The sequence below is a fragment of the Spermophilus citellus genome (assembly GCF_964194105.1).
Source record: "Spermophilus citellus genome assembly, chromosome: X".
Lineage (NCBI taxonomy): Eukaryota > Metazoa > Chordata > Mammalia > Rodentia > Sciuridae > Spermophilus > Spermophilus citellus.
This window is the reverse complement of record NC_138190.1, coordinates 41,833,580-42,121,937: the sequence shown is the minus strand read 5'-3', so window position 1 is coordinate 42,121,937 and position 288,358 is coordinate 41,833,580. Positions and strand designations below refer to the sequence as shown.

The following is a 288,358-nucleotide window of genomic DNA, read 5'->3' as shown; positions in this document are numbered from 1 at the left end:
CTGCTGGGCGGTTAGAGGTGGGAACCAGAGAGGGGAGCCGTCTCCGACCTGGCAATAGAAATAAGGTAACTGAGTCTGTGTGTTTTATTTTGATCTCTTCTAACTAACTTTTATGCCAAGAACCTCATTAATGAAACCATTTTGCTGGCTGCATGGTGGAATTGACTGTGGGACAACTGGTTTTTGACAAAGGTATACACTTAGACACATAAGAACCAACAAAGGATACCATGATCAAGGTCCCTTCACCAATTACCTGACTACCAGGGCACATGTGCATAAGAGGAAATTTGGCTGCAAGAAAGAAGTACAAAGCCAGATGAACTTTGTAGCATAGGTGAGATTCCTGCATACCATCAGTGATGAATGAGATGACAGGCATAGTTATAAAATAAGGCTTGGTTGTCACAGAAAAGTGAATCCGGTGACTTCTATATATGGAAAAGGAAAGGGCAACACTTCTGATAGTGGAGCTTCCAAGAAGGACAGAAACTTCCTTCCTCTCTGCTTGATTCAGATGAATCACCCAAATGCACTAAGTAATAGCTATCTGAATATATGTGTGTGCAGCAACTAAATGTTCATAAATAGTATTTGAAGGAGTTTACAGATTGTGTCAAAGTTTAAAATGACATGTTGTCAATCAAATTCACAGGATCTCTTGCAATTAGGAAACGTTTTGTCATATTTACCAGACAATGATTTAGAAAAACAATTTCAAAGATACTTTACAGTATTCACAATCTACTTATGCATTTATTATTGCTTACTATTGGTCAAAGGGCATGGAAGAAAAGATTACCCTCTGACTCATATCCTAAATCTCCAATCCTGGTGACCTCTGCAGTTTGCCAACATGCTTCTATGACTTAGCTCATCTTTTTCCTTCTGCCAGTCTTGCATCCTGCACATTTGGGTAGAAGGTGCTCATAGGACTGCTAAACCTCTCCTTGGGCTAAGGGGTTCAAGGAAGTTAGTGGACCTATGAGGCATTGCAATGTAAAGAAACAAGAAAGGCAATGGAATAAGAGAGACACAGGTTTAATTTCTGGAATATATTGCCAGATGGTATTGACATTGGACAAATTGTAAATACCCTCAAGCCCTGATTTCATCAGGTGGGGATTTTTTCCCCTGAAGAAGTAATTAAAGAAGTGGGTAGGGAATGATCCCTGAGAATGTTTTCCATAACATGAATGATAAAGTTAATGTGGAATACATATATATGAAAAGATATGCACTAAAATGCCAAATATAATATAGTTATATAGCTTCTTTTTTTTTCTTTTTTAATTTTTTTTATTTGTTCTTTTAAGATATACATGAGAGTAGAGTGCATTTTGACATACATACCTTAATGAATGCCGGAATTCCAGAGTTATTTCTTAATTCTCTTTCTAATTTTGTGGATTTATTTTTCTGAGCCAGAATTCATTGAATGACAATGTTCAACTTTATTATTTATCAAAAATACAAATTTGAGGGGCTGGGATTGTGGCTCAGCGGTGGAGCACTCCCCTAGCGTGGGCAGGACCCGGGTTCCATCCTCAGCAACACATAAAAATAAAAGCATTGTGTTGTGTCCATCTACACCTAAAAAATAAATATTTAAAAAAATACAAATTTGAATGCTACTGCAATATTTTCTCTCATCAAATAGTCAAAAAATAATTAATGTTATCTTCACTAATTGCAAGGGTAGAAGAAAATGGAGCTTCTTGTACATACACTGGAGTTGTATCCAAAATGGTTTCTCATATTGTACAGTCATCTAGCAATACACATTAAAACCTTTTAACTGCCCACATGTTTTCATCTAGCGATCCAATTTCCAGAAATAATTCCTAAGACAACACTAGAAAATTGTCCTACAGTGCAAGTATAAGCAATTTATTCTAGTATTACCTATAGTGGCAAAAAAGTGAATAATCAATGTACAAGCACAAACACGTGTGTTTAAAACAAACAGGCTCATCTATAGCTCTGTTGTAGCGTTTAATGTTAGTTAACACCATTCTATCTATATATTTGTTAATTTATATAATTCCTCAATTGATGCAAAAATCAGATTGTCTAATTTTATTGTGATTCATATGAGTAAATGAATGGCGGAACACACAGACACTTCAAGTTCACTCTTGGACTTGTATTCATACTGCTGTCCACCTGAATGAATATACATTTAGGATGACTCTCTATGGGAAGCAGTGTGTGAACTGAGTGACATTTGAGCCATTAGGCAGGGAAGCCTGGTCTTGGGAACTCCCAGAAGGAATCCACTGGTTGGAAAATGCCCAATTTGCGTTGGTGCCGGGTTCTAGGTCACCATTCACATTCAAGTACAGTCTTGGAGATGGGAGTGACTCGCTAAGAGCCAAACAGTCTGTGTACATCTACCTATATCCTGTTTTTCATGAAGAAGCAAGCACGGAGACAAGACTCCTCCCCCACTGAAATCTTATACTTACCGTTTTCCTTTGATCTGCACATAAATAAATAAAGCAAGCACAGGCTCCGTCTTTGTTAGAAGTAGTACCCCTCTGGTCAGCCTAACCAATCACTGACCCCTTCCTTTAAAATATATTTCTGGTCTTTTGTGTTTATTTCGTGGTTCTGCTTTCATAGCTTTACTTCAGCAGTCAGCCATCTCTCCCACAGGTACCCATTCCTTCGCCCATGCAGGATGTGAACAAGAACTCCCTGAAGGAAGAGTGCACGAAAAGGATGCTTCGTGCATTACTAATTGAGAGAGATTGTTGGAGTTTCTTATAAACCTATTTCTTCCTCCTTCTAAAGAGATGAGGATGAGTGCACAAACTATTGGGGATCAAGACAGGCACCTCTCATACATCTCAGCTGCAAAGACTACTTTGCCATCATGGAAGGACTCATGACCAATCCATTCTACCACTACCAAACCAGAAAGCGGTGTGTGGCTCCTCTGGGAAACTGTGGCATGATGCCCATAAGGCTGCCCAGAACATTATGCCTGCATGCAATGGTTCCACCAAGGATGTGGGCAAGGTCATCTTTGAGCTCAATGGTAAGCCTACTGGCATGGCCTCCCGTGTGTCCACCTTCAATGTGTCAGTCATGGATCCTATCTGCTGACTGGAGAAAGATGCCAAATATGATGATATCAACAATGCGGTGAAGCAAACATCAGAGGACCCCCTAAAGGGCATCCTTGTCTACATGGAGAACCAGGCTATCTCCTGCAACTTTAACAATGACACAACGACACTGACTTCTATCTTCAATGTTGGAGCTGGCATTGCCTTCAACTGCCATAATGAAAAGCTCATTTCCTGATATGAACATGAATTAGGCTACAGTAACATAGTCCACATGGCCTCCAAGGAGTAAGAGCCCCTGGACCACCAGCCCCAGTCTCATCATGAAAGGAAGAGAAAGGTCCTCGGTTGCTGAGGAATTCCTGCTCCAACTCACTCAACACACTTAGAGTTTTCCTTATTCTCAGTTTCCATCCCAGCCCTGCTGAAGAAAGCGAAGAACTTAGGGAGACCTACTTGGTCACAAATGATCAATAAAGTTCACAACATCCAGGAAAATAAAAAAGCTGTCTGAAAGGAAGGGTGGTGGTGTGGTAGCACTTGTAATTTTCCAGTCTCTATTTTGGGGGGATCATGCTGCATACACACAGTGGTACATAACCAGCTGTCTCAAATTAAAACAATTATAGTGGGCAGCACTGCTGTGACAGGAAACATTTTTCAGCATTGTTTTGATGGCTAGCCATATTTAATTTTAAAATATGCCATAATTTACTTATATAGCAAGTTCTTGACCATGCTATTATAAATTAGGCTGCTTTGGAAGTCCTGGGTATCTGAATATTAGTTCACATTCAAGACCATTTTTGTAATATAAGGTCCTAGAAGTAAAAATGCTGGATACCAATATTCATGCAATTCTTAACACTTATTATTTAGATTTACCAATTTGACTATTCAGACTTACCAATCCTTCTCTTTACATTTTTCTGGATTACATTGCTTAAAATGATTTTCTGCTCTCTCAGAGGCTAAACACTTTCATACATCTTGAGGGAGACTAAAGACTCATATGTTCTCTCTCTCTTTGGTATTGGGGATTGAAAGAAGGGGCACTTTCCCACTGTACAGGCTCCTCTTGAGGGCCTCTGTAGCAGTAGAACTGAGAGGAAAAAATGGAGGGTAAATCAGCAGGTAAAAAAGCAGCACAGTAGGATGTGGGGGAAAAGGTACACTCATACATTGCTGAAGGGACTGCATATTGGTGCAACCAGTATGGAAAGCAATGAGGAGATATCTCAGAAAACTTGGAATGGAACCACCATTTGACCCAGTTACCTCACTCCTTGGCATATACGAAGGACTTAAAATCAGCACACGATAGTGACACAGCCACATCAGTGTTTATAGAAGCTCAATTCCCAATAGCTGAGGTATGTAACCAACCTTGGTGCCTTTCAACAGATGAATGGATATTTGGCACTTACACACAATAGAAATAAAGAAGAATGAAATTATGGCATTTTCTGGTAAGTGGATGGAACTGGAGACTATCATGCTAAGTGAAATAAGCCAATCCCCCAAACCAAAAGCCGAAAGTTCTCTCTGATATGTGGATATTAACTCACAACAGTGGCGCAGAGTGGAGGTTTCCTGGATTGGACAAGGGGGAGTGATGGTAGGGAGGGAGAATGGGAATAGGAAAGAGTAGAATGAAGCAGACACAGTTTTCCTATGCTCATATATGAATACATGGCCAATGTAATGCCACAATATGCACAACCTGTAAGGGCAGACACGGGTGACCAAAAGGAGGCAGATTAAAAGCTGCTGAACAAGGCTTTATTGAGATTCTCTCCTGGGTGAGACACTCCAGTCCAACAGACGGGGTCCAGGGGAGTCACACTGAGGCTCAGCTGGGCTGGAATTTTATCGTCTTAGGGCAGGAAGGGAGGGCTTGGGACAGGAAAGGGAAGTTTTTAGGGCCCCTTGTCCTCCTGGGGTTGGTCAGAGAAACTTGCTGAACTCCAGGTCCTTCCAGGATCAGTCAGGAGACCCCGCTGTTTGACAGGTGGTTATTATTGCTTGTTTGTTGGTGCTGATTGGTTGTTGCCTGGTGCTTTGTTCCCTTAGCCATGAGATTGGCTGATGGAGCTACGTATAAGAATTGGGATTGGCTAGTGCAGTCAATCCCTCAAACTGACCTAACACAACCACAAAAAAAATTGGAAGTTATACTCCATGTAAGTATGATGTCAAAATAGATTCTACAATCATGTATAACTAAAAAGAATCAATAAAAATTTAAAAAGAAATAGTATCAGCACAGAGAAAGGTGTAGACATCAAAGAATGAAAACTGGAGAGGGAGAAGGAAAAGCTTCCACTCTACCCCCACCATGGGAAGGTCACACCCATCTCCAGGTGAGAAGGACTTGGTAGGAAAGAACTAGAAAGATAGCTCAAAGGCAGAACACTTGCTTAGCATGTGTGAGGCACTGGGTTCAATCCTTAGCACTATATAAAAAACTGAACGACTAAAAGCATGCTGTCCATCTACAACTAAAAATAAAAAAAGATAGCTCACAATACATACTGCTCATGCACAGGGATACTCTTAAAAGGTTTGAGATTGGCTGATGGAGTTACCTATGAGAATTGGGATTGGCTAGTGCAGTCAACCCCACAGACTTTTGAATTTTCACCACAACCACCATATATATTCCTTTCTTTGAGACAGACTGCAGTCACTGGGCAACACTAACAGGTGTGAGTGAATGAGCCAGAGGGCTTAGGGAAAGTTGGACACTGCAGACCACAGCTTCAGAGGCTTTGAGGCCTTCTTTTCACAGGTGCCAATGAAACCATGAGCCTTGTGGTGGAGGGACCAGGACAAGGGAGAAGAGTGGGCTAAGAAGGGGAGGGGGTCAGGTGAAGGTGGGCTAAGTGTTGAGGGTGCATTTGGAGGTATCTGAGGCTTATAAATGCCTGAAATGGCTGCAAAAGGACAAATGCAGGAGTCCTTAATGGGAACCTGAGGGTGGGCAAATAGGGGGAGCCACAGTCTGCGTGGCAGGTGCAGGCCTCTGTGCGCATGCTCACTACGCACTGTCCCCTCAGCCTGCGGTGAGCTCGGTGCTGTTCGTGGGCTGTTCACATTCCTAGTCTTGACTGATTTGGAATTTAGACGGTAGGTCCCCAGATTAATCCTCTAACAGGCTTAAGTGTGAGTATGAGGACTAGCCAGAGGGCTTCAGTGGGTGGAGCAGCGCAACCTGCCACCTGGAAGTTGGAAGGGCCTCGACAGTCATCCTTTCTATTTAAGGCTGCAATGCTGCCGTAGGCATTGTCGTCTGGCAGGGCAGGAGCCAAGGCGAGGAAGGGTTTAGGTGAAGACGGGGCGAGTGTTCGGTTGCGGTTGGAGGAGTCTGAGGCCAGAGGTGCCTGGAAAAGCCGAGAGAGGCTAGATTCCCGAGTGGGTTTGGGGGATGGGAGGGTGGGGGGTAAGGTAGGGTGGGGGCGGAGTCTGGGAATCAGAGCACGTGGCACTCGCTGGCTTTAGTGCGCATGCGCACTGTTCAGCTTCCTGGCTGGTGTCCTCCGCGTGGTGCCTGGGGCGTTGAGTTGTGCGGGGGTCTTCGTTTGTTCTCACTTGGTGGAATTTAACTGGTAGGTCTCACAAGCTTAAAGAGTTAGTGTTAGGGGCTGGGGATGTGGCTCAAGCGGTAGTGCGCTCGCCTGGCATGCATGCGGCCCGGGTTCGATCCTCAGCACCACATACAGACAAAGATGTTGTGTCCGCCGAGAACTAAAAAATAAATATTAAAAATCTCTCTCTCTCTCTCTCTCTCTCTCTCTCTCTCTCTCTCTCTCTCTCTCTCTCTCCTCTCTCACTCTCTCTTTAAAAAAAAAAAAGAGTTAGTGTTAGGAGCCATTGGGCTTCTGTTGGGTTGGGCCGTGTGGCTTATTGTCTCAGAGGAAGTATCTTTCAAGGTTGTGTTCTTTTTACCATTGTGCCACTAGTGTCTCGGATCTGGTTGTGGAGAGAAAAGACAAAGGAGGTAGGTGGGCTAAGAGGAGTAGGGACTCATTTGAAATGGGATGAAAAATTGAGGATTCTTTTGTCCTTTTTTGATACCGGGGGTTGAACCCACAGGTGATGAACCACTGAGCCACATCCGTACCCCTTTTTTATTCTTCGTTTTGAGACAGGGTCTCCCAAAGTTGTTTAGGCCTTTGCTAAATTGCTGGGGGTGGCTTTGAATTGATGATCCTCCTGCCTCAGCCTCCCAAATCACTGGGATTACAGGTGTGGGCCACCGTTCCGGGGTAGTTTTTGGAGATCTCCTTGGGTGCGGGCGGAGGTACCCAAGAGGACAGATGCCTGATTAAGGAGTTTGCGTTGAAGGCTCAGGCAGTGAAATGAAACAGGCCCTAGCTGTGTTACAGAATCTCTTTATAAAGGAATCCAGTTATGAATTAAATCTCATTAGTAAAGCCCTCGTTTTAAAATCTAGTGCTTGAGGATCACCTGTCTGCCAAATTCGATGTAAGAGAATCAAAAAGATGTGTTCGCAAAACAGACTTTTTTTTTTTTTTTTAACCCAGAACTTATTTTGGAAATACCACCAAATGAAAAAAAAAATTGTGATCAGAAGTCGGCCATAGAAATATTCAAGTATAATTATTTTTGTTATTGTTGTTTTTACCAGTCTTTGGTTTATGACTTCTATTTTCAGCGTGAAGTATGAGTGCACGAGTAAGATCCAGATCCAGAACAAGAGGAGATGGTCGAGGAGCTTCTGGTTTGGTTAAACCTGTGACTGTGAGTGTTTTAACATTTTATTTTAATTGGTAGAGGTTTGCTTGTTTATTTTTTTTAGAAAACCAACACAGATCTGAACCAACACAGATCTGTTGTATAAAGGACATTCTTGCTGAAAATTTCTGGAAACTGAATGTCATGAATGAGACATTGAGCAAAGAGACTTATGCTCTTATGTGGTCTGGCTCTGTATGTAATAAACCTGGAAATAGTCCCTATGACTTCCCAGTCTGCTTATTAATAGCCCATCCACAAGACTGAGATCCTAACTGAATAAGATATATGCAGTGCTTGTATAAATATATAAAAATAGATTCTACTGTCAGGTATAACTAAAAAGACAAATTAAAAAAATTTAAAACAGCCCAAAGAAGATTAAGATGTATTCCAAAATTATTGGTTCTTACAGGTAACACCTTTCTTAGATGACTTTCTAGGTAGCAGTAGATAGCAAGAGTAAAGTTTTTGTGTGGTGGTGGTGCTGGGCATAGAACCTAGGCCCTCCTGCATGCTAGGTAAGTGCTCTACCACTGACTTATACTCTCAGACCTAGATTAACTGGTTTGTTTGTTTGTTTGTTTGTTTGTTTTGGTGCCAGAGATTGAACCCTGGGATACCGAACCACATTCCCAGCCCTTTTTTTTTTTTAATTTTTGAGACAGGTTCTTGTGAAGTTGCTGAGACTGGCTTTGAATTTGCAAACCTCCTGCCTCAACCTATGAGATTATGGACATGCACAACCACTTCCAGTTTATAATAGCATTCTTTTTTAAAAAATATTTATTTTTAAGATGGACACCATATCTTTATTTATTTTATTTATTTTTATGTGGTACTGAGGATCAAACCCAGTGCCTCACATGTTTGAGACAAGAACTCTACTGCTGAGCTATAACTCCAGCCCCTAATAACATTCTTAAGAGAGCTAACAGGAAGAGGATAAGACAAACCTCTTCATATTTGCTCTGATTAGTTATCTCATAGAGTAGTATGTGTATTTGTGCTTTCTTTTGTCATTATATTAATAAAATACTCTTTATTTGCACCTATGCTTCCTGAAGGTTCTAAAGAACAGTGATAAAAAATCTCAAGAGAAACCACCACCAACTAAGAGTCAGGATATTGAAACTGGACAAGAAGAAGAAGAAGAAGGAATAATTGTGGTTGAAATTGAAGATGGTATGAAGGACTATTTTCTATTTTCATTTACATTAGTAGTAAAAATAAATAAAATATTCTCAATAACTGAATGGAAACCTGTTTGCTAAGAAATGGTGTAGTTTTCAGCTGACCCTAGTCCTCCACTAAGACAAATTTTCTCTCAGCATTTTACCTATCATACATCAGAAGAGTTATTTGGCATGTTGGAAACTACAACACTTGCCAAGACTATACATGAACAAATCAAAAGATACATTAAATTTAGACAAAATTATAAATGGTTTTACTTAGCTAGTGGTCTTCTTGGGATGTTGTTTTCTGAGCTTAGGTCACTGCATCAAAAGTTTGAACAAGGGGCTGAGGTTGTGGCTAAGCAGTAGAGCGCTCACCTAGTGTGTGGGAGGCCCTGGGTTCGATCCTTAGAACCACATAAAAATAAATAAATAAAAACAGAGGTATTAAAAAAAGACATTGAAAAAAAAGTTTGAAACCTAGATGTTTATGGTTAACTCATACTTTGCAGTTTTTAGAAAATTCCATAATACAAAGAAAAATGTGAAATTCTTTCCTAGTTGCTGTTAAAGTCTTCAATATGTTTGTCTTTCTGAACCATCATCTAGTTGTCACATAATTCTTTTCTAATTTTCATTTTTTAATTTTCATGAGAAAATATTTTAAAATTATCTAAAGTTATAAGGAAGTATAGGGAACACCTGTATACTGTTTGCCTTGATTGAGCAATTGCTAATATTTTGCCATTCATTGCCTACTTTTTACATGTTGATATGTATATTATTGCTAAATCATTTGAGAATAAGTTTCAAATATCACAATTCTTTGCTCCCTAAACAATTCAGTATTCATCTTATAAAATGGGGATATGCTCTTTAATAATCCCAGTACAATTATCAAATTCAAAAAATTTTAACATCAGTAAAGCATGATGTAATATAGTCTACTACAGTTTTTTGTCATTTGACCTAATAACATTATTTATAGCACATTTTTCCTTCCTGATCAAATTCCAATCACAGCTACCCATTGCATTTAGTTTTCATATTTCTTTGGTCTTCTTTAACTTGGAAGTATTCCTCAGTCTTTGTCTTTCACAACATTTAGTACTAGAGTCCAAACTGCTTATTTTAAAAAATATTTCTAAATTCTCGTTTGCCTCATATCAGTTTTCTTAAAGATCTTTTTGCTCCTTTATTGGAACCTACTGAGTGCCAGATAATGTGTTAGATGCTGCAAATATAAATACAAATGAGAGAATGATTTTGGTCTTAAGCTCAGATCTATTCAGAGAAATGAATGTAAATGAGTAACTGATCTAATGAGATAATTTCAATAATAGAAGTATATATAGGGTTCAGTAGTGACAAATTGTTTTAACCGGTCTTAGGAAAGAAAAGCTCCATAGAGGAAGTTAATTTGAGAACCCAGCTTCCTCATTTTCAAGCAGAAAACTCCAGTACTCCTTGCATTCTTAGGCATCACATTTGTTACAATAGTAGCCTAAATAACTATTTAATAACACTAATTTTTGGTTTACTGTTTACATTAATAACTCTTTTTATTTATACAAGAACCTGAACTTGATGTTGATTGCCTGGGAATGAATATGAAAAGTACTGTGTGTGAGGGTAAAGATGCCCCTGATATGAAAGAGAAGATTCCACCTAGACTGTGCTAAAATTCCAGAAACAGGTACCTTATCCATTAAGAAGTCATGGGGTTGCTCTTTTCTGCAATATTATGCTTTAATAACAAATCTCACATACAAAGATTATTTGAAAGGTAGTTCGGACATCAAATACTTGATTCAGAGACATTTTCAGGGAAAAACAGGTCAAAACTATGTTGTTGAATTATAAAACATCACAGTATGACTATTTTGACATAGATGTCATTTAACATCTAAGGCAAGTGATCAGATTCTTTTTAAAGTATGTGAAATCATTTAAAATATCCAAGGGTATCTAAATAGCACAGTAGTGCTGCTTTTTTTTAACTTGCCAAAATTGTTTATGAAAATTAACTTTATATTTTAGACACCAGAAAAATAAGCTCTCTTTTGGGTTTTCTGTGTTAATTTTTTTTTTAAAAAAATCATGAGCCAGGATGATGTAACTTAATGGTAGAGCACTTGCCTAGCATATGTGAGGCCCTATGTTCAATTCCCAGTACCATAATAAATAAGTACATAAATGAATAAATGTATTATGCAACTTCTCAGCCAGGCTGAGAAATTGTAGCATTTCCCCTGTTTTTTTTTTCTGTTAGTGTTGATAGGGATGGAACTCAGGGCTTCCTGCTTTCATTTTTAATGTCATCTCTTGTGGTGGCTTAAACTAGTATGAATAATTTTTACTATGCAAACTAGGATACTACTGAGAGTGAAAGGGAGTGATGTGAATATTTACACCAGCACAATAGTGCCCAATGGAATAGCCACTCTGCTGTAAATATACCACATAGCAAGCAGTTGAACTAGATGAATAAATATTTTTGCACTTTTGCACAAGAGCTTAACCAGATGAAGCACTTTTGTTTGAACTGTTTAGTGATTTCGGGTATCACTTATTACTTTAGCTAATAATTAATAGAGTGCTTTAAATCAGTACACTTGAATGGCACTGGGTTTGCTTGTTTTGGTTCTTGGAGTTTTTGGTTGGTTAATTTTTATAATTGAAATTACTATTTTGTCCTCTTCTGAAAATTATTGTTAAATGGTCTTAGATGATTTAATCTGTTCTGGGTTTTGAGAAGTCTTTTTTCTCATGCCACCAGAAAGAGGGATACATAATATTAGTAAAATTAGAGCTGGTATGTCTAAGGATGTACATTAATATAGAAGTCTATGCAGTGATTAGGGTTCTGGTTTTAGTTTATTATATAAAAACAAAACTGTAGTGCCCTTCATGTGTGTTTTTAGTATCATCTCAGTAAAGTTCTGCTAATTTACCCAATTGTTGAATTTATATTTTAGGTGATATGCAGTCATAAGTTAAAAAGAAGATGAACCGAAGCCATACATCTTGTTATTGTATTAAAAATTTGACTTGTTAAATTTTCTTAATAAAGTTTTGCTGTTTTCTCTGAAGGAGTCATGTCTTTTGTTAAATCTGTTCCTAAGAAGTCGATATTATTGTAAATGGCATCTTAAAAACTCTCCATGTTCTGCCAGGTGTGGTGGTCACACCTGTAATCCTGGTGGCTCAGGAGGCTGAGGCAGTAGGATCGTGACTTCAAAGCCAGTCTTAGAAAAGCGAGGCCCTAAGCAACTCAGTAAGACCTTGTCAGTAAATAAAATACAAAATAGGGCTGGGAATGTGGCTCAGTGGTCGAGTGCCCTTGAGTTCAATCCCCAGTACTGCCCCCCACAAAACCTCTCCATGTTCTGTTCAGAATTGATGTATTTTTTGTATGTGTGTGTTTTTTGTATGTTGATTTCTGCATCTGGCAGCCTTGCTAAACTTGTTTATCTTACTAGTTTATCACTACATCTTTTGATTTTTCTGCATACACAATCATATGCAGACAATAACCACTTTATTTCTTCCCTTTGAATCTTTTAAAAAATATTTTTAGTTATAGATGGACACAATACCTTTTTTATGGAGTGCTGAGAATTGAACCCAGTGCCTCACATGTTCTAAGCAAGTGCTCTGCCACTGTGCTGCAATTCCAGCCCCCTTTTGAATCTTTATACTTTTTTTTTTTGTCCTTACCTCATGGTACTGGCCTGACCTTTAAAGTACATTGTTGACTAGAAATGATGCTAGGAGACATCTTTGTCATATTCCTAAACTCAAAGGAAACACTTTCAATGTCACTGTGATGAATACTCTAGTGGTTTTCTTAAATGTAGATTCTGTCTATTAGATTAAGAATGTTCTTTTTATTCCTAGTTTGCCAAGAGTACTTATTATGATTTGGGTGTGGTAGCATCCATCTGTAATCCCAGTGGCTCAGGAGGCTGAGGCAGGAGGATCACAGATTTGTAGCCAGTTTTTGCAATTTAGTGAGGCTGTAAGCAACCTAGTGACACCTCTCTTAAAATAAAAGACAAAGTGCTGGGGATGTGTCTCAGTAGCTAAGTGACCTGGGTGCATTCCCTGGTTCCAAAACAAAACCCAAACAACACAAAGTACTTACTATGAATTATGAATATACATTGAATTGTTCTGCATATGTTGTGGTTATGTGTTTTGTTTGTCTATTAATCTGTTAATGTGGCATCCCTAGAATAAGCCCAGTTTAAAGTATGATATATTGTCATCTTGATGTATTGCTGCTTCCTTGTCCTAATGATTAGGATTTTTATAGTTTGTTCACAAGTGAAATGGTCCTGTAATTTTTTGTGTGTATTCTTAATATCAAGCCTTTCCCCCTATTTTATTGTTTCTTTTTAGTTACACGTGACATGGGAGTTCATTTTGACATAGCTAAAAAAAAAAAAGGAATGTAATTTGCACAAATTCAGTCCCCAGTATTTCCCTCTCTTCCTCCCTCTCTCTGTCCCCTTCCCTCTACTATACTGATCCTTCTATTTACTTTTAGATATTTTTTGGTTAGTGTTTTGTGGATATATGTGATGGTATGATTCATTGTGGTATATTCACATATGTACATAGGAGAGGTAGGTCAGATTCATCCACTGTTCTTCCCTTATCCATGTCAACTTTTTTAATCAAATTTATTCCAGTTTCATAAAATGAGTTGGAATGTGTATCCTCTATTTTCCTATTTTCTGTTAAAAAATGTCATCTTACATTGGGTCAATTTCTTAAGTGTTCATAGAGTTTGGCAGTGAAGCCATGGGTCTAGAGTTCTTTGGAGGGAAGTTTTAAGTTAATGATACAATATCTTTAGTAGAAATGAGACCATTTCAATATTCTATTTTTCCTGTTTGGTTAAATTTTATTTTTCTAGTACTTTGTCCATGTTGTCTAAATTCGCATTACACAAAATTGTCCATAATATCCATTCCTAAACTTCTTAATGTTTACTGGATCTATAGTGATACTTTGGCTCCACATAGCTCACAAAGGGTGAGCCCAGAACAGGAGCTCAAGTCTTGGGCATAGCTAGAAGCATGGGGAAGCAGATTCAACTACTGCTTCCAGGGAATAATATACCCCAGGACAGATGTCAGCATTCATGACTGAAGAGCGGGTATGAATGTTCCAGGAAGAGCCTCTTCCCTGAGTCCTGATAGTAACTGGCTGTGGCCTAGCACATGTTGGTAGGCTTGTGCTTTGCTGCCTGATTATGCACCTGCAAAGATCTAATGCCACCAGCCCCTTGGCACAAGAGATCACAGAGACCCTTCAGTCCATGCCCAACCCTCTCTTTCTGCTGGCAGCTCCATAGGCTTCACTTATCTTCCCACCCCCTAGGGCTTAAGAGTCTGGATTGTGTCCCATAGCTTGCACCCTTTTCTCAGTGCTGTCAGTTCTAGATATATCTCTGTGGTGCCTTGTCCGCATGGGCTTTGGTGGCTGAATTCTACCCATGGGCTGCTCAGCATCTATTGGGGCAGAAGGCCAGCTGCCAAACCCTCATCCTACCCTTGGCCTTGGGAGTCTGAGGAAGAGGCAAGGAGCTGGTATGGACTCTGCAGAACACTGATAAGATGGGAAAGGGAAGGTGCCACTCAGTCCAAGTGGCCTTGGATACAACAGTGTTCTGTCTCCACTCCCATCAGAAGTCCAGGCCTGCTCCCAAATGGAGCTGGAGTTTCATCCTTTGGGGAAGAGCAGAACAGGACCTGGGTGAGAGGGGAGACTGGGACTCTGGCCAGTGACCTGCACTGAAGAGATGAACTAGGATCAAAAGAGCTGACTGTGGGGGCAGGAGTTGTGGCTTAGTGGTAAAGCGGTCACCTAGCACTTGTGAGGTCCTGGATTTGATCCTCAGCACCACATATAAATAAATAAAATAAAAGTAATGTGTCCAGCTACAACTAAAAAATAAATATTCAGAAACAAAATGAAACTAAAAAAGAGCTGGCTGCAACATTAAGCTAAGAAAATGGCGAAAAAGCACAAGACACAGAAGTAATTTTCATATCGAGGGTGGGACTGCTCTGCGAACTTAAAGGTCAGCTTCCACAATGGAAAGAGCTCTGGAAAAGAGTGTACCTGGAATCTCTTTATTTTTATAGGGTGACACACAAAGGAGTTTCAATAGAATGTTCTTCACCAAATAAGACAGGGGATAAGGTTTCAATGTTATCTTGTAGGTGCACACCAACCATGATATCATCATTTATGATACTGACATTTCAAAATAATATTCTTTGCTAATTTGAAATATAAAAATGTTTATCAACCTCAGTTTTTAATCTCCCACCAATGAATTAAAATTTAATTCCCTTTGAGAAAATACAAGACTGAGCATTCATTTTAAAATAAATGATTCTGCTAAATGGCTTGAAGATGGCGGCAAAGGGAGTGCAGCACCCCAGTGCGCTGCGCCACAGTGCGGGAGAAACACGAGGTGAAACGGCTGTGAAATTGAGGTGCTCCAGAATCTAGAGGACAGATTTCCAGCGCGCGGGATTCGGCTGCAGGGGCTTGGTCGCGGGCGATTTCTCCGCACGGAGGGAAGCAGTACCTGGTCGGCGGACCGCCCCGTGGATGGAGTCTGGGACGCGCCCTAGTTAATTAGCCACGAGGTACCGGTGCTGGATTGCAGCGAGGTGGATTCTGGAGGCTCCTGCCAGTGGCGCATTGGCCGCGCTGAGTGCTGAATTCCAGCTTTGAAACAGAGGAGAGAACCGGTCCAGTTCGATTCCCGACACCGGTCGGAACACGGAGGAGGACAGCAGCCGCCATCATGGAGAGCTGATGCAATCATCCCTGTTTTCTACTGATCTCAGCTCATTCAACTACGGAACAGGTGATTCCAGGCTGGTATTTGCCTGCGTCATGCAGACAGATCGCTCAGGCTCCGGACTGGAAAGTCTGAGGAGAATACTCTTTGGGCCTCACCCCTGGCAAGGCGGGTGAGGACTTTGAGTGGCCAGATTCTAGTTCCCTGGGTTGCTTTGGCCCAGGGCAGGAGATCCTTCGGGGACTCCGGGTGGAGGCCAGTTACAAGTGGACTGTGCGCTGAGGGGCGGTGTGGCTCTAACTACCGGAACAGTTTTGGCCCGGGGCTAGGGAACCCGCGGCGACGGCATCTTTGACCCTGCCCCTGGCTGAGCGTACACTGAGCTGGGAGTGGTTGGAGCTGCCAGGCTCGGGCTCCCGGGGCTGCTAGGGCCTGAGGCTGGGGTACCTCTGTGGAGCCTGCTCCAAGCAGAGTGTGGCAGGGATCGGAGAGGCTGGGTTCTGGCTCTCGTGGCTGCTTGAGCCCAGGGCCGCAGAGCCTGCGGGGACCGCGAGCTGAGGCCAGCCACAAGTGAAACTTGCGACGAGGGGCAGCGGGACTCTGTCTCCTGGAACAGTTTTGGCCCGGAACTGGGGAGCCCGCGGGAAGTGCGTCTTAGACTCTGCTCCCAGCGGAGCGTGCACCGAGCAGGGAGAGTCTGGTGCGGCCAGGCTTGGGCTCCCGGAGCTGCTTTGTCCTGGGATTGGGGAACCCGCGGCGGTTGCCCTGAGGAGCCTGCTCCTAGCAGAATGGGGCGGGGATCGGAGAGACCGGATCCTGGCTCCTGAAGCGGCTCTGGCTCAGGGTTGGGGATCCTACAGGGACTGCTTCTTGGTCCGGGTCCTGCTGGGTGCTGCGGGGGCCTGGGGAGCAGAATGGAGCTGCCTCCTGTGCCCAGAGCAGGCTAAGGGTCCCGCCGGTGTGGTATCGCGACACCCCAACTGCAGCTGAGGCCGAGGAGAGTAGCCGCCCACGCCTGGAACAGGAACAGCGACCCGACGGCAGGGTAGCCAAGTCAACCCACTTGGAGTGGAGGCCGTGAAGAGCTGCCGTCTGATCCTGCAAGGTAGGCAGTCCTGCGTCCCACTGGCAGGACAGGCTCGGCAGCCTGCCAGTGTGGTGGACGAGTAGCATCGAGGCAGTCACTTCACACTGGTTGGAGTGGGGGTTGAACAGAGCCGCCGCCAGCGTCCGGAAGGAGCCCAGAGACCCGTTGGAGAGGCAGTTAGGTACCCCCACTGGGAGTGGGGGTTGAGCAGAACTGCCGCCGAGGCCCACAGGGTGGGCAGATCTGAGACCCAACGGCGGAACAGGCTTGGAGGCCGACCAGCATGGTAGACACGTCACATCAATTGGAGTAGGGGTGGAGAAGAGCTGCCGCCCACATCCGGATCAGGACCAACGATCAGAGGACGTGGTAGGAACGTCACCGCAATTGGAGTGGGGGCAGAGTAGAGCAGCCACCCGTGCCGGCAGGGCGGGCAGACCTACGACCAACCAGCGTAGTGGATAGATCACCCTGATTAGAGGAGGATCACAGCCACTACCAGCCTTACAAGAGAGATATCCCAACTATACAAGAGCAACATAAATAAACAGGGGGAAAAATTTCAAAAGCACAACAGTTTCACCAAGCAGAAAGAAACGCAAGCAACATGAAAAGACAAGGAAAGAAAGGACTACAAGCAATGCAGGTCAACTCAACTCTAGAAGAGGTAATAGCTGCAACAGATGGAATGTCAGATAAAGAGTTCAGGATATACATGCTTCAGATGATCTGGACTCTCAAGGAAGACATGAGACAGCAAAATCAGACAATGAAAGATCACATTGACAAGGAACTACAGAAACAAATCCAGGAAGTAAAAGATCAATTTCACAGGGAGCTAGAAGTAATAAAAAACAAACAAATAGAAATCCTAGAAATGCAAGAAGCAATAAACCAACTTAAAAACTCAATTGAGAATACTACCAGCAGAGTAGATCACTTAGAAGATAGAACATCAGACAATGAAGACAAAGTATTTCAACTTGAGAAGAACATAGACAGTTCAGCAAGACTGCTAAGAAACCATGAGCAGAACATCCAAGAGATATGGGATAACATTAAAAGACCAAACTTAAGAGTCATTGGGATACAGGAGGGCACAGAGCTCCAAACCAGAGGAATGAGCAATCTATTCAATGAAATAATACGAGAAAACTTCCCAGAATTGAAGAATGAAACAGAATCCCATATCCTAGAAGCCTACAGGACGCCAAAAGTGCAAAATCATAAGAGATCCACACCTAGACACATTATAATGAAGATGCCCAACATACAGAATAAGGAGAGAATTTTAAAAGCTACAAGAGAAAGAAAGCAGATTACATTTAGGGGCAAACCAATCAGGATAACAGCTGATCTCTCAACACAGACTCTGAAAGCTAGAAGATCCTGGAATAACATTTTTCAAACACTGAAAGAAAATGGGCTCCAACCAAGAATCATGTATCCGGCGAAATTAAGCTTCAGGATGGAAGATGAAATTAAAACCTTTCATGATAAACAAAAGTTAAAAGAATTCGCAGCTAGAAAACCATCTCTTCAAAAAATCCTTGGCAAAACATTACAGGAAGAGGAAACTGAAAATAACATTGAAAACCATCAGTGGGAGGTAGGACAGTAAAGGGGGGAAAGTAATCAAAGAGGAAAACTACTCAGGTTTAGTAACATAAATAAACAAATATGACTGGAGGAACAAACCAAATCTCAATAATAACCCTAAATGTTAATGGCTTAAACTCACCAATTAAGAGACACAGGCTAGTCGAATGGATCACAAAACAAGATCCAACAATATGTTGCCTACAGGAGACGCATTTGATAGGAAAAGATATACATAGACTGAAGGTGAAAGGCTGGGAAAAATCATATCAGTCATATGGACTGCGGAAACAAGCAGGAGTGTCCATACTCATATCAAACAAAATAGATTTCAAGCCAAAGTTAATCAAAAAGGATAAAGAGGGACACTGCATACTGCTCAAGGGAACCATACACCAACAAGACATAACAATCATAAATATATATGCCCCAAACAATGGTGCAGCTACGTTTATCAAGCAAACTCTTCTCAAGTACAAGAGTCTAATAGACCACCATACAATAATCATGGGAGACTTCAACACACCTCTCTCACCACTGGACAGATCTTCCAAACAAAAGTTAAATAAGGAAACTATAGAACTCAACAACACAATTAACAACCTAGACTTAATTGACATATATAGAATATACCACCCAACATCAAGTAGTTACACTTTTTTCTCAGCAGCACATGGATCCTTCACAAAAATAGATCATATATTATGTCACAGGACAACTCTTAGACAATATAAAGGAGTAGAAATAATACCATGCATCTTATCTGATCATAATGGAATGAAACTGAAAATCAACGATAAAAGAAGGAAGGAAAAATCATGCATCACTTGGAGAATGAACAATAGGGTACTGAATGATCAATGGGTCATAGAAGACATTAAGGAGGAAATTAAAAACTTCTTAGAGTTAAATGAAATCACAGACACAACATATCGGAATCTATGGGACACATTGAAAGCAGTTTTAAGAGGAAAATTCATTGCTTGGAGCGCATTCCTTAAAAAAAGAAAAAAACAACAAATAAATGATCTCATATATCATCTCAAAATCCTAGAAAAAGAAGAGCAAAATAACAGCAAAAGAAGTAGAAGGCAAGAAATAATTAAAATCAGAGCTGAAATTAATGAAATCGAAACAAAAGAAACAATTGAAAAAATTGACAAAACCAAAAGTTGGTTCTTTGAAAAAATAAATAAAATTGACAGACCCTTAGCCATGCTAACGAAGAGAAGAAGAGAGAGAACCCAAATTACTAGCATATGGGATGAAAAAGGCAATATCACAACAGACACTTCAGAAATACAGAAGATAATCAGAAATTACTTTGAATCCTTATACTCCAATAAAATAGAAGATAGTGAAGGCATCGATAAATTTCTTAAGTCATATGATCTGCCCAGATTGAGTCAGGAAGATATAGACAGCCTAAACAGACCAATAACAATAGAGGAAATAGAAGAAACCATCAAAAGACTACCAACTAAGAAAAGCCCAGGACCGGACGGGTATACAGCAGAGTTTTACAAAACCTTTAAAGAGGAACTAACACCAATACTTTTCAAGCTATTTCAGGAAATAGAAAAAGAGGGAGAACTTCCAAAGACATTCTACGAGGCCAACATCACCCTGATACCTAAACCAGACAGAGACACTTCAAAGAAAACTACAGACCAATATCTCTAATGAACCTAGATGCAAAAATCCTCAATAAAATTCTGGCGAATCGGATTCAAAAACATATCAAAAAAATTATACACCATGATCAAGTAGGATTCATCCCTGGGATGCAAGGCTGGTTCAATATACGGAAATCAATAAATGTTATTCACCACATCAATAGACTTAAAAATAAGAACCATATGATCATCTCAATAGATGCAGAAAAAGCATTCGACAAAGTACAGCATCCCTTTATGTTCAAAACTCTAGAAAAATTAGGGATAACAGGATCATACCTCAACATTGTTAAAGCAATCTATGATAAGCCACAGGCCAGCATCATTCTGAATGGAGAAAAATTGAAGGCATTCCCTCTAAGATCTGGTACAAGACAGGGATGCCCTCTCTCACCACTTCTGTTCAACATAGTCCTCGAAACACTGGCCAGAGCAATTAGACAGACGAAAGAAATTAAAGGCATAAAAATAGGAAAAGAAGAACTTAAATTATCACTATTTGCAGATGATATGATTCTATACCTAACAGACCCAAAAGGGTCTACAAAGAAACTATTAGAGTTAATAAATGAATTCAGCAAAGTGGCGGGATATAAAATCAACACGCATAAATCAAATGCATTCCTGTATATCAGCGACAAATCCTCTGAAACGGAAATGAGGACAACTACTCCATTCACAATATCCCCCCAAAAAATAAAATACCTGGGAATCAACCTAACAAAAGAGGTGAAAGACCTATACAATGAAAACTACAGAACCCTAAAAAGAGACATAGAAGAAGACCTCAGAAGATGGAAAAATATACCCTGTTCATGGATAGGCAGAACTAACATCATCAAAATGGCGATATTACCAAAAGTTCTCTATAAGTTCAATGCTATCCCAATCAAAATTCCAACAGCATTTCTTGTAGAAATAGATAAAACAATCAGGAAATTCATATGGAATAATAAAAGACCCAGAATAGCAAAAACAATGCTAAGCAGGAAGTGTGAATCAGGCGGTATAGCGAAACCAGACTTCAAACTATACTACAGAGCAATAGTAACAAAAACAGCATGGTACTGGTACCAAAACAGGTGAGTGGACCAATGGTACAGAATAGAAGACACAGTAACAAATCCGCAAAACTACAACTATCTTATATTTGATAAAGGGGCTAAAAGCATGCAATGGAGGAAGGATAGCATCTTCAACAAATGGTGCTGGGAAAACTGGAAATCCATTTGCATCAAAATGAAACTGAATCCCTTTCTCTCGCCATGCACAAAAGTTAACTCAAAATGGATCAAGGAGCTCGATATTAAATCAGAGACACAGCGTCTGATAGAAGAAAAAGTCGGCTATGATCTACATACTGTGGGGTCAGGCTCCAAATTCCTCAATAGGACACCCATAGCACAAGAGTTAACAACCAGAATCAACAAATGGGACTTACTCAAACTAAAAAGTTTTCTCTCAACAAAAGAAACAATAAGAGAGATAAACAGGGAGCCTACATCCTGGGAACAAATCTTTACCCCACACACTTCAGATAGAGCCCTAATATCCAGAGTATACAAATAACTCAAAAAATTAGATAATAAGATAACAAATAACCCAATCAACAAATGGGCCAAGGACCTGAACAGACACTTCTCAGAGGAGGACATACAATCAATCAACAAGTACATGAAAAAATGCTCAACATCGCTAGCAGTCAGAGAAATGCAAATCAAAACCACCCTAAGATACCATCTCACTCCAGTAAGATTGGCAGCCATTAAAAGTCCAACAACAACAAGTGCTGGCGAGGATGCGGGGAAATGGGTACACTTGTTCATTGTTGGTGGGACTGCAAGTTGGTGCAGCCAATTTGGAAAGCAGTATGGAGATTTCTTGGAAAGCTGGGAATGGAACCACCATTTGACCCAGCTATTCCCCTTCTCAGTCTATTCCCTAAAGACCTAACAAGAGCATGCTACAGGGACACTGCTACATCGATATTCATATCAGCACAATTCATGATAGCAAGATTGTGGAATCAACCTAGAAGCCCTTCAATAGATAAATGGATTAAAAAAATGTGGCATTTATACACAATGGAGTATTACTCTGCAATAAGAAATGACAAAATCATAGAATTTGGAGGGAAATGGATGGCATTAGAGCAGATTATGCTAAGTGAAGCTAGCCAATCCTTAAAAAACAAATGCCAAATGTCTCCTTTGATATAAGGGGAGTAACCAAGGACAGGGTAGAGACGAAGAGCTTGAGAAGAAGATTAACATTAAACAGGGATGATAGGCGGGAGGGAAAGGGAGTGAGAAGGGAGATTGCATGGAACTGGAAGGTGAGCCTCAGGGTTATACACAATTACATATAAGAGGAAAGGAGGGGTAGGAGAAAAATTATATAAGTGGAAGAAACGATTTATAGTAGAGGGGGTGGAAAGAGAGAAGGGGAGGGGAGGGGAGGGGAGGGGGGATAGTGGAGAATGGGATAGACAGCAGAATACATCAGTCACTAGAAAGGCAATTTATAAATCAATGGTAATGTAACTGATGTGACACAGCAATCTGTATACGGGGAAAAAATGGGAGTTCATAACCCACTTGAATCAATCTGTGAAATATGGTATATTAAGAACTATGTAATGTTTTGAACAACCAACAATAAAATAATTAAAAAAAATAAATAAATGATTCTGCCTTGGGAATAAATTCTTCACACACTGACAACTATTCAAACACAACTTAGAAGTGGTTTAAAAGATTAGGAAATATATAGCCAACAGCATGCTTAGCTCTCTAGAACTAGCAGACCCTTCGAATTGACTTCTTCCTTTTCCTATTAAAATCTAAAATGCTAAATTTGTGTTATGCTTTACATCATGATAAAACTGTGATTTCATCCTCTAAGTCCAGTCCCATTGGGTAATGCTCAAGTCCAGAGCTAGAGCAAACTTCTTTGCCGAGCAAAGGTGGAGTCCACTTGCATTGCACAGCGTAAGGTATGCAATGCCAGACGAACACCTGTCACGTTGCATGCGACTTAAACACTCAGGGTCACTCCAGGGGAACTGGGCTGTGTAAAATAACCACACAAGAGGCAGAGACACCTTTTTCTTCGAGGTTTCTGTGATGGCTCCTCTGACCTTAAGGGTCTGCAGAAAGAGAGCACGCGCTGACCCCTTTTATTGAGGAGAAGCCATTCAAATGAGGCAAGGGGTCAGGTTTCAGGGGATTGAGTCTAGCTTCTTGATGTCTGCTGTCAGAGGTTGACTGACATCTAGGAAGGCCACACCCAAGGGCAGAGTAAGAGAAGAGGACACACAAAGGTCACTTCCATGGAACATTCTATCCCAAACAGGGCAAGGGGTAATATCACAAAGGAACAGGTGAGCATAGCTTGATCCCTTGATCATGTCTTGATGCCAACACATGAAGACACATTTGTGTTTTCTCTGCCTTCAAGATCTGGGTTACCATCTTCGGTTATTTAAAGCAACCAGATCACGGGGTGACCGACAGTGCCACACAGATCAGGAAGGGAAGCCAATGCTGGTCACATGCTATGTCGGCCTCTCACAAACACCCTCTTACACAAGGCTGAGAGAGGATGCTTAGCTTATAGGCAGGCGACCTCCCACATGGGATGGACTGGGAGCAGGCTCAACCACCAGAATGATGTATCTTAGTTCCTGCCTGTGCTCCCCAGGACCTCCTTCTAGTGGGACATTACACAGTCTCAGAAACATTTCTGGACTTGTCAACCATTTGGCTTCTGGCCCCACATTGCTGAGGGACGCCTACATGGATGAAGGGAAAGATAGGGGAGGAAGAAGAGATGTACAGGGGATGCAAAGCCTGTGCTTCATGAACAGTGTGGGGGCCTAAGGTACTCTCTCCTAGAAGTCTTTGCTGGAGTGCAGTTGATAGTACCATGGATTTGAAGAAAAATGAGTTGGTTTGAAAAATGAGTTCTTAAAAGCTGCATTCTACATTTACCATGTAAATGAATCTCTCTTGAGTCTCAGTCTCATTGGATGTAAGATACAGATAATTCCTTCCCCACAGGAATTTCATATTGATTACATGAGATAAAAAGTGGCAATGTGCAAAGATCTAGGCCTATCCTAAAGGCATTGTGAATGTTGACTGCATCCAAATCGAGATTTTTCTCTGGGACCTGCCTAGGGCCTGAATATAGCAGAGGTGAGGACCAGTCCCACCTGAGGCCCTTCAACAGAATTACCTTACATCACATCACACTTCCCCCCTTGCAGACTGCCAGCTCTCTAACTCTCTCACATTCACTGTCATCTCCTGATCTGGTGTACCAGACAACTCGCTCCCTAGTACACAGGTGAGCATAAAGAGTGTCATATTCAAGGCCGGTAATTGAGGACCAGAGGCAAGAGCAGTCTCAGCTCACATCTGAGTTTGAGATACGATGCTAATCAGAAGCATGCTGTAGAACAGTGCATAGAATATGGTCCTCTGTAAGATACACTGTGTATAAAATATGCTTATTTATGGATGGATATGCAAAAATGCTAACATTTGTTATTACTAGTTCCACTGGGATGATAAGCAAGGAGAAGAGGAAACTTAATTTTTATTAATCATTATCATTTGCATATTTATATCATGAGCATGTATTGCTTTTATAGTGAAAAACAAAGTCAAAAGATACCAATGATATATTATCATATCACTGACTATCATCAATATCACATTGATGCCACATTATGTTTTGGCTGACAAACCACATATATGATGGTGGTCCTATAAGATTGTAATGGAACTGAAAAATTCCTATTGTCTAGTGATGTCATAGACATTGTAAAGTTGCAGTACAACACATTACTTGTGTTTGTGATGATGGTATTGTAAAGCAACTGTGCTACCAGTTGGATAATAAGCACATACAATTAGGTACTATACATGATACTTGATAATTATAACAAATGGCTATTTTACTAGTTTAGGCACTTAAGACCTTCATTGTTATTTTAGAGTATACTCCTACTTTTAAAAGAAAGTTGACTGTAAAACAGTATACTCTGTCACTGGTAGCAGCCTCATGTCATGTTTATTGCATCAGAAAGCCATGCCAAGTGATTGACCTATATCATCTGGCTTTGTGTAAGTACATGCTTTGATGTTCACATGGTGATGCAACTGGCTATTAATGCATTTCTCAGAATGTATCCCTGTTGTTAAGCAATGTATAACTGTAGATGCTCGATAGATGGAAAATAGAGGTAAATTATATGAAGATGGACAAAAATTAGACAGATAGCTCTGTGCCTCAGTTTGCTCATATGTGAAATGGTAGCTATTTCATAGATTTATTATGAGGATTAAATGACTTCATGTTTTCAAGTCCTTGGAATGGTGCCTGGTACACAGTATGTGCTCAGTAAATGTTCTTAAATAACTGATGGTGTGAAGGAGGTAGACAGGCTGGCTGGATGTGATAATCTCTTTCGCCATCTTGTGGTGGGTGAAGCACCGACCTTGCAACAACATCAATGCTAAAAAGCAGATGCTTGTTTTGCATGTTTTCTTCCTCTGTGTGAGTGTAGGAGTTTGGGCTTTAGTGGGATGGAGGACCTGGGGCTTTTACAATAAAAAAAAAAAGTTTAAGGAAATAAATAACATTATAAATGGGTAACTGAATGATGCTTAGAGACCTCTTATTCTTTAGTCACCTTTAATTTCAAGTGTTACTGATCCCCAGTCCTGACAGAGCCAAAAAGAAACAGAAAATTGACTGGTCCCTGTTTATTTTTGGATTCCCTAATTCCTTAGTTACCTGTAACAGAAACGATTCTAATTTCTGTAAGCAGAAAGGGAATTAAAAAAACAACAACAACAGCTAAAAGGTAGCTCAAGAGAACCTCCAAATTGGCCAGAAAATGTGACTTGGGGGATGGGGATTAGGCAGAAGTTTGGGCAATCCTACTTCCTCTGGGAACAGACATTGCTGAGGCTGTCTAGGACCATGCCAATATGACATTTATTACAGCTGTCTGTGAAGACTCAGTGGCTCAAAAATGATCTTAGCCCCATCATAAGGGATGGCTTACACTAAACATTTGTTTATCTTTCTTGATTCAAAGTCTTGATGGGGAACATCTAGTTGGTAGAGCATAGGGCTGAAGCATCTCCTCTCTCAGCTGAGCTCTGGTTTCCATCTTAGGGAGACAGGACTCGTGATTTCTGAAAATTTGAGGGGCTGTTTAGAAGAATTTGTGTAGGGCAGGAGATAATGATGCTCTGATTCTAGGGAGAGGGTTGAACATGAGTGCTTCAGATGCCCATGTCCTGCCCATCTAGTGGTAGGTTATAGACATTGATCAGGCATAACCAGGAATCTAGGTCTGATTTGATGGTCAGATTCCATATGGGTTATTCACAGGACAGGCATGGTGAGACCAGGTAGGAGGGTATTTTTTTTGGACTGGGAACTCCATGGGAATAGGGACCATGACTGACTGGTTTGCTACTGTACTCCATAGCAGCTAGCTCATTGCCTTACTACATAAATGAAGGAATGATGGAATGATTGAACCAATTTAGCTGGTCACTTACCTTATGTTAAATTCCTACTGACACTTTGGGCTCCTCATCTCAGGAGATACCTAAGAGATACTGTTTTTGTTTTCGGAGGGGTGTTATATAAGGGGGATCAAAAGAGAGTTTCACTCATAGCATACAACATCTTCTCATAGGTTTTCTGACTCCCCTTCAGAAGGCGACTCCCATCTACATTCAGTGTCTCCATTCTGAGGGACAGAACAGTTAAGTGCATGCCACCAGATTCTATTGTCCAACCAGTTATTTTCTAGATACAGTTCTGCACTCAGGACATATTTCCATGAGGAATAGGTCAAACATTCCAAAAAGTGGCCTTGCTGGGTCTGAAGGCCTATTGGAACTGAACTTTTACATTCAGTGGATGACTCAGCCAGTGGCCTTGACATTTGCTTCTCATCAACGAGGATGAGTTCCCATTTCCATTTCTGGTTACCATTGTTGAAAGACCACCAGAGGGAGCAGGTGTGCCTCTGCTGTGGTAGAACATGGCAATTCCTGTTTGCACCCTGCTTCTTCTCTAGAAGATACTACCGTTGCATAGCAACAAGGAAGTCAGTCATGGCCTGGCTCCATGCCTCTGTCACTAACCCCAAGTGAGACATGAAATGTAAAGACTTGCTTCAGATCACACCTACTGAAGCACTTTGGAACTTCCTGGCCACTTGAAATGTGGGCTGTGATGTCTCATCATTTAGGGGGCTCCAAGACCACCCACATGTTCTGTGAATTTGCTAGAAAGACTCACAGGATTCAATATATAGTTGTACCCATGGCTGAGATTATTACAGCAAAAGGATATACAATAAGATCAATGAGGAAAAAACAACACAGAGTCCAGAGAAGTCCTTGCATAGGCCTTCTTCTCTTCTCTCCCTGCTATGAGGAGACACTCTTCCCCAGGAATAAAAACACAATAAATGGGCAATGTTTTTGCAAAAGGAAGTTTATTTAGTGTCCAAGGTTGTTACCAATCTTTTTTAAAAATATTTTTAGTTGTAGTTTAGTTGGACACAATACCTTTATTTATTTATTTATTTTAATGTGGTGCTGAGGATCAAACCCAGGCCCTCACACGTGCGAGGTGAGCACTCTACCACTGAGCCACAATCCCAGCCCACCAGTCTATTTTTTTATTAGCAATACATTCAGGACCATTCCCAGCTTCTAGAGACCACTGCATTCCTTAGCTTGTGGATACTCCTCCATCTTTAAAGCCAGGACAATGAGTTGAGTCCTCAAGTCCACAGCTGAAAAAGGTTTTCTCACTTTTAAGGACTCATGTGGTAAGATTAGGCCCACCCAGATAATCCGGGATAATCCTAATACCTCAAAGCCACTAGGTTGAATCACATCTTCAAAAACATGTTTACAGTGTAAAGTAATATATCCATAGGTTCCAGAGATTAAGATGCAGACATTTTTGAGGGACCAGTATTCCACCTACAATAAGGGCCAAGTTTCCCAGATACCAGCCATGGGCTAGCCTTAAAAGCATGCCTTTCTAAAAACAACAGTCTCAGGGCTGCTGGTACCTCTTCTGCACACCCATGCATATCAAAGGAAGATGACATCATGAGCGATAGGTGATAACATCCATTCCAATAGTATGTAACCCCTTTCGTGCTCATATTGTCTTGGAATTTAGACAACTGGACCCAAGACCCAACCCACAAAGATGCCTACTCCAGATTCTAGTTTGACATGTACACTCTAACGTTAGGATAGGGCAGGACTGTCTCTTTCCCCTTCCACCCTGAATGGAGTCAAGGCCAAGGGAAACTTTTAGGTCATGATGATTATTAGCATAGGTCTTTGTCAGAAAATAGACTACATTTAAAATTCTTCACTGTGTACCAAGAGCAAATTATTTTCTGTGATTCTCTTTCTCATCTGCTTTTATGTGCAACCATATTATCTTTTAGATTTATTTGAGAGAATAGGTATAAGGCATACGTAAGAAGATAATATCTTCCAGATAAGAATGGTTAGATTGCTAGGAGCTGGAACATAAAACAACAAAACAAAACAGAACCAAAACAACAACTCCCTAAAATAAAACAAAACCCCTAAAATATGCTATTTCTATATGGAGTTTGCTTGGGGAAAAATAAGAGAAGAGTAAAGGCTCACTTTTAGGATCTACCTTTGTCTCTGTTGAACTTTTCTCTCTTTATTGACAAACTTATTCCTCTTCTTGTGAAAGCATGATATTGTGAATTATTAACTTTTGTTTTTCACCCCCAGTTCCAACTTGCCCCTGTACTCCTGGCCCTGCTGCCGTCACAGCAGTTCCAAGGCTCCTGACTGAGAGTAGAGTTATTTCAGCAGAAATGCAAATCAATCAAGGAGTCCAAGATAAGCTTTTGAATTACAAAGAGATTTTAGAAAATTTACACTGAGAAAATAGAACTGAAAGAAAGGCTTTTTGAGTTGGAGGATCTTAGGTCTTTGAAATACCAAAAGATAAGGACTTCTGGCTTACTGAGAGGCATAGAAAAATATGTGGCCTGTCCAAGGGACTTCTAGCCACTCCAGACCAGATAGAAGTCCCACATACTGCATGGAGTGTTGATAGGGACGCAAAGGGAAACTGATGACATTCAAGGCCAAGGGACTGAATCTACATTTCAGACTGCATTGAAGCCTTGAGAAGAATCTCATTGCCTCTCCCTCTCTCTCCCTCCCTTTCTTTTAATCCTTCTTTCTCTTCCTTTCTCCTTCTCTCTCCCTCCCTCTTCACTCCTCTCCCCACTCCCCAACTGGATTTGGATTCCTTTCTATCTCCAAATATCTCCATGATATGTCCTAGAGAGCCAAGAATACCACTAAGTTTTTCAGTCTGGGCCTTGGGATAAAGAGAACAAAAGAGAATCTGTGCCATTCATGGAGAGCTGGGCACCAACTATGGGGTAGGAAGAGTTGCAATCCAGAGGCCTATATTGTGCTATTTATTTATTTATTTATTTATTTATTTATTTATTTATTGGTAGCAGGGATTGAAACCAGAGGGGCTTAACCACTGAGCCACATCCCCAGCCCTATTTATTTACTTATTTTTTAATTTTGACACAGGTTGTTTAAATGGCTTAGAGCCTTGCTATGTTGTTGAGTGTGGTCTTGAGCTTGCAACCCTCTTGCCTTCTCCTCCCAACTGCTGGGATTACAGATATGTGCCACTATGCCCAGCCTATATTGTGTTATTAAAAACTTGAGTTTTTCTGGTGAGGGACCTTAACGTAACAAGTTAGGTCCTCTGAGAAAAAAAAATACAGTGCCCTGCTGGCTTGACTGTCATGTGAAGATCCCATTCCTCCCATTACAGAAACAGTCATAAGGTCTCCGGACAGCAAGGGGACAATGTCCAGATCATAAATAAACAAAATGGCCTAACACATTTGGAGACACAGCCATTTGCTCTGGGGTCAGCTGTTCACTGAGAAACAACAAGCTTTTCCATTTCTGGTGGAAGGGTACCTAGCCAATGCATTGAGCAAAGGATGAGGTCAGAATTAAATTCTGAAGGATTAAAATTGGAGCTGATCAAAACTGTTAACAATTCTGTAATGTCCAATCCTTTCTGCCTGCAACTATTAACACTCGATGGCTTCTAGCTTAACAACCCTCTGAATTTTGGGAAGACTTTCCTATAACACCCAAAGAAAAAAAAATGTCCTAAAAGCACTGTGTATTGTGCTTAAAAGCAACCAGATATTGTTCCGCCAGCTGAGTTGCATGGATGCACATCATGGGGAACCACGAATCCCATTGAATTACAGGCAAACCACAGTGTACCAGGTGTTTTTTGGTGCATTTTTCCAAGGGAGAGGAACTGCAGTGTGATCAGATTCTCAAAGGGGTCTGGACTCAAGAGATTTAGCAGGAGGGAGTTCTGAATCTGTGCTTTATTAAATGTGGACCCCATGAAAACTCATTTACAACCCCCACATCATACTTTCCTTGCCTGTGGAGTGGAAAAAGCAATACCGAGCACACAGTGTTATTGTGAGGAATTAATTAGAAGGTTCATTGTAAATAAATTGATTTTTAAATGAGACATATTAATGTGTTAGTCCTCTTCCCCTTCCCCCAAATGAATAGCTCTGTTAAAGGGCAATCAGTTAAGATTTGGGATATCAGAGATACACATTTTCCAAGAATATGTGTGTACACAGTTTATATGTGGCATATAATAATTCTTTTTTTTAAGAGGAATGATTTTCATGGATTAATTGGTATTGTGTGCTTTAAAATAATGATGATGATGATGATGATGGTGATAATGATGGTAATGACAATTCCATGTACTTGCGTAGCCAGTAGTCTTATTTATCTCATCAGTTGTTGACAAAGCCCTCCTCTTACTCTTGTAAATGAAATGAGGCTATTGCTGGGTCCGCAGTGTTTGGTTGCCATGGTTTGAATTCGTTTCATAAGCTGTTGCTTGGCAATCCCACGCGTCAGCTGGCTTTTTTTCCTCAGCCCTCGCGCCACACGCTGTCTGAAGTATAATGAGTCTGAGGCTGGGCAAAGGAGGATGGCAGTCCCCAAATCACTTTCTGTCTTCCCACAAAGCACTGTTTATTACAAGATGCCTGATAAATGTGTTGAGAGCAGAACAGTGGAGTGGTTATGAACATGGTCTTTACACAGACCTGGGTTCAAAGTTTGGCTCAGGCTCTGGCTTGGTGTGTCCTTTAGCCACTGACTTAGCAGTCAGAGTCTCAGTTTCCCTTATATGAAGTGTGTATGGGGAGGATGATAATACTCAATTTCTAAGTGGTTGTAAGACTTGAAGGAGAAAATTCATTTAGAGCACCTGCACAGAGTAGGTGCTCAGTAACTATAACCTATACTAATAAGGTTGATGGGAGATAGGAGAGCCATAACTTTCCTTGTTATTTAACAAACTGCTCTGATGAAGCAGTCAGTTTGGATTTAATCTGTATGGTTGTGGCCTACTTTCCTTTATGCATAGTATGAGTGGGCCCACTGCAAATCCATAGAGTAAAATAGAAATTTATAAATAAACCAACAGGACCAACAAAAAGAACTGGGGGTGCTATGACCAGAATAAAAGTAGGGATGCTGCAAACAGAAAGTATCAATAGATGTCCACCCCAGATAATGGGTTGCTAAGTACTGTGCATTTGAAATGGATTTCATGGGGGTAGGCCTGTCTCCTCCCTAGATAAACACATACCTAGGGGTAGTGTTATGTTGATAAACAGCTCTGAGGGGCAGAAAAATCCTGATTTAAATAATTTGCCTCTTCCCATGGTGTAAATGTTCATACTATTGCCAAGGTCAAGCTGCCAACATTACGTCATTGAATGGAATGTGCAGTTGGAATGAGTTGCCCACAGTTGGCTCTAAGCCTGTTGGAGCCTGCTCTAGGGCAGAACTAATCCCTTCCTAGGGGAAGCTCTACTGGTTTTTCTCATTGGTGATCTTTTCCAAAAAGCCTTTGGTTTTACAGCAGTTTAGAGAGGTCAGTTCACAGTGCTGTTCTTCTGTCCTTTGATTTTTTTGCACTTGAGATAATATGTCTAAGAAAATCTGTTGTGCAGACCCAGCCCACACCTCTGTTGTCTGGCACCTGTGCTCTTTCTGCCCTGAGATCAGAACCCTTGATCTTTGCAGGAGCTAAGAATTACCTAAGTTAAAATCCCACTTGAGGAAATAACTTCTTCCAAAGTTTTATTCTTTTATTTTTTTACATGACCCAACTCAAACATACTGCCCTTGTCATAGTTGTTCATATTCTTGGTGTTCCAAATTTTATTAGTATTAGTACTGAGTTTAGTATTTTTATGTTTGTCACCAACTCATTTAAAAATGAATCATTCTTTAAATTAATGTGTGCCACTGTAAAGCTATTTCACCTAACATAGCTTCACTGTAGTTGTCCAATTGTGACAGCTGGAATATACAAAGAAACTCGATATGTTTAAATTCCCTTATGGACTAATCAGTTTCAAGTGTCAGTGATGCCCATTCACAAGAGCAGGTACTTTGACAAGCTTTCAGTGAAAATATTTTGTATGTCTTTTGCATTACACTTGATCCTTAATTTATATTTACTCTCTACTCCCTATCTGACAGTGTCCAAGTGATTGGCTTCTACAAATACAACGCCCCAAAACATAGTGTCTCCCCTACAAATAAGGTGAAAAATGCTATGATATTTATGTTGTACAGGTAGCAGAAAAGAATGTTAGATATATAATCCCCTAAAATTTCTAAGGAGGGTAAGCTCTGTTAATAGATGGATTCTCGAAGGAGGGGAGGGGTTAGGTACAAAGTCATGAACCCCAATCTAATTAATTGCCTGTTGCAGTTCTGAAGGGAATTTTCAGTAGCATGGGGAGTGAGCAAATTTGGAGGTAGAAACCAGAAGAGGCTAAAGTGTTCCAGAAAGAGCAAATAGAGATATTGAGAGGACCTGGGTAAGATAACTGAGGGAAAGACTAAAGCCAAGTAAAGTGGAAAGCTGTCTGAGAAATGGTGCAGGTGGTAGGGAGGAGGGTGTTTTGATCACTGGAGACTGGAAAGAAGGACTTGTAATAAGAAATACTGTCTAATGGGGATTTTTCTAGATAAATTCTATGCAGAAAGCCCTCTAACATATCTCCCCCTAGGAAATATTCGTTTAATTTTATAATGCTCACTATTTAATGGGAATGAAACAAAATTTTGTTTCAAGGTTTAAATATGGAGAAAACAGAGTCCATGGCTCAGGAGAGCAGACATGTGGCTTATATACACTTTTTTTTTGTAAATGAAGAGATATCTTTGCATGAAAAGATCTAGTGTTCATCATTTACCAGTTAGGTGAGGGTAAAGAGTATTTACTACACTTGAGGGGACCACAGGATAGATAGGTATGGGAAGGACCCAGATGGAGTTTTCTTTAATGTGAGCTTCCAGTCTCTGGGGACTCTCCCTCATTCTGACCATCCAAAATATACTTGGGCTTCATGTTCCCCATAAATGCTACCCAGGAGAGGTAGACCCCTACTGCTAGATCCAGAAGAATATCTTATAAGCAGGAAAAACCATATTTTTGTCTAAAAACCCAGAGCAACAATTATTTCATTATTAATTATCTTAGTCTGTTCAGGCTGCTAAAAATAAATCTCCAAAGAGCTTAAACAACAAACATTTATTTTCTGCACTTTCAGAGGCTAGAAAGTTGCCAGCAAATCCTGTGTCTGATGAGGGGTCACTTTCTAGTGTACAGATGATTGTCTTCTTATATTCTCAAGGGGCAGAAAACAGAACCCTCTGGGGTCCATTTTATAAGGGCACTGATCTAGTTCATGAAGGTCCTAACTCACATGACTTAAGTAGCTCCCAAAGGCCTCATCTCCTAATGCCCTCACATTAGGAGTTAGGATTTCAATGTATAAATTTGGAGTTGGGGCATACAAATATTCTGTCTATAATACCAGTGTTTTTCAAATATTGAGTATTTCAAATATTTTTATGTATCAAAAAAGAGCTCACAGACATATACCCTTAGTATATATTTTTACCTTTAAGCCTATGTGTCCAATTATTTAAACATTGGTGAAGGGTGAGGATGATAATTTTATGCACCATGAAAAAGTGTTAAGACTTCTCAAGTCCCTTTTACATTCTGGGCCAATTTTCAGATACTAAAAGAGTTTGTTTCTAATTTATTTTCAGGAAATATTGTCTTACTGTCTTTTGATAAAATTTTAACTTTTATTTCCTGCTATGATTTCTTTGGAAGCTGATTGTTTGAAAAGGAATAAGGTGTGCCTATTATGGCTCAGTGACCACCTAAGATTCATGCTCTGTTTCCATGGTGTGGAATGGTTGCTAGGAGCTGTTGCCCAGTCAGGGATTACTGATCTGAGCGCTTCTCCCACTTCTCCATTTGGGTGATTAGGACTTATTAGTGGGGCATGAAAGTTACAACATTGCCATGGACTCTTTCCCCATCTTCCAGCTAAATGGAGGGGAATAGTGGGAATATGGAGAAAAATAAGGTCACAAGATAAAAGGAGGCCACCTCAGGCAAAAAATATCACTATTGGTTTTATGGATCAATAATTAAGCTTCTATTGTGTTGTCACTAAAATATTGTATTGGTGAACTATTATAGCAGCTAGTGCATTACATTACAGAGGTAGCTGGGATTTTTTCCAATTTATCTTCTGTCTCATACACAGAGCATGACCTTGGAATACATTTTGCCTTTCCAAACCCTCCAACTTTGAAGACATTTCAGAAAACTATACAAAAATAACAATTCCTAGGGTGATGGTGGAGGGTATTGTTTGCCAAGTTCTCAGGTCCAACTGGGTCAGGTCCCGTCAGTGTTGCCTTCCAGGAAAGGGAACAGGCAAGATAATCCACAACTCTACCCAAAAGGGGTTTGTTTAGGAATTTATTGGTTGGAAAAGACAGTGTTAATAATAAGTGGTTAACAGGAGCGTAGGAAATAAACTCAGAAGGTAGAAAATTCAGACCATAGATAAAACATGGGTATGAGTCTGGATAAGTAAAACATATGAAATACAGGAAGGTAATTAACAAAGCAGTTGTATATGTTATGCATGCTGAGGCGGGGAAGGGCTGGTCACGACTGAATTCAGTGGAGCTACAGTATACGTAGTTGTGCCTCATCTGCATGGCTTAGCACCTTCTGTGAACTCTCCTTTGGGCTGTCCAAGGCTTCCAAATCTATCAGGTCTTCAGATAACATCTGGAATCATAGTATTTACAAGCATTCTATCTAGAAGTTTGCCTTTTGAACTCTCTTTTTGATGAGACAACAGCCTAAGTTGGTGGGTGGGGTGGATTGGGACACAGATACAAAGTAAGAAGGAAGCAGGGGCCTATGAGCCAATTACCTTGGTCACTCTGAAGAGGCTCAGAAAGCTGACTCTTCCTGAGCTTGATGAAATTCCAGCAGGCCCAGTGAAATGGGGAGAATCTCCTGGAGAAGCTCTTAGCCCTGGTGCCTTTGAAACTTAGTTATTGCTCTTTTTTCATCCAATGGCCTGCTAAAGATGATCTTCAGATCCTACTCTTCTCCCCTAATTTCCTCCCATTTCTATCTAAGCCTCAGGTGTCAAGAGTTCTAGGCAAAAAAAGAGTGAGACATTAATCTATTATGTCAATTTTTTTTTTTTTCTGAAAGAGGAGATTCGCTTCCAGCAACTAAAAATTTATTCCATTGAGGATAAGGGGTTCTAATTGCCCAGGGAAAAGAGTTCCAACAACACATAATGGACATATATGTTCCAACAACATATAATAGACTACTTTCTTTTGGTCACTCATCTGGGACTTGCAGGGCATAAAAGAGACTATACCTAATAGGCCTTAATGATTCCTAAGAACGAGTTGTTATGGGTAGTTGTCTGAAACAACATTGGTCTTCTGGCCCTGGTGAAGTGTGTTCTTATAGGAAGAACTTTATTTTGGTCAGTATGTGTATTAAAGTTCAGTTTCATGTAAGAGAAAGCATTCTAGCTATTTTAACAGGATGCAAATTTAAAATAGGTAATAAGGTGCTTACAAAATCATTGTAAGGACCAAAGGAGAAACTGACTACTAGCCCAATAAAACAAACATCACCAGGAAGACCAATACCTCTGTCACAGTCAGGAAGCTGGTAAATCAGGAAATTTCTTTCTGGATAGGTGGGTTCAGGAACAAACCATCTTATCCCAAATCCTGGCATAATAATCTGCCATCTCAGTAGTTGGCTGTAGGAACATGCTACCTTAGCTGTGATGCTGAGAAATGGAAATTTCCATCATATCCATTGTTCCAGAACCACCCTGTGTCTGCTAGATTCACAGCAACAAAATGGAGTCCTTTCCTATTACCACCTCTCTCCCCACTTGACTATATTTTGAAAAGTAATTTTCACATGAGTATACCTGATTAGCAGAACCTAAATCACATCTGTTCCCTTGTTTCAGAGGAGTAATGGGTGTTTTAGCTTTTCAGCCTCTGTCATAAAGGAAGGCGCACTACACAGGGGTTAGAAGCAATGTTTAGCAAGCCAATTTCAGATTTCACCATCAGCCATTCTGTGTCCAAATAGAGGTACTCATTCCTGACCCTGACACTATGAGAATGGCCTTTCATGATATGAAACAGGCCAAATTAGATAAAAGCTGCAATTTTGAAAGCAAAGCAAATAGATGCAATGTAATGTCGTTGGATTGAGAAACATTATGTTGAATAAAACCTGCCTTGATGTGAGTTACACAGACCATCAAAAATATAAAAATGCTAGATATGTAAAATGAATATTACTGTCTGAGAAAGAAACTAAAATTTGAAAAATGAGTTTTCAGGGAAAAAATGTATTATAAAGTTACAACATCAAGTAACATTACGTATTTTTAAAGATACTAACAAATCCAGGGCATATTTCAAGTACAATTAGGGTGTTTGTCTATGGGGGAGAGAGAGGAATGAGAGTGGGAATTTGGGGTAAAGAAGGAAACAAAATAATAAAGAGAAGAGAATAGCCTGTACTCATTGTTGATAAAAATGTGTCATAATCTGTTTAGTATGAATAGTTCAACTCATGATTTTTGTAACATCTACTTACATTATCAAAAGTGAAGATTATACACAGCAAATGAAACAATCAGCAGTGTAGAAAGGCAACATTTGGAATGGGAGAAAATATTTTCAAACCAGATATTTTGGAGTTAATATCCAAGATATATAAGAAACTCATACAACTCAAAACAGATAAACAAAAAATGAATAACCTGAATAAAAATCAGCAGAGGACTTGGATAGCTGTTTCTCCAAAAAGGCATACAAATGGCCAACAGGTGCTGAACATCACTAAACATCAGGGAAATGCAAATCAAAACCACAATGGCATTACCTTATACCTGTTAGTATGACCATTGTCAAAGAGATAAGAAATGCTGAAAAGGATGTGAAAAAATGGGAACCCTTGTATACATTTGATTAGAGTGAAAACTGGCATAGCCTTTGTGGAAAACAGTTGGAAAGTTCCTCAAAAAAAACTAAATATCAAGTATCATATGATGGAATCCCACTTCTTGGTATTTATTCAAAAAATTAAAGTATCTCAAAAAGATTCTCCTCACACCCATGTTCATTGAGGTACCATTCACAGTAGCCAAGTTGTGGAACAAACAAATGTCCATGGAGGATAAATGGATAGAGAAAATGCAATGTACACATACAAAAGGATATTACTTAGCATTCAAAAAACAAAAAAGGAAATCCTGGTGTGTTTAACAACATGGATGAAGCTTGAGGACATATGGTCATGAAATGAGCCAGTTAAAGAAGGACAAATACTACATGATTCCACTTATGTATGGAACCTGAAATAGTCAAACTTATAGAAGCAGAGGGTAGTGTTGTTGCCAGAGGCTGGAGCAAAAGGGGAAATGGTAGTCAGTGGTTATAAATTCCAGTAATACAAGATGAATAAATTTTAAAAATTTGCTGTATAACATTGTACCCATAATTAGCAGCACTATATTGTAAACTTAAGAAATTTTTAAACCAGGAATAATGGCACATGCCTATAATCCCAGTGGCTCATAAGGCTGAGGCAAGAGGATTGTCAGTTCTGAGCCAGGCTCAGCAAAAAGCAAGGTGCTAAGCAACTCAGTGAGACCCTGTCTCTAAATAAAATACAAAATAGGGCTGGGGATGTGGCTCAGTGGTCGAGTGCCCCTGAGTTCAATCTCCGGTACTCCCTGCCCCAAAGAAATTATTAAAAGGATAGATTTCTTGTTAAGGGTTATTACAATAAAAATGGAAAAAAGAACTAATGATTGGAAGCATGCATTTTAAACCAATTTGCAATTGGAAATTTCACAAAACACTGTCAAACAGAGCAGGAATAATTCATTTATATAAATTATATTTAAAATATAAAAATTAAAGATAAATCACACCACAAATTCTGAAAAAACATGCAAATATATAATTCTTTAAAAGTTTAGAAAATGCCCTACAGGAATAAAATTTAATCAGACATAAAAATGGAAAGTTAGAAACATTCACATCCTCAATTTTGATACAAAAGCATATGGTTTCAAAATAATATCTGAGTCTGATAAAAATTGAGCAAATGAAAAGCTTATTGAGTAGGAAAGAAACATACAATGCAAAACCATTGAAACATTTAAAATAACCTCTAAAATTCACAAAATGTGGCCAGAACAGTAACATAAAATAGTTACTAAAAGTAGAAACTGCTGTTGGAAGATATTTGTTTTCAGCCCATTTGCGAATGTAGAAAGGCTTATGAAATCTTTAAAGCCCAAACAGAGTAAGATTACTTATTTTAAAATGGAATTGAAATGAAAACAAAAATCTGAAGAATCACAACAAGGAAACAAATCCCCCAAAGCCTGAGGCATATCTAGACTCATAAAGTCATTGAAAATCGAACTCAGTGTCATTCAGATTTACTGAAGGACGATGTATTATTGATCAGAAACATTTTATTTTAGACTAATTTAAAATTTTATAGTTGTTCCCAAACGTGACCCCTTAAAATTTCTTCTTTTTCAAACTCTTCTGTTTCTTATTCAAACTAAGGCTCTCACACAATTATACAGCTGTCTACCAGGCCAGAAAACATTTCTTTGGCATTTCTAAACTGAAACAGTGCACACAAAAATCAGGGCCCTTCACTTCTGCTCTTCATGCCATGAGATGACTTTGACGAGATCAAGATTCTCTTGTCTGTCCTTCCCTTCATGAAATAGCCTTCAAGTCTCAACAGAGGATCCAACAGTTCCCAGACAGAGCTAGGGCTCTTTCTTCTCTTCCTCGGTACCATTCTGTTTCCCTGAATTGAACTAGAAACTTCCAGGTTTTGTGGAATTTTTCATATAAGTGGATGTTGGATCATACTGATTTGATGGAAAGCAAACAGAAAATGGTTGGTGATGCAGTACTTTTAAAAATTTGTTCTTTTTAGATATACATGACAATAGAGTTTGTTTTGACATATTAAGCATACATGTAGTATAATTTATCCCAATTAGGATCCCATTCTTGTGGTTGTACATGATGTGGAGTTTCACTGGTCATGTTTGTTGCAGCATTTTTTAAAAGAGTGAATCACCATTGTTCATGGGATTTTCTTCCAAGTTGCTTCTAAGCAACAAGTTTTGTCATGGGGCTTTCTTTTTTTAATTTAATTTTTTTATGTGGTGCTGTGGATTAAACCCAGTGCCTCACACATGCTAGGCAAGCACTCTACCACTGAGCCAAAACCCCAGCCCCTGGCATGGGCCTTTCTTGCTTGACCTATGAAAAACAATGTTGTTGTACATATCTCAATAACAAAACAACAGGGTTTCAACTATTTGTGACGTCTTTCTTGATTAGGACCCAAAATACACCGGGTTGTTGTTCTACATGAAAATGGAATTTCATAATTCCTCTGTGTTTCAGGTAACTATTGCTTCATAACAAACTACAAGTACACAGATTGCTGTTTCTAGCCTGAGGGTTACCATTATTTTTTATACTAATATGCCTGAGATTTGAACTTTGATCTAAATCTCCTTTTATGTAACTTTAGAAATACTAATAAACTCACAAGAAATTGCGAAAATCATACAGAGATCCCATGTACCTATGACCTAGCTTTCCTTAATTGTGACATCTCTTGTATCTATATTGCATTCTCCAAACCAAGAAATAAATTGACACAATATAATGAACTAGACTACATATCTTTAGATTTTACCATTTTTTTGCCTGCACTCATTTATTTTTGATGTTTGTGGATCATTCCATGATATTTTGTCACAAGTACAAGATTTGTATAACTAGGACAACAATTATTATGCCAAAGTGCTCTGTCATCACAACAATCTCCCTCCTGTTGCTCCTTTTTTTTGTAGTTGGACACAAACTTTTACTTATTTTGTTTATTTATTTTTATGTAGTGTTGAGGATCAAACCTAGCACCTCATACATGCTAGGCGAGCACTCTACTGGTGAGCCACAACCCCAGGCCCCTGTTGCTCCTTTATACTTTCTATTAGGGCAGTCATCTCATCCTCTTCCCCCACGCTTGGCCTTTTCTGGTTGTAGATATTACACATCACTTTTATTGTCTGCCCGCCTGTTTTGCCTCCTAAGCATGCCATGTTCTATTAACCATCTTCACAACTCCCTGCATATCAAGCCCTCTTGGTTACTCTTGTAACCTTACCAGTTATTAAGGTGATTGCAACATCCTGACTTCTGGTAGTTAATTGCTGCATTCTGCCCTCTATTACTTCAAGGCCCCATGATCTCCATGGAAATTAATGAGGCCAGCTCTTGGATCACTTCTCAAATCTTCAGCCCTACCCTGCAGATGAGAGTCACTGCTGAACTTCTTGTGATGCTGGGTGCCCCTCTCATCAGTATTTACTTGATGGCTTTGGTGAATGGTGAATTTCTTGGCCCCCTGTAGAACATAAGGCACTGATGGGATTTCTGACCTCACATAATGTATCTGTTCCATCACGTACAATCCCTTCAACCTCTTTATTCTTTCCTAGACCCTCTTCTAGGAGAAACAGACATTTCTACTTCACACAGCACAGGCTTTTGCCTCCTGTGACTTCTAAGAGCCACCTTAGCTATGAGTTTGCCCTACCCTTGGAGTGCTTGCCAAAGTGTTAAAGCTACCTCTCAACAAAGTATCATCAATTAATCCTAGTTTATTTAACCTTATGTTCTGACTTACTCCATCAAGCACCTCAAAATCCAGCCCCAGGGGTATTCACGTTACTCAAACTATTATGTTCTAGTGAATTCTCGAAGCTCCTTCAGCATATAATCTCTTTCCATTATTATCAAACTCAGCATATCGCCAGTTGGATTTTGCTGGGATTTAACTGAGGTTATTAGCCCAGAAGCCAGGAGATAATATTGGACACAGCAGCCAGGTGTGGTGGCATGTGCCCATAATCCCAGCCACTAGGGATGCTGAAATAGAAGGATCATGAGTTCTAGGCCAACCTTGAAAACTTGATGAGATCCTGGCTCAAAACACAAAGTAAATAAATAAAAATGGTTGTGGCTGTAGCCACAAGGGAAAGGCTTTTATTTCAATGTTAACTCTCAGGTACCCCATCCTTAAGCAGTTCAACCTTTAGAAATGATCTATTCTTTCCATAATGTTCACAGAATTGGAGATGTGAGATATGTGTGGCTACCTATTCATTTCTGTGAGGTCTGTTGTTCATTAGCTTAGCAGTAGAGTGCTTCTAGGTTTAATGTCCAGTACCAGAAAAAAAAGTTGGAGCAGCTCCTGAAGGAAAAATCATTTGCATGGTGAGGGAGAGGGTTCACCAACATCTATCCCAAAGAAAGTACTACCTCTTACTCAAGGAGGATGGGCTATCTCTGCAATTTGTGAGTTCAACAGGATCTACAGAATCAACATCTTAGAAGTATCTATACAGATATTCCCATCCTATTTTTCAGGACCCAGAATTTTCAAACCAGGCCTCTGACTTGACCATGAAAGACTTGCCTGTGGTGAGCATTTAACTATCTTGAGAGCTCTGGCCTCTATTAAGTCCTGAGTTTGTCCCCTTTGATATGAGCATCTCTATAAGCTAAAGGAGAAAAGGACATCATTATAAGATATCAGCAAGATCCTCTTGTGCTTATACTTAGCCATTAATTGCTTTTTAATGGCCCAGAATCTCATTATCACTTTATAAGGTATCCATACAAAATAGTCATTACCAGCCAACTTTATTGACCTGTATTTTGCATGCCAGAATTATTGTACTTAAAAAGTATTCCCCTCCACCAGACATTCTTCCAGGTCACTACTGGTGAAATCTTCAGCATTTGGATTAGCACCTGTAGAAATAATTATCTGTTTCCATCCATAACTCAGAATGGTATCCTCTTTGCCCACCAGGTGGTGAGTGATCTAGTCCCCAAACACCATTAGACTCTCTGTTTTCTTGGACCCTGCCATCAGTTCTGTTCACAGCCTTTAAGAAGTAAATGCCAAGATGGATTTGATGTGCATTAAATTAATTGGGGTATGTCTGTGAGTGATAAGAGGAAGAGGTAGGCTGAGTGCAGTGGTGCATTCCTGTAATCCCAGTGGCTTGGGAGACTGAGGCAGGAGGATTTCGAGTTCAAAGCCAGCCTCAGCAGTTTAGTGAAGCCCTAAGCAACTCAGTGAGACCCTGCCTCTAAATAAAATACAAAATAGGGCTGGGGATATGGCTCAGTGGCTGAGTGCCCCTGAGTTCAATCCCCAGTACTGAAGAAGAAGAAGGAGAAGGAGAAGGAGAAGGAGAAGGAGAAGGAGAAGGAGAAGGAGAAGGAGAGGAGGAGGAGGAGGAGGAGGAGGAGGAGGAGGAGGAGGAGGAGGAGGAGGAGGAGGAATAGATAAGGGCAAAGAGAACATTCAGACTACAATCCAAGTCTGATATCTATGAGAGGAGAGGAGGGGAGGAGGGAAGTAGGATTAGCTAGGAAGAGTCCTGGTTAGCTATACAATTCAAAGAAAGTTCAAGCCAGACAGATAGGTTACAGGAAGCTTGTGTCTAATAGAAAACGGCTGGGATTTGTTCTTGTACTATGCTTAGTCAGTGGTTGATGGTAGCCTCAGAGAGGCCTGGCCCCAGTGAAAATATGTTGGTAGACATTTTTTTTGTCTACTATAGGTGGCATTCTAAGAGAAAGCCTTCCATTTGCCTCTGCTTTTCACCCCTGGGTAAAGGATAGAGAGCTTCTGCTCCTGTCTCTTTAAGTGCAATGCATGAACAAACAAGGCTGATTAATTCCCTTATCTCATCTGTATCTGCACAGTACCAGCTTCCACATTAATGAAAAGGGCCTCTCCACTCCCCACATTAGATTGGGATCAAGAGTGGCACTTGGCAAGATACCATGATCAAGTCTCAAATATTTTAGGATCTTCTTTTTGACCTGAGTATAGTTCTGATCTGGACCTTGGACTCTATCTTACAGCTAATTGATTTAAAATATTTAACACTCTGGATAAAAATTTTTGTAATTCTTTTCCAAACTGTGTTTTGTTTCTGACCCCCACTCATGGGCCCCCCAGTGTATTAAAACTTCCAAAAGTTGTTAGTCAGGCCCTAGTGTGTATGGTTTTGGCTTCCTCGGTCTCTTGTACCTAAAGGGAAAGGCTTTTATTTCAATGTTAGCTCTCAGGTACCCCATCCTTAAGCAGTTCAACCTTTAGAAATGATCTATTCTTTCCATAATGTTCAGAATTGGAGATGTGAAATATGTGTGGTACCTATTCATTTCTGTGAGGTTTGTTATTCATCAGGTCATTTTGAATTTGAAAGTCCCCCAGTTGCCTTAAAAGCAAAATAGCTTATTTGAGTGGTTTCCAGTACTAGGGGCATCCCCCTTCACAGTTGGAATGACATCAACTTACAAGAGTGGCTTTGAACCAAGAAGAGCCAACCCTGAGCCTTTGGCCAAGTTTACTTAAAGTGATGACCCCATTTAGGAATTGCCTGAAAACAATTCTTAGGGAGGCTTTAAAAAATGTGTTCTTTTTGTTATACATGACAGTATAGAGTATATTTTGCCATATTACACATACATGGATTATGACTTCCAATTCTTGTGGTTGTACATGATGTGGAGTTTCACTGGTCATGTATTCATATATGAACATAGGAAAGTTATGTCTGACTCATTCTACTGTCTTTCCCATTCCCATCCCTCTCCCCTCCCCTCACATCCCCTTGTAGGAGGCTGGTTTTAGGACCATTGCAGAAAGCATTCTAGGGAAGTAGAAAACTAGACTCCCTTTCAATATTTACTTCTCTGCATTATCCAATGTGCGACAGCATCATAGTTTCAAGTACTCTAAAATACCCATTTTCTCAGAACCCATTATGGGTTACATTGTATCCCCCAAAGGATCTGTTGAACTTCCTAGTACCTGTGGATGTGACCTTTTGACAAATAGGGTCTTTGTCATTAAGATGAGGTCATGAGGGTGGTCCCTTAACCCGCCCTTGTAAGAAAAGAGACACAGATAGACACAGAGGGAGAGTCATGTGGCAACAGAGGCAGAGATCAAAGTGATGTATCTACAAATCCAGGAATGCTGAGGATGGCAGCAACACCAGAAGCTAAGTAAATGCATGGAACAGACTCTCTCTTAGAGCTTTCAGACAGATCATGGCTCTGTGAACTCCTTGATTTTGGACTTCAAGCCTCCAGAACTATGAGAGAATTAGTTTCTGTTGTTTGAAGATACCCAGTTTGTAATAATTTGTCAGGGCATCCTTAGGAGACTAACAGAACCCTTATGATGACTTTTATGACAGGAGTTTCCAGAAATATAAAGGGAAATGTTGGAACCTACTCATTGGAGGGGTGTTTGTGATATTTTGGTGTTTTCAGGATCTTCTCCAATTTGTAATGGCCAGGAACCAAAATGCAGAGAAGAGAATCCAGCTCGGATCTCTAGTTCCAAGGTCTTTATGTAGTTACCTCACTGCACACTTTGGCTAGGCCATTTTATATTAGTAACACTTGTTTACTAATTTTTATACTTGGCATGTCTGGAAATGAAAATGATAATAGTACTTACAAGAGTTCTCCTGGTTCTAAATGCTTTTGCCTAGTCACCACTCACACCAATGCTTAAATGGGGTCATTATTCTTATTGTTGCTGTTGTTGTTTTGGTACTAGGGATTAAACCCAGGGACACTGTATTATGGAACTATTGCCCCAGTCCTTTTTTTTTTGTTCTTTATTTTGAGACAGGGTCTCACTAAGTTGCTGAGGCTGGCTTCAAACTTGAAATGCTCCTGCCTTAGCCTCCCCAGTTGCTGGAATTACAGATGTGTGCCACCATGGCTGGCAAAATAGAGTTATTTTTATGACTGTATATTTTTACAGACAAAGTAATTGAAGCACAGAGGCATTGAAAATCTGCCAAAAACATCAGAGCTAGGAAATGGCAGAGGTAGGATTTGAACATTGGCAACAATAGCTCTAGAGTCTTTACACTTCACTGGTATGCCAGACTGACTCCCTGCTAGGAGGTACAGCAGAGGTAGTGCCAAATAGAGATAAAGTACTGAATGTCTCACTATTCTAACAATCTAATGACTTGCAGAAATACATAGGATGACTTTGTTACTATGATGTCTGGACATTCTCAAAATGGAGTACTTTTGTGGAAGCCCAAAGACCAAAATTTTAACTGCCTAGACCCAATCCTATTTTCTAAGACAGTTTATTTAAATCATAGTTCCCTTGACTTCCAGTCCAGTTTATCCTTCTACAAAGGAGTCATCTTCAAAGTATATTTTCTCTCTCCTGAAGTTAGTAGTAGTTTCCTAAGATTATTTAGAGAATAATGATAAATAAGTTAAGAGACATCAATACCGATATAACTATTTCCCATAGAAAAGGTGAAATCTTCTCCATGAATTTCTCTACTCAATTAATCACCATAGACAACTACTAGTGCCAAGGATTTTATGACCAAATTGAAACCTCAAATTGAAACTGAAATAATAGAGCATCATCCTTCACCAAGTTCCATTTGGTTTCCAAATCAGTCACAAAGGAATGTTTATGGATGAATCTTAGCAATAGCTCTGCTTCCAAACAACAATTTTTTGTCTATTATTTTAATTTCTTCTGTGACCATGGCAATGGCATTTGTTTCTGTTGGAGTGTGAAGTAGCCATACCCATGAAATAGTCCATATACCCATTTCAACCCAAGCATTTTTATTTCTCCTAAGTAAATATCTAGGAATGGGATTCATGAATATTTTGGCAAGTGATGTTTGACTTAATAAGAAACTTAAAACCCTCTTATTCTTCCCCATCTCTCTATTGTTGGTTTGCTATAGTACTCCATCATCCCTAAACCTTTAGTTCACCACTGTTAAGAGTTCTCCAGAGAGTTATAACCAATAGGACATATGTATTAATATAGATATATAGGTCCATGAGATGTGGTTTATTAGGAGAATTGGCTCACATGATTATAGAGGCTGTAAAATTCCACAACAGGTCATGTGCAAGATGGAGACGCTGAGATGCCAGTAGTGTCACTGAGTCCAAGACTTATTGCCTCAGAACCAGGGAGGCCAATTGTGTAACTCTCCAGTTTTAGGCTAAGAGCCTGAGAACCCAGAGAAAAGGCTTCTGTTAAGTTTTGAAATCCAAAGATCAGAAAGCTTGGAGTTTTGATGTATAAAGGGAGGAGAAGAGTGAATCCCAACTCTACAAGGTTGATTGACACATTCATCTCTTTCTCTGCACTTGTTCTCTCGGGCCCCAAATTGGACCAGGTAATTGGATGGTGCCTACCTACATTGATGGTGGGTCTTCTTCATCTAGTGTACTTAGACTCACATGCTGATGTCCTCTGGAAACAGACAAACCCACAAATAATGCTTTACCAGGTTTCTAGGTATTCCTTAGTCCAGTCAAATTGACACCTAAGAACACCCATCAAAAAAATTTGTTTTCTAAATTGTTTCTAGAAAGCAATTGACAACATATGGTTTGGACTTCCTAGTTCTTTTGAGTTTAGTAATCAAAATTAAAATTGTCTTTCCTTATTTCACACTGTGGGCTAAGTGCCAAAATATCAAGTGCATTTTTTTGAGTGGCTATTGCCATTCTGCAGGTTGGGAAGCCCAGGGGTCCATCCTAATTGAATGGAGTGCACTTGCAATGATTAGCAAAAAGGCTTCCAGCAATTTTTATGAGGATCTCTCTATTGGTTAATCATTGCCTTCTGATTTATCCCATCCCCAAATGCTCCCTGTATGTTCTCTGACTTTCTTCTGCCTAGTCCCATATCAACTGTCCAAGCAAAGAACCTTAACGATCATCTCATTTCCACTGTCACATTGTCCTATACCTTATCTCACTTCCACCAGCCAGTTGTAAAACTTTTCAGTCCTTATGACATCTTCCCTGGCCTTGAAAACTATCTTCTGCCTGTAGCAGTGATGTATGTCTGTAATCCCAGTGGCTCAGGAGGCGGAGACAGGAAGATAACAAGTTCAGATCCAGCCTCAACAATTTATGGAGACTCTGTCTCAAAATAAAATATAAAAGGGGCTGGGGATGTGGATCACTGGATGAGCACCCTGGATTCAGTCCCTGGTACCAAACAACAACAACAACAAACTATATTGTACTCACTCAACTGGATTTCAATGTTCAGTGACAACAGTCTATCCCACTTTAGGATGGGGGAATGACTAAGAAGATCAGGTTTTAGTTCAGTTTTTCTAGATTGCTCCTATAGGTAATCTGCCTTGCAATTCATCTCTCTCATTTGATTCACCTTGATGGCTTCATGTGCAGACATGCCTTCTTAGTAGAGCTCAGATGGCGGTAGGCACACCATAGTATCCAAGGTTATTTCCTTGTCATGGCACTCTGCAAATACTTTATCAGATTCAGACAGATTCTTTTTTAAAAAAATATTTATTTTTTTAGTTTTAGGTGGACATAATATCTTTATTTTATTTTTATGTGGTGCTCAGTATTGAACCCAGTGCCTCACACATGCTAAGCAAGCACGCTACCTCTGAGCCACAACCCAAGCCCTCAGACAGATTCTTTATGAAGGATATGGTTACCTGTCTCCCTAAATCATCCTGCCACCAAAACTCCTCCCATGACCTGGCCCTGCCCCTGCCCACCAAAAGTAGCTCACTCCTGCCTTGGCCTGGCTCTGCTAAAGCAGTATATAAAGCTCAAAACTTTGTGGTGAGCAGCAGCCATTTTACTCCTGAAAATGAGCCACATCAGGTGTTTGTCTAATTAACCCCACTGCTGAATACAGTGAAGCTTGCTGATTGGAGATCTGCTTCCCACCTCCATCACTGGGAGGGGACAGCTCTGTCACAAACTCAGGTCATGTGATCCATTCTCTCTGTTTTTAATCTTCCAGTTTTCCTGCCTCTGCACTAGGAATAACATTAAATGTAGTCCCAGAATCTTCTCTAAATTTCCCCAGGATGGTAGATTCCCCTCCATGTCATATTTCTTGGCAGTAGATTTTTTTCCCCTGGGATGTTTACAGTTCCCCAAACCTGTCCTGACAATGTGAAAATGTTGGAGGTCTTTACGATATTGTGTGTGTGGAGGTCCTGCTGACATATTTGTGGGACTCAGAGTTTGGTTAATTCTGATTTGCTGCCACTGTTGTTTGCATTAAATCATCTCCTCCTCCTTCCTGACTCCCTCCTCTTCCTCTTCATTATGAACAACCAGATAAATTTATAACTGGGTTAATGTAATTCTTATTTAAAAAAAACAAAGTCTCAGAGGTGTTTATGATGACTGAAACAGCAGCACCCAAATCTACACTACTGTCTACTCCAAGTCTTGAGAGGCAGGTTAAATACCTTGCCTAACTAGGTTCACTGATAGTATGAGTGCATGAAACCACTTCCCCAGTTCATTCCTCCAACAAGACCACTTAATGGACAATACAGGGTAGCCCCTCCATGGTTAATGCAAAAATCATCTTTTATGGTTCCCTCTCCCTATACCTTGTCAGCGAAGCTATTATGAAGGATTGCAGGAGTAAGGTCCTTGCTTAGCATCTGAATGGCCATAAGTGACAGCGGCCATTTTTAAGGAAAGGTTTCACTTTCCCGCCCAAGGGCCTTTCTGAGCTCTGACAAATGGTCTCTTGTGTATCTCTGCCTGGTCTCCATCTTTCATTTCTCGTCTTAGTTCCTCGATTTCCTTTCAGCAGAAATAAACCCACTAGAAATTGTTGTGTTATGAGGATAAGCATGTTGCATTTTGAGGTTTATACTCTTGAAAGTGAGTGATAGTTATCGATCCAGAATTGTGTGGAGTGCCCTTTTTGGGGTCAATAATCAATTCTACCTAAAAAACAATCCTCCTTGTAAATGACCACAACCACTGTGCTATCATTAGCTGTCATCAAGATGACCTGGACAGACTCCACCTCTTCCATATCTACAGGCAAAAAGATCTTTCTAGAAGATGTATCAATTCTAGATCTTCCAATTGTTTCCCAATGCCTGCAGTGTAACTGCTAAACTCCTTGTCATGTCTGCAAGGCCATCTGTGATTTGGATCCAGTTTATGGTTTCAGATTCCTTTTCTATCATTTCCCTTCCTTTAGCAATATATACTCACTAAGTTCTCCTATGGCCCAGGTGTACGTGTTTCCCTCTTCCTGGAATAGGTTTTGCCAAACTCCTTCATTATCTGCCTCGTAAACTTTGTTTTTTTCTGGTCTCATGTCAAATGCTAGTTATCTGTGAGGCCTGTTAGATAATGCGGGTTGACTGATGTTATCTTTTCCCCCTTGTTTTTCCATGTATTGTATATGTGACCTCTTGCAGAACAATTGTGTTCAATAGTTTACTGGCTGGTTATTTTCCCCTGTACCAACATTGCAGTGAATCACATACTCTTTAAACTGGTCACTTGGAAAGAAACAAAAGTCCATTTGTTGTGTGTTTGGAGAAAAGAATTGATCAAAATGGTCCCAGTCCCTTTTTCAAGTGTATTCCCTTATTCCTGGGTACTGGTATAAAACTCTCTCAATTTTCATCATCCTGATGAGTATTAAGTCACCAGAATTGATGATAAAAAGAGGAGAGAATTGGAAGACAGTGAGCCAGGAGCCAAAGAATTCAATAATGAGGATGGTCAGTGGACATGACAACAGTGTGACATGAGCCTCAGGAAAGCTAGGTCCTTCCTGTTACCTAGCCCACCATCCTAACCACATGATATTTGCCAGGATCCAGAGAGGAGTATGACTTCAATAAGCTTCCATGCTTTTTGTACTCTCCTATTCATATTTATTGTGTGCACAGAGATTATTGCAATAGATATAACATTATTTTAATATGAGTCTATAATCATTTAAAATTCCCTTTCTCATTTAATCTAAATCACCTTGTGAGACATGTATTAAAACTACTATTCCCTGAACAGATGCTCCTTGATTGCTGATAAACATCCTGAAAAACATACTGCAAGTTGAAAATATTTTAAATAAAATAGCTTAGCCAAAAAGTATGTTGTGGTCTCAGTAGTTTTCCCTTGTTATCATGAGACTGGTAGTAAACTATAGCTTACTGTGATTGCCAGGCATCACAAGAGATTACCAGGGCACATGTTATTAGTCTGAGAAAGACCAAAATTCAAAATCTGCAGGACAGTTTCTACTGAATATGTATAGCTTTCACACTATTGTAAGTTGAAAAAAATAATAAGTCAAACCATTGTAAGTTGGTGACCATCTCTACTAAACACATTAGTGCTACCAGCATTAATAGGGTTTTGCAAATATTAGGTTTTGTGTTATTAGGGAAATATGAGAGTATCACTATTTTTTTTTTTTTACTTTCGTGACATTTATTAAAACATTTTTAAAGGAAAAATCTGAAAATTGCACTGATTAGAACATCTAAATTATGTGATTCACACTATTGGCATCTCATCTTATGTGGAAACCCCTGATGCTTTACCATTTCATGCTTTCCTTCCAAGTGCTTTTTAAAAAGATATTAAGGAGAAAAGGGAATGATCAGCCAAAAAGATCATTATTTTGAAGATAACTAGGATTTACAGTGAAATGTTAATATTTGAAGTAAGAAAACTTACGCTACCTTTCTAAATTGGATTTTAACCTAGGGGTACTCTATCAATGAGCTACATCCTCTTTTTATTTTTTTATTTTGGGGCAAGATCTTGCTAAGTTGCCAAGGCTGGTCTCGAATTTTGAACATCACTTAATTCTAATTGGGTGAACTATCTTTCAGTCTATATTTACAAGGGTTCAGGTGGCACTAAACACTCTTTCAGTGAAATAACTTTTATATTTTTATATTTTAATTAAGACAGTTTATATTTATTCCAAATAAATAGTTGATCATGTCATTTTCAATGAATTCTGGTATGAAATGCCCAAGAGCACATCTCCTTTAAGAGCAAAGGTGAAAATCATGCACTTTCATTGTATGTTGAAGCAAAAAAGAAAAGTGATGTAATTCTTCATTGTCCTCTAAGAAGAAAAAGTCCTGAAAATTGGATCTTTTTTTTTTTTTCTGTGTGCAAATAAAATGATACCTTCAGAAGCATTTAGGGGAACAAAAACCCTAACATTCTGGTAGAAAATTATTGTTAAGAATTTGATTTCCTCCTGTTTTTACTTGAAATTTCTTTTCCAATAGATTATAGACGTTCTGTTCCAGGTAACCATTACCCAGTTTCTAGCAGTGGTTATATGTTGTGTAGCAGAAAATTGACATTGAGACAATGTTGTGTGTATAGTTCTCCATCATCCTACTAAGTGTAGATTTCTGTATCCAACACCACAAGCAAGATATAGTACTGTTCCATCACCTCAAAGATCTTCCTCCTGCTACCCTTTTTATAGTTACACCCACACCCCCTCCCACCCAGCATTTTGAATCCTTGAAGACTACATCTGTACTCCATCTCTAGTTTTGTGACTTTGGGAATGTTATATAAATGGGATCATATAGTTTGTAGCCTTTTGAAATTGAATCTTTTTTTTTCAGTCAACATAATACCCTTGAGATTCATCTACATTATTGCATGCATAATTTGTCCTTTAATTGGTAAATAATATTCCATAGTACAAATGCATCACAATTTGTTTAGCCATTTACATAGTAAAAGATGTCTTGTAGGTTTCCAGTTTTGGATATTGGTGTGTTAGGGCTTAAGTCTGACATTGTATTTATTTATTTGTTAGAGCTCTTTGTTTTTTGTTTCTCTGTATTCATTTCTCTGCCTTTCCGGAAGTTACTTGGATTTTTTTTTTTTTGGAATTGAATTTTTATTTACCTATAATGTTTTTGAAGTATATCTTTTTCTATCACTTTTTTATTGGCTACTCTAGGTATTACATTATATATGCATAGTTTATCACATTCTACAAGTGTTGATATTTTCCCAGTTTCAGTGAAATGTAGAACCTCACCACTCTTTACCTTACTTCACTTATAATTGTTTTAAATATACATTGTATACATTGAGGGCCATATCAGATAGTGTTATAATTTTTGTTTCCACCATTAAATATAATTATGAAAACTACAGAGAAGAAGAGAGAAATTCTATTGTATTTAGCCATATCTTTACTCTTTCTGTTAAGCTTTCTTTTTTTTTCTTCAAAATTCCATGTTTTATGTTTCCTGTTTAGAGAATTTCTTTTAGCTATTCTTTTCGTTATGTTTGCTGGTGGCAAATTCTTTTAATTTTCTTTCATATGATAATGCCTTGATTTTTGCTTTGTTCCTGAAAGATATTTTTGCTGGATAGAGGTATTGTGGATTGACAGTTTTTTCCTTCACTGCTTGGAAAATGTGCCAGTTCTTTTTGGTCTCTGTGGGTTTTGGTGAGAAATTCTGATTCAAATTGTTTTCCCTAATGCAAGGCTTTGTTTCTCTCTTACTGACGTCAACATTTTTATGTTTCCTTCTGTTTTCAAAAGTTTGACTATGGTATGTCCTCACGTGGATTTGTGTGTGTGTGTATGTGTGTGTGTGTGTGTGTGTTTATCCTATTTGGAGTTTGCTAAATTTCTTGAGTCTGTAGTTTCATGTCCCTTTTTCATGAAATTTTCAGCAATCTTTCTTCAAATATTGTTTCAGTCCCCTTTCTTTTCTCTCCTCTCCTAATTATGATTGACACCAATATTTGTTTTTTGTCATAGCCCCACATGTTCCTCAGGATCTGTTCAATTTTTTCAGTCTATTTTCTCTGTTGTTCATATTAAGTAATTTATAATCATCTAGATTCCAGCTCACTGATTCTTTCCCCTGTTCCTACCATTCTACTATTGAGCCCATTCATTTGAGTTTATAAATTATAGTTACTATATTTTTCAGTTCTAAAATTCCATTTCATTATTTTTTATTTCTCCTATTTCTTTGCTAGGACTTTCTACTTTTTCATTTGCTTTGGTTATGTTTTGTAAGTACTTCTTCACATGTCTTTTTGAACATTAATGCCACTTATTACTGGTGTCTTTAAATTTTTGTGGTGCTGGGAATTGAGCCCAGGGCCTTGCACATGTCTGGCAAGTATTCTACTACTGAACTATATACTGAGATATATGGAGTTGGAATCTTTTGATTGACTTTTCTCATTAAAGATTTCCTGGTTCTTCCAATGCCGAATGTTTTCTCTGATATAAGGAGGCTGATTCATAGTGGGGTAGGGAGGGGGAGCATGGGATAAATAGATGAACTCTAGATAGGGCAGAGGGGTTGGAGGGGAAGGGAGGAGGCATGGGGTCAGAAATGATGGTGGAATGTCATGGACATTTATCCAAAGTACATGTATGAAGACACGAATTGGTGTGAATATACTTTGTACACAAGCAGAGATATGAAAAATTGTGCTCTATATGTGTAAAATGAATTGTAATGCATTCTGCTGTCATATATAACAAATTAGAATTAAAAAATTTAAAAAGATTTCCTGGCTCTTGATAAAAGTGATGTTTAAATTGAGACCTGGACATTTTTGGAGTTTTAAGACTCAAGATCTCCTGTTTTATTCTATCTACCTTTCAGAGTATTCTTAGGCTTGTATTATATACACTATTCAAGGTTTATAACTGTATTTAGTAGGAGGAAAGGGGAAAAATATACATACTACATACTTTTGTTTTCTCTTTAAAATCATTTTATTATGTAAAAATTTATAAAACAGAGAGATTAATAGAATGAACCAATTTTACTCAGCTACAATTTTCAATATTTTGCCAATCTTGTTTGTTTATCCTCCTCATCCTAAGATTTGTTTTAATTTTTTAATTCAAATGATATTATATCATTTTACTCAATGTCAGTGTGACTATCAGAAAACTACTTTTTACACAATCAGAAACCATTATCAAAATTTACTAAAATAATTGTTAAATATAATTAAATATCATCAATTCATATGCATATTTTCCTGATTGTTTCAAGAAATGTTTTTTAAACTTTTAAAAATAATATCTAAAGCAAATATAATATTTTATTTGGTTGGTAAGCTGCTTTAAAAGATCTATGAATTTAAGAAAATGTGGCATATATACACAATGGAATATTACTCAGCCATAAAGAAGAATGGAATTATGGCAATTGCTTGTAAATAGATGGAACTGGAGACTATCATGCTAAGTGAAGTAAGACAATCCAAAAAAAAAAAAAACCAAAGGCTGAATCTTCTCTCTGATATGTGTATGCTATCATACAATAAGATGGGGTGGAGAATAGAAGTTCATTGGATTAAACAAAGGGGAGTGAAGGGAAGGGATGGGGGATGGGAATAGGAAAGACAGTAGAATGAATTGGACAGAACTTTCCTATGTTCATATATGAGTACACGACCAGTTAATTCCACATCATGTACAACCACAAGAATGGGAAGTCATACTCCATGTATGTAGACTATGTCAAAATATAGTCTACTTTCAGGTAGAAAAAGAATAAACAAACTAAAAAATATATAAATTTGCCTTTCTCTCCTGCATCTAATTTTAAATGCCATTTATCATTGAAGAAACTGACAATTTTCCTATGAAAGATCCCACATTCTGGATTTGACTGTTTCCTAGTAGTGACTTTGAACTTCTTCTTTTCCCTTCTATATTCACCAACAATGGGGAGTTGGCACTATTAGATTTAGGTTCAATTTATATTTTTGGCACCAATACATCACTGGTAGCACTGTATGCTTCCTACCATATCCTATCAGGAGGCACATAATATGTAGTTACCTATACTTAAGGATGCTAAAATCGACCAATGTGTTCAGATGGTAGAATTTTCCATCATAATCTTACCTAATTTTAAAAAAATTATCTATGGTCATTGTCCTAGATTAGTAGTTCTCAACTGGAGGGGATTGCATTCCCCAGGGGACATTTGACAATATTTCAAGATATTTTAGTCCTAATCATTATATAAAAATCTCTCTCATTCTACAGTACTGCATTTTGCAACTTTGCTATAATTTATTCAACTGGCCCCTTAGTAGTGGACATTTCTCTAAACCTTTGTTATTATGCAAAGTGTTGCAATGAATGATCTTGTGCATGTCATTTTGTACATTGGCTAGTGTTATCTTTGTGTTTGATTCCTAGAAGTGTGATTCATGAGTCAAATAGTGAATACACATGTAATTTTGGTAGACATCAGTGAATTTCCCTCTATTGAGGTTATATAATTTTGTTTGTATAGCTTTTTGTGGTTTTAAGAGGATTAATATTAAAAAAAGAATAAGGATGTGATTAAGATTTTTATCTGCCAGTTTCAGTACAATCTTACAAACTCCATCTTTTCCTACCCTTCAGACTTGAAAGAGGCATTTAGGACAAGCATAAGAAGTCAGATTACATACTTTGTGTTATGGTTTGGATGTGAGGTATCCCCCAAAATCACACGTTTGAGACAATGCAAGAAGATTTAGAGAAGAAATGGTTGGGTATGAGAGCCTTAATCCAATCAGTGAACTAATCCTCTGTTAGTAAAATTAATTTACTAATTGGTAACTGAAGGCAGGTAGGGTGTGGCTAGAGGAGGTGGGTCCCTGGGAGATGGCTTTGGAGTATATATTTTGCCTCTAGCAAGTGGAGTCACTCTCTGCTTTCTGATCATTATGTGAGCTGCTTCCCTCCACGATACTCTTCTCCCATGATACTCTGCCTCATCTCAATCCCTGAGGAATAGGACTGGCTATCTATGGACTGAGACACCTCAAACTGTGAGCCCACAAATAAACTTTTTCTTTTCTAAAATTGCTCATCAATTCTTTAAGTCACAGAAAAAACGCTGAATAAAACACTTTGGTAAGTGCATTTGCAGAATGTACTCTTCATTGAGCTTCTTTTAAGCTCATGCAGGTTCAAGCTTTATCCCAACCTCCAGCACTGGGCACATATTTTGGGATTCCAATATTTTCCTAAAAGGCAAAAGTAAGATAGGTGGTTGACCAGATATTGTGCCAACTTGCAGCAGCTTGTCAGAAACCATATAATGCGCATAAGTAGAGAATCAAAAGTGTCAATCAAATGGTGCATCATTCTTATGGGCTACAGTCAGAGCTGCTGAAGATTGATAGAAGATACAGAATAGCTGGAGGCAATACGTGGGGAAAACTGGGGAGATGGGTGGTTGGAATATGATGCAGTATAATCTTCATCTTTGCTGCCACCCCTACAACCATAAATTTCTTCTCTCTCTCTCTCTCCCTCCCTCCCTCTCTTCCTCCTTCTCCTTTCTTTAAGTTAGAGAAAGGTTTAGGCCATTGCAATCACTTGGTTGCATGCTTGAAGAAAGCCTTGAGTTCCTCCATTTTCTGGCCCTTCCACATTTCTAGGCTCACTGCTTCCCTCTTTATGGTTGGGATCTCCAACATCTCCTGAGGCATATCCTGATGAACCCCATTCCTCGGTTTTCTGATTGCTGGTATGACTGTGGGAGAGCAGGGTATAAGGTCTAGTACTGCTACAATGGTAAACAGGGGCTGCTGAGCTAACTCTTGGTCATCATGAATGGGACAGCAGGCTGGCTATTTCTGAGCTTTTTGGTATGGACCAAACGGGATGGGGAGGAGGCCAGTTCTCAGACTTAGGGGCCGTACTGTCGAGTTGACTTGCTATTTTCCCTTTTGTTAGCCTAGAAGAGATCTGAAGACCACCAATGAGACATCAAGGGCCTAGAAAAAGCAAGTATCAAGGGGCTGGGGTTGTGGCTCAGTGGTAGAGCGCTTGCCTTACACGTGTGAGTCTCTGGGTCTGATCCTCAGCACCACATAAAAATAAATAAACAAAGGTATTTGTCCATCTACAACTAAAAAAAATATATATTAAAAAAATAAAAAGTAGGTATCAGACATCTCATTGTTGATGTTAGGTATATTCTGAATAGAAGAAGTATAGAAGCAGAGAAAAAAACATGAGAAAATCCAAAGTACTTTATTAAATTTTTTTTTGCAGTGCTGGGGATCAAGCCCAGGGTGTCACACATGCTAAGCAAGCACTCTACCACTGAGGTACATCCGCAGCTCCTTTTTGTTTGTGTACCTCAGTTTCCTTATGTGTATAGTAACAATAATATAAGTACCTAGCTCATCAGTGTGTTATGAGGTTTAAATAATTTATTAAATTACTTATTAAACAGTACTTGGGATACCATAAGCAATCAATATTAATTACTGTTATTATTATTAGATTATAATTATTACACGTAAGCCATAAATAATATCATGCCATTGCCTTTCTAAAAACCCCCAAATGATTCTCAGTGGAACTGGGATAATATCCAAGTCCTGTATGATGCTCTACAAAGCTCCAAGTGATCTGGCCCTCACCTGTACCTCAGTCCTCATCCTCATCTTGTATCACTCTCCCCTTTCTTGGTCATCAAGCTCATGCCACTCTTTGTTTTCATTTCTTGAAATCATCAAACTGGTTTTTTTTTTTTTTTGTCTCAGGCCCTTTACACTCACTCTGTACTTTTATAATCAGGATTAAAAAGAAACTTTTCTAAAATGAGATATTAAAATCCAGAACACATGAAGAAATGTTTGAGAAATCTGTCTATATAATAATCTTAAACATCACATAGTAAAAATAAAAGACAACAGACAATGACAAATGTGGAAAATATTTATATTTTAGAATCTGACAGATAAAGGGCAAATAGATTAGTAGGTATGAGACCAAATTCTAGATTCCAGCTGTTGAGCTTGAATCCCATATCTATCACTGACTTGGGTGTTATTCAATCTCTCTGCCTCAGCTTCATCACTTAAAAATGGGAGTAGATAAAAGAGAATTTCTTAAAATTGTAGCAAGGGTTAAACAAGTTAAATAGGAACATCTTTTGGCATACCTCAAGAGCCATCTAAGTGCTACTTATTAAGATTATTGAGAAACCCCAAGAACACTAGCCAGTTCACAAAAATGGTAATACAAAATGCCCAATAAAAATATTCAAATATGGACGACTTCATCCATGAGGAAAACATTTATTTGTTTATTTGCCAAATACTTAAATATGTAATAACTTTCAAAAAGCATTGGGGATAGAATAGTGAACATCTCTCTTGGTGTTTATATTAATTGTGTGTGTGTATAATATTTAATATATCCATGTGATTGTTACTGAATACATCATGTAGTGATGCCTTATGAAGAAAATTAAAGCAGGGATGGGTTGCTATTTTATACAGTGGTCAAAGAATGGTTCTGAGATAAGGTGATATTTAAGCAGAGATCTGAAGCAAATGAGGGAGAAAGCCATGAGGATTTCTAAGGGAAGAGTTTTCCATGCAGTAGAAACACTAAGGATATAGGCCTAGAAATAGGATCCAGCTTAATTTATTCAAGGACTAGAAATAAGTGTAGTCTGCTTGAAGCAAGGCTGAGTTGATAGGAAGCAAGGTCTCAGAGCCCAAGGCCAGATTCAGTAGGGGCCTCTGAAAGGGCAGGATAAGGACTGAGGCTTTGCTAGGAGTGACATAGAAAGCCTGCTATTGAGAGGTCAACATTGAAGACTCCACAAAGGATGTGGCAAACCCACTGGTTTGATCTTATCTACAAGTACATAAAGACCTCGGATTGTGTTCACAACCCTAGACTGGGCACCGGATAAATTTACGTAAGCTGGGAAAAAAGCAAGCAAGCCTACTCTCACTTAGGAATTGTATTCAGACTACACACAACCAGGATGCAAATAACAAAAACTTAAAAGGATGACATTTTGAGCATTACACTGATTCTCAGATACTATTTACTGTGAGACACACGGTATTTTATATATCACCAAGAAAGAAAAAAAGTGCTGCCAAAATAATCATAAACTGTCATTCAAATATTTCAGCAATGTTGAAATCTGAAGATATGTACCTCTTAGAGTTGATAAAATACAGTAGTTTTTCCTCACATGTAAGAATAGACCCAGAGGTGATCAGTTTCTTTTCTTTTCGTTTTTTTGCCTTTCAATTGGATTAGTTACAAGATGGCTAGTTACCTATAGTAATTACATCCTTATTTTTAGAAAGAAGAAAAAGGAAGAGGTAAATGCTTTTTAGTTTTCCATACTAATTTAGGTATTACTTCGTTAAGTCTCCCCTAAAAAAAATCTCATGGGATTTTTATTGGTGTTTCATTAGATGCATACATCAACTTGGAGAGAACTTCTGCATATTAGTCTCATTTATATTTCATAAAAATAATATATGTATGAAATACACTTTTATCTGCATAGAAAATTTCTCAAAATTTTCCAGGGAATAGAACTTGGTGTGATTGTCATGGGAAGAGAGAGGGGCTTTCACATTTCATGTCATTCTTTTTTCTATATCTTTTTTAAAAACTCACAAATATATATGTATTAGTTTTATAACAATGTAAACCAGCAAATTTCAAAGGAGTGTGCATTACCTTAGGGTACAGGAATTAGAAGGGGATCAATTTCTACATCCTCAAATTTCATATGCATTTCAAAAATTGATCTGCCAAATAACATACTTACTGTGGAGGAATCAAGCTGGTTCTCTCCTTCCATCTTTCCCTTCTCATGCCTTTTGCACTTACAAAAGGAAAGCATATCTTTTACCCATCCTGAATCTCATCTGGATGTATTGCCCTGCAGTGTAAAATCCTCAGGACACCAGAGAGACAATTACAAACACTGCTGTCAATGGTGAACAAACTGTTCTAACAAATGAAAGGGATCAAATCCTTTTGCAACTCAGATGGTTTCCATTTCTTTGCTTCCAATAAAATTGAAGGAAAACCCAGTGGAGTTGTAGCTGACAAATCATGTGAAATAATTTTGTAGATAAAACATCTTGTGTAATTTTCACCCTTATATTTCCAAAAGAATTCAAAGACTTGAGTGATATTGGCAAAACAAATATCCATTCTGATTTACCCATTTATATGAAGGAGAATTCTGTATGCTAACATTTAACCAAACAAAAAAGAGGAAGAGAATGGATGCTGAATCATGTCTCATTCTAGCAATAAGCAATGTTTATCCACAGATACATCCACTAATTTTTTTCAAAATAGCTCTACTAATCCTCTTTACTGCCAATAAACTTTTATTTTTAATAATTACCTATAAAATCTTTTGTAATATATTTACAATGCATTGATCTATCATATTGTAATACTATTTGTCAAGATAAAACAGAAAAATTTTAAACACCACCACCTTACAGCCTTATGATAACAGGAACATTTAGAGAGCATTTAAATACACATTTATACAATTTTGCTGCAGAATAACATGGCAGAACAATCTATAAAATTGCTTCAAGTGCAAAAATATGTATTATTGAGACAAAATTCTGTTGGAAGAATAGAGTGGAATTAAGAACTCAGGGAGAAAAGGGAAAATATACAACTTGTAACTATTGGTTATAAATTTTTAAGACAGATGATGGTGGCTTTCAAATCCCTAAGGTATTTACGTTCCACTGGATTCATGTAAAATAGTGATGTAAGAGTTTTATTTTTGAATGTTAGCACTTGTCAGAAATTACATGTTTGCAGCCAATTGACATTTATGATGCAAAATTTAAGACATCAACCTAAAAATGCATGTAGGTGAACAGCATTTTTCAAATATTTTTAGAGAGCATTTAATACAAACCAATAGTTTTATATAAACATACAAAATATGTATATGAGGAATTGTAACTTACTCTTTTGCCACCTTGTGGTCAGAGCTGTATTTAGCACTCAGATGCAAGGGGGACTGTGAGGAGCTGTTTCTCCTAAGATCAGCCTCTTTTGCCAGAAATTGTCATGTCTTTGTGAGGTGCAGACCGTGACATTTGCCCAAGACTGAATCCAGACTCAAACACTAAGCATCTCAAGATCACCTCCACATGTGATTTAAAACAAAAGCAACGTGCAATCAGGAAATGAATGTAAGGAAGTACAACTAATTTGTGATTTTCCCATAGGGACTCTTCGAATAATCAAACATTATAGTGATTCTGATATATAATGTTTTTATATGTATTTTTGGTTTGGGTGTCTCTTCTCTGCTAGTGACCTAGAAAAACACTTCCTTAGTGTGCTTTTTGGGGAAATCAGCCACAATTCTGGCCCTGGGGTAAATGTTTTTTGTTTCACTGTTGTTTCTGCAGCACCTCATACCACCTGGCTGTGGGTGGGTGCTGAATAAACATCTGTTGAATGAATGGTGGCAGAGTCCTCCACTTCCAGAACACGCTGGCCTGAGCAGAGTCCAGGTGGACTGTATGCTTCTACAGGAAGTTGATCAGTAAGGCAACCAGATAACCATGGCTAGTCTTCAATGGGAGACAGTCCCTGGTATACAGAGATCATTAGGTCTCTTCATTGTCTGTTACTCTGTGAAGATGGGATGAGAGTAACCCTTCCCCTGCCTCCTACACTCCATGACCCTAGTCACTTTTAGTAGCAGCAGCATTCCTTCAGCGGGTATGATAGTTGCAGTTCCTCTGGTTGCAGGCCACAAAGGGCAAGTATTTATTGGAAGGATGTTGGGGTGTTTCAAGGAATTAAAGGCAGAACTGATGTAGGAAGGGCAGGCACCTGGGCAACCCTCAGCTGGGTGGGAACTAGGCATCCTCCTTATGGGTTCCTGATTCATAGATTTCCTCCTGCTGCTAACCCTAGGCATCCTTCCCTTTCCCCTTCCTGGAGGGAAAGCCAGGTGAATGGTGACATCCTGTGCTGACCAGAGAGAACTTTGCTGGAGTATATAACCAAGCAGCATTGCCCCACAAGCCTGCCAAGGTGCACTTGGCCATAGCCGGCCACCACCAGGACCAGGCTCTTCTTAGAACACGACCTGCCCTTTGGCTCAATGTGCTGATGCCTGCCTTGTGCTGCACTCCCTGGGACCAGCAAATGCATCTGGCTTCCCCATACCCCCAGCCATGCTCAAGACCTGAGCTGCGGGTTCTGGCCTCATTTCTCATGGGCTCCATGGTGCTTCTGCCCAGTGCCAACAGCCTCTCAGCACAGGGGTTATCAGAGGCCCTTCAGATCGTTGCATGATCCCCTCTCTCCATTAGCAGCTCCACAGGCTTCCTCTGCACTCCCACCTGCTGCCTGCCCTGGGCTTCTGCTAGAGATTAAGGGTCTCTGGACTGCATCTGTAGTTTAGGCCCTTCTCTGAGCAGGAGAGGTGCCAGTTGGAGAGATGGCCTTGTGGTGCCTTGCTCCACTGGCCTTGGATGGAAGAGCTGAGTTCTGCCCCTGGGATGCTCAGCATCTACTGGGCAGAAAGCCAGCTGCCAAACCCTCATCCCACCCTTGGCCTTGGGAGGCTGCCTGAGGAGGAGGCAAGGAGCTAGTCTGGACTCCGCAGAACACTGATAAGATGGGAAAGGGGAGGTGCTACTTCAGATTCAGCGGCCTTGGACTCGCCGCCGCTCCGGATCTGGGGTCCAGGCCTGCCCCCAAATGGAGCTGGAGCTTCAACCTTTGCAGGAAGAGAAGGACCTGAGTGGGAGGGGTGACTGGGACACACTGGGGGCAGGCTCAGTCATCGGAATGATGGCTGTCACGGCTTTTGCCTGTACTCCCTAGGACCCCCTCGTGAGGGGACATTACACAGCCTCAGAAACATTTCTGGTTTTGGCAACCTCTCGGGCCCCTGGCCCCACAGTCCTGAGGAAAGCCTGCATGGACCTAGGGAAGGACGAGGAGAGGGGAGGAGACGACGATGGGGGTCAGAGCAGCGATTGGAGCTGAGAACTGGAAGCGCCTTAAAGAGACTGCGCGGTCCCCGCCCCCCTTCCCGCCAGCCTCAATGAATTAGAGCTGTGTTTCCCAAACTTGCCTGATCATAAGCAGCCTCTTGGGCCCTAGTTAGAGATACAGGTTCCGGAGCACCTCCCTTCCAGAGACTGATTCTGTAGGCCTGCGGGTGGAGCCGAGGAATCTGTAATTTCAACATGCTCCCCACGTGATTCTCGTGAACAAGCAAGTTTGGAAAATATTGAATTAAAGGAAACGGGGCCTGGCTGCAGAAGCGGCCTCCGCTAGGGGGCTTCGGCGGGAGGATTCCCGGGGGCGTCGCCTGCTTCCGCCGTCGCCTCCTTCAGTGAAAGTCCCTTTTGGGTCCAGCTGCCACAGCCACCACGCTCTCTCAGGCCGGGCGGGGGACACCCCAGGTCTGCGTGGCCCCCGCGCCGCCACGCCCAGTGGCCGCCAGAGCCCTGCGAGCAGGGGGAGGAGCCGCCGCCAGTGGAGGCGGAGGAGGTAGAGGAGGCGGAGACGGCGGAGACGGCAGAAAAGGCGGAGAGGAAGGTGGAGGCGGAGGCGAAGGTGGAGGGGAAGGTGGAGGCGGCTGGGAAGGTGGAGGCGGCTGGGAAGGTGGAGGCGGCCGGCAAGGTGGACGCAGCCGACAAGGTGGAGACGGCCGGGAAGGTGGAGACGGCGGAGGATCCGGGCCGCCGGACTGAGCTCAAGCTGGAGCCCGAGCCCGAACCCGAGCCGGTACGAGAGGCGGAGCAGGAGGCGAAGGGGGAGCCGAAGCCGGAGCTGGAGGATGAGAATCCAACGCGGAGCGGCGGTGGCGGCAGCAGCGACGAGGTTCCTCCCCCCACCCTTCCCTCCGACCCGCCGCGGCCCCCCGATCCCTCTCCGCGTCGCAGTCGTGCTCCGCGCCGCCGACCCCGGCCCCGGCCCCAGACCCGGCTCCGTACCCCGCCGCAGCCTAGGCCACGGCCCCCGCCCCGGCCCCGGCCCCGGCGCGGCCCTGGGGGCGGATGCTTGGATGTGGATTTTGCCGTGGGGCCACCAGGTTGTTCCCACGTGAACAGCTTTAAGGTGGGAGAGAACTGGAGGCAGGAACTGCGGGTCATTTACCAGTGCTTCGTGTGGTGTGGAACCCCAGAGACTAGGAAAAGCAAGGCAAAGTCGTGCATCTGCCATGTGTGTGGCACCCATTTGAACAGACTCCACTCTTGCCTTTCCTGTGTCTTCTTTGGCTGCTTCACAGAGAAACACATTCATGAGCACGCCGAGACAAAACAACACAACTTAGCGGTAGACCTTTATTATGGAGGTATATACTGCTTTATGTGTAAGGACTATGTGTATGACAAAGACATTGAGCAAATTGCCAAAGAAGAGCAAGGAGAAGCCTTGAAATTACAAGCCTCCACCTCAACAGAGGTTTCTCACCAGCAGTGTTCAGTCCCAGGCCTTGGTGAGAAATATCCAACCTGGGAAACAACCAAACCGGAGTTAGAACTGCTGGGGCACAACCCGCGGCGGAGAAGAATCACGTCCAGCTTCACCATCGGCTTAAGAGGACTAATCAATCTCGGCAACACGTGCTTTATGAACTGCATCGTCCAGGCCCTGACCCACACTCCCATCCTGAGAGATTTCTTCCTCTCCGACAGGCACCGATGTGAAATGCCAAGTCCTGAGTTGTGTCTGGTCTGTGAGATGTCTTCGCTGTTTCGGGAGTTGTATTCTGGAAACCCGTCTCCTCACGTTCCCTATAAGTTACTGCACCTGGTGTGGATACATGCTCGCCACTTAGCAGGGTACAGGCAACAGGATGCCCACGAGTTCCTCATTGCGGCATTAGATGTCCTGCACAGGCACTGCAAAGGTGATGATGTAGGGAAGGCAGCCAATAATCCCAACCACTGTAACTGCATCATAGACCAAATCTTCACAGGTGGCCTGCAGTCTGATGTCACCTGTCAAGCCTGCCATGGGGTCTCCACCACCATAGACCCATGCTGGGACATCAGTTTGGACTTGCCTGGCTCTTGCACCTCCTTCTGGCCTATGAGTCCAGGGAGGGACAGCAGTGTGAATGGGGAAAGCCACATACCAGGCATCACCACCCTCACAGACTGCTTGAGAAGGTTTACGAGGCCAGAGCACTTAGGAAGCAGTGCCAAAATCAAATGTGGCAGTTGCCAAAGCTACCAGGAATCAACCAAACAGCTCACGATGAATAAATTACCAGTTGTTGCCTGTTTTCATTTCAAACGGTTTGAACACTCAGCCAAACAGAGGCGCAAGATCACTACATACATTTCCTTTCCTCTGGAGCTGGATATGACACCGTTTATGGCCTCAAGTAAAGAGAGCAGAATGAATGGACAGTTGCAGCTGCCAACTAATAGTGGAAACAACGAGAATAAGTATTCCTTGTTTGCTGTGGTTAATCACCAAGGAACCTTGGAGAGTGGCCACTACACCAGCTTCATCCGGCACCACAAGGACCAGTGGTTCAAATGTGATGATGCTGTCATCACCAAGGCCAGTATTAAGGATGTGCTGGACAGTGAAGGGTATTTACTGTTCTATCACAAACAGGTCCTGGAACATGAGTCAGAAAAAGTGAAAGAAATGAATACACAAGCCTACTGAAGCGACACACCGACTACCTGTAATGGAAGATGACGACAACCGTACTACAACTGGCATCGAGATTTAAGGACCTACTTGACCATGGCCCATGGGCCTGACAGAGTAAGAATTGAACAGTACCCAGTGTCCAAAAAGGTCCTGATGGAAGAGAAATAGAAGGGGAGGGAGAAGAGGCTCTAGTCGAGGCAGTCACTTAAAGGAAAATTAAATGGCAGGAGTGCTCTGGGTGGGGAAGGCAGGAGCAGGGAAATCGTGACACTGGTACATATCCTATATTCCTCCAAAAGGTTGTGTGGGAAGATGTGGGGGGGAGGGGGGTGGTGTGGGGGGGTGTGTGCCCTTGTAACCGTAAAACATCTTTCTCCATGGGTGTTTCAGCTTCAATTGACCAATCACATAACAGTTATACATTTGGGGGGAAAAAGAAAAGTTTATAAAAAATGTAGCCCATTACGTACATGGGTATGAAAGCAGAAAAGCGGAGGAGGCAGGGATATCATTGACAAACACCTTTGCCAGTTTCTTTGTATTCGTGATTTTTTTGTGCTATTAAATGCAGTATTAAAAAAAGAAAAGCCCATACGGGCTAGTGAAAGGAGAAGAAATAAGGGGGCTTGCATAAGGGGAGCAGCCGCTCCAAAAGTAGAGAAGACAAGAGAAATGCTGTAAGATAAGCTATCAACACAGACAGGCCTCAGCTGACAGTGTAGTGTGTGAGTGTTTAAAAAAAAAAGCTGTATGATATACTTGAGCAAATCAATGAACCTCTTTGCGATTGTTTTCTCATCTGTAAAGTGCAGATAATTCCTACCTTAAAGGGTTGTTGTTAAAGATTAAATGATATAAAATGTGTCAAAGTATAAAGTAAAAGGCTTGGAACTTTGTAGGGACTCAGTAAACGTTTGTTGGATCCAAATCTGAAACTTCTTTGGACTGGGCCCACAATACATCAGAGGTGAAGGTCAGTCCCACTTGAGACCCATGGAAAGAAGGGACCTGTGTCACATGCAATCACACTTGCGCGTGCACACACACACACACACACACACACACACACAGAATTTTAAGAACTCTCCCCAACACTGACTGCTTGGAGCCATGACACAATGGACTCTACTACTGTCTCTGTGCACAGGGCATGACAGTTGATGTCAAGCCCATTATTGGAGAGGGGAGAACAACTGTTCTCCAAAGGTAATTTTTCTGTTCAGCTGAAGGACAATCATTGTTGTTTTCATGACTCGGCACCCCAGTGATTGGATTCTCATGGCTAGAATGCTATCAGACTGCCACACAAAGGTATTTGGTGGTCTTTGCTTTCTAAAAGCAATATGGGTATAGCTGCCACATTTACCCACAGGCATAGATCAGGAGAAAGACTGTTTTCCAAAGCTCACTGATCCATCAGCCCACGGATGTTGATAGAGTGGCTTGTTGGTCCCTTCCCTGATCCTGACAGAGAGCAGAGCAGCCTGCAGAGAGCTAAGCTGAAACAGATGGGATGAGCTCAGGATGGGGGAAGCAGCACGAGTCCTCCTCTCCTCAGCATCAGGTACAAAAGTAACTATTCCCTAGAAAATCCTGGAAGGGAATTAAATTCATCAGATCCACTGGCTTTGGTAAAAGGGTGGGTTCCTCACAGCTTCCTGAGCTTACTTTGTGATCAACTCATTTGAAAATACAGGTTTATTCATGTGGTTGTAAGCACACCTGCAATGAGCTCATAGGCTTTTTAAGGGAAGGGGTTGTGTCTCTTGTACACTGGCTGCATCCTCACCCCCTGGAACTGTTCCTGGCACATAGTAAGTAAGTACTCAAAACATTTACTGAGTGAATGGATGGATGAACAAACTAATACATCATCCTTTCATAACCAATATTTCTTTAACACTCAGGGCCCATAATCCTCAGGACACAATGTGTAACATTATTTTTCATGCCTTGTAGGATGGGAGAGATCAAGAAATGGGTGCTTTGGGTGCCAATTGGCAACTTCAGACTAGGTGTCTGGCTACCTTTTGGGATGTGTCTGGAAGCCCTACCTGGGAACAAAGCCATGTCCTCATTCTTCATGTCTGCCATAGGGAGAGTTCAGTCAGGCATCTGCCATCAGATCCTGACTGCACAGAAACTATCCTTTGAACATTTTTATTTGAAAATAAATTCAAACTTAAGAGAAGGTACAAAAATAAAATAGTATAACAAACATCTGCATATGCTTTATCCAGCTTTACCTATTAACATTTTACCTTATTTGCTTTATCATTTGCACATTGCATTCTTTCATAAATGTGTTTGAACTGTGTGAGAATAAATTACATCCATCATGGCCCTTCATGCTGCAATATATCAGAGGCCATTTCCTAACAATAGGCAAATCCCCTCTATCACCACAGTATAGCATCAGAAAAATTAGCATTGATATGATGCTTTTATCAAATCTACCCTTCATGCTCCAATTTTGTCTTTTTGTCCCAGAAATGTCCTTTATAGTGTTTCTTCCCCCTATTATAGGATCTGGGGTAGGGTGAGGTATTGCATCTAGTTGTCATGTCTCTTTTGCTTCCTTTAATCAGGAACATTTCCACAACCTTTGTCTTGTATGCGTTCACATTTTTAATAGAATGTTCCTCATTGGGGTTTGTCTGATCTAGACACTGTCTTTTAAATACCCTGCACCCCAGGAATAGTTCTAAGAGGAACTCACTCACAAATGAGTGGCATTAGACTGCTGACGCTGACCTCCCTGTCACTGCTGGTGGAAGGCACAGACCACCAGAGGGAGCAGCTGTGCCTGGCACTTCCTGACTGGACCTCACACCTGTATCTAGAAAACACCATTGTGCCTCAGCAACAGGGGCGTCATTCAAACCCAGCCCTATGCCCCTATCAGTCACCAAACCCTAAATTGAACCAGCAATCCAGGAGCTGCTTTCAGATCACGCCACTGTGGGACCAAGGACAACATGTATTCAGCAGGTATGTGTTAATTTGAACTGAGATTCAGGCTTGTTTGAGCATGGCTGGTCCATGGCTGGGCATCTCCATGGTTGTGGACTTTACGGGGCTCTGGAGGTAGCCCCTGGTGCTTTCAGCAATATTCCCCTGGTGGGTACAGCAGTGGTGGCCAAGGGGGTGGAGGAGGGAAGGGATAACTACTTAAGTAGCTTTATGGGCAGAATACACAAACATGGGGCACAAAACAAGAAAGAATATGAAAAATGGTTAAAAAAACAACAGCAAAACAACAGATTGATTTGTGAGCTACTGGAAACTTTCAGACACAAATGGGTCATTTTACACTTGGGCTGGAGTTCCTGTGTGAGCAGATAGGGGGAAAAGCCAGTGAAATTTAAGCTAATTCCTTAACCCTATTTATATCTATAATCTGGTAAAGCAAAGAGACTCAGTTGTATATAGATTTATGATTTGGGCCCAGAAGGACACAGGTAAAAGATGGCTGCTCACAACTGAGGGCCTTAACCACACACAACACTCAGAATAAGGAACCAAGAATTGGGTTACTGCTTGGTCTCCCCTTACACATCCATCCTACAGTTTTTTGGCCTAACCTAATTGGAAATCCAGTATCCTGCCACTGTCCATTTTTTTAGAATAGCCAGATACTAAAACTGACTCACCTCTTCACTCACGGGGGATCCTGGTCAGGGGTGCCATCAACCAAAAGATCTTTTCCAATCAGTAAATGGGGTTGTCTCTACACAATTCATTGCCATAATGTAGTACACCCTGTGCTGGAAATCCGTGTTTGCTCATATATTTCATACCCAGAAGTGAAGGTCCACATCCTCACAATATGTAGCCCAGCACTCAATGGCAATGTGTCATTACACGAGTACTTAACTTCTCCTGCAGGTGACTCAGTGCTATTCTTAAATTTTTGTACTGAAGTGTATTAAGCACACAGGAAAAGTGCACATGTCATATATATTCCAATGAATTTCTACAAAATGAACATATTCCTGTAAATAGCGTCCACAAGACACAATATTACTGGTAACTCAAAGGCTCTTATGCTGACTTCTTTCACTATAGGTCAGTGTTGCCTGTCTTTATACCTCCTATAAATGCAATTGGTGTGTACTCTATGTCTGGCTTGTTTTGCTCCATATAATTTTATGAGCTTAGGACCTCAAATCTTTTTGTCAAGGAAAACTAGGAGGAACTTCATTATTTCCATCTAATAAACTGAGAATAGGAATCCCAACTCCTTTCAGTGATTTCTGACACATGAAGCCATTTCAAAGGAATCAAGGCCATGGCAAAATTGGTCCTTGAGAATGTCTATAATCTCACTCAGGTATGAGAGAATGGTGGATGGAAAACAGGCTTCCAGAGATGTTTGGGTTAATTTAGATGCTCAGAAATATTAATTGTGGGAAACACTCTAGCCTTTTTTCAAATACCTCCTGAATGGAATATTCTATTCTAGTAAGTTATCCAACTAACAAGCATCAGAGTCACGTGGAAAGCTCGTTAACACACCAGTTGCTGGATCCTGTCCCCAGTATTTCTGGTGCAGCAGATTCTGAGATGGAGGCTTGAGAATTTGCATTTCTGACACATTTCCAGGTGATGTCCATATTTCTGGTTGTGGGACCACTCTGAGAACCACTGATCTAATCTATCTCCTTTCACATTTGTTGGAGTCTAAGCAGTGTATGAAGATGCCCCAGGGAGACCCTTAGCACCTTAGGAAGCAAGGGGGAGAATAAAACAGCGAGGATCAGAATGTTCAACCCTATTTCAACCAGAGCAGTGTATCATCTTACTTGCTTTTTATTTGAGGGTTTCCCTGTAATATTTGAAGAAAGGGTTCTGCTACTAAAATATTTAAATATTAAAAATCACTGTGCTAAGAAATTTTAAATCCCAGAGGAATGACATACTACATGGCTACATGGCTGGTATATCTGCAACATAATCCAACATTTTATAGAGGCCTGGCCTCATATATGCCTATAATCTAAATACTCCTAGTTCTTTCAAATTTAAAGAGGTGTGTGTTTATGAAGATGGAAGTGATAAGGAAAAGTGCTTAATTATAAGGGTGCAAAATCTTGTGTGTAAAATATGGTTTCTTCTGGCAACACACCATATATTAAGATGATATGAATAGTGCCTCCCCCACTATAAAACATATTAACATGAGATGAACTATAATAAAATTTTAAAAGTATAACTAAGTTTCAAAAAAAGGAAATGTCTAGAGAAACAAAAATAAAGCTTAAAGTCAGTGACATTGTTATGTCCCAGTATGGTAATGGTTACAGATATCAGACCCAAGGGACCAGGTGCTTGGTGTTGGTAGTCTAATACCCACAGCCTCAGGTCCATCAGAGGCAGAGAAACTTGAAATCTCAGTGTAAAACCTTTAGTAGCTTCACTTGGCCATTAGAAGGGGTTGGGAAAGTATTGACAGGGTTCATGTTCTCTTTCAAGCCACCAGGAGAAATAAAAACCCCAGGCCTATGTCATATGTGGACTGGGGCATCTAAATTTACCCTATTATGTGTTATAGGAATAGCATGCTGAAAAATGATTCTGAGGTTGGATAACTGAAAAACCTCCAAAACCTCTGCAATAGTAAATTGCAATTTTTACAATTCATGGTACATGGAACCCTATACCAGAAAAAGAAATTATCTGCTGAAGGTACTCTAAAGAACAAGCAACAATAAAAATACAGCCCTTGCAAAGAAATTATACACCCTGAAGAAGAATCACCAATTGGCACAAGAATTAGTGCCCCTAAGAAATACTGGTGAGAAAAATTACCACTCTTTGAGAGTGAAATAAGAACATTTACAGAAAAACAAAACTAAGAAATTTTTTGCAATAATAGACTCTCATTAAAACAACTGAGGGCTGGGTTTGTGGCTCAGTGGTAGAGTTCTTGCCTAGCATGTAAGAACTAGCAAGGGTGTGTGGTTCGATCCTCAGCACCACATAAAAATAAAGAAATAAGATAAAGGCATCGTGTCCATCTACAACAAAAAATTATATTTAAAAAATAACAACTGAAATATACACTTCAGGAAGAAGGAAATGAAAAGCAGAGATAAGGGGTAGATAGAAGGCAAGGAATGGTGAACAAAAATTGTAAATGTGGGGAAATATAAGCATTAAGTATATAAAACAACAATAGCTGGGACTGCACAGGATGTTGAGGCAGGAGAATCATTTAGGCCCATCTTACACAAAAATGAAAAACCAAAATAATAATAGTATTGAAAAATAAGAGAGTATTAAAAAACAGACACTAAATACACTGGAGTACAAAACATGACAGATATCAGGGGATTATTAATATTTTAAGCAGTCTAAGGTTCTAAGACTGTTTGTGAAGATGATGGGGATATTGCCTGAATTTAGGCCTTTTAAGTCAAGTGCGAATGTTTCAACATTTAAGAATATGAACTTCTAGCTTGCAACAATGGCAGATTTGGTTATTTGATTTAACTATCCCAAAAATGCTGGATAAAATCTTTCTGAACTATTTTAAAAGCACTGAAGGGCTCAGAGGACAGAAAGAAACTTGCAGACCAATTTTTGGGTGAAAGATTGTGAACGAGCTGGGTGCAATGGTGCATGCCTGTAATGAATGCCAACAGCTCTGGAAGCTGGGGTAGGAGGATCTTGAGTTCAAAGCCAGCCTCAGTAACTGCACGAAGGGGCTACACTACTCAGTGAGACCCTGTCTCTAAATAAAATACAAAATAGGTCTGGGGGTGTGGCTCAGTAGTCAAATGCTCCTGAGGTCAATCTCCAATACCAAAAAAATATATTGTAAACAGGGAAACAGAATATTGGAGCACCAAAGCCAATTTGCTCTGGGGGCATTTGCTTATATTGCCCAACTGAGCTTTGATTCAATGGCCTCAGAGGGGTAGAGGGAGAGAAGTCAGGCTCAGGACCTTCCCCATGTTATGGAGAGACCCTAAAGGCCTATAACTGCAGCATAAGGGCCAACCAGACTAACCCTGACCCTGTTCCTGACAATTCCAGAAAACTGTACAGGAAGTGGCCTTGCCATTAAATAGAGCTCTCTTGCTAAAAGGAAAGGGCAAAAAGGGGGTATGTGTGTAGATAAATCACTCCCTGAGAAGGCCACACTCTAGCCCTCAGACAGATTTATTTCTCTTCTATCCCCCTTCTATCAGTGAACTTCAAGTCACAGACTTGGTTTTTGGTAGTTCCCACACAGGAAGTATTCCAGGATGCTTGGTAAAAACAAACACAAATCCTCTAGAGGAGAATATATCCATCCCAGGCCTCAGAAAACCCCCGAGAATAAACTTTCATGGGCAAAGACCTGAAAGCAGGCAGTTGCACAAAGAAACAAGGCAACTTGAGTTAGAAACAGGAAAGGAAAAAACAAACAACAGAATCAGGTTCATCGGACTTCAGATTGTAGAATTACTACATACATATTTTCTTATTTTTAAATATTATATGATTTAATTTTGTATTTAAAACTTGTACATACATACTATAGATATGTTTTATATCCATGGGAAAATCTAGTCCATGTAATAATTATCCTAGTTCTTTGTAAGAAGCTGCACACATAATTTAAATTAATTGTGTGTAGGGCTGGTGATGTGGCTCAAGTGGTAGCGCACTCGCCTGGCATGCGCAGGGCACTGGGTTCGATCCTCAGCCCCACATAAAATAAAATAAAGATGTTGTGTCCACCGAAAACTGAAAAATAAATATTAAAAAATTCTTTCTCTCTCTCTCTCTCTTCTCTCTCTCTCTCTCTTTAAAAAAAATTAATTGTGTGTACCATGCTGAAAGAAAATTTTAAGGGCTGGGGCTGTAGGTCAGTGGTAGAGTGCTTGCTTGCCTTCCACACATGAGGCACTGGGATCGATTCTCAGCACTACATAAAAATAAATATTGTGTCTATCTACAACTAAAATAATTAAAAAAAGAAAAATTTAAAATATCTGCAGGCAAGAGGAACCTATAAAAAGCAACATAGCACATCGGGGGAAAAGAACTTGCATAAGTGAAAAATGGTAACTCAGTGAATGTATCTGGAAGAGATGTGGACATTAAGTGAAGAGTTAATGAAGTACAAGGTAAACCTGAGGAAATGATCCAGAAATAGAAAATACAGGACAGAATGAAGAGATGTGGAAATTATAATGGGAAAATCTAGCATACATTTGAATACAGCCTGAGAGAGATTATGAATGTGAACATTAAAGGGATAAAGCATGTGTGAGGCTCTGGTTTCAATCCTCAGCACCACATAAAAAGAAAAATAAATATTTAGCCACAGATGGGAAAAAAGGCAATATTTGAAGAGATAATGGCTGAGAACTTTCTTAGACTTAATGAAGGAATTCAATACATACATTCAAGATGCCCATGTAGTATAAATAAAAAAAAAGTCTAGGGCTGGGATTGTACCACAGTGGTAGAACACTTGCCTAGCATTTGTGAGGCACTGGGTTCAATATTCAGCACTACATATAAATAAATAAAATAAAGGTTCATCAACCACTAAAAATATGTTTTAAAAATACAAGTCTACACACAGACACTGTAGGAAAACAGAGGGAAAGAGAAAATGGAGCTAGAGAAAGATGATAGCTCATTTTATGGGAACAATAATTAGAGTGACTTTTTACCAATCAGAAGATAGGGGCATGATCTTCAATTTGCTAATCACTAACTTTGCTTTCTATATTCAGCGAAATATTTTAAAATAATGAAAGTGAAATATAGACATTTTGAGAAAATATTGAGTTAGTTCTTCACTAGCTGATCCTCACCAAATAAATTTAAGAGAGGGTATCATAAGTGAAAAGGAGAAGGAAAAATTATCCCAGGTGAAAGGTCTGCAGCAGGTGAAAGAATGGAAAATAAAAATGATGTTAAGCACTTGAATAAATGTAAATAAACACTGCAATGTAAAACAATCATAATCTTTGCTAATGGGATTTGAAAAAGCAATCTAGATTTGAAACACCAGGCAACAATAACAATATGAGTTCTTAATTCATGTATAATCTTGAATAACAGTAAAAAGATTCCTTTTTTCAAATTTTAGACTTTTAAAAAATTATTATTTTTAGTCGTTGATAGACCTTTATTTTTATTTATTTATTTTTATGTGGTGCTGAGAATCAAACCCAGTGCCTCATGCGTGCTAGGCAAGCCACAATCCCAGCCCCAGATTTTAGACTTTTGTAAGTTAATTATGCATGTCATTTCTGAGTGCATGACTTTCTATCTTACACACTAGTTGAAGGGGACAATGGAATGAATACAAAAAGAATATATAACCTCTAAGCCACAGATGAGAAAAAAAAAGAGTGGGGAACTCCCATCCATAAAATTGAAGATAGGAAAGGAGAGGAAAAAGTTAAGAAGAATTGAAAAATTAGGGTAAACAGCATAAATTAAAATGAATCAAATCCAAATACAATAATACAATGATAAAAACACGTGCACATGGTTTAAAATCTCTAGAATGTCAGGTTGGATTATGAAAAGAAAACCCAGCTATGTGTTCTTCAAAAGAAACTTTTAAAACATAAGGTCACAGGCTAGCAGTATTATGGTATGAGATAAAGTATCCAATAAAGGCCTAACTGAAAGAAAGCTGTTATAACTCTGCTTAGACCATACAAAATAGATTATGGGTATAAGAACAAAATAATTGAAATAATTATTCAGTAGAAATATAAAAAATTCTAAATTTTATATTTACAAATTTTATAACATGACTTCAAAATATATATGGCAAAATGGTTAGAATTACAAGGAGGAGAAACTGACAAATCTATAATCATGGTGGAAGATTTTGACATACCTTCCTTACAGACTGTTAGATTACTTTTGTTACACAAAAGTCAGTAATAACATAGGTCATAACAGCATAGTTATCTAGCTTAATCTAATGGACACACACGTACACTCATCTCTATGCATCTAAGAGTTAATAATATATTATCTTTTCAAGCACACTTGGGATATTGACCACATTCTATGCTATGAAGCAAGTTTCAGCAAATACCACAGAATTAGTTTAATTCAGACCCTGATCACAATGCAATTAGAAATCAAAAGCAATACAATAACAAAAACTCTTAAAAAGCTGTTTGGAATGTTTAAAACACACACATGACTCATAGGTTGAAGGAAAATCATAATATAAATTACAAAGTCTTTAGAACTGAGCAATTATAATACAGATAGCAGAGCTTGTAAAATAGAGCTAAAACAGAACTTAGATATATCCTTAAATGCTTTTTATTAGAAAAATAAGGCCAAAATTTAATCATGTCATTCATTTAGTTAAAGAAGCTAGACAATAAACAACAAATGAGCCTAATGAGAGCAGAAGAAAAATCATAATCTATATGAGGCCACAAATTGTTGGAATAGAAAACAAGGTGGCAATGGAGAAGATCAGTGAAAACAAAACTTGGTTCTTTGCAAAGACAAACCTCTGGTAAGACTGGACAAGAATACAAAAGGGAATTCACAAGTGAATAATATTAAGAATCAATAGAGGACTGGGGCTGGGGCTCAGTGGGAGAACACTTGCCTAGCATGTGTGAGGCACTGGTTTCAGTCCTCAGTACCACATAAAAAGAAAAATAAATAAAAATAATGGTATTGTGTCCATCTACAACTAAAAAAAAGATGAATATAGGGGGAAAACACAGATATAATAGAGATTTTAAAATAATTTAAAAATACTATAGATGACTTTCTACCAATAAATGTAAAATTGTAGATAAAACAACCTTTTAAAAAACAATTTTACAAATCTTAAGAAGAAATAGAAAGCTTGAAAGACATAAATATTTAAAAACACTAAATCAGTAGTTTAAAATATACTCTTCCCTAGAAATAACAAACCAAGATTTCTAGCAGGATAACCACTAGATCTACCTGATATATACTATTACAGGAAATATAAAAGGAGGAAACATTTGCACGTCATTTCATGCAGCTGGAATATATTCATTATGTCAAAACCAGATAAAAATGGCACAAGAATACTTTTTTAACCATCCTCATAAATCTAGGTACTAAAATTCTAAAAATACTAGCAAACTGAATTAGCAATATAAATTAAAAAGTGATATGAAGGAATGGATAGGTGGATCATATGGTGGTTTGGTTCCTTTACTAATCTTCTGTGGACTCCCCATACTGCTTTACCAAAGTGGTTGTACTAACAACAATGTGTGAGTGAATCTTTTTCCCCACATCCTTACCAGCATTTACACATATATGCATATACCACAGTGAATTCTGCTATCTATATCTATTTATCTATAGCACCAACTCAAAAAACAATAAATGAAGAAATGGAAGAGCAGTAGAGTAGAGGAAGTTGGGATAATAAGTAAGTACTGGGAAATGAAGTGGAGCAAATTATATTCCATGCATGTATATTTATGTAAAAATGAACTCCAAATATTATGTATAACTAAAGTGTACTAATAAAAACATTTTTTTAAGAGAGAGTGAGAGAGAGAGAACCTTTAATATTTATTTTTTTAGTCTTCGGTGGACACAACATCTGTTTGTATGTGGTGCTGAGGATCGAACCCGGGCCGCACGCATGCCAGGCGAGCGCGCCACCGCCTGAGCCACATCCCCAGCCCCAAAAACATTTTTTAAAAAGCTACATCATGGGGCTCAGGTTGTGGCTCAGCAGTAGTACACCTGGCTGGCATGTGTGAGGCACTGGGTTCGATTCTCACATGGCATATAAATAAATAAAATAAAGGTCTATCAACAACTGAAGAAACATCTTTAAGAAAGCTATATCATGACCTAATTTTATTTAGATCATTAATTTATTAATCTTATTTATCCTTCACTAGTAATTTTGACAAATATTAGAAACTGAGTGTGGACTAGCATGAGACTTAGAAAACCTAGCCACTATAATCATAGCAGGCCCACATTTTTTAATGCTTTCCCTCCATTAACCTTACCAAATTCTCTTGGTGAGGATCTCAGAGAAGTCTCCTTGTGGGTCTGGCAGAAAGAGTAGCTATTGTGTAACCCCAGACACTTCACAATAGAATTCCAGCTATGGGTTAGGGAAGGCTTTACCACAGAACAGTACAGAAACTTTATCCCACGTTTCTGTATTTCCACCCCACTCCTAGCTTCCTGTATCACCTGAGGGAGGAAAAATTCAGGGGTCATGAGGGAGCAGGCTTAATGGAAAGTGAATGGAATTACAGCAGTCAGGAAAGGTCATAGGGAGGGCAGTGAAACTCTTGGAGGAGGAACAGAAACTTTTGGGTGGGCCACAATCCCCAGGGCCAAGTCCCACCTGATGACCAAGACATTATAAGAAGATTATAGACTGATTCCCTTCTCCCACATTGTACCCCACACCAAAACCTCCAGTACAGCAAGAATTCACTGGTAAAATAGCTGTAAAATAGATTCTCTCTGAGTACAAATAAAAACGTCAAAGCTATGAAGGGAAACAAAAGAAGGACATTAGAGGATTTCAGTGCCTCTAGCATTTAGAGCTACAGCAAACATTAAACACACTCCATACCTAGTTATTATTACCTACCTACCTCTCTTTCTCTCGTTTGGGTCTGTTTCTATGAAGATCTCTAATACAAAGGTGGAAGAAATATTTGAAGCCATAAGGACCAAAACAATTCCAAAATTTGTGACACACAGCAAATCACATATTCAGCGAACACTAAGATGAACACCACACCAAATCCAATATACCTGGGCATATCCTAACTTCAGAGAATCAAAGACAGAGAAAGTCTTGAAGGAAGCCAAAGAAAAGAGATGGATGAAAAACTGACTTAGTTGTCCCAAGAAAGCTAAATGCTAAAAGGGCAATGGTGCAAGTAAAGAGACAATTGATACCATGTGCTTCTCAAAAAAGCTCAAAATCTGATGTCACCAAGAGCTTCTGGAAATAGGAGTGATGGTGGCATTAAAAATAGGAGGTTTGGTTGAAAATTTGTTTAGGAAGTATCAAAAAGAAAAACCCAAGATCAAATGGTTGCACTAGAAAATTCTACCAAATATTTGAAGAATTAACAAACACTCCTTCTCAAAGTCAAAAAAATACAAGATGATAGAATACTGCCCAACTCATTCTGTGGAACCTGTATATTGGAAACTATAGACTGATATACTTTATAAAAACAGATGCAAGTATCCTCACCAAACTATTAGTAAAGCACAGTACAGCAGCGTATTAAAAGGATTATACACTATGGCAAGACTGGTAATTATACCATGATGCGAGGTTAGTTCAAGATAAGAATATCAGTTAATGTAACAGATGTCATTAATAAAATGAAAGGGAAATAAACCACATGACCATCTCAATAGATGCAAAGAAAGCATTTGAGAAAAAAAGTAAGATACCCAGAAGTGGTGGCACATGCCTGTTGTCCCAGCTACTTGATACGTTGAAGCAGAAGGATTGCAAATTTGAGACCAGCCTGGACAACTTAGATAGATCCTGTCTTAAAATAAAATTTTCAAAAGGGGTGGGGATATAGCTTGGTTGTAGAACATTTGCCTAGCACATGTAAGTCCCTGGGTTCAATCTCCATTACTATAAAAAAAAAGAAAGAGGGAAATGAATTACAGTAGATGGGGTAGAGAGAGAAGATGGGAGGGGAGGGGAGGGGGGATAGTAGAGGATAGGAAAGGTAGCAGAATACAACAGTTACTAATATGGCAGTATGTAAAAATGTGATGTGTAACTGATGTGATTCTGCAATCTGTATTTGGGGTAAAAATGGGAGTTCATAACCCACTTGATTCTAATGTATGAAATATGATATGTCAAGAGCTTTGTAATGTTGTGAACAACCAATAAAAAAAAAGAAAAAAAAAAGAAAGAGGGCTGGGATTGTGGCTCAGCTGTAGAGCTCTCACCTAGCCCGGGCACGGCTTGATTCTCAGCACCACATTAAAAAAAAATAAAGGCATTGTGTTGTGTCCATCTACAAAAAAAGATTCTCTCTCTCTCTCTCTTTAAAAAAAGAGAGAAAAACAAACCACAAAAGACAGAATAGCAAAAGTTAAAAAGGAACTGGAGAAATTTTAACCATGGGACTGGGGATGTAGGTCAGTGTAGAGCACTTGCCTACCAAACCCTGGGTTTCATCCCACAAGTGAGAAGGAAGGAAGGAAGGAAGGGAGGGAGGGAGGGAGGGAGGGAGGGAGGGAAGGAAGGAAGGAACTGGAACCCTCATATATTGCTATGGGAATATAATATGGCACAATTGCTTAGAAAACAGTTTGGCAGTTCCTCAAAAAGATAAACAGAGTTACCATATGACCCAGCACATGTTCACACAAAAATATGTAGATGAATGTTCATAACAATATTATTCATAATAGCCAAAATGTGGAAACAACCCCTAAATGACTTTCAACTGATTAATTCTTAAACAAAATGTGGCATATCTATACAATGGAATAGTATTCAGCTCTAAAAAGAAAGAAGTATTGCCAAGCATGGTGGCACACACCTGTAATCCCAGCAACTCCAGAGGCTGAAGCAAGAGGATGGCAAGTTCGAGGCCAACCTTAGCAAATTAGTGATGCCCTAAGTAAATTAAAGAGACTCTGTCTCAAAAGAAAAAAAAATTAAAAAGGGCTGGGTTGTGAAGCCAGGATTAGACAGGCAGTCAGTGTAAATCAAGTCAGGTCAGATGGAGTCAGGCCAATTCTTAAAAAAAAAAAAAAATATTTCTTAGTTGTAGATAGACCCAATAGCCTTATTTATTTATTTTTATGTGGTGCTGAGGATTGAACCCAGTGCCTCACACATGTGAGGCAAGTGCTCTACTGGGGCTGAGATACAGCCCCAGCCTGAATCAGACCAATTTTGACTGTCCCCTGAGGGACTGAAATGTTAATTCCTTCAGAGCCCTTCCTCCACCCTTATCAAGAACCTACCCCTGCTCCAAAGTAATCTGTCCCAGGAATTGCTCCTCTCTACAGGGAACTGTAGTCCCAGGCCTAGTCACAGACACAGGAAGCAGAAAGATAAGGGGGGATAGGCAAGAAAACAAAGGAAGCTTAGGACATATAAAAAGGAAAGGACACCTTCCCTTCTTGGGATATCAGGATACCAGCTATAGCCCCCTTTTCCCTCCCAGGAGAAGTCTGTTACCCTTTTTAAAATGAACCCTGCTTTATATGCTTGCCTCAGTGTGCTTCTCTGATGTTCAAACTTGAACATGTGGGGAAGCAGGACTTGTCACCACTAACCGGTGGTATCAGTTTTATCAGTTGTATCTCAGTGGTTAAGTGCCCCTGGATTCAATCCCAGTACTAAAAAAAAGAATGAAGTACTGATACATAATATGACATTAGATTAGTGAATCTTTATAACACACTAAACAAAAGAAGCCAGTTACAAAAGGCCTCATATTATATGATTCCATTTATATGAAATATGTAGAAAGTGGAAATTTATGGAGACAGAAAGTAGATTAGTGGTTGCTGAGGATTAGGGGGAGGAGAATGAGAGTGACTGGTAATGGATACAAGGTTTCTTTTAGGGGTGAATAAAATGTTGTAGAATTAGTGGTGATTATTGCACAACCTTCCAAATATACTAAAAGTCACTGAATTGTATACTTTATTTATTTATTTTTATTTTCTTAGTTGTAGTTGGACACAATACCTTCATTTTACTTATTTTTATGTGGTGCTGGGAATTGAACTCAGTGCCTCACATGTGCTAGGCAAGCACTCTACCGCTGAGCCATAACCCCAGCCCCTGAATTGTATACTTTTAAATAAGGACAAATTTGATGCCTTGTGAATTATATCTCAATTTTTAAAATGTAGATTATATTGACAAAACTTTTTCTTGAAGAGTTGTAAAGATTCAAAGTGATAATGCATATATAGTCTTTAGTGCAATTCCTGGCACCATCCCAAGTGCTCAATGAATTGTGCAATTCTTTCAAGGAAGAGAAGGAGCAGAAAGAATCAAAATTACAAATGCACACACTTACACTAGGTAATTCCACTTTTAGGAATTTATCCTGCAGATATACATGCATACATTCTACAGATATACTTGTACACATTTATTTATAAGGTTATTATTACAACATTGTAAACAACCTAAATGTCTGTTAACAGAGGACTGGTTAAATAAATTATGTTACTTGTACACAGTAGACTGAAATGCAGCTGTTTGAAACTGAAAAACTTATATACTAATATGGAATAACTGGTAGGGTACATTAATTATAAAAAGCAAAGTGAAGAACATTAAGCATGAAATACCACCATTGTATGTGAATATATTATCTATTCCAAAGATAAGATTTCAATTATATAAGCTATGGATGTATACCTGGTATTTCTTTCCAGAAATTTGTGTGAAAATAAACAACCTTATTTTCAATAATTCAACCTAATTCTGTCCAAGCCTCCACCTCTCACCAGTAATTTTTTTTTTTTTGAGATCTATCCAATCTACCACCAAGATAAAACCACAATTCTGATAGTGCCAGGATATCAGGGATTGGCCACTAGTCTTTAATCATCTGTCCACATGGTTTGCCACTGAGTAAATCTTGGGTCTTACAGTCCCATGGAGTCTTCTGCCTCTCTGATGAATCTGCGCCATATTTGGAACTTGTAACTCACTCATGATGCCTTGGTACCATCTGTTGAGATGCACTACACAGCAATACAGATAAAATTATGATCATGGCTGATGATTGATTGATTGATAGATGATAGAGAGATAGAGAGACAGATAATCCTCTTCTATGTGCTAGACATTGTGACAGAACACATGAAAATAAATCTCTGCTTTCATGGAGGGCATATCTTAGAGGAAGTGGTGGGACCTAGGACCAGAATACTTTTATAAGGAGGCTGGAGTGGAAGTTGAAGCCATTTTTACCAATGAACTCCTAGACCAGATTTGGCAGTTGACAGAAATGAGAAGTGGGACTGAATATAGGAAAATGGATTAAAGATCTATCTAGGGAACAACTGAGTCTGTTTTCACTACTCCCAACCCAAATATGTATAAGCAGCCCACCAAAAACTGGAGGACTCTTTTACAGTTATTATGGCATAATGGGCTTTAATTCCATGGATCTGATGAATTAGTGATATGGGCAGTTGGTGGAAGGAGGCAATAGAAGTATTTCCTAGGAGAGTAGTATTTTATCATTGATAATATTCAGAATTGCTGATGATTTTAATTGTTTCATTATTATTTTTAAATTAGCAAAAGACAATATGCAGGTTTATTGCCACCTAGCACTGAAGATTTTTCCCACTGCCTTTGCCCCTGATAGAAATGACATAGAGAAGAGATGCTCTCCTCTGAGGACAAATGAATTAATATAATTTGAGATTGGAGTATTTGATACAATAAACCTATGTCAAATATGAAAACTGGGGAGAATGAGGAAGAGAGAAAGGAACCTAAAAGAAGATAAATGAAAAGCATATACAATGAAAAGATTTTCCAAATGAAATATTAGAAGTATTAAAGCTATGATGATGGGATATAGATATTATAGGTACCACGATAGCTCCTTAAAAGGGCAAAATGAAATATAAAGGTTCAAAAATTATATTTAAGATAATAGAAAATTAAAATCCAAGTTTATAAGTCTCAGAACAGTGAAGAAAAATAAATTACAAAGTCACATTGGAAGCAAGCAAACAGATCCCACAAGTAAAAAGATAGACATACTATGACAAAGTTTAAGGAAAGCCCATCAAAGAAAATTGAAAAGACCAATAGTACCATGATGATAGGGCAAACTACAGTCAATAAGGTAGGTACAAATGATGTGAGAAATCCATCATCTCACCTCAAATACACAAATGCAACAGGAAATCAAGAAACAAAATAGGAATAGCCACATTCAAAATCAAGAAGGTGATAAGGCAAAGTTAGGTCAGCAATCCAGAACTGCTGAAGGAAGGTATCAGATTTTAGCAAACACCAGCAACCATGATGAAAACGAGGTCTTGGAACCCCTGGGGGACCCCAAGATCCTTTTGAAAGTCTGCAAAGTCAAAACCATTTTCACAATCACACTGAAATATATTTGAGTTTATCACTCTATCAAGTGCACAATGGAGTTTTCTCAAGGCTACATGACCTGTGATATTACAACAGATTGAATGGAGAGGCAGACATGAGAATCCAGCTGTCTCCTATTAAGCCAGACATAAAAGAGGTTTGCAAAAGTGTAAAATAATGGAACCAAATGCTTTGTTTCAGAATATACAGTTGTTTTCCATTAAAAGCATGTTATTCATGTAACATATAATGTATTTCATCATTGTTATTTTAAATGAATTAACAAATTCATATTTAAAATGCTATCACTTTTACCTTCTATTATGGCAAATATCAACAGGCTAACTCACATAAACAAAAGCTCTTTAGGATGTTCAATAACTTTTGCTTTTTTATTTTATGTATTATTATTTTTAATGCTATTGCTTTTTTATACCTTTATTTAATCTATTTTTGCATGGTGCTGAAGATTGAACCCAGTGTCTCACAGGTGCTAGGCAAGTGCTCTACCACTGAGTTACAACCCAACCCCTCCTTTTTATTTTAAATTAACATATAATAAAACTGATTTTTGTTGGTGTGCAGTTTGATGAATTTTAATCCTTGTATAGGTTCAGGACACCATCACCACAACCCAAATAAAGATCAATTTCATTATTCCAGAAAATTTCCTTTTCTATCCCCTTGTCACAGCTTACCCCAACCACAAATGCTGACAACTACTAACCTGTTATCTGTCATTGTAGTTGCATCTTTTTGAGAATATCACATAAATGGCATCACACAATACATAACCTTTTGAGACTTGCTTACTTCCCTCAACATAATGCCTTTGAAATCCATTCAAGTTGTTGGGTGAATCAATAGTCTGTTCCTTTGTTTACCTGAGTACTCCCACCGTTTGTTTATCTACTCATCTACTAAAGAACATAGGGTTATTTATATTTGGGGACTATTACAAACAAGTAATAGTTATTACAAACATTTCTTTTTTAAAATTTTATATGTACACACATATTTAAATATGTACACATAAAATATATGTGGTGCTGAGAATTGAACCCAGTGCCTCACACATTCCAGGCAAGTGCTCTACCACTGAGCCACAACTCTAGCCCTGAATATTTCTATACAGGTTTTGTGTGAACATTTCTCTGAGGTAAAAACCAATGAGTAAGATGCTTAACATATGTATAACTCTATAAGAAACTCCAAATTGTTTTCCAAACTGGTCATATCTTTCTGCATTCTGAAGAGCAATGTAAGAATTCTAGTTGCTCTGCATCCCCAGAGCAATTGGTTTTGCCAGTTTTTTTTAATTTTTGCCATTTTAATAAAAGTGTAGTGGTATCTCAGCATGATTTTAATATGTATTTTTTCTATTGATGACTAATATTGAATATCTTCGTGTGTTTATTTTCTTTGTTGGTGAGATTGCTGAAGCCCTTTGACCTTTTTTTGTTTATATTCCTAAGATATACTTATTTTCTCATTTTTATTGGTGCATTATAATTATACATAATGGTGGGATTTGTTGTTCCATATTTGCATGTGTACACCATAGAACAATACAATTCATACCCTAGTATTTTTCCTTTCTCTCCTTTCCTCTCCTCTACTGATCTCCCTTATATTTTCATGAGACATAACCACACCTTTCTTTTCCTTTTTCCTCTCTGACTTCCATATATGAGAGAAAACACATATTGACCTTCTGAGTTTGGTCTATTTCACTTAACATAATGTTTCTTTAGCCAATTTAAAAAAATATTTTATTAGTTGTTTATGGACCTTTATTTTATTTATTTTTTTGTGGTGCTGAGGTTCGAACCCAGTGCCTCACACATGCTAAGCAAGTGCTCTACCACTGAGCCACATCCCCAGCCCTCTTTAGCCAATTTTAATGATTTTTTTTTACTGTTGTGAGTTGTGAGAAATAAGCTATGTCATTTGCAAATATTTAATTCTGGTCTGTAGCTTCTCTAATCATTCTTTGAACCACATCTTTCACAGAATAAAATGTTTGGGTTTCAATGAAGTCAAATTTATCTTTTTTTTCTTTTATGGGTCTGGCTGTTGGTATCATATATTTAAAAAAATTGCCTGCTGGGTGTGATGGCAAAGGCCCATAGTCCCAGCAATATGAGGGACTGAAGCAGGAGGATCGTAAGTTTGAGGCACCAGCCTTGACAATTTAGTGAGATCCTGTTCCAAAATAAAAAATAAAAAGGGCTGGGGAGGTGCAGGTCAGTAGTAAAACTCTCCTGAGTTCAAACCACAGTACTGCAAAAACAAAACAACACAACAACAACAAACTCTATCTACTCCCAGGATATTGGAGATAGCTCACTTATGTTTTCTGCCAAATGTTTCAGAGTTTTGTTTTACATTTAAATGTTTTATTGATTTTGAATTATTTCTTGTGTAAGGTGTGTATAGTTGAGGTTCAGTTGTTTTTTTATTTTTTGTATATGGAAGACTGGTTGTTCCAATATCATTTGTTCATTTGTTGAAAAGATAATCCTTTGTCCACAGAATTGCATTTGCACCTTTATCCAAAATTTGATGGCCATGTTTATGTGGGTCTGTTTCTGGACTCTATTCTTCATTGATTAATAGGTATATCCCTTCATCAACACCACCACTCTTTCTTTCTTTCTTTCTTTCTTTCTTTCTTTCTTTCTTTCTTTCTTTCTTTCTTTCTTTCTTTCTTGGTACTAGGAATTGAACGCAGGGGTGCTTAACCACTGAGCAACATCCCCATTCCTTTTTTATATTATACTTAGAGACAGGGCCTTGCTGAGTTGCTTAGGACCTTGCTAACTTGGTGAGGTTGGCTTTGAACTCGCAATCCTCCTGCTGCAGCCTCTGGAAGGGCTGGGATTACAAGGCATGTGCCACCGCACCCAACAACACCACACTTTCTTGATTTCTGTAGTTTCATAGTAAGTCTCAAAATCACACAGGTAGTGTGTTTACTTCAACTTTATTCTCTTCAAAATTATTTGAGTTATTATTCATTTGTTTTTTTGTGTAAATTCTGGCAACAGCTTGTCAGTATTGACAAAAATATTGCTTATATTTTGATTGGCATTGCATTGAATTATATTGACCAACTTGAGGAAAATTCACATCTGTTTTTTTATACCTTTGTTTGCTTATTTATTTATTTATTTATTTAGTGGTGCTGAAGATCAAACCCAGGGCCTTTCATGTGCTGGGCTATTGCTCTACGACTGAGCCACAATCCTAGCTCTGAAAATTCACATCTTTACTATGTTAAGTCTTCAAATTCTTTAACAAAAATTTATTTAGGCCTTCACTGATTTTTTCCACTGGAAGTTTGTAGTTTTTGGTATACACTTTTGGGTTCTGGATCTGTAAATTCAACTAATGGCAGGTCGAAAATATTTGAAGAATAAATGTTGCATCTATACTGAACCTGTGCAGACTTTTTTTTCTTATCAATATTCCCTAAACAACACAGTATAGAAAATATTTATATAGCATTAGGTATTATATGTAATCCAGAGATTATTTAAAGTATACAAGATGATTTTCATAGATTACATAAAAATACTATACCATTTTATATAAAGAAATTGAGTATCTGCAGAATTTTATATCCTCAGGGGATCTTGGAATTGATCTCTCTCAGATACTGAGGGATACCTACACAGTAATCCCCCCTTATCTGTGGCTTCACTTTCCATGGTTTCAGTTACCCAAGGTCAACTGTAAGTCAGAAAATATTGAATATGAAATGGAAAGTATAAAATTAATATTTAATATGAATTCTTAAATGGCAAAATCCAGAAGTAAATAATTTATTAATGTTAAATAATGTTTTTTTTAAATTTTTATTTGTTTGGTACTGGGGATTGAACTCAGGGGAACTCAGTCACTGAGCCCCATCCCCAGCCCTATTTTGTATTTTATTTAGAGACAGGGTCTCACTGAGTTGCTTAAGGCCTCGCTTTTGCTGAGGCTGGCTTTGAACTCATGATCCTCCTGTCTCAGCCTCTGGAGCCGCTGGGATTACAGACCTGTGCCACTGCACCTGTCTAAACAATATTTATTATATTATAGTAGTATAATTGTTCTATCTTATTATTAGGAATTGTAAATCTCTTACTGTGCCTCATTTATAAATTAAAATTTATCATAGGTATGTATGTATAGGAAAAATATACAGAATTTAGTACTATGTATAGGAAAAATTTATAGAAAACATATATAAGAAATTTACATATAGGGCTGAGACCATAGCTCAGTTGTAGAGCACTTGGTCTCCCATGTGTGAGGCACTGGGTTCAATCCTCAGCAGCACATAAAATAAACGCATTAAAAAGATATTGTGTCCATGTACAACTAAAACATTTTTAAAAAGGAAATATACATATATATATATATATATATATATATATATATATATAAGGTTTGGTACTATCCACGGTTTCAGGCATCCATGTAATATCTTGGAAAGTATTTAGGCAGATAAGGGAGGACTTACAGTAAATTTTTCCTAGTTCATCCTAAATTCACATAGTAATTGGATTAGCCATCTGTGCTAGCTAACTGCCCTTATCTGAAGGAAAAATCAAACTTCTATCTTTATGACAAGCAGGTGTTTACAGCTAAGAGCAAGACATCTATGCTCAACTCATAGGATGACAGGGAGATAGGGATGCTATCTTCCTTAATGTTTGCAATTCAAAGAGATGGCTCCCAAGTCCCTTAAGAAAAACCTTCCTGGGCTACAAAGCTGGCAAGAGGCTAAGTCTTTAAAAACTATATGTATATCAAAGGGAAAGAGGAAGGATTAACAAATACTAGGTTTCTCAAAAAAATATTACAAAGAAAGGACTTTTTCCCCTTGGCAACAAGAAATATTCAATTTTATCTCTGTTTACTGTTCCAGAATTTCCCTCTACAAAGACTAAAAAAAAGTCTCAAAAGGATCAAACTCTTTCCATGAAACTTAACTACATTTTCAAAAACAAAATTATTAAGAGAAATATGTAAAATTCAGTATAAAACAACATAAAATTCAAAATATCTGGCATTTAATAAAAAATTTTATCAGATATGCAAAGAAGCAAGAAAAATGACTCATAATAAGGAGAGAACTCAATAACAGACCCATAAATGGCATAGATGATCTAATTAGTAGTCAAGGACATTACAACAACTGTTATTTTTCAGATACATAGAGGGAAGCATAAACACATTAAGGGGAGAAATAGAATATATAAAAAAGATCTATAATGAATTTGTAGAGACAAAAAATATGTCTATGGTATAAAGTACACTGGATGTGATTAACAGCAGATTAGGTCTTGCAATTAAAAATAATTAGGGGGTGAGGGGTAGTGGAGACCAAAAAAAAAAAAAAAACAGTTTAGTGAATCTGAAGGGCATGGCAATAAAAATGATCCAAAAAGAATCACACACAGGAAAAAGTCTGATAAATAAACAGAAAATCAGTGAGCTGTGGGATGAGTGCTAGCAGCCTAATAAATGTGTTATTCTCAAGAGAGGAGAGAAAGGATGCCAAAGAAAAATTATTAGGAGAAATAATGACAACCATTCCTAAATATGATAAAGAAACCTACAAAAGTAAAAAGTTCAGATTCCCAGCATAAAAAACATAAAGTTGTTAAAATCAATTTACTCAAGAAAAAAGAGACAAAGAAAAACGTCTTAAAGAGAGCCAGAAAAAGACACATTATGTAGAGAGTAACAAAGATAAAAATGATAGCATATTTTTCATCAGAAACCATGTAAGCTAGAAAACAGTCAAGCAATATGTTTAAAGGACTGATGAAGAACCATCAACCTAGAATTCTTTGCCTAGCCAAAATACTTTTAAAAAGAAGGAAAAATGAAGAACTCTGTAGTTGCACAGAAGCTGAAGAAATTCATCACCAGTGGAACAGTGGTACAAGAAATGCTAAAGTTAGGCTTTCAGGAAGAAGAACACCAGGTCTACATAAAAATATATATACATAAAGAAGTGAATCTACATAATAAAATGAAGAGATCAAAAAAGTAACTATGTGGATAAATATGTTTAAATCTCTTGATTTTAAAATCAAGAAATCAAAGAGGGAATTAGAAAGCATTTTTTGCTGAATGAAAATTAATATATGACATCAAAATTTGAGGGTGACAACTACAGCAGTGCTTAGAAGGAAACGTACAGTACTATCTTAGGAAAATAGAAAAGAAAAGAAGCAATGTGAACACACATCAAACAGAATAGAAAATAAGTATTGGAGGAGAAATCACTATAAAATGAAATAGAAAAACAATAGAAAAGTTCAATGAAACTGAAAGTGGATTCTTTGAAAAAAAAACCTCATACAATTCACAAACCTCTATTCAGATTGAGAAATAACAAAAACAGAAGATACAATTACTGGTATCAAGAACAAAAGAGAGGGGCTGGGGATGTGACTCAAGCGGTAGTGCGCTCGCCTGGCATGCGTGCAGCCCGGGTTCCATCCTCAGCACCACATACAGACAAAGATGTTGTGTCCACCAAGAACTAAAAAATAAATATTAAAAAATTCTCTCTCTCTCTCTCTCTTTTAAAAAAAAAGAACAAAAGAGAGGAACATCACTATAGATCTTGGAAGCATGAAAAAGAAAATGAGGGAACATCCCAAGATACCAATAAATCCAGCAACATTGATAAAATGGACAAATAATCAGAAAGAAACAAACTGTCAGGGGCTGGGGTTGTGGCTCAGTGGTAGAGTGCTTGCCTCGTGCGTGTGAGGAGCTGGGTTCAATCCTATGTACCACATAAAAATAAATAAATAAAATGAAGCCAGTTTCCTGTGTCCAACTATAATTAAAGAATATTTTTTTTAAAAGAAACAAACTATCAAAGCTCACTCTAGAAAAAGCAGATAACCAGAACTTCCCCATTACTAAAGAAGAGATTGAATTTTTATTTATCAACCTTCCCACAAAGTAAATTCATGGCACAGATGGCTTCACTGATGAATTCTATCAAATACTTATGGAAATAATAATACAAATTCTGCACAAACTTTTCCAGAATACAGAAGAGGAGAGAACACTTACTAATAGTATGTGGTCATCATTACTCTCATACCCAAATGAGACAAAGAAAAAACAAATTAAAAAAAGGGCTGAGGCTGTAGCTCAGAAATAGAGCACTTGCCTAACACTTGTGAGGCACTGGGTTCGATCATCAGCACCATGTAAAAATAAATAAAAATATAGGTATCGTGTCCATCTACAACTAAAATAATTCTTTTTAATTTTTAAATATATTTTTTAGTTGTAGATGGACACAATATCTTTATTTATTTATTTTTATGTGGTGCTGAAGATCGAACCCAGTACCTCACATGTGCTAGGCAAGCATTCTACCACTAAGTCACAACCTCAGCTCCTAATTTTTTTAAATTTTAACAAGCAAAAAGAACACCAAAATCCACACAAATGTAAGTAATATCTATCATGAATATTTTTTAGAGACTATTTTAATATTTATGTATTTTTAGTTTTCGGCGGACACAACATCTTTGTTGGTATGTGGTGCTGAGGATCGAACCCGGGCCGCACACATGCCAGGCGAGCGCCCTACCGCTTGAGCCACATCCCCAGCCCTCTATCATGAATATTGATGCACAAATTCTTAATAAAATTTTACCCATTATGAACAAGTGATTTATTCTAAGAATACAAAGAGAAATTGAACATTTGAAAACCACATGATGCAACTCACCATATTAAAAGATGAAAAGTTACAGCCATATAATCATTTCAATAGATTCAGAAAAGCATTTTACAAAACTAAACATCACTTCATAATGAAAATTCTTAGCAAGCTAGGCAAAAGGGCAACCTTCTCAATCTGTTGAAGAAAATCCACAAAAAAATCTACATGTAGCAACATATGTATGGTGAAAAACTGTTTTATCTCCAAGATCAGAAACACAGGAAGGATATCTGCCCTCTACTTACATTCATTGTTCTACTGGAGGTCCTAGACAGTACAATAAAGCAAGACAAAGAAACAAAAGGCATTCAGAGTAGAAAAGAAGTAAAACTCTCTTTATACTAAGATGATAAGATAGTCTATATAAAAATCCTAAGGAATCCACAAAGGAAATTACTAAGACTAATAAATGACTTTACCAATCTTGAAAAGTACAAGATTGATAAACAAAAACCAATTGCATTTCTATAAACTAGCTGCAAAATAACAGAGATTCAAATTAAAAAAATCTATGCTATTTACTATAGTGTTGAAATATATAAAATACTTAGAAATAAAATTTTAACAAAATATGTGCAAGATCTGTGTACTAAAAACTAGAAAACATTGCTGAAAGAAATTACAAAAGGTCTAAATAAATTGAGAGGTATATAATGATCATGGATCTGAAGACTCGATATTGTTAGGATATCAACTTTCTCCAAATTGGTCTATAGATTTAATGAAATCCCAATCAAAATCTCATCAGACTTTTTTGGGGAGAAACTTGCAAGTTGATTCCAGAAATCATATTTTAATTCTAAGAACCTAGAATAATCAAATACAATTTTGAAAAGGAAAAATAATGTTGGAATATTTAAAGCTATTGTCTTTAAGACTTATTATAAGGTTACAGTGATCAAGACAGTATAATTTGCATGAACATGGGTAAAATAGATCAATGGAACAGAATAGAGTACAAAATATAGGCACATAGAATTGATTTTTGACAAAGTCACAAAGGCAATTTATTAGCAAAAGGACAGTATTTTCAATAAATGTTGCTCAAGTGATTAGATATCCATATGCAAAAGTAAACTTTGACAAATGCCTCTTTCCATATATAAAAATTAACTCAAAATGTCATATGTCTAAATGAAAAATTGAAAGTTTTAAAACCTCTGAAAAAACATATTAGAAAAAAATCTTGGATTAGGTATATATATTTTATATATAATACCATGTTTTGGGTATTTTTTAAAACATAATATTGGATTAGGTATATATTTCTTATATATAATACCAAAAGCATGGGCCATAAAAATAAATTGGTAATTGGACTTTGTCAAAATTAAGATCTTCTGTTCTTAGAAAGATATTTAAGAGAATTAAAAGACAAGCTGAAGATTGGGATTAAAATATTTGTAAATTCATATTAAACAAAGGATTTGTAGCCAAAACATACAAGGTACTTTCAAAGCTGAATACACTAGTAACCTCTAAGTAAATCACATAGGTAATAAAAAAAAATCCCTTGGAGAAGACCAAAATGGTTTTATCATAGTTTTTAAGCCAACTTTCAAAAAATATTTAACTCCTACTTTCCTGGTGAGTATGAAAACTACATTTTTTTGAGGCTAGAATAATCTTGATTTCCAAATCGGAGGTAGTACATTAAAAAACAAATTATAGGCCAATCTTGATTTTAAGCATAAAGGAAAAATTCATAGCCCAAATACAAGCAGATTTATTTCCATTCAAACATTTTAAAATATATAAACATATAGGGTTTAACTCGTTATTTCAAGAGTGGCTCAATAAGGAAATCTTAATATAATTCACCATGTTAATAAATACAAAGGAGGAAACTCATCTTAGTTGTAAAAAAGCAACTAAAATTCAAAAACTGTTCAAACAAATAAAAAACAACAGATATAGAAGCAGAGAAGGATATCTTTCCAAAACCTACAGCAATCTTAGTAACATTATTACCCAACATGATATTGAAATGATTGCACTAAAATGATACAAAGAAGGGGAAATAACAGAAACAAATATTGAAAAGGGAGATAAAATATAATTCACAGGCAGTACGTGGCTTTGCAGGACTTGCTGAGGGAGTGCAGTTGGATTCCTGGGCCAAGGGCTTGGCCCCATGAACTGGGGGTGCAGAGCAGGCGGCCACTCCTGACCTCTCAAGCTCTGATCCTGGTGCACCCTGGTGAGGGCTCTCATGACCTCCAGCAGCTTTCCCTAGTGAGGCTTTTGCATCTGAGCTAACTCTGACTCTCCCATCATCCTTCCTCCCTCAACTGAACTTCTGGAAATTTGCCATGGAAACTAACTCTGAAATCAGTGTCCTGCTTTCTGTAAAAGGAGGGATCCTTGTGGAGACCACTGGAAAAAATATGTGCTACTTACATGGAGAAGATGTGATACACAAGGACTTGAAGCCTGAGAATCCTTATTGATCATGTCTTTCACATAAAGATAGCAGACCTCGACATTTCTTCCTTTAAGATGTGGAGCAAACTGACTAAAGAGGAACACAATGAGCAGAGGAAAGTGAACAGCACCTCTAAGAAAAATGGTGGCACACTCTACTACAAGGCCCCTGAGCACCTGAATGATATCAATGCAAACCCATGGAGAAGTTATATGTGAGCAGCTTTGGCATAGTGTGTTGGGCAATGTTTGCAACTAAGGAGCCATATGAGAATGCCATCTGTGAGCAGCAGCTGATAATGTGGGTAACATCCAGGAACAGGCCAAGTGTGGAAGACATCACTAAGTGCTGTCCAAAGGAGATCATCAGCCTCATGGAGCTCTGCTTGGAGATAAACACACAAGTTTGGCCAACATTTCCTGGTAATAGCATCTTTTATGGCTGTGTAGGATGTATCCCACTTGGTGATTTTCCTCAGTAGGACAATGTCAGGAATGTGGTTTGAGTCTTCAGAAAACCAAGCTCTACTTTTCCTTGTGGTTTCAAACTGACTTTCTATGTTTCAAACATTTTGTTCAATAAAAAGATGCCATCCCAGGCAGGGTGGAGTGCTGCACGTCTGTAATCCAGCAGCTCAAGAGGTGCTAAGCAACTCAGTGAGACCCTGTCTCTGAATAAAATAGAAAAAAAGGGCTGGGATGTGGCTCAGTGGTTGAGTGTCCCTGAGTTTAATCCCTGGTACCTACCCCCCCAAATCGAAACAATACCATCCCTCCCCCAAACTTTAAGGTATATAAGACCTTGTTTGTTATATATATATATATATATATATATATATATATATATATATATATATATATATATATATATATATAATGAAATTTAACATCTGAGCTGTTTTCAAGCATGCAATCCAAAGGCATTGAGTCCATTCATATTGTTGTGCAAGCATCAGCACCATCCATCTCCAGGTCTTCTTCGCCTGCTCACACTGAATCTCTACCCATGAAGCACTAACTCTACAATCCCCTCTCAGTCCCCTGACAACCTCTATTCTACACTCTATTCCTATGATAACTTATTTAGCTTTCACAGGCAATGGCAGTGTGTTTCTTTATGGTTCCTATGGGAAATACCACGAAATCCCTTGCCTCTACCATCCTTAGCTGTTCACAGCTAGGTTAATTAACTTCCTTATCCATAGTCAGTCCAGGCCCAGTTCCTACAACAATTCATATTGGAAGCATGAACAGTTTCAGAAATATCAAGGTCTTCATCAGTGGGGTGCAGGATCAAGTTACTGTCCTTATAGGTTGGGAGTAGAACTCCCTGCCTCCAGGATGATGTATCTCCAATCAGCAGGAGGGAAGGCAAGCCCTGACCACCTACTCTTTCTCTAAACACTTTCAGACATGGCCATGTCTACCTACCTCAGATCACCAGAAATATGCTTTTCTAATTTGCTTATATCAGTCATCACAAGAACCCTGAGGCTCTTTGGTCACTACCCTTGTGTCTCATCTTCTAAGTCCCACCCCCATGTTGTTTATTTCCATAACTTATCTCTACCACTTAGCCCTTTCCAGATCCAGAAATCCTTCTGTTTTGTTCTCTAAAACCATAGTCCTTGTTTGCCCAGAACAATTTCAGTTTACACATGGTGTGCCACGGCCCTGTTCAATTTAGCATTCAACATTCTCAATAGGGTCCTAGATTGGATGAGATATTCTATAGTTCCTTATCAAGAATTCAAAATCCTCAGCAAAATCGTCTCTATCTTTTTCCTGTCTGCTGACTGTTCCCCTCACCTTCTTGATATAACTAAAATCTGGATCTACCCAAGGACCCTACAGCCCTCTCAGCCTCTCATATCCCTCACTGCTGCATCCAGGTTATTCTCTCTTTCTCTTCCTTAAAAATCACCGTCTGTATTCATATATGAATGTACATATATGGATACATGACCAGTGACATGCCACATCATGTACAACCACAAGAATGAGATCATAATTAGAATAAGATACTCTGTTTTCATGTATGTCAAAATATACTGTCATGTATACCTAAAAAGAATAAATTAAAAAAATCACCATTTGTGATTCTCTGTAAAGGAATATATTATCCATTTCCTATCTTGCTATTGTTTTCTATAGTTCCTCAGGTGCCCTATCCCCAGTTTCTCAAACATTTGAGCCTCTGTCTCGCTGTTATTATCTTCAATTCTGCCTTCATTCTTTGTTATTCCAATATCTCAATACCTGATCTTTCCAATGCCCTGGTATCTCAGTTTTTTGAAATCTCCCCTTCCAGTTTTTTTTCCCTTCACCTATTTGCAGCCTCCATCTTTTTATCACCAATGACTCCTACTCCTCTCCTGTATCTGTGGAGCTGAACATGGCTGGAGAAAAAAACACACACACAAAATGACACTCTCACTTTAAATTCAAGACCACGAACCTCAAGTGGGCACTTAATGTTGCCAGGAAATCACATAATATTATCCTAGTCCATTTACTCTGCTGGTTTCCTAGACAACTATTTCATACCTTCTCTTCTCCCTTCAAACCTCTAACACCTCCGCACACATCCTCATTCTCAGCCAATAACCTTGCTTCCGGTTGCAGGGAGAAAATAGAGGCACTCAGAAAACAAAGCCCACAAATTTCTGCCACTGCATTTACTCAGCTACATAAATCTGTGCATATACTCTGCCCTTTCTCTTATTACTATTGATGGACTGTCCCTGTACCTCATGAGCCTGACCCCTCCACTTATTTATAAGATCCCATTTCCTCCTGGAAATATCCTCCACTCTTTTTTAAAATGCATTTTTTGTTATTGTATTTTTAACACCTTTAGTTTATTTGCTTATTTTGATATGGTGCTGAGGATCGAACCCAGTGCCTCACACATGCTAGGTGAGCGCTCTACCACTGAGCTACACCCCAGCCTCCCTCCACTCTTGCCCCTCTCATATAATTTTCCCCTCTACAGGTTCTTTCTTGTCAGTGTCAATCATGCTATTATTACACCCATTAACACATTGAAAATCTTCTTTTGAGTCACCATCTTTTGCTCACGACCCACTTCATTTCTCTGCTCCCTTTTACAGCAAAATTCCTTGCTATAATTGCCTATATTCAATGTCTTTAATTCATCTTCTCCCATTCCTTTTGAAGTTTTTATTTTGAAAAAATTACAGATCCAAAGGAAGTTGCAAAAAATAGGACAGAGAGGTCCTTTGTAAAGTTCACTCTGATTTTCCTAATTGTTACATTTACACACTGTAGTGTAATGTATCTAGGAAACTGCCATTGGCACTATGTGTGTGCATAGTTCTGTGCCATTGCATCATATGTGTAGATTTGTGGAAACTGACTGCAATCAAGATAAAGAACCATTCCATTGCCACAAGCATCTTTCTGCTACCTGTTTATAGCCATATCCCATCCGCAATCCCTAATCTTTGACAAACACTAATCTGTTCTCCATCTCTGTAATTTTCTGATTTAGAAAATGTTGTGTAAATGGAATCCTACAATATGTGACCTTTATTTTATTTTTTTTTTAAAGAGAGAGGAGAGAGGGAGAGAGAGAGAGAGAGAGAGAATTTTTTTAATATTTATTTTTTAGTTCTTGGCGGACACAACATCTTTGTATGTATGTGGTGCTGAGGATCGAACCCGGGCCGCACGCACACCAGGCGAGCGCGCTACCGCTTGAGCCACATCCCCAGCCCTAATATGTGACCTTTAGAGATTGCTTTTTTGCATTCACTGTAATGTCCTTGAGGTTCATTTGTTAATGCATTTGTCAATCATTTTCCCCCATTGCCCCCCCCCCACTTCTTTGTGTTTTGTACAAAAACAGGATAATAGGTAGTGCACAGGGGCAGTGGCAACATCCCCAGGGATGGAAGGGGATGGTGATGCTGTGGGTGTCTTAGAAGTCATGCAGGACAATATCAGGTGCAGTGTCTTTTTAGCCAGTTTGCCAAGCTCCATGACGCTGAAGTAAAGGAAGAATTTGGGCAGCAAGAGCAAATTATATTCCATGCTCGTATAATGTCAAAATGAACCCTAATATAATGTATAACTAAAATGAACTAATTAAAATGAAGAATTCTTGACACTGTGTTCTTTATGATGGAATGGGCCAAGTGGGACATCTGGAAAGTCCAAAGATTTGAAGCCAGTGTGGTGTGGCAGCACGATGCTTTGTGTGACATTTGCAGACAATGGTGGATCTTCACCAGCCCAGGGAGCCTCATGCTGCCATCCAACATATTGTCCCACACCACTGATTTCCTGCTGAGTCCCTTGAGGCTCCTTGTCTCAAGGTCCTCCAGAATGTTTTTGCATAGGTGCCTGAATGGATATCCGCTTTGTGCAACATGCATATGTCCCTGAAACTCTCCTTGGTCTCTGGTAGGTACATGTACACCATGAGGTTTTGGTCTCAGATACCAGAACAGCATGATATTGTCCACCACAAATTCTTCACAGTACACCTCGAGGAACTTGGTGGCACAGTGTTTTCCTTCCCTCCAAGTAGTGTAGCAGTCAGATGTTCTAGATGATATCTGCAACCAGGATGAAGTTCTCCATGCTGCTCATTGGGTGGATTTGCCTCTGGCTGCTGATCAAGACAATGCTGGTTGGCTCACTAGCCCTCAGGATCCATAGGAAGTGCTTCTGATCAATGGCAGATACCACCATAGCCATAATAGTCAGGGGCACCTTCTGTTCCTTCTCATATAGGACCTTGAACTTGTTCTTGATCATATGGTAAGTGCGTCATTAGTTTCAGAAACTACTACCATTCTGGAAAGTATGCCATTTTAGTTTTCAGAGCACTTTACATTCCCACCACAAGTGTGCGAAACATCCAATGTTTTTGCATCCTTTCCAGCATTTAGTATTATCACTGATTTTTAATTTAACTGTTCTATTAGATGTGTAATGATACTCATTGTAGACTTCATTTGCATTTCCCTAATGGCTTTTAATATGTGTATTTGCCAACCATTCACTGAAATGCCTCTTCACATCTTTTGCTCATTTTAAAATGGATTGTTTATTTTCTTTCTTCTATGTTGTTACAGTACTTTAAAAAATTTGCTCTTTTTAGTTATACTCGACAGCAGAGTGCATTTTGACATATTATACTTACGTGGAGTATAACTTCCCATTCTTGTGGTTGTACATGATGTGGAGTTTCACTGGTCGTGTATTCATCTATGAACATATGAGAGTTCCGTCCAATTCATTCTACTGTCTTTCCTATTCCCATTTCTGCTCCCTCCCCTTCATTCTCTCCAGTGAACTTTTAGTCTTCCCTCTCCTTTATTTATTTTCTTTTATCATTCAATTTTGAGAATTCTTTATATGTGCTATTCTTTTCAGCACTTGAAGAATGTTGTACCACTTCCTTCTGGCCTCCATAATTTATGAATGGAAATATGCCTTGATTCAAATAGTTTTTCCCTTCTAGGTAATATGTCATTTCTCATTTATCACTTGCTGTTTTCAAGATTTTTTTTGAAGGGGGGTATTATTGTTTATTTTTTTCTGTAATTATTTTTTATTTTTGACTAACATCAACTGTACATATTGATGGGGTTAAGTGTGATATTTTCACACATGTATTCACTATGCACTGAGCAAATCCAACCTCCTTTTATCCACCCTCGCCCACTTTCCAATCTCTATTAATTACTACTTTACATTGTTTGAATTTTTTAAGCTTCCATATATGAGAGAGACCATGCAATACTTGTCTTTTGTATCTGGCTTATTTCATTCACATAATGTCCTTCAGTTCCTTCTCTCCATTTTTCTGCAAATGACAGGATTTCATTCTTCTTTATGGCTGAATGATATACTCCACATTTTTTGTATTCATTCATTTGTTTGTGGACACTGACACTGATGCCCTATCTTAGCTATTGTGAATAGTGCTGCAGTAAACATGGATGTGCAGGTGTTTCTTTGTTATCCTGATTTCCAGATATTTTCTTTGTTTTTTATTTTTATAAAAATTTGCTTCTTTGGGTTTATTCTGGTTGGGATTTGGCTAGCTATTGAATCTCTAGGCTTATGTATTTTCCCAAATTTTGGAAAATATTAGTCATTATTTCTTCCAATACATTTTCAGTCCCACATTTTTTTCTCCTTTTTTCCTAGGTCTCCTAGCCATGAGTATTATATTTTTTGGTATAGTTATACATATCCTTGAGACTTTGTTCAGTTTTCTCTGCCTGTTATTTAAACTGCATTTTTCCTATTGTACTATTTTCTAGTTCATTCAGTCTCCTCTATATTCTCCTTTCTGCTGTTCGATAACAATGATATCTTTTTTTTTTTTTTTTTTGCAAGCAGTTGCTCAATTATACAGATGCATTTTGGGGGAAGAAGGTACTGGGGATTGAACTCAGGGGCACATTCCCAGCCCTATTTTGTATTTTATTTAGAGACAGGGTCTCACTGAATTGCTTAGTTCTTCGCTTTTGCTGAGGCTGGCTTTGAACTTGTGATCCTCCTGCCTCAGCCTCCCGAGTTGCTGGGATTTCAGGCATGTACTACTGCACCAAGCTCAATGATATCTTAAACTTTAGTTATTGTAGATTTTGGTTCTAAAAATTTCCCTTTGACTTTCCTTTATGTCATTTATTCCTTTGCTGAAAATTTCTACTTATTTTTTTATTAATTTCAAGCCTGTTCATATTTGCTCTTTGAAGGATTTTTTTCTATTACATGTTTTAAAATACTTGTAAATATAGTTCCAAAATCTGTGTCACATGGGTCTTGGTATCTGTTTTTTTTTTTTTTTTTCTTATTTGAGATTCTCTTGGTCTTTGTTCCAACAAGTTATTTTCATTTGTCTCTTGGACTTAGTGGGTATTATGTGGTATGACTAAATCTTATTTAAATCCTCTCTCTGAACTGGCCCTGATATTGTACAAGGAAGGGAACACTGCCTTGTTACTGCCAGTTGGGGATAGAAGACCATGTTCTGTACCTTATGTTCACTATGAGGCAGGAGAGGTACTTTGTTCCTGTTGGGAAGGGGCGAAAAATCAAGCTCTCCTCTACGCCTCCACTGATAGCACTGAAGCACCGTGTCATTCTTCAGATTCCTAGGTCCCTAGTTGGTCTGCCTTCCTGTTTTCATTTTTCAAAAACATCTTAGTCGTTTTATATGTCATGCCTAGGATTTTTCTTAGCAGGGGAAATAAGGATAAGTGCCTTCACTTTACCTTGAGTATAAGTTCCCTCTTTTCCATACTAAACTCGTTGTTATCAAGGTTGTATTCCCCATGACTCTCCCAAAGTGGATTGTCATCGTGACCTCCACATTTCCAAATCCAATGTCATTCTCATTTTACTTGACCCATTAATAGTGATTTATTTAGTTGATCACTCCCTCCCTTTTTTCCTTAGTCCTTTTTAAAAACTGAATTTATTTTATTACATTTTCATTTTTAATTTACTCATAGTAACTTTACATAATGCAGGATAATATTTTAATACATGTATATACTGTGTGATGATTGGGGTAGTTGATATATCTACCCCTGACATATATTATTTCTTTATTATGGAAACATTTAAATCCTCTCTACTAGTTATTTTGAAATATTCAGTTTGCTTTTGTCAACTATAGTTCCCTTCCTCCTTCTTGAAACACTTTCTTCACTGTTTCCAGGATGCCACCCTGTTTGAATGGATTTCACAGCTATTTTCTTAGTTTTCTCTTCAGTTCCTGCTTAGTTTCCTGAACACTTAATGTGGGAGGGCTCCACAGCTCAGCTTTGTTCTCTACTTTGGTCATTTCATCTTAAGGGTTGTAATAGTAAACTGCTGTCAACTCTCATTTTTTTTTAACAAGGTTCAGATTGGGATGTTTGTCAAATCATTCTTTTTAAAAAAAATTTTATTTGTTTTGTTTAGATATACATGACAGTAGAGTGTGTTTTTTTAAAAATATTTTTTTTAGATGTAGATGAACACAATATCTTTATTTTATTTATTTATTTTTATGTGATGCTGAGAATCGAACCCAGTGCCTCATACATGCAAGGCAAGTACTCTACCACTGAGCCAAAACCCCAACCCTGTAGAGTGTGTTTTGACTCTCAAATTTCTATCTTGACCTAGACTTCTGCCTTAAATTACAGCTTGTACACCTAGCTGCCTATTTAATATCTCCACTTGGTATCTAATATATATTCAAATTTAAAAAATATTAAAACTTACCCTGATTTGATCAGTATACAATGTATACATATTTTAAAATATTACATTGTATCCCATAAATATATACAATTATTATAACAATTAAAATAAAACAAAAATTAAAAAGGAGAGAAAAATATTAATAAGTGGTGAGTATGAATAGCATGTGTGTATGTTTCCTGTACTACTTTAAAATTTGCAACATTTTATTTTGTACTGCCATGGATTGAACCCAGGGCCTTAAGCATGTGAGGTAACCACTCTTTCACTCAGCTACAGAACAGGGCCAAAATTAATTTGGCCCTGAACTGTTAATTTGAAATAATTTCCCAGTTAAAATTTTTAAAAAGTCAAATGAACAAAAGGTTAAAAATCTGAATTTCCAAACTCTGCCCTCCCCAAACCCACTCATCCTTCATTATTCCTAGTTGCTTACACTGCAAACCTTGGGATCATTCTTGACGTCTCTTTGTCTAATACCGCACAGCCAAACCATCAGCAAATCTTGATGGTGCAGCCTTGAAGACAAATACCTCTTAATGCCCTCACCTTGGTCCAAGGTACCATTATCTCTTGCCTAGATTGCTGAAGCTGCTGCTTCACTAACGATTCTTCTTCCACTTTTGCCCTCCTATGTAACTCAATAACCAGAACAATCCTTTCAAGGGAGAAGTCAAATCCTATTATCCCTTTTCTGAAATCCTCCCAGGACTCCTAAGCCATTGCTCAAATAAGAGCAAAAGTCAAAGTCCTTTTATGGATGGTCAGGATCTGACCCACTGTTAGTTTTCTGACCTCTTCACCAACTTCTGTCTTCCTTGCTGTTTCTCTTACACCAGCTGTTCCAGTCACACCAGGCAGGCTTCCATCCAAGAGCCCTCCCCCTGGCTTTCCCTCAACCTCAACTTTAATGCTTTTCCTCCAGGCACCAGCATGGCCTCTTCTCTTAGTTCCTTCCTTCAAGTTATTTCTCAAGTCCCACTTCAAATGACTCTTCACAAGACCTTCTCATTATTTTAAGTAGTAACTTTCCTTTATATCCTCCTTCACAGCTTAATTTCTCCCATAGAACTTACTTCCCATGCATACCACAGAATATTATTTTTGTTTATCTCTTCATCATCTGACTTCACTTCCACATCCCAAAAGTGTAGGCTCAGCAAAGGCATGGGCTCTTGTCATGTTGTTTACTGTTGTGTTTTCTGTACCTAGAGCAGTGTATGACACAGAATAAGTACTCAGTGTGTAAATAAATGGAGATACCACTTCACTCATGTTGTAGTGTCTCAGCACTTTTTGATAACAGTCCTGTTAATATTCTTAGGCTTGGAGTCTTAAAGTTTTATTTTAAATTTGAATTCTTTTTTTTTTAAAGAGAGAGAGAGAGAGAGAGAGAGAGAGAGAGAGAGAGAGAGAGAATTTTTAATATTTATTTTTCAGTTTTTGGCGGACACAACATCTTTGTATGTGGTGCTGAGGATCAAACCCCGGCCGCACACATGCCGGGCGAGCATGCTACTGCTTGAGCCACGCCCCCAACCCTAAATTTGAATTCTTTTTACTTCCATTATATCTAAAAGTTAACTTATCTACTATTATATTGTTAGATTCTGGAAGTTACCAGGATAATGGACCACCAGCAAAAACAAAATAGAAAGTATTCTTGTCAAATTCATAAAACTGGGCAAGATAATGATCTGGTAAATCATTATTCTCTTTATTTGAAAGGTATTTAAAGTGACTACAAAGGTTTGTAAAAATGAGATGATCAGACCAAGGAAAAATACAGATAGGAAAAATAAAATGGAACTAGGGTGTGTGAGTTTAATAAAATATACAATCCCCATTATTATGTACAACTATAATGCACCAATAAAAATATGGAAAAATAAAATCTATCGAGTCCCATGCGAAGCTTGGACCAAACAATGAACTCCAGGCTTTCTCGTAGCCAAGGTAAAAGAAAAAGACCAGGACATGTTTCATAGATCCATTTCTCCAGACAGCAATGTCCTCTTTCTAGAATGGCGTTCTTTACTCTACCAGTAGATGGCACACATTCCATATGATGAAAATATGGAAAAAGTTCTTTAATGCAGGCGTTCTAAACTGAGCCTAATATTAAACAGTCATACTTTCTGAACTTTGCGACTGTTTATTTTACCATTTAGTTCTTAGTGAAGCTTTGTGGAGAAACTCTTATTACTCCCTTTGGAGATAAGGACACAGGCTCAGAAGTAAAATCTCTTGCTCAAGCCTGGATTCCAAACTAGCTTTTCTGCTGTATCATGCTCTACTGTCAACGTGATGCCATTCGGAAAACAAAGTAGTTTTTTTCCATCTCTTGGAACTCTTTTGAAATTCTCTTTGACTGGAGGTCTTATGTAGTGCCATTGTCACAAAGTGCAATAGGAGACAGATGAATTTGGCATTCTGACACTTGCTCTCTGAAACCAGGGAAATCACTTAGTCTGTGTACCTCAACTTACTCTTCTGACAGATGGGGATGGTGACATCTGCTCCTTTTAACTCTGAAGATGATGTGAGGATAGAAGGGAGAAAAAGATGTGAAAACACTCTGTAAGAATGATGTATTAAGCCAGGTGTGGTGGTGCACAGCTATAATGCCAGCGACTGGAGAGTCTAAGGCAGGAGGATCAAAAGTTCAAAGCCAGCTTGAGCAAATTAGTGAGACCTTAAGCAATTCAGCAAGACTCTCTCTAAACAAAAAATAAAAAAGGCTGAGGATGTGGTTCAGTGGTTAAGCACCCCTGGTTCTAATCCCTGATACCAGAAAAAGAAAAAAAAAGAATGATGTATTAAACCAGCATTTATGGAAACCCTAGAGTGAGTTGGATGCTTTGGTAGTGCTCTCAGGCAGTAAAGTTCAAAGTGTGGTCTATGGCCCAGTGCCAGTCCACAAACTACTTATTATTGGTCCTTATCAAACCAGAATGAATTGAGAGTGAATGTTTCTAAACCTTAACAACAATTTGATGGACTAATTTAGTTGTAGTTGGACACAATACCTTTATTTCACTTATTTATTTTTATGTGGTGCTGAGGATCGAACCCAGGGTCTTGCATGTGTGAGGCAAGTGCTCTACCACTGAGCCACAACCCCAGCCCCTGACATGGATTTTTTCAGAAAGTAAAATTTCTCATGAAAACCATTTGTTAAAAATAATGCTGGACCCAATTAGAGACTGAGATTTTGCATATCATAGATGTGCTAGTATATGTTCACAGACTAACAAGTTCTTTCTTTAGCTGGCACTAAGGAGTAAGTTAACCAACTGGCTCTTCAAACTAATCACTATCCTTGACAGGTTATTAAAAAAAAATCTCTCAATCTCTCTCTCTTCCTCCCTCTCCTCCCTCTCCTCCCTCTCCTCCCCCCCCCCTCTCGGTATTGGAGATTGAAACACTTTACCACTGAGCCACATTCCCACCCTTTTAAGTTTTTGTTTTGAGACAGGGTCTTACTAAGATTCTTAGGGCCTTGCTAAATTGCCAAGGCTGGCCTCAAACTTTTGCTCCTCCTGCCTCAGTCTCCTGATTCACTGTGATTTAAATATATATATATATATATATATATATATATATATATATTCAGGAAATATAATTCCATGGCACAAAATTAAGTACACAACTCTATATTTTTCTTTTCCCCAGATAATTATTGAAGATAATTGTACATATAAGTACATCAAGTGCTTTCTTTTTTTCCATTGGATAAATTTTCCATTATATATTTTAGCAGACCCCCTATTGAGGGATTTATGATTGTTTCCCATTTTTATTAATGCAGTAAATAACCTTGTATACACATTTTATACCAATGCAAATATAACTGGAGGAGAAATCCCTAGAAATGAAATGGGATCTAAGTCCATATATTTAAAATTTTTAGTTATTGCACCATTTTCCTCAACAGACTAATTGCATTCCCACCAGCAATTTATGAGAATATTCTCCCTGGTTTGTTGACATAGCTCTTATCAATATTTTTATATTTGCCAAAGGTGTCTCACTGTATTTTTCATTAGTATTTCTCCAATTATGATATTAGCTATTCTTTATCAGTATAGAAGCCATTAATTAATTTTGATAGCTCTCCAGGTATAGAACAATTAAAACGACTTCAGATAACTCTATTTTCAGAATTTCCTAACCTACTACCTTAATAGGTTCCATGAGTTAGAGAACTTTGTTCATTTTCTTTTATTCTGCACCATTTTCTAGAACCATCCCCAGCATTCATTGAATACCCCAGATATTTCACTTTAAAACTTGTACCTGGACTGGGAGTATCTTTCAGTGATAGAGTGCATACTTAGCATGTGTGAGACTCTGGGTTCAATCCTCAGCAAACAAACAAACAAATAACAACAACAACAACAACAACAACAACAAACTAGTATTCCCTACAGTGGCTGGCACAGTAGTAAAGGCTCTACAAAAGGTAGAAAGATTAGACAAAAATAAAACCAGACACATTCACTCACTACTCTACATGGTCATGTAATCATCACGTAACTATTTCAGTCTCTTTTTCAATGTCAATTTCAAAAGGAAAGATAAAACTGTCATGCCCTATACATGACAGTTTGACGGTTTAAGTGTCACCACGATCTATATGATCTATTGTTCCACGGGAATTATCTTGCTAAACTAACTTTAAAGTGCTACCTTTTATTATACAGAGAAATACACTGTTGTTTTCTCTTTTTTAATATATAATTAACTTTTAAGATCACATCGTGTTTACTTTGTGCTTTCTTTGTCTTGTGCATGCGAGGCAAGCACTCTACCAACTGAGCTATAGCCCCAGCCCTACTTTGTGCTTTCTTGGACCTAAAACGGCTCTTGATCATCAGTCTGTTGAGTATCTTGCAGGGGATGGGGAGTAGAGAACATCTTTTTCAATATTCTCTACAGGACTTATTTATTTATTTTGATATTTCTTCACTCTTTTGGCCAAGCTGCGGTTTTCCGGAGTGTGCTCTGGGCCATGGGGAAGAAAACAGATTTAACACTCAGAATCCGTACTTCTTGGTTAAACCGTTAACTTTGGTTCATTAGCACCACACCCTGACTTCTTTGTCTGGTAAGGGATATTGGCAGTGACACCACATAAATAACTCCTTTTAAAAAGTAGTGATCCAAAGGCTGAAGGGGCCTTGATCATAATTATCTATTTTTAATTTGTTTAAAACTTAATCTATTATAACTGTTCGACATCTACTAATACATTTAATCCTATTATCCCATTTTACAGATAAGAAACCAGAAGCAGAGTGAAATTAGGTAAGTCAAATGAGGGATCACAGCTAATAAGTGTTGGGTTCTGGTTGTCTTTGAGCCCGAGCAGTCTGGCTCCAGACACCACTGTCATAACTGCTTTGTTGTGCAATTTGTAAAAGATAAAACGTTCTCTCTCTTCTTTTAAACGTACATTTTCTAAAGCAAGCCCCCCCCCCCCCACCTCCGCCTCCGTGGAGCCCTCCGTGCTGTCAGCGGTCAGTGGCGACACCAAGTGGCAATCTTTATATACTGCAGCCCTTTCATAATTTCTATAAACCACCTTGCTCCAAGCTTTCGTTCTCTCCTCTCTCTCTCTCTCTCTCTCTCTCTCTCTCATAAAATTATACCACAAATACCCTAAGTCAAGCCAATATATTCAGTCTGCAGAGGCATCTTGGAGCACTAATCTTTCAGAGACAAGTTTGCTTCCAACTGGATTGCTATTCTTCAACCAATTTTTTCCTTTATCTGAGGAAGAGGTGTTTTATTCTAGTGTTAGCTTGTATTCTGGACTTTCTTTTTTACCTCTCCAACTATAATTGCATTATTTATGCCTGTCTTTTCCTGCCTCTTCTATTTCACCAGGGCCTGTATCTACAAATAAACTCTTGGTTTTTTTTTCTACCCTGCAATGATGGGGGTGGATAGTGGGATTGAGGGGGGAGAAGCATACAAACAAACCTCTCCTTAAACAATCACCCCAGATTCACCTTCTTAAAGAAGAGTTCCAGTAAAGGGATTGCCTTGCTGAAAAACCCCAGTTCTTGAGCTAGGGGTGTAGCTCAGGAATAGAGTGAGTGAGTGGCATGCACAAGGCCCTGGGTTCAATCTCCAAAATCAGAAATTTACACCCAACAAGACACCAACAAATAAAATTGCTCAATTTTCTTCTCAGTAACTTTCTAAATTAAGCACAAATTCAGTCCAATTTCAGGATCCTTTGAAATCAGGTCCCAGTTTGCCTTCTAGTTATAGCTCAGACAATTCTCTACAGTTCCCTACACAGCAGCTGTAAAGTGAAAATATTTTTTAAATGCACTTTGTTTTCTAAAGTTTCTCTAAAGTGTAAGTTTCTTTGGAAACTTTGCTGCTTGAAATAATATCCATAACAATAAATCATCCCACATTTGTCTGTAGGATACAAGTTTCTTGGATAAAGAGAAGTAGCCTTGATTTTCAACCCAGGTGCAGAGCTGCAGATAAAGGATATCTGGACATGACATTCCACATCTATCTTTACTTTGTAGTTCCCAAGGATACAGAAATCTGAGTTCACTTCACAATTCAGACCTGGTGGTGACACCATGTGACACAGTCCTTTGCTTTAAGTTTACCAAACAAATGCTTTTTAAATTTTTTTCCAATGTCTTTTTATTTAGTGCTAGGTAGAAAGACAAAGTGACTTTCTTTCAGGAGCATGAAGGGATGTGTTGGCCAAAATACATAAATTCTAACACACTATGACTAATTCACTCAAACACATTTTCTTTTTCTTTCTTTCCTTTTTTTAAAGACAGAGAAAGAGAGAGAATTTTTTTAATGTTTATTTTTAGTTTTCGGTGGACACAACATCTTTATTTTATTTTTATGTGGTGCTGAGGATCGAACCCAGTGCCCCGCACATGCCAGGTGAGAGTGTTACCACTTGAGCTACAGTCCACTCAAACACATTTTCAAAGAAAAGTTTTCTTTTAAATTCACCTATTATCTATCTATTATCTATCTTTCCTCCAGTTCCTATAATGACCCTATGTTTTATTTTTGCTTGTTTGTTGAGATGACCATGTTTTTTTTTTTTTTTCTTGGTGTGTGATATCCTCATTGCAATAGGTTAGATGTTTGGCTGTGTTGGATTACAGATTTGTCTTTGGACTTTATGCTGATTGGGCTAAGATATAGGATTTGTATACTTAGGTTGTCCAAAGTAGGCATTCAAAATTGTTCACTGCAGTAGATGCTGAATTAGAGTACTTGGGTTCGAGTTATATTATTTGGATTGATGATATTGGTTTCAATCTCAATTCTTGCAGTACCTTTATTAGTGGGTTCATTTTAACTAAGTAAATGCACTCCATTTGGCCAAAGTTTTATTTTCTTTAAAACAGGAGAGGGGCTATTTCTTCAAACCCTAGGGCAAGAGCTTTGGAGTCAAATCTTTGTTGGAATGTGCCGCTTATTATTTCTATAAGTTTTATTTTTCTGAGCCTTTGTTTGTAATGAGTAAAATGCAGAAAATACCAATAACTGCAACATAGATTTTCCAGTGTTACTATGAGGATCAACTTGGTTGCTGTAAGTATCACCATTGTTGAACATTATTCTTATTCCTACTATTATGTGAGGCTGGAAAATTTTCTTAACCTTCTGAACTTCTGCATTCTTATGAATAAAAAATGGAGAAATAATGGTACATACTTCATGGGGTTATCATGAGTGAGATGAAAAAAAGAGTAAAGGGCTTTGGACAGTGCCTGGCATATACGAGGCTCAAAATATATGATCTGATGCTATTAGTATTAGCTTTCTACTAGTAACCACTCTGTGGGCCAGAAGTTCGTGATAAACAGTTTCATGCTAAGGACAGAACCAAAATCAAGGGACTGACAGGCTTGAAACAGTGAAACAGAATGGGCATTGGTTTCAAAAGCAACTAACACGCCCAGCACTGGGTTTGGACCCGCCCAGTCCTCATTAAATATGGCAGCGAGCCGGGGCCGTCCTACTGCGGTTGCGCATGTTGAAACTCCTCCCAGCAGCTCCTCCTAGGCTTCTGTGCCCCCTCCCTGCCCGGGCCGAGGTGCCGGGCTAGGGCCCTCCGTGGCGCGCACGCGCAGACGCCCGCTGGGCTGAGCTGATACTCTGGAGGCGCCTGTCACATGAGCCGCGCGCCCGCTCCGCTCCCCCTCCTCCCTGACTGGGCTGTGTGAATGAAGCTCTGCCGGCTACGTGGGGCGCTAGCTCAACTTAGTGTACTGGACGCCAGAGCCGCCTGAGCGCGCTGCCCACCGGCAGCGGACACAGACTCTGCAGCTCCTAACCTCGGCGACAGGTAAAGGCAAATGGGCTGTCCCTTCCCCAACAGGTCTTTAGTGGGCCCCTCGTCTCTGGCCCACCCCCGGAGCACCCTCTGATCATAGCGACACAGGGGAAGCGCTCCCCTGCTGGCTCAGTCCCCCGGAGACGGGGTTCCCCTTGTCCAGTCGCCGCCCCCTGGCACTCCGAGGAGGTAGACAGGCTAGTTCTAGCTAGTGCGGGGCGGCATCTTCCCGAGAGCCCAACCCAGTTCTCCGAGAAGGGTCCCTGGGCTGCCCAAGCGAAGTTTCCTTACGGAGCGGCGCCAGGAGTGCCCTGCTTTCGCCTGTGGTCCCCTTTCTAGGACTGGGATAGGGTGGCGTTTTCTGGGAAAGCTCAGTCGAGGCCCCTGTTCTCCCTCCGGCTCTGGACTTGCTTCAGGTTTGTGTGGGTCTTTGCGAAGTCGAGATCAGACTCTCCGAAAAGTAGTCGCTGCGCGTTTTCCTTTTGCCACTTGAACGCGTGTGGCTGGTTCTCGCTTGACTTTTTGAGCCTGGCGCTTGAGCGCCTTTGCCAGTAAGGGGTAAGAGAAAGCTTTTACCTTTACACTGATGCGCGTTTACCTTTATGACCATTTCAGAGCAAATCAGTTGTCCGGAATTCCGAGTGAAGTTGTACGTGTGCCCGTGCGATAACGTCAGTGGAAACTGCCCCCCCCCATAAATGAGGGAAATACAGAAGTTGGAGCACTAAAAGCCAGTAAGAATCCGCTTTACAAACACTTCAGACATTTATTAGCAGCTTTCTGGATTTAACTACAAATGCTAAATTTCTCCTTGTCCCAAGACATGCACAATACTTCTTAACAATGAAATAAGAGAAGGAAAAAATGAAAAGAAAAGGTAAACCAAAACAAACTGTTCCATGTTCCACATAAGTCTTTGGAGCGCCTTTTCCTGATGAATTCATTATGGGACTTTCTAAAGTTCCTCGTTTCCTAGGACGTGGCGAAACTTTCCTTATCCAAGGCACTGTCTTTTCTCTTTTGGTGTTTTGAGGATGGGTGTACACATTAACCTTTTTGTCCTTTAAAGAAAAAAGGTCATTAAAGACAGCTAACATGATTCTTTTAGTAGTAGCCTTCAGTGTTTGTACTTTAGCTTTTTCAATTCAGAAGTGGACGTTTTGGTTGTATAGAAATAGCAATCTACTTTGATGTTCAGTAGGTCAAAAAATAGAGGGCTTTTTTTTTTTGAGAAAAAGCAGATTGGCTTGTGTGCTAAGTAAGGAAGACCCAATTATTAAGTAAGAACTTAAATGGACAAGTAGAGTGTTTAATATACTAAACCACCAAATCAAATTATGTACAGTAGTCAGACCTCTCATTTTTTGTCACATTCCTAGTTATTTTCATATTCTTGCAAACAGTATTACCTAAGACTAGATTTGACGTTGTAATAGTAGGAATTAGCTAAATTAATTAGATTGTAATTAAACTAGCATTCTATTTTTGCATTTTCCTTTTTCCTTGATTAATTTCACCCTGATATGAGCAATATGCATTCGCTATAGGAAATTTGCAGAGTGGGGAAAGTAAAATGGAGAGGAAGAACCACCACCCAAAGGGTATCATCAGTTTTTACTTTTATTATACTTCCTTTCTTCTTCTTTTTCTTCCTATGTAAGACCTATCTTAAAACTTTAGCATATACAAAATTTGCTCTTCTTTCTACTGATCACTTACTGTAAAGTTGGGTATTTGGGGAGTTGAGGAGGGGGTTGGGTAGTAATGCTGCCTTTCATTCTACATGCAAGACTTTGCAATTGGAAAGATACAACAGTTATCTCATCCAACACTCATCCTTTGAGTTCTGAACCCCGAGTACTAAAGCTCCAGTGATTCATGTAGAATTCAAAACTGAATGACAATATGAACTGACTCTAGATCTCTGATTTTCTTCAGCAATACCCTGATGCCCAAGGAATATGTGACACTACTGTGTCTGGTCTGCCTGTCTTTAAAAGAGAGATTCAGAGAGGGGCAGGAGATAAGTTTCAATCATTTAAATTTTTTTTCTTTTTAAGTGTTTATTTTTTCTGTTTGCATTTTCAGATTTGGGGCTTCAGCATATTGCAGAAACGAGGACCACATAGCTGTTTATCTATCTCAGTGCCATTCAAGTTTCCCTGCGAAACTGGGGGGCTCAGGGAAACTGAGCCTGTGACCCCAGTGTGAGAGAAGATACGATCAAGATGGCCATGTGGCAGGGTAAGAAATTAGCACTTATTCCTCTAACTGGTTGTTCTTTCTCCTCTATCTTCCACCCCCACTCAACTCTCCAAGTCAGTGGCAGGCAGCCAGCTATTTCTTTAATTTAACCCTTTGTCTTTGCAAGGACAAAGCACATTAATTTAAAAGAAGCTACTGCTAGCTCGAAGTTCAAATTATTTTCAAGTGGTAGTTGGGGGAAATTAGAAAAATGTCATGCCAGAAGCATTTGAAATAATTCTCTTCATTTAAACATGTGCTCATGGGGGTTATATGTGAGGAAATGAGAAAGATGTTTTCCTATTTGTGTGTCTCATTTGTTACCAGCAGATTTGTATCACAAGATTCTGAAAGATGGGGGACACAGATATTGGTACCTCTCTGGCTTCCCCTTTGCAATAAAGACCTTCTTGGGATTTAGGCAGTTTGAAAAAGCATGTTTAATGTTGTAATGTTTATACTTGCTGATAGAAGAAAAATGCCTATTTTAACAATGTAAGCTACCAAGAACCAAGTTCAACGGTGTCTTAGCTGATAGATCACATCTCTTGTGAACTTGTGAATTTGTCTCACATACGAAGTTATCTTATTTTTGATGGGGTTCAGGATTGTGTCCTTGGAGATTGTATTGGAATCTTCAGGGGTACATGGCATTCTTATGTTTATCACAAGGGAGTTTGTGTTTAAGAAACAATAGATAAATAACACCAAAATTGGTTGTGATCCACAAAAGGTTAAGGACCACTTAGATGGAGTAGAGTGAAGTAGCTTGAATATCTATAAATATTCAACAGATAGGTTTCTAAGTGGATTAACGTATCTTTTAAAGATATTTCATTGTGCTGGTTATGGTTTAAAATTCGTAGGCATACGAATGTCACAGTTTTGATTTATATGGATTGTCAAAGATATTGTTGAAATGGGATTTGGCCTGAATGCTGGCATTGACTCACAAAATGGGCATTCAGGAGCAGTTTGGGGGGCTGGGGTTGTGGCTCAGTGGTAAAGTGCTCGCCTGGCATGCACGAGGCACTGGGTTTGATTCTTAGCACCACATAAATGTAAAATAAAGATATTGTGTCCACCTAAAACTTAAATATTTTTTTTAAAAAAGAGCAGTTTGGATAAACTCACTTAAATCCTGAGACATTCCTTCATTCAACAAACAGAATACAGATATGGATAAGATGCAGAACCTTAGAGTGTTCCTTGTGGTTTAGGAAAGACAGACATGATCAAATAATTGTGTAATGTTGAACCAGTGTTACAATAGGGAGAGGAGCAAAATGTGATGGAAGCCCAGAGAAAAGCATGATGAATTTTGAATCTTGAACTACTCTAAAAATGAGTAGGTGTTGGCCAGATGGGCAAATGAGAGAATTGCATTCTGGCAGACAGAGCAGCACTGTTAGGAACTTCAAGTTGCTTTGTTTGCCTAGTATGAGATGTATAGGGGCATGACCTCAGACAAAGCAGGGAAGGTAGTTGGAGGAGGCCAGAAAATAAAGAACCTTGTATGTTCTAGGAAGGATTTTACACTTTATCCTGGAGACAAAGATTCCAAACAGGGAAGTAACATAAGCAGATTTTGTTTTAGAAAGATTACTTTGGCATTGGTGCTGAGGTGGGGTGGGAGCTAGAGATAATGAAAGCCTGGATTCATTCAGGAGGTTTCTGGAATAGTGATTTAGGAGAAAGATGGTGAGAGTCTGAGCAGAAGAATCAGGGGCAGTGAGATTAGAGAGAAGAGGATAATTTCTAGAATGTTCTGTGACTGGATGTGACAAGATTGCCAGCCAGTTTGGGGGCTGGAGGCTAGTGGTGCCATTCTCTGAGGTTGAGAACAGGAGAAGTGACAGAAGGACCCAATTATGGTAGAAGCTAGAGTACTGAGCTTAGGTTTGACCTATATGGGTTGAGGTACCTTTGGGCTGTCAGGTCACTGTTTCATAGATAGTTTTTAAATTATAGAACTGGAGATTGTGCAGGTAGGGCTATAAAATTTTGTTCCTAATGATGCATGAAGAGCTTGTGTTGTTTTTCCCTATGGCTAATGACATGTCTTTAGTTGTTAATGATTTATTTATTTTACAATAAAACATTTTAATGTTTGACAAACCTTAAAAAAGATCATATTTTCTTAATAAATAATACATCTTGCAAGGCCCTGAAATCTTTTCTTCTTAAAATTACATTGAAGTGAAACCTCATTTTTCAAGTGTTAGTGAAGAGAGGAGCAGTACACATAAGTAAATTCTCTTGATCACTGCAGCCAATCCCTTCTTTTGTACAACTTCTGAATTGAGAAGTGTAGTGACATGATATTTTGGAAGGCAATATGGTCTAATAGTTACCTGTGTGGGTCTGGAGTCAACTCTTTAGGTTCTATTACTTGGTAGCTGTGAGGCTATGGGCAAGTCACTTAACCCCTCTGTGTTTCAGTTTCCCCTTTTATGAAATTGGGTAAAAATAGAACTCACCTTATAGTGTAAAGATGAATTAAGCTAATACATGCAAAACACTTGGAACATGGTAAGTGCCATATAAATGTGTGCATTTATTATAACCATAAAATGCTTGTTTGTTTATAATGATGTTCAGAATATTGTTTAGTGTATAATAGTACTCAGTAAAATGTAGTGATAGCTATTACTACTACAAATACTGCTATCACTATTATTTTCCTTTACCCTGATTGGGTTTGGGACTCTGTTCTATGGAGATAATTTCAGTTTGTCCTTGGAATCCCTGAGAGTCTCAGAGAATATCTAGCTTAATTTAGAGATTAAGCAACATGCCTAAGGTTAGATAGATAGTAGTTCTTCTTAGTGACAACACTAAAACCCAGCTTTCCTGTTTCCCTATCCCAGTATTCTTTCCATGGAAATGTGTCAAACTTCATCAGCTCAATGAAGCTTCTGAGTCGGTCTCTGAGGAGCTATTTGAGAAAATGTAAGAGGTAGAGAAACCCAAATCTCCTTGGTTTTTTGGATCATTGCTGTCTAATTCCTCCATGGAGAATTTAATCAGAAACCCTGTACCCCTTAAACACTGTCAATAGTATTATATTTTGATTTCACTTTGATCTTTCCAAGTTGCCAAGACTGGCCTTGAACTCTAATACATGTTCTGTCCACGTTAAACAGAGTGTATCAGGCATACTTGAAGGTTTTTGACAACTTATGGTGAGCCTTAATAACATCAGTTGTGCTTTGTCATTTTTTATTGAATCCTGGGCCTTGTATGTGGTAGGCAAATGCTTTATCATTGAGATATATTTCCCAGGCCCTTTTAAAAATATTTTCTTTTGAGATAAGGGTCTTGCTAAGTTGTTGAGGCTGGCCTCAAACTTGGGATCCTCCTGTCACAGCCTCCTAAGTAGCTGGGATTATAGGTGTGTGCCTCTGTGCCCGGCATAATATCAGTTTTATTGGTCTAATGGTCAAAAAAAATATTGAAGGGCTAGGGTTGTGGCTCGGTGGTAGAGTGCTCACCTAGCATGTCATGTGAGGTGCTGGGTTCGATCCTCAGCACCACATAAAAATAAACAAATAAAATAAAAGGTATTGTGTCCAACTACAACTAAAAATATTTTAAAAAGGAGAAAATATTGAAGAGGAGACTACCCACTTTGAGGTTGGAGACTTACGTTGTCAGGTGTTATTTATTTACTCAGTTAACATTTATTGAACTTGAGTTGTGTGCTGGGCCCTAGAGATGCAATGGTCAAGGTAAACAGGCATGGTTTCTGCTCTCCTGGAACTTACTGACTACTAGGATAAAAGTAATATTTCAAATTAATGAAATTATTTATTTAACAAACATGCTGAAGTAATTTGGAAAAAATGGCACCTACTTAAATTTAGAAGGATTAATATTATTTTGGGGGTACTGGTAATTGAACCTAGGGGTGCTTTACCACTAAGCTATATCTCCAGTCCTTTTTATTTTTTATTCTGAAACAGGATCTTGCCAAGTTGCCAAGACTGGCCTTGAACTTCAGTCCTCCTGCCTCAGTCTCTCAAGTCCCTGGTATTATAGGTGTGCACCACTGCACTCAGCTAAAATAGTTTTTCTTTATAAAGGAGGAGGGCATCAGAATTTCTTATGGTCCTTTAAAAATATTCTTGCTCAGGTCTCATGCCCCTCAAATTATGCTTCAGTCTTAGGACCTGAACATTTAAAGAAGCCCTGTGAGCAATTCTGATGCGTAAACCTGTTTGGAACTGCTGCATTAAATAAATAAAAGTTTAAAAAAGAGAGTAATGATAAAGGAACTAAAAAAATTAGAGAAGACTGTATAATCTTGGTGTAGGGAAGATATTTGTGTGCATAATATCAAAGGCAGAATAATAAAGAAAAAGATTAATATCATCAATTATATGAAAATTAAAAACTTCTGCACAAGCCATAAATAAAGTTAATGAGAAAATTAGGAATAATTGCAACAAGACTCATTACCCTTAATACATAAACACTTAGCAATAAGAAAAATAGGAGGGGTTTTACTAGAAAAAAGTACAATGGATGGGGAAAATGTGCAAAGGAATATATATAAAAGGAGAAATCCTAATGACCAGTAAACATGAAAAAGGTACTATCTCAGGAGTAGTCAAAGAAAGGGAAATTAGAATGGGAGGCAATTTTCTCTGATATAATTTGCAAAGATTAAAATGGAATGACCGAACTCAGTGTTGGCAAGAACTTGAGTGAGCAGCCATTTTAAGAAATATGATATATTAAGAACTATGTAATGTTTTGAATGACCAACAATTAAAAAAAAAACACTTCTAGTGGAAATGTCAATTTGGCAATATTTATCAAAAACTTTAAAAAAATGGGTTTACCACAGGATAATGGATGGAACCTGAGATCATTATGTTAAGTGAAATAAACCAAACTCAGAAGTGTCAAGGGTCATGTGTTTTCTCATATGTGGAAGCTATGGAGGAAAAAGGAAAAAAGAGGTGTGTGGGGGATCCCATGAAAATAAAGGGGTATCAATAGAGGAAAGGACTAGGAGGTGGGAGGTGGGGAGGGAGTGGAGGAGCAGGAGAGGGATATTGACCAAATTGTTACATTGTGTGCATGTATGAATATGTAACGACAAATTCTGCCATTATGTATATTAACGACAAATTCTGCCATTATGTATATAATGCACCAATAAAAATGTGGAAGAGAGACATTCTAATACAACTAAAAAGTATGTTTACCTTTTGACTACACAATTCATTTTTTAAAAAATTTATCCTAAATAATTAAGGATGTGCCCAAGGATATATCAATAAAGATATTAGTTGCACCGTTTTCTATAATGGGAAAATTGGTCACACACATTCTTTATCAGCTGTATGGTGTTGGGTAGTTAACTTGCCTTAGTGCTCCTTAATTTCTCCATCAGTAAAATAGGTATGAAATAGTAGTTAACCTAATAATCCCCAACTTCAGGGCCTATTAGGATCACCTGGGGAATCCCAATTTCTGAAGCCCAGGCCTTACTCAGCTCAATTGAATCTGAATCCCTGAGGGTGAGACGGAGAAATTAGTATTATTAAGTTCCTCAGGTGGTTCTATTGTGCATTTGGGAACCAGTGAGAAGTTGTTGATGACATTAAATGGGAAAATCATAATGACTGGCATATGGCAAGAATTCAATATGTATTATTGCCATTTTAATATTAATAGTATGACCACATTTTAACATGTGTTTGTACCCATGTATGTATAATATTAAGAAATATCTCAGATGGTATATGCAAAAGTATTAAATAGATGTATCTTTTTTGTAGAATGTGTGTGCTTACAATACACAGGCACTGTGTTTGATCTCTAGCACTGCAAAAATTGTTAAAAGAAATTGTTATTGACTTATTTTTTAATCTGTGAATAACACACATTACTTGTTGAACTATACTTTCTGAAGGAAATATATATGTATATATGTGTGTGTGAGTGTGTATATGTATATACACATATTTTATTTAAAAGATATTTACATTTAAAAACTGAAGACATAGTGGAAAAATAAGAATTCATACCCCATTTGAATCAAATGTATGATATGTCAAGATCATTGTAATGTTTTGAGCAACTAATAAAAAAATTAAAAAAAAAACAAAACTGAAGACATAGTTTCTGTACCAGGAGAATATAAGTAAATTATGGCAGATCCATAGAGCATAATAACCTGGCCATTAATCAGGACTAATGCTGTGCAGAATATTCATGAGATAAATACAAAATGTAAAGAAATGATTCAAAGTTGCTAAAGTGGCTTGCTTCAGGTGATAGTATACACTTACCCCCTCCACTTAATTTTTAACTTTTATTTTCCAAATTTGTACAACAAATATATATTATTATTTTTTTTATACCAGGGATTGAACACAGGGGTGCTTAGCCACTGAGCCACATTCCCAGACCTTTTTATGTTTTATTTAGAGACAGGGTCTGTCTGAGTTGCTTAGAGCCTTGATAAGTTGCTGACGCTGTCTTAGAACTTGTGATCTTCCTGCCTCAGCCTCCTGAGCTGCTGGGATTACAGGCATGTGCCACCGTGCCTGGCTATGTATTACTTGTATAACACATGAACAAGTGATTTGAAAATGAGATGTAAAAGTCACTCAACTATCAAAAAGTGCCTCCAACATGGAGCATAGCATTTGGATTTATGAAAAATTGTTTCAGCCACTCTGTGTCCCTCTCTACCTTTGAATTAAAAAAAACAAAACAAACAAACAACAACAACAACAACAACAAAAAACCCAAAAGCAACCAAGCTCTGGAGAGTGTGGTTAGAGCAGAATTTTTGCTATTAATACTTCCTCAAGTACTCTTGTAATTTTTGGCTGTCTTATTGACTCCAAAATGTCCTTTGGGGAGTGAGAGTGTGGGACAGGGAGATTGTGTAAAAATGGAGGGGAATACACTGCATGGAAGGAAGACGTTACATAATAAGACGAGGTGGCATAATATGTCAGGGTATGCATGAAAATAAGGCAGAGGAAATTGTTATAAAATAGTTGCAAGGAGAAACTGTCCTGCTGGCTTCAAATCCAAAGGGAGTGTATGTTTCAACTTTGCAGATTTTTTTTTTAGCACATCACAGGGTATTTGTAAACATTCTGGATATTTAGCTAACATTTGGTGGGCCAGGAGGGACTGTCACAAAGCAGTCAGTGAATTGAAGACAGAGGGTCAGTGTGAAATCTGGGTAGCCCCATGGATTGCTAATTGGGCCACTATTACCTAAAAAAAAAACCCATCTGGTCCTGTTGACCAAAATGTTAGTACCCTTGTGACTCTGGAATGAAAGTCAGGTTTTTATAGCAGTAGTAAGGAAGCAGTGCCTCTCCCTTTTTTTCCCCTCCATCTGGCACAGTGCCTTCCCTACAGCAGGTACTCAAGAAATGAGTTCTTTGTCAATTTAAAAATAAACATATACTTTTTAAAAAAAATTTAAAAAAAATGAGTTCTTTGTCTTTCTTTACCTGTTACCTTTCCACAACTCAAGAGAAATAGATGGGGGATGAATTGTGGTGGAAAGAATCGAGTAGGGGGTAAATGAAAACAGCCTTTCAGGAAATTATTCTTTATGAGTCAATCATTCTTTCCCAAGCACACAGCTGCAGGCCCTGGAATCTGATACACCTGGATCTGAACCCAGTTCTGCCATTGGACAGCCAAAGTTACCTAAACTCTAAGAGACTTAATTGTTTCATCTGAGGTCAAGTACAGTCTCTGGAGACACACTAGCTGAGTTTGAGTTTTGGCTCTGTCACTACTAGTTCTGTGACTTTGGGCAAGTTATTTAATCTCTTTTTGCCTCGACGTCTTCATCTGTAAAATGGGATTAGTAATGAGAGCTATTTATAGAATTATTGGGACAATGTGATGCATTAATACATTTATACAGCAATTTGACAATTACCTGGCAGTTGTTGAGTGCATGCAAGGACTGGTCTTTATTATTAGAATATGCAAAAGAGATAATATTACCTCACATACTTCTGGGTGTGAATGAGGCTGTCATGGAAATGACTGGCTCATTGTAGTTGCTTTGATTATACTATAATTGGAGCATAAATATAAAATTAAGTATGTTATGAAAGGGATGTTTTAAAACTGGAAATGATCTTTGGAGGTGATCTCTTTCAAATGTCTAATCTTGTAATGGAATCATTGAGGCCCAGTGAGACATTCTGGGTCACACAGTTGTCACAAGATACCTAGACCAGGACCAGATTCGGGGACTTAACACTAATCAAAGCTGGCTCTTTGTCTACCTGTTTAGCCCCATTGCATCAGGCTGGCTCCCTTTGGCTTGGGAATTTTATAGTTTCTAGCTAAATGTTTGTCTTTCTCCACTCTTTTTTTTTTTTTTTTTTTTTTTTAGGGATTGAACTCAGTTTCCTTTTACCACTGAGCCACATCCCCAGTTCTTTTTTGTATTATTTACAGACAGGGTCTCACTGAGTTGCTTAGTGCCTCATCATTGCTGAGGCTGACTTTGAACTCATGATCCTCTTGCCTCAGCCACTGGGATTATAGGCTTGTGCCCCTGCACCTGGCTCCCACTATCTTTTATTGGTACTATGAAAAGTTTAGTTTTTTCCCCTAAAAACATTGTGTTTTCATTGTAGCTTCTGAGATAGTTTTTTCTTCTGGTTACTACGATAGCATTTTTAAAATAAACTATCGGTTCTTATGTTTTAACCAGAATTATGATTCAGAGCTTCCTGTTTCATGTAGAGCTGTTTTGGGTGTCCGGCATAGGGAGAGAGGAAGGACTAGGAAGTTTCACTATTGGTGGCAACAAATGCCAGATTCTTCTTCTTACTACCTTCATTAACACCCTGGATATTTATAGACCTGTGGTCAGACCAGAGAAACAGTTGAGGAATTAGTAGTATGATGTAACTCTTTCAGTAATGTCATGTTGTGATGCTTTTCAGCTCCAAACAATTCTAGCATTAGGTTGCAATTTATTGTATTTGTTTAGGATTTCTCCCTTGGCTACTTTCTATGACAACATAGAGAAACAGAAATTACAACACAGAGTATAAAGAAAGAAATCTGGGACTGGGACCATCCAGTAGAAATGAAATGGTTATTACCAGATAATGTGAGATACTCAGGCACTGAATTTCTTTCTTTTTTTATTTATTTCTTACATACATGACAATAGTGGAGTGTATTACATTCATAATTATCCATTCACAGCACGATTTTTTGTAACTCTGTATTTAAAGTATGTTCACACCAAATTATGTCATTATACATGAGCTCTCTTATTTTTTTGCATACAATTTTTAATACACCTTTATACCACCATTTATCATATCTCTGTTTGTATATAAGGTATGTTGACACCAAATTCACATCTTCATACATGTATTTTGTATAATGATGACCATCACCTTCCACCATCCTTGCTATTCCCCTTCCCCCTCCCTTTCCCTCCCACCCCTATTCCCTATCTAGAGGTAATTTTCCTCCCGGGCTCTCCCTCCCCACCCCACTTTGAGTCACCCCCCTTATATCAGAGAAAACATTCGGCATTTGTTTTTTTGGGGGATTGACTAGCTTCATTTAGCACAATCTTCTCTAATGCCATCCATTTCCCTGCAAATGCCATGATCTGAATTTTTCTTCTTTCTTCTTCTGACCCTCCAAGAAAAACATCCTTAATTACATCATTGACATCTTCTGGCCAAAAATATGTCCAGATGTAGAGATAGCACCTGGCTTTGTCTATGCTAAATCTTCTGGTCTTTCCACCACCCTCCCTTTGGTCTGGCTTGACCTATGAGCCACCTGTGACTCAACACTGAAAATTACTTGAAATCGTGCTGTTTCCTACTTAGCTTGAGAATGGTGAGAAGCAGGTGAGCAGGGGACTTCCTGCTGTCCAAATTCCCAACTCTGCCAAGATCTTTTCTTCCCTGGGTTCAGTACTGTGGTAACAAATAATAACAGAGCTTCCTCCTCTTACATGTCTCTGCGTTGAATAATTGTACCACCATGCACTCAAATATCAAAACCCAAAATTTGAGAAGCAGCACGTATTACTTGCTCTGGCCCCACCTGCAGGTTGCCTACCCTGCTCACCTAAATCACTTCAGTAAGAAGTGTTCCTGGCAAATACCTCCCTTCCTTTAGCAAACATAGCCTCCCTCATCCTCTGGTAAAATTTGTCTTTACTTTCTTTGTGTATTTTCCCTGCTCTATTGTTTAGCCCTCAAGAGTATTGGCTGAATTCATTCAGTCTTCTAGTTCTTTCTGCTGTGTGCCAGGCTCTGGATTGGGGCTGGAGATGCTGGGGTCATGATTACTGCCCTCTCAAGCCTTTCAGTCTCCTGAGGAAATGGAGTGCAAACAAATATATAGGTATTTCCATATATTTGTGAGTGTGTGAGTGCAAGGAAAGATGTATGAAAAAATAAATGAGGCATAATTTAGAGGGGTGGGGCAGAGATCTGGGAGGAAATGACAGATTCATCTGAGACCTGAAAGATGTAGTAGGAGTTATCCAGGCAAAGAATTAGGATCCACCATGAAGTAAATTAAGTGGAAATCTCTGATGTGGAAAAAAAATGGTGTTTTTTCCTACTGTATTCTAGGGTTGCTGGTCCATAGTGAATGAGGTATAAAGGTGTATGAGATAAAAGGCTGTGTAGGTCATATTGCCTAAGTAATCCTGACTGGGTAATGTGAAGCCTTCAAAGATGGGTCTATTGGGTGTGTGACCAGTGAATGATCAGGGAATGTCTCATTCATCTAATATGAAGTACATAGCAGAGAGTGCCCAGCACATGGTATGTGCTCATTTAATTTTTGTTTAATGAGTAACAGCTGTTTGGCTTTTCTATCAGATTTATGATGGAGATTAAATGAAGAAGGTATGCTAAGGTGCTTCGCAAAACATAAAATATTGACCAAATGTTATTCTAGATGTGATTCAGAGTCTTGCTGTCTTGCTTACAGAGGTTCACTGCTAGGAACCCCCCCCCTCCATTCTCTGTTAAACTAGCAAAATCTCTCAGTAAGATCATCCCATCCATAAATATGCTGATGTACTGAGTTCTTGCATATTCAAAGCTGTGTCTCCATTTGCCAAAACCTTTAACTAATTATGGGTGAGTGGAAAGTACCTTATATCACACCATTATGTAGCACTCCTGGTGTTAGAGATAATTATGGGTGATATTGCCAGGGGCAGTATAGTTTTCTCTTCTATGCTGAATTTACTTTTTAAATCTCAATCTAACAAATCTATTATTTAAGAGCTGGATTAATACTGAGGAATAGCACCCTGTGAATTTGCATTTGGATGGGAGCAAGGCTAGTCACAGCAGGGTGTTGTTGCCACCAACTGTGGCACTTGGTTTTCTGATAATCAGTGCTTTGCTATTCTTGTGTTAATATCTAGTTCTCTATTTGAGCTGCAGGAGCTTCAGACCAGACCATTGACTTAAAAGCCTACCTCTGTGCACTGTTGGTGGTAATATAAATTGGTAGAGTCCATTTGGAAGACAGCTTGGAAGTCCCTATGAAAATGTAAAATGTGAATACCTTTTGATCCAGTGAATCTGTACTAAAAAGGAACTGAACAAATGTCACTTGTTACAAGGATGTTGGTTACCTTGTTGTTGCCCTCTTTTCACTATGGGCAATCTGAATGTCCACCATGAGAGATGGATATGTTGATTATGGTGTATACACACTATGGGCTGCTGCTCACCTCAATAAGAAGAGTGAAGTAGATATAGATACAGTGGCAGGGAATGATGATGAAGATACATTTTTTCAGTGGGGGAAAAGGTGCAGAATGATATGTATTATAGGATTCCATTTGTACAGTAGAAAGAAGTGGGGGTTATGTTGGGATAGATAGATAAGAGTTTGAATATATGTTTACTTACATTTGCTTAGGAAATTTCTGGAATGAGGCATAAGAGACAGTTCTCTATTACCTTGGACATTAGGGGTAGTAGGTCTAGGGTTTTTTAAATTTTCACTTGACACTTTTTTATAACTGCTTGACTTTTTACAACAACCTAGAATATCTCTATGAATAATAAAGTTTAAACAAACCTATACCCCACTAGATTTCTTCCTTGCAACTACTGATTTTTTTTGTAAGAAGTAAAAGGTATACTAATGGTTGAGATGGGAAGTCAAATCCGAAGAACAGTAGGCAGAGTTGGGGGGGGGTCATAAAACTATGGGCCTCTAAAAGTCACCAGGAATCATCCATGGACATAGGGTTTAGGGGAGATGTTGCTTTGTTAAATCTTAATGCTAAGAAAATAAATAAGATTAAATTATATAAAGATTGTGATTTTATTAGTTTTTTTGATGAAACATTATAATTATATCATTAGTTTTAATCTCTTGAGTGTTTAAGTACCTAAACAGTATAATAATTGTATTATAGACCACAGTTTAAAAATTAAATGTCTCAGTGTCTAGAATAATAGCTGTTGTTCTTGTTCAACTTGTTTGAATGTTGTAAGTGAATCTAGCCTACAATTTCTTGAGCCTTTTGCTTAAGGATCTGAAGAGAAATAGAGGTATGTATGAAGTAGAGGAGATATAAGTTTTCTAATATTTACATTTTGGAGTTTTGCTTAAATTAAGTATTAAAATCCCTTCAGGCTTATTCACCTCAAAAAGAGGGCTTTGGCCTGTGATACAAGAAGTCAAGAGTGGCCACTTGATTTGGTATAATGCACAGTTCCTTCACCTACTTGTGGGTGTTCAGAGACAAGAGTGACTGTCCCATGGTAAATGACCCTAATTATCTAATATTTGTAATATTAGTCAGGAGATGGACTGTGGAAAAGTTAATAGACCAGTAATCAAGACAAGGGCTGGGGCTGTAGCTCAGTGTTAGAGGGCTTGCCTAGCATGTGTGAGACACTGGGTTCGATCCTCAACACAACATAAAAATAAATAAAAGGCATTATGTCCATCTACACCTAAAAATATAAAAAAGGAGCAAGATAAGTTTTATTCTAGGGTATAAATGGAGAAAGCTATATATTTTTGCAGGTGGTAGAGACTAGAGTGATGGGAATAATTGCAAGAAAGGAGTTAAGATTATAATTTCAGGGTACAGGTGGCAACTGAAAGAGTGGAATAATAAAGAGTAGAACTTCTCAGAGATTTTTCTGGTTAAGGGAACCAGAGAACATGAGGACCTTGCTGGCATATGGTTTGGATTGAACTTGAGCCTGGAGGTTATTCATAGTGGACCAGGCAGGAGGAGTCTTACCTTTGCTAATGATCACAGAGGCTGTTAGAAATGGCTCTAGCTTTGACCAAGCCTGAAGAAGGGAGGAACTGGGAGGAGAAACTAGACGTCCTAGAAAGTCAGACAGAGAAAATCCTGAGCTATGAGTGAGTTGGATGGTGGCCTGAGAACCCATACTTGGCTGCCCTGGGTAAAGGATGTTGCTTAGATTTCTCACTCCATAGTAAAATATTCTGATTTGACTGAGGTTGAGAAAGAGACGAAATAATAAATGTTGTCATATATTTAAGTACTTACCATGTGTGTTTAAAAGTGCTTCACATGAATTATCTCATTTAATTTTTACAATAACTACCCAGGAGGCAGTAACTAAGGTGTAAAGTGCTTGAGTAATATTCTAAGATTGTACCTGGTGGAGCCTGTGTCCAAGGCAGCCTGGCTCTAGAAATTGTGCTTTTAGTTAGTGTGTTTTCCTAGGAGAGCAGCTCTCAGAATCCCTCCTCCACTGCCACTCCAAGATAATTGGGGCAGTGGTCAGTTGTGAAAGAAAGGAACTTCCTATTAGAGTACCCTTGCTGTGATCCTAATATGCAAGTGAAATGATTTCAAGAGGTGAGAAAGCAGAAGACTTGAATAAGCAGCCTGTGGATAAGTGGAATAGATTTCTATGGCCAAAATTTCATATTCTTTCCAAATGTAAGTAGGTAATTTTGTGTTTCTATGTGGAAGACATTATTACTAAGTGTCATGTGTGGGACTAAGAAGATTCAGAAGCAGACACTTTCCTCCAAAAAGCTAGTTTCTGAGTGTTATGGTTTGGATGTGAGGTGTCTACCCCAAAAGCTTATGTGTGAGTCAATGCAAGAAGGTTCAGAGGAGAAATGATTGGGTTGTGAGAGTCTTAACCCAATCAGTGAACTAATCCTCTGATAGGGATTCACTGAGTGGTAACTGAAGTGGTAGGGTGTGGCTGGAGGAGGTGGGGATTGGGGGCGTGGCTTGGGGTATACATTTTGTGTCTGAAGAGTGGAGTCTCTACCTGCTTCCTGATCACTGTGTGAGCTGCCTTCCTCTGCCACCCTCTTCTGCCATGATGTTCTGCTTCACCTTGAGCCCCAAGAAATGGAGCTGGCCTTCTATGGACTAAGACCTTGGAAACTGTGAGCCCTCAAAATTTTCTTCCTTTACAATTGTTCTGGTTGGGTCTTTTAGTCAGACAGCAGCGAAAAAGCTGACTAAAACCTGAGGAAGTTAAAATATGTGCACAAATACATGACCCAAGGTAGTGTTAGAGACATGTTCTAAGAGAGATATAGAATACTGCAATAGTTTGGATTTTAAATGTCCCCCAAAGGCCCATGTATTGAAGTCTTGGTTCCAAGCCTGTGGTGCTATTGGGAGGTGGCGGGACCTTTAGGAGGTGGGGCCTAGTGCAAGGAAGATATTGGGAATCTCCCTTGAAGAAGATATTGGGACCCCAGTCCCTCCTCTTTTGCTCTCTTATACTTCTTGGTTGCTATGAAGTAAGCAGCCTCCTTTGCCATGTGCTCCCACCATGATGTACTATCACACTACACACCTTAAACAATGGGGCCAGTTTACCATGTAGGGAAGCCACCAAAAATGCCAATCAAAACAAACCTTTCCTCTTTTTAAGTTGACTTATCTCAAGTATTTGTTACAGTAACAGATGACTAACAAAAATACCACAGGATTCAGACAAAGGTGAGTAGGTAGCATCTGAGGTTGTCTATGTATTATGAGTAGGTTCTTCTATTGTTAGAGTGCTTGTGTATAATTTCAGTCAGCAAAGTACCAGGTACCCTTGAGAAAATAGAAAGTGTCATTCTAGGCCTGTTACATTTATATGTGTTGTCTCATTAAACCTTGGTAACAACCCTTTGTTGATCAAATGATTTTCAGACCAACACACTTGAGAGTAGAGTGCTAATCAGCTTGAGTAGGCATAAACAGGGACTGACCCAGGGAAACCAGGACCAAGAGGCAGTTTGTATTTTTCCCGTTCAACACATGAGAAAAATGAGGCCCCTTGTCTCATAGCTGGAAAGTGATGGCACTAGAACTTAATGGATCTACAATTAAGAGGTCTGGACTTTATTCTGTATGCAATGAGGTACAATTAAAGGCCTTGAGCAGAGAATTGCCATGGTCATAATTATGCAGGACAGATGGGAAGGCAAAACTGAAATTGGAGAGATGATTTAGAAGTTTGCTGCAAAGATTAAATAGAAGATTTTATAGGATGTTGACTTTGCAGAATTGAAGGAAGTGCTAAATGAGAGATATCACAAGGGAAGAAATGACTATGTTTGACTGCTTGTCAACTTTGAAGAGAGGGGAATCAAAGATGATGGGAGATTTCAAAATCTTAGTGAAGACATTGTGTTTACTTAGTACAAGAAGCCATTGTAACTTAGAAAGGCAGGGTGAGTTTTCATGAGCATACCAGATTAAGAGAAAATCTGCTTCCCGTTTAAAATGACCTACTGTCCTGCAATCAGGAGCAAATTATTTAATATATCTTTGTCTAAAGTTACTCTTCTGTAAAGTATAATGCTATTTGGTACTACAGAGACTCTTGAACTAGCACACAGTGTCTTAATGTTTTACCTCCTCATTTTTGAAATTTGAGAACCCATGCTCAGTAATGTGAATTCCAGTATTGAATGTAACTTTTACATCTTATTCCTAAACAATAATTGTAATATTAATAAGTATGAGTTATCTTCCTCTGCTGAATTCCTGCTTCTGTTATGCCTCTAACTAATAATTACCAGGTGAATTGTAATATCAGCTTTATAAAACTTTTCTATCATTGTCTTAAACCATAATTTAAATTCTTTATCATGGTATAACTTTTTGTATGTTTATCTTAGCACCTCAAATAGAGTAGAAGATACTTGAGGTACAGGAACATAGTTTATGGTCACTCTGTTCCTTCTAATGCCTTAAATAGAGGCATCCAGGAAATATTTATTGATTTGATTCAACCAGTTCATATGGCACAATAGTTCTCTTGCGTGTTATGCTCTGTTATTATGGTCTCATGTTACTGGGTTTTGGTAATTATGCCTGTGAGTACATGATGAGTCCATGGCCCACTTTTTCCTCCAAATGTCTGTCTGTCCCTCCCTTTACATTAAAAAAAATGTTTCACAAATTTACATGTTATCCTTTGTGCAAGGTCCATGCTAATCTTTTTTCTGTGATTCCAGTTTTAGTGTATGTGCTGCTGAAGTGAGTACTCTTTCGATTTTTTTAAAACAAGAACTTTTCTCTCTATGCCTTTAGTTAAACATTAATATAGGTAAATTTATATTCCTTGTTCATATTGTTAGTTTTAGCTTTATTATTATACATATTTTATAAATGATTTTACCCAAGTAATTAGTAAAATATTGCTTCATATATTTGTTTTTTGATGCTGTATAATAAATTACCACTAACTTTGTTGCTCAAAACAGCACACATTAATTATCTCAGTTTCCGTACATCAGGAGTCTGTTATGGTTCAGCTGGTCCTCCGTTCAGGGTCTCACATGCTGCACTCAAGGTGCTGCCGAGGCCTGTGGTCTCATCTCAGGCTAAGGGCCCTCTTCCAAGCTCATGTTGTTGTTGGCAGAGTTTAGTTCTTTGTGGCTGTAGGACTGAGGCCCTAAGATCTTAGGAGCTGCCTGCAGTTGCTTGCCATGAGGCCCTCTCCATAGGCAGTTCACATTATAGCAGCTTTCTATAATGTACAGGCAATTGCTATAATGTAAAGGATTGTATAATCTTACAAAATATACAGTCTATCTGTCTTTCTTTTTCTTTCTCTCTCTCACACACAAAGGGAATGAAATCACATCACCCTTGTTGTATTCTGCTTGTCAGAACCTAATCACGGGTCCCACTAATGCTCAGGGCAAGAGCATTGTTTAAGGAAATGAACACCAGGAGATTCATATTGTTTGGAGTCACCTTATGATCTGTCTGCTACACTTGGCATAGATCTGTTTCGGGCTAATTTAAGACTTTTCAATTTACCATCAATCCATCATTGAATGCTCAATGGCTAAGACTGCTCTGAGACAGATGTGAGTCTAATGAAAAATGATGTTCAGTACTTTGCCTAAAATAGTTCATCACGTGGGACCTTTTGCTGAGATTGAGTGCTGGAGGGAGAATACAGTGGTAGGGGTGGTGATTTCAATTTGGGAGCCCATTAGATATCTAGGTAGAGATGTTCATCTCTGCTTTTCCTGGAGTTTAGGAGATGGTCTGGGCTGAACTAGAAATAAGGGAATCCCTCAATAATAGAGGTTAGTGGGGCCTAGGATATGGGGATATTTTTGAGAGAGGAAAGTTGCCAAACCTAGAATTCTGGGGGAAATCCAGGTTCTCTCTCTGAGGGATTCCCCTGACCTCCGGGAAATGAAGAAGGAAACAAATGAGTTATGCAGCCTCAGAGGAAAAGTTGTATTATTTTTCTGCCTACAGTCCCATCTCTTCCTTTTTAAAAATGTATTTATTTATGTTTTTTTAGTTCTAGGTGGACACAACACCTTTATTTTGTTTATTTATTTTTGTGTGGTGCTGAGGATGGAAACACCAGTGCCTCATACATGCAAGGCAAGTGCTCTACCACTGAGCCACAACCCCAGCCCTCTTCCTGTCTTTTATTAGGTACTACTTATCCAATTATTCCCTTTTTCTTCTGGTATCTTTTTCTTTTCACTGCACCCTTTGCTATATTATCCATAAACATGTTCTGGTTTTCCTTTGCTGTGCCACCTAGCTACCATTACCTATTGAGCCAACCACTTACCCTTTCTGGGCCTCAGTTTTCTCAAAGATTGAAGTGTGTGATGTAGGGAGAAGAGTATGATTTTTTTTTTTTTGGTAGTGGGGATTGAACCCAGGGGTACTCAACCACTAAGCCACATCCCCAGTCCTATTTTGTATTTTATTTAGATACAAGGTCTCGCTAAGTTGCTTAGTGCCTCACTAAATTGTTGAGGCTGCCTTTGAACTCAGGATCCTCCCACCTCAGCCTCCTGAGCCACTGGGATTACAGGTTTGTGCCACAGAGCCTGACGAGGGTATGGTTTTTTTAAAAATATCTTTATCTATCTATATTTATTTATCTATCTAATTTATTTATTTATTTATTTTTATGTGGTGCTGAGGATCGAACCCAGGGCCTTGTACATGCTAGTCAAGCACTCTACTGCTGAGCCACAATTCCAGCCCTGAGGATATGATTTTTTAAGAAACCTCTTTTAGATCTAATTTCTGTTCTGCCATCTTGTTTCTCTCCCCCTTTCCCTCTTTGATTCTGTTTATTAAGTTCCCTATTGAAACTTCCTTCCCTTGGCCACAACATTGTTGCACTCCCATAGTTCTCTTTCTGTCTGCTTCTCTCACTGTTTCTCCATTGCTTTTATTTCTTCTTGCCCCTTAATGATGTCCATAATTAGGGGTGTCTAGTTCTTGGGCTTTTTTCTCATTATTCTCTCTGCCTCTGAGATCCCATCTACTCTCTTAAAAATAATACAGAAGCATCTAGAGTGAAAAGCAAAAATGGCCTTTCAGCCTCCTCCTCTAAGGTAACCACCATTGTCATGTTGGTGTCCTTTCTTCCAGGTGTTGAATCCCATGCCTATAAACAGGGTAAACGCTAGTGTTCAGCAGGATCTACAGGCAGAATACCCTTACTTTGAATGCTCCATTGACAGTATATCAGCTCTGCTAGCTTAATGACTCTGGACTTGTGGTTTGTTCTTTCTCATCTGTGGTTCTTCTATGTATTATGTTTATTTCTTTTTGTGTCCCATAGTATTGAAGAGTAGGTATTCCTTACATGTTTGGTTGATCCTATGATCTTATGACTGATAATCTGTCATTAGTACTTCTTCCTAATTTGTTTATGTGCATAGACCCAAGGAAAGAGAATAAGCTTCTGTCAGAACTTCAGATAAAAAGGTGGTGATAGAGCCTAGTCACTGGGAATCAGAACTTGTACTTGTGCACTTTAGTGGGTAACAGGAAGTATGGGGGTATGGTGGAGGAGAATGGGATGGTGGATGGGTAGTATTGAATTTTTTGGTCAGATGTCTAAAAAAAAAAAAGGCTAGGGACATAGATCAGTAGTAGAGCATCCAAATTCAGTCCCCAGTAGCACAAAAAAAGGACTTGGGATGTGGCTTAGTCGTAGAGTACCTCTGGGTTCAATCTTAGCATGTACAATGCCATGGGTTCCATCCTTAGCACCAGAAAAAAAAAAGTTGAGTAAAAATGATTTAATCTCAAAAGGTTACATGCTATATGATTCCATTTGTGTAACACTCACAAAATGACAAAATCATAGAGATGAGGGGGAGAGAAGATGAGTAAAGAGGGAAGCAGGATGAGATTTCTTTTTTTAAAAAAAATCTTTATTTTATAAATTTATTTATTTATGTGGTGCTGAGGATTGATCCCAGTGCCTCACACATATTATGAAAGTGCTCTACCACTGAGCCACAACCCCAGCCCCCAGGAGGGGATTTCTGTGGTGATGGAACAGTCCTGTGTCCTGATCGAGGTGGGGCCACATGGCTACATGGCATACATCTGAACACCTTGGGTCAATGCCAGTTTCCTGGTTAATGTCAACTCAGTTATAGAAGATGTTATCATTGTGGAAAACTGGGTGAAGGGTATTTAGGAACTTTCTGAACTACTTATGCAACTTTCTGTGAATTCAAACATATTTAAAAAAAAAAAAACCTTTAAAACTGGGGGAAAAAAAAAACAACAAAAAACCTTTCGCCAGTAAATTAAAGCCAGAGTGTTCACATTAAAGAAGTACATCATGGGCTCTAAAACTTAAATATCTTAATCCCAAATATTAACTACAAAAATCACAATTTATTTAGAAACATGTTTTAGACCTGAAAAAGATAAATGGATAAACTTCACAGTGTAATAGGTCCATAGAGTAATTGCACAAGTCTATTCCACTATACATGTATTAAATGGAAAAGTGCCATTTGAGAATCCAGATTACCAATAGGCATCGATCATTGCATGTTGTATTGATTAGGTGGTCATAAGCCGTGATAATTTTCAGTGACACTGAAAATTGAAGGTCTCTGTATAAGTTTAATTCCAAAGGAATTTAGAGTAGCCATAGTAAAGGTTTTCAACTAAGGGCAGTTTTGCCTCTGGGGATATGCAGTAGTGCTACAAGCATTTTTGGCTCTCACAACTGTGGGCAGGGAAGAGCCCATGGAGGCTGCTAAATATTCTACAATGTACAGACCAGCCCCCTGCAACAGAGAACTTTGTAACTCAAAATATCAATAGTACTGAAATTGAGAAAACAGTTCTAGGAACTTGGAGTAGGATGAGAGATCTGTGAATATAATCATTTGATGCCCCTTTGTGTTTATGCTGATATCCTATAATTCTTTTTTAAAATTTTTTATTTGTTCTTTTTAGTTATGCATGATAATAGAATGCATTTTGATATATTATGCATACATGAATTATAACTTCCCATTCTTGTGGTTGTACATGATGTGGAGTTACGCTGGTCATGTATTCATATATGAACACAGGGAAATTATGTCTGATTCATTCTACTGTTTTTCCTATTCCCATCACCCTCCCTTACCTTCTGTCTGCTTTGTCTAATCAGATGAACTTCTATTATTTCCTGCCCCGCCATTATGTGTTAGAAGCCACATATCAGAGAGAAATGATGTCGTGTAATTCTTAACCTTGCTACTTATTTGAAAGCTGGGGGATATGATGATTTCTTGGATTTCAGTGATAGCAGCATAAATATTAGATAGATTTATTCTTTATTTGCTTTGCTAAATATTCTAGTTGTTTGAATATTGAAGTAAATTTTCCCAGAACTGTAGATGCTTATTTTTTAAGGAAAAACAATTGTGAAACACTTAAAGAGAGATAAATAAGAATCCTAAGGCTTGATGCAACTTCATCATGAGTGATTTTGTATTTTAATACTTAGTATTACCTTATCCCAAACTGAGATAGAGTTTGAGTGGATTGCCCAAGGTCACACTTATTCACAAACCCAAGGCCAGAAATAATGTTACTTGTTCCTTCAATTTAGCTGTGGCTTCTGTATCTCATCTATACTTTGAGTGTTGTGAGCAGCACAATTAATATTTGACAAAATATCAGATGGTCTTAGATGCTGGGAATTTTATATATTTATACAAGAATATTCAATCTTCCCATTTAAAAAGAAACACCAAAATAACTCAATATAATGCAGAGTAAAATGTAAGTTGGATTTTTTGCACATATTGACATGGATGAAATATCACAGCAAATGGGGCCAGAGCTTAAAGGAAGTGGTAGGTCGAAAGAAAAACATTAGTATAACACAGCTGGATGGCATTTCTCTAAGCTACCATTTTGAAGAATGTTGCCTTTTGGACTGACTCCCAAACTCCATTTGGCTAACAGTTTGGAATTTTAAATGGGTAAAAATATGATTTTCCATTGCTCCCAGCTGCTCTGCCTGATTTAATAGACAACTATTTACAAGACAGAGAGTAGTACCAGCATTGATTTGCTTTATGAACTTGGGAAATACACTTTTTTAAAGCTCAGTCTTTCCATAAATGGATGAAAATCATGGTAGTTAATATTTACTTAGCCCTTACAGTTTTCCAAGTACTCCTATAAGCCCTTTATGCATATTTCATTATTAAAGTTCAGTCCAGCTCTGTAAGGTATCTATTATCCCTTTTCTAAAATTGAGGAAACTAAGGCAAAGAGAAATGAAATAATTAGCTTTTGCAACTAACAAGGAATGCCTGGTATGAATTGAGATATGCTACAAGTATAAAATGCAACTGAAATTCAAAGAATAAAGCATGTAAAATCATTTTTACCTTGATTACATGCTTAAATAACATTTCAGATATATATTAGGTTGGATGAAATTTAATATTAAAATCAACCGCAACTGTTTCTTTTTGCTTTTCTTAGTGTGGCTTCCAGAAAATTTAAAATTACATATGTGACTTGGAATTTCATATTTCTGTTAGTATTCCTGTAGAGAGTTTTATCAAGCTAGCTCCTGCAAGTGGGAAGTATCTCACCCTCTTATCACATACATGAGACTAAAAGCTGAGGAAGCCAAAAAAAGTTAAATGCATGGGGCTAAAGTATGCTCTGGTAGCCATTAAATCTCTAAGGTGAACATTAAGCCTATTCTCTAATGACTGTATTATTAAAGAGTGAGGGGCAAGGAAAATTGTAAATTTAGGAGCATTCTAGTGTTTTAGTCCTATCTATCTATCTATCTATCTATCTATCTATCTATCTATCTATCTATCTTTGAGTAACTGTGTTAGACATTGTGTTGATACTATCACTCCTATAAAATCGTTGACTTGGATCTTTCCAACAAGAAACTTGAACCCAGCAAAAGAATGTGTACACACATGACTATATAAATTCATATAAAATGAGTGGTAGAACCAGAGGGCTTAGAATCCTGAAAGAATAAGAGATAATGTGTAGATAATGTGAAGAGGGAAGCTGAAGGAAGGAAGTGACATTTGAACTGGTTGGAGAAAAATGAATGGAATTTTAATAGAGGTATCCTCTATACTTGAAGGGACACCCAGACCTAGACAGGTCAATGAGCTGTCATGGATTTTTGCTCACCAAACAGGAGCTCTGTGTGACACAAAATGGAGGGAGGTCAGATACCTTAAAATGTGGATTTTTCAGGACCCATTTGTGTTCCTATGCCTTCCTTGTCAGACCCCTTTCTTGCTTATATACGAAAACTTTCTATAATAGAACAGACTCCTTATTTTAAATCTTTTGATTTCTGATCTCTTGGATTGGTCAGGCAAAAAGCAATGATTAAACACACAAGTTGCACATGCACATGTTTTTAGGCATGTGGGGATGGATGGACAGACAATTACATTGTTTTAAAACTGGTTAAAATGGCCCTGCCTTGAAATTTAGATTTACTATGCATTTCTTCTTTTCTAATCAGGCAAATAATTGTAACTCCCTCTATGGGAAAGAGTAAGTAAGAGGGTAAGAGGAGGCCAGGAATGCCACTCTAACAGAAACTTTTCTACCTTGAAAAGAGAAGAGTGGAAAAAGTATTCCCCTCACCCTCCCGATACTACTGTGTTCAATTCTGGACTTTCTTTTCAGCTGCCTAATGTACATTAAATATATAGGTTTTGTTTTGTTTGAAAATCATTTGTCATTATAACAAAAAAATCTTTCAAACAAAAATAATCGCTTTCAAGATAAAATCTGGATAGATTTTATCTTTGGTGTTAAGTGGTGGGGACTCTCCAGTGTGTATTTACAGGCAGGCTGCCTTTGTCTTCTAGGTGGGTTTTTATTATTTTTGGCTTGTTTGTTTTATGCTAATAGAGTTTTGCCCCATTAATGTAGAATATGCTACAGTGACTCCTTCCTGCTCTCCAGAGGATACCATCCAGTTAATTAGTTTTTCCTTTTATAGAATCCTAAAATGTTAAAGCTACAAAGATGTGCTCTTGTGGAATATTAGAGTAGCTAAGTCTTAGTTAGAAATGATTTTTCTTTAAAAAAATCCTAGAAATAAGTGCAATATATTTTCTGTGACCATATTTTTTAAATTAGAAGATATAAATAAGAAACAAAGAAAAATTTAACATCCTAAGTTTAAAAAGACAGATGACCATGGTTAATATCAGGCATATAGCCTTCTAGAAGTTGCATGTGTGTTTATGTGTAACTTGAACACTAAAATGGATTACACCATTTTATAAACTACCTTTTTTCATCTTTATCTTGTGGGTATAATTTTATATTGTCTGCTCTTCATCTGCAGTACCCCTTTTGACTACTCCATTTTAATGATGAAACGTGAGTTGTTTAAACAGTTACCTGATGTTGGACATTTGCATTGATTCCTATCATCAGTGCAGCAGTGAACATCCTCAGGGTGAAATCTTTGTGCATATTCTTAAGTGTTTATTTGGAATAATTGTAAAAATTGGATAGTTAGAAGAGTAAAGATTGATCACTTTAAACTTTCATCAATGGTGATAAACTTTCATCAAGTTGTAAACTTGCACTGAATTCTTGCCAATCCTGTGTAATATTATCACTTGGAAAATATTTGCCAGTTTGATGAATCAAAAAGTTTTTAGTTTGTAAACCAGGGATTGAACCCATGGGTGCTTTTTAAACATTAAGCCACATCCCCAACACTCTTTTATATTTTATTTAGAGACAGGGTGTTGCTAAGTTGCCTAGGGCCTTGCTAAATTGGTGAGCTTGCAATCCTCCTGCCTCAGCCTCCCAAGCCACTGGGATTACAAGCATGTGACACCATGCCCAGCTCCAAAAGGGTTTTTTGTTGTATATATTCCTTTAAATATTAACAAAGTTGAACTTTCTTTATATGCTTATATTATTGATAGTTTCTTATTGGGTATTCACTTTTTAATTGTTTTATAAGTTATTTAATTACTAAAGATAGTTTTTGTTATAATGTTAACATCTCTTTTTTCTCATTTTTGATATTTACTTTGTAATCGATCTGTATGTATACATGTATGTATACATGGTTTCTATTTTTATATAGTCAAATGCATCAAACTTTTCCTTTATGGTTTATAATTTATATGTATCTTACCACAGGGCAAGGAATTAATTACAAAGATCCAGGAGATATGCCCACCCAGATCTCCTGCCTATTCCTTCTAGACCCTACTCCAGGTAATTTGAGGCTGAGAATGCCCTGTTCAGTCTGCTTCCAGGGCTTGTAAGGGCCTCTTTTCTGGGTCCCTTTTGCCAAGGGATGACTGTAATATAGGTGAGAGCTCTCCTAGGTCTCACTAGTTTAATGAGAGAAATGTGTGGGTGGAGCTCAAACATTAGGACTGGGTTATCCACATATGGATGCCCAAGGCCTCTAGCAGCATAGGAAGCAGGGGTGTAGAGAAGAGGAAGGACAAGATTGTGACCCATCTAGATCCTGGCCTTACAAGTATTAGGGAGAACCTGTTTCTCATAGTAATAGTTAAGATTTTAATTACATTTATATCTCAAATCCATCTGGCATTTCCTTTGGGATATGATCTAAAAGAACCTATTCCTGCCAAAAGCCAACCCTCTTATTTTATAGACAGGGAAACTGAGCTTTAGGTTGTAATTTATCCGGAGTCAATGGCCTCGCTAATGGCAAGGCTGTTACTCCTGACTGACGAACTAGTGTTCATGCCTTTGAGGCAAATACACCTTGGTTTAATTCTGTAGTGTGTTACTAACTCACCTTTCATGAGTTCCCTAGGACGGGCCACTTTGACCTCTCAGAGTCTCTAATTAAGTAAGAGAATACCACCTACTACCCTCGCCTGCCCTGCTACCATTCTGCCCAGCTACTACCTTTTCCAGGTTATGCCCTTTTTGGTATGCCAACCTCAGCATTATGCCATGGGATGGCTGTTGCCTCTATTTTGAAAGCAGTCAAAACTACACTCCTTAGTTGCAATTTCTGCTTCTTAAGCTCCTGCTAGAACCCTGATTATGGGAATGTAGATATCTGTAGACACCCAACAAAACACATTTTATAGAGTTGGCATGTTCCTTTTATGTCTTCTGATTAGCCATTTCAACAGTCACCCTCCCCCCAATGAGGTCCCGTAAGCTCAGCTGTTGGTAAGTCTGGGATAATTTGAGTGCTTCTGTATATAGGTTGTTTATTTTTATGACCTTAGTGCATTTTCCATTGTCCAATTTATTTTTCAGAAATTCATCTAGATTTGAGTCACTAGTTTATATTCTACCTTGACTTTTAATGATGTACTGTGTACTCCAAAGACAGTTCAGTGTAGCAACTATCACATTGGCTTTCAACATGGCAGGTTTCTTTCTTTCTTTCTTTCTTTTTTTTTTAAATCTTTAATGAAGGAAAACCCTACCGCTCTATTTCCCCAGAGGTAGAAATTGCAATTTATATAGTTTTAGCTAAGGGAACTTGTTAATTAAAACTGTCAAGCTGTAATGAACTGTGCAATTTTAATACATGTTACATCAGTTGATGGGAGCAGGGATTGGAATAGGAAATAGAACAGAAATATTCCCACAATTCAATTACAATGATGCTAATCTTCTAATGGAGTTTCAAATTGCAAATTTTGGTGAAGCCAAAACCAGTCTCCATATGTATTGAGCTATACCACTGTTCCACCAAGATGTCTTAACTCATCAGGCCTGACACTGTTGCCTTCACTCTCAAACTGCATGCTTTGGGCCCTTAGAGCTAATATTAGTCCTACACTGGAGCCATGCCACTTCTAGAGGAGTTCCATGCTGGGTTTCAAATCCAAACTGGCCTATCATCCAAGATTCCTAGAGTCATGTTATCTAGGAATATATTTATCTAGTGCAACCTCTAACTGACTCTGCCACAGCCTTAGCAGGTGATTGTTCTAGTTACCCACAAACAGTGGCTCTGGAGTGGGGCTGCCTGAATTCTAATTCTAGTTTCAATACTTTACTAGCTGTGGTTACAGCCTTAGGTAGATTAGTTCACTCTCTGCTTTAGTTATTTTATTTATAAAAGGGGGATAGTAATACCCATCTCATGGGACTTTTGTGATATTAAATCAGATAATAAAATATACAGTACTTACAACATCTTCTAGCACATCCTTGTTGCTTTTATCATTGTCCTTCCATTGTCATGCAGATTAAAATGTGTGAAAACCCTTCCTTATACTGAGCTGAAATCTGTCTCTAACTCTAACCACTTTAGCTGTGCAGAAGAAAAATCTAACGCTTTCCCTACCTGCCAGCCTTTCATACATTGGACAGAGAAGAATACAAATATGAAAGCCATTGTAAATTGTGAAGCATCATGTTACCTACGTTGAGGTATGTAATATTATCATTATATTATGGCCTACATTATAATTATTATCTAACTTGCCCCTTCTACCTGCCACATTTTATCTTTTCCAGGATAAATATCTTGCATTCCTTCTGGTGTTCTTCATATAACAAGACTTTTAGACAGTTAATCATTATAGTTGCCTTAGTTGGATACACTCTAGTTTATTCATATCCCTAGTTTATTCATGGCTCACCGGACTTGACTCGTCCTATAAATGCAGAACAAGGAGGAGAGGTCTGGCCAGTACAAAGCACAGTAATAGTGCAATATTTGCTACATCCACCCTCCCTCAGAAAAATGAATACTTTTAAATAAATATTTTAGTTGTGAATGGACACAGTAACTATATATCTATTTATTTGTTTCTTTTTGTGATGCTGGGGATTGAAACCAGGGCCTTGTGCAAACAAGGCAAGTACTCTACCAACTGAGCTGCATCTCAGCCCTTATTTATTTATTTTTTTTTATGTGGTGCTGAGGATCGAACCCAGTGTCTCACACATATTAGGTGAATGTTCCACCAGTGATCAACAACACCAGCCCAGCCGAAATACATACTTTTTAATGAAGTAGAATATTCTGCCAGAATATTATCTTTCTGTTGACTAAAGAACCTTTTAAGAAAAATTTCTAATAAACCTATTGAATATTTTCAATTTGCATTCATTTATTTCTTCAGCAGATGTGTTTGGAGCCCTCCTCTTCTTCTTTCTTCATTTTACATTTTTATTTTTTATTCTTTTTATATATACATGACAGTAGAGTATATTTTGACACATTATACACACAAGTATCTTATTCTAATTAGGACCCCCGTCTTGTGGATGTACATGATGTGGAGATTCACTGTGGTATATTCATATATGTACATAAGAAAGTTAAGTCTGATTCATTCCAACATCTTTACTATTCCCATCCCTCTTCCTTCCCTTTATTCCCCTTTGTCTAATCCACTGAACTTCAATTCCCTCTCCCCCCTTGTTCTGCATTAGTATCCACTTATCAGAGAGAATATTTGCCCTTTGTTTTTTGGGCAGTGGCTTATTTCACTTAGCATGACAGTTCTCCAGGTCCATCCATTTACAGGCAAAAGTCATAAAGTCATTCTTTTTATGGCTGAATAATATGCCATTGTGTGTGTGTGTGTGTGTGTGTGTGTGTGTGTATAAATATATATTATATTTTCTTTGGTCATCGTTGAAGTGCACCTGTGTTGATTGCGTAGTTTAAGTATTGTGAGTGGAGCTGCTGTAAACACTGATGTGGCTATGTCACGGTAGTGTGCTGATTTTAACTTCTTTGGGTATCTACTGAGGAGTGGTATAATTGGGTCAAATGGTGTTTCCATTCATAGTGTTTTGAGAAATCTCCATACTGATTTCTGGAGTATTTTGGTGCCCTCTTCTTTGTGTCAGGAACTATGCCACATGCTAGGAATGTAATGTGGGCTCTTACCTTTATCTCTTTTACTTTCCAATGACTATCAATATTTTTGGATTCTAGTCCTATTTGAAAAGAGATAAGCTGTGTCTCCAGGTTTAATATCATTTATAAATTTTATGAACTTACTTTCACTGTCTTTCCCAACTTGGGTAGTGCTAAGTACACACCTCTGCAGCATGTAATCAGATCATCTTCTGCATGGTAAACATTGATATAATGGCATTCTTTAAAAAGACTACTTTAAAATAATTATAGTTTCAGATAATTATGGATACTGCAAAGAAACATACAGGGAAGTCCCATACCACTTCTTCCTGTAGCTTCCTCCAGTGATAACATCTTACCAAGAAATTGATACAATCCATAGAGGTTATATTGAGAGAAAGAACATAAATGTGAGCGTACTTGCATATGTGTAGCTCTATGCAGTTTTATGATGTGTAGTTTTGTGTGATCATCACCATAATCAAGACACTGAACAATGCTATCACCAGTAGACTCCCTTGCACTGATCTTTTATAGCTACATTCCTTCTTCCTACTCACTCCTAACCCCTGGCAAACACTAATGTGTCCCAATAATTATATTATTTCATGAATGTCACATAAATGTAATCATGTAGTATGTATCCTTTTGAGATGGTTTTCTGTTTTTCTGAGCATAATATCCTTGAAGTTCATCCAATAGTTGCATTTAGCAATAGGTTGTTCCATTAGCATTCTTTTAAAAAAAATTTTCTTAGTTATACATGGACACAGTATCTTTGTTTATTTGTTTTTATGTGGTCCTGAGGATCGAACCCAGTGCCTCACGTGTGCAAAGCAAGGGCTCTGCAACTGAGCCATAACCCCAGTCCCCATTAGCATTCTTTTTGAGTCTTGTCTTGTCTTGTCTTGTCTTGTCTTGTCTTGTCTTGTCTTCTCTTCTCTTCTCTTCTCTTTTCTTCTCTTCTCTCTCATACCAGGGATTGAATTCTGGGGCACTGAGCCACATCCCCAGTCCATTTTTAATTTTTTTTTTTTTTTAGGAACAAGGTCTTGCTTAGTTGCTAAGGCTGGCTTTGAACTTGAAATCCTCCTGCCTCAGCCTCCTGAGCTGCTGAGATTACAGGTGTATGCACCACTGTGCCCGGCATAACCAACTTCGTTTTAAGACTGTTTTTTTTTTCCATCATGATCAGCAGTTTTTGTATCCTGAGTTATTCCAGATACGTCCTGACTTTTGAAAGTTATGCTTTTAATTGTCACACTAATCTTCCTTCATCTTTCTAGTTGGCCATGATTTTTTCAGAGATCACAGCAGAGGCTTTGCAATCAGGAATACAGGTTACTTCAATACCATAGGATAGGGCTGGGGTTGTAGCTCAGTGGCAAAGTGCTTGCCACGCATGCGTGAGGCACTGGGTTCGATCCTGGCATCACATAAAAATAAACAAAAAATAAAGGTATTGGGTCCATCTACAACTAAAACATTATTTTAAAAAAATATCATAGGCTATATTTTATCTGGGCCCACAGATCCAAATTAATTTAAAACCTCTCTACTGTTTTCCACATCTCAGCATCTGTTGTGTTCTCATGAACTCTCCTCATGTTTGTGTTACCATTCCCAGAGTGGAAAATTATCCTTTTAAGATGGGATACAAATAGGAACTGAGTCATTCCACTTGTGTTCTTGCTTGCGCACTTGTGCACACACATTCTCACTGACTCTCTTTTTTCTGCCACCTGTTCACATATATCTTCTACTTAGAGTAGATGATCTTACCTTGAAAAATCTGCACCTGCTACAGCTACATTTAGTTCCTGTAGCCTACCAGCTGTTTTCTGTGTAGCTGCATTGTGCTCTTTAGTTATTTCTTTTATTTTTCTTTAAGATCATAGCACATAAGAGTCAATGTGATCTCTTATAGAAATGCTCATTCCCGATATCTGGGGAATATCTTTGTACCTATCATTTAGTTTGTTCATGGTCTTTACGGAGCAGTACTTAAGATGGCATGGCCATATTTCCTAAAGTTGCTTTCATTTCTGCATTTATCAATCACTTCTTATTTTTTGGTGAAACTTAGAGAGTTTGTGGTTCCTCTCACTGCTTCCTTGGCATCCTATATGATGAAATTCCCCTCTTATAAATTCAGCACAGCCCTTCTCCTTTTATAAGCATATTGTTTTCTGGCAGACTCTCACTTCTCAGATCATCTGTGCCTTTCAGAACTCTTGTTTGTTGGTCCAGAAATGTCCATGTATCTGCAACCATTTTTTTTTTCTGGAACTCTTTCCCTTGATGACACTGTTTCCCACAACTCTCTTAAATGGAAGCTGCTTGTTCTCTGATAATTCCTTGATCTCAAGCAAGCTTCTGGTGCCATAATAATGTTCAACAACTTTTCTTTCCATTTATATATATTTATTTATTTTCCTTGGTATTGAACCCAGGGGTGCTTAACCACTGAGCCACATCCTTAGCCCTTTTTAGTTTTTATTTTGTGACAGGGTCCCTCTAAGTTGCTTAGGGCCTCACTAAGTTGATGAGACTGGTCTCAAACTTGTGATCCTCTTGCCTCAGCCTCTCAAGCCAGTGGGATTACGGGTGGGCACCACTGCACCCAGTCCCCTTTTTCTTTGACAGGAATGCTATCAGGTATTATGCCAACTCTCTTCATTGGCATAGACCAATGTCTGGGTTACTTGTTCATATTCTTTGAGGCTTCTGGCAGCTAGTTTAGTCTTCTATGCACCCTGACTCCTGGCATCATTCTAGACCTCACCAATGGCATATTGTCTTTTGGAAGACTCCCTTCTCAGATCATCTGTGCCTTTCAGAACTCTTGTTTGTTGGTCCAGAAATGTCCATGTATTTGCACACTGATGTACCAATAAATGCCCTCACATAATGTATACTTGACCTACAGTCATATGACCTTAATTTTCACTCTGCCTCAGAGACCTCTTCATGTGACCACACTGATTAATCATGTCACCATTTGGAACCATTCTACTTTTAAAATTCAGCTTTTTGACTAATATTTCTTACCTTCCACATCTGCTGTTCCCTTACTCTCACAGAACCTCTTTGATCTCACTGATACTTCTAGTACCTTCCTTTTTCCCCTCGATTTTTCAGCCCCCTCCTACTTCTGTGTTCTTTCCCACCTGATAAGCATTTCCCACCCCCACTTGGCCCCGCTAGCCATTTGATATTAATTCCCACAGTATCCTCAATATCCTCACATCCCTCTTGTTCCGCTGCACCTGTCCTGTCAATCCCCAAACCTAGATGAACTTGAGCATCTGCTTTCTTGTGTCCTGTTCCCAGGCTGCTGAGTAAGAACTAGGGAAAATTGCCTCACCATGCTGATTATATCCATGACCAAACTGTGATTTCTAACCACAGCTGGATCCTCAACGGCTGCTCACTAATCCTTTTTTACACATTCCTAGTTGGTTTCTTTTCCAATTTCCCACAGCAGCTGTTTCATTTTACCACACCCCTCCAGCCCCTTAATTTCAGCTTCTCTTTTCCTAGCTTCCTTCAATAGATAATCTAGTTACATACTTTCTTACAAAGAGAGAGCCCTTTGGTCACAAACTTTCTTTTCCTCCAAACATTTATTTACATGGCTACTTTTATCTTCATTCATTCTGCATTATCTTTTCCAAGGCTAAACTTATTTTTCTTTTTACCTCTTTCCAGAAGCCTCCTTTAAGATATCCTATTCAATTAATCATTTCCCTTCTGTCTCTTACATCTTCAGTGTTTTCCTTTAAGAGTTCATGTTCTTCTACCTTGCAAACATATCCAAGAATTCCCCTTTCACTCTCCCAATCTTCCTTTTAGTCCTTCTAGCCTCACAGACTAATAATATATTTTTGATTTTCTTTATCTCAAAATAACTTGAAAGAGCTATTTATATTTCCTCATCTTTACTTTTCAGCTCATGCAATTGGTTTTCTACACCATTCTCTCTACCAAAAACAGACCTTGCATGGTTTAGCATGATTTACATATTCAGATTGGTTGGATTTTATGTCCCAAGATTCAGAGAACAGAGGAAGGAATACATACATTTGTGTGCACATGAAGTTTAGAGGGGGGAGGGCATTGAATACTATACCTTTCTTTTGATCCAAGGAAGTTCAGAATGTGGTCCAATAAACACTACTGCCAGGCACAGTGGTGCATGCCTGTAATCCCAGTGACTTTGGAGGCTGAGGTAGGAAAATCAGAAGTTTAAGGTCAGCCTTGGCAACTACACCCCTGTCACCAAAAAAAAAAAAAAAAGTGCTGGGGATGTGGCTCAGTGGTAGAGCACCCCTGGTTTCAATCCTCAGTACCACAGTAACCACATTACTTTTTTCTCATTGTTTTTCATTCTCAACCAAATATTATTTTCCAGGTTTCCACCTTCTGTCCTGTTGAGCTACTACTTTTGCTACAACTGGTGATGATGATGTTGATGATGTTGTATCTACCTTTTGGATCCCTCTTCTGTGCTGTACATTGTGATGTATATTCAGATGCATTATAACCTTTAATTTTCATTAAAAGCTTAGCGAAGAAGTAAGTTAGTATTCTAATACTCAATTTAGAGATGAGCCAATTAAGGTGCAGAGGGGACAGGTGTCTTGACCAAGATCTTATGACAAGTGTGAGGCAGCACAGGGAGTTGAACCCTGATCAGCTTGGCTTCAAAGCATCTCTTCAACCATGCCACCACTGTCTTCTATAATCATGTGTGAGATGCCACTGCATTGGCTCTGATGAGGATAACTGTAAGGCCATATTTGCTTTCTGGTATCCCAAGCATCCCAATAATGTTGTTACCAATATGCTAAAGTCAGCATGTAGACCTCTCTAGTCCTGGGCATGCTTTCTAGTTCTTTTGCTTTGTTTGTCTTGAGAAGCCATGAGTATCCCTTCCAGTACTGGCATTTTTCTCCTCAACATTTTCACTGAAGTTCATATTCATCATATTAGTGAATCTCCACTAAAATAATTTCTTCTTCATTTTTTGTGAAATTTCCTTCATCCCTTACCAGAAGTACATCATTCTGAGATCTTAAGTGATTATCCAGAAAAACACATCCTACTTTTCAACATCATGAAAGTAGCAGGATAGTCATTTCCCATATCCTCTCTTCCAGCCCAAAGTCATAACCTTTAACAGGAAGATGAAGCCAAAGTTTCCACATGTCCCTAAAGTCATTAGTTTTTTACACAAACCTTCAAAGTCATGTTCTCCTTGGTTGTATAGTCTGGTTCCAGATCTAAACATTTGGAGGACTAAAAATAAACTGGAAATTCATGAGATCTATACCCATCTCATTAAAAGACTCAAAAAGATCTGGAATGTGAGAAGCAGTTGTGACTGAATAAAGAAAAAAATCAGCTCCTGCTGTTAACTGGGCTGAGAAAATTGCAAAGTTAACTGTAGACATAAATGGCTAGAAAGGTCCCCTCTCTCAGTGACACTGATTTCTTGATCAATGTTGCCTCAAGACCCACTTTGTTCTTCCATTTATTACTTAGGGGTTCCGTTTGCTGAGCTGGTCTTGCCTCCTAAGAAGTAAGAGGTCCAATTCCTAGTTTATCCCCAGTTCTCCTATTCCTGCCTCAGAAATAGTAAGCAATCCAGAATGATCCTACTTACATAAGGTTGTCCTTGGAATCCTTTAATAAGAATCCACAGAGGCTTGCTTCTTCCAGCGGTAGAGCACTTGCTTAGCACATGTGAGGCACTGGGTTCGATCCTCAGCACCACATAAAAATGAATAAATAAAATAAAGGTATTGTGTCCATCTACAACTAAAAATATTTTTAAAACATTGAGTTTGTCAGACTACAGGCTTGTCCTTGGTGGCTTTTGACTGATTCAACTTTAAGTGACAATCTCACCTTGATATTTTTTTTAATTTGATTTTAAGCCTGAACCAGTCCCACATTTCCTGCCTGGAGAATGGAGATCTATGCACTTCTTCGTGCAGCCCAGGGGTACTGCTGGTAACAGACTGATACATTCTTGTCTTAGTCTAAAAGCAGTAGAAGAAACTCCAAGTCCAGTAATGAAATGGTCTGAAGGAATTGACACACCTGCACCAATATCCTGAATGGTGATAAAAGCAGTACACTAGCTCATTACTGCAGAAGGAGCTGAGAGATGAAGGAAGGAAGTGAGAGACATCATTTGGCATTTGAAATATTTTTAAGGATAAGTTGAGGGTAGGGAAGAGTGGCAAAAGCCAATGATTCTGGGTAGAATAGAATGATGTATGTAAAAGAGTGGGAGAAAGCATGGGCAAGTTGTGTTGGAACAATAGCCCTTTGTGACTGCAGAGGTGAGAAGCAAGAAAACTTACATTTTCTTCATCTCTCTCCTCTGTAAACCATATGGTTTGAGGACTGGGAGGGGCTGATTAGGATTTCAGGTGAGGCTGCTGCAACAGATGGCATCCCAGTAATAGAAAAGTAGTCTACACAGAAGAAGGAATAAAAAGATCTATCAGGACTCAGGACAGAATGGTGACTACTAGTAACTTTAATTGCATGCTGCATTCTGATAAGCCAAAATATATATCTATACACACATTCTTTTCTCCCATAAATACCTCCCCCACATACATACACACGAACAAGCAAAATATGGAAATAAATAAATTGGCGGCTTCTTTACAAGATACTCTTTTTTTTTGGTACAATGGATTGAACCCAGGGGTGCTTAACCACTGAGCCACATCCCCAGCCCTTTTTGTATTTTATTTAGAGACAGGGTCTCTCTTAGTTGCTTAGGGCCTCGCTAAGTTGCAGAGACTGGCTTTGAACTTGTAGTCCTCCTGCCTCAGTCTCCTGAGCTGCTGGGATTATAGGAGTGGGCCACTGCACCTGGCTACACTTCTCTTGTTACCTGTGGAGATGATGTTTTCAACTTTTGCTCACTTGGATCACTCAGAGCAGGGAGAAGCAGAAGATACTTCTTTCTGCTTGATTCTGGTCTTATATTTGGAAAAAGGGAAATTGGTGTGCTAACTTAGGAGGCATCTCAGGATAAATATTACAAGCAAGGTTGGTATCTTCCCTTCCAAAAGAAGGGTGACCTCATGAATTCCATGTCAGAGTTACCCTGAATACCTGTGTTGTTTTCCAGCAAGGCCATTTATTTTTTTATTTTTTATTTTTATTTTTTTTTAAAGAGAGAAGGAGAGAGGGGGAGAGAGAGAATTTTTTAATATTTATTTTTTAGTTCTCGGCGGACACAACATCTTTGGTTTTTTTTTTGTATGTGGTGCTGAGGATCGAACCCGGGCCGCACGCATGCCAAGAGAGCGCGCTACCGCTTGAGCCACATCCCCAGCCCCAGCAAGGCCATTTAGAATATAGCACTTTCTTCTTATTTGTGGATTGTGTTTAAATCTTTTTTTCTTGTTATCATGAAGAAGTCTTAAGGAATACATGTATTGCATCATTTGACTGAAACCAAAGGCTTAAGTTTGCTGCTTTTCCAGTAAACCAGCACCATTCTTATCTTGGGCAACTTCATTGAAGTTGGTTAACCGGTTAGGTGGTAACCCTACCTCTTATGAGGCCTTTCTTCCCTATTGGATGTCATACATGTTGCATTTTTTACTCTGGTAAATTTGCTTTGGCTTGGAGGGATGTTTAATCAGCAACCATTTATTGAGCACCAACTATGTGCCAGAAAATGTCAGATGATGTTTTGAAAAATCAGATGCTTTTGGATCCCATCAGATCAGTAAACTACTTCCACGATATATTATTTAATAAGAACTGTCACAGGAGGAATAGTAAGAGATTACTTTTCTGAAAAGAAACTTTATTAATCCCATCCACTGTAACTAAAGACTGTGCATTTTAGTGAAGTGCATAGCTTAAACTTTTTTAGTTACAGTTTTAATGAACAAGTAGCAGTGCATTTATTAATATTCCATTTAAATAGGATGAACTGTGTGCCAGGCTCTTTTCTAAGCACCATGCAAATATTAACTCATTAATCCTCCCAACAAATTTATGAGGTAATACTATTTCACCTGTTTTATAGATGAAGAAACTGAATCACAAAGATGGTTCAGTACCTTCCCCACGGTTATGTGGCTGTTAAGTTATGGTTGGGATTTGAATACAGGCAGTCTGTTTTCAGAGATTTTACTACCTATACTAAGCTGCTAATAGGTTTTTCTGAGGGGCCTATAATGTTAACTTGCTCAAGTGGATTTATCATATCCCAAAAGTCTTGCTTATGCTATTGCACACTCCTTTATCTCTATCTAAAGATTTTTTTCCTACCCATTTCTAATCTAGATTATGACAAATTCTGAATTAATAGTATTTATTTTTTTTCACCTCAATCTTTATTTAAAAAAATACAAATTAGAAACACACAGTGTAGACATCTACTTTAAGAATGAATTACTGGTGAACATAATATAAATTTTGGGACATTTCCTCCAGGTAGTACATTTTCTGGAGACTTCTAAACAGATTATTTGCATCAACCTCTTCATATTAATTGCATGTATAGGATTCTGCTATATGAGGAATTTTTATAGGCCTCTGATACTATGTTACAACTGATACCTCTCTTCTAAGAATTTTTCACATTCACCGGGTTTTGATCCACTGTGATAATAGTATTTATTTTTAAACTTAGTTAATTCTATTATGTTATTTGAGCTAGTTTTTGAAGCACTTACTGTGTGCCATACACTTGTCTCCCAGGCTTATTCTTTCACCAGAACGTTATTCAGTTCCAAAAGCCCTCTCTTTTCTGTTGCTTGCCTCATGAGATAACTCCACCCTGCCTCAGTATTGTAGTGAGTAAGTTATTAAAGTTTAGAGAAACCCAGGTGTGGTGGTGCATGCCTACAATCCTAGTGGCTCAAGAGGGTGAGGTAGGAGGATTGCAAGTTCAAAGCCAGCCTCAGCAATTTAGTGAGGTGCTAAGCAACTCAGTGAGACCCTGTCTCTAAATAAAATACCAAAAGGGCTGGGGATGTGGTTCAGTGGTTAAGTATCCCTGGGTTCAATCATCAGTACCCCCTAAAAAATATTTCAGAGCAAAACCTTTTTATGAATCTTATCAGTATGTATAATGACTGAAAATTGGGTCATGTACAACAAAATATATGTGCTCTTAGGGTATCTGGCAGGATTGAAATAGGTCAGCCAATAGTCTTGGGTTGTTTGTTCCACTTGGAATGTGAAAATATGAGGTCATACAACTCAGCCCCAAATCAGGAGCATCGATGTAACAAAGGGACTAGAGTATCTGCCTGGGGTTGGTCTGATGACTTCTGAGAATCTGGCCTTGTGAGCAAGTGATTTTTATCTATGTTTTGTCAGCTTTATTGAGCATAATGGCATACAATAAATTAAGATATATTGATGTAGGTTGTATTTTATTTTTCTGAGCAATGTTTTATAGTTTTCAGTGTGTACAGGTTTTGCATATCTTTTGTTCGATTTGTCGCTTAGTATTTAATTGTGTGATGCTATTTAAAATGTTATTTTTGTCAATTTTTGATTGTTGCTAGTTTATATAAATAGAATTGAGCACCTAGGGCACCTACCTATCCAGTTGCCTTTGGGCTGATACATGTCTATGGAGTCTTGCCTTTGACTTGGGCTACATATCATGGCAATCTAAGGAGAAAGACCACTCACATACGGGGCTGGCAAAACTCTGCCTCAAGGCAGTAGTTACCCCTCTTTCATGAGTGAGTGTCTATGTATTAAGACTCAATAAGGATCTGTTGGGTGAGTTAGTTAAATATACAATAGCAATGATCAGTTAGTTCCCAAAATAAAAGTGTAAGTTTAGTTATTGTAGTGCAAAACAGTTTGTTTGAAAATATCTTTTCAACCTCATTGTTATACAAAATACATGTATGAAGATGTGAGAAACAAAGAATAGCATTACCCTAGATTAGGTAGAGAGAAGTGATGGGAGGGGAGGGGAGGGTTTTGGGAGATAGGAAGGATAGTAGAATGAAACAGACATTATTATTACTGTGTGTATATATGTGAATGCATGAACAATGTGATTCTGCAACCTGTATACTCAGAAAAATGAGATATCCCATCTGATTCAAATGTATGATATGTCAAGGTCATTGTACTGTCATGTACAATTGTACATGTAACTAATTAAAGCAAATAAAATAAAAAATCTTTTTTAAAAAAAGTACTGGGAGATGTACAGAGGTCTTTAACCCTTAGTCATAGAAAAACAGCATTATTACTTAGCATCAAACTAAAGACTAAAAGTAAAAACTAAGAAAAATACTGCCAATTTTCTTTTTTGTTTCTACAAATCAAAATAGTTTGCTCCTTTGAGGTATTACATAGGAGTGTGTATGTATGTGTGTGTACTTTTATGTATGTATACCATGAAAAATCTCTTTAGGAATTTAGAAAATGACATGAAAATATAAACAAACTGAATCCTGAAAAAATGATTTGAAGTTAAAAGTGTCCCTGCCACTATTTTCCCACTGGATTTTTTTCCAGTGGATTGCTTTACTTTTGTGTTTGTTTGATTTTGTTTTTTTATCTGAGGGTTTAATGAATCAATACATATAAGTTATTCCCAAAGGAAAAAGAGGGATTAACTAGCAAGCAGGGAGATAAGTGGCTGCGACACAGTGGAATCCCACCAGCCAAGCCCGCACTGACCCCCGGGCTGAGTTTGGGATTTCAGACGGGGAAGGAAGCGGTACAGTCCCATCCCCCACAAGGGACACTCCACTAAGGCAATCAGCGGCCACCATCTTGGAGAGCTGAAGTATCCACCGCCACTCTCTGACAGATTGCAACAACAAAACAGGTGTGTGTCACTCAGCTCAGCCCCCATACATCGGGGGATTTCGCATAAAATCTCTCCTAGGCTTTCCGGGGGAGGGAGTATCAGAGTGAGCCTGCATAAAGACTAAGGGAAAACTAGAGGCACCTGACCTTCAACCCCGCCTCCCATCAGCAGCCAAAACAAAACCTGTCTAGCCAGCGCTGGGGGAGGGGCAAGCAGAAAAAATCAAAACCATAGAGTGCCGGGGATCCCAAAAGCCAACTGTGTGACCCTGGAGATCCAGGCTGTCTGATTCGCGTGGCCTGCCCCGCGGCTACAGAAGGCGTGGCGCCGCAGAGAAGGGATTAACTAGCAAGCAGGGAGCTAAGTGGCTGCGACACGGTGGAATCCCGCCAGCCAAGCCCGCACTGACCCCCGGGCTGAGTACGGGATTTCAGACAGGGAAGGAAGCAGTACAGTTCTATCCCCCACAAGGGAAACAAAACAATAGAGTGCCGGGGTTCCCAATAGCCACCCTCCACACCCAACAAACGGCAGGCCCAGAGTACAGTTTGAACTGCCGAGAACCATCACTCGGGGGAAATCTGGTCTAGCAGGAGAAACCAAGACTAGCAGGAGAAACCAGGGGACTAGAGGCAAGGCCCTCGCGACTGGGCGGCTGTAAACTGCAGGCCCGCCGGCGACAGTTCACCCACTGCCCGCGTAACTGGGTGGTAGGAGAACGCCCGCCCGCTGGCGACTGATCACCTGCCCGCAGCCTGTGATACTGGGCGGCTGGAGACTGCCCGCCTGCCGCGACCAGGAGCTGAAACCAAACAGAGACAGTCCAGTCACCCCCCCCCCCCATTAGGACACCCCGGCAAGGAGACTGGGGCCCATCATAGCAGAGTAGCGTCGTCACTGGAGCTCGGACGTCAGAATTCCTTCCCAGCGGAATCCACGTTAGCAGGCATAGTTTAACAACACACAGGAGAGACATCAGAGTAATACAGAAACAAAACAAATCTATAGAAGAGAGCAGAAACACGACAATCAAATAGAGCTGGAAAGTAACGTGGACAACATGAGAAAACAAGGAAAAAAGGATTACAAACAATGCAAGACAACTCAATTCTACAGGAGGACATAGAAACATCAGAAACAGGGATAGGGAAAGAACTCAAGGCATACCTAACTCGAATGGAAAGGAATATTAGAGAAGACATGAGACAGCAAGTCCAAGAAATAAAAGTATATTTTGAAAATGAATTAAACAAACAAATTCAAATGGCAAAGAACGAGCTCTACCAGGAGATAGAGATCTTAAAAAAAAAAATCAAACAATAATCCTAGAATTGCAGGAAACTATAAACCAAATTAAAAACTCAAACGAGAATATTACAAATAGACTTGATCAAGTAGAAGTCAGAACATCAGATAATGAAGACAAGGTTTATCAACTTGAAAAGAATATAGTCAACACAGAAAAGATGCTTAAATCCCACGAGCAATCTATTCAAGAGATATGGGATGTCATAAAAAAAAAATTTGAGAGTCATAGAGATAGAAGAAGGCACAGAGATTCAAACCAAAGGAATGGACAGCACATTAAATGAAATAATTCTAGAAAACTTCCCAGAGATGAAAGATGGAATGGATTGCGAAATCCTGGAAGCCTACAGGACCCCAAACATTCAAAACCATAATAGACCAAATCCAAGACATATAATTATGAAGATAGCCAACATACAGAACAAGGAGAGAATATTAAAAGCTACGAGAGAAAAGAGGCAGATTACATTAGGGGTAAACCAATTAGGTTAACGACTGATTTCTCATCACAGACTTTGAAAGCGAGAAGATCCTGGAACAATGTATTTCAAACGCTGAAAAATAATGGATTCCAACCAAGAATACTGTATCCAGCAAAATTGAGCTTCAAATTTGACAATGAAATTAAAATCTTTCATGATAAACAAAAGCTAAAAGAATTTGCAGCAAGAAAACCAGCTCTGCAAAGCATTTTGAGCAAAACACTACAAGAAGAGGAATTGAAAAATAGTGCCCAAAACTAACAGCAGGAGGTATCTCAGTAAAGGGGGAGGAAAATAACCAAAAAGTAAAACTAGCCAAACTAAAATAAATAAATAAGCATGACTGGAAGTACAAATCATATCTCAATTGTAACCTTAAATGTTAATGGCCTAAACTCACCAATCAAGAGACATAGGCTAGTAACCTGGATCAAAAAAACAAATCCAATAATATGCTGCCTTCAGGAGACTCATATGATAGGAAAAGACATACACAGGCTGAAGGTAAAAGGTTGGGAAAAATCATACCACTCACATGGCCCTCGGAAGCAAGCAGGAGTGGCTATACTCATATCGAATAAAATCAACTTCAAACCTAAGTTAATCAAGAAGGATAAAGAAGGACACTATATACTGTTAAAAGGAACCATCCACCAACAAGACATAACAATCATCAATTTGTATGCACCAAACAATGGAGCTGCAACGTTCATAAAACAAACTCTCCTCAAGTTCAAGAGTCAAATAGACCACAACACAATAATTATGGGTGACTTCAACACACCGCTCTCGCCATTAGACAGATCCTCTAGACAAAAACTGAATAAAGAAACTATAGAACTCAACAGCACAATCAATAACCTAGACTTAACCGACATATATAGAATATATCAACCATCATCAAGTGGATACACGTTCTTCTCAGCAGCACATGGATCCTACTCAAAGATAGACCATATATTATACCATAAGGCAACTCTTAGTAAATATAAAGGCATGGAGATAATACCATGCACCATATCTGATCATAATGGAATGAAATTGGAAATCAATGATAAAAGAAGGAAGGAAAAATCCTACATCACATGGAAAATGAACAATATGTTATTGAATGATCAATGGGTTATAGAAGACATAAAGGAGGAGATGAAAAAATTCTTAGAGTCAAATGATAATACAGACACAACATACCAGAATCTATGGGACACAATGAAAGCAGTTTTAAGAGGGAAATTCATTTCTTGGAGTTCTTACCTCAAAAAAAGAAAAAACCAACAAATAAATGAACTCACACAACACCTCAAAAACCTAGAAAAGGAAGAGCAAAACAACAGCAAATGTAGTAGAAGACAAGAAATAATTAAAATTAGAGCAGAAATCAACGAAATTGAAACAAAAGAAACCATTGAAAAAATTGATAAAACTAAAAGTTGGTTCTTTGAAAAAATAAATAAGATAGACAAGCCCTTAGCCATGCTAACGAAAAGAAGAAGAGAGAGAACTCAAATTACTAACATACGGGATGAAAAAGGCAATATCACAACAGACACTACAGAAATACAGAAGATAATTAGAAAGTATTTTGAAACCCTATATTCCAATAAAATAGAAGATAGTGAAGATATCGATAAATTTCTTAAGGCATATGATTTGCCCAGATTGAGACAGGAAGACACACACAATTTAAACAGACCAATAACAAAAGAAGAAATAGAAGAAGCCATCAAAAGACTACCAACCAAGAAAAGCCCTGGACCGGATGGGTATACAGCGGAGTTCTACAAAACCTTCAAAGAAGAATTAATACCAATACTTTTCAAGCTATTTCAAGAAACAGAAAAAGAAGGAGCTCTTCCAAATTCATTATATGAGGCCAACATCACTTTGATCCCAAAACCAGACAAAGATACTTCAAAGAAAGAAAACTACAGACCAATATCTCTAATGAACTTGGATGCAAAAATTCTCAATAAAATTCTGGCGAATCGAATACAAAAACATATCAGAAAACTTGTGCACCATGATCAAGTAGGATTCATTCCTGGGATGCAAGGCTGGTTCAATATACGGAAATCAATAAATGCTATTCACCACATCGATAGACTTAAAGATAAGAACCATATGATCATCTCGATGGATGCAGAAAAAGCATTTGACAAAGTACAGCATCCCTTTATGTTCAAAACACTAGAAAAACTAGGGATAACAGGAACTTACCTCGACATTGTAAAAGCTATCTATGCTAAGCCTCAGGCTAGCATCATCCTAAACGGAGAAAAACTGAAGGCATTCCCTCTAAAATCTGGAACAAGACAGGGATGCCCTCTATCACCACTTCTATTCAATTTAGTTCTCGAAGTACTAGCCAGAGCAATTAGACAGACAAAAGATTAAAGGCATAAAAATAGGAAAAGAAGAAATTAAATTATCGCTGTTTGCGGATGGCATGATAATGTACTTAACAGACCCAAAAGAGTCTACAAAGAAGCTTCTAGAGTTAATAAATGAATTCAGCAAAGTGGCAGGTTATAAAATCAACACGTATAAATCAAAGGCATTCCTGAATATCAGCAACAAAACCTCTGAAATGGAAATAAGGAAAACCACTCCATTCACAATATCCTCAAAAAAAATAAAATAAAATACTTGGGAATCAACCTAACAAAAGAGGTGAAAGATTTATACAATGAAAACTACAGAACCCTAAAGAGAGAAGTAGAAGAAGATCTTAGAAGATGGAAAAATATACCCTGTTCATGGATAGGCAGAACTAACATCATCAACTGTTTTTTTCTGTATCTATTGCAGTGATCATACAGTTTGTTAAAAATCATGTAGTATGGTGGATTGTATTTAATTTCAAATGTTATATCAGCCTTACATTCCAGTGATGGATCCTGCCGGATGATCTTGCTAAAATTGTGTTAAGAGTGTTTTATGTGCAGTTTATAAGTGCTATTTGTCTTTGATTTTCTTTTCTAAACATATCTTTGCCAGGTTTTGATATCATAGAAATACTGGCCTCAAAAATGGGTGGAGAAGAATTCCTTCATCTTCAGTTTTCTGAGTTTGGTAGAACTGGTATTATTTCTTCCTTAGTTGTTTGGCATAATTCCCTAGTGAAGCCAGCTGGACTTGAAATTTTCTTCAGGGGAATGTTTTCAACTACAAATTAATTTTCTTTCATAGACATATTGTATTCATGTTATATATTTCTTGTTTAATCTGCACGGGTAGTTTGTGTCTTGAAAAAAATTTGCCCATTTCATCTGTGTTTTCAAATTTATTGTGATAAATTCTTCACAGTATTTTCTTATATTTGTAAAATTTGTGGAATGTATAATGATATCCCCTTTCTCATTTCTGATAGTGGTGTTTCATCTTTTCTCATTTTTCCCTATTCTATTTGATTAGAGGTTGGTATATTGTATTGATCTTCTCACAGAATCAGGTTATCATTTCTTTGATTTTCTTTATTTTTTCTGTCTCATTGATTTCTATTCTTATCTTTAATATTTTCTCTTTCTTTCTTATGGTGGGTTTCACTTGATCTTCTTCTATAAATCTCTTTCTGTGAAAAGCTGAGGCATTTGTTTGAGACCGTTTCTTCTTTTCAAAATAGGAGTTTAGTGGTATAAATTTCCCTTCAAGTACTGCTTAAGCAGTGTCCCATAGTTTTTGATGTGGTATGTATTCATTTTAATTCAGTTCAGAATAGTTTCTAAATTTCCTTTTAGTTGTTTCTTTCATTCATGGGTTAGTTTGAAGCTTGTTAGTGGTTTCCAATATTTTGGGGATTTGCAGTTTTCTTTCTATCAGTAATTTCTTATTTAATGCTGCTTTGACTAAAAACTTACTGCATATGATTTGAATTCTTTCAAATTTATTCAGGAAAAATGGAACAGACTTGTTTTGTGGTCCAGAATATAGTCTGTTTTACTGTGTTCTGTATGTACTTGAAAAGAAAATACATTCTGCTTCTTTTGGGTGGGGTGTTCTATAAATGTCACTAAGGTCCAGTTGTGTGCTAATATTTTTCAAGTTTTCTGCATCCTTTCTGATTTTCTATTTGTTCTATGAAATGTTATGAGAATGGTGTTGAAATTTTTAGCTATAATTATGTTATGGATTTATTCACTTCTGCTTACAGTTTTACCAGTGTTTTCTGCCTATATTTGAAGCCTGTTTGTTAGGTGCTTTCACATTCAGGTTTATTAGAAACACTTGATAAATTGTTCCTTTTAATATCATGCTATGACTTTTTTTATTCCTGGAAATAGTCTTTGCTCTATAATCTATTTTGATGTTAATGAAGCCTTTTCAGTCTTCTTGATTAGTGTTAGTATGCTGTGCCCTTTCCCAGCCTTTTACTTTGAATTTATTTGTGTCATTATTTTTAAAGTGGGCTTTTTGTAGGCAGTATATAGTCAGTAAAATCTTGCTATTTAAATCTAGTCTATGGATTTCTGTTTTTAATTGATTTGTTTATTTTACATTTTGAAATAAACTTTATTTAAGTGTAATTTACATATTATGCAGTTCCCCCATTTAAAATGTATAATTTAAAATGGTTTGTATCATATTTAGAATTGTACAACCATCACCACAATCTAAGTTAAGAACATGTTTATTACCCTGAATGAAACTGTACCCATTAGCAGTCAATTCCTATTTCCACAATACCTGCCCTAGCCCTAGGATACAACTACTCTACTTCTTGTCTCTATAGATTTGTCTATTCTGGAAATATCCTGTAAATGAAATCATAGAATGTCTGGTCATGTCTGACTGCCTGTTTTATTCAGCTTCATTTTTTTCGGAGTTCATCCACTACCTACTATAGTAGGTAACAATATTTCATCCATTTTGTGGATGAATAATATTCAGTTCTGTGACTACAGCACATTTTATTTATTCATTCATCATTTGATAGACACTTGGGGTATTTCCACTTTTTGGCTCTTGTTAATAATGCTACTCTGAATACTCATGTATAAGATTTAAGTGGACAGGGTTTCATTTCTCTTGGCAGTATACCTAGGAGTGGAATTTTCAGTCATAGGATAACTCTTTAATATTTGAGGAACTGCCAAATTGTTTTCCAAAGCAGCTGCAGTATTTTACATTTCCACCAACATTGTTTAAGGGTTCCAGTTTTGCATCACTCTTGCCAACACTTGTTATTGTCTGTCATGAGATATCTTTCCATTTAATGCAGCTCTTCTTTAATTTATCAGTGTTTTGCAGTTCTCACAGTGCAAATTTTGTACTTTTTCTGTGAAATTTATTCCTAAGTATTTTATTATTTTTGATGATTATCTTAAACATAATTGTTTTCTTAATGACATTTCAGGTTCATTGCTAGTGTATGAAAATGTATGGATTTTTGGTATATTGGCCTTATAAAATGCAGCCTTACTGAACTCATTTATTCTAATATTTTTTAGTGAATTTGTAAGTATATTCTATATACAAGATCATGCCATCTGTATTTAGAGATAGTTTTACTTACTTTCCGATCTGGATGCCTTTTATTTATTTTTCCTGCCTATTCGCTCTGGCTAGAACTTCCAGTACAGTACTGAATAAAAGATGTAAGATTGTACTTCTTGTCTTGTTCCTGATTTTAGTATCCAGTCCTTTGCTATTAATTATGATGTTAACTCTGGTTTTTCAAATAGGTTTTAATCTGGTTGAGGGAGTTATATATCTGTTTTGTTGAGTGTTTTTTAAATGATAAAAAGTGTTTTAGCCTCTGCCCCAGGACAGAGGGGGTGACCATGATCAGGGTTCTTGGCCTGCTGCACTTGGAGTAGAGTTTCTACCCTAGGGGTGCAGGCTGTGCTGGGTGGTGGAAGGGAGGTTTGGTCTTCTGGGCTGTACCTGCCTGTCTGCCTGGGATATAACTCTGCAACAATGGGGCAGTGGATAAGGATGAGAAACACCAGCAGCCTGTCCATCTTGGTGTGAAACTATAGCTTTAGACTAGGAACAGGGGGAGGGAATGATCCCACATCTTCTTGGCTATCCAGGATGGAGTATATAACACAATGGGGAAGTGATGAGAGATATGAAAAAATTGTGGTATATATGTGTATTAAGAATTGCAATTCAAAAAACGTACATGTATAAAGATATAAATTGGCGTGAACATACTTTATATACAGAGATATGAAAAACTGTGCTGTATATGTGTAATAAGAATTGTAATGCATTCCACTGCTGTCGTGTATTTATAAAAAAATAAAATCAAAGTTAAAAAAAGAAGTAGATTGTAGCTCAGATGCAAACCATGCTCAGTGTTCTTGCTGAGATTGAATAGAGTTTCTCAAGTGTGTGATTCTCCATTTTCTGTATGCCCTTAGTAAAAGCCCCAGAGACTTAAATAATTTTAAAATAATTTTTACCAGTTAAATTTTTGCTTTGCTGGGGAGAGAATCTGCCATGGTCTTTAGTCTGCCATTCTGGAAGTACCAAGTTAATGACTAGGTCTTGTAATTAAAAAGCAGGGGGGATTTGGAAAGAATTTTAAACTTAGAGAAAATTTGCCAACATTTTCTGCATACCCTTTACCCAGATCCACCTATTACTAGTATTTTATCCTATTTGCATTATTATTTTCATAATCTGGCATTCATGTGCATATGTGTGTGTGTGTGTGTGTGTGTGTGTGTGTGTGTGTGTGTATACACACACATATAATCTTCTGAGCCACTTGGGGGTAAAGCTATATATCTCATGATTCTTTACCTTCAAATGATTGTGTATTTCTTAGGAATAGAGAGCTTCTCTTACACAACTCTAGTATAGTTATCAGTTTTAGTTAATTTAAGATTATTTCTCATCGACCATAGAAATTCTAATATTCCATTTGTTTTTATCTCATGCTTTCTCCTTCTGATTTTAATATGTTTCATGTTGTGCATAATAGTAGTATAGTTGTACATATATGAGAGTGCATACACAAATGCTTTTCTGCTGACAGATGTATGCAATAAAAAAATCGTGAGGCAATCAATCCAGAGGATGACAAAAATGTTATCACCGTATCAGCTCAGTGGATCCTCGTGACACAGGCAAGATATATTTTCCCCACTATATCAAATATGAAGAAACACTGAGGAATTCACTAAAGACAAAGCTCAGCAACTGTGAGATCTTGGCCTCAGCCCCAGGATTTTTCCCTCAGAGTCCATACTTTTTCCACACCCAAATCCCTTTGCTGAATAAGTTCTCAGCTGTCTACATGTGACTTTTCTATTTTATGAGTTTTAAAGCAATCTAAGATTGTAAAATTATAAAAAAATGCCAGATGTTTCTAACAGAGAGAGTTCAAGACACTGGTTCATTGAGGTGAAGTGGCTGATCATTTTTTTTTCTTTCTTTCTTTCTTTTTTTTTGTTAGAGAGAGATAATTTTTTAAAATATTTATTTTTTTAGTTTTCAGTGGACACAACATGTTTATTTTATTTTTATGTGGTGCTGAGGATCAAACCCAGTGCCCCACGCGTGCCAGGTGAGTGCACTACCACTTGAGCCACATCCCCAGCCCTTCTGATCATTTCTTAAACCTTTCCTTAAGCAGAAGGAAAAAGAAAACCTTCCTTTCATTTTCCTTCCACCTCTCAGAATGACCCCCCACACCTTCTCAGAAATGTTTAACTTGATTTTATAACATTCATATGGCACATTACTGATTACAAAGTGTCTATCAGTACATTCTTTCATTTTAAAGCCACAGCAATCTTGTGAGAAGAAGATGCCACCTTATAGTTTAAGAAGCACTCCTCTAGAGCATATAACCTTTGCTTCTACACATACTTGCCTCTTGATTTCCCCTCACTGATATCTCTGGAATTCCTGTGAACTCATGCCATTGCCAGCGCCAGAGACACTTTATCACGAGACGATTTCTCTTTGGTTGGTATCAGCAGTCCTTGGAGTGGGCTACACAAAGAGAATATAAGAGAAAATAATTAATATTTTTGCCATTTCTCTAGCTGTTCTTTTATTCTCTGTATCTCTTTTTAACAGCTTTATTAAGATATAATTCACATATCATAGAACTCACTCATTTAAAATATATAATTTGATGGTTTTAAGTATATTTGCATGAATTGCTGAACGTTTGTGTGTTACCAAAAAGAAACTCCCTACCCATTAGTAGTCAATCTCTGGTCCCAGCCAAACATCAGTCTATTTTGTCTCTGTAGATTTGCCTATTCTGGATATTTCATATAAATGGAACATAAAGTATGTGGTCTTTTGTGTCTGACTTCCTTCACTTAGCATAAAGTTTTTATGGTCCATCCATAAGATAGCATGTATCAGTATTTCATTCCTTTTTATTTCTTAGTAATATTCCATCATATGGATAGATCACATTTTGTTTATGGAAATTTGTGTTATTTCCACTCTTTTTGCTCTTACTTGCTACAAACATTTGTCTACATGTATTTTGGTGGAATTGTGATTTCATTTCTCTTGGGTGGACCTGTCTGTATTTCTAGTTTAGTATAAATATAACATGTCAAGTTTTAATATCAACAACAACAGAAATTTTAATTTCATCTTTGGCTATCTATGTAATTCTCCTTGCTTTTATTGACCTTCTGTGACCTGATCTTTCAGTCCATTTTCCTGAATAATTCCTACTCTTGCCAGGGGTGCTGTGTTGAAAGGAAACTTTTATTGAGTAACACTGGAATGCTAAATACAGCATGTTTAGCTCCACAACAACCTTATGAGGCTGATGTTATTAAATTCACTTAAAGATGAGGACACTAAGGCTCTGAGAGTATAAGCATTTGATCAGAGTCACTCAACGATTAAAAGAGGTGGAAGTGAAGTGACCCACCTTGACTTGATTTAAAATTTCAGACTCTTTCCATAGGATGTTTCCCAGATAGTGCTTATTTGATGCTTAGAGGACAGATCTTACTTCTCACTTGACACACCAATGATGGGTGTATAAAAAAAAAAAAAGAAGTGAAAGAAGATCCCAAGATTCTGATGAGACTATGTGAAAGAGGGCTTGATTGTGAGTCTAACTCAGGGATTCTTAACCAGGGGTGATTTGCCTCTGCTGGATATTTTTTGTTGTCATAAATGGCTAAGGGCAACTATTGGCATATAGTAGGTAAAGGTTAAAGATGATATGAAACACCCTACAGTGCACAGGACAGCCCCCACCAACAAAGAGTTATATAGCCCAAAATGTCAGTAATGCCAAGTTTCAGAAATTCAGGTCTAATCTGGTTCAGCTCTATTTTAACTAAATCACTAGCTCTCAAAGTGTGGCAGCATCACTTGGGGACTGTTAGAAAGGAAAATTCTAGAATCCCACCATAAAACCAGTGGAGAAACTCTGGGATTAGGGCCCAGTACTCTGTTTAAACAAGCCCTCCTGGGGATTCTGATGCAGACTAAAGTGTGAGAACCATGCCTAAAGTGAAAAAGCTGGTTGGTAACAGAACCCCAACAGAAGCTAGCCTAGGAGTGGTCAAGGAATAATGTTAGAAAAATCCACAAGAAGTGGTGGTTTCCAGGGTGAAGTGGTCATTGCTGTCAGATATTCCTGGAGAGTTGCTAAATATGAGAACAGACAAAGGGAATGGAGATGGCCACTAATAGTAAAGACTTCTGAAATAGAGACAAGGATGATGTCATTACAAAGTGACAGTTTTGAAAGCTTTTAGTTTCCAGTCATCTGTGCAAAAGAACTACTTTTAACTTTCTATTTGATGTTAGGCATGTGGAAGTAAATTACCAAGTACTCATATACCTCTAACCCAGCAGCTCTTAATATTTTTGTGTTTTCTTCAGGGTTTTCTATGTATATAAATATTTTTACAGTAAAGTGTTTTGCTGTCACAATAAATATCAAGGCATTTTCAGAGGTTATGACAGAGCAGTAGGCAGCACTTTGTTTTAGCAGTGAAGGTAAACTTGATCTTGCCAATTTGTTCTCCTTGGGGAGAGGGTTGTTTTATGGAATCTGAGATTCAAGAAAAAGTAAGGCAGGAAGGTGTACTTAGGTTAATTTTGTTATCTGAGAAAAATAGGAAAAAACACAACTTGAACAGAAGCAAGCCAGCCTGCCTGCCTCCCTCCCTCCCCCCTCCCCCTCCCTCCCTCCCCCCTCCCCCTCCCTCCCCCTCCCTCCCTCCCCCTCCCCCTCCCTCCCTCCCCCCTCCCCCTCCCTCCCTCCCCCCCTCCCCCTCCCTCCCTCCCCCCCTCCCCTCCCTCCCTCCCTCCCTCCCCCTCCCTCCCTCCCTCCCTCCCTCCCCCTCCCCCTCCCTCCCTCCCTCCCTCCCCCTCCCCCTCCCTCCCTCCCTCCCTCCCCCCTCCCCCTCCCTCCCCTCCCCATCCATCCCCCCTCCCCCTCCCTCCCTCCCCCCTCCCTCCCCCCCTCCCTCCCTCCCTCCCTCCCTCCCTCCTTCCTTCCTTCCTTCCTTCCTTCCTTCCTTCCTTCCTTCCTTCCTTCCTTCCTTCCTTCTCATTAAGGAAGGTGAGGACATAGATTAGACAATTCCCTGGTTGGGGGAAGAGCTTGTATCACAATAAATTGTTCTCCAAAGTGGTATCTCAGAGCCACCCTGGGGATTCTTTACTCATTATTTGGATTGTTCACTTGGATTGAATTGTTAGTTTCTTTTTAAAAGACATAAATATTTTTTAGTTGTAGGTGGACACAATACTTTTATTTTATTTTTATGTGGTGCTGAGGATCGAACACAGTTTCTCACACATGCTAGGCAAGCGCTCTACCTCTGAGCCACAACCCCAGCCCTGAATTATTAGTTTCTTAAGGAATTTTTTATTGAGTTGAGGTAGGAGAACAAGGAAGGATTTTCAAGCACATCTGTTTTGAGAGAGTTGGAGTTGAAACAGGTACTGGGGTTAGGGATTTGTTGCTCTTACAAATTGAGTATGTTAAGGAGATGCTTCCTAAAATAGAAAATACAAGTTTTTTTGAAGCAACTATTGTGCACAGAGATTCTTTCTCTCTTTTCAAAGCTTCATGAGTATATATATATATATATATATATATATATATATATATGTGTGTGTGTGTGTGTGTGTGTGTGTGTGTGTGTGTGGCACAGTGCAGTGGATCTAAGCCTATTTTGCAACACAGGAAAATTGATGGTATAGCTTCAGTTTATAGACAGGGCAATTGAGGCTCAATGAAGTGAACCAACATGTCCAGAGTCTGACATCACATGTTGGTGCTAGAATTCTAAACTGTGGTATGTTTTTCTCCAAGTCTAGCATAATTTCTATGGTGAATCTTTCATTCCTCCCCTTAGTAGACTAAATCAGTGGTCATTACCCAAGATTGTACGTCAGAACAAGTGAACTTTTTAAAGATATGTGTCCAGATTCCTCCCATAGAGGACTGGGGAGGCAAACAATAGGGAAGGGATGGGAAGAACACCCTCACCCCCATCTCCTAGTCCCTCTTTCTCCCCACCCCGCCCAGAAGCCTAGGCAGTACAAAAGCTTTTTTTAGAGTTATAGAGCAGGTGGTGGGCAGGGCTGGGCCAACCAGCAGCCATGAGCCAATTCAGCTGTGATGGTGACAGCTGCTCCTCTCCAGTTGCCCATAACCAGCTGATCTCAATCACCTGGAAGAAGCACAGGGCGCAAAAGGCTCTTTTGTGGCCATGGGCAACTGGAGTCAAGCTCCCTGCTTTCAGATTTTATCTCTGTTGCAAACCAACGGTGTGACCTTGGGTAAGCTGATCCCTTAAATTCCCCAAGATACAGAATAATGTTGTGGGTGTGTACGTAAAGACTTGAAGGTATGAGGGAATTGCCATTAACTTCCAGTTGTACAACTTTTATTAACTGTATATCCAGCATTGACTTTGTGAGCACATGACCTGTGCGCCCCATGAGGCCAGGGACTCAGAAGGACCCTGCTCTTGGTTTAATGGTCTGCCGTCACTATCTTGAAATTCTTGATAATTTTGGATCAAGGAATCCCACTGTTTATTTTACAGTGGGTCCTGAATTTTATGCAGCTTGTCCCGTGCTACTTTTGGGAAAGTACTTAACTGTTTTCAGTTCATTTCCTAAACTATTGAATGGGGATTGTACTGAGGTTTGTGCATGGGGTTGTATGTAAAGCACTTACTTGGTGCAAAGTGTGGGCTCAATTGATGTTAGCCGTGGCTCACAAGGCCCTGGGCCTCAGTGTCTTCATCTATAAAATTAATGCGTTTGATCAGAGTATGTTGAAGACTTCCTCTAGAAATACAATATACCTACAATTTTCCTTGATCCTAGCCAACAGGAAAACACTTTAAAGTGTGCTCTTTACTCTTTATCTTACTTTTAAAATTTTAAGTGGTATTGGGGATTGAACTCGGGGCCTTGTGCATATCAGGTAAGCACTCTACCCCTGAGCAACACCAACAGCCCTGTTCTTTAAATGTAAGTCTTCATTTCCTATCTTTAAGAGTCTTAATTAACTAACTAATTAATTAATTAATTTTGATGCTGGGAATTGAACCCGGGACCAGTCTTGATTTTTTTTAAAGCATGTCCACATTAATTATCTCTGCTTGTAGCTTCTGTCAGTATTGAAATTGCCTTTGACAGTTTTTACATAATGATTTTAACTTCTATTTAATCTAAGTGTGCACTGTTTTTAGTGAATATAATATGTTGGGAAGGTAGATTTGGCCTGTAGATTCGTCCAAAATGGTAGACTTAAAAAAAAAAAAAAAAACAATGTGGATGATCAGGGCAAGAGCAAAGTGTGTGTGGAAGAGTGACAGATTGCTGGAGGGGATAACAGAAAATAATTGAAACACAGGTTAAGGGGCTAACTTTGGAGGGGATGAGGGGAAACAAGCAGAAAATGGTTGAAGAGACTGTGACTTTTTCTTTTTTTTTTTTACTTTGATGATTTTATTTATTTATTTATTTTTTTACTTTGATGATTTTAATACTATGTATTATAAATGATCAAATTTGAATACAAATAAAATCAATTGAATATTTTAATGTTTCACATATCCCTCAAAATGATACTATCAAAGTTATTTTTCACTTTTTACATTTAATGCATTTATTTTACATGTAATTTTATCCTATAACTAAACACCTTAAAGGAAAACAAGGCAGTATCTTCCCACACAAAATACCAATTCTCTATACAACTCCATAATCTCTTTGTATCCTCATCATTTTTTGCCAAAAAATATATATTTGTGTTCTATCTGTATTTTAGCAGTCTTGCTACAGTTCACCTCTCCCAGAACAGGCCACACATTTGTCCTTTTTTCACTTTTGATGGGTAGAGTTTAGTCCTTTACAAACAGATTAGAATTTATTTAACTGTTGATGAATTTTAAAACATTTGAGAAGAAGCTGTTTTGAGAGAATGACACTCATCCACAAATATCCTCAAATATTGCTCATTTCTGTGAGTTCTGAAGCTTGTTACCTGTGTTGTATCTGTCCATTCTTCCTACTTAACAAAATAGAGTTCATTTTCAGGCAATCATACCTGCTCGTCTTGTTTTTCGGTGTATTCATGACATTGAAACATTTCCTTCAATATTAGGTAAACTTTCAGATGAGTGATTTATTTTAATTGACAAAAAGAGGATGGAGGAAGAGGAAGAAGGGACAGGGAAATGAAGTACAGTGGAATGAATCTGACCAAACATAGATGTGGCATGGTGGGTCCCAGCATCAGGTGTATCTACAGGACATACTGATTAAAAAAAAAAAGTAAATTGTAAATGGACTGAAAAGGGATCACTGGAGTGGAGGGAGGGGAGTAGGAGTAGGGGGGAATGCTGGTGACTGAACCACAGTAGGGTGTGTTCATTGCTTTTGTGATTATGTTAGGTTATATCCAGGTGGTCTATATAACTAAAAAGAAAAAAAATAAATAATTTAAAAGTTGTATATATTTATCATATGCAGCAAGATGTTTTTAAATATATATACATTTTGTCTAAATTGAGCTAATTAACATATTTCATACTTATTTTTGTGGCAAAAGCACTTAAAAATTTACTCTCAGCAATTTTCAAAATGAGACATTGTTATTAATCATAGTTACCATGTTGTACAATAGATCTCTTGAATTTATTCCTCCTGTCTAACTGAAATTTTATACCCTTTGACCAACATTTTTGTAAAAAATTTCAACTTCTCTGCTGGCTTTACCTCTTCAGCTATATTTTTTCTACTTTTTCTATAATTTTTCCATATTGAAACCGCTTTTTTATGACTTCTAATTAGTCGTCTTAAAAGCCTAGTACTATCTACTATATTTAGAGTAAAGATACAGATATTCATGATTTTTGAAATGCTGAGTTAATTATATGTCTGTGTATGTCTCCCTTAGTTTTATGTTACAATGTTAAAATAACATTTAAAATCTAATGCTTTTAGGAACATGTAACAAAAAGAAATCTTTTCAGCTGTTTAAAGCTTTGTTTCTTTTTATAATATAGGTAAAACAAAATAGTTTTAAGTGGCCTAATATGCTTTTAAAAGTACATTTTAAATATCTTTTAGCCATTTTTCCAGAGGAAACTAATATCAGCTATAAGGTTGTAACAGAACTTTATTATTTTCTATATTAAGTTAGTTTTCTATTAAATTATGACTTCTTTTTTCTGTATTGCATTCCTTGTAAGCTTTGTAGTTTTAAAATACACTTCATTTTAAATGGATTTTCTTTTTAAAATGAAAAAATGGCTTTAAAATTGTTTTGAGAAGGGTCTTGCTATGTACCCAGGTTGACCTTGAACTCCTGGGCTCAAGAGATTCTCTCACCTTAGCTTCCTTCCCAAGTAGCTGGGACTTCTAGGCGTGTGACACTGTGCCCGAATAATGTACTTTATTTTTATTTGGTCATATTCATCTTGCATGGTTGATATTCATTCTTTTGCTTTGGTGTCAATAAAATTTTCTAGTATAAATATTTCATTCCATTTTCTTATCACTTTTCATGATTAAAATTTTCTGAATCCTCAACTCATCTGGAATGAGTTTTAACCATTTGCCCAATAGCACTTATTAAAAGTTCCTTTCGGGAGAGAGAAGGGAAAGCTTATGGAAATGGTAGGAGACCTTCAATGATACACAGAATTATAAGAGTTTATGAGGGGCAAGGGGGGGAAGGGGAGAGAATTGAACAACAGCAGAGGAGGTAGAGAGGGAAGATGGGAGGGGAGGGGAGGGGAGGGGAGGGGGGATAGTAGGGGATAGGAAAGGTAGCAGAATACAACAGTCACTAATATGCCGTTATGTAATAATGTGAGTATGTAACAGATGTGATTCTGCAATCTGTATTTGGGGTAAAAATGGGAGTTCAAAACCCAATTGAGTCTAATGTATGAAAGATGATATATCATGAGCTCTGTAATGTTTTGAACAATCAATAAAAAAAATTAAAAAAAAAATAAAAAAGTTCCTTTCCCTGATGAACCGTGATTTCTCATACTATAATCCAAAGATACCATGTGAATTTTTTTCCCATTATCCATTCCCACATAGCCAAAGACACTTGAATCCTAATTTCTGATTTCATGGCTAATGCATTCCTCAGTCTTTTAGCCTTATCCACATCTTTATCTACAATTTTTTTTTATCTGAAAACTCAACTCTTATACTACACCCCTGCCAAAAATTAATGATCAAATGAACAAAACTCTATGTTGAAATTGCACCAAAAGACACAGTGGCTTTTTAAAATTTGATTTCTCCACACTTCTGTGTTAGCGCCTCAGTCTTAGCAGGTTTTCGTTCTTTTTCTTATTTGTTGGATAGAGTTTTAAACTGCAAAAGTCAAGTCTTTCAAAGAATCAGAGTTTCAATCTAAATATTACTAAGTCTATTACTTTCTCTCACTAGCAGCCTGAGAGCAGCAGCTGTTGAATTTTAGAACAGCAAAAGGATTCAGAGAAGAATGTAGTCAGGCTACAATTAATTGTGTTTAAGCTAAATGCGAAGCCACACTGATACAATAAATGTTCATGGGATTCAATTCACCAAACTCTTGGTGGCATCATTAAGGAAATTAGTCGAAGTCCTTGTGCCCAGCATACTTTGCCTCTGAATCTTAGGGCTTTTAATTTCCAACTAGAGTCAGTAGGTTGTGTATTGGAGAGGATCTGGGGGTGATTATCCTGGCTTTAGTGGCAGTTCCTCTTTTTACTTTGACTGCCTTTATCACCAGTGCTCATTTTTTTATCTGCTTTGCCCTGCTAATTTTGGGCTGTTTTTTCAGAGCTGTGGAGGAGACAAAACATTGCTTTTAATGCAGGTGGTATTTAGGGAAAATGAAGTTGGAAGTTTTCAGAATAAACATTATAAAATCCCTTTGAATGTCTGGAAGGGCTAAGGGTGACATGAAAGTAGAGGATCCCCCTGCCCCTGATGCAGACTTTTAATGTCTGCTTCCAGAGTTTCTTTTTATAATACACCAAATAGAATCATATAAAACAGGATAGGAGAATTTTAAAAAATTCTATCAAGGGCCACCGACCCATTGAAAGAATTCAATCAAGAGTTACAAGGAGGGGGAAAAAAGCCACTTTTTAAAAAGTGAGGAAATAGAACATGTTCCATTCATTTGGTTTTAAAATTAGGAAAAGAGAACATAAAACCCCCTTTTCAATAAATGCAGCAAGTAATTTACAAGAAGTACATCAGCTTTATGTTATTGGCAATTAAGAATGAAACAGAGGAGAGAGGAGAAGAGGAATACCCTGAGTTATTTACACGTAAAGGCAGATCTCCTCTAAGGCGTGGAACTCTAGAATAAAAGGAGCTAAATAACACCAGTTTGTTCTTGAAAGCATTCTTAAAGTGCAAGGTTGTGTGTGTACATAGAAAACTATTTCACATGTTTAAAATCCTATTTATATTATTGTCTGTTTTTTTAAACAAATTCCTTTTTTATCCTTTGTTTCTATTTACATGCTCATAGAACATTTTTTCACATTGTTTTTTATAACTGGGTATGCATTTTTTTGTTTTTATTATTAGATATTTTTCAACTGTTGTCATTTTGTACATTTGTTTCCATGCATCAGCGTGTGAAATACTTATTTTAATGGCTAAATTAAATAATACTATGCATATCCCTTGAGATCAGATAGTTCCATGTTTTCCCCAGATTTATTAAAGTATAAACTGTACATAATTAATGTATGCAATTTGGTGCATAGATTGCATGTTTTATCCATTGTGTATCCCTCAAAATGAATGAAGAACGAGTGGAGGGGAAAAATGCTCTACCAGAATAGGTTTAATCTACCTCTGGGATTTAAAACAATATTTTAAATACAACCATGAGAAACATCTTTTGTACAAATCACCCCTTTGGAGGGAGAGGAGATGTCTATTTTGGGCGAGACCTGGTCTCCAAACTGGGAGTACTGGATCCGAATGGTTGGTATATATGATGTTGATAATATGTAAAAAAATTCTTGAATGTCTTCATTATCCATATAGCCATGAAGTTCTTTGGTTTTGTCTTTATTTATTTTTTTCCTATCACAGTGGGTGAATATGATATTTCCTAATCATTTACTTGTGTTTTATTCCATTCATTCCTTTTATACAAATCATCCATCTTTAACGTCTTGTTTTGAGGAACTGTTGTTCACTTTATATTTAGATAGCCAGCTTTTTGGATGTCATATTTTTATAATAGTACAGAGTTGCTTGATGGGATTCAGCAATCACGGTGCAAATGAAGGACTGAACCAATTGTCATTTTTGCTGTACGTAGTCCCCACAATATATGTGCTCAGAGTAATTGCCAGGGGTGTGTGTGTGTGTGTGTGTGTGTGTGTGTGTGTGTGTGTGTGTTGTTATGGCAATAGGGATTTCTGACCAGTTTGTATTTGGTAGAGTGTTTATTATGGAAATGGGAATGTAATAGAATTTTATGGGTCTCTTATAATTTACCCCACTGTTGAACTCATTAATTTTATTTCTCAAATATCTCACTTTTTAAAGTTAATTAATTCTATAGTGTGCAAATAGGGCTATTTTATTTTAGCCCTTTTTATTTTTCATATTTGATTACAATGATCAAATTTTCCAGCATGGTTAATTTTTAAGAATAGTCACTAGATGTCTTTTGAGGTTTCTCTTTTTATGTTTTTGAGATGAATATTTCTAAAGTGTCTCTCTTAAGAATGTTGGCTTTTTCAAATATATCATGTTTATAATATTCAAAGAAAATTCTCCCACTATTAAATCATAATTAAAAGTTGAATTTTCAGCTTTTAAAAATAATTTATTCAGCTAATTGTATTTTTATCATTTTTCTCATGATACATTTTCCTTATTTAAAATCAGCCTTGTAACCTCAGGCTAAATCCAAATTAACCATGATGAACAATTCTTTTAAAATGTTAATGTACAGTTTGCTAAAACTGTATTTAGTATTTTGCATCTATGTCCACAAATAAGACAAATCTATAATTTTCTTTTTGATATTTTAGCCCTAAGGTTTACTAATGAAGCTAACATTTACCTCATGAAAATGAGTTTGATAGAGCCTTCTTAGGAAGCATTTGCATAATGAGATCATTGTTTATTTCACATTTGAACCTTTTAAGTACCTTTTTTTAGTTTCTTTTGAAGTTCATTGATAATATTATTTATTTTTAGTAGGCTTAGATTCTTTATTTCTCTTTAGGTACTTTTTTTCTATGTTTTCTTTTGAGAAAGTTAATTCCTTTTGTGATTTTTCAGCATATTTGCATATGGAATTTCATAATAACTCAAATGGTTTTACATTAATTATAACTAAAATATATCTTTTATTACTGGATGTCTATATCAATTTAATTTTTAATTTATTTAACTGATACATAAAATGATACTGATTAGCTTGGTGCCATGTAATTAATGTTCAATACATATATAAATTCTGTAATGTCCAAAGAAGGTTAAACATATTTATCTCCTCAAACATTTATCATTTCTGTATGGTGAGAATTTTAAAATCCTTTCTTATAGCTTTCCAAAATGTATAATACATTATTGTCATCCAAAGTCACTAATAGAATACTAGAGCTTTTTGCTCCTATCAGTAACTTAGTACCCATCAATCAAAATAGATCTTTAAAGTCAATATTTCGTCTGCTTTTCTCCTTTGCTTAATGTTTTTTTAGCAGCTTATAAATTTTATTAGTTTTTCAAATTACCCCATTCATAAAATAGGCTTGTGGAGCTATAGATATATTTTGATTCATGTTTTATTTTTTGTACCAGGGATTGATCCCAGGACCTGAGCCACATCCCCTGCCCTTTTTTATATTTTATTTAGAGACAGGGTCTTGCTAAATTGCCAAGACTGGCTTTGAAATCACAATCCTTCTGCTTCAGCCTCCCAAGCCACTGGGATTACAGGCATATGCCACAATGCGCAGGAATTCACTATATTTTAAACAGTTCTTTCTTTCTTCATTCAGTTGTTACTTAATAAAAATAACAATATTTTTATGACAGGCATGTGGTTGATTGTATTTTTATATTTTTTAGTTGTACATAATACCTTTGTTTTTATTCATTTTTATATGGTGCTGAGGTTTAAACCGAGTGCCTTACGCATGCCAGGCAAGCGCTCTACCACTGAGCCACAACCCCAGCCCCTGATTGTTTTTTTTATTTTTAAATTAGTTTTTTTAGTTATAGGTGGACACAATATATTTATTTTATTTTTATGTGGTGCTGAGGATCGAATACAGTGCCTCATGCATGGTAGGCAAGTGCTCTACCTCTGAGCCACAACTCCAGTACCCCCTCCCTACCGATTGTATTTTTATATCCCTTTTCTTCCTGTCTTTTTTTTGGTAAAAATCTTGCCTTTTCATATTTATTGAGAATGTCTTTGTATTCATGATAATTTATTATTAAAAAGGACATATACCCAAAGTTTTTCATTTGAATCTTATGATGAACCTGATGATTATAGTGTATTGTTTTGTTTAGATATATTGAATTATTTGTTGTTTTTATTGCTGATTTGATTCCCCATATTCAGATAATGGAATAATTCTCCAACTAGGCTGTGATTATCTCTGTCTTGTTGAGTTAACCAGTTTTTTAATTTTAGAAAAAAATCGTGTGATTTTTAATTACTGAATATTTTAAAAACCATTTTGTGGCAGTTATGTGTGGTGGCACCCTCCTGTATACAATCTCAGCTACGTGGGAAGCTGAGGCAAAAGGATGGCAAGTTCAAGGCCAGCCTCAGCAACATAGTAAGGCCTTGTCTCAAAAAAAAAAAAAAAAAAAAAAAAAAAAAAAAAGGTCTAGTGGTTCAGTGGTAAAGTGCCCCTGGGTTCAATCCCTAGTACCAAAAAACAAAAACAAAAAAGAAACAATACAAATCATTTTTGTGGTGTCTAAATTTATCATTTTATAATGTCCTTGTTTTTTTGGTTTTGGTTTTAAAATTTGCTGTTTTGTTCAGATTCTGTGACTAATGTCTTGCCCTTCTTATTTGCATTGTCAAGGTTAAAATCAGCAAATATTTTTGACATGTATTTTTATAACCAGAGTCATATTTTATTTAATCCAATTTATAATTATTTTTTAAATGCTGCATAAAATTTGAAAATTTGGCATTATATTTTCACTTATCAATGTTTTTTTTTCTTTTCTAAAAAGATATCATACTCTAGTAAATTTGATGAATGGTTTAATGATGTGAAAACTTTCCTTAATTTATTGTGTTGCTTCAATTTCTTATTGCTATGTGCAGTGATTCATTTATTTCTAATATAGGTTGCATCTCTCCATCTAAAATGCCTGGGAACAGAGGATTTTGAATTTTTGATTTTTTTCAGATTTTTGAACATTTGTGTATAAATAATGAGGTATATTGGGTATGGGATTAAAGTGTAAATAAAAGCTCACTTATGTTTCACATACACATTATATACATAGTGAAGGAATTTTACAATAGATTTAATAATTTTTTGCATGACACAAAGTTGCATGGTATAGAATTTTCCATTTTTGTCATGATGTCAGCACTCAAAAGTTTTGGTTCTTGAGCACTTCAGATTTTGAGGTTAGGGATGCTCAACCTATTATAATCTAATGCTTACCTATAATCTAAGTAATTTAAAAAAACCACATAGAACTATAGACTTTCTTTATGTACATAGTAGACTGTCCATCTTGTTCTGTTTGTTTTTCTTCTGGTTTTTCATTTTATCTTAATTACTGCTGTCTTCATCCTATCGTTGTGACTTCGATCATCTACTTTTAATACTACAAAACTTTTCATTTGGAGCTGGATTGATTTTAAAACAATCATTGATTGTTTTCTTGATTTTAAAAAATAATAATACTTATTATTCTATAATGAAAATTGGTGTGTTTAATTTTAAGTGAGTTCTTGTCTTGCCATCAGCCCAGATATCTGGCATTTTGTACTGTCCTATTTGGTCCTTTCCTCTATTATGAACAATTAACATTGTTTTAAAAACACCTACATGGAATTTTTTTTTCTAGGACATAAATTAAATTGCTCTTTCCTTAGTCATACATATGTAAGAATTTGTGTGTATTCCGTGTTTGTTTAAATTTTAAAACTTCTTTGGCTCTTCTAATCTTTATGTTAGCAGATATGCAATTTAGCTCATTTGTATGTGGTAAACCTTTCAAGATAGATTTTTATATTATCTTATTTTCCACTTTTTCATTTTTAGTTAAGAAAACAGAGTCAGTTATCCCAGAAATTACTCAGGAATCTACCTTCTGTCTCCATTAGCTGATCATTTCCAAAATGATGAGTTCATGAAAGAGTTAATAAATTTCTTTATTACAGGACTTTTCAGAGCCTTTAATATATCAGTATATTTCCCATTCATTGTTTGAAGTAGCTTAAATATAATTTATTGGTTTTATTGAATTTTTCATTTGTAATTTTATTACTTTATTGGTTCTTTTTAAGTATACATGACAGTAGAATTCATTTTTGTTGACCATGGGCAATCATACTCTTTTTTTTTTTATTGTTGGTTGTTCAAAACATTACATAGTTCTTAATATACCATATTTCACAGATTGATTCAAGTGGGTTATGAACTCCCATTTTTACCCCATATACAGATTGCTGTGTCACATCAGTTACATTTCCATTGATTTACAAATTGCCTTTCTAGTGACTGATGTATTCTGCTGTCTATCCCATTCTCCACTATCCCCCCTCCCCTCCCCTCCCCTCCCCACCCCTTCTCTCTCTCCACCCCCTCTACTATAAATCGTTTCTTCCACTTGTATAATTTTTCTCCTACCCCTCCTTTCCTCTTATATGTAATTGTGTATAACCCTGAGGCTCACCTTCCAATTCCATGCAATTTCCCTTCTCTCTCCCTTTCCCTCCCGCCTATCATCCCTGTTTAATGTTAATCTTCTTCTCAAGCTCTTCGTCTCTACCCTGTCCTTGGTTACTCCCCTTATATCAAAGAAGACATTTGGCATTTGTTTTTTAAGGATTGGCTAGCTTCGCTTAGCATAATCTGCTCTAATGCCATCCATTTCCCTCCAAATTCTATGATTTTGTCATTTCTTATTGCAGAGTAATAATCCATTGTGTATAAATGCCACATTTTTTTAATCCATTCATCTATTGAAGGGCTTCTAGGTTGGTTCCACAATCTTGCTATCGTGAATTGTGCTGCTATGACCAGCATTCTCAAAACTGTGATTTATGGAACATCTACTTCTATGAGATGTTTCTACAGCAGCATAATCATACTCTTTTTAAAGGAGAATGTAGAAACATCTCATAGAAGTAGATGTTCCATAAATCACAGTTTTGAGAATGCTGGTCTAAGGAGTATACACTTGTACTTACTTGGAAAAAGGCTGCTGGACTACATACTCTTCAAAATCAGAAAACTATGCAATAAGGAAAAATGCAGAGCAAGCCCAGGAACAATGCACATAGCATAGAATAAGCCCAAAGCTCAAGTGCTAAGCTTATATTACCAACACATTCTTGAGATGATATATTCTCATTTTTATAGACACCCCACCTTCCCTGTGTTCCTGAAATATTTCATTGGACAATATATGTTGATATCTCCTGCTTATTGAAAGTTCTAGAAATATTAGGATACTACAGCCACATAAGTCTTTTGTTATCTTCTAAGTTTGTCCAAAGTTATTGGTAGTCTTCTCAGCTTTAGGTATTTTGTTATCTTCCACCCCAGGCCCTTTGAGGGGTAAACAGTGCAGTTTCCATAAAAGATAGATAATGTCTTATTTGGTAAGTCCTACTCTTATCCAGATTTGGGGAGAAATGTATCTGTTTATGCTTTTGGAACATCACTAACAGCAACATACTTGTATAAATGTAGTCTGTTAAATACTGCTTATTAAATATATAAGAATCAACCCCTGACAGGCATAAGTATGGCAAGGGGGTGGGAATTACTGCCTTTCATATAAAATGTCCTGGGAAATATTTATGTACCACCAACTGAATATTCACAGACCACTGATGTTATAATTGCAAACTTTATATGACTTTCTTTCTGAGGCATCATAAAACATTCTTTCTGGAAGTCCCTAAGTAGAGGGGACATCTAAATTAGGGCCTGTTAAATCTCAGATAACATTCTGTTGCCTGTGTCTGTGAGAAGGAAGCCAAGGGAAGCAGGGCAGACGACATTTTAAAGTATACTCATTATAATGCAAAGGAATCGCAGGGTAGAAATTATATGGATTAGTTTAAAGATTGCAAAGATTTGATGAGTTTCAGTGTTTAAAGTGATATTCTTCCAAATTTCCTGATTCCTGTATTTATACCCCTTGTTATCACTCCACCTCCCAGAAAAACCCCTTTATCCTCTAAGTCATTGTGTTGGGTCCCCTACATTCCTTACCAAGTGTGTCTTTACTTGTCATCCTCAGTCAAGACTTAGCTTTTCCTATTATAGAGGCAAGATCCTTTTGTGTCAGCAAGAAACCTGGGAGTACTGTTTTTCCTTTTTTTCACCCCGAGATAGCCAGTAGATCTAAAATTTGCCCCGTGTCCTCCAATACTGTGGTTCATCACCCTGAGTCAGGGGTGTATTAGGTTCAGCCTCTTCATCGTATTTCCAAATTACTCAAATCCCTTTATGCTCTGAGAGACTGTTCTGTGTTCCAATCAAAACCAACAAACCGTTGCCAGACTCTGTCTTATAAAATAACTGCTTTCTTTGTGTTACTCCCTTATTCATGAACCTAGAATGACTTTCTAATGCTTATTGTCTCAAGTAGAAATTCCTCCATATGCTTGAATTTCAAGGCCTTGGTCATGTTACCTCACCTCATTTATCCATCTTTACCTCCCCAGCTCTCTCGCACACCCCAGCCCCTCCAATCAATCAGATGATACATCACTTTCCTTGATCAGTGCTTCTTGAAGAAGCTGTGCTGAAATACCCACAGTTTTTATTTTTTAACTTATAAACCATCATAGATTAATACTTTTGCAAAATACAATGAAATCATGAGAAGAATAAATTTATAAAGACAGGGAAATATAAACTTCATCATTTAATATGAGATTCATATGACAGAATCACTCAGATCACTGTAAATGTTCTTAAAATGCTTGTTAATTTATGCACCTCCATAAACATCAATAAGAAGGAGTTTGGGAACTAGCACCTGTCTTGAGGCCACACTGTGAGTAACACTAGTCTTCCTCCTGGCCCTTTGCTGAGACTCTCTGCTCTGGCCTGAAAGGCCACTCTCTCTTTCAGCAGTCTGATTGCCCAGTCTGCATACTTCAATGTACAACTATATGAAGCTGAATTGAATGGACCCCTTCCTTGAACTCCTGCTGCTCTGAGGTTCACTGAATGCCATAATGCTCAACACTTGATTAAATACCATATTTATTTTTCTTTAACAGTTCTGATTTGACTTCCCAAATAGCCTGATATCCTAAAGGGTATGAAATTTGTCTTCCCCCCAAATGCACATATTTTATCCTAGCACCTAGCCATATAAATCCCCAGTACATATAGGTTATGAATAAATCTGTCCAAATAAAAATATCTTATTTTTCTCCCCTCCAAAAACATGTCTTCCACAATACATAGTAGGCACTTGATTAAAACATGCATTTAGAAAGTATAAGTTGATTGATTGTAGTTTGAGCCCATACAGAGCAGTCATTTCCCAACATTGCACTGTTACATAATCCTTTGGACACGATATAGGGTTGACCATGGCACAGACTTTGATTTGGATATGGTGCCTTTCATAAACATTTTCTGCTGATTCACAGCAGTTATTCTCAGCCCTGATTTAATGATTCCCTGGAATGTCACATTATGAATGTTGTAAAACTTCAGAATTGTTTTTTTATTTACCTAGTTTCTGTACACACACACTATTCAGTGCTTTTTTCCCTTAAGAGTGTAGAAGAAGTTTAAAAAAACTTTTTTAGTTGTAGATGGACACAATACCTTTATTTTGTTTATTTTTATGTAGTGCTGAGAATCGAACCCAGTGCCTCACACATGCTAGGCAAGCACTCTGTCACTGAGCCACAACCCCAGCCCCTAGAGAAAGTGTTTTAACTGAGAGAGTATTTACCATTGCCCAAAATTCTGGAAGTTGCCTAATTAGCCTATTTCAGGTTGAGCCGTACAGTCTGCACATTTCTTGTTTAATTAATAATTTCTCCTTTATGTATTTATTTGTGGGATCAGTTCTTACTGTCCATGTGCCAGTCAGTAGTCCATAAGCAATTGCATTTCCATCTTAATCAGTGAGTTAAATGAACGCTATGCCATTTAAGCACTTGTATGGCAAGGTGTTTAATAATGCTATTACTTTGGACAAAGGATACTGAGAAGTTTTAAAACTTTTTCTATTAAGATATAACACACATACAAATGGTACACAAATTCATCTTTACAGCTCAGTGATTTATTGCAGAATGAATATACTCGTGTAACCAAGAGTGGTGAAAATTTGCCTGAGAACTTTCTTTCCATTTTTCCACAGCTCCAATGATGGTTTCTTAAACATATGGCATTAGTGTGAATGTATGTTATGAAGTGTAAATAGTAATCCATGTGGAGAGGTGCTGCTCAGTTGAATGAATTAAGCCTTTGACTTGTCTCATTGTCCTAAGAGCATTGACGCCATCTGTCTGGCAGCACAAATTCTGACAACTGCTCAAATCTATAGGGTCTTTCAGTTCATTTATTTTTTTAGAAAAAGATTTCCAGGTGTTTTGAATTATATTTAGTTGTGGTTAGTGGGAAATTTATGAGCTGGCTGGCTACATCTTCTTGATTTGTGCCATAGAATCTGCAAAAGGGTCTCAGTGTTTCTCTCTTTCTCATACATATGTGCATATATGTGTAACATTATATACTATTCAACTGAATAGCACCTCTGCACATAGATTATTACTTATACTTTGTAATTCATAATATTATATATCCTTAAATGATGTTTTTTAACTACCCAAATTCCAGCTTGGAAAAATAGCAAAAAAACCCTTCCATTTTCCCAGGAATGCTACTTTCTTTGAGCTTGGAAAAGATGAATTTTGACATAGGGTTTTTTTGTCCTACCCTAGAATTAGAAACAGCCCGCATAAAGTACCTGAAGTTGGAAACCTGCCTGTGTTCTTCTGAAAGGTCCTATGTGGTTTGTAAGGTTGGTATTGTAATCAACACCCATGTTAAAATTCCCAGTGATGATCTGCAGAGGGTCAGCATGATCTCTATTTAGGAAAGGAAGAAACACTTAAGTATCATTCTATGGTTTATGTCAAGGAGAAAAACGGTCACACAGCTAGTCTCTTGCAGCTCGACTAACACTTTGCTGGGACAATATGCTGAGTGTTCTGAATGTTGCTTTCTTCATTTTCCCCCAGCTATAATTTCTTTCCTCAATGTTACATTAACCTTGAGGCAAGCACCAGCAACTTTTTTAAGGTTGCTTTAATGTAAGTAATTTGCTTGCTCCTATGATTAATTAAGGGATGTGTTGTAATTACAGAGGTTTGCATATATGTGGGACTATAATTTTTTCTTCATTTATAAAGTAGTTAATTAAGTTTTGCTGGCCCACAAAAAAAAAAAAAAACTAACTGTTGCAGTTCCTACTAGGCAGAATATGCTAGGGTGTGAGAATGGCGTGCTGTTGTTTCCTTCAGCTAACTAGGGAGAACTTGTTCTTTGGTGGCTGGGTGATGGGTTAAGTAATACAATAGTTTAAACAGATTGAAGAATCCAGTAAGACAAGTTAGGAAGCAAGACTCCTATGAACTTCTGGCATTCAAGAGCGATGTGCTGAGCCCCAGTAGATTTGGGTCTCTTCCTTCCTTGGCTTGAGCTCTCTATTCTAGACATTTAAGGTTTCCTCCCCACACCCACCTTCCCCACCACCAGGGTCAGCCTCAGAGCAGTGCTTCCCCAGAGACCTGGAGAGGAAGGGTTTCCGGTTGTCCTTGCTTTTTAATTTAAGGGCTTTGTTTTAACCTGAATGCTGGGGCGGGGAGCAGATTTTCCACATGTAAGGGAAGTATATAGCTGGATTTTGTGGTCCTTTGTTACCACAGTTCTAAAATTGTGGATTTTTTAGTATTGTGTAATATGTGTTTTTCATGTATTAAAATCCAAAGCAAGAGAGGAATTGGAAGAGGGAACAGTGTCATGACTCTCATGAGCTCTTCTAGATTTCAGTATATGATCACTGAGAAATGAAACATGAGCACAGATTTTAAAATTAAATAGCACAGTTTGAACTGAAATCATTGTATACTCCCAAAGCATTTCTTGAGTACCCATTATATGTCCAGCATTGAGGAGGAGATTGTCAGAGAAATATGCCCCAATCCCTGTTTTCTCTTGTGCTTAATTTGCACAAAACAATGAACTGGGCACTGTGGTGCATGCCTGTAATTCCAGTGACTCGGGAAGTGGAGGCAGGAGGATAAAAAGTTCAAAGCCAGCCTCAGCAACTTAGGGAGGCACTTAGCAACTTGGGGATGCACTTAGCAATTCAGTGAGACCCTTTCTCTAAATGAAATACAAAAAAGGCTGGGGATATGGGTCAGTGATTAAGCAACACTGTGTTCATTCCCTGGTACCAAAAAAAAAAAAAAAAAGAAAAGAAAGAAAAGAAAAGAAAAAAATGGAGGGGTAGTGGTAGAGAATGATAATACAATAAAGCAGTGAGCAGCGTTTTCCAAAGGGAGTTTAGGAGGGGAGAATAGCAAGAAATAAGGGAAACTTAAGCTAATCTTTAAAGATAGCTAATACTTGGATATGTACAAAGGAGGGGTGACAATCCAATGTGGTCCTAAACATATGTCTGCTTAGGCATTGGTAAAAGGTTGACAGTGAGGAAGTTTGCTTGACTATAGAAGAGGGCTACAGACAGCTGGGAAGCAGGGGGGGAGTAGCAACAGAATATGGTCAATAATAGGAATGAACTTGGAGAGGAATATCTGAAAAAAAGGCGTAATCAGGGCCTGAATATCTGTGACGAGTGGGAATAGAAAGCAAAAGAATTAGTATGAATGAAATATGAGAAACAAGAAAGTTCAGACTTGGTAACAAATCCAAAGGATAAAGGAGGATGGAGCAAAAGAGAATCAGTTTTCTAAGCAGGCAAGATCAAAATAGCAATGGTGGCTGGGTGAGGTGGTGCACACCAATAATTGCAGTGGCTCAGGAGGCTAAGGCAGGAGGAGGATCGTGAGTTCAAAGCCAGCCTCAGCAAAAGTGAGGTGCTAATCAACTCAGTGAGACCCTGTCTCTAAATAAAATACAAAATAGGGCTGGGGATGTGGCTCAGTGGTTGAGTGTCCCTGAATTCAATCTCTAGTACCACCCACCTTAAATAGCAATGGTGATTGCAGGGAATTGGGGGGGGGGGAGTTGTTTTTGTGGATTAGTAGTGACTTAGCTTTGGGTATGTGTTGCAGGTATCAAATAGTTTGAAATGTGTTATGGTTTGAACAGGAGAGCAGACCTACACATTTGAATTTGGAATTTTTAGATAACATGATATATGAAACCTGTAATAGAATTTGGAGAGATGATTAGAGATGCATTTTGGGACAAGAGGGGCTAGAGGACTAGATACAGTTAGAACCTTGAGTAAGGAAGGGGTGGCAACAAAGATGATAAAGAAGAAATAGAGAGGTAGTAGGATAACCATATTACCATAAAGTACTAGATTAGCTAAGGTGAGGGCTTTCAAGAACTTATATCAAATGCTAAAAGAAGAAATTAAGGAGAGCAGGAAGTTTTAAAAAATCTGTTTAGCCCAGTGTGGTGGAGTACTGCTGTAATCCCAGTGATTTGGGAGGCTGAGGCAGGAGCATTGCAAGTTTGAGACCAGCCTCAGCAACTTAATGAGGCCCCAAACAACTTAGTGAGACCCTGTCGCAAAATTAAAAAATAAAAAGGGCTGGTAATGTGGCTCAGTGGTTAAGGACCCCTGTGTTCAATCTCCAGGACCAAAAAACCACAAAAAACAAAAACAAATCTTTTTAGCTGTGTTAACTATAGTGTATATTAAGCTCACTTTACCCTGGAAGTTAGAATCTCACTATAATAATATGACTTACAGAACCAAACATACAGAATTTGATACACCCCTATTCAATCTTGTACTCTGTTCCAAGAGGGTAGATAGATGTTCTTAGAAGCATCTTACTTGTGATTCTATTCTGCTGCATAAACCTCAGAGTCAACACAAGATGGAGGCTTACGTGTGTTCTCTTAAAAGATGTTAACAGTAGGTCCTGAAAGTAAGACAAGATGAGATGAATTCTTCCACAACATTTCAGCAGGCTTTCTCTCTACCAGCTGCCTCAAACAGGTTTTGTTCACATTGATTTTAGTATAAAAGTAGTACGATGCATGAGTGTCTTCCACTTGCTTTTCAGATTCAGCTCAAGTAAGGCAGGACTGGAACAAGAATCCAGTTCTGCAGATTGTTTAATATGTTTTTGCTTCTCTATCTCATTCAGAGGATAAAAACTAACCTTCAACTCAATATATCTTATCTCTTGGACCAAAATTTAGGTCATGACTTACTTGTAAGCTTACATTTTGGAATTACAGACTAAGGTGAAGGCAATATTTGTCATAGCAGTTAGCCACCACACCTTGGGTGGGTAGTTAGAACTGTGACTGAAGGATAGAGTGTGTGTCCCTAAACCTGACACACCCTGAAATCTTCCTGAATTAGAAAATGTTTTTACCCATACTTTCTTGTGCAATAAAGGCGAAGGGGAAGTAATTCGAATAGCTGCTGATAAGACATTTTTGGGCCCTTGAAATGGCAATACTTCAAACAGAGTGGGAGCAGCTGCACTTAACCTAAAAGCAAACAGATCTGTTTCACAAAGAGTTTTGGAGCTTCTACCTGTATCTGAGGCCTCCCAGCAATGGCAGGCTGTCTCTTCCCTTAGGGAGAGATAAGGCACAATGCAAATAACTCAAATGCAAGGCAGGATGTGTGTAAGTGCTGTGTGAGCGATTCATAGCAGAGACATTCTTAGAGTGTGTTCTTGGAGGAAATGTAGAGTGCAGAAGCTTGACAGCTCCTAAGAAAAGCATAAACGAAGAGATAATGAATCTATTCATTCCACCAGTCCGCCAAGAGGCAAGATGTAATAAGTTTATGTACCAAATGAATGGTGTAACTGTGTCTATTTTTAGAGGGGACTTGAGCTCATGAGTAAGGTCCTTCCAATTTGCTGGGGTTTTTTGTTTAAATTTCCATTGAGCAATAAAATAAAATTCACTCAACTGCCAGTTTTATCATGTGTTATGTCTTGACTTTAGAGTTACAGGGGTTGGGAAATGAAGAAAATATTACTGTTTCATATTGGGAACATTAGCACAGCATAGGTAGATTGCCCAGGACCAAGGGTAGCAAAAGGATATTAAATCTCTTGATATCTGTATACCACATAATATGCTGTTGTTTAGTGCTTTACAATACAAAGTGTCCATTTCAGTGAAGGGTGCTAAGACCCCCACATACCTAATTCTGGGCTCAAGCCATTATCTGACTGTGTTAATGCTGGAATTCTTGGCATTTTCAGATGTAATCATGCCTAAGCTTGATTACCCAAGTCCTGTAGATTGTTGAAAGTGTCCCTCATGCTCATCTTATTTATATAGCCTCAGCGATCATCCCCATTCAAGCCTTGTTCCAAAGACTGTCGCAAGATTCATCTTCATAAAACACTGCATAAAATGAGTTGCCAATTCCTGTTCTTGAAATGTATTGAATCACTCCTCTCCCTGCCTGCCTTCAACTTCCCTTGTGTTCTCACTTCTATTCAAGCTAGTTCAGGCCCTCCTGAATGCTCTCATCTATAGATTGCGAAACCTGAGCTTTCTTTTTTGCTTCTTTATTTATTTTAAGTTTTAAAATGTTTTATTAGTGCATTATAGTTACATAATGGTGGGATTGATTTTAACATATTCATAACTGCATGTATAACATAGTTTGATCCATTTTAGTCCCCAGTATTTCCCTTTCCCTCCCCTCTACCTTCCCCCATCTTCTTCCTCTTGCTATATTGAGAGCTGAACTTTTAAATTGCTCTCCCAGTGCCTAATTGATATTTCTACCTGCCACTAGACCAAAGAGATATTTTATTCTCCAACTTAAGAAACTTTGATGATTACCCCTTGCCTGTAGCTCTGTTTCACAGCCAGCCAGTCATTTGCATACTGTGTATCATTGAAATCCTCATGTCTTTCTGAATTTGCTGCCTTCCTTTAAATCAGCTCATTTTGGTCTGGGATTGTGGCTCAGTGGTAGAACACTTGCTTAGCATGTGTGAGGTACTGGGTTCCATTCTCAGCATCACATAAAAATAAATAAATAAAATAAAGATATTGTGTCCATCTACAATTAAAAAATATTTAAAAATCAGCTAATTTTAACAATTTCAATAACTATTTTAGTCTTATTCTAAGCATTAAACTTCATACAAGTATGAATTGAGATTAGTTTTACTTTATTCCTCTTCACACTCAAATGGCCACATTAACTAAGAGAAATAATGCCAGTGAGCCTCCTAAAATCCTTTCATAAGAGTTTGCTTACCACAGTGATAGTCCAACTCATTATTGCAGCATTTAAGGACTATAGCATGGCCTTGACCTTATTCACCCTCTTCTCCCTGGCAGAACTCTCCACTCCAGCTAAACTGGTTCATTTGTGACCTCTTAGGTAGTACCTTTAGGTGTGTTCCTCCTTCCCTTCTAGAATACCCTCCTCCACCTCCTCTTTCTCTTGACCTGTCTTTGTCTTTTGCATCCTCTTGGTTGCTCTTCCCTCTGACCCATCTGGTCTATAGCAACCTTTGTTCTCTAAATTCTTGCATTTTGCATCTGTTGCCTTGTGTCAGTCATTCAATATATCCTTTTACATAGCTTAATTCTTTCCTCATAAAGTGTGCATAAAGTCTCATAGTTAGATAGTATCTTAGAGAATTTTTCATAGGACTCTTACTTGAGGTAGACACTTACAGCTCCTTAAGGACAACAAACACATTATATGTACCAAACCCCAAATGTATGTCTCCCTTTTAGGGTTTTTCTGACTCCTCTGGGCACCTTATCTAAGAATTTTTCAGGAGCTAGTTTTTCTGGCTTATTCTGTTGATTACATGTTTCCACAAGTGGTGTCAGTCTCATGTGTCTCTATTGTATGGTCCTACTCTTTATACCATTGCTTATTACCTTACTCATCTCCTCAATACATACTTACAGCCTTCTCAGTCTCCAGTTTGTTTTTACCACACTTTCCTTTACTACAAAATGATAACATTTTAAAATTGAAGATTCCATCTGTATGTCTGTCTTCTTAATACTCTTTTTCTCTCCCTTAGCTCTACATTGTTGAACATAAACTTTGCAACTCACCAGCCTTTAGCAACTCCTTTCTGGTAGCAGATAAAGATGAAGGTGAACAATTGGAGCCAGGTTCATTCATGGGAGGTCTTTGAGTGATATTTCCCTAAAGAGGCCCACTTTGCTGCATCTGATGCCGACACTGAGTGTTAACATTTAGCACTTACAGTGTTCCAGGTGCTGATTTTGACAATGGTCATGGTGTCCTGTTTAATCCTTAGTGCAACCCTAAAAATCGAACTACTGCCATCCTGTTTTGTGGAAATATAGACATAGGGAGATTACACACAGCTATTGATGGTGGAACAAGGAATTCCAAAGCTGAGACTACATGGTGCTACTGAAGTGACACATGTAGGAGGTGTGTGGGAGCCTTAGCTCCATTTCCTGTTTGCATATTCCTGTTCACATGTACACAGGAGTATACACTTATCAGATACATTCACTGGACCTTTGCCACTTACCTCACCCCCTCTTCCGCTGCCATTATGTGGGCATCCACATATACCTACAGAGTAAACCTTCTCTTGAGCAGATGCTCACAAAATGCACAGATGAACAAGCCTTCAGCTGCAGATCCACCACACTCCCACTCTCCAACCTGCTTTTTTACTGCCTGAGATGTCGGAGTATGAATTTTGCAGTCCACCCCCACACACTGAAGGTTTGCAGGTGAATGAACCTTGATTGTGCCCTCCCTCCCTCCCTCTCACTAATACATGCAGAGCCTGAATGAATAACCATCTGCCCCCACTCATCCTTTCATGTCTTGACTATAAGAGAGGGAACTTTCTAAACACCACTCCCACCCATGTAGTTTGCAGGAAAGCAAACATTCTTGTTATATCTTTTCTTTATTCACACATTCATGACACAGCACAGGGAGTGCTGGGCTTCAGGCTTTTTTATATGCGGCTGTGCTTGTATACCTGCACGCACATGTAGTCTCAGGCATCTGACCTGTTCACTTTCCCATTTGCCTTGAATGATGGAGTATGTACTTTTCATGAGGAGGGGGTACCAGGGATTGAACTCAGGGGCACTCAACTGCTGAGCCACATCCCCAGCCCTGTTTTGTATTTTATTTAGAGACAGGGTCTCACTGAGTTGCTTAGCGCCTCACCATTGCTGTGGCTGGCTTTGAACTCGCCATCCTCCTGACTCAGCCTCCTGAGCTGCTGGGATTATAGGTGTGTACTACCATGCCCAGCTGGAGTATGTACTTTTAAAATCCCATTCCTACTTATGGGTCTACAGGAGAGTGAACTGCCCCCACTACTAACCACACACAAGTCATATGCCCCTTTTCTCTCACCCAGCATCACCCAGGGCTGAGAGTTCTTAGTGCATTTCTTATAGGTGTGGTTATTATGATGACACTCTCCCCACCCCCAGATGCCACACATAGATGATGCACACAGGGTTATAAGAGAATGAGACTCCTTATCACCCCATACCTCCTCATTCCTATGTCTGCGTGCATCCTCTGTCAGCAAGAGACACAGGAGGAAACTCCCAATCTGTTTGTCTCACATGCCTTACGTGTTGGGGTGAGAGCTGTCTCAGTTCCCTCCCACGCACACAGTCTACAGATGTGCTAGCTTTCTGAGCTGTGCACTGTCTCTTCAATCCAGCAGGTCTTCTCGGTACCCTTCCCACAAGTGTGTTCTGTATGGTAGTAGACGTTAAAAGCAAATTGGTTCTGACTATAGGCACGCATGCGTACACACACTGGGAGGGAAAAGATTCCTTCAGCCTATTAGTGTTTGCTTTGTATTGGGGAGTATGTAAAGGAATAAAAATAATCTATCACTCTAAACTCAGGAAAACAAATAAGCTCAGAAATAGGAATTTAACCTTCAAGAGTAGTAGGTAACTTCTAAGTCATAATCTGTTGGTCGGCAAGCTTGAAGACTCAAGAAAGAGTGCCAAGGTGAACTTATTTGGCTCATTAACGCTAGAGTCAGTGTTGTTACTTAACTGACATCTATGGAAAAGATTGTAAGAATCATTCTTCAACTAATAAATTTACTTCTTTGGTCTGTATATTAAAAGCCCTTTGTCTTTTGGTTGTTTCAAAGGTTGTGGGACATTGCAAAAACAGTGACAATGTTTATGGTATTTTAAAATGTTTTATAGGATTAATCAGTATGCATTCTTCCCCATATTGGTCTCATCTCTGCCTCTGTTCCCTTTCTCCCCAGTTTCTCTGCCATGTATGCAAGGTATACAAGCCTCTTGAGCTGAAACATGTTTTCCTACTTGACCTATGAGCTTTTATAAAACCATGCTTTCAGCAAACACACACACACACACACACACACACACATATACACACACACACACATACTGAAGGCTAGTGAGCCCATCGACATGTTCTGTCTTATGTACCCTGTCCATTGGATTATGTTTCCCTGTCCTGCCTCCCACTTGCAGGATTTGCAAGAGACCAGCCTCTCTCTCATCCTGCTCACTCTTTCTCTCATGTGCATGCATGCATGGTGTGCATATAAGAGAGACATTTGGGCTGTCCCATTACATCTGCTATCACAGAACTGTGAGCCCTTCGGGAGCTGCCATCCTCCTACCTTGTGCAAGGCTTAACCTAAAATAAAAGTAACCTTGTTCTTACAACCTTCCAATGTAAAAATTGGCTGTACCACAATGCCAGCTGTCTTCTTACTCCTTTCCCCAGGGAGCCACACATTTATGACAGGATCCTGAGCTTGCTTGCTTTCTTTCTCATTTTCTCTCTCCCTCCCTCCCTCCCCCTTCCTTCCTCTATCCCTCACCTCCTTATTGCTTTCTTCCCTCCCTCTCTCTCCCTCATCCTTTCTTCCTTCTTCCCTCCCACCACCCTCCTTCCTTTTTTCTTTTCCTTCTCTTCCTTCTAGTCTCTCTCTCCCTCCCTCCTTTCTTTCCTTTTTTTCTCCTTTTCCTTTCTTTCTTTCATGGCAGTGGGGTTCTGGGGATTGAGCCCAGAACTTCCTATATGCCAGGCACTTTCCCTACCAATGACTAACACTGCCAGACCCAATCAATCTTTCTTATATATTCTTGATCTCTTCCTTTTCTGTTCCCTCCCTCCTCCCTCACATGTGAACCTGGGATATGCCAGAAAGTGGGTCCTTACCACTTTCAGTTCTCATATATGTTTGAGTACAGCTTTAGGGTTCAGTGGCCAGGCCCAGTGTCTTGACAGTCAGAATATCTGTGGGAGAATCCTGGCTTGCTTCTTTTCTAGCATGGTGAACCTGGATGAGCAACTTGTGTCTCAATTTCCACAGTATGTAAATGGTATAAATAATTGTGCTGACCTCATGGGGCTGTTGTAAGAAATAAATGAGGAGGCAATGCATGCAATGAGATCAACACGTGATGACCTCCCTTACTCCATGCTTTGCCCAGAGCAACTGATTCTGACTAGAAGCAAACTCATACCTAAGCTGCCTGTTCTCACTATATGAAAATGCTTGGGAAGTACTGCCCTGGGTGATGATTTCATAATCGTCCTCTTTCCTCAAACTCCAATGTCATTTCCCTTCCTTCCTCCTTGCTCTTGGTTGCTGACCTTGCTTCCTCCTTCCTTGAAAACAAAAGAAAACAGAAAAAAGAAGCCATCAGAATGGGCCTTGCAAAGCTCCCACATCTCTAGTTATCCATAGGTGTGCCTGCATGTGAGCTCCTCTCTGGAACACAACAGATGAACTGTCTGCAAACATAGCTAAAGACCAGATCCTCTACTTGCAAAATCGACCTCACCCTGTCCCTACAGAATGACGTTGCTCCAGCAATCCATCTCCCTCTGTTTACTGCATCAGCATCTGTTCTCTATATAGTCAAATGTTTGTATTAATATTTAAATGCATTGCAATATTTTTCACCTAAAAATAATTTTAAAAATTAAAAAACACTACCTTCTCCACCCAGAAAGTTCTTCCACTTTCTACCCATTTCTCTGTTTCTGCTACAGAAAAAAACTAGTGGAAGGAGCTACCTCTACTCTGTATCTCTCTCCCTCCACCAGCACTCTCTGTGCACTCTCTCCCTCTCTCCCCACACCCTGTCTTTGAGCTAGGGTCTTATTCTTTTGCCCAGCTTGCCTTGAACTCCTGGGCTCAGGTGATCCTCCTGCCTCAGCTTCCCGAGTAGCTGGGACTGCAGGTGCATGCCACTGAACCCAACTTCTATTCTCTCTTGAGCAACTTCAATGTAAGGATTTAACCTTTACCATGCCACTAAAATTACCCTTGTCAAGGTTCCCAATACCCTTCACACCTCCCAATTCATTGGGCCATTCAGTCATCTTGATCTATCAGGACACAGTTGGTCACCCTCTCTTTTTTGAGACTCTCTACTTGCCTTCCAGGAATCCACACTCTTGGTTGTCCTCTTACCCCATAAGCCTCTTAGATTCTTTTGAAAGTTTATGTTCTCCCTGAATTCTAAACATTAGAAAGATATAGTACTTGGTCTTTGAACTTCTTTTTCCCACTTCTCATGAGTTCTCAGCTGTTATCTTGTCTTGCAGCTCTCAATACCATCCTATAAGGATGAATTGCATATTTATATTTCCAGCCTGGACCTATTTACTGGATTCCTGACACCTATGTCCAACTGTGTACTGAGCATCTGTCCTTGGATGTCTAATAAGCATCTCAAAGGTTAACATATCCGAAGCTAAAGTCCTGGTTTTCTTTTTCTTTTCCTCAAAAGCTGTACTCCTCCTTCAGTGTTGCCTAACTCAGTAAACAGTATTTCCCAATTGCTCAGGCCAAGGATGTAGAGGAATTGTGTGAGCTAAAGTCTCTGGGTTCTCTTCCTTCCCTCCCTCCCTCCTTCCCCTCCCCCCTCCCCCCACTTGCCTCCCTTCCCTCCCCTCCTTTCCCTCCCTCCTTCTCTCCCTCTCTTCCTTCCTTCCTTCCTTCCTTGAACCCAGGGGTGCTTTACAACCAAGATACATCTTCAGACTGTTTTGTTTTATTATTTTTTAGGATTTTGATGCAGGTTCTTACGAAAGATGCTGAGGCTGGTTTCAAACTTATGATCCTACTGCCTCAGCTTCCTGAGTCACAGAGATTACAGGTGTGAAGCACTGTGTCCAGCTCTGGATTCATCTTTGATGCTTATTTTTCCTCTATTGTCTAAATCCCAACCATTATCACATCTTATTTGTTATACTTTTAAAGTACATGTCTAATCTGATTGTGTCTCACACAGCTGCTTCTCACTTCCTGCATGACTTCTGCCCTAATCAGCTCTTCCCAGGGCTGACAATCACAAGGCCTCTTGTCTCCCCACTCTTGTGCAAACACACACAGAGTCAGGAGATTGGACCTTCTTTGTCATGTCTCCCTTCTAATGGCCCACATGCCAGATTCTGACCATTCTTACTATCTGTTCTATATGCACTGATGGTCCAGTGTTATTTCATCTATAAAATATGGATAATGATCATTACCTCATAGGTATTTTCTGAGAATAAATGAGTTGTATATGAAAAGCACTTAGAAGAGCTCTATCAAAATCAATGCTATTCTGATGTTAGAAATAAAAATAAAGGAAAAGAAAAAAAGGAAAATGAAAAATTGGTTGTGAACATTCCTGAAGGTATATATGTGGATATAAACAAGTTCACCTTCTTATTACAGCATATTTGGGACACAGTCATACACGTATCTGTCCAAGGCATTCAGGTATGTGAATACATATACACTTTCTTGTGTGCCTGTAGTGGACTGGAGAGCCAACGTGCTTTCTCTCTTCCATGCCTTGAGTGTAGGACCGTTAGCATCTTAATTACCCTCCCACACCCAAGGCTTGCAGGAGAGTGTGCCTTCTCTTCCCTCTCCAGTGCATAGACACAAGTGCATACATACCTGTACCAAAGGGATATAGCCCCCCTCTCATATGGCCTCCATGTGGAACACATACATATATACCATTACCACCTGCCATCTCTTCTTGGAAGTCTGTCCCACCTCTGTGCATGCCCCTCCTGGTTTACCCACAAGTGCTTCTCCTATGGCTACCTTGCTGCCTCCATGCAACTGTCTGGCCTGGTGCCTCTCTTTTCCTTAAGTACACCCATGTGTCATGCCAAGAGAGTGAGCCCTTCTTTGCTCTCTCTCTTACATCCCTTGCATGGTGGAGGGTGTACTTTCTGAAAACCCCTCCCACATGCAGGGTTTGCAGGATGGTGAGCCTCAGCTTTCCCTGCTCTCTTGTGCATGTGCATATACACATAGGCACACCTTCACAAAAAGAGAAAGACACACACACACACACACACACAGGCAGGGGGAAGGAGGACAACCCTCTCTCCTTTCTCCCACCTTAGTCATACACAGATCTTGCAGGAGAGGAAGACTGCTCCTCCTTTTTTCCTTGTACAGAATGCAAGCCCTCATGCTCAAGGACAGGCACAACCTAGAAGGAAGGAGAGTCTTTTGACCGGGTCCTACCTTGTCAGTACTTAGGGGAGGAGAGAAAGCCTTTTTAGGACTTCCATGCACCAGTTATGATGGAAAGGGAGCCTTCTAGCTATTCTCACAAACCCCAAGTATGAGGGAAATTGCATCTGATCCTTATTATATATTACAAGTGTGCATATGTATCTATACACACTTAAGGTACAGGGAGTGAAATTATCTTACTCTGTCTTGCCTTCTCATATGCATACTTATTTGCACAAGAGGATTATGAAGGACTGTCCTCTTAGATGCTCAGGTAGCCATGAGTCAGAGAGCAAGATCTCTTTCTCTTACCAGCCCCATGATTTGCAGCTAATTTGTTGAGTCATTAATTTATTAATTCAGTGAATATTTAGTGAGAATCTAACATGTATTAGGTACTCCCTTTGGCAACAGGAATATACCAGTGATCAAAAGACAATAATCTGTCCTGGTAGCGGGAGACAGATAGTGAACAAAACAAGTAAGTAAAATACATAGTGTATCAATTAACAGTAAGTGCTCTGGAGAATGATAAAGTAGGGAAAGGGAGTACGGGATGGGTGGGAGCAGTTAAAGTGGAGATGGTCATGGAGAAATTTCAATATCAAATAGGGCAGTCAGGAACTGCCAACTGTGTTCTAGGAACAACAAAGCCATTGCAGCAGCAACAGAGAGGTGGGAGGTAGTAAAATAGGATGGAGGAAAGGGAAAGGTGATGTGTGTCTCCAAAGTTCTGGACCCTGGTCTGTCCTCCCCTCCCCTCTATTCTCCTCCCCTCCCCCTCCTCCCCTCTTTTTTCCCCTTTCTCCTTCCTTCCTTCCTTCCTTCCTTCCTTCCTTCCTTCCTTCCTTCCTTCCTTCCATCTGTCCATCCCAGGAGTACTATTTTGCTGAGCTATATCTCTAATCCTTTTTATTTTGAGACAGGGTCTTCCTAAGTTTCTGAGGCTGGCCTCAAACTCATGATCCTCCTATGATAGTCTCATGAGTCACTAGGATAAAGTCCACATATTGCATTTGATTGTTAGCTATCTTAAGACTTTTATAACTTCCCAATCTACACATATTTTTTTTTTAGAATCTACTTGTTGGAAAAAAGTAAGCCATTCATCCTATATGATTTCCAGCATCTAGATTTTTCTGGTCATATCCCTGTAATGTAGCTGACATGTTCCTTTTCCTTGTTTATATTTCCTATAAATAGATAGTTGCATCTAGAAGCTTGATAAGATTTGGGCTTAATTTTGGGGAAGAGACGCAGAACTACTTCCATCAAGAAGCATATAATGGTGGATTGTCTCTCTTTGATGTTAGTTTGCCTTTGATGCTCAATTCTGAGGTCCATTATTTCATTAGGATTTGCAAAATGATGATATTCTAATTCTATTATTCTCTCTTTATTAGTTGGATAACTTATATAAAGAAAAACTTCCCTTCATCTACTATTTGATTATCCAGTAGTACATTTTTATGGGAAAGACAGTATAATTACTTGATTCTCTTTATTGGGATTCAAAATAATGAGTTGATTCACTAGCTTACTCCAAAGAAGACTTTTTATTTGTAAAAACTGTTATGATAAACAGATGGTATTTCAGTCCATTACAGTTCTCAGTGAAGTGCAAATGTTCCAGTGTGAACTTCTTCAGTTTGGCTCTTTAGTCCTTTATTTTCAGTAGGGTACTGGGGACTGAACCCAAGGGTGCTCTAACACTGATCTACATCCCTAGCCCTTTTTTAAAATTTTAAGATAGGGTCTTGCTAAGTTGCTGAGGTTGGTCTTAAAATTAGGATCTTTCGGCCTCATCCTTGCAAATATCTGGGATTACAGGTATGTGTTGTTATGCCCTCTCTTCAGTCCTTTTGATATGGGCCCAGTAGTTTTTTCTTTCTTTCTTTTTTTTTTTTGATAACTTGTCTGCTTTCAGGAATTTAAAAAAAATGTTCTTGACTCATCTGAGACATGTCCTTCCTCTGCTATGTCTTTAAGAAGCCTTGGTTTTTATCAGTCAGACATGGCATTTAGAGACCATATTCTGGGCACCAGGGTGCTCATGCCTTTGGATTGGGCATTGTTTTTAGACTTTTTCAAGATCAGAATGACAATAAAAGTTTTGTGATGTCTTTGTCTTGTTTCTAGACAAATACATCATGAGAACATTGTCATACTTTCTATTCAAAACCAGGGTTACTGGAATTTTACATGCCTTCGTTTCACAAGTATCATTCTGACTGCTGTGTGGTGGATATAGTGAGTCAGTGCAGAAACAAGGAGACCAACTAGGAGACCATTGAAATAATTCGAGTGAGAGGATAGATGGCAGCTTAGAGCTGGTGGTAGTGATGAAGGGAATGAAAAGGGGTCAGATTTGGATATATTTGAAAATTAGAGCCAATTGAATTTACTAATATATTGGTCATGCAGTTTGAGAGAAAGTGGGAGTCAGAAACTGAATCTTTTCTTTCCTTTTTCTCATGTGTGAGCTGGGTACATGTATAGTCATCACCTCTCTAATCCTTAGTACACACATGCAAGTGCTGCCCCAGTGCAGTGTACCTGAGCAAGGACTCAGAAGGCAAGTGTTCTTTGCACAGAAAGGAAAAGGGCCTCTATCACCTCTCCGAGTTCCTTTCACAGAGATTTTTGAATGTCTCTTGGATTTGGTGGCTCAATAGTGAGCAAAGCATCAGGGGCCTTGGGCTTACCATATGGCAAACTTGTACCTGAGAATAAAAATCGCTCATCCCTGTTAAGCCTGCCTGTGTTCAAGGAGCTAAAAAGTGAATATAGTCTTTCATCCCTCTCATGCCACCCTTGAGAGGCAGATGCCTGAGTCTTGTCATTTGTTCTTCCTCTCTAATCCTTGATAATTGTTGCTAGTGCTTTTTACATGCAGTGCACCTGGACAGAGATTTAGAGCAATATGAGCTTTATTGTCATCTTGCTTGCCTGCCAGCCAATATGCATTTATAGCCATACGTTGCTTAATAATGGGGATTTCTGGGAAATGCGTTGTTAGGTGCTTTCATCATTATGTGAACATCAGAGTATACTTACACAAACTGAGATGGCTACAGCATCCCTAGGTGATATAAACTTATGGGTTCTCCATTGTACATGTAGTTTATAGTTTACCAAAATGCCTCCAAGAGGTATATTACTATAGTTCCTACCATGCACCAGTCTACTGACTGCAGGGAGCCAGAAGTGTACAGAAAAGCCATAGTCCCCTGAACATACTTCCTAGTAGGCACATATAGGAAGATGAAACTCATTTGTACCTATTGTGTAGGTCCACTCATATGCTGTGGATGCTGCAGAATGAATTTATTCTTTAGTCCCTATTCCCTAAGCACCTGACTCCATCCCCAGAACAGACTGACATTTAGGGATGTGGACCTATATGTACAGAGTTCCCCTGACACAGTAAGCAGGAGGTAGAATCTTTCCGCTCTAATCCTGTGCTCTCCACCTCCCCGGAAGGGTAGTAGGCTGTCAAGGTATTGTTTCCTGAAGTAGCTATTTAATGAAGGTGCACTTGTGTATTAGTTTCTTTACCACTTTTGCACATTCAGAAACGCATATGTGCACATACACACAAGCAAGGTAGGCGGGACAGTAAGCACGCAAGGGAGACCCACACATAGCTAGGTGTCTAGCATATACAGGCATGAGTATATAGGGGCAGGAGAGATGGAGGGGTACATCTTATTTCATACAGGTAAAATATTCCTATTCCTACTCATTTATTTATTTATTTATTTTTCTTTTTCTTATTGGTTGTTCACAACATTACAAAGCTCTTGACATATCATATTTCATACATTAGATTGAAGTGGGTTATGAACCCCCAATTTTACCCCAAATGCAGATTGCAGAATCATGTCGGTTACACATCCACAATTTTACATAATTCCCTATTAGTAATTGTTGTATTCTGCTACCTTTCCTATCCCCTACTATCCCCCCTCCCCTCCCCTCCCATCTTCTCTCTCTACCCCATCTACTGTAATTCATTTCTCTCCTTGTTTATTTTCCCATTCCCCTCACAACCTCTTATATGTAATTTTGTATAGCAATGAGGGTCTCCCTTCATTTCCATGCAATTTCCCTATTCCTCTCCCTTTCCCTCCCATCTCATGTCTCTGTTTAATGTTAATCTTTTCTTCCTGCTCTTCCTCCCTGCTCTGTTCATAGTTGCTCTCATTATATCAAAGAAGACATTTGGTATTTGTCTTTTAGGGATTGGCTAGCTTCACTAAGCATAATCTGCTCTAGTGCCATCCATTTCCCTGCAAATTCTATGATTTTGTCATTTTTTATTGCTGCATAGTACTCCATTGTGTATAGATGCCACATTTTTTTATCCATTCATCTATTGAAGGGCATCTGGGTTGGTTCCACAGTCTAGCTATTGTGAATTGTGCTGCTATGAACATCGATGTGGCAGTATCCCTGTAGCATGCTCTTTTAAGGTCTTCAGGGAATAGTCCGAGAAGGGCAATAGCAGGGTCAAATGGTGGTTCCATTCCCAGATTTCCCAGGAATCTCCAAACTGCTTTCCAAATTGGCCGCACCAATTTGCAGTCCCACCAGCAATGTACAAGTGTACCCTATTCTCCACATCCTTGCCAGTTATCCCATAACTCTTGGATTTTTTTCTCGTAATTTTTTACCAGCCTTTCTGAGTTGGCTAGACTCTTTTCAAGATGATATATTTTGTCTTCATTATCTGACGTTCTGGCTTCTACTTGCTCCACTCTGTTAGTGATACTCTCAATTGAGTTTTTAATTTGGTTTATCGTTTCCTTCATTTCTAGAATTATTGTTTGATAATTTTTTATAATCTCTATCTCCTGATAAAGATGCTTAACTTCTTCTTTTATCTGTTTATGTAATTCATTCTTAATGTGTTCTTTCACTGCTTGAATTTGCTGTCTTGTATCCTCTTTAAGGTTCCATTCCATCTGTCTAAGGTGTTCCTTGAGTTCTTTATATGACCATTTTTCTGATGACTCTAGGTCCTCCTGAATATTTAGGCTGTCCTGCATTGTTTGTACTCCTTTTCTTCCTTGCTTTTTGAAGCTGCTCATGTTACTTCTTGTTCTGTTTGACTGATGAGTTACTGTTTACTCCTATAAATTTATTAGATGCTTGGGAGGAAAGGTATTAGAAGGGAAGGGAAGAAGTCACTAAAGAGAATGAGAGTAAGCAGGTAGAATTCAAGGAAGGGGGGATAAGATAATTGAAAAGAAATGAAAAGAGAAAAGAAGAAAAAAAATAGGAAATAAAAAAAGAAAAAAAATTAAAAAAATAATAAAAAAAATTAAAATTAAAATTAGAAGGAAAAAAAATAAAAAGTGTAAAAAAAATTTAAAAAAACAACAAGAAAGAAAAATGAAAATGAAAGAATAACCCAAATTAAAAAAAAAGAGAAAAGAAAAAAAGAAAAAAAAACTAATAAATGCAGTCTTAGAGTTTGATTAACTTCTCTTCCAGTAGGTGGCGCTTTGCCCACCAGGCCAAGTTTCTCCTGTCAATACGCGGGAACCAATCACTGTGCAGCAGCTCCTCCCAGACTGGGCGAGTCTCCAATCTTGAGTGCCTAGGGCCTCCTCTTGTGTCTAGTCACTTCCCACTTTTCCTCTAGCCAGGCCCCTCTCACGGGTGCTGCTCACCGCAATACTGGCTCCACGCCAGGTCTGCTGCTCCCGGGAGCCCTGTTTTCATGAACGACTGGGCACACTCTTCCAGTTTGCCATTCCCTCAGACCCTAAGTTTGTAGATCTTTTGGCTGAGAATCCTCAGCGAATTTTACTTGCCCTCCGGTAGCCACTCCCCCGGTAGCTGGTGCAAGAGACCTCAGCTGTCAGCACTGGTGGGAGCGGTAGTTCCGCGCCGCGGGTCCCGCGCCACTTCTGATTCCTTGGGTCTGGTTATCGTGCTCACGGGAGAGCTGGGAGGGGCCCTTACGGAGAGCTGGGAGGGGCCCTTAAGGTTTCCCCGATGTGTGGAGAGGGAAGGCTAGGGGATTACACAACTGTAGCCGCAGGTTTCAATGAAGTTATCTCCTCCGCCGCAGTCTGATGACGTCAGTTCTCTGCCATGGTGGTATCTCTTGAAAATGGCGACAGTTCGTTTCCCTTTGCTGGGCGACCAATGCAACGGGTGGGTCCTTACTGTCTCTCCCAAGCCCCGTTTCAAACCTGTGGCCACTACCTATGAAGGCTCGGTAGGCATTTACCTCCATAGGATGAGAAGGGCTGACCAGTTGTTTCAGCTGGATGGATTAGTGCTGAGTCACAGCTGTTCGTCTGCGGGAAGCAGGCGAACGGGAGCTTGAATTCAGCCGATCCGGGCTCAGAGTGTGTTCTGAGAGGCCCAGACTGTTCGCCCCAGATCCACGTCAGCTCAGCATTGCCTAGTGATCCTGAGCAAACAGATTTAGGTTGTTTACGACTCCCTATGCCTGCACAGCTGAAGAGGTCAGAGACTTGATCTCTCTGTGCCCGCCGCCATGTTAGAATCTCTCATTCATTTATTTTTAAAAATATTTTTAGTTATAGATGGACACAGTACCTTTATTTTATTTATTTATTTTACGTGGTGCTGAGGATTGAACCCAGTACCTCACACATGCTAGGCAAGGGCTCTACCACTGAGCCACACCTCCAGCTCCTACTCACTCATTTATATTCATATTCTCTCTCTCTCTCTTCTCTCTCTCCCTTCTCTCTCTCACTCTCTGTCTTCTCTCTCCCCCACCCTTTCTATCTCTCTCTCTCTCTCTCTCTCTCACACACACACACACACACACACACACACACACACACACGTAGCAGAAGAGTGTTTTCCTTTGTATTCCTTATATGAAGGGATGTGAACTTTGTAGATTTAGGGAAATTGAAAGAGGGACTCATCAATTCACACAAAAAGAATTCAGAGAGAATGAACCTATGCCTTTCCCCCTGCAGATACTCACACTTGTGGATATTCATAACTCTTCCTTCTCATATGATCTTTAATTTTTTTTTAGTTGTAGTTGGACATAATACCTTTATTTTATTTTATTTATTTTTATGTGATGCTGGGGATTGAACCCAGGGCCTCGCACGTGCTAGTCAAGCACTCTACTGCTGAGCCACAACCCAGCCCCTCATGTGGTCTTTGCATGCAATAGTATGGCCACTCCTCTTATAAATACGCATTCATCCAAACACATATACACATAGAAATAGAGAGTAGTAGTTGTGTGCCAAGTACTGTGCTCCACTTTAGGTTTCTCATTTTATTTTCTTGGCACCATTTAAGAGGTAGGCTTTGCTATTCCCATTGTTCAGAAGTGGTATATGACTTTGGGAAAATCAGGCTGAATCTTTAAGCTCAATATGTGGTAGAGTGTGGGTTTGAACCAGGGTTTGTGCATACCAAAGACCATGGTTTTCCCACTATATCAGTGATTCCTCCGTGAGGTTCCCAGACCAGCAGCATCAGCATTGCCCAAGAACTTGTTAGAAATACAAATTATTGGGTCCCAGGCCTACCAAATCTGAAACCCTTGTAATCATCTTGTTACCAAGTTCTCTGGGTGATTCTGATATTGTTAGATTTGAGAACAAGTGCACTCAACTATACTCACTCTTGTTTCATATTCACAGAAATGATTTGTGGGAAAATGAAGCTTGGTGTTGTCATATATTCATTTTCTATCTCCTCTCTCTCCCTCCCTCCCTCCCCCTTCTCTCTCTCTCTCCCTCCCTCCCTCTCCCCCCTCCCTCCCTCCCTCCCTCTCCCTTCTCATACAAGTCTTTGTCCTACAAGTCTCTCTTATACTTTGTTACTGTTAGTCAAGAGAGCAAACAAAATATATGCCCAAATAGGCATCTTTAATGAGAAGCTCAAGAACCTTCTCTTCTTTCTCATCACAAGTAAGTACCTTGTGTAAAGAAGGGTGACCCACTGGGGGCCTTCTGCCCTGCTCCCTCTCTCTAATCCTTGCTACCTGGGTGAGAGTGCTGTCTAAATGCAATGCACCTGGGCAAGGATTCTGAGAGCGAGAGCTTCATCTACGTATAGGACAGAGCACCTTTTGGTCCTTCTTCCATGTCATTCCACAAATGTGTGTTTACCAACTCTTCTGTAATGGGATACAAAGGTAAGTAGTCCTAAAGAAGGCATGCCTGGTCTTTGCTCTCATGAAGCTTACAGTTGAGGGAGGAGAATGGAATTCTTCATCAGCTTTTCCACTTACATGCCCTAAGAGTGGGTGGGCTGCAGAGTGGAATTACCACTGTCACCCTCAAACAAATGCACAAAGGCATGACTTTTCTGTAATCTCACACTAAACTGTGCAGGAGAGAACATTCCCTGCCTCTTTGTACAATCATTGATAAATAGCATCATAGTTCTGGGTACTCTGAAGGCTGAGGCAGTATTGCAGAACAAGACTCTTTGTTCTAACTATACATACACATATCTATCAAGGGCAGATGCCTGGGCCTTCATGTCTGCTCTCCCTCTCGAATCCTTGGAACCTAGGTGTGAGTGCTGCTTCAGTGCAACACACCTATTCAAGGATTCAAAGAGGCTGAGCCTTGTCTCCATGTAGAAGGACCAAGTTATGTATTCATCTCCTCTACCATCTTCCCACCTTCTTTTAAGTATTTGAATTTGTTGTAGGGTGCCAGACTGTGTACTGGATGTTAGAAACACAGTGGTGAACAAAATGGCCAAGGGCCCTGGGCTTTCTAGAGGGTATCTGTGGGAGAATAAACTTGCCCTGTGGACAGGTACCTCTATCTGAGTATGAACTTTCTCTTTATTCCAAGCTTGCTGAGTGTCAGATACTGTGATGGGGAAACATACATTGGGTGATGAGACTCATGCACCCACTCATTGTCATCATCAGGGTTAGAGCTGGGCAGAGGAATGAAGGGAATAAAATATCCCCTCCATGGTAGCATCCTTCAACATGTGTGTGCACATGTGTCATCCCAGCCTTCTTGCTACCCTCTAAGTGTGAATGGCAGACTCTCAAGTGTGATCTGAAAAAGATGACATTCACAGAGTGTATTCAGAGGTTTTGTCTGAAAAAGCATGTTTATGTGACCTGTTCATGGGGGCAGATACATACACACACCTGGGGAGGGGCATCGGTCTTAGATGCGCATAGTGATGTTTTGCCAGGATTGGATCAGGAGAGAGAAATATGCACAAAGACACACAAACAGAGTACAGGTGCCTGGGCCTTCTGCTCTGCTCCTCCTCTCTAATCCTTTGTCCCTGGGTGAGAATGCTTTCTGAATGCAATGCACCCGGGCAAGGATTCAGAGAAGGGGAGCCACCTCTGCATGAAGAAGGACAGAAGATCTGTACAGCACCTCTCATCTGCTTGCCTGCATCTTGCCAGCTTTGTGTCCCTCATTCATTTTTTTGTTGTTGTTGTTTCTGCAAGTACCATGTCTTGAGCAGTCTGCTGGGCATGGGAAACAGACAGACTTGGCTCCTGCCCTCCTGGCTCTTATTGGGCGGGTGTGTGTGTGTGTGGGGAGGGGAATTTTATCATCATCCATCACCTCTGCATGCCCTGAGGATGCCACACAGGGAATCTCTTATCTACCCTGTTCAACTTGCACACAAGTCAAACTCACTCTCATACTGACACTTGTAGGAGACGCTTCTTTATTACATCAGTTCAATCCTAAGTAATTGCCCTGGGCAAAGAACAGCAGGCCTCCCCACATCCTGTACAGCCACAGAATGGGATCCTAATTAGAATCACTTCTACTCCATGTATGTATAATATGTCAAAATACACTCTACTGTCATGTATAGCTAAAAAGAACAAATTAAAAAAAAATAAAAAAGAACAGCAGGCCTTCTTGTTAAACTCACACAAAGGTCTGTAGGTGCTGAAATCTCCTGTTCTCGCTCCCCCTCTCTAATCCTTGCTATCTGGGTGAGAGTGCTTTCCGAATGCAGTGCACCTGGGCAAGGGTTTCGAGAGGGAGAGTACCATCTTCACTAGGACAGAGCACCTATGTGTCCTCCTTCCATTCATAAAATGACTGTCTATGGCAGGTGGTGTGCTGGGCAGTTGACCCATATTATAATGGGCTTCATCTGGCCCTATCTTCAGGGAGCATACAGCTCAGGGAGAATGCACTCCGCTCCTTAATCATTCAGCCTGCATGTCGTGAGGGTGGGTAGATTGCAGATTGGGACTTGATGCATATCATCCCACATGTACCCGTACTCTTTCCTTCCCTCTTTTCTGGGTCTTACACAGACATGTGTGGAAGAATCTTCTAGATCTCAGTACAATCACACATAAATGCACTGTGTGCAGGGAAAGGGGCCCAATGGGTTACCCACACACAGACCCATACCCACAGAGTTGGTCCTCTGAGGTACTCTATTAGTCACATTGTTACAACTAGGTGCCAATGCTTTCTTGAATTACAGTTCCTGAGCTCTAAGGGATGGAACCATGTTTCCATTTAAAGGGACATGAACTCCTACATGTCAAATTTCTCTCCTCCATTCCTTTTCGTCTATAAATGCCAGGTACTATGTTGGTCATCGAAGATAAAGGAAGGATAAAAATGGATAAAGGTTGCTTCCCTTTATTCTTGTAGGAGACTAGTAAATACACTATGATCCATAGATGTTGTGGACTAATAGACTCTCTGCTCAAAAGAAAAAATGAAGTAGCTTATATGTTCTTCATTATCCAGTGTGCACGCATGACCATGCTCAGGTTCTGCTCAGTGAGATTTCTTAAGTTCTCCCTATTCCTCTGCTTCCAGACATACCCAGATACATGGACTTTTGTGCAGGGAACCCACTTACAGGGATGTAGGAGTTGAAACCTGTTGTGTTCTCCCCTTTCAGGTTCCACTGTAAAGACCAGTGAGCTTTCTTACCCCTCCCATAGACAGGGATTGAATGAGGGGAATCTTCTTCCTGTTGCTGCTGTATGAGACAGGTCTTACTCATCTGTACACTCACATGTGAACATAATATATACAGAAAAGTGAGCCTTCCCTGTAACTATGTGTGAGCACACACATATAAACAGGTTGTGGATGCCTGAGCCCGGAGTCCTCCTCTCCCTCTTGAATTGTTGTACTGGGGTGCCAGTGCTGAGTTATGTGTCCATATAGTGCACCTGGGTAAGCAATCAAAGGCTGAACCACTTCTGCATACAACAACCTGTACATAACACCCATCCTTCATTCATTTATCTTTCACAAACAGATGAACCCCTATCATGTGGCCATCGTGGACATTCAGGGTGAGCAAGACTGACATGGAGCTCATCCTCACATGTCTAGTGGGCATGTTGAAGAGAGTAAACTTCCTCTGCACTCGTTATTCATGCATACACATGTGCCAGGGAGTGAACCTTCTCATTGTGTCCTTCATCCTCCATCATTTTTACACACACACCGAGTGCTCAGATATAGAAACGCAGAAGCTATGTCTCCCTTGCACAGAGTTGCATCCCTAGTGTGTATAGGTAAGAAAAAAAAAAACATTATTAGCAGCCTTCTCCCACCCAGGCCCAGTGTGCAAGACAGTGAGCTTGAAGAAAAGTAGGCCCTACTTGTTGCTCTTTACACATACACATGCAGAAAAGACATTTCACCTTTGTGTGATCCTAGGCAAACCACCCATGTGTCAGATTGCTATTTCTTGTGTATATACACACACGTGATCTGAAGATGCCTGAGCCTTCTATTCAAGTCCCTTTCATTCTTGGTGCATGGGTACAAATACTGTCCCAGTCCTTTGACTTTATACAAAAATTCAGAGAAAGGGAATCTCATTCATGTTTAAAGGTCTTTTTGTTTTTAGAGGACTGGGGATTGAACCCAGGGGTGCTCTACCACTGAGCCACATCCCCAGCCCTTTTTATTTTTATTTTGAGTCAGCGTCTTGCTAAGTTACCCAGTCCGACCTCTTCAATCTTCTGCCTCTCCCTCCTGTGTCACTGGGATTACAGGCATTTGCCATTGCACCCAGCTAAAAGTAAATTCTTTATATCATCCCTACTCATTCTTTCATTTATTTAATGCCCAATTGGGGTAATGGTTCCCAAAGTGTGTTCCCTAGAGCAGCGGCATCAGGATCACCTGGAAACTTGTTCAAAATACAAACTTATGGGCTCCATACCTGGCCTACTAATTCATAAACCACAGCAATCTGCATTCTAACAAGCCTTCTGACTGATTATTTTTTAATATTTAATTTTTAGTTATAGGTGGATACAATATATTTATTTTATTTTTATGTGGTGCTGAGATCGAACCTAGTGCCTCATGCATGCTAGGCAAGTGCTCTACCTCTTGAGCCACAACCCCAGCACCCCTGACTGATTCTTATATTCACACAAGTTTGAGAATCATTGACTTAGTGTAAGTGTTGGTAACACAGTGATGAGCCAGTCAGTTAAGGGGCTAGTAGGGAATGAACTCTCCCAATTCTCATGTATGTTTCCATAGCCCAATGTGGGGAGGGGCACCATTCCATTAATCTCTCACATCTCCTCCACAACCACACACTTGATGAGTACAGGAGGTTAAATGAACATACAAGAAAGGGAAGGGGAGAGCCTTAACACTAGTTCTCCAGGCATTATGTACCTTGAACCTGTCATGTACCTGACACTTTAAACACACACACACACATACGCACGCACGCACATGCACGCACGCACACGCACGCGCACACACACACAGTGTGCAGAAGAGCGAACTGCTCCTTCTCCTATACCCATTGCATATCGGAGTTGTGAATTCTCAAAACACCTCCTGTGTGCATGGATTACAGGAGGGTGAGCCTTGTCATCATGAATCTTCTGCCAGACAGTTCAATCAACACATACTTTTTGATTACTCTTGATGTGCCATGTGCTGTGTTAGGAGTATCCTTTTGTATAAGGGACAGTGTCTCTCTCCAGGACTTCCTATCCAGTGGAGATATGTGGTGAATGGGCTTCCCCAAGCTGAGGACATAGGCACTTAGGTATACCAGAAATTGAACCTTGTTGTTCGTGTGCATACCCTTTCCCCTTTGTGCACACCTGTGTAAATATAGATATTTCTATAAAAACTGAAAGAATTGGGGGGGGGCTTTTTATTCTATGCTCTTGTCTGCAGGAGTGTGAATTTCCATGCTACACATGCACTCAAATGCATGCAGCTGTGCATGTGGCTCAATTCTGATTTCTGCTCACCATTGCCTATGTTTGCAACCTCAGCATGAGTGCTATCTTATCAGTGAACCAGGCTTGTGCAAAGATACACAATCATGAGTCTTGTCTACATGAAGGATAGAGTTAGTGCAGCAGTTTGCTTTTTGTTGCTCATCTTTTAAGTGAGTCATTTGTATATTTTTGGTCCATCTGTCCATTCATTTATCTATTCCATTAACAAATGTACTGATTTCCTGCTTTGGGGCAATGCCATGTTGAACTAACTTGTCAGAAATGCCAGCCTTACTGTCTTGTCAGTTCATGGTTAATATACTTCCCCATTGTGTCCAGTTTTCTGTGGATGGGTGGGCTCAGGATGTCAGAAATTGGGCTTTATCCCTTCATACAAATGAGTGTACTGTGCATGTGCATGTCATGGACATATCCTCAGCCTTCTGCTCTGTTCCATCTGCTTCCCTTGCCGCCTAGATGTGAGTGCTATCTTCAGGATACAAGAAGGGCCCTTTACTACACATAGAAGGACAAAGTGCCTGTGAATCTCCACTTCCTTCTCCTTTTTGTTCCCTTCCCCTTTCCCCTCCCTTCTGCAAGTCCTGATTAAGCACTTAGGATGTGCTGACACTGTGCAGTCAGGGCCATAAGCACTTAGTAGTACACCAGATGGACTTGGTCCTTGCCTCAAAGAAGATGTGTATAAGAGTGGACTTCCATGTCACCTAATATTCCTGTATGAGTTGGCAGTGGGCCACAGAATGGGACTTAATATTGACACACTCTCCCAACACACCCAAAGTATGAGACCTCTCACTCCCATTCTCACACAGACCTATGTAACAGAGAACCTTCTCCAAATTGAACAGTATGGGGCCCTGAACCTTCTGCCCTGCTCCCCCTCTCTAATCCTTGCTGTCTGGGTGCTAGTGCTGTCTCAATGCAATGCACCTGGGCAAGGATTTAGAGAGGGTGAGCTCATCAGCATCAAGAAGGACAGAGAGCCTATACATTAATGCCTCCCTCTCTCTCTCTTATAATAGTTTTTTCCTTCCTGTCCTGGGGATCAAACTCAGGACCATACACATGCCAGGCAAGCACTCCACCGCTGAGCCATATCCTCATGCCCTTGTAATAGTTTTTGAGTGACATGTATGTGTTGGGGAAGCACAGAAGAGAATAGTTAGGAATTGCAGGCATTTTGGTGGTCTTGCTATGTACTAGAATAAATCTCCTTATTAAATAATGTCCACATGCTTAGGTACCCAGAAGATGAAAGTGAGTTTTCTATGTATTCCTCTTCTGTCATCCGCATACTGGGTAGTAGTCAGGAACCAGAGCCTTCTGATCTGTCCCCACCCCCATTTCCTTTCAACCTAGAGATGAGTGTTCTCTCAAGTACTGTCTCCAGCCAAGAATTCAACAAGAGGGAGCCATGCCTACATCTAGAAGATCAAGTGTTGTTATGTCTCCCTTCTTGCTTTCCTCAATTTCTTGATTTATCAGACTATCAGAAGCATAAAGAAGAGTAGATCTCCCTATGACCTATTCCATGCACATGTCTGGTTGAAAAGAATGAGCTTCCTTGTTGCAGGTAGGTGGAGGTACTTGCATACATATACAAGCATGCTGTTCCAGTACTTGATCCTTCAGTTCTGCACCCTCTGTCATCTGCACTGCAGAGGTGCCATGCTTTCCATCTGTGTGCATGGGCCTAAGGAAAGTGTGCATTGTTATATTAGAATACTGTTTTCTTTCCCATCAGTTCCCTCAGATTCAGGCATTTTTTTCAGCAGTTACTTAGGAAGTACTTACTGTGGGTTAGCCACTCTGTTGGTTGCTAGAAAAACAGCACTGAACTAAATAGGCAGCATTGGTTGTTTAGTCTAGTAGGTAGATAAAAGTGTTTCTTAGAAACTTATTTTTGTCAGTACTGGGGATTGAACTCAGGGTGCTTTGCCACTGAGCTGCATCCAAAGTTCTTTTTATTTTATGTTGAGACAGGGTCTCAGTAAGTTGTTGAGATTTGCCTTGAACTTGCTATCCTCCTGCCTCAGCTTCCTAAGTTGTCAGGATTACAGGTGTGTACCCCTGTGTCTGGCTTTGGAAACTGTTTAACTTAGGTTTGGGTGTAGAAAGAGACAGAAGATCATCTCCCCATTTATTGATTGGGTATTTTGTTTATTATTTTATTTTTTGGGTGTTTTTTGAGTTCTTTATATATGTCAATATTAATTTCCTGTCAAAAGAGGGGATTCTCTCTTCACACTCTTGTTTCCTTTGCTGTACAGAAAGAAGCTTTTCACTTTGATGCTATCCCACTTACTGATTCTTGGTTTTATTTCTTGAGCTTTAATAGTCTTATTAAGGAAGTCAATGCCTATACCAATATATTGGAGTTTTGAGTCTATGTTTTCGTGTAGTAGCAGTTGCAGTGTTTCTGTTCTAATTCCTAGGCATTTATCCACTTTGATCAAGAGATAAAGATCTAGTTTTATTCTACATATGAATTTCTGGTTCTCCCAGCATTATTTGTTAAAAAGGTTGTCTTTTTTCAATATATTTTTGGTGCCTTAGTCAAGGTTCAGATGACTGTAGCTGTGTGGGTTTATCTCCATCTTCTGTTCTATTCCATTAGTCTTCATGTCTGTTTTTATACCAGTCATACAGTTTTTGTTACTATAGCTCTATAGTATAATTTGTGATCAGCTATCAATTAATGGGCAAATGATCTTAACACACATAACTAGAAATGGCCAATAAATACATGGAAAACTGTTCAACATCCCTATTAATCCAGGAAATGCAAAACAAAACAACACTGAGATTTGATTTCACTCCAGTTAGAATGGCAATAATTACTAGCAAGGACATGGGGGAAAAGGTAGAGTTAAGCTTTGTTGGTGGAACTGCAAATTATAAACCATTTTGGAAAGCAGTTTGGAAAGTTCTCAAAAGAGTAAGAATGGAACCACCATATGATCCACCTATCCCACTCCTTGGCATATATCCAAATAATCTAAAATCAGCATACTGTACTGATGCAGCCATATCAATGTTTATAACAATGCAATTCACAATAGCCAAGCTATGGAACCAACTTAGGTGCCCATCAACAGATAAATGGATAAAGAAAATGTTGTGTGTGTGTGTGTGTGTGTGTGTGTGTGTGTGCGCACGCGCGCGCATAATGGAGTATTATTGAGCCATAAAGAAGAGTGAAATTATGGCATCTGTGAGTAAATGGAGGAGCTGGAGAACACCATGCTAAGTGAAATAAGGCAGATTCAGAAAGTCAGATGTCAAATGTTTTCTCTCATGTTGAAGCTTGAGAATGAGAGAATAAAGTAAAAAAAAAAAAAGGAGAATCTCATGAAAATAGAAGAGACACCAAAAGAGTAGAGGAAGGGGAGAGAAGATGGGAACATGGTGTAGTGTTGGGGAATGAAGTATACTAAATCATGCTATTTTCATGCATGACTATACCACAATGAATTCCATTTATATATAATTATAATGCACTCATTAAAATAATAATAAAAGGGAGATACACAGAGTAGAACAAGTGAATCAGGGAGAAGGAAAAGGATGGTACTAAGGAACTCTTGGGCTCAAGTGATCCTGTTGCCTTAGCCTCCCAGATAACTGAGACTATAGGCCCATGCCATTATGCCCTACAGTAATCCTTTTTTATGTTCCACATTGTTTGGGTTTGGACAAATGCATAATGACATGTAACCAACATTATAGTACACAGAGTAGTTTCACTGTAAATTCTTTATGCTCTACCTCTTCAACTTTCCCCTCCCCTATTCTAAATCTTTGGCAATCACTGATCATTTAATGTGTTAATGGTTTTGTCTTTATATATTTACCCATTTATTTGTTTGTTTATTTTGGGGGCACCAAAGATTGAACTCAGGGGCACTCAACCACAGATCCCCAGCCCTATTCTGTATTTTATTTAGAGACAGAGTCTCACCAAGTTGCTTAGTGCCTTTTGCTGAGGCTGGCTTTGTACTCATGATCCTCCTGCCTCAGCTTTATAGCTGCTGGGATTACAGGCATGTATCACCTCACCTGGCAGCTCATTTATCTTTATTGGTGAAGAAGGTTCTGTTGTCTGAATGTGCCACAGTTTACTGTAGTCCCAGTGACTCAGGAGACTGAGTCAGGAGGATCACAAGTTCAAAACCAGCCTTGGCAACTGAGTGAAGCCCCTAGCAAGTTAGTGAGATCCTGTCTCAAAATAAAAATAAAAAGGGTTAGGGAATGTAGCTCAGTGATAAAGCACTCTGGGTTTAATACCCAATAGCAAAAGAAAAAAATAATTTAATATGCCATAGTTTATTTGTATTATTCATTTATTGAAGGGCAGTTTAGTTGTTTCCAAGTTTTGGCCATTATGAATAACAATGCTATAGACATTTGTGTGCAAGATTTTTTATGGACATAAATTCTCAGCTCAATTGGGTAAACACAAGAAATGGAGGGATCATATGGTAAGACCATGTTTAATTTTGCAAGAAACCACCAAACTGTCTTCCATAGTAGCTGTACCTTTTTATATTCCCACAGGCAATGAATGAAAGTTATTATGCATCCCCATCAGCATTTAGTTTTGTCAGTGTTTTGGATTTTAGCCATTCTAATAGATATGTAGTCTTATCTCATTTTAATTTGCAATTCCCTAATGACATTTGATGTTAGGCATCTTTTCATATGCTTCTCTGTCTGTCATCAGAGTATCTTCTTTGTTGGGTGTCTGTTCAGGTCTCTTGTCCATTAACTGGGTTGTTCATTTTTTGTTGAGTTTTAAGAGTTCCTTGTATATTATAGGTATCAATCCTTTATCATCTATGTCTTTCACAAATATTTTCTCCCAGTATCTAATTTTTTTTTTCACTTTGCTAGCAGTGGCTTTGGCAGAGCAACAGTTTTTAATTATAAGAAAGTCCAACCTATCGTTTTTTTCATAAATCATGCTTTTGGTATCTTATCTGAAAACTCATTGTCAAACCTGAAGTTGCCTATATTATTTTCTAGGACTTTTATAGCTTGTGTTTTTACATCTAGTCCTGTGGCTCATTTTTAATTAAATTTTGTTAAAGTCAAAGGCCTATGTCTAGATACATCTTTTGCATGCACATGTCCAGCTGTTTCAGCACCATTTTTAGAATAGATTATCTTTGCATCATTGTGTTGCCTTTGCTCCTTTCTCAAAGATCAACTAACTGTATTTTGGGGAGTGTAATTCTAGGTGCTCTGTTCTGTTCTGTGGATTTATTCTGTCACCAATATCAAACTGTCTTGATTACTGCATCTTTTTTTTTTTTCAGGATGCATCACTATTTATTTTATTTTTATTGGTTCTTTTTATAACAGTAGAATCCATTTTGACATGATTATACAAGTATGGAATACATTTTATTCTAATTCAGACCCCTGTACCTCTCCTTCCACTTCCTTCCTACTCCCCCTGCTCCCTTTCCTATATTACTTCATCTTTTTTTGAGGGAGGTACCAGGGGCACTCGACCACTGAGCCACATTCCCAGTCCTATTTTGTATTTTATTTACAGACAGAGTCTCATTGAATTGCTTAGTGCCTCGCCATTGCTGAGATTGGCTTTGAACTCATGATCCTCCTCTCAGCCTCCTGAACCACTGGGATTCTAGGCAAGCACTACTGTGCCTGGCTATGCTTTCACTTTATTTATTTTATGCAGTACTAAGGATCAAACCCAGTGCTTCACATATGCTAGGCAGTCATTCTGCCACTGAGCTATAGCCCCACCCCTGCTCATATAAATCTTGTATTTTTTTAAATAATTGACTAATAGTCTTTTTATATTTATTTTTTGTTGTAGTTGGACACAATACCTTTATTTTATTTTATTTATTTTTATGTGGTGCTGAGGATCAAACTCAGGGCCTCACACTTGTTAGGCAAGCGTTCTACCGCTGAGCCACAACCCCAGCCCTAAATCTTGTATTTTGATAGTTTTACACCTAATTATTTCATTTTTGGTACTACTTTAAATGACATTGTGTTTTTAATTTCAAATTCCAATTTTGCACTGTCAGAATATACAAAAAGTTGACTTTTACGTATTAACCTTGTATCTGGCAACATTTCTAAACTTGCTTATTAGTATCAGAAGTGTTTTGTTGATTCTGTGGAATTTTCTACATACTCAATCATGTAATCACTAAACAAGGACAGTTTTGCTTCTTCCTTCCTACTCTGTATACATTGTTTCCTTTCCTTGTCTTACTGCATTCCTTGGAACTTTCAGTATGATGTTGACGAGGCTTCCTAGAAGGTAACATCCTTGCTTTGTTCTCAATTTCACTGGGATAGCTTCAAGTTTCTCACTGTTTAAGTATGATGTTAGCTGTAGATTTTTTTGTAGATGTTCTTTATTAGGTTGCAGAAGTTCCTTGTATTCCTAGTTTATTGACAGTTTTTTTATCATAAATGGGTGTTGGATGTTGACAAATGCTTCTCTATATCTATCAATAAGATCATGTGATTTTCTTTAGTATGTTAATATGATAGATTATGTTTATTTATTTTTGAATGTTGAACTATTAACCTTCAATAACTGGGATAAATCCCATTTGGTCATAGCATGTAATTCTTTTGTTGTATTCAATTTGCTAATATTTTGTTCAGGATTTTTGCATCTTTGTTTTCGGAGATATGGGTCTGTGGTTTTCTTGTCATTTCTCTACCTGGTTTTGGTATTAGGACAATTCTGGCTTCATAGAATGAATTAGGAAGTTTCCCTTTGCTTTTATCTTCTGAAAGAATTTGTAGAGAATCAGTATAATTTCTTCTTAAATGTTTAGTAGACTACACCAGTGAACCCATCTGGGTCTGTGCTTTCTGATTTGGAAATTTATTAATTATTGATTTACTTTCTTTGATAAGTATAGGCTTATTTACATGATCTTTTTCTCCTTGTGTGAGTTTTGGTAGATTGTGTTTTTCAAGAATAACTAGTCGGGGCTGGGGATGTGGCTCAAGCGGTAGCGCGCTCGCCTGGCATGCGTGCGGCCCGGGTTCGATCCTCAGCACCACATACCAACAAAGATGTTGTGTCCGCCGAGAACTAAAAAATAAATATTTAAAAAAAAATTCTCTCTCTCTCTCTCTCTCTCTCTCTCTCCCCTCTCTCACTCTCTCTTAAAAAAAATTAAAAAAAAGAATAACTAGTCCATTTCATTTAGTTATAAAATTTGTTGACATAGAATTGTTAGTAATGTTCCTTTATTATCTTTTAATGTGCATGTGATCAAGAGTGATAGTCCCTGTTTTATGTATCATATTAGTGATTTGTGCGTTCTTTTTTGGTTGGGTAAATTGACAAGACATTTATTATTATATTGATCTTTTCAAAGAACCAACTTTTTGTTTGTTGACTTTCTCTTTTGATTTACTGTCTTCACTTTCATTGAATTCCGCTCTGATTTTATTACTTCTTTTCTTCTTACTTTGGATTCATTTTGTTTTTTTCTAATTTCTTAAAGTGGAATCTTAGATGATTGATTTTAGATCTTTCTTGTTTTTCTTATATATGTAAAAAGAAGTGCTATCAGTTTCCCTCTAAGGACTGGTTTTTCTGCATCCCACAGATTTTTATGTTATTTTTCCTTTTGATTTTGTTCAGTATTTTTTAGTTTCTCATGAGACTTCTTTGACTAATGTAATATTAAAAGTATCTTTAATATCCAAATTATTTTGCTTTTTTCCAGCTGACTTTCTTTTATTGATTTCTAGTATAATTCCATTGTGGTCTGAGAGCATACTATTTATGATTTATGTTCTTTTAAATTTGTTATGGTGTATTTTATGTCCCAGACTTGATCTATCTTAGTGAATGTTCTATGTGAACTTGAGAAGAATGTGTGTTCTTGTGTTGTTACACAAAGTATTCCATTGATGTCAAGGAAAAATTCAGTTGATTGATGGTGCTATTCATAGTTTATTTCAGTAAACTGTGTACTTATTGATTCTGTGCCCATTGAATCTATAAGTTACTGATAAAGGAGTGTTAAAGCCTCCAACTATAATAGTGGGTTCATCTATTTCTCCTTGTATATCAGGTTTTGGTTCACATATTTTGACACTCTGTTGTTAGGCACATACTAATTAAAGATTGTTATGTACTCTCAGAAATTTGATCCCTTTATTGATATGTAATGCTCCCTCTATCTCTGATAATTTTCTTTGCTCTGAAATCTGTTTTTTTCCCTGAAATTAATAGCCTACTCCAGATTTGTTTAGATTAGTGGTAGCATGTTATATCTTTATATCCTTTTCTAAAAAGTAGTCTATTGTAATTCTTACCCTTGCCCATATATACATAAGGTGTTTATTTCCCCTGGCTAATTGCATGATGTTTATCCTTTGATTTTCTGCAGTTAGGATATGATTTGCCTAGATGTAGATTTTTTTTGGCATTTATCTTTCTTAGATTTCTCTGAGCTTCATTAACCTATGCTTGGTGTACCATTATTAATTTTGGGAAATTACCAGTCATAATCACTTCATGTATTTCTTCTGTTCCTTTCTTCTTGTGGTAGTCCCATTATGCATGTTACGTCTTTTGTAATTGTCCCACAGTTTTTGGATATTCTTTTCTTTGCTTTTTTTCCCTGTATTTTTTTCCAATTTGCATTTCAGTTTGGGAAGTGTCCATTGATGCTTCTTCAAGCTCACTGATTGTTTCCTTTCCCATGTCCAGCAGATGAGCCCATTTAAAGCATTCTTTGTTTCTATTATAGTTTTTTTTTTTTCGATCCTTGTTGTTTTTTGTCTTTTGGTATACCTTATGATTTCTGTTGAGAGCTGGACAGGATATACTGAGTAAGCAGTAACTAAGGTAAGTAGACTGTTAGTGCCAGTTTTTTTAAAACATTCATCAGAATATACCCTGACATAATCACAAAATCTTGGAACACAACCTACTCCAATTTGATTCCCAGGATTCTCCCTTCTACCCTTACCCCTACCTCCACTCCATCAATTCCTCTTCAATCCACCTGCAGTTTACTTTTTTTTTTAATTAGTGTTCTGAGGATATACCTGATGCCAGTACCTACTGTGCCACATCCATGCATGCACATACAAAAGTTTGCTCAAATTCATCCCACTCTTCTTCCCTTTTCCTGTTCCTCCTCAGTCCCTTCATCTAATCTATTGATTTTTTCCTCTAATTTCATGGAATTTCTTATCCACTTTTTCCCCTTTCTCTATCTTTATTTCTTTTTTTACTCTCCTCCCCTTATTTTGGACTAGTTTCTGCATATCAGAGAAAACATTTGACCTTTGGCTTTTGGGGACTGCATTATATAACTTGGCATGATAATCTCCAGTTCCATGCATTAAGTGGCAACAACCATAAAGTCATTCTTTATGGCTCGGTAATACTCCATTGTGTATATATGCCACATTTTCTGTATAAGGCTGTGTCACTGTAGTATGCTGATTTTAAATCTTTTAGATATATATAGGAGTGGGATAGCTTGGTCATATGGTGGCTCCATTCCTATTTTTTTTGAGGAATCTCCATACTGCTTTCCAGATTGGTTGTACTAATTTGCAGTCCCACCAACAATCTATAAATCTATTACCCCACATCCTTGTCAATGTTTATTATTATCTGTCTTCTTGATAACTGCCATTCTGACTGGAGTCAGATGAAATCTCAGTGTAGTTTTTATTTGAATTTCCCTAATTGCTAGAGATGTTGAACATTTTTTCATATATTTGCTGAGAATTTAAACTTCTTTTGAGAAGTGTCCATTTAGTTCTTTTGCCCACTTATCGATTAGGTTTAAGAATCACATAATTATAGATACAGAAAAAGCATTTGACAAAGTAAAGCATCCATTAATGTTTAAAACACTACAAAAAACTAGGGACACAATGAACTTTCTTCAACATTTTAAAGGCTATATATAACAAACCCAAGGCCAATATTATTCTGAATGGAGAAAAACTGAATCATTTCCCCTAAACACAGGAACAAGACAAGAATGCCCACTTTCACCACTCTTGTTCAACATACTCCTTGAAACTCTAGCCAGATCAATCAAGCAGGAGAAGGACATTAAAGAGAATCAAATAGTAAAAGAAAAGCTCAAATTATCTGTTTGCTGACAACATGATCCTATATTTAGAAGACCCAAAAAACTCCACCAGAAAACTCCTACAGCTGATAAATGAATTCAGCAAAATAGCAGGATACAAGATCAACACTCAGGAAACAATCATGTTTCTAATACACCAATAATGAATCTGCTTAAAAAGAAATTAGGAAAATTATCCCATTTAAAATAACCTCAAAAATACTTGGAAATCAATCTATAACAAAAGAAATGAAAGACCTCTACGATGAAAACTATAGAACACTACAGAAAGAAATTGAGGAAGACCTTAGAGGATGGAAAGACCTCCCATTTTCTTAGATAGGCAGAATTAATTTTATCAAAATGACCACATTAATAAAAGCATTATACAGATTCAACACAATCCCTATCAAAAGTACAATGACATTCTTCACAGAACTAGAAAAAAATAGTTCTGAAATTCGTTTGGAAAAATAAGAAACTCATATAGCTAAAGTGTTCCTTTCCTATACGCATTCCTTACTTTCTTACTCTTAAAGTTTTTTGTATACTATGTTAAATATAATTGACACCAGGAAGTATCATTGCCATCCCATTTTGATTTTTGGTTTTAATATAAATATTCTGTCATATTCAGAAAGAAATCCTGCATATGGAGTATATTTTTAAAAATTCGATCCAAAATGACTATACATATATTTTTAATATTTTTAGTTGTATTTGGACACAATACCTTTATTTTATTTGTTTTTATGTGGTGCTGAGGATGGAACCCAGTACCTCGCACATAGTAGGCAAGCATTCTACCGCTGAGCCACAAACCCCAGCCCTACTACATATTTTAAAAGTCCATTCTTGACATCTGTTTGAGATAATTATGGATTGAAAAACTTTTATCTGTTCATTTGATAACTTATGTTAACAGTTTCCCTTGTGATACCAGTCTTACATTCCTAGAATAAATCCTCCTTATATATATATCAGGGAAATCTTTCAACGTGATGCTATATTCAGCTTGTTAAAAGTTTATTTAGTAGTTTTACATGTGTGTACCATAGTAAAAATGATCTGTAAATGTCTAGTGTTGTCTTTGTCAGGCCTGGCAGTCCCTTATTTTTGAACCTCCAGGGTGCTTCTGTAGTCATCCCCTTTATCACACACTTGAAAGCCTGTGTAACAGAATAGTTATTATTATCTGAAGAATCTCTGAGATAAAAACAAAGGAAAGCTTATCTGCTAATGGAAGATAGTATATTATTGTTTAATTTTAATTTTTCTGAATTATTAAAGCCATTTTTATTTTTAATTACTTTTATTGGTGCATTTTTATTTTTAATTACTTTTATTGGTGCATAATCATACATAATATCAAGATATTCATACATGAACATAGCATAATTTTAAAAAAAATTTTTTTTTAGTTTTTTTAAAATATTTATTTTTTAGGTTTTTTTAATATTGATTTTTTAGGACACAAAACAATGCCTTTATTTTTATGTGGTGCTGAGGATTGAACCCGGGTCGTGCCCGTGCTAGGCGAGCACTCTACCTCTGAGCCACAATCACAGCCCAACATAGCATAATTTGATCAATTCATTCCCCAGTATCTCCCCTCTTTCCTCCCTTCTTCCTTTCCCTAGATCCCTTTGTCTTCTGTACTGGTATCCCTTCTATTTTCTTATGATTCCTTCCCCCTGCCCTTTTTCTTTCTATCTTCGACAAGTGAGAGAATGTGGCTATTTTGAAGATATTAGTTTTAGCTAATCATCTGTTGGAATTCAATTATAATGATTTAAACAATCACTTTATATATCAACGCTATTACTCCTTTGGGAAAAAATTGCAAAGGTATTAGTTTGTCATCAGCTTCACTTTCCCAGCTATCAAACTCTGACTGGTATGTCCTCTTTTCCCTTCTCATCAATCATGGGTATTGTCCAAGTACAATTTCTCTAAGATAAGTTTTTTCTGTGCTTAAGCAATTCTTATCATGTGGTCTGTGGGTTCCTGAGATCTTTTTCTGGGAGGGGGCTGTAGGGTCAAAATTATTTTCATATTAATATTAAAATATAATTTGTATTTTCTACTCATTTTCTTACAAATATAGTTGAATTTTTAGAGGATACATGATGAGTGATGATGCATTGCTCTGAAAGCCAAGAGAATAAATAGAAGCAGAATCCAGCTGTCCTCTATTTAGCCAAACATTAAAGATATTTGCAAAATGTTTTCTCATTTTTATTTTGGAAAATGTAGTTATTTTTAAAAAATATTAATGCTAACATAGTGGGTTTAATATTGTTATTTATTTAGTGTTATTTATTCATTGTTTTATTTATTTATTTAATGGTGCTTAAGATGGAAACATGGACCCTGCCCACACTCTACCACTGAGATATAACCCCATTTCTATTACATTGAAATAAGTGAATAAACATATCATTAAATATGTCAAAATTTTAATATCAAATGCAGTAATTAAGTATAGATAAAAATCTCTGTATATAAGAGCTGTTTAGGGCTGGGTGCAGTGATACACGCCTGTAATCCCAGCATCCCAGGAGGCTTACAAGTAGGCTCTTGCCTTTATCTTACTACCTACTGGTGGGAATGTGTGTTCCTCCTTGTGTTGCTCCTCTTCCATTGAAATCACCTGCATTGAAATTGGAAGTAACAAAACTTTTCCCTGCCCTTTTCTACTCTCTTTATTCCACCCTACTGCTGCCACACTTACCTCCTAAAATAGGTTTTTAAAAAATATATACTGTTTTTAGTTGTAGATGGACATAATACTTATATTTTTATTTATGTGGTGCTGTGGATTGAACCCAATGCCTCACACATGCTAGACAAGCTCTCTTACCACTGAGCTACAGCCTCAGTTTTTAAAAAATATTTACTTATTAGGTGTAGATGGACACAACACAATTATTTATTTTTATGTGGTGCTGAGGATAGAACCCGGGTCCCACCTGTGCTAGGTGAGTGCTCTACTGCTGAGCTACAATCCCAGCCCCAGCCCCAGTGTCAGTTTTTTATTGTGTTTGTTCTCAAAAACTATAGTAACTCCACTGGTTTTCCAGGTCCTTCATGACCCACCACTATGCAGTAGCGCACAAGATTACTGTCCTCTAGTCAGGCACAAATGCCAGCCTCATTCTCATCTTTAAGTCTTTGGCCATTTTGTTTCCTGGGTGTTATGGTTTAGATGTGGTGTCTTCCAAAAGCTCACATGTGAGACGATGCAAGGTTTGGAGGAGAAATGATTGGATTATATACTTAATCAGTGAATTGATCCCTGATGGGATTAACTGAGTGATAACTAGAGGCAGGTGAGGTGTGGTTGGAGGAAGTGGTTCATTGGGGGCGTGGCTATGGGGTATATATTTTGTATCTGGAGAGGAAGTCTCTCCCTGTTTTCTGATCACCATGTGAGCTGGTTCCCTTTGCCATACTCTTCTGCCATGATGTTCAGCCCCTTCTGGAGTCCCTGAGGAATGGAGCTGGCTGTCTATGGATTGAGACCTCTGAAACAGTGAGCCCTTAAGTAAACTTTTCCCCCTTACAGTTGTTCTAGTTGGGTCTTTAAGTCATAGAAGTGAAAAAGCTGACACTGGGCCTGGAATACCCTCTCTGCTCCATCAGATCTTCTCTAGCGTATATTCTCTTTTCCATTTCCTGAATACCAACTGCACTTTTATTCTAACCATTGAACACATACCTGTTGTGTCCCTGCATTAAGTGAAGACTCTTTCCTCTTCTAGACCATAAATTCCTTGAAAGTTGGGGACAGGGCAATAAACTCCTTTTGTATCCTCAGTTCCCTCCCCTCATAATGAAAGGTATAAATTTATTGAGTGTCAGCCATATAAATAAGTTGATTAGCTCTTAACTCTTCTTCCTCTACTGGAATTCTCCTCAGTGAGCACTTAATGAATACCTACTCTGAGACAACACAGGAGTTGCTGGAACAACAGAAATGAGAAGGACACTGTGTAATCACAAGGCTCAAGTGAAAGAGATTATGCAGTCAACATAGATGTCTGAACAAAGGGTGTATTGAGGGAAAAGCCTATTTGAACTGGCCCTAGATGGACTGAATATGATTTCATCAGACTGGAAGGAGAACAGAAGTGGGGATGGGTGGGATTCCATATATAGCATCTGGCCTGTATAAAGGCATAGAGACCTAAAATTACAGCCATTCCTCCATATCAGTGGGGGATGTTCTCTCTGGGACCTCTTACAGATCCCAAAATCTATGGATGCTCAGTTCCCTTATATAAAATGTCATAGTATTTGCATAGAACCTACACCCATCTTCCTGTTCCCACTGTATTATTTCTAGATTATTAATCATATTTAATACATTGTAAGTGTTATAGAAATAGTTGTTATTCTGCATCGTGTAGGGAATAATGTCAAGAATTTAAAGGCTGTCATTGTAGTACAGAGCCATTTTTTTCCAAATACTTTAAATCTGTGGTTGGTTGATTTAGCAATAGGACATCCAGAGATACAGAGATCCTTCATGACCTATGGGGGGATATAACAAATATGTGGTAGGAGATAAGTCTTTCTGGGTAGATAGGATCTAGATTTGATAGGACCTGAATATGTGATGCAAAGAAATTTAAACTTGACCCTGTAGGCAGTGAGGAAATAGCTTATAATTTTAATTGAGAAAGTGACAAAGGGCATTTGTCAGCTTTGTAACACAAATGTCAACTATTCAGCATTTCCCCTTGATTGCTTTCCTACTTAGCCCTCCATGTTCTCTAGTTGGGCCAATAACTAAATTCCCTTTCATTGTTCCTTGCCTACTCCAAATTCTGGCTGACCTCAGGCTTGTGCTATCTGGAAGTTTGATTTATTCCAGATGTGCCATTCTTTTCTTCCTCTTTTTTTTTTTTTTTTGGTACTGGGGATTGAATCCATAAATGCTTAACGACTGAGTTACATCCAGAGCCCTTTTTTATTTTTATTTTGAGACAGGATCTCACTAAGTTGCTGAGACTGGCCTCAAATTTGCAATCCTCCTGCCTCAGCCTCCCAAATTGCTGGGATTATAGGTGTGTGCCACCATCCCTGGACAGATATGCCATTCTTTGGATTGATATGTCATAGCGAAGCCCCAAGGTGTTATGGAAAAAGCACTGGGCCTGGAGTTCAGCTGGACTTGTGATCAAAACTCAAGTTTAAGGAACTTTCAGTTGTTTCCTAATTATACTGCTTTAATTTTTCATGAACATCTTTACATCTGTAAAGTAAAACTAAACACTATCTGAATGAATTATCTGTGCACAAATGCCACTTTCACTTTTACTGATTGAATTTATTTCCTATCCCTAGCATCTGTTTTGCTTGATTTACTCACTGCTTCTAACTTTCTTTTGTTGACCCTTCCTTTCAATGTATTTATTAAGGAAACACTTTATAACCCAAACAGTGAACCAGAGAGCTGCTTCAGGAAATGTTTGAAATGAGGCTGTTCAGTTTAGCTTGATTGTTCCATGTCAGTGGGTTACAGGAAGGAGTTTTCAAGGTCCCTATGGGAAAAATGAGAAGTTTTCCAGTTTCTCCTTTGTTAGATCTTCTCTTGTAGCATCATTATTTTGTTTTAATGAATTCCCAGAACAATAGGTACACCCATTTGAAACTATGACTACAGGACACATTCCAAAGCCAAACATAAATTATTTTTGGATTTCCCATACTTTTTTCTCCCTATGATTTGTGTGGCTAATATAGAGTTGCTGGAACCATGTATATTAAATCACTTCCTGAATGAAATACATAACCAATAGGGAAAGGGGGAAGGGACTCTGCATTGCCTTACAAACTTTCTTGCTTTCTTTCAGTTCTACTCACTGTATGAAACTCATGAGCATTTAATAAATTTACACTAAAAGAAAACTTCTTGAGTGTGTTACTCTGTTAGCCTCGGTTTTTCTCATCAACTAAAATGGTGGTGGTTTTCAGATAAGCTTTCTAGTCACCTGGAGTGCCTCCTGAAGAGATTGGGTGCTTTTTGTAGATTTGTTGAATGTAGTGAACCCTAAAACCAGATGAGCATTTTTGAAAATACTGATGTTGATGCCACCTGCATTTAAAAAGGAAAGTTGTCATGGGGTTGAGGTCATGGAACATGTCTTATTTATGTTTTGTGTTTAGGTTAATATTGTTTCCATTGTTTTTTTTTTTTAATTTTCCTCCTGATAAGTTTGAAGTAGCAACAAAGATGTCAAATGGAATTCCTGGAAATTTAGGACTGGAGTTTAAGGGAGCAATAAGAGCTAGAGATACAGGTCAAGTATGCTTTATCCAATATGCTGTGACCAGAAGTGTTTCAGATTTCAGAATTTTTCAAATTTGGGAATATTGCATATACATAATGAGATATATTGGGGATGGGACCCAAGTCTAAATATGAAATTAATTTTTTCATGTATACATTATACACATAACATGAAGGTAATTTTGTATAGTATTTTTAGTGTGCTTTCATTTTGACAGTGATCCATTATAGGAGGTCACATGTGCCATTTTCCACTTGTGATGTCATGTTGACACTCAGAAACTTTGAGATTTTGGAGCATTTATAAGATTTCAGGTATTCAGATTAGGGATGGTCAACCTGTAGAAGGTTTTCTTAAAGGATAAAACAAGTAAATAAGATTAAAGCTGGGAAGCATCTTTTATCTTAGTCAATTAAGACTAAGATCCAGAGTTAAGGGGAGAGGCTATTTTTGCTCATCTTTTAAAAATTATTTGTCTGTTTATTTGGTGTTCAAAAGGGACAGCTGTGCATGTGGGTGGTCAGAATAGGGAGTCAGAGTCCAAGTGAAGAAGGGCACAAACTCAGAAGGGTGTTAGTTCGGGGTGTTGGAGTTTAAATATATTAAAGATGGTGTCAGGACATCACACGGGGCCCTCTTTAGTGTCAGAACCTGAGCAGGATAAAGGATAAAGAAGGCACCTACATGAGACAGTGACTGTTTTGTGAGTGAGAACCTGACAAGTATGAGAACACCCATGTAGGGAAATAGGTGGGAAAGAGATGGGAGATTGATTATATGCAGGGACATTGTTCAAGAAAGAAAAAAAGAAATTGGGGTGATAGGATCTATATTTTTCATTGTCAGTTGAAAAAAGGTACAAAAATAGAAAGGGAAAAAAAAACCTAGGTTGAGCCCTATCATGTTTAATAGAAATTAGAGGTATAAGTGAGTACTTATGGTATACTATGTGTGTGTGTGTATAATATATAAAAACATTTTATATATGTAAAATGTAAGTATGCAGAAAGCATTTTGGTCAATATATAGGTATAGATGTGGAAATATAAATGAAAATATGTATTCCTACCTATGTCCACTAAGAGAGTTTGGTAACAGCAACACACAATAACAATGAACATATTTATACCATATCTTTCTAAAATACCATTCTTAAGTAAAAGGATTCAGGATTCTTTGAAGAAATTACTGGTTCTAGGAATGGAGCACAAAAGTACAAGATGAGTCTGGGATGTCTTTTTTGACAGAGATTAAGAGAATTGTCAAAGCACGATAGGAATGTGTCGAAAGGGTACATAAATGCATATGAAAGAGGTTCCCACTAGCTAAATTTTAGAAAATTTGAACATGAATGTAATAATAGCAATGAATTATAATCCATTGAACAAAATAATAGTCTACATATCTATATAAAGATTGAATGAATAAAATGTTTTATAAGAAATAGTTTATTTGCCTAGTATTAATGTACTTAATCAGAAAATAATCATTCTTATAAGGAGACAAATAATATATTAACAGTGAAGAGGCTTGAAATATACCACTTTGTTGGTGGGGGGAGCAGTACTAGGGATTGGACCCAGGACCTTGTGCATGCTAGGCAAGTACCCTACCACTGAGTATCCGCAGTGCTTTTAATTTTTTTTTTTTAAAGACTGGGTCTTGATAAGTCACCCAGAGTGTACTTCAGTTTGTGATCCAGCTCCCTCAACTTCCCAAGTAGCTGAGATTATAGGCATGTGTCACTGGCCCAGCTAGACACAACTTATATCAAGTTATCAAATAAATACCATTAATGGGACAAATAAAAAAAACATGTGCCCTCTGATAAGAAACAATTAGGAGAACAAAGCTTTTCCTAAGATCTCTGATCTTCTTGCCAAAGATATATATAACCTGAATCTACTCATGAGTAAATATCAAACAAACCAAAATTGAGAGATTGTCCACAAATAAATAGCCTATATTCAAGAGTGTCAACATTATAACCTCAAGAAAAGATAGGATCTGTTCCAGATAGCGATTTCATGTAGGTATTCCTTCTGTCACTTTTCCAGAAATTTAGTATTATTCCAAATTTTGTATCCCCCCAAATGTCAGTTCAGAAATTAGGAAGTGAGAAAGAAGCACTCAACATAGAAATCATGATGGCTTGAAGGAATCCACTCATGTCAAGTTCAAAGCAAGAGTACAAAACATTGACAGAGGGCTAGAAGTGTACCTTAGTAGAGCCTTTGCCTAGCATGCACAAGGCCTGGATTTGATCCCTAGCATTGCAGATGGTGATGATGATGATGATGATGATGATAGTAAAAATAAGAGGAGGAAGAAGGAAACAGTTAAAAGTTGAGGAACTACATTTTCAGAAAGGAAGCCAGGAGTTTCTGAGAGGAAAAAGTCATGTTTTAAGCAGTTAGCCTGGGATATGTGGTTGTTAGATATGTGTATGTCTATGGCCCTGTGTGCTGCTAACAGTCATTCTTGTAAATAAAATAAATAGTAATAAGTTTATGTGCATAGTGTACTTTACTCAAATCCTATGAACGGTGTCCCAAGAAAAAAACAAGCTTAGGAAGTGAAATAAATCCTTAAGTCGGCAATTCTGTATAGTGTTCTTGACCTTGCTTAGGAGATCCAAATGTTATGCTATTTGAATACTTCCCAGCAATGTTTGCCAGTTGTGTTCTCATTGAGTAATGCAATATTCACTATGGAGAACAGTTATTTGCAAAGCCAAAAAAAGATTTTCACTATTTTTTTAAAAAGGAAATAAGCTTATATGAGACAGCATGTTCTCCTAAAGTCCAAAGTGAAGATGCTTTTGAATGCAGTCATATCAGTTTGACTAACATCAACACAGAAAAAAATATTTTTTCTTAAATAGTAAAGACATTTTTTTTTCCTGGGTGGGAGGAGTGAAGACAGAGTAAAGATTTCCTATGTGTTTTTAAGTAATAGGAAAAAAATTTCTAACAGTCCTGTTTTGTCTGGCTTTCTAGAAGCAGAAGCTGAGGCAGAGAATTTTGTGTAAGAGCATTATGGAGGGGGTCCTCTCAGGAGAAGGAGAGTGAAGGAGGCAGTATAGAGGGGGGAAAGCCCAGCAAGGATAAATTGGTGAGGCATAAAGGAGCTTGGCAGAGTTTGCAAAACATGGATTATTAGTATCCTATGACCCATTTAATCCACACAGCAAAGTAAGTTTGTGTAGCCAAAGAAATGATTTTGTAATCAGCTGAGCATAGTGGTACACACCTGAAATCCCAGTGACTTGGGAAGCTAAGACAGGAGGATTGCAAGTTTGAAGCCAGCTTCAGCAATGTAGCAAGAACTTGTTTCAAAATAAAACAACAGCTGGGCTGGTGGTGCCTCCCTGTAATCCCAGTGGCTCTGGAGGCTGAGGCAGGAGGATTGTGAGTTCAAAGCCATCCTCAGCAAAAGTGAGGAGGTGCTAAGCAACTCAGTGAGACCCTGTCTCTAAATAAAATACAAAATGAGGCTGAGGGTGTGGCTCAGTAGTGGAGTGTCTCTGAATTCAGTCCCCAATACAAAAACAAAAAGGGGCTGAGGATGTAGCTTAGTGGTAGAAACCCCTGGGTTCAATCTCTAATACCAAAAAGGGTGTTATGATTAATTATTTTATATATTATTAGTACCTTAAAGTAGCTTTGTTCCCTTCCCTACCTCACTGCATATCATAAAACATAGTAATGTCCCAGTATAACCTCATATTTAGTTCAATGTGCACAGATTTCAAACTGTTTGTGCATATAGCAGAATAGTGAGAATGCATTTCTTTTATTTGCATTCATACTTATCCACTAGTAAACAGAGTTTCCCTTGGGGTATTTGATCTCTTAGTTTCAACCACCACCTCAACATTATTAACTCCCAAATCTTTGCCTCCCAGTCATCTCAGCCTACACAGCATCATTATTCTATCTGCCCCAGTATCCCACATTGTTTATACATAGTAGATGGTTCTTAAATGTCACTCACTTAACTCAGGCTGGTCACTTATCACAAGGGAGGTATTGTGAAATTGAATATGTGATTTGGAGCCCAACTTCAGAAAAATTTAACTGGGCATTACTTAGACAAGAAACTGAAGCTTGGAAATGCTGAGTTATAATGTGGGCTGGGGTTGTGGCTCAGTGATAGAGCACTTGCCTAGCATGTATGAGGCACTGGATTCGATTCTCAGCACCACATAAAAATAAATAAAATAAAGGCATTGTGTCCATCTATAACTAATAAAAATATTTTTAAAAAGAGTTATAATGCCATAGCATAAAAAGGATGGAGAGGGCTGGGGATATAGCTCAGTTGGTAGAGTGCTTGCCTCACATGCACAAGGCCCTGGGTTCAATCCCCAGCACCACACACACACACACACACACACACACACAAAAAAAAAAAAGACACAGAAATGATGGAGAAATTAAATGAAAGAATTTACTTGAAGCACATAGCCCAATGCCTGGAAATGGATAAGTACCTAGCAAATATTGGTTGTTCTTCTTTTGTGTTCAGTGTTTAAAATATTTATCTGTTCTGATTCTACTTTCTTAGGTCTTTTATTGAAGTTATCCTTTATTGAAGTTATCCTAATTTTCTTCTTACCAGACTCATCAAGCATCATTCTAACAACCTAGAACAAGAAATTTCTATTGATTGATTGATACTGGGGATTGAACCCAGGGGCACTCTACCCCTGTACTACATTTCCAGTTATTTATTTATTTATTTATTTTTGAGGCAAGATCTTGCTATTTTGCCAAGACTAGCTTTGAATGCAGAATTCTCTTGCTTTAGTCTCCTGATTAGCTGGAATTACAGGTGTGTGCCACCATGCCTGACAAAGAAGTTTTATAAAAGAACAGGAAACCTCAAAACAAGTATTATTTATTTCATTCAGTAGAAATTTACTGTTGATCTTTTACTAAGACTTCATTTTTTTTAATGGGGGAAAGGGTAGGGTTACATATAGTTGGGCATAATGTTGTCTTTCTTTTAAACAGCATGCTGATTATTTTTTTTAGTAAAAGTTACAATTTGGGAATTTGCACTTGGGAGATAGAAAATTTATAGTATTGGGGCTGGGGTTGTGGCTCAGCGGTAGAACACTCGTCTGGCATGTGTGAGGCCCTGGGTTTGATCCTCACCACCATAAAAATAAATAAATAAAATAAAGGTATTATGTGCAACTATAACTAAAAAATAAATATTAAGAAAGAAAATATGACCAGTACATTTCTCAATACTGTATCTGATTTTAATCTCAATTATTTGTGAACTCCATTTATATTTGTACACAGGCTCTTATTTGGTTTTATATTCATTTTAATGGTTGTCAACCCTGCCCCCCCACTTAGTATTTAGTATAGTCTAGAGATACATAACTAGAGGGTGACTGAGTATATTAAGTAAGTACTTCACAGTTCTGTATTGTCAAAGTAAATATACAAAAGAAGGCATAAGAATAAGTGGCAACTTCAGCTGGGCGCAGTGGCACATGCCTGTAATCCCAGTGGCCCAGAAGGCTGAGGTAGGAGGATCGCGAGTTCAAAGCCAGCCTCGGCAAAAGCAAGGTGCTAAGCAACTCAGTGAGACCTGTCTCTAAGTAAAATACAAAATAGGGCTGGGGATGTGGCTCAGTGGTTGAGTGCCCCTGAGTTCAATCCCTGGTACCTCCCCCTCCAAAAAAAGGATAAGTGGCAACTTCAAAGGGGAAAACTACCCAAGTGTCCTTCAACTAATCGATGGATAAATAAAATAGGGCCTATACATACAGTTGAATAATATTCAGCCACAAAAATTAGTCAAATGTATGCCCTAACATGGATGAACCTTGAAAACATTATGCTAAGTAAAAGAAACAAGACACAGAAAGCTGCATACTGTATGATTCCATTATATGAAATATCCAGAGTCAGCAAGTCTATAGACACAGAAAGTACAATAGAAGTTTCCAGGGACTGAGGGATGGGGAGTGATTGTTTACTGGGTACAGAGTTTCTATTTAGAATGATGAAAAAGTTCTAGAAATGGATAGTAGTGATGGTTGCACAGCATTGCAAATGTACTCAGTGCTCCTGCATTGCATACTTTAAATGATTCAGATGTTATATTTTATGTGTGTTTACCACAATTGTAAAAGGAGGGGTTGGGGACTTAGATGTCATTATTATAAGCCTCCTATTTTTCTTTCTTTATAGGAGCTATGGATAACAGAGGTTTTCAGCAGGGGAGTTTTAGTAGCTTCCAGAGCAGCTCCAGCGATGAAGACTTGATGGACATACCAGGAACAGCTATGGATTTCTCCTTGAGAGATGATGTTCCTCCTTTAGACCGAGAAATAGAAGGTATTATCATTACTGATGACAATAATTTCTTTTTAAAATTTACTTTAGATTTATGTACAGTAAAATTTCCTTTCTGACACACAGGGCTCTGCATTTTAACACATGCCTAGATTCTTGTAACCTCCACCTCTGACAGGTTCAACCCCATAAAGAATTCTTGCAGTCAGACCTCCCTCCTCTCTAGCCCCTGGTACCACTGATCAGTCCCTGTATTCTTTCTTTTTGATAATGTCATATACATTAAATCACATGTCACCTTTTGAGACTAGCTTCTTTACTCAAGTTAATGCCTTAGAGATTTATCTTTTTTAAATGAATAGCATACCCAGGAATAGGATCACTGGGTCATATGGTAAATGTATATTTACCTTTCTTCCTTCTATCCATCTGTCCATTCATCCATACATACATACTGGGAATTGAACCCAGAGGCATTCTGCCAATGTGCTACATCCCCAGACCTTTTGATGTTATTTTGAGACAGGATCTCACTAAGTTATTCAGGTTGACCCTGCACCAGGGATCCTCCTGCCTCAGCCCCACCCCCCAAGTAGCTGGAATTTCTTTATTTACTTTCTGGTATGCTGTTCTCTGAGTTTTAACACATTTCTTAGCACACATGTCCGAGCTAGTATGTTTAACTTTATAAGAAACTGCCAAACCACTGTCCAAACTGCCTATACCATTTTGCATCTGAACTAGCTATAGTCATGACAGTTCCACTTGCTTCACATCCTTTACAGCTCTTGGTATTTTCACTAATTTTTATTTTAGCTGTCCTAAGAAGTATGTAGTGTTAATCATGGTTTCAATTTAATTTCTTTAATGGCTAATAATAGCTAATATCAATGTCATGTGCTTATTTACCAGCCTTAGGTATTCATTGATGAAGTATGTGTTCAATTTCTTTTCCCATTTTGTAACTGGATTTTTATTAACTAGAATACATCTACAAAGTGAAAATTCTCCTAATAAGTTGTTTGGTTACCCACTTTCCCATGATTGTATACAATCTTATACTATACTTAACTAAACTTACTATACTATAGTTAACTAAACTTGTACTATAGTTAACTAAACTTGTGTTAATGCACATTTTAGTTGTTTACCATGTTTTGCTATTACAAATAATACTTCAATGAACAACCTTGTAGATACATATCTGTTAAGCATATGAACAGCATTTTTGCAACTTGAATGTAATAGTGCTTTATTTCTCTGACAACCTCACTGTGTTGAATGAATATCATTTTAAAAGTTTATAATATGATAGGATAAATAAATAATTTCCATTATTATTTTAATCTTCATTTAAAATACTTTTATTTTGTTTGATACTGGGGATTGAACCTAGGGATGCTTTGCCTCTGAGCTATATCCCCAGACTGTTTAAGGTTTTTTTGGCTGGCCTCCAACTTATAATCCTCTTGCCTCAGCCTCCTGTGTTGCTGGGATTATAGGTGTGCACCATCATGCCCCGCCATTTAAAAATAATTTTTATTTAATGGAGTTTAATGTGATTTCACGTGTTCATATGATGTTTCTGTTTTTCTAATGGTCTGATTATCTTTTCTTATTAATTTATTGGAGTCTTTATTATTACTAATTCTTTTTCTGATATAGGTTGGACATATTTTTCTGTTTCTGGTTTGTATTTTATAACTTTGTTTTCACAAATCTACAAATATTTTAATTTTTATATAGTCATATCCCCACAAAAGTGGGGACTTCTGTGTTTCTTCTTGTACTTTTAGAAAGGACTTTATAGCTTTAAGATTAAATTTGTAGAATTACTTTAAAACTATTGTCGGGTACTTTAACTGACCAGTGTTGCTATTCTCAAAGACAGAAGACAAGGAAGTACTGTCAGAATTCATTACTTAGCAAATTTGTTTTAAGGGCATGCAACTTTGTAGACACTTTAGTTTCTGGGAATTAGTAGGGCTTTGACATCATCCTTACCTTCATTAAATTAATTCTAGCTAGCTAAACAGCCACACAAAGTACTTATGATAGTACCTACCTCTTAGGGTTGTTTTAGGATTAAATGAGATAATACCTATAAAGTACTTATAACTGTAAGTGGCATAGAGTTAAATGCTCATAGAGTTAAATATTAAGGATCATCCAGGCATGATGTTGCACTCCTGTAGTTCCCATACTGGGGAGGCTGAGGCAGGAGTTTCACTTGAGCTCAGGAATCTGAGGCCAGCTGGGCTGTATAGTGAGATACTATCTCAAACAATTTAGATATCATTGTTACATTATTATTTACTGCTATAATTCTATAGCATAAGTTCTATAAATTATGTCTTGTGTGTATCTGTGTACCTACAGTGGTTCAGAAATTTCACAAAAAAAGGGTATATTGGAGCAGGTACTTGAAAGATTAGTTGTTTTGTAGGAAGGAGAACATGCCAGACAAAAAGTAAGGTTTTGCAGAAAGATATCAACAAGCATAAGATACAGAGGTATAAAAAGACAGAATGTAAGCTCAAATAACTAAGTCAGAATCTTGCATGTCATGCTAAGAAGTTGAATTAGCTGAACATGGTAGTGCATACCTTAGTTCCCAGCAACTCAGGAGATTGAGGCAGGAGGATTGCAAGTTTGAGGCCAGACTGGACAAGTTAGCAAGACTTTGTTCCAAAATAATAAACAATGTCTGGAGATGTTGCTCAGTGGTAGTGCACCCTGGGTTTCAATCCCTGGTACTGAAAACAAAATTTAATTAACCTTAACCTTATTATCACTGCAAGGACAAAACTCCTTCATCTATTTATTTAATAAATAGTTTTTTGAGCACCTATTGTGAGTGAAACACTATTGTAGATACTGTGGATACAGTGGTGGAACTGAGACAGATATTGATCTGAACTTAGATCTTGTGAGGGAAGATAATAAATGAGTAAATACAGTTGTTCCTTGGTATCAGGGTGGGTATTGGTTTCAGGACATCCTCAGACTCCAAATTTGTGGATTCTCAAGTCCCTTAGATAAAATGGCATAATGTTTATATAGAACCTATACACATTCTCCTGTATTCTTTTTTTAAAAAATATTTTAGTTAGTTGTAAATGGACACAATACCTTTATTTTATTTATTTATTTGTATGTGGTGCTAAGGATTTAACCTAGTGCCTCACATGTGGTAGGCAAGTGCTTTACCACTGAGCCACAACCACAGCCCTCCTCCTTCATTTTTTAAATCATCTCTAGATTACTTATCATAACTGGTAAAAAGTAAATGCTAGGGCTGGGGAAATAGTTCAGTTGGTGGAGTGCTTGCCTCACAATCACAAGGCCCTGGGTTCAATTCCCAGCAGCACAAGAAAACAAAAATGAAAAAACACCACAAAAAGTAAATGCTATAAAATACTTGTAGTATTTTTTAGAGAACAATGACAAAATAGTGTATATATTTAGTAAAGACACAGTTTATTAAAAAATATTTTCAATCTTCAGCTGAATTCTACAGATGTGAAAACCTTTGAATACATAGGGCCAATTGTAGACAAATTACATAGTAAATTACTCAGTGTGATAATTACTAGTATGGAAATAAACTGCATGGCAATAGATAATAATTAGGAATAACATTTAAGTAATGGATGCCTCTTTCTGAGGAAGCAATGAATTTGGGGTGAGCCTTTCAGTATAAAAACCACAGGTTAAAAAGGATGAATAGAAGTTTGCCTAGAACAGAAGTTTGCCCAAGAGAGAGAACTCAGGAAAGTTCCAGCAGGTGACAACCCTGAATTTAAAGTTCACAAAAGGGAGATACTCATGGTTTAGTGTTTAATGATTTTTCATATCTGCCTACTTCTACAAAAGAAAACTGTGTTTGCACATCACTTGCACTTACATGCATTTAGTATCCATAGTGGGTCAGTTATAATAGCAATCATGGCTCTATCTGGCTAAGCCAGTTTGGCCTACCTAGTTATCATGGTTGCTTCTAATAGAAAATGGTCTCATAGTATCCATATCACCAAAGTACATTGTGTGTTCGTGTTGGTCTCAGTGATGATTGGGGCAAGCGACAGTTCATTATTCCCATTTCATAGAGTAGAAAACTGAGGCAGATTAAGATTCTTTTTTCACATTGCCTGTGATTATAGATTGGGCTTTTTTAAAAATTTAATTTAATTTTATTTTTTATTGGTTGTTCGCAGTCACTATAGATTGGGCTTTTACATGAGAATTCCTTCATCCTTCTTCACTAGCTTTTATAGGAGAATTACTGCTTGTGGTTTTCAAAGTCTGACCATAAAATAATGTGGCTGCTTTCTATGAGCCACATGCAGAAATCAGTCCACTTACTATAATCTCTAGTGATGCAGTTTTCTTGCTTTGCTTTCAAATCGTTCTTACTTTATTTAATGTTTTCACATGGGGTTTCCTAATAGACAGTACCAACAGAAAAATGGTCACAATGTCCTTGATATGTGACGGTGAAACTGTGCATAAAATACTACATTTTGTAGCAGGCACAATAGCACGTACTAAAAAGATTAGTTGGAAGGAGCTTGAAAGGCAGTAAAAGTGGTTCTTGTTTTCCAGATGGCTAGAGGAATTGATTTATGGGGAATGAATAAATAAATTATGCATGGCATGGCTAAATGCATCTGAGGTAGTGTTATAGTAGTCTGTAAATTAGAAGAAACATAAACACAGAGATCTGAAAGAAGCAGAGGGGGAGGAAAATAGAAAAAGGGAAACATTCAGAGCTGTTCTCATCGTCCATCTGTTCTCACTCCCTGCCTCTGCAATCTAGACCTCATGGTCAGCACTGCATTCGTTCATTCATTTAGTATTTATGGAGGACCCAGACATGAGCCCAGCACTGTGCTATTCTAGTAGTGCTCTCCCATTCCCTGCTTTCCCTCACTTTCTTGTCTTTCTACCCAGAATGCATTAACTATTTTCACGAGGAGACATTCCTGGCAGAGAGAGCAACACACGTAGAGGTGCAGCAGCGTGAGAATGCCTTTTGAATTCCAGAAACACAGACTCTGCCTGTCTGAGGTCTCAGGTTCCTGCGGTGTGGAGGATGGTGGCCGTTGGAGCAGAAGGGAGGGCAGTAGGGGATAGGCTGGATAGCTAGCTAGAAATCTAGGTGGGGTCAGATTGTGTGTGCTTTGGGATCTTGTAACCAAGTCACTTCAAATGATTTAAAATCAGAGGAATGCCATGATCAGATTTGAGTTTTTGAGAATTGGCAGTATAGAGGATGGATTGAGAGGAAGTGTCAGTGAGTGGGAGATCAGTAAAGCAGTTGTTATTTTAAAAATCTAGGCAAAAGATCAAAAGGCCTGAATGAAGACAAAGGAATGAAGAGGAAGGAATAATAGGTCCTGGAGAAATTTCACAGGGGAAATTGATATGACCAATTAGATGTGGGGAATAAAATAGAAATGGGTCAGGGATAACTTCAAAGCTGAAGCATATTATGAGGTAGGCTGTGTTCCCACATAACACCTGTTGAGACTCAGCATAACCTCCCAATGTCCCAGAGCAGAACAAGAATCATAGCAGTTGAATGAAATGAATAGTCAATGAAAACATGATGGAACTTGAATTCCATCAAGTAACTTGTGAAAAAGTTCTGTTTGTTCTGCCATGTTGTAGAAAAGTCATAATTTTCCTCCAGGGAGAAACGGAAAACATCTTGGACTCCAGCTCATGGAGAAACCTACCATTCTAACCTCATTTAGGCTTCCCCTGAGCTGCCCAACTAAAGCAATTGTGTGGATTGTGTGTGGAGGAGAAGAAAAGGTACTTCAAAATCCATCATCCTCATAATTCTGGAACTCCCCTGGACACTTAGTCTGGGAGGGTTGCAGTTAACTGCTACTTTTTAAGCTTAAAAAATGTGTCCCATTTCTAAACCTCTGTGGGGCCAGATGCTAAATCTTTAAAATGATATCTATGATGGTGTCTGTAAGCTTGTGGTTACTTCACAGGGATATCGGGAGCTTTTAGAATTGATGTCCTCTAATGTTTCACCCTTTTATTTATTTCTGTTTTTAATTAACTAAAGTACATATTTTATTCAGATTTACTTAGTGATTATTTAATGTCTCATCCAGAATTTCACATTACATAGAATATATCGTGTCTTGTGCACATTCTCAGACTTGCCTCTTTTTGGGTGACCTTAAGGGTTTTGAGCACTGCTCAGGTATTTTGTAGAATGTCCCTTAGTTGGAATTTATGTGATGTTTTTCTCATGGTTAGACTGGATTATAGGTTTTGAGGAGGGAGACCATTGAGGTCAAGTGCCGTTCCCAGCACATCATATCAAAGGTCCATCCTGTCAACGTGATTTACTGCTGTTGATGGTAACCTCGATGGCCTCGATGATTGATTGCTTGTCAGGTTTCTCTACTGTGAAACTATTCTTTTTTCCACCATTCCATACTATACTCATTGGAAGGAAGTCACTGTGTAGTCCACACTTAAGTTCTTCACCTCTTTGAAGGTAAAACATCTACAATTATTTAGGATTATTCTGCATGTAAGATTTGTCTGTTTTCTTCCATTCATTTATTTAGTCAATCATTTATATCATTATGGATTCATTTACTTTATACTTTGGGTTGTAATTCATTTCTAATTTATGTTGTTGCTCAAATTATTCCAGCTTGGGCCATTGGGAGCTCTTTTAGTTGTCTCCGTTTCCCTTTGATAAACCCCTATTATTGTGTGTTTTTTTTTAAATCATTCCCTTACTTTTGGACACTACAATATGCTCCAGACCTGTGTTATATATTTCATGCTCCAATACTAGAATCAAGCATCTCTCCAAGGAGCCCTGGTTCCTTTATTTAGAAAATATTATGGAACCAAGCAATGGGCAGTATGTTTGATCATTTCTATGAAGACATTCTTGCTACTAGGCCTCTCAGCCAACTAAGGAAATATATGTGTGTATGCAGACACACAAAAGCATGTGGGCTGGTGATACAGCTCAGATGATTGCTTAGCATATGTAGGATCCTGAGTTCAATCACCCAGCACCATAAATAAATACCCCATTGTGCATGTATGTATGTATGTGTGTGTGTGAATGTATGTATCTATGTATCTATGTACCTATCCATCCATCCACTTGAGTCTAAAGCTAAGCATGAAATGTAAGCAAAACTTGAGTCTAAATTAAGCTAAAAACTTAAACTGATTCTAATTCTAACCCATCACTACATGGATCATCTTAGCCTCCACCCCCCACCCCACCCCCACTTACTTATATGTGTTACCTTCCTCTGGAACAAAGAGAAACCTGGCTCCTATCATTCATCATCCATTAGTTCATGACTAGTATACATGTATAGTGGTTTTGGAATTGTTGACCAGTACCCTCTATGAGAGACAACTTTATCTACTAGAGTGAAGTTTTAAATTGTTTTTTTTTTGTAGTTGTAGATGGACAGAATGCCTTTATTTTATTTGTTAATTTTTATGTGGTGCTGAGGATCAAACCCAGTGCCTCACATATGCTAGGCAAGTGCTTTGCCACTGAGCTACAGCTGCAGCCCAAAGAGTGCAATTTTTATGCACAGTTCTTTTTGCCTTTGCTCTCAGATTCCTTTTTAGTTACTTGGTTTAGCACCTTCTCCTCTTATCCCCTTCAGTGAGGCTGTTTCATTAATCATGATACAGATATTCTTTTGTCACATTCCGCATTCCACCCTGGGATCCTAAACTCCTAAATGATTTTTTAATTTGCATACATTAAAGTTGACTCTGTACTGTAAATTTCTATGGGTTTTGACAAATGCAGAGTGATATGTATCCACTATTACAGTGGCATGAATAATATTTTCACTACCCTGAAAAACATCTATGCTTTACCTATTCAACCCCAACCCTTGCAAGCTCCCAGAGACCACAAATCTGCTTTATTATCTCCATGAATTTGCTTTTTCCAGAATGTCACATATGTGAGATCATATGGTCTGTAACCTTTTCAGACCAGCTTCTTTCACTTAGCAATATACATTTAAATTCACAAATGTTGTGGGATACAATAGTGTATTCTTGTAATCCCAGAGGCCAAGACAGGAGGATTGAAAGTTTAAGGCCAGCCTCAGCACTTTACCAAGGCCCTAAGGAGCTTAGTGAGACCTTGTCTCAAAATTAAAAGAAAAATAAAGGCTGTGGATGTAGCTCAGTTTTAAAGCACTCCTAGATTTCAATCCCCAATACCTAAATAACTAAACAAATCCACAGATGTCTTTGTGTGGATTGTTAGCTCATTTTTTTTTTTAAGTACCAGGGATTGAACCCAAGGGTGCTCAACCACTGAGCCACATCCCTAGCTCTTTGTTATTTTTTTTTTTTTTATTTTGAGACAGGGTCTTGCTGAGTTCCAGGCTATACCATTTTGTGTTCATAGCAACAAAGAATGTAAGTTCCTCAAAATTGGCATTGTTTTAGATTTTGACCATTCTAATCGTGTGGTATCTCATTATTGTTTTAATTTGCATTCCTCTAGTAACAAATGGTGGTGATTACTTTTTTTCATTTACCATTTGCCATACGTATATTTTTTTTTCTTTGATAAGACTTAGGTCTTTTGCCCATTTTAAAATTTAGGTTGCTTTCTGACTGATGAATTTTAAGACTTCTTTGTATTTTGAATACCAGTCCTTTATCAAATATATTTTTCAAGCCCATGGCTTACCTTTTCATTCTTTTTACCTTTTCATTCTTTTTACAGTGGATTCTGTAAAACCTTGCACATGCTAGGCAAGTGCTGTACCACTGAGCTACATCTCCAGTTCCTGTAGTTTTCCTTTTATTGTAATATCTTTATTTGGTTTTCATATAGAGTAATGGCCTCGTGAGTAAGTCAGGAAATGTTCCCAAATATTTCTGGTGTTAATTGATATCATTATATTACTATTTTCTGGAAGAGACTGTGAAAAATTGGTATTATTTTTTTCCTTAAGTGTTCAGAAGCACTTGCCAGAGAAACTGACTTTGTCAGGTAGAAGTTTAGGCTTTGATTTAAGTCTGCCTTCTTTTCTAATATTAAATGCTATAAATTTCTCTATAAGCATTGCTTTTCATGCATTCCACAAATTTGGATATTGTATTTTCAATCACTTCAAAATATTTAAAAATTTTCCATTTTTTGCCAATAGATTATTTGGAATTTTCATAGGTTATTTATAATTTCCAGGTCTTTAGGGATTTTCCAGCTTTCTTTATTTTATTTTTTGGTACTTGGGATTGAACTAAGGAGCACTTATCAACTGAATCACATCCCAGCTTATTTTTTTATTTTTTTTTTAATTTTGAGAGATGGCCTCACTAAGTCTCCAAGGCTGGCCTTGAATTTGTGATCCTTGTGCTTCAGCCTCCTGAGTCACTGAGATTACATGTGTGTGTCACCCGTTCCTGGTCCAGCATTTTTTCCCATTACTAGTTTTTATTTTAATTTCATTGTGTTAGGATTTATGGCAAACTGCCTATGACTTGGGTCATATTTACTGTATGGTATAACTAGGTGTTGGGCCAGATTTCTCTATTGTTCTTATTTTCATCACCCTTTTTGATTTTCAGTTTCCCTAAGTACATTTCCTCTAGAGATTCTCTGTTTTGAATTCTTTCAACTGTAATTTACTATTATTATATTAGAGTCCTTTGGTATGGTGGTAAAGTATGGGTGAGGAAGCAGTTCTGTAATCTTCTGATTAATTCTCATTGTTTTATTGGGACTCTCTTATAGCTGTGACCTTCACAAGTTTTTCACCTGTGATATTTAGCTTTTTGTTCTCCCTGCTTTCCATTCCATTCCCTGACTGTTATCATTTGCAATCTATCTATTTACCTGAAACTCCGTCCCTTGTTATGTTTTCCCCCTTAGGTGAAACTAGAAAGCTAGAAGGAGCTGGGGTTAGGAGGAATGCCCTTACCCCAGTTGGGATAAGACTCAGGCCAAGTATTTTGCCCTGGGGCATATTTCACAATGAGGATTATTCTCCTCCCCTAGTAAGAATGAAGAGGGGATTTTTTCTTGGACCTTCACTGTGAGAACTTGGTCAGGTTTCTGGAAGTAGAGGTTTGGTCTTAGACAATCCCCGAGACCGTGGATCCCAGAAGTTTCTTAGACTCACATTGGTCTATACACAGCCTTCAGCAGTTCGTCCAAGTTGCCATTTAAGCTTTTCTACCCAAGTTATGGCTCCAGCCTTTTCAAAAGGTAAGCAGATATTAGCTGTGTCTCTGTGTCTCTTTGGATAAGTCTGTATCTTCAGATGTTGGGTTGATTGTTTATTTTGCAAACCACAGTTCTCTGATGGGTCCACGAAAAAGTCACTGATTTTTCAGTTTGTCTAATCTTTTCTTCTAAGGATGAGCATGATACATTTTAAGCTGTTTACTTGTAGGACTGAGCCAGAAAGCTTTCCATTTATTTTTATTTTTTTAAATATATATATTTTTAGTTGTAGTTGGACACAATACCTTTATTTTATTTATTTTTATGTGGTGCTAAGGATTGAGCCCGGTGCCTCGCACGTGCTAGGTGAGTGCTCTGCTGCTGAGCCACAGCCCCAGTCCCTCCATTTGTTTCCCAATCAGTGAAACACTTTGGTCTACTCTTGATAGAAATATAATATTTTTAAGGGCATTTGGTAGTACTATAATTCCTGAGTGGATTATTTTCCACCCCACCGTGTTCCAATTTATGCCATGTGGTAGAGGAGTTGTGGTAATGCTTCAGGGATGTGGCTTGCATGTTCCAGGGTCTGTGGCTATCAGAGATAATTTAACCATGTTGGTGTAGCCCTAGTTAACCATTTGCCAGAAATGTTGGGTCCCAGGAAGCTACTAGATTATCCTATATTTGACTGACAAACTGAATCTTGCCTCTCTTCTAAGGATTGGTAGCACCATTTTATGATCTTGCCTGAAGAGTGTTCTCAGGTAACTATGCAATTACAATACCATTCAGAATTCCTCAGAGATAAGGTCTTCACAGAAATCATTCCATACAGTACATGAGTGATCATATCAAGAATCATTGTTCAAATAATAAAGCATGAAGTTAGAAGGGACCTTAAAAAATCATACTTGCTCATATCCCTCCATTTTATGGATGAAAAACCTGTAAACTCAGCAAGATTAAGGAAGTTGCCCAAGGTGACAAAGTAGTGAGCTGTGGAGATGGGATTAGAATTCATATCTTCTCATTGCTAGAAAAGTAGGTCCCTCCAATCACAAAGGCTTTTTTCCATTAACTCTCATTTACAAACCAGGCTTTCTTTCTAGTATTCAACAGCAACTATCATGTATCTGTTCCTAAATATCACAGTGGTCTGCTGCCCAAAATATAGGACTGCTCTGCATGTCTCGTCTCTACTGTTCTGAGTTAACTATTTTTCTTTTCAAAATCACTTACACTGGGGGGACCTGGATGTGTAGCTAAGTAGTGGAATCTTTATCTAGCATGCGTGAAGCCCTAGATCCAATCCTAGCACCACACAAAAAAACTTACATAACACATAAATGCACCTCACTATAAAAGATTCAAATAGCACCCATGTAGATAAGATGTGGAAGTCTCCACTCTTCTTCCTACTCTAAACCCAACTGCTGAAAAGAAATCGGTATGCTCCTTTCAATTGTTTCTTCATCCAGTCACACACAAACAGATACACATAAAAACATATTTTAATTATGATTGTTTTAAGTTTTAACCTTTATTTTTATTTATTTGTTTTTTATGTGGTGCGAGAATTGAACCTAGTGCTTCACTCATGCTAGGCAAGTGCCTCACTAATGCTAGGCAACCACTGACCTATAACCACAGCCCTAATTATGATTTTTATTTGCTTTTTTTCATGTGCAATATGTCAGGGATTTTTTTTTAGTTCAGTACACATCTGTCTGCTTCTTTCCTTGCACTAGTCCCCTATTATTGGACACTTTCATTGTTTTCAAGTATTTTACTAATACAAACTAATACTAGGTTTTCGTTAATACAAACAGCACTGCATTGAATAACATATACATATTGGTGTGAAAAAGTGTAACTATTTCCTTAAGGCTAATTTCCAGATGAGATATGTACTTTGTTTTAACCATTCATTTTTCTTTTCTGTCTATGACATCAGAGTCTTCTCAGTGATTTGAGAAAAGTCTCCTGATTGGTATTTCCTCTGTTGGAAGTATTTTCTGCCATCAGAGAATAATTGCTACTCTCTTGTGGGGACTTCTTTTTGGATATTAATAAAGAGAAACCATTGTAGGCTTAATATAGAAAAAAATGAGAGTAATACTGCTTCTAAAAAGTAATTATGTATCTTTATAAAAAATCAAGCTACCTGAAGAATTTCCCAACACATAGCATGTAATGTACATTTCTGGGCTCACTGTCCATCACAGTCTGCATCCCCTTGTCAGCCCTCCAAACATGTCAGTTTGGGAAGGAATGAATGAGGAGCAAATAATAGAGCACAGACCTGTTTTCTTTATATGGACAGCCCTCTGTGCACTTTGACAAATCTAGCCCATTTACTTCCAATTCTACATTGATTTATGTGCCTTTCTGTTCAGTGGGATTCTGCAGATGCCAAGCCAAAAATCCTCATGCTATTTGTCCTAACTCTACTAATTAGCACCCTGGCTGTACTGGTGTAGCAGGTTGGGAACTTCCAGATTGTAGCAGATGCTGGGAGTGGGAGGTATAAAAGACATAGACCCTCAAGCAAATGCCTACAAGGCAGGAGGGATAGGACTGTGTCCAACTGGAAATTAGGAGCCAGAGTTGGTATTAAAGTCTAGATTCATGCTTGTTTTTAGTTTCCCCTGTCCCTTTCTTCTATACCTCATCTTTCTGTTTTCTTAACTCTTGGAAATAATGTCAATACTCTATACCATAGGTTTGTTGCAGTTTTTACAGTTCCATTACCAATTTCCCTCAGCATCCCTTATATTGTCTAGCTCTCAGCAGAGTTAGTAAAGAGTTTCTTCTTCCTTGTCCTTCTGGTGTCTTAGACACTTAGGTTAAAACTTGCAAGTTTAGACCTGCTGTGAGCAAGAACAAAAGCAGTGGTTCCCTAAATGAGAGGAGGGCAGAGGTGATATTCAAATCAACACAGGACACTGACCTATCAGACTGAATGTCAGACTTAGCACTGGGAATGAATCCTGGGGCCTCCTGGGGTTCTAGCTGCTGGATCCAGGAAAAATTCAGGAGTTTCTAAGGAACAGTGGAGGTGGAGAGGGGGTCCTCAGGAAAGAGCTTATTTATCTGTGGCTACAGGGGTATTTCAGTATTTAATGGCTAGTATGTCATATGAATACATACCAATAGAAGAGTCTCCCTGAATAAGTTTTCCAGGGTCAAACTAAAATAGTACATTAAAACACAATGTGGGCCAGGTGCAGTAGTACACACATGTAATCCCAGCAGCTCGAGAGGGTGAGGCAAGTTCAAAGCCTGCCTCAGCAATTTAGTAAGACCCTGTCTCTAAAAAATAAAATGGGCTTGGGATGTGGCTCATTGGTTAAGTGTCCCTGGGTTTCAATCTTTGGTATCAAAAACAAGGGGCTGGGGTTGTGGCTCAGTGGTATGAGTGTTCACTTAGCATGTGTGAGCCTCTGGGTTTGATCCTCAGCACCACATAAAAATAAGTAAATAAAATAAAGGTATTGTGATCAACTACAACTAAGAAAAAAATATTTTAAAAAACCATAATGTGGCTGGGTATAGGAGCACACACTTGAATCCCAGCAATTGGGCAGGCTGAGGCAGGAGGACTACAAATTCAAGGAGAGCCTCTGCAATTTAGAAAGGCCTATCTCAAAAAATAGAAAAGACTGGGGATGTAGCTCAGTGGTAGAACACCTAACTTATATGAGGCCCTGAATAATAATAGTAATAATAATAGCACTGAATAATAATAGTAATAAATTGGTAGTAATAATAATAATAAAGATAATAATATGGTCCAACAGTACTATCCAAGGTTTAGATGGGAGAGCTACATCACTAATATTTGCTTTTTGGCAACTGGATTTGGATAAGCAAGATTGAAAGCAAAATAGAGGCATAAATGACAAGATAGAAGGGTCTCACAAATGTTGATTAATTTTAGTGTTTTAGCTGTAATGTTTTCTCAAATGTGTAGGTGAAATGAAATGTGAAAGCTTATGACTTATTGGGAGATCTTAGAATGGTCAAAGCAGTCCAAGAATGGGAAGTGGGGTGTGCCAGTATGGAGGAGATAAGTGGCACATAATAGACTCTTAGTGTTTGCTGTTATATGGAGGCAAAATTTAAATGACCACAGGATGGATATCTGCTGATGTGTACTAGGCATCATGTTGATTTTTTTTGTTGATATGGTCGTTGTTCCAGCCATGAAAAAATACAATATATCCCTGGGAAACTGAAATACATTTTGAAAGGGACCATTTGAAGTCCTGTGACACATACCAATACCTCAACCCCATTTCTTTGAGTGCTCATTTCTTTCTCTAGGCTATTGGCAACAATTAAGCCCTCCCAACAACTGTGATCTTACTAAAGCCAGTACTTCAAGATCTATGCTGAGGTTTCCTTTTCTACTTTTTCTCCTTGTGTCTTTGTTAGTGTTTAACTAGTTCACTTAATCAGTTACTATTCAGCCCCAAGGTAAATTTCTAATGGCTTCTTGGTTAAGGAATGAAGTAAACATTATTCTCAAATCAGAATTTGTTTTTATGTATTTTAAGGAATGTTTCTAGCCTTAAGCATCAGGTGACTTTTTAGAAAAAAAAATTAGAAAGTGGTTTCCATAATAAGAAATAGGTTAAATGCATTCATTTATATGCCTCCTCATTCAAGCAGTGTGTTTCTAAAGACCCATTGTTAAAAAGTCTTTAAACCTATGTATAACCTATGGGGAAGACTGTTTCAATATTGACTCTTTTCTGAATAGTTTACTGTATGCTTTCCCTGGACTCAGCTAAGGCAAATTAGCCCTTAGGGGGCTTTTCTTCTATCATTCAATTTAAGATCTAATTGTACTTTAACTTGAATTATTTTCCTGTAAGAGCATTAAACTATTTTACCTATAACATTCACTGTGCCTTCAAAACTTGACATAAGTTTTACTCTTTTTCCTATCAGAGGCAAAAATCTAGACTCACCTAAATACCCCAATGTGAGGGTAAAAGAGGAAAAGATTTATGTGATCTGAAGAGAAACTGGAGTCCAATCTGACATTTAGGCTCATTGTTTAATTTTACTCTGCTTTTCTTGCCAGTACATGTACATACAAGAAGCTTACCTCTTTAAACACTGTATTTTGAAAAACATTTTGCATTTTGTTGCTTTGTCTGTACCTCATTATTTGGTCCTGATGCCATTCTTTTTTTCAAAAATTTTATTGTTTTAAAATTTTTTTGTAGTTGTACGTGGACATAATTCCTTTATTTATTTATTTTTATGAGGTGCTGAGGATTGAACCTAGTGCCTCACATGTTCTAGGCAAGTGCTCTACCACTGAGCTACAACCCCAGCCCCTTGCTGCCATTCTTGACTGCTAGGTTTTATGAAGTTATTCTTGCTATTAAATTTTTAAAAATGCTAACAAAAGAAACCAACCAGATGTGGAATATGATTAACAGCTTAAGTTATTTGTAATCAAATCACATATGGGCCAGACACAATCACAGATGCCTATAATCCCAGCAACTGGGGAGGCTGATGCCGGAGGGTTGTGAGTTCAAAGCCAACCTCAGCAACTTAGTGAGACACTGTCTCTAAATAAAATATGCAAAGGTCTAGGGATGTTTCTCAGTGGTTAAGCACCCCTAAGTTCACTCCCTGGTACCAAAACCATCCAACCAAACAAACAAAAAACTCCAACTCAAAATTTTAAAAAAAGGGGCTGGGGATGTAGCACAGTGATGAAGAGCCCCTGGTTTCAAACCCCTCCACCCACAAAGTCAGGCATGACCTATACATTTAAAATATTTAGTTTTCCTACTCTAAAAATTACTATGAATATTTTTAAATCCTTGGTCCACACATGTGCCAAATTCTCATTAAATGTTCTGCTGCTGAACATATTTTCAAAACATTGTTGTAGGAGCCTCCAACAACTTAGAAACCAGGAAATGATCTGTTCAAATCTGCATTCCAAAAAGATAACTCTGCATGCCCCAAAATATTAACTTTTGGGTATTTGTCATAAACTGCATTAAAACTGGCAAACATTTTGTCTTAATTTCATAATAAAACCATTGTCCACCAGGCATGGTGACACATACCTGTAATTCCAGTGTCTTGGGAGGCTGAAGCAGGAGGATCACAAATGTGAGGCTAGCTTCTGCAACTTAGTGAGACCTTGTCTCAAAATAAAAAGGACTGGAGATAACCATTCCTGGGTTGAAACCCCAGTATTGCAAAAGATAAAAAACAGCAATTGTTCTACACTGAGCAGTCTGTAAAATGAACATATGTTAAAGATTACAAATTTGGCAGAGTAGGGAATGGAGACAGAAAAAAATGAAAGAAATATAGCATGTCAGACTCTGAATACTTCTGCTTCATTTCTTATTCCTAAGTGTAAGTAAATCTCATTTTAGCATGAACACTGCATCATACCTACCAGCTTTCTCCTACTTAAAGAAAACAACCTTACATGAGATTTTTTAAAAAGTCCTTTCCTTAGAGTCACTGATAGAACATTTGAAAAACACCAGAAATTTTAGTAAAAGGTATTAACATGGGCCCAGCTATATAATCTATAGATCTATGTATTTTTGAGTACCCCCAAAATAGAGTTCTTTTGCTACATTGGCTGCTAGTACTGTATCTGCTGAAATGTGAAATAATCCAACAAGATAACTCTTATTAAATAATGTGAGTAGATTCTGCAGAGGTCTTCAGATATTACAGATAAAATCCTATTTAATAAAGAGTGACTTTGAAGGAGCTTATGAGGTTGGGCATGTAATCCTCTTTGAATAAAATATACCTAGTTTTCTGAAATTTTAATTGTATAAGACAGTCACACTTGGGCCATAGATGACTGTTTATTTATTTTACAGTTTGTAACTCATTGGCACTTAATATAAATTGCCAAATAATGTAAATTTTCCTCATTAATGCTATATTAGTTCATCCAGAGAGTGAAATGTTAAAATTATGATGAACTGAAAGCATACAAATTTCCTCCAATGCCTCACATTTTATAAGGTGTTGTTGTGTTAACATTTCAGGTCATATTGGACCTTAAGAGCTGATGAAACTAATAACATTTCAGAGCCCCCTACATGTACAGTCTGATTATTGGAGCGCACTGTGTCTGGGTTAATGTTTAACAGTGGCTGTCCTCTTGATTCACTTAGGGAGTTTTAAGATGGCAATTTTATTCTTTTACTGGACTGGCCTTATTGCACTATTAATTAAGACCTGCTTAAAAATAGCCTTCGGAATAGGGCCAGGGAAGGGAAAGCCTTTAGAACAATGGAAATATAGTATTGAATTTATTGTCAGGGCTGCTGTAACTGCTTTCACCCAGGTGAGATTAATGAGTGTCAAAGTCAATGTTGCTTTCTGGGGCAAGCACTACTACTTTTTTTTTTCTTTTGTGGTAATGAGGAATGAATCCAGGAGTGCTCTACCACTGAGCTACATCCCAAGTTCTTTTTATTCTTACTTTTATTTTGACCCATGGTCTTACTAAGTTGCTTGAGGCTGACCTTGAATTTGTGATCCTCCTGCTTTAGCCTTCTGAGTCTCTGGGATTATATGTGCCTCACCACACCCGACAAGAGAGTATTACTACTAAGAAATAACTCATTTTATTGATTGTACTCTGAGGTTTCAAAGTGTCTGGGTGCTTTTAAAGAACTGACCTTGTATGGTAAGTAATTATGCAATTTAGTTTATCCATTTATTTCTTCTTTCCTTCCATCATTTCTTCCTTTTTGTAGTGTTGGAGATTGAACCCAAGGCCTCATGCACACTGAGCACATACTCTACCACTGAGCTGCATCCCCATCCCAAAAATGCTTTTTGTTTTGAAATGAGGTCTGTCCAGGCTGGCTTCCAACTCCTGGGCTCAAAGCAATCCTCCTGCCCAGCCTCTTGAGTAGCTAGGACTATAGATATATAAAACTGCACCTGACTTCACATTATTCTTTTCTTTTTGCAGTACTGGGGATTGAACCCAGGGATACTCTACCACTGAACTACAACTCCAGCCTGTATAATTTTATTTTATTTTATTTTTTTTTAAATTTTGAGACATGGTCTCACTAAGTTACCAAGGCTGGTCTCCATCTTGTGATCCTCCTGCCTCAGCCTCCCAAATTGCTGGGATTACAGGAGTGTGCCATGGCTCCCAGCTTCACATTTTTCTTTAATTATGATACGTCTATAGCAACTAAGATAGGAAACATGTGTACACTTTAAATGGTAATTAAAAGTAATCACTCAGGTGACCACCACCTGGATGAAGAAAAATGACCAGCATTCCAAAAATCCTACCCTTACCATGTGCTCCTCCCAGATGGCAACCTCTGAGTAAATCCAATCTTTCATTTTGTCATATTCTTCCTTCTCTCTATAATGTAATCAATGGATCCTAAAATGATATATTTTAGGTTTGCCTGTTTTTGAACTTACAGGTATAGACTGATAGTGTTGTGTGCTCCTTGCTTCTGGAACCTTCCACTCAGCATTGAGTTTGTAAGGTTTTATTCATGTTATATCTACCCAGTGCATTTTTAAAACCCCTTTTCTCTGTTGTCTCCCTCCTTTTTTTTTTTTTTTTAGTTAGGACCCTTGTAACTGTAAATGATTTGGGACTTTCTGCTAAATGATTGGTCTGAAGGATAAAACTTTGTCTGGACCCCAGTTTTCTGAGCTGACCTGACTGCCCCAAGTTTGATGGCATTGGTTTAGATGAGACTACATCTTTAAGGCTTCCGTGCTCGGTTAAAAATCTTCCTTTCTCCAAGGCTGGTCCAAGGGTCTGGTCACGTGATCCCAACAGTGACATCACACTCTGACCGCCGGGGAGCACTGGTGGCTCTTTAGGTGGCGTTTGTTGCTGTGAAAGGCGGAGAGCGCAGCAAGTGCCCTTCTGAAGCGCCTGGGAGCCAGCGGCGCTCCTTCTGTAAAAGCGCCTCAACCTAAATGACTAAATGCAGGCTGCCAAGGTTATTTCTTCCTTGAGGCAGAAAAAAAGAGAACTGTGATTGAAGGTAAGCAGACTTGAGCCTGACTCAGGACTGAAGCATGCCCCCGGGAGCAGGGGATCTGGAGAATCGCAAGCAGTCTGTAGTAGGATTCTAATCACTGCCTGCCCTTTGCGAGGGGCCTGACAATTGCGTCTCTAACAGGAGACCGACTACGACAAAGGAGGATGATGCGGTGGTGCTCATGTTACCTAGTGATGTAATAGGATTCTTTCTTTCCTGCCAGGACGCTGTTGCAGATCTTCATTTTGCTTTAAGATCCTTAAAGCTGGGGGACTCATTTGATATATATAGGGGGGGAGAGAGAGAGAGAGAGAGAGAGAGAGAGAGAGAGAGAGTGAGAGAGAGAGAGAGAGAGAGAGAGAGAGAGAGAGAGAGAGAGAGAAACATTAGATAGCTTTCAGATGCTTTTAAAAATCAGTTTCACAAAATCCTTTCTTTCTTTCTCCCCCCCCCTCTTTTTTTTTTTTTTCTTCCTGAAAGAACTCTCAAGCCAGAGAAAATTCAAGGGAAGCCTTAAGCTGCTTTTAAAAGTCAATTTTTGGTTGTCTGGAGTCCTGTGTTCATGTCAGCATTTGACTTAGGAATTGAAACAGTTTAGTCCCCCTCTCCCCCCCATATGCACTTTATTCTCTTTCTGCCCTTATTTCCTAGCTGGCTTTCCTCTCCAAACTCTCAAACAACACACCAGCTTTCATCTTTATCAGCATGACACTGACATGATAGGAAATGCTGGGCTGGTGATTCAGCAGCCATTCATTTTACAGCCAGGTACCAGTGAAGATATGGAAAGGACTTTGCTTTGGGGTTTTAAGATTAACTTGTTCACCTCCTGTGCCACCTCCCTGTCCTACCTGCTTCCTCCAGATGCTATGAACTCTGCTGAGCTTTTCCTTTCAAATGTGTACATTGCTTGTGTAAAGTGTGCTGAATTAGACATTCAGCAGAATTACAGTTGGTAAAACACATACAGCTTGGCATATTCATTCAAACTTACCCCATGAGCGTGCTGAAGTTGTCTGGTAGGAGTTTCTAGTGAAAGTGGGCATGCCAGTAGCGGGGAGGGAGTCAGTGGCGGCCCACTCGGGCCTTCTCTGCAGAAGAAGTCATTACCAAACAGTTTGGATGAAACCTTGTCCTGCCAAGGTTGTCCCTGCTGCAAATATGAGCTTTGGCTCCATGCATTAAATGATGGCATTACTCTGCATTTCTCCTTCCTGTGTGCAATTTGCATAAATTCCTCAATACTGTTTCACATTTTGTGTTTAATAGCTAAATATTGTTTCATCAGATGATTCTGCCAAAATATTTTGAACAAGTACGTTAAGCAGTACTAACCATGTGTGAGTACAACTGTTTCGATACTTCTCCCTTGTCCCTGCCATCCATCAAATACATGCATCTTGTTTCAGCTGATATTTATTGAGTATCAGGAATGTGTCAGGCACTGTGGAGAAGACAATGATGAATCAGATACAGGACTACCAGCTTTTAATCTAGAAAGGAAGATAAAAAAATACACATAAGTAATTGTGATGGAAATGCTGAAAGTGAAGCAAGTAAAGGACCATGAGAGATGGGCAAATGGGTGTTATTTTTCTAATTGAAAGATCAGAGAAGGACATCTTATCACTGAGCCATGCACTGTTCTCTAAATCTCTACTTGGAAATCTTCGACTTTCTGACATGTTAGAGTTTCTATGAGCCCATTATATTAGGAATCAAAGTCTTCTGCCTATTGAAGGGAAATTTTTACATTCCAGGTAGCTTAACTCTTGAAGAGGCTTACATGCTTTCTTTGGAGTCCCTGGTTAGGCAAAAGCCATCTCATAGGATTGAATTACTGCCTTATAATTGTAAAATAGTTCTTGATGTGATATGTCTGCAAAGACCTTTGACCCTTTTGTCTGTCTTCCATAAACTGAAGTAACTACACTGCTCCAAACTCCTTCCTGTTTTTTCTGTAAATCCTTTCTCATTGCAGATCAACTCCTGTCATTACTCTCTTTGTACTATTGCTCTCATCTGTCCCTTTCCATTCACACTGCCTTTAGTTACTCATCAAATGGGCCTAGATCACAAAACCTCTGAATGTGATGGACATACCTACCAGGTAAGGATATTGCACACTCTAACTGTAGTCATCTGATAGTTTAAAGGCTCACCTGTTGGAGCTAAGAAAAGAGGTGTTAAAATGAAGTAAAATGTCTGTTTCCCATTCAATATAGGGAACAAGTCATACAATGGTGGAGGAATAGGTTCTTCAAATAGGATCATGGACTTCTTGGAGGAGCCAATACCAGGTGTAGGTACCTATGATGATTTCAACACAATTGATTGGGTGAGAGAGAAGTCTCGAGACCGGGATAGACACCGAGAGGTAAGACAAAGGATGCTACGTGAGTGTTAGGAAATACTGGGGGAATTGTTAGAAAATACTTTTTATTTTTTTTTCCTTTCTTCAGTCCTGGATGTGACTGAATTTGATATCTATTATCAATGTAGGGTTTAATTTTTAACTTATTTTGAAAGACATCTTGAATATTATTTTTATCTTAGATGCTTTACAAAATTGTATTTATTGATGATTTGTCTTCCTAAAATAAGGGATTAAAAATGGTCCTTACAGCCCTGGAATGGCTATAAGTGCCTTTGAAGAGGTGAAAACAATCTTTAAAGAGGGTGGCAAAATTAAAGTCAAAGATCTCCCTCCCCCTTCTCATCTCCCTTTTGTGGGTTTTTCCTTGAAGAATTTTAAAACTAAAATAAGTTAGTGGGCTCCTTTTAAAGGAATAAAAGAGAAAAATTCTCATAGCCCTGGTGTTTACTGAATCATAGGGGATGAATTCCTTATGATTATAGCTCTTGTACAACCATAAAACTCAAATAAATTCATGTATTCAACTCATACCACAAGACCAATCAGTTCAGATTAAGGACATTAATTTAATGCAATAGGTAACAGATGGTAATTAGAGTTATGGCAGAGGTTCTTTTGATTTTGGCAAGAGAATTTCCACACTTTTCTCTTTTCAAAGTATTGTGGAAAACTCTCAGAGCAATCTGCCAAGGTCATTTGCCTTTAATTTGTTGCTGTGTATCATTTAACTTAGGGAATCCAAATTTCTAGTTTGCATAAGGGCCACAATGGAGAGCTCATTAAAAATAGTAGGTGTCAGGGCTGGGGCTATAGCTCAGTGGTAGAGCACTTTCCTCACAGTTGTGATACCCTGGATTCGATCCTCAGCACCACATAAAAATAAATTTAAAAATAAATAAACAAATAAGTAAAGGGATTGTGTCCATCTACAACTAAAAAACTTAAAAAAATAGTAAGTGTCCAACCTTAGCCCAACAATTGTCAGTAGGTGATCCCCTGGTAAGTCATTTCTTTAGGCCACAGTAGTAGTAGCATTTTTAATGTTTTGTTTTGTTTTGTTTTAGTTGTAGAGGGACACATTTGTTTATTTTTATGTGGTACTAAGGGTTAAACCCAGTGCTTCACACATGCTAGGCAAGTTCTCTACTATTTAACCACCACCCCAGCCCAGTAGTAGTATTTTTTCCTTTACTATTTCTACTTTGACTCAAATTAAAAATGTGATTGTTCAGCTGACCCCATTCTCTCCTGAATTCACAATTTCCTCCTTTCAGAGCCAAGCAAATCTCTTGAGCGGTCAGGTGGAAATCTGTCTGTCTTTCTTTCAATGCTGGGGATGGAACCCAGGGCCTGGTAAATGCTAGGCAAGTGCTCCACTACTGAGCCACACCCCCAGCCTTTGCCTTTCATTCTTAAGCCCTTTCCCAGCTCTTGATTGATTTTCTCAGGACCACCTGAACCCCTGAGAGTCAGGTTGTTCTGGATACAGGCTTTGAGAAATTCCTTCTTAATCCGTGGAATTGTGGTAATTCTACTGTTATCACAACTCAAAAGGGTGATCATATAAGGCATTATGTGTTTTTCCTAAGATTTCTGGAGTATACTCCATAATCTTTTTATCATATCAATTAATCAGGCAGACTTTAGAACTGAGAATCTTGCTGGCTTTAGAATTTCTGCTTTCAGAGTTCAGTTTGTCATCAGTTGCATATTCACATTATTCAAATTGTGAGAGTCACCTGTGATATGACAAGAGCATATTTCTCCTATTAATGGTTGCATCTGAGATAAATGATAACAATTAGGAATCCAAAACTGAAGTGCATTTATCACATGGTCTATGGGAACATTTTTCCCCCTAGCATTAATGATTCGTTATCAGAAAGAAAATAATGTCACAGGGAAAAAACATGTAACCTCATCTATTTTCAGCACTGATATTGGAAACAGTGTCATAGATCAAAATGCATTTTTAAATTTCTTTTGAAATTTTCAGCTTATTGTGATGTTGTAGGCGAAGGTAGGACAGCTAAATCAACTACTTCCGGTCTAATAAATAATGGTACAGAAAAGGGACAAGTACCCATGACAAAACTGGCAGAATGTTGGTTTTAAAAATATGGACACTGAAAGGTTAAATTGACCAGGCTGGGAATAAAAGGTAAAACTTTCCTTATCTTCTGATAGCCTTAGCTTGTGCCTTCAGGTTTCTAAAAAAAATGAAAGAAACACATCTCTGGTATCACTAAGTATCTGTGATTAATATAAAATTAGGGGTTCATGGGATTGGGTGTTAGAACTTGCCTAACCTGAAACATGGCTCTATGAAATAAACCACAGATTGTACTTTCATCATTCACATAAGTCTCTGTTTGTTTATATTTTCGAGACAAACTATTTTCTGGTTTCAAATGACTGTCCTTGGGATAGCTGATGTCCAAGACAGAAAGAGATCCCTACAATAAGTAAAAGATTGACATTCTAAGAAATTACTGACTAAATAGGGAAGCCTTAGATAAGGTACTTGTGAGCAACACAGTACTACAGTTGAAGGTAGAGTACAGGAAACCTCAAAGTTCTTGGTGAAATCCATTCAGCTAAAGATTGTATGAGAAGTAATTTTCCATGGGTCTCTATTCCCAGGTGATTATCATTGTATTTCCTTACTGAGCAATTTTGAGGTGAAGGAAGAGTGTGTATAGCATATACCAATAGTTTTTTTGTTTTCATTTTCTCTTAGATCACCAATAAAAGCAAAGAGTCAACATGGGCCTTAATTCACAGTGTGAGCGATGCATTTTCCGGCTGGTTGTTGATGCTCCTTATTGGACTTTTATCAGGTATGGTCAACTATGGTAGTTTTCAAAACAAATCTCTGAAAATTGTGTTGTGCCCCTCCCCCAAGTTATGAACTGGCCTGTATGCTGTTTTTCTACCTGAAATGAATCTCCTACCTTAAACAAATGAAGAACTGCATTTAAACATCTTTTGTCTGTTATAACATACCATTTTCATTTTTGGGGGGTGGGTACCAGGGATTGAACTCGGGGGCACTCAACAAGCCCTATTGTGTATTTTGAGACAGGGTCTTACTGAGTTGCTTAGTGCCTCCCTAAATTGCTGAGGCTAGCTTTGAATTCATGATCCTCCTGCCTCAGCCTCCCAAGCAGCTGACATTACAGGTGTGCACCACTGGGCCTGGCCCATTTTCACTTTAGTACTTCTCTTGAGGAAGAGCCCTTCTGTTAGAGATCATCAGGCATTTTTTTTTGTTTTGTTTTTGACACATATATTCCAATTTTTATTTAAAAACAGTTTTTTAAAAAGTATCTGAATGGAATTTAGGAGAGCAGATGCATACAAGAATTCCCTGAGACAGCTGTTTCTTGAACTTTTGTCTACTCTTTCATTTGGTGGTATATAAAGGCCTGTGACATAGTCCATTCTCTCAAGGAATTTCTCATTGTATTCTTTCATGGTGGCTGAGCAGTGAGATGGTACCACCTCTTTCTTTGTTTTATTTATTTATACCACCTTTTTCTATTAGCTCTATCAGCTTCCTTTACCACTCAAAATAATATAGGCTAAGTATCCCTTATCCAAAATACTTGCAGACAGAAGTATTTCAGATTTTTTTTGGTTTTGGAATATTTTCATATACATAAGATATTTGGAGGAAGAGACCCAAATCTAAACTTGAAATTTATTTATTTTATTTTATATTTTGTTGTGCTGGGGATGGAACACATAGCCTTCCTTGTACTTTCAACTCTTGCACTCTAACAAGGAACTATATTCCAAGTCTCCATTTATGTTTTATATATACCTTGCACACATAGCTGGAAGGTAATTTTATACAGTATTTTTAGACCATATGAATTTTGATTATGGTCCATCTTCAGAGGTCAGATGTGGAATTTTCCATTTTTGCTGATATGTTGGAGTTCAGAAAGTTCTGGATTGTGGAGCTTTCCAGATTAGGGATTCTTAAACTGTATACAGTCTAAGTAAAACTAGTATATATGCTATGCAAATATAGCTTTAAAACAAGTTCTCAAATAGGCTTCTATTATGGGGGAAGCAGAGAGCCAAGGATGCCAGGCAGAGATGCCAAAGGTATGTACTTATAGCATTAAATGATGCCAGGTACAATGACACATACCTGTAATCCCAGGCACTTGGGAGGATGAGGCAGGAGGATCACAGTCCAAGGCCAGCCTCAGCAATTTACCAAGGCTCTAGGAAACTTAGCAAGATCCTGTCTCAGAATAAAAAAAAGTGATGGGGATGTGACTCAGAAGTAGAGAACTGTAGGCTCAATCCCAAATACCAGAAAATAAATTGAAAATAAAAGATGGGGCCTAGGTGTATCTAGAATCTTAGACTGAAATAGAAATTATGTGTGTCCAGGCAAGGTAGCACATGTCTGTAATCACAGAGGCTCAGGAGACTGAGGCAGGAGGATCACAAGTTCAAAGCCAGCCTCAGCAACTTAGCAAGTCCCTAAGCAACTTAGAGGGACCTGTCTCAAAATTAAAAAAAAAAAAAAAAGGACTGGGGATATGGCTTTGTGGTTAAATGACCCTAAGTTCAATCCCTGGTACAGAAAAAAGAAAAAAAATAGAAGAAGAAATTAGGTGGAAGAGCCAGAGGAGATGGTATTAGAGGGTAGGTAACAGTCCAGGATCTAGTTTCAGGTAGCTAGAGATTGAATTTCAGTCCCACTACATTTTTGGTGGCTTTGGATAAGTTTCTTATTAACCCCTATAAGCTTTAGTTTACTGACCTGTCAAATGGAGACAATAACAGTACCTACATTAAGAGTTTCTGTGAGGATTAAATAGGATATGGCACTTAACACAGTAACCAGTTGTTAATAATGCTGCTATTACCAAGGGATAATGATTCATGAGCCACAAAGTAGAAAATGGCTACTTTAAATTTTAAAAAATGGCTTATATTCATAGCTAGATTTTTATCTAGGATAAGGGTTGGAAAACTTTTTCTATAAAGGGGCCAGCTAATAAATATTTTAGCACCTATTCCACTCTGCTGATGTGACATGAAAGCAGCTATAGATCACAGGTGAACAAATGAGCTTGGCTGCCACCAGGACGTTTTTATTTACAAATAAAGGATTGGCCCTTGGGAAGTAGTTTGCAAACCCATGGTCTAGGATGTTAACTCTGCTCTTTTTGACTCATACAGGGTGAGAGAGCATGGTGAGTTTGGAATTGGGTGGTCTGTGATGCAAAATATTGCAGAGAGCTAAAGAGAAGGAAGATGACAGGAAAAGGATATACAGCCTAGAAGTTAGGAGCACATCAATGACCTTGAAAAATCATCTCAGATATATTGAAAGAGCCATATTTCAAGGCACAGAAGCTAGTGTAGAGGTTTAGGTAGTCATTGGGGAAAAAAGGAGGGGCAAAATCTTAAAATGATAACAAGGAGAAGGGATAGCATTTTATTCTTTGGCGCAGGGGAAACCTAATAAAATTTGTAACTGGCAAAGAAAGGGCTGATTGAGAGGAGGAGGAAGACAGGTAGAAATAAAAGGAAGGATAAGATGGTGGGTAATAGCGTTGGGTAAAATAAGACATGCACACATGAAATAACCAGAGAATAAGTCAAACTATATAACATCTTGTTAATTTTCTAAGTCCAGGCAGACTCACTATGACTCAATATGAATTAGAAAGAAGTGAAGGCTGGAGGGTGGGGTGGCCAAAAGTAGGTGTCAAACAACGTGCTAGATTTGACTAGGGTATTCAAGGATGTAAATAGCCTGTGCTAACACTTTTAGCACCTACCAAAACACACACATGACATGGCCTCTTGCCTGGTGGAATGTAGGCGTCATATCCTCCACTTTTTAATGTATTTCTTGTCACTAGGTGGTCAGTGACTATTTTTCTTTCCCCCATACACAAGGGTATTTTGTTTTTAAGCACTGGAGAGCAACAATAGAAGCAGTGTGTCTGAGTGCAAGAACAGTCTGGGAATTCAGGGGCTGTGAATTTTATGATGTCTTTACTATTTCCCTAAAGCATGACTTTGGGTCATTTAATTTCTCTATGCCAGAGTTTCTTCATCTGGAAGACAGAAATGAAGAGAAGGCCAGAATCTAAAGCACTATAACTATCTTAACCCTATCAGTGGACTAGCTATAATACATATGTCCCCAGTTCACTCCCAACCAACTGTTGTTGTTCTCCCTGAGTCCCTCCTGTATACAGACACCAGTGTTTCATGGGGAGATAATGAGTGAAAACCAAGCCAATGTATGTGCTCGTCAGTTATTTTGATTTCTTTTCCCTTGTTTTTGCTGACAAAACTTTGATTACTGAAGAACAGAGTATCAGAAATGGAATTTAACTTTGGTCTTCTCTCCCTCACAAACCAGGTTCCTTAGCTGGTCTGATAGACATCTCTGCTCATTGGATGACAGACTTAAAAGAAGGCATATGCACAGGAGGGTTCTGGTTTAACCATGAACACTGTTGCTGGAACTCTGAACATGTCACCTTTGAAGACAGAGACAAGTGTCCAGAGTGGAATAGTTGGTCCCAACTTATCATCAACACAGATGAGGTAACATACAGTGATGATTTCGGAACCACTAGATTTTATTCTTACATTTATTTCATTTCTGATATTGTACTTGTGGCTATTGTGGAATCTCCCCCTGTATTTCTTTTTATAAAAAGGGGAACACATGCCAGCTGCCTTGTTCTGTGGTTTATGCACAATCCTATTTCCATCTCTTCTGACATGGGCAATCAGTTGTTGCTTATCTTTAAAATGTTGGTTTGTTTAAAATAAGCCCAGCAAGTCTTCTGAGTTGTTAGAATACAATATAACTGAATATGTCTTTCCCTAATAATTTCAATGGGAATGTCAGAAGCACCTAACAGGTAAGCTATGATTTATAATGAAGGAGGGAATGGGCTAAAAATGTGTTTAGGGCTAGGGGAGTGGTTCAGTGGCAGAGCATTTGCCTAGCATGTTCAAGATCCTGGGTTTGATCCCAAGCACCACACAAAAAATTTCATTTAAAATCTGTTTATCATATGAACACCAAAAGTGATTGGTTCCCAAGTGTCTCATTAGAATACTAAAACATATGATATAGTCCATGTCAAAATAACAGAAACCCGGGCTGGGATTTGTAGCTCAGTGGTAAAGTGCTTGCATAGCACATGTTAGGCACTGGGTTTGATGCTCAGCACTACATAAAAATAAATAAATAAAATAAAGTTACTATGTCCATCTACAACTAAAAATGTTTTTTTTAAATAACAGAAACCTAGGAATAAAGTTGCTTATAGTCACATCTTGCAATCAAATCAACATTTTTATTGTCCTCTAGCATGTGTTTTTTGGTGCACAAGTGATTTTGTTTTTTGGTTCATTTCCTTTCTCTTACCACTTTGTTATGTTAGCTCTCTCCCACTGAAAATGAAAGCACATAAAACAAACTCTCAACTCCCAATTCCACTCTTTTACCAACTACATTGGGTACCATTTTAGCTCTCTACTCCTCCACTCTGTTGGTAAAGTGGGGAAAGCAAGACTAGGACATATGCTTATACTCTGAAATTTTATTTTTGAAAACATATCACATATAAATAGAGAGTTAAAGAAGTAGAGAGCAAAATAGTGGTCACTGGAGGCTGGGAAGTGAGAGGGGATTGGGGAGAGAGAGGTTGGATAATGGGTACCAAAATCCAGTTAGATAGAAGGAATACTCTCTGTCTCCAGCACAGAAGGGTGATTATAGAAACTTCAAGATCTCTGTTTTAGCTCTGTTTCCAGGTCCCACCTCCCTTTACCCTTTGTACTGTCTTAGATTAGAATAGTTTGGGAGGTCCTGGAATTCAGGGTGAGTGAAGGTGGGTGGATGCATGTGTTTCCCTTGCTTTTGATGAGACACTTTTGAAAAGAGTAATTACAAATTTCTAGGAAGTATTAAAACAGCTGTACAAGGAGATCCTCTATATGCTTCACTCAGCCTCCCTAAATAACACCTTGCATAATGATGACAAATAGTATAAGAAATTGACTTAGGTACAAACCACAGACCTAATTTTACCAGTTTTACACTGACTGATTTGAGATAGAGTTCTTTGTGATTTTATCCCATGTGTAGTTTTGTATAATCACCAGCACAGTGAAAATGTAGGACAGTTCTACGACCACAAGGCTCCCTCATACTGTCTGTCCCTATATAGTTGTGTGTGTGTGTGTGTGTGTGTGTGTGTGTGTGTGTGTGTGTGTGGTGTGTGTGTGTGTTCCAGTAGTTACTGTCAAACCAGACCTGGAGTTTGAGATTTGCTTGAGCAACAACTATCTCTGGCTTTCCTTTTTATGAATGAAATCCTAGCCTGGGGAAAGAGTCTTCTAGGTTTTAGGAAACCTTCTCCTGCCAAGAATTTGGCCTCATCTGTGCCTCTGGCCTGTTTGTTACTTTACCCTTTACTCCCTTTCCCTCTTTGTTTTGTACCTCTGGAGTCTCCTTGCTCCTAGGCTACATTTGAAAGGCAAGGAGATACCAATTGTCTGTGCCCTTTGAGGAGCTAAAATCATGGAAAACCTGTATCAAGCTTATAGCATAGGAAAAAAAAAACCTGAGCACTCTTTGTCTAGGTCAGTGAATTATGTAAATAATGTTTTGTATTTTGAAAAGTCAAAAAGTCCATTGAGTTTTGTATTCCATGTAATTTGAATGAATTTCAACTCCTAATATTTCTACCAACAAGCATAACCTCCTAGTGTCCAAAATTGCTTTTTTGTAAGGCATGACTATTTACCAGTCCATTAATTTTAATGAATACTTATTTGTGGTCCAAACTAGATTTCTTTTGTAGCATACTTCATTATCAAAGGGAATAGTCTCAAAGGTATATTCTCTCCATTTTAAAAATAGTTAAAGGTGCTGGGGATGTAGCTCAGTGGTAGAACACTTGACTAACGTACATGGCCCTGAGTTCAATGCTGAGTACATAAGAAACATTGCCATTTTATTCTTTGAAATATATGTCATCAAACTTTCTACTCACATACTTGTTGCTGCATCTCTAAAGATATCATCATTATATATGGGATCTTAAATAAACTAGGTTGGTAAAATGATGGTTCCTAGGGACAAAGAGTAGAAGGAGATGGGAAGTAGGCCAAAGGTATGAATTTGTAGTTAGGTGGGATGAATAAATCTAGAGATCTAATATAACATGTAAGGATTATAGTTAATATTGTTGCTGGGCTCAGTGGCACAAGCCTGTAATCCTAACTACTCAAGAGGCTGAGGCAGGAGTATTGCAAGTTCAAAGCCAGCCTCAGCAATTTAGCAAGACCTTGTCTTAAAAAATTAAAAAAAAAAAGGTTTGAATGTAGGTTGGTGATAGAGCACCCCTGGGTTGAATCCCCCAATGCAATAATAATAATAATAAGTACTGAAATTTTGCTAAAAGATTTTACATGCTATTACCACACATATGAAGAAAGGCTACATGGAAGGTGATGATTATGTATGTCTTTTGATTGTAATAATCATTTCATTATGTAGATGCATATGAAAACATCAGGGCCATGAGTGTAGCTCAGTGGCAGAGCATGTACTTAGCATTTACAAGGCCCTGGGTTCAATCCCCATCACCTAAACAACAAAACAAAATGAAAAACATTATATTGTATACTTTAAACATATGCAGTAAACAAAAAAAATTACCAGGCACAGTGGTGCATGCCTATAATCCCAGAGACTCAGGAGGCAAAGGCAGGAGGACCACAAGGTCAAGGACAGCCTCAGCAACTTAGTAATACCCTGTCACAAAAGAAATAGAAAAGGGCTGGGAAAGTAGCTCAGTAGTGGAACAGTCCTGGGTTTGGTCCCCAGTACCACAAGAAAAAAGGAAGGGAAAAATGGGATCGAGGATGGAAGGAAAACCACCCAAGAATGTTAGTCACTGCAATATCCTGTGAGATTTTGACACCAAGATAGGGAGCCAAAGGTGAGTGTAATGAAATTTTAGAGCTGGACTTCACTTCAAACGTGTAGCCAGGGTTTAGCCATTTCATTAAAAGAACTGATAAAATGCTTGGTAAAATTGATACAGGATCATATATATTAGACTATAAAACCTATCAAAGCACTCACATAAACAGTGAATTTTGGTTCAGGGTTTTGAGTTTGATCTTCTTCCTGTCCATTCCTAAAATCCATTGTGAATTTCCTTTAGGTGTAACAAAGCATTTTAATTTTCAATACCAGGTGACCTGACTGTATCAGTTGTTGCCTTGTTGAACAATCTGGAAAGAAATATTTGAGCAAATTAATATAGGCCTTTTCCTTCTGAACTCTTTCCTGTAAAACCATGACTCAGAAGAGCCCCATACCTCACTGAGGTAATCTCAGCTAAAATGAACTTCTCTCTCTTTTTTTGCCTGTTCTAGGGGGCCTTTGCCTACATAGTCAATTATTTCATGTATGTCCTCTGGGCTCTCCTATTTGCCTTCCTTGCTGTATCTCTTGTCAAGGTGTTTGCACCTTATGCCTGTGGCTCTGGAATTCCTGAGGTGAGTATATTGAAATGGTTTATGAATGGTAACAATATTAATCTTTTTGGTTAAAAGCTTTTAGTGTGTGTTCCGGCCTGTACCATAATTTGGTAAATATTAAACAGAGTCAGATTCTGCGGCCTCTTTAAGTTCTCCCTGAAGCCTTCTCCTAGCCTAGGTGACCTGGAAACTAAAAGGGGTTGATTCTGAGCCTACTGAGGGTTCCTGTTAAACCAGGCTCCTAAACACCTCCCCCAGTCCTTACCCAAGAAGTTCCCAGGGTAAGCCCCAAGATTCTGACCACAAAAAAACAGTGGAATTATCAACTCTGGTAGAGCAAAAGAAATAAAACCATTTCCCTATAATTTCCCCCTACCTTTCCCACAATATAATTTAGGCTATAGGGAATTCCTATTTCTAACTACTTTTGATATAGGTTGTTTTATGGTGACTAAAACCACTGAAATTTTACGTCACCAGAATGACCTTGCCCCTGTCTGTTTCTTGACCAAGTAGTAGTCATTTCTTTGGCAGGAGATCAAGATTATATCTAATCTTTCAGGTTGGTTCCAGAACATTGACCTTGCTCTCTCAGAACATACCCCTTAGGCCACCATTTTGTAAACTAAGGGAAACATCTATTCCTCCCCATCTGCCTTCTTGAATTTCTCCAGCTATCCATTCTCATATATAGTATGCACTTGTCCAGATGTCACATTGCTCCCATTCTCACCACCACCACCACCAAAAAAGGGGGAGGGGGGGACATGAAAGCTTGAAGAATAGTTCCACCTTTCTTGAACTCCTGAGCTCCCTCCCAAACTGGGTTCACTTTAAATCAAGCATTTATACCTCCCTTGTTCAAAAGGTGTAGTTTCTATGATGAGGCCCAGATTTTTGCTTCTTAATCTTGTTTTACTTCCTTAGTCTATGTTCAATCTCTCTGTTTGTCCTGCAGATAAAAACTATCTTGAGTGGTTTCATTATTAGGGGCTATTTGGGTAAGTGGACCCTGGTTATCAAAACCATCACCTTGGTGCTGGCAGTGTCCTCTGGCTTGAGCCTGGGCAAAGAGGGCCCCCTAGTGCACGTGGCTTGCTGCTGTGGGAACATTCTTTGCCACTGCTTCAACAAATACAGGAAGAATGAAGCCAAACGCAGAGAGGTAATGAAAAATGGCCTTAATAGTTACTTTTTACATGAGCACTTAAGTGATACAGTATTATGAATGCAAATCTGGGAATTCTTCCATAGTGAATGCAAACACCCTTTGACTCAGAAAGTTCACTTCTAGGAATTTATCCTATAGGCATCCTAGCATGTGTGTTCACACAGATTTTTGGGGATAGTCAGTACACTGTTTATCGAAATAGTGAAAATCCGAAGCAACCAAAGTGTCCATCAAGAAGGGACTAATCAAAACAATATCCTGCCTGTACAATAGAATATTATGCAACCCTTAAAAAGAATGAGGTAGTCCTACATATGATATTCTGGTGATAGAATAATATTAAATTTTAAAAGTCAGTTCGTGACTGATATGCATATTGTAATTCAGGTAACATTTCAAAAATGTTTATATCTATGAACTTACTATGTCTGTAAAATGGGTTTACCCTAAGTTGTTAAAAATGTCTACTTCTGGTGAGTTGGCCAGTGAGCTGGTAGGGAAAGAGAAGTAATGACTTTAACTTTTTATTATCTATAATCCTATGCAAGCATATGTTGCTTCTTTACAAAAGGAGTTACAAATTTTTTAACAGATTTTTAAAGAAGATTTTGTGGGGGGTACTGGGGATTGAACTCGGGGGCACTCAACCACTGAGGCACATCCCCAGCCCTATTTTGTATTTTATTTAGAGAGAGAGTCTCACTGAGTTGCTAAGTACCTCGCCATTGCTGAGGCTGGCTCTGAACTCACGATCCTTCTGCCTCAGCCTCCCAAGCTGCTGGGATTATAGGCATGTGTTGTTGCACCTGTCTGAAGAAGATTTCTATTCCTTTTTCCCTCCTTGGTATTGTGGATTGAACCCAGGTGTCCTCTCATCCTCAGACATTTTTATTTTTTATTTTGAAATAGCTTCATGCTAAGTTGAGGGTCTCTTACTGAGTTGCTGAGGCTGGCCTCAAACTTGAGATCCTCCTTCCTCAGCCTCTATGCACCACTGCACCTGGCAGACCTTGTTTATTTCCTATGCAAGAGTAAATATAAATGCAGTATGCAATTCAGGTGTCAACATTTTTATCTTTATTTCTACCTAAGGGCACACTTGACTTGGTTTCTCTCTGGATTAGACCTCACTCTGCCTCCTGCCTCAGCTCTGCTAAACACCCACCCCCACCGGGCTAAATTAGCATCGCTGTAGTTGTTCTCAAATTTATTCAGTTCTTAATGTATGCTCTTTTGAAGAGGAACATTTTTAAAATGTTCCAAGCCATTGGTTCCTTTTTCGTCCTGCTATAATTAAGGACCTAAGGAAATAATGGTTCTAGCTTATTTTCCTTGAATTACAAAGCAAGCACATGTAATGGATCAAAGATCAAGGTGATTTCATTAAGAAAGATGCTTCACAAGTCTGGAATCTAGTGATTTCTTCTGAAAACAAAAGAAAACAAATAGGTTTTCAAAAACAAAACAAAAAAGGTTAACCGCAAGACCTAGAAGGAAACTGAAAGGCACTGAGGTTTCAAATATGAAATAAATTTTGATAGTTCAAGGGAGAAAGTTCCTGATACACATAGAAAGGAGAGGAAAATAGCAGAAGTGACATGGGCTTATGTAGAAGACTGTTTATGTATGTGTTATGTGGTAGAGGGACACAAAGGTCGTGTTAAAACGGGGAGGTTGTTAAACAGAGATAATATACAATGGAAGCAACAGAGTTGAAGGGAAAAAAAAACCATTTTAACGGGCAAGAATAAAGTTTGGATTGTTGCTGGTTTTCCATTGGTGGAGATGAGTTTGAAACTATAGATTGCTGGTTACTTTCCATCCAGAAAATTGTCATTTTTGCTCAAATACTCCCCTATATTATGAAAGGGAAATTTGATTTGCCTGTTTCTCTGTACAGATGCCAAATATTTCTCTGAGTAGATTCATGGATACTTGGATCTCAAATTTACTTCCTACTCCTCATTTAGACTATCCAGTTATCTTTTCCTATTGTTCTTACCATCGGTGGTACCCTTTTGTGGCCAGTAGCCTTGGCCAAGATGGCTGAGATTAAAACCGATTTGAGAAGGATGGGCATAGATTGATTTTACCTTGCAGTAGATAATTAAAGCAGCAGCCAGCTCAATCCTTCTTCTCCACCCTAATTCATCCTAAAACACAGTGAAATCCTGTGTCTCAAGTTGCATGTTGGCTGTCTGAAATGAAAAGCCATTTTAGCTATGAATTCCCTTTCTCCTCCAATTAGCTCTTTCTCCACAGCAACTAGAATCCAAGGGAAGGACTCTGTCTTTCTATGGTACTATGCTTTGTTTGCCATCATCAGTGTTTGTCTTGTACATTTTACATGCTCACACACGCCTACACACAGAGGTGACACTCTAAATATCACTCGTTCTCTTTCCCTCTAACAGCTTCTTCTTCTCCTCCTTAGCCCCTTTCCTTGCTGTGCCTAAACATATTTAGCATTTTCTCTTCCTTTAAAAATCGAGCTGCCTTCCTATTTCTGTTTCTAAAGGTTAATGGGCATAGAGTAGGGCACACAGTATGGAAAGCTAAATGTCTGTTGTATAAATAATGCAGCTTCGAAGAGCTGTGAGCCAATTGTAATTTCAGTTTTGTATCATTAGAGCCTTCTTTAACATCTCATTTGAAAAACATTCCTTTGCAAAGTGCTATGTAAACATCACTGTAAGTACTTCATTTTAGGTAGAGAATAAATACATCAGTTACTGAATTGGGTGTATTGCAGATGGAGGGCATAACTTAGAACACAGCCCATATCCAAATTAATCACAAATGGAAGGCCCTTTGTCCTGCATAAGTATGGGAACCACGTATGTGTGTTCAACATCCAGAAATAGTGGTTGCTCTCAAAGTAAATAGAAATTGAACTACATTTTTGAGGATATGGAGCATGTACAGGATTTTTTTTAAAAGAAAATGTGTGGTAACAACATTCCTTTAAAAATGATTGAACATGGAAAAGCAGCATTATTTTATTGCTAATTTTGAGTTTTGGATTGTAGGTCTTGTCAGCTGCAGCTGCTGCTGGTGTATCTGTAGCTTTTGGGGCACCTATCGGAGGAGTGTTATTCAGTCTGGAAGAGGTAATGATTTTTTTTTGGTACTCAGCATTGAACCCAGGGGTGCTTAACCATTGATCCACATCCCCAGGCCCATTTTTATTTATTTATTTTTATTTTGAGACAAAATATTAATTTTTTAAGCTAAAGTTGCTGACGCTCGCTTTGAACTTGAGGTCTTCTTGCCTCAACCTCCCAAATCCCTGGGTTTACAGGCATGTGCCACTGCACCTGAAATGTGCATGGTTGTGTGTCAGGATTTTGGCCAATATCTAAAAATGTTGCAGTCCCTGAGTGCATGGCCCAACTCAGTAATTTACTATGTGACCAGAAATCCCTGGGCAGTTGCCATCCTTCACTCTAATGCCAGCAGCACCAACTTTTCCCCTGAAATAATTTCTCTGTGTATTGACCAAGTTTGCTTTCTCACCACCTCTCTTATAGGTCAGCTACTATTTTCCCCTCAAAACTTTGTGGCGTTCATTCTTTGCTGCCCTGGTGGCAGCATTTACTCTACGCTCCATCAATCCGTTTGGGAACAGCCGCCTAGTTCTGTTTTATGTGGAGTTTCACACCCCATGGCATCTCTTTGAGCTTGTACCATTCATTCTGCTGGGCATATTTGGTGGTCTGTGGGGAGCTCTGTTTATCCGCACAAACATTGCCTGGTGTCGGAAGCGTAAGACCACTCAGTTGGGCAAGTATCCCGTCATAGAGGTACTCATCGTGACAGCCATCACTGCCATCCTGGCTTTCCCCAATGAATATACCCGAATGAGTACAAGTGAGCTCATTTCTGAGCTGTTCAATGACTGTGGCCTTCTGGACTCCTCCAAGCTGTGTGATTATGAGAACCGTTTCAACACAAGCAAGGGCGGTGAACTGCCTGACAGACCGGCTGGCGTGGGAGTCTACAGTGCCATGTGGCAGCTGGCTTTGACACTCATCCTGAAAATTGTCATTACTATATTCACCTTTGGCATGAAGGTGAGGAATTCTTTTGGCACTTAGTGGCTGTGTGTGTAACTGTGGGTTTTGAGGGCAAAGCCAAGGTATCTTCCAGTTACAATAGTTCATGTGGTAATTACCCTACCCCCAAAGCTATTTTACCCCCACTTGTTCCCATAACTTCCTAGATAACTTTATCTCTCAAGTTGTCCAAGTTTATTTTGAGACCAAATGCAAACCTAAATGATGAGATTGTGGGAAGACATGTCTTTTCCTTTTCTGTGGGAAGCAATTTTCTCTTCAAAAAGAATGGTGAGGTGCCTGGAGAACCAAAAAACAATATTTGTCCTGTATGGTATTAATTCTTACAGGGTGGCTTTAGAGGTTATTCATAAAGTATATTCTCTGAACCCCATTAAGTTGATGGTACTCAGCCATTTTGGCTGTTTCAAAGAGCAATTTCATGTTTCAGCCCAATATATATAACTACTTTTGTTGCTTTTTACACTTGGAATCAAGGCTACTACTCAACAACTGGGATCCATTTTGCAAGTTAATGTAATTCTGAATCTATTAAAAGCAGACATCGGCATGTTTTCCCTGAATTGGAAAAAGTGGAGGCCTTAGCAGGAGAAAGTAGGATAGTGGTTGTCAGATTCTGGGAAGGGGAATAGGGAGGAAGAGATTGAGAAGAGTTGGCTAACTGGTACACAATAAAATTAGATAGCAGGGATACATTCTAGTGTTGTATAGCTCACTAGGGTGACAACAGTTGACGATAATTTGTTGCGTATTTCAAAACAGAAGAGAGGATTTGAATGTTCTCAACACAAAGAAGTGATAAATGTTCAAGCTGATGGATATAATAATTACCCTGCTCTAATCATTATACATTGTATACATGTTTTAAAATATCACACTGTACCCAATAATAAGCATAATTATTATGTGTTAATTTATTTTTTTAAAGAAAACTCAGGTTGGCATGTTTTATTTTCAATACCTGTAATCATTTCTATGTTTCAGAAGAAACTAGAAAGGAAATTTTGTTAAGATATTTCCTCCTCCTCACTAGGATTTTACTTGTTTCTTCTCTTTAGCACCCTACTACCAGAGTATTTCCCTCTATCCTCTGGGGAAACAGAGATTCAAACCAGAAAATAAGGGACAGCAACATAGTTTCAGCAACACTACTTTCTTAGACATCATCTAACCATCTATGCCCCTCAACACAGAAATAGGATGGAGGCTCTGAAAAGTTTTGCAGTGTCTCTTCAGTTAAATAAAACAATGAAACCATGGGGTGAAAATTAGAGGGAATTTTTAGGCCCTCAGAACACCAGATTCAAATGCATTCCAAAATCAAATGCAGACTATTTTAAAACAATCTGCTGTTTTTATTATCCTTGACATAATTTCCCTCTTAGAACAGAATATTAATAATTTATTACAGCATCCTAGAAAAAGCAGGAAGATAGATGAAGTATCCTTTTTTGCTTAAGCATTGCAACCATAGCCATTTGCTTATTTAAAATGTTTGTTTAATATTTCTTTATGCTGTTGCAAAACAATGAAACCTCATATACCATCCTTTTTATGTGCACAGTGGGTTAGGATTCAATGTATGAGCATGGTTGTGAGCATTCCGTTTAGATCCAAGCACCGGTATTTACTAAATCCTGACCTTGGATGAGTTTCTTGACCTTTCTGATCCTTAGGTTCTTGGGCATTTGGGAATAATAATGCCCACCTCCTGGGGTTGTTATGAAGAATCTACAAAATCTTACATGTAGAGCATTCAGCATAGACCACTGTAGTCAGAAATTGTAATTGATAAGTATTCAAACTGGGGAAAATGTCTGCATATATAAGAAACTCCATCTATTTTCCTTTTTCTTTGGGAAAGGCCTAATTTCTGCCTCCAGTTCTGTGTTGGTCTGGAGAGTTCAGGCTCTTGCCTGATGGACCCCGAATCAGGGTAAGCTTCTTTGCAGTCATCCTTGCCTGCACGTCCCAGAGAACCTCTAGTCCCTGTAGTGTTACACAAATCTTTACAGCCACTTGCTAGCATAGTGCATAGTTAAATTGTCAATGGCCTGTTTGCTTCGCAGAGGGTCAGTCCTCCATCCCTTACTGTATGCCAAGCAGTCGCATCATTTGTCACTAACCATCTCTTGCTTTCTCTTTGCAGATCCCTTCTGGCCTCTTTATCCCTAGCATGGCTGTTGGTGCTATAGCAGGTCGGCTTTTAGGAGTAGGAATGGAACAACTGGCTTATTACCACCATGACTGGACAATCTTTAATAGTTGGTGTAGTCAGGGAGCTGATTGCATCACCCCTGGTCTTTATGCGATGGTTGGGGCTGCTGCCTGCTTAGGTGAGTAGGGTTCACAATGATTTCAGTGAAGTTGCTACCCAGCTATCCAGCTGATATACAAAAGAAGAGTGATATTAAGCACAGACTGCAGAATTTTATAAACGATCATCCATTTCCTAATGTGTTTGCTATTTTTCAAGAGCTTTATGAGAGCTAATTCTACTCTCTCCCACTGGGAAAATGATCAGAAATTTAGACAAAGAGGGCTACATAAGAATACGCATCATAGTATTATTTATGAGAGGAAACATTTCCAGTCAACCTGACTTTACACAGTAAAGAATTGATAAAATAAATTATGGTTCATCCATATGTCACTATATTACACAGCCCTTAAATATGATGTTAACATGTTCAAATCTTTAAATATGATGTTAAATAAATTTGTAATAATATGTGAAATATTCCCCACATAAAGAAGGGGAAAAGCATGGTGGATATTTATACATAATGTGAGCTTATCTATGTTTTTGTGTATAGAAAACTTGAAAATGTCCTCCAAAAATTTACTCTGCTTATTAATAGGCAGTGAGCTTGTGAATAATGACTTTGTTCCATATTTTCTGAATTTTCTACAATGGCATGTATTACTTTTATAATTAGGGAAAGGAAGCACCAAATGAAAAAAATATACAAGAAGGTATGTTATATTTCTGTGGATGTTATTTTGAAAAATCTGAGTCAGATTGATTATAATATTACTAGAGTCTCAGGGTCTGTGTAGTTATGGGTAGGACTCCATTCTAGCATTAGTTCTGGTAAGTAGCTTTTCCTGTATGGAGCCTGTGACAGGCCAATAATTGAAATGAATCCTGTGCTTTGTGTCCCTTCAATAGCCTGTGTCTATTTCTTTGCAGGGGGTGTGACTCGGATGACTGTTTCTCTTGTTGTCATAATGTTTGAACTGACTGGCGGCTTGGAATATATTGTGCCTCTGATGGCTGCAGCCATGACAAGCAAGTGGGTGGCAGATGCACTTGGACGGGAGGGCATTTATGATGCCCATATCCGTCTCAACGGATATCCCTTTCTTGAAGCCAAAGAAGAGTTTGCTCATAAGACCCTGGCAATGGATGTGATGAAACCCCGGAGAAATGATCCTTTGTTGACTGTCCTGACTCAGGACAGTATGACTGTGGAAGATGTAGAAACCATAATCAGTGAAACCACTTACAGTGGCTTCCCAGTGGTGGTGTCCCGGGAGTCTCAAAGACTTGTAGGCTTTGTCCTCCGAAGAGATCTCATTATTTCAATTGGTAAGTATCTTAGAGAGGAGATCATAGAATCTACTATGTAACTCAATAAATCAGCACAAAATGGGGGAGGACAGGGAATAGGGGACTGGTTAGGGGCCAGAATGATTGAACTAGCACTCCTGTTTTCAACTTTCCCCCTTTTCTGTTCAAATAGAAAATGCTCGGAAGAAACAGGATGGAGTTGTGAGCACTTCCATCATTTATTTCACTGAGCATTCTCCTCCAATGCCACCATACACTCCACCTACCCTGAAGCTTCGGAACATCCTGGATCTCAGCCCCTTCACTGTGACTGACCTGACACCCATGGAGATCGTAGTGGATATCTTCCGCAAGCTGGGATTGCGACAGTGCCTGGTTACACACAATGGGTAAGAACTCTTGGGTGAAGACAAATTGCTTTGTGGGAAGAAAGAGAATATGGAGACAGAAAAATAAAAAGAAGAATCCAGTGTAAATGAACATTAGTAGTATATTTTGAAGCTCTGAGATAAAGGTAGATATGTTACTTTGATCATCTTAATTAGTAGAAAAGGAATTTGGGGAAGAGAATGTATTTGAAAGTTTAGATGCATATTATCAATAACTGAGTTCCTCACCTACAAAGGAAATAGCTGTGTTCTCATGCAGCACTGAAATTGTAATGGTATCAGGTAGGATATGTATAGAACAAGAGTTCCCCTTATCCTCAGGGATACCTTCCATGACTGCCATCAGATGCCTGAATCTGCAAATAGTACTGAACCCTATATAAAACTCTTTTTTTTTCCTACCAGGTCCCATGGTGCATGCCTGTAACCTCAGAAACTGGGGAGACTAGCCTCACCAACTGAGCAATTTGAGACTAGTCTCACCAACTGAGCAAGACTCTGTCTCAAAATAAAAAAATAAAAACTAAAAAGGTCTGAGATGTAGCTCAGTGGTAGAGTTCCTCTGGGTTTAATTGCCAGTACCCTGCCCCTGAAAAAAGACTATATTTTTCCCTATACCTATGATAAAGTTCGAATTATAAATCGGGCATAGTAAGAGATAATAACAATAAATATGGCACTGCGTTGCTTTCGGACCATGGTTGACCATGGGTAACTGAAACCACAATTTAAAGGACTCTATTGTATTTGGCCCTTACAATCCTTTGTTCTTATTATTTGAGGACAAGAAAACCAAGTTTCAGTGAGGTCTAACGATTTGCACGAGGGTCCCCAGTTAATAAACAATAGAGGTAGCTTGAAACACAAATCTTCTGACTCCAAAGTCCATGGCTCTTTCCTTCCCAGGATATTTCTTGTCCAGTAAAGGAAGTCCTGCAGTTTTTACTGGAAAAGAGAGGCGGAAGAGGAGAAGGGTGGAGTTTTTTCTGAACATTTTTTTGCTGCATTCATCCAGCCGTTACATAAGAATTTCCCCCTCCTTTAATTTTTTTTTTTTTTTGTGTGTGTGTGTGTGTGGTGTTGGGGATCAAATCCATGGCCTTGTACATGCAAGTGTTCTATCACTGAACTATATCCCCAGCCTTTTTTATTTTGACTTTTGAAATAGGGTCTCACTAAATTTCTGAGGCTGACCTCAATCTTGTGATCCTTTTGCATCAGCCTCCTGAGTAGCTGGGGGGTTACATGTATGCATCATCATGCCTGGCTGCTCCCTCCTCTAAAATTTTCAAGTGCCATATCTGATATCTAGCAGAATCTAAATCAGTAAGGGGGCTCTCCTTAACTGGTTCATTCAACAGTTACTGAATCCCTACTTCATGTAAGAAGGTATTATGGATTCTGTGGAGATACAAAAATAAATAATACCCTTCTCTGTCCTCAAGGAGTCTGCAGTGTTACGGAGGAATGCAGGATACACAGTGGTTATAGGAAAGTAGCAAAGAGGGCAGCTATTATAGAAGAGGCCTGCACAAAACATGCTGTTGCTGGGAGCAGAACAGTTATTACTGGTTTATAGGATCAGGAAAGTTTCTGGAAGAGGAACATTTGGACTGGGTTGCAGTAAGTAAGAAAGATTCATATATTTAGAGAATATATAGAGTAGAGGAAATTGCAGGACCTGAGACCCAGATGTTTCTACATATATTTAGGGACTTGTGCATCATCCTGTTTGCCTGGAACATGCATCCAACTCCTGTTGTCTCAACATTCTGGAAGTGCAGATAGTGTTTAAAGGCAAAGTTGAAAAAGACTGGGGAGGACAAGTGTCATCTTTTGGGAATGTTGTTTTAACTGTAGATTTACTTTTGTTTTGTCGAATTGTGTTTGTCTTTTAGGCGTTTGCTTGGAATCATTACCAAAAAGGATGTGTTAAAGCATATAGCACAGATGGCGAATCAAGATCCTGATTCCATTCTCTTCAACTAGAATCATGGGGTTGTTCTGGATATAAAACAGGAAGGACATTGCAGACCATGGATATATTTTATTAACTGGGTACCCAAAACACATTTCCCATATTTGGATGGTGAAGTCATATTAGTGTGTTGTCTCTTTCCTACAAGTTAACCAGTTGCACTACATAATCTCTGGAAATTAATCTTCTCTTTAGGAGAAAATACAGTTAGGCTTATGTGATACTGCATTAGGAAGATTTCATGAAAGAGTAAACAAGATTGCTATGGTTTAATTATATTTGTTTTTTAAAAAATATTTTTTTAATTTAAAAGTAATCGTTAGCCAATATGCAATCACTGAAAACTATGCAAGAAAAATTCCAACCGTCCTGACTTATAGCCTGCAGGAAACTCATGAAAAAGTTACTTTTGGTGGATCTAACTGTCATTGGTGGAAGATGAAGTGTAAACTAAGGGGCTTTGCTTTTCAAACCACCGAAAGGAAAGCCAGAAGGAAAATAGTAATGGTATTCTCTAGACTGTGAAGATTCAGTTCAAATGTTATTCTTGTTCCTGTTACAATATTTAGCATTATTAGTTTGTTCTATGTTTATGTATGTTAATTTTAATTTCTGATTATAAGACAATGCTGCTTTAGTTAATCTCCTCTAAATGAATTGAGAGAGGTTGACTTTTATAGCTTGCTTGTTCCTGGTACTCTTTTGAAGTGCACAAAAATAAGTTATGGAGCTTTCTCCTTGTCTGCAAAAAAAAAAAAAATGGTAATTTTCCAGATGGTATCTGTTAGCTAGTAGACAAGGACTTTGCCATGAATTTGTAGCAACGAATGATTTCTTCCAGCTTCCTTGAAATGAATGATGAGTAAAGTTCTAAGCAAAGTCAAAGACTAGGAATTTCACATTTTTGTGAGGTCCTAATTGAAACCCTTACCAGATGCCACCTCCACGAATGATGGTGCTTTAGGCTTCTGGAATATGTAAGAACAGTAAAGGGAACTAAGTCTGGACTGCATACTGGTAAACCAGGGAAGATTCAGAGCTGCGTCAACATCCTCATGCATTCCTTTGTAAAGACCACCAGGATTGAAATAACTGACACTCATGCTCCTCCCAGTGTGAAGTACTCATAACAGGCCAGCTGTCCCCATGAGCATGGATTAGGCTTGGGATACTTTCAAATATATTCAAAGCTTTGGAACAGAATGGGCAACTGTGACTCCCTTGGGGGTCCTTAAAATTCCAAAAGGCAAATCCATCCTAAGACCCAGGGGTGTGGACAAGACCTGGTGACACCAAAGGTGCTTGTATCCAATTGAAAAGGTGCCTGTCTCAATTTCCTACCACACTTAGAACAGTTTTAAACAATTTACACTATAGGGACACCTGGTGGAATTAAAGAGCCACCACCATCATTCCAACCACTATTTCTTTTTCTATATAGTTTTACCCACGTGCAATTACTCCCTTTCCATTCTGTTCCCCTTCTTACTCTTCAGTACTGAATCCTCCCTTTGGGGTCGAGCACTATGGCTGGTCAATCATTCCTAATAACAATAACTTCTAGGGCTAGGTAAATGGTAAACCAAGGCTCAGCAATCATATGACACATGGACTAGAGGCGATACACAGCCCTTTTCTTTGCCATGTGGCCCAGTTGCTGCTGCCATGTTTCTGTTTCTGCACCAGATGCCCATGGCACAGTGAGACTGCATTTTTTAAGTCTTTTCCCAGCACTTCCTCCCATCCTTCTAGCCCAGAATCAGCAATCACTCAGCACATTCCCCTAGACCCAATCCCCAATCACCTCAGTGTACCTCATTTTAAAAGTTGTTGATTCCTGAGTCTAGGACTTTTTACCCCTACTTCTTATCTTTCCAAGATCTGAAATTCTTTTATTGCTCAGAGCTATGTAGCCAAGGCTTGTTCTGATTTTTATCTTTAAAAATATAAAGGCAACCACCAGAGTTTATCCTTTTAAGTATATCACTCTAGCATTTTAATGAAAAAGAAAAAAAAAACATGCTCCAGGGTACATTGTTATCATAGTCATGGCTCAATAGCTTTATGTTATTTGGTCCCTTCCATGCCACTGTTTCTTTCCTGTGAGATGACTCTTTGCCTGACCACCCTGTATATTGTGTAGAGAACAAAGTTCTTATGTGTATATTTCTGGTTGAATATGTGTCTCATTAGCTGTCGTTGCCCACTAAAGTTTGCAAAATGGGAAACATGACTATTTCTGGTGTTTGGTGGCAAGGGGAGGTTTGGTTGTATTTTAACATGGAGCAGTGACATGGAGGGTGTCTTGTTTGCCTTTGTTTCTTCTACGCTCTGTTCTTCATTTTTAGATAGATGAGCCAGTGTTAAGGTGCTAATTCAGAGAATAAATTCAAGAAATCAGATAACACTGTGCCAAGGTATACTTTAGATGCTAAGCACCGATTGGCCCTCCAGAGAATGACAATGTCCCTTTGATACCTCATTCCCGATAAATCTCATTCATTAACCTCAGTTTCTCAGGAATCCTTGTAGCTCATACTCTAGAAGTAGCTATAATGCATGGTGTCCAGTATATGTCCAATCCTAGGGTTTGGCTCAAAGTTTGGCTAATTGTGGCTAAAGAGCTATACAAAACTACTAGCTCAGCACCATGACACTCAAGAGTTTCTTGTCTTGAGGTAAAGGAAAATGTTCTTCCTGCCAATGCCATTTCAGCAGTTAGACATACTTAACCAGAAAAACAAAGCCAGTATATGGAGGTCTGTCAGTAGCCTCAGGTGGTCACCTCAGTGGCAAAAGACTAGATTATTTGTAATTTTTAAAATGAATGAATTGAGGCTAGTCTATTTGGGATTAGAAAATACCTGCTACAAGGGAAGAGTTTACAAAGGAATACTAGTAAGTGCTTCAGCTGAGTTCGGATTTTCCAGGGACAGATGTCTGGTAGCCATCCAGCCATGAAAAGAGTGAGAGTTCATAGGTTTGTAAAAACCTAATTGCTATATTTTGTATCTTCAGCTCTCCAATTTAAATAATTTAAGGAAGCTGAAAAAAATTAGTGCATGAGGAGTTAAACCAAAGACGAGAAGTAGGGGACTGATTATACAAAATAATGGCTATGGTAAAGATTATTTCTCTTTTGTTGTTTAATTAGAAATGAGTTGCAATGCTCTCCTCTTTCTCTGGCCCCAGCATCCTGGCTTAGCCCTGCTATAGAGCAGAGATGATATGATCCACAAATCTGGTGGATTATCTGACATTGACTATACTTTGAATTTGCAAGCTGGTAGAGGAAATGATTAATTTTCTGGTTGAACTTCAAAACAAATTGCTTTGACACCCAAGGCTAAATGTAAATCCTTTACAGGAAGAGTGAGAATCCTTTTTTAAAAAAGAAATAAACAAATTTCTCTTGGGAGGCTAAGGCCAGAGAATCACAACTTCAAGGCTGGCTAGGGCAACTTAGCCAGACCCCGAGACAAAAGAAATTTTAAAAAGAGCCAGGGATATGGCTCAGTAATAGAGTGCTTCTCTAGCATGTGTAAGGCCTCAGGTTCAACCTTCAGTACACCTCCCTCCCCAGAAAAAATACTCTATGTGAGCCGAATTAAAATGTTCTAAAACTTTTTTTTTTTTTAAAATCACCTCTGGGATTACCTGGATTTCTTTTGGGGAAGGATTTGAAAGTGAGGACAATAGAAAAGTCTGGGTGAGAAAGTATATGAACTATGTAAGAAGTAAAGGGAACTAAGTAAGAAGGTAGAAGAAAGGCATTCCCATACCCCATGCCATGCATCCTGGCATTGGGATGAACAGAAAGTGCTTGATCATATACTTCATGGAGATACAAAGTCAAGCAATCCCCCGAAGCTGTGCTTTCTAAGCAAACTAGAGGTTCAAAGTCATTTTGGCTCAAGGGCCTACCTTCAGAGAGGCCTCTCCAGGACATTTGCACCATCTTAATGATAAACTTTCTTTACATTTATATTTTAGCTCCCTACTCTGTGTGTATTATATATATATTGAAAAGAAAGAGATGAGAGTTCCTCAGATGAAAGCTCAGGAGCTGTGTAAATTTGAAGTTCAGTCAGTGCAAGGGACCTTGAGTGATGGCCGGAATTTGCTCTGCTTCAGTTTCAGTTGTTTGCTCTAAGGAGAGACGTTCTGGGAAAAGTGGGTGGGTGTTAGCAACTTGAAGTTACACCTCCAGCATTTGCTGGCTACATTCTCATTTCTAAACATCTGGATCTGGGCAAAGTTTTGAAGAGATACAGTCAATGGAAGTAGCTTTTCCATGGTGTAATCTGATTTTGCCAAATCACCCAAGAAAGGAAGGAAGGAAGGAAGGAATGTGCAGAGTTTGCTTTTCCATGATGGGACCTATCAGATCACCCAACCCAATCTTACAGTCATAGATTCCTACCTCTAAGTTCCTACCAAAGGCCTCCAGCGTCTGTGTGACACTCATTGAATGAATGCTTTGCCTAAAGTTTGGCTTTTTAAGGAGAAATGGTATGTGATGATAGAAAAATGAGAGTTTACAAAAAACAATCCCTGCCTCTTTCACTCTCCCTCCTTTTCTCTCTTCTGTCTGTCCCTCCATCATGCCTTGAATTCAAATTTCTATCCATTTTGACAAGTAAATTGTTTTGAATGTGGGCATTGGAAGGGAGAGAAAGGATGATTCTAAGAACAGAACATGGAAGCTTCTCCTAAATTGATGGGGCCGAGGGCACTTTGCTCCATTGGGGCTAAAGCCACAGACACTTGTCAGGAAGGCTAAGGGATTTAGCACCTCCAGGCAGACCCATGAAGTATTCATTGCTAAACCTCATTATTTCTACTAGTCTACATCTGTTGGAGTTCATGAACAGTCTAGGATTTGGTGAGGGAAATGCCAACTGGCAAAATGGGGAAGAAGGCAGGGCCTGTGATGATTTTTCTAGGGTGGGAATATTCAGCCTCACTATCATATTGAGGGTACCTCAGATTACATGATCCTTCGAGAATGCGCCTTTTCCCCTCTTCCATTTCATGTTGTCCCCTCTTTGTACTCCCTTTCTTCCCCCATCAACCTGCCTTTTTAGTACTCAGCTTTTTATATAAGTATTTACTTTTTTATTATGTATTTGGTCCATTGGGACTGTATAATGATTATGAATTTATTCCATTCATGATAAAATATGTTTAATATTTTCTTTTCTTAAACTATCTTTAGAAGCTATGCTGCTAACCAGGTACAGGCCAGAAAGGCAATGGGCCCGACAGCATCTTGGTCATGTCACCTAAGGGTGACAACAATGTCATGATGGTGAATCTTCTTCATTTGACCAAGACCAGCCTCCTGCTCATACCTCTGCCCATTCGTTTCTGGCTATGGGAAGTATACCAGCCATTGGGTGAGCCACTAAGGCCAGGAGGGTCAGAGGGGCTGGGTTCCAGCCCACGGGCCACTATGTGAATATCTCTGTGATAAGCTCATTTGTAGTGCTGGCTCCAAGTGAAGTAGCCAAAGAAAACCTGTCTGGAAGTTTTAATTCCTGAGTGTTGGTCAAAGTTCAGCTGAAGCTAATGTATAGACATCAGCACTAGCTTGGCATCCCTAAGCTAGCTTCAACCAAAGCCTATGGAGCCTGTTGCCAGGGGAAGCTTGGTGCTGAGCTGTTCAGAGCAGTCATTTGAGTGTTGCCAACCCTGTAGCCTTGCTTTCTTAGCTTTATCCTCACTTGCTTATTCGGACGCACAGCCTGAACCAAAGCTGTGGCTCACTGCTCAATTTGTCCTGCTCCCTGGTCATGCATAGTGACATAGTGTAAAGAGGAAGATATGGACTGGGGAGTTCGGAGACCTGGTTTTTATTCCCTATGCTTCTACTAACTAGCCTCGAGATCTTAACCGCTCTGTGCCTCAGTGTTCCCATCTGCAAAATGGGGATAGTATTAATTGCCCTACCTACCTCACAGGGTTGTTGTGAGGATAAACTGAGACAATGAATTGAAAGTACTTTGACAAGTAAGTGCTATGCAAATTGTAAGAAATGGAAACAATCATGTTAATGGCAATGGAATGGACATTGGCAGAAGGGTTGATGGGATCATCCAGCCCTCTGTGTGGCTTAAATCCAGGTCGCCATTGCTTTATACATTTTCACTTAGCACATATTTGTAATTATGCATGTAATAAAGCACAGCCTTATCCAGCATGGTGTCTGGTGTGTTTTTGAAGACCCTAAACTTTGTAGCTGCTGACTTCTGACCATAAAAGAAAACATGGGAGCGGGTGTGGGGCTTGGGGGAGGGTAGTATAGAAAGGAACTGCACACTCTAAGGTTCACATTTTTCTTTTTCTTTCGATACCAGGGGTTGAACTCAGAGGCACTCAACCACTGAGCCACATTCCCAGCCCTGTTTTGTATTCTATTTAGAGACAAGGTCTCACTGAGTTACTTAGTGCCTCAACACTGCTAAGGCTGGCTTTGAACTCTCGATCCTCCTGCCTCAGCCTCCCAAACCACTGGGATTACAGGCACCGCCACTGCACCAGGCTGAGGCTCACATTTAAAAACAAAGGCTTGTTAAATACTTATTTTTACATTTTTTTTTTTACTAGAAGGAGGCCCTTGAAGGGCAGCTTGTGTTTTCTGAGACATTCCAGATACCTGGAATCCATGGCAAAGAATGTCATAATTCATTATACCTAGTTAAATGTTCTGTCTCATACATTGGTGATACCTTCCTGAGGACATGAAAACAATCTGGGAGCTATATTTTTTTTCCTCTTTCTCTTTTTGAACTTTTAATGATATAAGCTCATGGACTTTGACCGGGTTCTTGCCTACAGTCCCTTCAAATGAAGAGGGCGATTGGGGATTAAAATATTCCTCTAGTGAATGCCAGGGTTCTTAGTATCCTTTTCATGGTGTGTTGGGAATAAAATATGCCCTGTGGAAAGCCCTCTGTAGTGACCTGTAGTGACAGTGGGATTGGGCATGGAGAGGTGACTGAATAGGAAGCCATTACCTTTCCACACATCTCTAGAACACAGAAAATAAAGGAACAGCTATACTTTGAAGTATGGCTTTTCTACTTTCTTGCTATTTTCCCCACATCAGCCACCTCCTCCACTTTCCCTCCCTGTCCTTGTTAGCCAAACACTACTGATAAGACAGTTTGCCATGGATCCAAGTTTAAGAGTTTTCTCTAGCCAACATTTGATCACATCTGCGTTGGATTTGACTCAATATTTTGCTGCTACAAAGAACTTGAAAGCCTTTGGCCTACTTGGTTTCATTTTAGGAAGAACATCTCTATGTAAAAATAACTCCCTCACAAACCTAAATCCCACCATGAACTCCAGTGTTTTTTTTAATAATTTATTTATATGTGGTGCTGAGAATCAAACCCAGGGCCTCACATTTGCTAGGCAAGTGCTCTACCACTGAGCCACAACCCCAGCCCTGAAGTTCAGTTCTTGATGTTATTTATTATTTTATCGTGAGTCATTTCTACACTATCATCCCTTTCTGTGAATATTTCTTGAGGAAAAAACAATACATCTGTTACCAGCTATCAACAACTTATTAAGTATTAGGGTTGTCATGTCTAGTCAGTGTAGGGCTCAGATAAAAATTGCTTTGATAGAGTATGAGGTACAGACTGATCCATCATCTAGTGCAGAAACTGCCCAGAAAAAAAAAAAAAAAAAAGACCTGGAAATGACCACCAGATGTCAGTGCAATCATTAAAGTACTGATGTGGCTAAGGTTTGGTCAGAAGGGAACTGTACCCACGGTAGGTAGGGCAAGAAGCATAAATTCATACCTATAGCTAGGTGCTGAGAGAACTGAATTCAATCACATGGTAGGTCTTAATTTATTAGACATTCTCTTTGTACTGTGCATAATAAAGTTTGTGATCTTATTTTAAAAATTAATATGACAGGTTCTTATTATTTAAAAAAATAATCAATCACAAGGCAGTCCTTGCCTTCAAGGAGCTTAACCACCCTGATATCTGAAAGTTGTTTCTTTTCACAGTGGCAAACTGGATAAAAACAACAGGGAGGGCTGGGGTTGTGGCTCAGCGGAAGAATGCTTGCCTGGCATGTGTGAGGCCCTGGATTTGATTCTCAGCACCACATAAAAATAAATAAATAAAGTAAAAAATCCATTGACAATTAAAAAATATTTAAAAAAGCAATAGGTAAAGAAGGTTCCAGTCCCTCCCTTATTAGGGTGGACATATCATTTGTTGCATGACTAAGCCAAACTGACAAGGGGAGGGTAGTCATGACACTCATGGACAGGAGGCATAAACTGAGATTATCCCAGGCAAACAAGAAGCTTGATCATTCTAATCCTCAGGCATCATCAACTGTTGATCTTTGGACTCTATCTCAACTTTCCCAAGTTCCTTCCCTTAGAATCTCAGGCTCTGCCCTTCTCTTGAGCTTCTATAGATCCTCCCACGGGCTCTCCTACCTCATAATAAGCATTCACAACTGTTACTGGGATGTAGGATTAAAGAAATGCTCAACCATAAGTTAAAAAAGTTCTTATGGGTAACTGGCAGAAAGATCAATAGAGGGAAAGGAGCAAGGGTAGGGAAAGTGAAGGGGAAGGAGGGGTACTGGGGTCCTAATTAGGATAAGATATATTTTATGCTTGTATACTTGATATACTTGTGTATAAAAATGGATTCTACTATCATGTACAACTGAAAAGAGAAATTTATTGCTTTCAAAAACAATAATAGGGCTCTGAACAGAGAGCAGCATTCATTTCATAAGAAAGCCACTTTCAGGTCCCCTTAGTCCTCCTCAAGGTGTCAGGTTGAGGTGCTCCCATGCCTGTGCATTGCCCACAGTTCGTGTCTCTAACTAGTCCACTTTAAGATCTTAAGTCAGAAGGCTGCAAATAGAAGATGGAAAGAATGGGAAAAAGGATTTGGAGCCAGAGGACCTAGACTCAAGACTTACTGTAAAGGAATTACTACCTTTTTTTTTGATTAAACAAAACTCAGGGTCTCTAAATTGGCCTTGAAGGAAGTCTCCTCTTGGAAAGGGGATCATGGGCCTTGCAGTATGGCTTTGGGTTCCAGAACATACTCCTTGCCTAAGGGGCATGTTTTTCTGGTTACCTCATTGGCTTAGGGGGTGTGGTGAACATCACCCCCCACTCTTTAATATTCCGGTCCAAGTATGTCTCTTGTAGAGGCCTTATAGCTGAGATCAGGGTAGAACTTGCTAACTAAAAGTTGGAGAAGAAAAAGGAGCCAAGAAAAGAAGCCAATAATGTAGAATGTGATTCTCTAGCTTACCTATGGCCATGGCTCCCAAACCTGACTGGGCATCAGAACCATCGGAAATGGGTGTTAACATACAGACTTCTGGGCTGGAGTTGTGGCTCAGTGGTAGAGCACTTGTCTAGCATGTATGAGGCACTGAGTTTGATCCTCAGTACCACATAAGAATAAATAAAGGTATTGGGTCCATGTACAACTAAAATATTTGAAAAATTAAAATACACATTTCTGGGCTGGGGAAGTGGCTCAGAGGTAGAACACTTGCCTAGCATACACATGGTGCTGGGTGCCATTCACAGCACAAATAAATAAATAATAAAAACAAGAGTCAGGTCAGGGAGACTGTTGAAAAAAAATTCCTGGACAATTTGGAACCAGGTCTTAGATTAGTCTTTGGAAAACCCTGGAAGAGTATCGCAGGCTTCATCCCAACCTGAGTCCTTATGAGCCTCCTATGTAGTGGATACCATTTCAGCACCTGCCACCACCTGAGAGAACTCATTTTTCTGCTTCTTGTTTACCGTTGCATCCAAAGTACAGTGTCTAGCAAAGAGCAGGGACTCAGAAAATACAGAGTTTACTGAATACTGTCTGTTTGTGTAAAACTTGCCCTCCTTATTCCTGTTTCCTGTCTGAAGATGTAGGTCTTACCCGGATGTACGCCACCTTTGTAGATACCACCATTTCCCAGCCATAAGGCTTTGTTTGTTTTGTTCTGTGTACTGTGAAATTGGTGCTTTACCAATTAGCTACATCCCCAGACCTTTTTTTTTCTTAATTTTCATTTTTTTATTTTGATACAGGGTCTTGCTAAGTTGCTGAGGCTGACCTCAAATTTGTATTCCTCCTGCCTCAGCCTCCAGAGCTGCTGGGGTTACAGGCATGCACCACTGTGCCTGGCAGCCATAAGGGCTTCTTATATTTTAAGTCACAACCTGATTATCACCATCTCAGTACAACTCTTTGTAGGTGATAAAGCACATGTATTTCAGTCTTTTCTACTTATTCAGTGGGTGATTTTAGCACATTTTGACTGTTCTGGACCTTAGCAACATCTCCTATAAAGGAGGAATGATGAGCTGGGAGTGTGGTTCAGTGGTAGAGCATATGCTTAGCATGTGTGGGGCCCTGGGTCCCATCCACAATACCATTAAAAAAGGGAAAAAAAGAATGATGATAAAAATCTGCTTCACTGGACCATTAAGATGATAAATTGAAACTGATTATGAAAACCAGACTTTACAAATTGGCTATATGAACATTATCATTATTCATTTGGTCCTGAGGGCTAAAAGAGATAAATGTATGAGGAATAATCAGTTCACTCAACCAATATTTATTAAGCACTTACTTGTTGCCATGTACTATATTAGGCACTGGTGATATAATAAAGGACAAAACAGACCCATGTCCTGGTGATGATCCAAAATAGTCAAGTTTGAATGGTGTCAACTAGCAGTCTTTCTAGTGATAATATACCTTCTTCCCCAAGTCTAAGGCCAATGGACTTGGCAACCTCTCCCAATAATGGCACAATCTTGATGACAATCTGGTGACTCCTCTGCCACCAGAATGTTCCCCAATTATTTCTACCTCTCAAATTCTGAATGCACCACTATACCAGAGCAGCCCAGGCACCCTGAAGGCAGTCTGTCAGCAATGAGTGTCAAGAAGGACTCACTCATTTTGTTACCTCCACCTCCAACTCCCACTTGGCCACATCTGAACAAAGTCATTCAAAGAACATTCACATCAGATGTCACCCAGACTGACAAAGTCAATTGTACCCGTTTCCCCTCTAGCCTGTCATCCAGTATCACTCTTCTTTCTAACTTCAGTTACAATACCAAAACTTCCTGGTTTATGAATGATCACCAGCAGATAAGGCTGTGTGTATTGAGAGTAGAGAAAAGGGTTGTCTACACTCAACAATATTCTAGAAATGTTTTATTACAAGAGTACCCTTGAACTTCACTAGAACCCTATGAGATAGGCAAAATATGAGGAAATGAAGGCTAACATTTGATTGGGATTTGCTCAGTATCCCAGAGACAGGAAGTATTGTAGCAGAAATTGGAATTCCATGTTTTTGACCTGGAGCCCCTATTTTTTTTTGTACTGTAGATGGATCTCAGAGAGGATTTACCACTGAACCACATCCCAAGACCTTTTTATCTATTTATTTATTTTGAAGCAGGGTCTTAATAAGTTGCTTAGAGTTTCACTAAATTGCTGAATCTAGCCTTAAACTTTTAATCCTCCTGCCTCAGCCTCCTGAGTCACTGGGATTACAGGCATGAGCCACCATGATCACATCTACCCTGAATCTTGTGGATTAGTGCTCCTGTTTATCCTGAATGTCAGTTTGTGGGAAGGACATAATAGGAGCCTGCCTTGGTGAAGTTAGACGGTTTGTTTGAATGTTAAAATTTTATTGTGAATGAGAGTCTGAACAGAGACAGAGATGAGAACCAATTCCAGGAGGAAGATCTCCAAGGAGGTTTCTTTGCAAATGTGAAGGTGAAGAAATGAAGAAGTATGAATGGAGAAGGGTTGGGGTGTGTTGTCTGAGGTTCTATATTTACTCATTTATTTCCCTTGATATTGTTTGAAGTTTTCACCAAGAGCTTGTGTTACTTTTATAATACTTTTAATGTGAACATCCAGGAAAGAAAACAATATTTTTAGAGGTCGTTATAAGGATGTGCTGATCCGGTCAATTGGAAGCTAAATTTGTTTTTTCCTGTGAACTAATGATAAACAATGAAAACCAAAGCCTCAAGTCCAGTAAGTGGTTGTTATGACAAGAATTGCTATCCTCAGCCAGGGAACCATATGACTCATGCAGGCATAGGAGGCTGTTTTCCTTCATAATCTACCATAGCAGCCAGCATGATCCTTTTACAACAAATCAGATCATGTCACTTGTCTGATTTGAAACACTTGGTGACTTTCCATTACATCCAGAGCAAATCCAACCCCTTCCCCTTGTCTCTGAGGCCTTCTATTACCTTCTTCTGGCATATCTTGCAAACCCCATGTTACGCATTAAATTCTGTCTTCCAAAAATTCATGTTGAAGTCTTAACCCCCAGAATGCCAAAAAGCGATCTTATTTGTTGCAGAGATCATTAAGTTAGAATGAGGTAATACTGGAATAGGCGAGCCCCCACTCCAATATTAGCACTGTCCTTAAAAGAAGGGGAAATTTGAATCCAGGTACACACACAGGGAGAATGTCATCTGAAGGAGACAGTTTGGGGTAATGTTCCTATAAACCAAAGAATGCCAAAGATTTTCATTAAATTACCAGAAGCTAGGGAAGAGACATACAATAGATAGTTCCTCACAGCTTTTAGAGGGCATCAACCCTGACCAGGCGTGGTGGTACACACCTGTAATTCCAGTGACTCATGAGGCTGAGGCAGGAGGATCGCAAGTTTGAGACCAGCCTCAGAATATTAGCTAGGCCTTATGTAAACTTAGCAAAACTCTAAGAAAAAAAAAGAAAGAAAGAAAAAGAAAGTATCAACTCTACTACCACCTTGACTGAGAACTTCCAGCCTCCTGAACTGTGAGCTAATACATTTCTCTTGGTTAAGCACCTAGTCCATGTCAGGGCAGCCTGAGCAAATGAATATACCTCATCTCTTACCACTCACCACCTTTCCTCACTTGCTCCTAGCACACTACCTTTGTTTTGTAATTTACCCTGCCCCCCCCCATATAGTTTACTCCTGCCTCAGGATCTTTGCACTAACTGTTTCATTGTTCTCAAATGTATTTCCCTTAGACATTTACAGGAATGCCTCCTTCTTGTTATTCAGTTTAAGTGTCAAATATCCTCTCTTCCAGAAGCCTTTCATGACCTCCCAGTCCTTGTTTTTGGGTGGGGGTGGGGTGGGGTGCAAGGAGTACTGGGGATTGAACTCAGGGGCACTTGAGCACTGAGCCCCAGCCCCAGCCCTTTTTTATATTTTATTTAGAGACAGGGTCTCACTGAGTTGCTTAGGGCGTCACTAAGTTGCTGAGGCTGGCTTTGAACTCGAGATCCTCCTGCCTCAGCCTCCCAAGATGCTGGAATTACAGGTATTTCCAGCCCTTCTTAATGACTCTTGCTCTTTCTTGTCTGATTCTGCTTCAGAGAAGTCATCAGTGTCTGGTGTTTTCTTGTCTGTTCATGGTTTATCTCTCCAATTAGGATGGAAGTCCCATAGTTTTGTTGTTGTTGTTGTTGTTCAACAGTGTGTCCCCTGTATTTACCTAGATTGACCTGGAATACTGTACAGGCTTAATTAATATATATATATATATTGAATGGATGAATGGGAGGACTTCTTCACTGACAGACTCATTCATTAAATATTTTTTGAATCTCTACCATTTGATAGCTCCTATGATAGAACTTGAGATATGAAGCCAAACAAAATAGGGGCTCTGCCTTTAACCTTTCTAAAAGGCTATGACTGCTAACAGGTCACAATACTGGTGTAGTAGAAAGAGCATAGGCTTTAGGGTCTGGCAGGTCTTGGTTCATATTTTACCTCTGCTACTAGCTGTGTGATCCTGGGCAAGGCCCCTAACCACTCTGTATCTCAGTTATCTTTTCTGCCCAACGGAGATGATATTAATATCTAACCTAGAGAGTAGCAGAAAGAAGTAAATGAGAGGGGTAATGTGTGTAGAAAGCTGAGTAGTTGTAGAAAAAGTTCCTTTCCTTTTCTTTTCTTTTACAGTACTGGGGATTGAACCCAGGGGTGCTGTACCATTGAGCTACATACCCAGCCCTATTTATTTCTTATTTTGAGACAGGATCTCATTAAGTTGCTGAGGCTCGTCTCAAACTTGTGATCCTCTTGCCTCAGCCTCTGGAGTTTCTGGGATGACAGGCATGTACCACCATGCCTGGTCTTATTTCATTTTCTGTTGCTATAGCAGAATACCAGAGCCTGGATCATTAAAAAAAGGAAAGAAGCCTATGTTGGTTTATGGTTCTGGAGGCTGGGAAGTTCAAGGGTATAGCAGAGTGTCTGGTGAGTGCATCCTAACATGGCAGAAGGTGAAAGGGCAAGCAAGTGCATCTGGAAGACACAAAATACAAAGGGCTGCCTGTTTATTATGACCTGCCGTCCCAGTAACTAATTCAGTCCCACAAGAACTATATTAATCTGTCTTAATGACCTAATTACCTCTTCAATAACATTACATTGGCAATTAAGTTTCAACGTGTTTCAGAAGGGAGGTTGTCATTCATTCATTCATTCATTCAACAACTATTTACTGAGCATCTATTTTGTTTCAGGCCCTGTGCTGAGTATTGGGGAAATTGCAGCAAACAAAACAGACACAGTTCTTGTCTTTATAGTGTTTGCTGTGGAGTGGAGGTTTAAGGTTTTTGGTATTCCCTGTATGTCTCCAGCAAATATTTATGGGGCCTGGCATTTCTAGGTTTTCTCTATATAAAGGGAATGGTGAGCATGATCATTAGACTTTCATCATACCAATATCAGTTATTGCCCTAGATGGCCAAGTGGCCCTGGATCTGGTGTAAGTAGAGGTAATTGTGTGTCTCTGATTATCAGGTTTAGGAGCCCTCTGCAAATCATTTTTAAAAGTTCTGAATATTGAGTGCTTACTTGTTTCAAACATTAGATGCCATGATTACTTTATCTAATCCCCACAATAACCTTGAGAAGTAGATATTTGATATGGCTTAGATAAG

General features: G+C 38.5%; 2 protein-coding genes across 7 annotated transcripts; both read left to right on the top strand.

Moving 5' to 3' along the window:
- Window positions 1-63,915: 63,915 nt before the first annotated feature.
- Window positions 63,916-66,514, top strand: USP27X (ubiquitin specific peptidase 27 X-linked). Its single transcript, XM_081278175.1, has 2 exons — window positions 63,916-64,196; window positions 64,233-66,514. The coding sequence occupies exon 2, from the start codon at window positions 64,923-64,925 to the stop codon at window positions 66,237-66,239; it is 1,317 nt and encodes a 438-aa protein (XP_081134301.1). The 5' UTR covers window positions 63,916-64,196; window positions 64,233-64,922; the 3' UTR covers window positions 66,240-66,514.
- A 44,409-nt stretch (window positions 66,515-110,923) lies between these two features.
- On the top strand, window positions 110,924-279,524 carry CLCN5 (chloride voltage-gated channel 5). 6 transcript variants are annotated; one of them, XM_081276762.1, is made up of 15 exons: window positions 110,924-111,101; window positions 111,705-111,823; window positions 113,178-113,333; window positions 229,846-229,992; window positions 251,436-251,587; window positions 254,328-254,427; window positions 257,994-258,181; window positions 262,043-262,165; window positions 263,106-263,312; window positions 266,348-266,428; window positions 266,849-267,391; window positions 269,544-269,730; window positions 270,588-270,986; window positions 271,141-271,357; window positions 273,256-279,524. In XM_081276762.1, exons 3-15 carry the CDS (start codon window positions 113,318-113,320, stop codon window positions 273,344-273,346), a joined length of 2,451 nt encoding a protein of 816 aa, XP_081132888.1. In that variant the 5' UTR covers window positions 110,924-111,101; window positions 111,705-111,823; window positions 113,178-113,317; the 3' UTR covers window positions 273,347-279,524. The 6 variants fall into 6 exon arrangements, with proteins under 6 accessions (XP_081132888.1, XP_081132889.1, XP_081132886.1 ...); XM_081276763.1 differs by lacking the exons at window positions 110,924-111,101; window positions 111,705-111,823; window positions 113,178-113,333 and adding an exon at window positions 126,018-126,124; XM_081276760.1 differs by lacking the exons at window positions 110,924-111,101; window positions 111,705-111,823; window positions 113,178-113,333 and adding an exon at window positions 166,265-166,339.
- Window positions 279,525-288,358: the final 8,834 nt, after the last annotated feature.

What these genes read in the sequence shown, in the direction of transcription:
- CLCN5 (XM_081276760.1), top strand. Translation starts at nt 166,270, where the DNA reads ATGGGCAACTGGAGTCAAGCTCCCTGCTTTCAGATTTTATCTCTGTTG. An exon ending in TTTAGACCGAGAAATAGAAG is followed by an intron (nt 229,993 to 251,435) that starts GTATTATCATTA and finishes CATTCAATATAG; the next exon opens with GGAACAAGTCATACAATGGT. An exon ending in ACCGGGATAGACACCGAGAG is followed by an intron (nt 251,588 to 254,327) that starts GTAAGACAAAGG and finishes ATTTTCTCTTAG; the next exon opens with ATCACCAATAAAAGCAAAGA.
- USP27X (XM_081278175.1), top strand. Translation starts at nt 64,923, where the DNA reads ATGTGTAAGGACTATGTGTATGACAAAGACATTGAGCAAATTGCCAAA.